Raw genomic sequence first — 288,358 nt, 5'->3', positions numbered from 1 at the left:
ATGGCTGGTTTTGTGATTACTGTACCACCCAGATGAAGACAAGGAAGACGTATTTTCTTCTGTCTCTCAGAATTATAATTTTGCATGTAGAAATATTGGACTTAATGTTTTGTTCCCTTCCAGTTAGTTTATTGATCACAACTCATATAGTATGGGACATATATACACATCTTGCAAAGCAGCCACCCAACTGAGGTCACACCCAGGATCTTGGTGCTGAACAGGCCAACTGAAAGAAAAGAATGAGCCACAGAAGGGACTGTCACATACAATCGGTACAACCGAACAAAAGTGTGTGATGACCAGCTGCCGGCAGCACAGATGTCACCCACAGGAATTCTCTTAAACAGAGCCCATGAAGCTGCCACTGCTCTGGCTGAGTGGGTTCTCACACCACGAGGCAAAAAGCGACCCCTGCTCCTGTAAGCCAGGAAGCTGTTCACAATCCAGTGAAAGAGCCTCGTTTAGCTACTGCTTTACCCCTGGCTGGATAATGAAAACAGACAAGCAGCTGATCACACAGATGCATGCTCTGAATGTGATCAAAGTAAATGTGCAAAGCACAGACTGAGCACAGGGAATGCAACCTCCTCTACTGTTTAGATTTAAGTATGAAGGAATGATCGTGTAATGGCAGCATAATTCAAAGACCATCTGATGCAAACTGAACTCATGAGGGAGGAACCAATAGTACATGAAAGTCACTGACCCCCTTAGCGATGATCAGAGCAAGAAGTGGCAGTCTTGTATGAAATACATTTCCATTTCCACTCGCTCAGGTGGCCTAGATGGAAGTCTACAAAGAGCTTTCAGCACTAAGATCATGTGGTGATGCTAGTTCTGTCTGAGGACCCCTTTTTAAAAATGTATAATAAGAGAGTAAGCACCTTCTTTCACCTCATCCAAACAACATTCCATGCAGATATTGCAGCCAAGTATGGCTGTAATCTTCCAGTCGACTGGTCCATTTATTAGTCGATGCGGCTTGGCTCGGCCAAAATTCTGATTGGTCGATTTTTTAATTTAGTTTAATTTCATTGGGAGGAAAGTACCAAGTTCTAAAGGGGGTGTTTTCAGAGCACACCTATTTTACAGGTAACGGTCTATCTTTGGACACCCCCTTGTTTTTGCTATTTTGGATTAGCCCAACCCACTTACCATTGATGGATATTTTGTAAAGTAGACTGACAAGGTCCAGTGATTTGTTGAACTCTATCATGTCGAAGACATCTGCAGTGTGGCAGAATTTCATAACAGTAGACAATGGAAAAAAAAACTGAATGCAAACTTTGTAAGTTTGGATATCCCAGCTCCTCATCAAACATGGAGGATCACCTGAAAATGGTAAGCCAACTTGCCCCGTCTGTTTAGACAATATGAACATATCAGAATTGACATATTTCAATGTTCAAGGTTTTGTAACTGAAGGCGCACGGCGCACCCGCCCACAACAACGGTGGCCTCACCCAGATACAACCAGACCACGCTGGTTGTGAAGCCTCTCACTCCAATCCACCTGTGTGCTGTTAACGTAACTAGTGTTTTTTCTCTCTCTCTTTCTCTCACTCTCTCTGTGCGCACCTCCCTCTTTCTAGCTGTGGAGGGAGGGTGTTGTTTTATTAAATATATATTCACATTGAAATTCCGGCATTTATTCGAGCCCCACCAAAATATGGGTTAGCCCCACTGTAGTTGAATCAGATAAAAATACTCACCGCCACTGTGTAAATGTGCAAAATGATTATTAAAACATGACAAAACAATTGTTTTATATAAATAATATTTCGACAGGCTGTAGTGTGTAAACAATTTCAGTGCAAAACATTAGATCAAAAAAGATTTAATATATAGCAAATTGAGGACCACAACCCACACTTTGAATCGGAGCCCACAGGTGGAAGCCGGGTGGAGGTGGGATTGACAGCGAGCTTGGTAGGTGAGACATCCGAAGGCATCTAAGAACGCATGCCTCTTGTTCCTTAAATAGGTCAAAGAACAAATTGAGTAATTGGAACGAGCCATTCAGAGAGGTAAATAAGCAGGCGCACGCACTGCAGGGATTTCCTGACAGAAATAACTCCCGCGGGTCATATCATTTCAGTCAGACAACTCACGCAGTAAGTTTGAAACACTTTAATCGTGACACATATTTGGCTTTGGCATTCAGGCTCCATCAGGCTTACACATAGATACAGGGGTGTAGAACTAACCCACCCCCGAAATATAGGTAAACGACATATGGGTGTAGATGTAGGATTAATCTTTATTGTATATATATGTATGTAAATGAGAATATGTAATAATACATTGCGCCGTACTAGTAGAAACTCTAGATAGTTGTGTTAAGATCCAAAACCAAACTCAAGCTTTACAATGGGGGTGTATTATTTAATGGATCTGCAATGTGTGGCCTGGCACCATTGGCACCATTGACCATGTTTTCATTAAATTCTTCTTAACAAGCTTGAAAAAGACTTTTAACAAGATAGATTACTGTAATGTCGGTAAAAGTTATACATGTTCCACAAAAGGGTTGATGAGTGCTTCATTTAATATGGTCTGAAGTGTTGCTTCACAGAGGCTGTACTGTGTGAGATACAGTATTAAATCTTGTCATGGTTAATTCAGAAAGAAAGGCAATAAAATAAATTGAAAAACCCACATTGGAATACAATATCATAAGGTGCTCACACACCTTTCTGTCAGCATGTTTATTTACATGAATCACTGTCAGCTCAAGTGTATTATAATATTTCAGGATCTCTTGGATTGCTGCAGTCACTATAAAGAATAGAGTCAACTCTTTTTTTGTTCATAAAGGATACTCCAGCATTTCCCATAATGAAGGAAGCACTGCCCACCATTCTTTGGCATCTACAAAATGTGTCTTGCCCTTGCTGTGGCCACTACATCAAGTCTTTAGATATGAAACATTTTATGCAGATAGAAACCGTAAGTAAAACCGCACAATGCTAGATTTTTTGCTGAATCTCATAATGTCATAAAGAGGTTGACTTTTGATCTTTTGGCTCAAATCAGGCACTTTATTCCTGGACATGTGTGAGAAATTTTACAATCAAATACATTATGGCCAAAATTTTTTTTTATGTCAAATCATAGTGACCTTTGACCTTTTTATGCCGAATTCTAAATGTATCTCCATTCCATGTGACCGTTTCTGCCTAATTGAAGAAATTCCCCCAAGGCATTCCTACAATATCACAATTGCAAGAAAGGGACAGACAACGCGTTAACATAATCCCTGCAGCCACTGCTGCCGCCTGCATTGAAGCATGAAATAAGTGTAATCATGTCATCGGAGTAAGCTCATCCTGGACTCGGGGACTATCTGTGATTAAAAAATAAATAAACTAAATTGACAAGATGACAGTAGAAGTACACAGAAACTTAATAGTACACTGCATAACTGTAAACAAATAATAGGCTTACTTATCCCATCCTATCTCCCAACTCATCAAAGGCCAATGTTTGATCAAGGGCTCACTGCATTTTAATGTGTACCAAAATATTACAGTAGTAGAGGTACAGAGGTCAAAATAAACACTAAATTAATTGGAAGAAGAAAGTGAAAAGCAATGGCCTCATCAACGGTCTCAAATATAAGTCAATTGTTTGGGAGTTAAGTGAATATTCTCATCCTCCTCACCAACCTTCTTTAAGCCTTCCATGTTAATTGTTGGAAATTTAGCTCAATAGACTTATGAACAAATGCCATTTTCCTGTAAGCATGTACCATGCAGCTTGTGCTTCACCTACCGTCACAGCAGGGCACCAGGTACTACTGTATGTGGCTGTGTGTGTGTGTAAAGGGAGGTTAAACAGACCCATTGTGTTGAAAAATGACACAAGCATCCATATGTGACAAGTTTGAAGTGAAAATGTATTGGTTTACTGGTTTTTCACTTCACAAATAGCTCAAGGCATTAAGGATTATTATTCTAGTCCAAATTCTTCATGTAAAATCATTGCTAAACAGTGGGGCAAGCAGTGAGTGCCTGTGAAGTGTACTGAATGAACTATTGGATGCATCTGCAGCAGAGCGTGGCTCTGGTGTAATAAACTGCACTGTGCTGGAATAATCTCTCTACTTTTCAGGCCTGATTTAACTTCAACTAAAGAAGGAGGACAGGATTAGTCAGAGACAGAAAGTGACAGTGTGGTGGCACAGGTGGAGTAGACTAGAGCTCCAGGGATCAGCTGACTTAGTATTGTATGTTTCATCACCTAAGATTGTAAGGAAGGGCAAAAGGAAAGATCACGGTCCTGGGTGTTATGGTTGCTTTAAGTGAAGTTCCTCTTTTTCAGTTTGGGGTGAATGAACGAAAGTACAAAGACAGTCTCCCACCAGTTCCTTCTCCCTTACATCATCTTTTCTGGACTCCCCAAAATCATGTCTCCAAATTCAAGCAATTTTATACTGTATTTATGCCAAAAGCTGTACTTTTTCTTCACGTCTACCCACTCACTTGTCAAACGTCTTCTACCGCTCACTTCATTTCTTATTTGGATCTTTCTCTGTCAGACAGGTTAATCTCTCCTTCTGCTGCTGATATCCACATCTTTAACTTTTTCCCTCGCCCAGGATATTTTTTTCTCTCTCCTTCATTCCTCCTTGCCCTTCTGTCTGGCCTCTTTGAATTTGCCTCTCAACCTTCCTTCTCTGAGGCCTGGGGGTTCCCCAATTATGGCAAGAAACAGTAATACTTTCAGAGCTTGAGGGTGTGTGACCCTTAATATTCAAATTTTTGTGTTGTTTCAGGGATCGTCAGGGGGGATTGTAAGAGGTAATGATCGTGATTAATGTGTTTCCCTTAATGTAAAACAGGCATCCTGGGAAGAAGAGTAAAGCAGTACAAGGAAGGAAAATGGGGCAGCAGAAAGGAAGAAGTAAGCTAATGCATGAAATGCGTTATACTTATTTTCAATAGAGATTGTGCTAATATAGCACTGTGCAAAAATGTTTCTGACACATTAAAGTTTTATGCATGTCACTACACTAACAGTGAGGCATCAGATTGGTCCAAAAGCCACTCTACTGATGGCAACTACCCCAAGCATACAGACAGAGCTATAGAATCCAGGGCATCATAATCCCAATATCAGTCTGAGATCCTATGACCAAAAAGAAAACTCAAACATCAGGCCAATTATTGATGTATTTTTTAAACTCAAGATACTTTTTTTAAACAAAATAACTGATATATATTTTCAAGACTGTATACAATGACATTAATCTATATTGAACTTAGTTCTATCAGTAGATAGAAGCGGCTGCATTAATTCACACATAGCAGCGCACAAACAGGCCCTGGACATGAAAACAATAGAGGCAGAGATCTACCACCCCAGGGAAGATTGGAGGTGTAAACTGTGTGGAAAGTTTGCCCTTGAGGCAAACCAGCAGATAAATGCAGCGAGGCATGGAAAGGTTTACAGGAGGATCTGTTCCAATCGGTGGCGGTTCTACATTGGATTACTCCTCGGGCAAGAACCCTTCCCCCGATTTGGGAGGCCCAGGTGAACTGTCCCCTGTCCCCTCCTCTTTCTCTCACAGCGCTGTGTGCCGTTGTCTGTACATAGCACCTTACCAGCAAGTAAGAGGCCCCTGCCGCTGCAGGGGGCGCTAATATGCAAATTCCCCACACAGGGACATGATAGATAATAGAAAATTGCAGATGTTTTGTGTTTTTTAGTGTTTGTGCCGCCCCCCATGTGTCACAAATGAATGCCGCCCCAGACGGATGCCCGGTTCGCCCGTGCCTAAAACCGGCTCTGGTTTCAACTGTTGCTAGGAGGTCAAAATCAAACTCAAAATGAGCGATACCATCAAAGGTGGCAGAGAATGAAAGAGGATAGATCCTGTGGGAGTTCCAAATCCAAAGTGATAAACTGGTGACAACTAAGCAACAAGACATTGTGGTGGTCAACAAACTCCCAAAGAAAAGCAGCAGGGATGGTTGTGGCAATTTAAAAGTACAGCAACATCAAGAAGAAGGAACATGAAAAGCTTTAAAAATGCTACAGGCGGAAAAGGAAGTAAAATAAAGATGTGGAAGGCAACAGTGGTTCCAGTGGTAATTGGTGCGCTCAGGGCTGACAATGGCTCAGAGCAAATTCCAGGAACAACATCTCTGTATACTCGGATAATAATACTCAGATGTTATAAAAAGCCTTTCACCAGCCTGACTTCCAAAAGCTTTAAGTCGTGCTGAACACACTGAAATCATCAGGTCAAGAATTTGAAAAAAATCCAACATTTCCAGTAAATATACTGTAGATGTAATGTACACGTACATGAATTACATTTTCTTTCTGGCATTAATAAAGTATATTGAATTTAATTTAATTTAATTTAATTTAATTTAATTTAATTTAATTTAATTTAATATAAAATACATCTATCTTTAAAAAACAATAAAAAGGTCAAATATTTCCCCCAAAAAGTTAGAACCCAATTAGTTGTGAAATGCTCCTCCAGATGTTTTTAAATTGTGCTAGTTACTTTCACAGCCTTTTGTTGCTGTAGTTCCATTTTTGAAACATGTTGCTGCAATCCAATTCAAAATGTGCTAATGTTTTTAAAAAAATTGCAAAAATTTCAACATCTGATATGTTGTTTTTGTTCAATTGAGATTAAAACATGGATTCGTGAGATTGAAAATCATTGCATTCTATTTATATTTATATTTCACACAGTGTCCAATCTAAATTTGAATTGGGCTGCTAATATTTAAAGGTACATGCATGGGCGAAAACATTTCAAATCCACTAATAATTGGCAACTAGTGCTGTGTAGTGGTAAATGGAAACTTTTGTTGCATTCTGAGGTGTGAATATATTTACTCGTGGAAGCTGAGGGAAGGAGTTTGACAACAAAGCAGCATGTACTCTCAGCCATCCATTTCTGGAAAAGACATTAAAAAGAGAGAAGCCGGGTGGATGGATGTGGTTTCAGGTGTGATAAGGGCATTGAAGAAATAATTGCAATTCTCCCTTCACGGAGGCTTGGGTTTGATTCCAGACTTCATCCTGCCTGCTAGGATTGTAGAGCAGGTGGATCGGGAGAGATATGAAAATTAATTAAAACTCTCCAGATTTTCTTTTCCTTTTGTATGAATACATAACCACTAGCTGCTCATGACCACGGGGTTATGAGTGTGTATGTGTGCGTGTGCGTGTGCGTGTGTGTGTGTGTGTGTGTGTGTGTGTGTGTGTGTGTGTGTGTGTGTGTGTGTGTGTGTGTGTGTGTGTGTGTGTGTGTGTGTGTGTGTGTGTGTGTGTGTGTGTTTTGGGGAGGATAGGAGTACAACTGAAAATGTACTTCTTCTAACACAAGTCTTTGTTCTAGAGGTAACACTTGCTTCACTACTAAAATAAATATATTAAGAGCTCACTTTTTAGTGCCAAATGTCATTATTCCTGCTATACAATCACAGGCCCCATGATGGACTGGCAACCTGTTTGTGCTTGTACCCTGCCTCGCACCTGATGACAGCTGGGATCAGCTCCAGCCTTCCTATGAGCCTGAACAGGATGAAGCACGGATGAAAAATTAAAGAATGAATGAACAAATGAATGATACACACATAGTGCTGTGATCAGTCAGCTGTACCACAGCATCTCTTTTTTCTCCTCTGCCATCATGTGCATGCAGGCAAGTTAATAACCATGAAACCTCCATCTGATCCAATGTAGCATCCAGAAGGGAATGAGGGGGAGGTTTAATAGAAGTCTAAAAACCAAGTAAGCTTTTGGCCATCGTGCAACGTTTTTAACTTTACGTCTGGAAGTTGTTTGCTGGTTTGCTTTCTAAAAAGACAACTTGCAGTTGATCAGTGTGAGATGTGCTGTTTTCTTGTTTAACAGCATCTCCAGTAACATAATTCAGATCAAAAACAACTTTAAAACTCAGACATATATGATATTCTGAGCATATGAAAGTTTTCAACACTAACTGAAAAATTTAACAGAACAGAAAGGGTTGACTAGGGTTGTCCTCATTGTGACTCAAATAAAGACATATACACCACACAATGATGCATAAAAGACACAAGTTGGTACCTTAATGACTGAGACCAAGTAAAACTTTGTTTGGTAGCACTGCATGACTAATGGACTCCCCTCCTTTTTTTAAATAAGATCTATGTGTATTGACTGTAGCTGCTTTGGGATGGATAGCAGGAATGTCAAATTACAGACAGTGACAGTGCCAACATGTTACATAATGGGTTCAGTAATGTTTTTTATTTTCATGTTTTGGGCTTATAGACTTTCTCAGATTGCTCCTGGTTCATGAAATTAATTTTCTCCATTAAACTGAACAACCCTTGAATATGACCTGTTGTAAAATAAAACTATAGTTTGACGCTTTCAAAACAAAGTGCCTGTTGTTCATTTGAGAATGAAGCACAAACATTATGTTGAATTTGAGAAAATGTCGCTGTTTTGGGAGAAAATATGCACAGTGTGTGAGCATCCTTTTTCATCTGTTTGTGCGCATGTGCTTTCGTTGGGTTTTTAAATCAGGGCGTCACGCTCTCAGCTCCGATTAGGTATGCCAGGCCAGGCTCTCCAGCCGGCTGCTTCCGAACAACAACATCCTCTAAAAGGCAGATAATAGTTCCACACTCACAGGCTCAAAGAAAATGAACAACTCTGCTGCTCTCATTTTCTCCTTCCCCTGCACATCAGCTGCTGAAATCAGATCAATGCTGAGAGAAAATGAAACTCTAAAATAAGAGTTAGGTGAGTGCAGCCTCGGGTGTGAGATGCATCTTGTCATGTGAAGAAAGAAAACAAGACTTTCTAATGTGAGGAGCAACAAATATGATTCAGTGTTGTGTCCTCTGGGCCCTCGCATGTCACAAGCCATTTTTAAAAATCATCAGGCGTGTGGCAAAGGCACACTAACACAGAAATGCACTCAAACTATTGATAATGCTGGAAAGTGCACGAGATGTGCAGTCACAGTAATTGTGTTTCTGTGTTACTAAATCTGAGGTAATAGTATGTGATCCTCACACTTCATTCTGCATGTCAAAGGGTCTTATTCTTGTTGCTTCGTATTAACTGACTCATCTTTCTTTTATTTCATCTCTTGCCAATGAACACAGACTCATCTGCTGGCTCTGCTCCATATATTGAGGTCATTATTAGACCAAGGTAAGTAACGAGGCTGGAAATGTGCATTCATTATTATTCTTTAAATTCATCCTTTTGTGAATAGAAAAAAAAAAGTTTTGGTTTAAACTTTGTGTGCCAGCACCTTTTAATCCAGACAAGTAAATCCAATGATACACATGAATGGGCCTTGTATAACTGGAGAGAGGGAGCCTGTTCTGCAGGTGCTCCATTGTCTTCCCAATATGATTATATTTATAAATACAATTCAACACCAGACACAATAGAAGCACCATGCCTCCACACAATCACACACAGCACCATGAAATCTGCTTTAATGAGAGTGTCATGGTGCATGGCTGGAGCAAATGCATTGATAAACTTTTTTCTTTCCTTTTTTTTTACCAGACAGCTCAATTTTTACTCAGTCCAAATAAACCGAACTGCCATGGGTACTTTTATCAACAATCAGATTCTGTGCATGAGTAATAAACTGTGTAGCAGCCACTAAAAAAAAAATCACAAAGGTGAGCCTCATGGTGGTTGGACAAAATCGTAGTATGAATGATCCATCCTCTGATCAAATACTACACTTTGTACTAATAATGTCTGCTGACAGCCTGTGGACCCATGCTGCTAGATGACAAAAAATCCTTGAAATTGTCCATAGATGTGGATGTTGGCTTAAATGTCTGTTAATGAATTGTGACACAGGGCAACTGGTTGAATATGTATGCCAGCTCACATCCAGTGGGAGCTGAGTTTTGCAAGCTGCAGCTTCATGTTGGATTTAAGATGCTCAGTAGCTCAGTACTGTAACGCCTCATTTGTTCAACATCACATAGTTTAAAAACGTCACATCTGGACTGCTGCTGTGTAGCATGTTCATATTGTGTCATTGCAGTGTCTTTATTGAAATAAGCACTGCAGTGCAATAATAAAAAAAGATTAAAAAAAAAAGATAAAAACAATATTTTTAAAAAGTATGTTGCCCAAAAAAAATTATATTTTGTTTCACACAATCTTTTTAATATGATCTTTAGTAATTCCTGTCTGTCTTTTTTATAATTTTCTTTCAACAGTGGAGTCTTCCTCTGACATTTTAGTCCACTTTGGTAAAAAAGTGACGGAAGACACTGATGTATCCTGAGCTTGGAATTCACCTTGAATCCCTTTGTAAGTTGCTTTGGTCTCTTTGGTTATCACATTATCTATTTCTTTAAATTGACATCAATCTTCCTCCGTCAGCCACATCCAGGGAGGTCGACTACAGTCCCATGGACCCTAAACTTTTGAATAACATTTGCAACTTTAGTCACGGGAACATCAAGCTGCTTGGAGATGGTCTTATCGTTTTTACCTTTAACATGCTCTCAACTCAGATTTGCCTCAATAGGTTGTGCAACAATTTTGTTTTTCAACAGTTTCAACTTTCACATGTACAGCAATAAACTGTTTTCACTGATAATGCTTTAATGCAGTGCTGACTGAGAGCCTATACTCTGCATAATGACAGTAAAGCTGATTCCTCTTCTTTTAAACAGTTGTGAAATGTAACTTAGTGTTTACAAGGGATCACAACGACTTTGGAACATTTGAGTACAGATTCCTATTTATTATACCTTTTATATTATATACCTTTTATTATATTATACCTATTATTGATTATACCTTAATCAAGAAAGAATATAGGTGGCCATCGATCAGTGGGTAAAGTCAGTTGAGTTTTCAAAACCAAAGCACTGCTGTATATAGAGCCGAGGTGACTAGTAGAAGCGCTGTAGTGGGAGTATGTTTGTGTGACATTTGTAGAACCTTAAGTGCAAGACAATTTACCATTTGCAAGAACATTTGTGACACATTCCTCCTACCATTACCCCTGTTTCACACACAACATAATGTAATGAACTGCTGTTTTTTCTCTGAAAGTGACCAGCTGGAGAGATGCCCTATCTTCTCTCTTTTATTTATTTTTTTTTATTTACCCATACTGCATTTTGAATGGTTTATGAGCAGGTGATGTGACTGAATGGTGAAAGGTGATGAAAACACTGTGCCTCCATCACTCTACAAGTAACCCACAGAGGAAATCCCAGCATTTTGATAGCACTCATCCCTGCAGTGATCTCAAGTGTGTTTTACATCTGATAATCCATGTCTAATTATCCCCTAAAAACTTCTCTGAACTTAAAAGCTACAGTATTTCTATAAGCAAGTTCCTGCTTCTTTATCTCAGTGTGAAAATGTTCTACTCTCTGCAGGAGGTCTGACCATTAGTCGACTTTGGAAGGCAGCCAGGCCTTTTCTGTTCAGCTTGAAACTAATAGAGTCACTAAATCTCTTATAGCATTAGAGGCAAATAACTTCACTGAACCAGAGAGCTCTCTCCAACCATTGTATTTATTGGTCCGTCTCTCCTCTAACAGCTAATTCTAAACTGCAGCTTAATTACAGTACAATTTCAATTTGATTTTATCGTGTCATACACAGCTGTGTTTTGAAGTAAACTCTTGTTGATTTCTGACTTTATTAGAAGTTTCTGAAATAACCTTTCATTAAGTAAAGTTTTATGTTTGCTATCATCCTAAACAAAGAATATTGCTAGAATCACTGCCATGCTAAAATAAATTACTCTCAGAGCCATGTGTCTGCTTTCTTCCAGTTAAGATTTATTTTGTTATTTTTTTAAAGGATCTCTTGTGACTGAATGTATATATTTTTTACAGAAAGATGACATCATCCATTTTTTACTGGCACTTAAAGGGAAAGTTCAGTTTTTTACAACCTGGACCTTATTTCTGGCATTTTTTATGGTTGTATACTCACCCAGAGGTGTTTGGTGTCATTTGGAGTCCTTCGGAAGATATTAGGAGTTTTTTGCGAGCCGCTTCTCCATATAATGGTAGTGAACGGGGCACCGCGGGACACAGACGATGCAGCGTCTAAATAACACATGATTGCCGCGAAACTCTTCATTTCTTTTATGAATCACTAGATCTGCTTCCAGGACCTGTTGTAACATTGCGGGGTTGTCTGTGTAATAAATAAATCCGTTTGTAAACAAGACCTCTGAACGTCATCTCTGTGCGCGCACTCTGTCCTCCGTTCAGTGAGCTCTTCAGCCGTATGCTCTGGCTCAAAACGGTAAGGACGTCCATCATATTCAAAGTCGTCGTCCACAACCTCAGAATTTGACAAATATTCAGACATGTTTCAAATAACTATCAGTAAACTAACAGTAGCGAACTCCAGCTGTACACAGAGCTGTGTCTGCGATGCGCGCACAGAGATGACGTCATGAGTTCAGAGGTCTTGTTTACAAACTGATTTATTTGTTACACACACAGCCCCGGATGAAGACAACAGGTCCTGGAAGCAGATCTAGTGATTCATAAAAGAAATGAAGAGTTTTGCGGCAATCATGTGTTATTTAGATGCTGCATCATCTGTGTCCCGCGGTGCCCCATACGCTACTGTTATATGGAGAAGCGGCTCGCAAAAAACCCCCTAATATCTTCCGAAGGACTCCAAATGACACCAAACACCTCTGGGTGAGTATACGACCATAAAAAATGCCAGAAATAAGGTCCAGGTTGTAAAAAACCGAACTTTCCCTTTAAGTTAAGTCCTGAGAATAGCTGACATTTCAGATCTGATTAAAAAAATGTCAGGAAACATGTCTGATTGCAGATAAGGAACTTCATTACTCAAATAAAGGTTATTGACCCAACTGGGACATTTAATTCCCCCAAAAAGCAGTTAACACAGCCTTACTAGTGATCGTTGACTAAGCAAACCTGGAGGTTTCTATGCCTTTTCCCATTTTGGGCATCGGACTGACAGGGGTTGAAAATGACATAATTATGAGTCTACACAATTGCCCATCATTTACTCCAGACCGTGATCAAGACATTGAAGCTCCACTGGACTGCTCTGCTCATCAGTCTGAGGGCGTGTGAGGTGACTGGTATTTAGCCCATTCAACCACTGAAAGCCAAGTTTGGCCTTGAGGCTGAAACAGATGTAAATGAGATTTTAAGCTGCAGCCAGTGCAGCAGCATCCTCTGGAACTAGCTCATTTATCCCTCTTATCCACTCCTAAGCTGGTGTTCCCGACGGCGATTGGAGGCTCGTGCTGGAGTTTTGGAAGTGAGGGAGTCATTTGGACTGTGACCCCGATGCACCAGTCTTCTGTTCATCAAGGCTTTGTTTCAAACCTAAAATACTCATCCCCCCTGAAGCAAGGCCCATCAGTGTCTGGGCTCCCGTTGGGAATTTTCTGACTAAGAGCCCTCCAGTCTGCTGAGGCATGATAACAAACATCTCTCTCTGTTGGGCTGCAAGCTCATCTCTCCCCTCATGGTGAAAATAAGATCAGGAATGGATTATTGAAGACATATCTTTTGGATTTTCAAAAGATATCTGTAATTGCACTGCCACACCTGACATAATGTCTGCTTCCCATGTGTGAGAAACAAACATTACTAGTGGTTACTAGTGGATTACAGTTGCCATGGTTTCATCTTTTTTTGATCAGTCTTATATAATGTTATTGGTGTCTGGTTGCTGTGAGAAATGAGCGCGCATACACACACACACACACAGTTTGTGTCAGTAAATGTTGCTAACCACCCCCACGTTCTTGTCCTTCCTCAAAGAGAGCAGCCTGAGGACAAACAACAGCTCCTCTCACATCATCTCTCACTGTATATTCATCACACCCTCTCTCCATCTCTCCTTATCACTCTTTTCTCCCCCCTCTAAACCCTCCCCTCCTTTGCCCTTCTTGCAGCTTTATTGCCACCGTGCTCCCTCCTTCCCTGCCCCAGTTCCACTCAGTCCACTTTATCTCTCATGAGTTGGAGTTGTATTGATTTTCACAAGGTCTTGTCATATCTCCATATCTCTTCATTCACACACACTCCATCTTTTTCGCACCTTGCAGAGTTGTTTTCATTTCACACACAGTCATGCAGATATTTTTTAACCTATATGTCTTCCGGTCCGTGATTTTTCTGTCTCCATCGGTCTCAGGCAGACACACACAGTCTGAATCAGAACTATCATCCGTGCATCAATTTTCTATACCCACTTCAATCTTGTTCATGGTGACAGCAGTGTTGCAGAGTATTGTAGCTGTCGCCAGGCAGGAGGAGGGGTGCACCTTGAACAAGCCAGCAGTCCATCACGGGGCCACAAATGAGACAGACAACCCTGCACCCTTACATTTCAAAATAATCCCTATCCACAGTTCCCTCCCAGATACCGGTATTTTTAATCTCCATGTCTACTTTTCTGTCACTCTCTTCAAAACACTTTCTGTGGTATCTCTATCCCATTAAGCTGTTCTCCACTCACCTCAGAAAATGTCCAGCCTCTTTCTCATCTCCCCTTTCCTCGCCTTGCTTTTAATGTCAGGACTTTTGTTGTGACTTTCTGTTTGAAGTCACATACAGCATCTCTGACTGCCTGCTGCATGTTCTGAGTGAGATTAGAGCACTGTTTGGCTTCAGAATGTTTATAAATCACACACATTTACCTTTTCAATGACAAAAGGCAACAGGATGGTATCAGTGAGGAACACATCCAGAGATGGAACCATATTGTGGATTTATACCCAGCTAGTCATGGCTGCTGCCGCTTAGTATGACAGAGCTGGAGGCAAATTACAGGGACATTACACAGAAGTTGCAAGTGAAGCGTCATTCCTGCTTTTTTTGAAGCTCTTTGAAAGCCTGCGTGTCCATGTTGAAACATTTTTTTATTTCTTTTTTTTCACAGAGAAACAAGAAACAGACTTTGGATGACTATAGATGAAATGTTTTGCAGAGAAGCAGGTGCCTTCAAAATCACAGCTTGTCTTATCAGTTGATGTGTCAAACAGAGACTGAACTGACAAGGACAACATGCAGGACTGAGGATGAGCCAGCTCAAACAGAAAAGAAAAGAGAGAAAAATAAATCTACTGTAAATATACAAACAGCTTAAATTACTCATGATTAGTCACTGCATTACAGTTTTTCTTGAATCAAAAATTACATTTGATGTTTGCCTTACATCATTTTATGTAAATTAGTTACATAACATAACATTGAATTTTAAGTTACTTTTTCATTTGTTTTGATATATATATAATAATAATAATAATACATTTTATTTATATAGCGCTTTTCAGGGCACTCAAAGACGCTTAGATATATATATATATATATATATATATATATATATATATACATATATATATATATATATATGTATGTGTGTGTGTGTGTGTGTGTGTGTGTGTGTGTGTGTGTGTGTGTGTGTGTGTGTGTGTGTGTGTGTGTATGTATGTATGTATGTATGTATGTATGTATGTATGTATGTATGTATGTATATATATATATATATATATATATATATATATATATATATATATATATATATATATATATATAATAGTGGAGACTGACATGTAGAGAGAGTCCCAAAAATATCAATCAAACCAGCGTGTATTGTACAGACAAGGCAAGTTTATCTGAAAAAAATCAATTCAGGTGGTTTACATAAAACCACCAAAAAGTGCATTAAAACTGTAATAGTTGTAAAATAGTTTAAAAGCCGAATACAAAATTAAAGGGAGACAGACAATAGTGAAAAAAGTTTTAAAAGAACTGACATGCAAAAAATAAAAGTTACAGTGCATTGTGGGAGATTTTTCTGAAATGCACGTGCAAATAAAAATGTTTTCTACCTCAATTTAAAGCAGTTGAGGGTGTTTTTTGCAGAGACTTGAGTTAATGAGTGAGGACTAGGCTTAAAAACCTTGAGCCTAATTGTCAAAGAAACAAGATGCAGAATGACCAAGCAGGGGACTGGAGAAAGATCAATCTTAGACTGGTTTTTATTCATTGGCAAGAGCTACAAAGATATTGACACCAATATCACCATCTTCTTCCACTGACTTTCTATCAGTAACTGGCTTGCTGTGTGTCATCACTGTTGTTTCTTGTTTTGATGTGCTAGTAGAATTGTGTATTCTGTCATTTTGACTTGTCCTGTTTTGTCAAATGTTGGACATCTTGCAATCGTGCTACATCACACTCGGGCGGATGTCCAGAATGATATGAGTGAAATGCGTTGGTTCCCATCAAGCTGTGTATGCTAACGTGGCAAGCAACCTTCACGCTGTGATGGTGGTTTCGTAAAGTAACTTTATTTGGATAGCTGTTCTTTGGCCATTAGCATCACAGCTGTAAAAGTGGGCCTATTTTTTGTACTCCGCTGGATTGCCAAACATTTTCAGAGGATGCTTGTTTGTTTATAGAGATACAGCACTTTAGCAGTTTTTACACCGTCACACAATTTCCAACAGCATGCGAAACACAGACCATTTATCAAAGTCAGTTTATTACAGACTCTTTTCAGGGCAGGGGATGATGCATCAATATAATAATGTCCACCCACCACATATTGTAATGCAGTTGTTCCAGCTGCCACTGCATTAAAAAGACGGGGTGATTACCTAATTGGAGGCAGCTCATAAGGAACCCTGAACTGCTTTCCCACCCCCATATCCCCCATAGCAGATAACTTTAGTTGTTGTGATTTGAGTTCACCACCTGCTGCTGTGGCAATGTAAATATATTTACTTTTGCTGTAGCTACTTCCATATGCTTAGTTATTTTTGCCAGTTATACTAGACTTCAGCTGGTAAACAAATCTGCATGTCACTGGTCTTGAACAAGTCAGTCAACACACCATAGAAGGAGAATTTGTTCCTATTGAACATTACAGTAATATGTCTTTAATAGCAAGCGATTGTTCATCAATATCCTGAGTCAGACCTAAATGGGTACACTTATCTTGTCGGATCCAACCTATAAATGCATCTATAGGCTGGATCAAATTCTTTCTTCAATTGCACACATCATTTTGACAAAGTACAACCTTGCCCCCTATCATGTAATGAACAATGCATCCTCCTGAGAGTAGATTGTGTTGTATTGAGTTTTGTGCAACAAAGGGAGTGCTTGTTTACCTGATCTATCTATCTATATCTATATCTATATATAAATATAAATATATATATATATATATATATATATATATATGTATACAGTGGCGGCTGGTGATAAAACATTTTGGGGGGGCGCGTGGGGATTACAACACAACTATAAACTCTACTTTTTTTTTTTTAAACTTTGATAATTAAGATTTTCACTTGCCTGCTGCTGGATTTTTAGGTCTGGTTGATCCAGTCCAAGCTCCTTAAAGGGATTGTGACATGAAAAACACATTTTTCTTGATTTTTTGTGTTTTGTTGGGTGTCTTGACATCAATTACACCCAAAAAACAACGAACTTTTAACATTCAGTGTATTGTGTGCTTTCTGGGATTTTCCGCATAACTGTGCAAAAACGGCGCATGTGGTTTGGTGGCGGGCCGTGACGTCAGGGCCCGCTAAATCACCGCCCCCTCCACCCAGCTCCCTGTCTCCTCTCCTCTCCAGCGCACCATAAAGGCTGATTTATGGTTCCGCGTTACACCGACGCAGAGCCTACGGCGTAGTGTTACGCGGCGACGCGCACGTACGCTGAACCCTACGGCGTAGAGCTCTGCGTCGATTTAACGCGGAACCATAAATCAGGCTTAACACGGAGCTGTTTAGTATTTAGAGCCTCTTTTGTTCTAATCACCGGAGGAAAACTGCTAAGAAGACCCGCGGCCACTGACTGGACTTAAGATAAGGTGACACTGCTGCTTGCATGCCTTTATTTTTATGATTGTTTGCTGTTGTTCGCCGTGCTGCTTTTCCGTGCATGCTTCGCCTGTCGCTCCCGGCTCTCTCCGACGCCGCTGTGAGCGTATGGCTGGAGGAGGAGGAGGTTTGGAGGAGGAGCGGAGCAATGATTGACAGGAAAGGGGGGAAAGGAAGCATTTTTCACGGCGCAAAAAAACACTGTAATAAAAAGCCAGGAATAGAGTACTAGAGTGAATATTTTCTTGTTACACTCTTTTAGACACATTTGAGGGATGTTGGCCAAGACTTTTAATAGTGTTAAAAGCATGTTAAAAATGATGTCACAATACCTTTAATTTGCTTCTTTTCCTCCGGCGAATGCCTCGTGAAATTATTATTTTTCAACGAAACAACCGAGTTTACTTTTTCTGCTGCCATTGTCTGCTGTCTTGTCGTTGTGACTCCGTTTGTATGCGAGTCAGCGGTCACTGTCAGGGGCGTGTGACTTTGATCGACAGCTCATGAATCCATCAGATTGGATGAAGAATGACAGAAAACACGCTTGATTGGCCAGGGGCGCAGAGAGCTGCGCCCGGAGGAGAGGCTTTGAGTAACCAATTAGAGACCAGCATGAAGTCACAAGTATATGAACATTCAATACACACTCATTTGGCCGGCGCCCCTCGCCATTGAAACCTATGTATTTCAGTCTGCACAAAAAACAACTCTGAATAAACCCAGTATGGGATGGGAAGGTTTGAAAAATTAAAAGTCAGACACATTTTATGAGTGCACAGATGTGATAATTACTTTTTATTACGTAATTTATGTGTACTGTCTCTATTTTTTTTTTCCTGTAATTTTAATGGGGGCGGCGCCCTAGCGCCCCCTATTGACAAGGCGCCACTATATATATATATATATATATATATATATATATATATATATATATATATATATATATATATATATATATATATATATATATATATATATATATATATATATGTATATATATATATATACGTCTGTGTGAAGATGGCGGACGAAGTCACGTGATGACTGAGTGTGATGGCGGACGAGATTTTGTAACACCCAGTGGGAACAAAGGAAATCAGAGGCCTGATGGCCAAGATAAGATCTTATCACACACACTCAAGTGTGCATGTGTATGTGGGTTATTAGGAAAGGATGGGAGAAAGAAGAGAAGAAACAAATGAAGAAAACAAAGCCGCCCTGATGTTTCTCACACAGAGACGCACCAATGTGAAGCCAACTTCACGTGTGCGTTCTGGTCATTCAACTGGAAAGGAGCTTGTCACCGAGATCCAGCGACCTGGATGCAACAGTAGACAAACTATGAAATAAACAAACAAATTTCAGCAGCTGTAGCTAATGAACAGTTAAATAAAACTAGCTGTTTTTTGGTCCCGTAAAGGTTCCTGAAGGCCACGTTACAGGGCCGCTCGTGGTAATGGAAACACGCGCAAACGGCCTGGCCCCGAAGAATCTACCTGGAACTCCCGCTAGTAGAAATGTTTAGTCTGTGGCAGACCAGCGTTCCTCCGGATTTGGTGAACAGCTGGATGATTACAGTCCACAGCTGGTCATGGTGAGGAGCGGCTCTCTCTCTTTTGCTCTCCTCGTCTCCACGTAGATGAGGGGATGTAACGTCGGTACCACAGCTGGGCTTCCTTTGGCTCCGGGTTGGTCTGAAGGCGTTCATGTCATTAGGGCATGCACGGTTCCCTCGGCTGGGGCTCGAAGCGTTCGCCTGTCACATTTTGCAGCGCTGCGGCCAGAAGACTGTAGTTGCCATATCCTGGCAACCAGATGCTTGTTCAGGCACGACAATGGAGAAGTAAGTTGTTGGCTGGTAGCCTGCCGTGCTAAGTAGGAGCTGTGGCCTGCACAGCTCACAGGCTCGGGAGAGAAGAGGTCCTTTATAGGCAGGTCTGGGCTGCTATGCATCAGCAGGGACCCCTGCTGAGGTTTGGGGTCCATACCCAGGGAGAGACCGTGGCGTCAATTTCACACCTATCAGTGAAAAGCAATAAAATGCAAAGCCTGCTGGGGTTTTGAGTGTGAAGGTTTCTAGTTTCGGACCATGTGGTCAGGCCTTATAGTAGATGTAGGCCTGTCTTTGTTCAACACAAGGCAGTGGCCGAACATAAATAAAATATAAAAATATAAATCTCTGTTAGCTTTCTGAATTTGGCACATATACAAGTTATGTGGATCTATAGATACAGATACAATACAAAAACAGTGTAGAAGTCCATATGTTGTATTTTGTTAGTGCATTACAATACAAAGTGCATTATAGGACACCCAGTAGGCTTTATATATAGTCACATGACATTAAATCCCTTCAGGTGACCCATGTCAAGAACATTTTGAAATTTGATTAATTAAAAATGAGACTTTAGTGCACATAAATAACAAAATAAAAGTGCATAGCAAAGTATGAACTATAACATTTGTGCATGATGTCTTGACAAAGAACAATATTTCTAAATTGAAACTAAATTGTAAGGGTTGACAACATATACATCCGACTTCATGGCTCATATATTGTCAAGGTGATACACATATAGTGCTGAAGGTGTTGGGCAGTCAGTGATGTAAAACTATTAGTTTTGATAGTATTCAGTGGTAAAAAGAAGAAATACGACCCATATGTGTAAATAGAGCCAACCATTGTAAAGACACAGGCTTACTTCAGGAGTCCTAAACTTCTCAGAACCTGGCCAACGGATGAATAAATGTCAGTGAGTTTAAGTTGTAAAGGCACATCATCCAATCACGAACACTTTCATTTTTAATGGAAACCTTCGTTCAACTTTCACACAGAAAAGGTCTAAAAAATTCCATCAGTTAGGTTGGGATACTGAAATGATTACATCAGGTAGCACAATTGGTTTTCAGAGTGTCAATGAATCCCATCATCTCCTCTGGGATTTGTTGACTTAATGTGCAAAATCTAGAGAGGTGAAGCATTTGTTCCAGGACATAGAGCATCAGAAAAACGGAAATGCATGACATTTCTCCACAAGTTGAGGGACTATTATTTATTTTTTTATTTATTGAGAAATGCTAGGATCTCTCCCCTTAACTTGCAAAATCATTTTAACATGTTTCCTTTGCTAAGCTGTTGAATGTCATTGTCACTAAGAAAATAAATATATTGAACTGACATTTATGATATATGTCAGAGGTAGGAGTTACAGATCCCTCTGACATGACCCTTCTGCATGGCGTTCCCAGAAAACACTCACCACATGCCAGGTTTGTGCAGCACCTCTCCTGCCTCCCCTGCCATCTGATCCAACTCGCCATCAAGCAGTGATCAGTTGACAACACAGTTCCTCTTTTCACTCTTTTCACTCGAGAGTCCAGAACATGTGGCTGCAAATCTGATGGTAAAATTATAAAATAGATCATTGCACAACAACCCATGGTGGCCTGGTGCCACATGCATTTACAGACACGGCCGCCGATAGGGGGGGACAAACGGGTCTGTTGTCCCGGGCCCAGGGTAGGGGGGGGGCCCAGAACTGAAGAATTATTTGGAACCAATGGAAACATTTTTCAAAATGTTTCAAAATATGCCTATTTGTGGAAAGAAAATATGTAGTATTTGAGTTACATAGTAGCTTGTTATTTGTTTTCTTCCTAATTGTCCTTGTGGTCAAGAACGTGGGGACGTGACGTCACACGGATCAGCTGTTGGACGGATCAGCTGTTTTCGGAGATCAAAACCCGCCGTGGACGGAGCGAACTACTGGTAAAAAGTTAATTAAAAAGCAACGAAAATAAGAACACAAGATGCCACCAAAGAAAGCATCAAGTCAATCAGTTACCGTCACGAGCACAATTGAAGACGATATGGAGGAAATAAAAAAATCTCTGAATTACCTGACCCAAGAGATGAGCTCAGTAGCTAAACAGCAAGTTACGCTGCTGGAGCTCGTGAGTGAAGTCAGGCAGCTAAAAACTCAGTTGAAAGAAAAGGACAAAATAATCAATGGTCTGGAACGGAGAGTTGATGAATTGGAACAATATTCCAGAATGGAGGATCTGATTATAAGCGGGCTGGAGACAAAGCATCGATCCTACGCAAGAACAGCAGCTACTCTCCCAGGAGCCAAAGAAGGCGAGGAGCTGCGTCCAGAAGAGCAGGAGACGCTGGAAACCGAAATAATAAACTTCTTTGAAGGGAAAAATATGACCATCCAGAAGGAAAGCATCGCGACATGCCATACACTCCCCAGGAAGGACAGCAAAGCCAAACCGGCAATAATCATACGCTTTGTAAGTAGGAAACACAAAATAGAGCTGCTACGCCAGGGCAAGCTGCTGAAGGGGACCGCGGTGTACATCAACGAACATCTGACAAAAAAGAACGCTGAGATCGCCCGAGAGGCCCGCTACCTGTGGAAACAGAAAAAAATCCAAGCTACGTGGGTAAGAAACTGCAAAGTTTTTATTAAAACAAAGGGATCTACACCCGAAGAAACCAAGGTGATCATGGTAAGAGAGCTGCAAGATCTAGCCCGGTTCAAATGAGGAACCAGTTTTATACCGTGACTCATAGGTTAGAGTTTAATATGGTGAAACTCCACTTAAGTTTATTTGATCCTTTTTCCACTCTTTTAATTTTTCTATCTATTTTTTCTTTTGAGCTACCACTCGAAAGAGAAGATGCTCATGGCATGGATTGCATTCATTTTTTGTATGGAGTATTTTTTCCTTGGATTTTTAATATATTTTGCATGGATTATTCCCGCCCTGCTTGGAGCGGGTTTATTCTTGCGTTGCCACTTGACCGGTCTCGCAAATGGCTTTCTAGACAATGGTTTGGGCTTCTTATCCTTATTTTAAGGACCTTGGCCTTGATGGCACGGACAGTAACTGAAAGACAGTGCTGTTTTTGTTTTTTATGGATATGTTTTTGTATCGAACTGAAGTGGATGCTTTTTCTATATTTTTTCTTCTCAGAGGACAATGACATGCATTCATGGCTGTGTTTGATTTATGGCGGCTCAGACTTTAAGTTTAAGGAAAGCCGTTTGTTGATTTTGTTTTTTCATTTATTTTGTGGGGGGATTCTGGATTCTGTGTGTGTGTGTGAGCATGTTTGCGTGTGTGCGTTGATTTTGTCCATTCGGTTATTTGATTCTGGTGTGTGCGTATGTGTGTGCTTGCTTGTGAACAAAAGGAACAAACTGCAAGGCTGTGTGTGCGGAGAGCAATTGTTGCCCATACAAAGTAATTATGGCGTTTTGTGTTGAGGATTATTTGTTTCCGTTTGGAGGAGTGGAGGATGGAGAAATCATAGACACAGACACAGATACATCATGCTTAGAGGGAAATGTGAACAGTTTATATAGTAAATATGAAAATTTGAATTTTAACACCTTTGATCGCAATGAGCACAAACTTTATGGTATTGACCAAAATCTTGATCCAGACAATAATTTCTATAATACTATAAGTAATAACTGTGAATACTATACTGATGAACAATTTATTAGTAATGTCAATATGGAAGGTGCCCTGTCACTAGTGCATTTCAACAGCAGAAGCCTATACAGAAACTTCACAGAAATTAAAAAATATCTTGGGAAGTTTAAGAAATTTAACATTATAGCAATTTCAGAGACTTGGCTTGATGACAACAAAGGCTATGATATGGATCTTGATGGCTATGAGATGTTTACAACAAATAGAGACAGTAAAAAAGGAGGAGGTGTTGCAATATATGTTGATACTGCTTTAAAATGTAAAATGGTCAAAAGCATGTCAAATAAAATAGAAAATCTTATAGAATACTTAACTATTGAAATTATTAACGAAAAAGATAAAAATATAATGATCAGCTGCATATATAGAACTCCTGGTACTTGTTTAGATAGATTTAATAATAAAATAGCTGATATGTTTAGTAATATAAATAATAACAAAGTGAATATAGTTTGTGGGGATTTTAATATAGATATTCTAAATCCACATGGAAATAATAAAACAATAGACTTTATAAATCAAATGTATAGTAGTAGCCTCTTTCCTATAATACTAAAACCAACCAGAATCACAATAGACTCAGCAACTTTGATAGATAATATATTTACTAATGAAATTGATATTGAAATAACAGGGGGACTGCTGTTGAATGATATAAGTGACCATCTTCCCGTTTTTTCCATCTTACATAATTTCTTCAAGACCAAAAAAGAACCCAAGCAAAACATCTATAACCTTTCCAGATTGAAAACACTGGAAACCATTGCAGCCCTTAATGTGGACCTTAGTGAGCAGGACTGGCAGGAGGTCTATGTTAACAAAGACCCCAACAAAGCATATGATGCTTTCCTAGCCACATTACTGGACCTTTATGACAAGAACTGTCCCTTAAGAAAACAAGCTGCAAAGCCCAAGAACAAATATAACCCCTGGATAACAAGGGGGATTGAAAATGCATGCAAAAAGAAAAATCTATTATATAAAAACTTTTTAAAACATAGAACGAAAGAAACCGAAAATAGATACAAAACTTATAAAAATAAACTATTAAAAATTATAAGAATTCAGAAGAAAGAGCATTACTATAAATTACTGCAACAATATCGGAGTAATACACAGGGGACATGGAAGGTAATAAATAGTGTAATTAGGAAAGGTAAGAGCAAAGCAGACTATCCCAATTATTTTACGAAGGATAAAAAAACAACAGTAAATAATCCAAAGGAAATAGTCAATGAATTTAATACATTCTTCTCAAATGTGGGTTATAACTTGGCAAATGAGATTGTGGAGCCGGCAAATAAGGAAGGCTTAGTAGATCTAGTTGAACGAAATTATTATACAATTTATATAAGTGAAGTTAAAGAAATAGACATACTTGATATTGTGCATAAATTCAAAGATAAAAGGTCTGCTGATTGGACAGATATAGATATGTCTTTAGTTAAAAATATTATAGTAAACATAGTAAAACCACTGACCTATATATGTAACCTATCATTTCAAACCGGAATTTTCCCTAATAAAATGAAAACCGCCAAAGTAATACCCATCTTCAAAAACGGAGATAGACACCTTTTTAATAATTACAGACCAATTTCGTTATTATCTCAATTCTCAAAAATAATAGAAAAATTGTTTGTCAATAGACTCGATAAATTCATAGAAAAACACAATCTGCTGAGCAATAATCAATATGGGTTCAGAGGTAATAGGTCCACCTCAATGGCTGTGATGAAACTAGTAGAGGACATTTCAACTGCTATTGAGAAAGGGGAATATACAGTGGGGGTGTTTATTGACCTGAAGAAAGCATTTGACACCATAGATCATAAACTTTTATTAAATAAATTAGAGAGATATGGTGTCAGAGGGATTGCCAATTCATGGATAAAGAGTTATCTTGCTGACAGATTTCAATATGTTGAGTTAAATAATGATAAATCAGAACTAGAAAGAGTCACCTTCGGTGTCCCACAAGGTTCAGTGCTAGGTCCTAAATTGTTCATACTATATATAAATGATATTTGTAAAGTGTCTAAAATAATAAATTATGTCTTGTTTGCTGATGATACAAACCTTTATTGTTCAGGGAAGAATTTGGAACAGCTGCTGAATGTGGTGGAAGGAGAACTGAAAAATGTGAAGGCATGGTTTGATATCAATAAGTTATCATTAAACTTAACTAAAACTAAGTTCATAATTTTTGGCACTAGAAAAAAAAATAATCATATAACAATTAAAATTAGTGGTATGGAAATAGAAAGAGTATATGAAAATAAGTTCCTGGGGGTAATAATCGATGATAAACTTAGCTGGAAATCACACATAAATAGTGTAAAATCAAGAATGTCTAAAACCCTAGCAATAGTAAATAAAACAAATTATTTTTTCTGTCAAAGAGCACAGTTTTTAATGTATAACTCACTCATAGTTCCATACATGACTTATTGTGTGGAGATATGGGGTAACACCTATAAAACAAATACAAACCCTATTTTTCTATTACAGAAAAGAGCGTTAAGGATAATTAATAAAACCAACTATTATGAATCAACAAATAATCTTTTTATTAAATATAATATCTTAAAATTCCATGATATAGTAGATCAGAAAACTGTTTTATTTGCCTTTAAAGCCCAGCAGAAACTGCTTCCAAACTGCATTCAGGATTTGTTCCAGATAAAAGAAACCCGCTATGACCTGAGGGGGAAACTCATGTTTGAGATGACGACAGCAAGAACAAATATTAAAAAGAAATGTACATCAGTTAAGGCAAAAGAAATTTGGAATAGTTGTAATAACAACCTAAAAATGTGTCGCTCTATCGTCAAGTTCAAGAAATTGTTTAAAGAAAATATTGTAAATAAATATAAAACACTATAATTATAAAGTATACAATCAAAAACATTCTAGGATGTGAAATGTCAATTTTATATTTTGTCTTACTTATTTTTGTTTTCTTTATGTATTTTTTTTTTCACTGAGTTAAAGCTAATGTCTCATATTTTTTGCTGATCAAAAGAAAAAAGGGTAGGCACTATAAGCTACGGCTTCAGCCTACACCTTTTCGGCAATAGAAATGTTGATTTTTTTCTTCCTTTTCATCTTGTTCTGTACAAGCCGAAATAAAGATTAATTCATTCATTCAATTCATTCATTCATTCAAGAACCCCCAACACAAAAATGGTTTGGCCGCTGATCAAAATTTGACGTTATCATTTAATTCAACCATTAAAATGGTCAAAATGTCCGGTCAGCACAAGTCCGGTGCTCAGAAAAGAAGAGAAAAGAGAAGAAGAGAAGAAGAAAATAGAGGCCTCATAGATTCTCTACACAAATATTTTAAAAAGGGGGTGACGGTGAAGCTGGAATTAATAAAGTCAGCGTAGAGCAATGTAAGAAACAGTGCAGCCAACGTTTACCAACCTTGTAACTTAACCTAACTGGCTATCTCTAATGTTAACGTCCATTAGCTTGTATAAAAACCTGAAGAGCAGAGGGAGAGGAGAGGAAGAGGGAGAAGGAGAGATCCGTGCGCAGGGGGCCCCATCTTAGATTATTTTGTCCCGGGCCCCGGCAGGACTGTCAGCTGCCCTGCTTACAGATACCCTTATGTTTAAGCACAGTATTCCAACAACAGAGCACCACTCTACACTCAACACAAGCAGCGCAACGGAGTCCGTTTTAGGAGCTCTTTCCAACACTAAGGACAAAAAGAAAGCAGGGTCCCGCGTTGAGTGCATAAGCACAAATGCAAGTCATACGTTTTTCCCCAAATTGAAGGTGTACAGGAGCTACCCTCCTGCCTACTGGAAAGATGCCAACACACAACCCCCCAGTAGGAAGGTTATAAGTAATCCCACTCCGGCCTCTCACCATGAGCAACTCCTAAGTGGAACATGGTTCATCCCTTCTCAAGGAGATTGGTTCCAGCACCCATGCTGTGTGCTGAGGATGAGCCCAACTATAGCTAGCTACAGTATATCTAGTACCTCTCAACCTAACCCACAAGCTCAGGTTCCTTTCCCACCAGAGAGGTGATAGAGCCCTTTTCCATGACCAAAGGTTGGTCACAGAAACCATCTCATATGGCCTCTTCTGCAAATGTTGGGCTAACAGGAGGGTGGACCCATGTAAAGTGAACTTTGCCTGGCTGCACCTACAATATGGATGAAGTCCCGACCACCAGGCCCTCTGAAATTATGCCTCCTCTAAGCCTAGCTCCAGGGTGCGATCTTGGAAATCCACCAGGATGAGGGGCAGTGTCTGCCTTGATTTAGTATACAGTATATGAGTTCCTATGAATTTCTCAAGTGACTCTACCAGGGGCATTTCCCCCTGACATTATAGCTCCTGTGATCATTCTAGGACACGCTTTTTCACCACGATATGGTGGAGATTCAAGGAGGAGATGAAAGAAACATCCTGTCAGGGATTTTTGAGTTTGTTGTGTGTTACTGTGAGCTCAGTTTGTTCTTTTTCTAGGGTGAACTCTCAGGCTAGATACTCCAGCTTTCTCATGTTAATCAGGTATTACAGAGTGTGCTTTTGAATTAGGTTTTCATAAAAGCACAGTTTCACACCACTTTCAAAGTAAGAACACCCCACAGAAATAGGCTATGCCCTCATCAAAACAGAAGGTGCACAGAGATGATGAAAGGGGTGCTGTATACAGCATCCCTGTGGTATATTGATCAAACCGTGTTAAAAAAACAACAACACGTAATCTTGTGTAAAAATGACTTTAGAAAAAATAAAAAATAAATCTCTTTTAAAGACTCTGACAGAGAAAAACATCTCAGCAAAAAGCTCTGATCCTGTAACTCTGATAAATGCCTCAAATGTGAAAACAATTAGCTGCTTAACGGCCACATATTTCGCCAAGGAGCTGGTATGAATGAAAATAAATGCTATTGTCAGCTGGATGTGCAAATAGGTGTTCAAGGGCTAAACAAGGGCCAATATCTTTGCACTTGTGTAGGTTAACTTGATACACAGTAGATGCCAAATAGGTCATTAATAAATGAATAAACTAAAACAGCAACATGCAGAAGTAGGTATTTGATTACACCATGTAGTGATGATTACACGCCTCTCAAATCTCAAACACATAAAAAAACAAAGCCATAAAACTATGACTGTGGAAAATTGAGAGCATTGCTTTAAATTCATAAGGACAAAGCTTCATAATTCTTAGTAATGTGACATCAAGCTGGAGCCATGTCAAAACGTGCTGTGCATGATTCCTAGGATGGGCAGCGGGCCAATCTCAAGCCACAAGGCAAAACTCTGGACAAGAGCCAGCATGGGAGAGCTGGAGGCTACTGTCTCCCTCGAGGCACCTGCACACATGATCATTCTATTAAAAACCTGACTTCTGAAGTCTTTCTCCTCACACTCGCCCTCATCACCTTTAAGCATGTCCTCCTTCAACCTACCTCTGTTCTGTTTCTGCTCCAGTTCCTCCTTCTGCTCTCTCTTTCCTCTTGGATCACATCCTATTTGCTTCCTTTTCCTTCTCCCAATCCCTGCATGTGTTGTCTTTTATCCCATGTAATGTCACCCATTATCCCTTCTTGATATTCTGTCTATTGGCCATCTCCCCATCTCAGCCTGCTTCCAATCTCCTATTTATTTCCTCATCCTTCAGTTACACTCCTACACTTCCCCTCTTCACAACCTCCTTCCACAGCTTCCTCCTGCTCATCACCCTGCTCACGTCCAGGTCTGTTTTCACTGATAAGGCCTATGGCAATATTCACACCCACACACGTGCAAACACACACACACACACACACACACACACACACACACACACACACACACACACACACACACACACACACACACACACACACACACACACACACACACACACACACACACACACACACACACACACACACACTTACTGCCATTTCTGTCTTACCTTCCCTCATATTGTGGCTAATAGATGTGTCATGAGCAATCTCTCTCAAAACAGGATTTGCAAGCACAGAAAGAGAAAACTGAAACCAGGTGTCCATCCATTTCATTCTGAGCTGTATTGAGAAGAAAGTCGTGAACCGACATGTCGATGCTCAGTTGGAAAGTCATGAGCAATGTCCTCTCTCTGTACACATCCCAAGCCATATGTCTGACAGGTTAATATTGTCAGTCACAAATTATGGATAAAAAGAGACTTAAACTAACATCAGTAAGTAGAGGTCAGAGTAAACACTAACTTCATGTCACCCATGCAGCTGAACATGTAGTGCAGGGTGTTCTCAACGCATCTCGGTTGAGCGTTGGCTACAGCACACTGTGAAAAATACTTGCAGAGCCAATTAAGACAAGGATCCGACAAGTATAGAAGACAAAATGTTGGGAAAGCTGACACCATGTGTTTATTCCCCAATTCACATGTGGTGGTGGGGTGTGCTATTGGCTCAGCTGTAGAGGGAGCTGTGGGCGTACCGGGCTGGTGGGCCAATGCACGTTTTTGGGACTGGGCTGGCTGTCATAATTTTATCAAGCAAAAAAAAATAAAAAAATTTGGTATGAGACACAAAATGCAACCATTGGAAGAATTTCTTGAAGCACATTGGGCTAATCCAATAAAATCTCTAAGCCCTCATATTTTATCATTTTTTAAGTTTCCTCCACAACAGGTTGCCACAAACCCTGTCGTCCAGAGGCTTATCTAGAACGGAAGATGTAGCATGGAAATGTCTAACGTATAGCGGGTAATTACCTCTGTGTATTGTTTAATAATCATGGTGAGCCAAAGTGGCTAAAAATTCCCGGGCCATTTTTTGGTCCTAGTCCAACCCTGGCAGTGGGACAGCGGTTTAGATGATTGCAGCAGCAGAGAATGGATGAGTTGCTTCCACTCAGCTCATTGCCAGCTGCCTTTTAATGCAGAAGCAGCTGGGACCAGAGAAGAGCAGAAGACCAGGTACAGTATATCAGTTGATGGATACACATTCCCATGCCCCCTTTAAGAGCATTCATTGAATAAATTGTGTGAGAAAACTGCCCGGGAAGTTTCTTTCATGACACAACTGAAACATCCCATTCTTCACGGTATGGGTCAAGGACTCAACTTTTTTTCCTTGATTGAACATGGCTTAGAATTAGTATACAAATATATATTGTAGATTTTTGAGATGCACTCTTTGTTAAAGATAGACTGTGATATTTCACTGTAGTTTATAATGATGGAAAATAACTCCGGTCGTATAAGTACTCTGGTATTTTTGTGCCTCTGACTGTCCTGAGCAGAATAAAACGCCTTAAACAATAGCAGATGACAGTGCAGTGATTAATTTCACAAAATTAACACTAATAGGGAGTATGATAGTTACAAGAAAAGATAACTGTTGCTGGCATTTAGTTCTGGAAATAATTAGGTGGATTCAGTTTGATTTCGTTGCAATATAAGAGCACTTCTTCCACAATCACCCCTATGTTGTATTCCATCCACGTCACCTGATACATTGATGTCTAAGCACATCCCACATACACTCACATACACACAAAACTCAAATGCCATCCTATTCTGTCCTAAATGTCAGAGCAACTAAATTCCCCCCAAAAGTAGGAGCTTTGAGAGAGGAGACTGTCACTTCTGTGACCCAGAGCTCTCATCGCCGCACACACAATCATAATGTTTTCCACCTCCTGTGAAGACATATAAGCCAACTTGGATACACTTTTATCATTTTAAGTGGAGAATCAAAAAGTGTTTAGCAAAACAAGTCTCGAAAAGGAGAGATTTCTGCAGAATAATCCAGAATTATTGATCTGGTTAAAAGCAGATACATTTTCATTACTATCCCATCTGCTAAATTAAAATATTTTTGACTTGACATACATACAGTACAAAGACCGTTTACAAGCAGTTGTTTTACGTTAGATATGTGCCAAACACTCAATTCAATTTGTTCAATTTTCCGCAGTCATCAGATATGAGCAACTTTTACCTGACATTTACAGCTGTGGATTTATCCTTTTATGATCCACATCTTATTGGCAGCTTTATTGTTCCAGTGCAAGATTGGCTTTTCCTTAATGTGATGCAGCAAATCAAAACTGAGTGCTAAGATACAATTAGACATTTTAAAGTCACTTTTGATGTTTGCTGTTCACGCTGCTTTTTTCATCATGCAGCCAAGTCACTGTTGGGTGCCGCCTCTTTGATTGCTTGGGGTTCTTTTGATAAGCACAGTAAGTAACCAGCCAGTCAAAGAAGTGTGAATGATAACTTGGATGACAGAATTAAGGAAATCCATTTCGCTGCTTCTCACGATCACATTTTCATAATGTTATTTGAAACACCTCAGTAGACCAGTGGCATTGCTATTATGCAATCTTCTGCTACTGTAGCTTCACTTGAACCTAAACCAAGTTTTAAAATCTGATATACCTGATTGTTAAATGTGTCATGGCATTCAGACCTTTGCACTGGGAAAACCTATGACTTTGCTCGGTGTTTGGGAGGGTCAGCTTGGCTCGGAGGTTCAATCGATAGTTGTTTTGCTGGACTTGGCCTCCACCAGGCTCGACCTCCGGCTTTAGGGTCACATGACAGACTTCTCCACTTCTGCGATGAGCTATTACTGACCTCAGGGGCAGTCAGTCAGGCCTGAGGAGTGTGTTAATGCGTGGTTCGGTGTGTGTGTGTGTGTGTGTGTGTGTGTGTGTGTGTGTGTGTGTGTGTGTGTGTGTGTGTGTGTGTGTGTGTGTGTGTGTGTGTGTGTGTGTGTGTGTTTGTGTGTACTTCATCCTCAGCATCCCATGATTTGATCTACCCTGACAAGAGAACAAGACCTAACAATAAAAAATGTCTATTTTCCCTCACTCCCATTCGCTTCCTCTCTCTGCATGTTTCAGTCCAAATGGGGGTGGTGAAGTGATGAAGCACAACATATCCACTGGGGGAATGGCATTCTCAAAGAATAATTTTTGCAATTGAAATTCTCCTTTAATGCTACTGGGAACAGGAAGAAGTTGGTGCCATTCAGGCCAAGAGGCTGCAGCCCAAAGATGTGGCCCCTTCACTGGTTGCCTTTAAATGTTATTGGATTTTAAGATATAAAGGTCATATTTAAAGCTGCAAATGTTTGACAAGCTGAATTGTAGTAGTTCCAAGATAAATGTTAAAACAGAGGAGAGTGGAGATTTACATTTGGGGCTTCTGAATCTTATTACAACAGGCAATACAGCTTATTGTATCAACTTAAAGGTACTTCAAAAACCTCAAAGATATTGCTTTTGAACGTTTTCAAGCAAAACATATTATTTTCCACTCAAGTAGCTGTAAAAATGCAAGAATATTAACAAGTATACAAAAGAAATGAATTATCCGTCTTTTCTCGATAAAGAAAGGACCATAAACTGCATACTAACAATAAATAAATAGGAACTACGTCAAATCTCCATTAGTCTTTTGGCAGGCAGGATGCAACTTGTCTGACTGCAAAGCCAAGTTCATCATTATACACATTGAACCTCCGACTGTATTTTGTATTCGTGTTCCCACTATTTTTTCGCACAATGGGCCATTTCTGATCCAGCCAATTGTTTGGCTGAGGCACATGATGGGTATAATTTCCTGGGTAGACATAAGGCACAGTCTGACACATTTTCAACTATTTCTTGTTTTCTCTTCCTACTTAGGCCCTTGAACAACAATGTTTTTCATTTTTTAACCTTCCTGCACGGTACAAATCCCAGTACTTGACAGCAGGAAGATACAGTACATAAAAGCTTTTGTTCACTTCCACATCCTCTCCGTGCTTAAACGCTTGCTGTCTAAGTGTGACTTTACACTCACCCTGAGTGAGTGTCAAGATCGCAAATTTTGAAAATAATGCCAGTTCTCACTTAAGTAGTGCCCCTTAATAAACATTCTAATTAATAATCTTAAACTATAGTTTCAAGTTTTAATCAAAAAAGGCGGAACTAATTATGATTTAGGTCCCAATTTTAGATAATTATTACTATTATTTCTGTTATCATTGAACATAGTGCCTCTCCTTTTTGGTTTTCCATCTTCTCTCTCTGTCTCTGGTTTTCTTCCCGCCTGTTTGTTTAGAGAGAGTAACTCCGCCATTCGCTCGGCAGCACACTGGATTGTGGAGCCAGCAGGCAGAGCAGCAGCAGATAGACAGTGACTGAGGAAGGTGAGGGAGGGGGCGGAGAGACAGAGAGAGAGCGGGAGAGGGAGAGAGAGATGAAAAGCATGCTAAGTGGGAGAGAGGCGCTCATTCTGAAGGAGGCAGAGGAAACCGCTACAGCAACAGCACAATCCTTCGCCATCCTCCATCTCTTCTCACCTCAATCCCACATCCATGCAAAGAGGAGATGGAGGGCACCCCGAGGTGCTGGGGAACACTGAGTGAAGAAGAGCTTAGGCTCACATGACACTCACCCCACCACCATCCCTCCCTTCTATAGAGGTCCACATATTTTGTTTTCGTTTTTTTGTAATAACCAACAAGGACTACGAGGAGGTTTGTGCTGAGTATATGAAAAACTGCTGGCAGGAGGAAGCCCAGAAGAGAGGAGGAGAAAGAAGAAGGAGATGAGAGGTAGGTTTTCTACTGTTGCTAATGCCAAGATCTAAGAGTGAGAGAGACTGAGGCGGGCTCGAAGACTGGAGGGCTTGCACATGTGGAACAGCCACAGCCACTTGTGGACCAAGAGGAGAGGAAAACAGATTCAAATACGGACACAGCTGGAAAGATGAGGAGGCATCAAGGACCACATTTCAGTCCTGGGTATGTTTGCTCATCCTACACACACTTGCACACAGAAGCATGTACATTTTAACCTCAGCGGTTGCTATGTTTTTACAAACAGAGCACAGACACACTTGAAACCCAACTGCGTGTTTGCTGATCTTTTGGGCTGACGACTACCCACACTGACAAGACTCCCTACTTGCCCTCACATACTTGCAGCAAAAGAAAGAGCATGAGGGGGAGACGCTATGTGCTCGTCTTTGTGCGATCGTGTTTTCCACATTGAAAGCAGAGGCATATTCTAATGCTTCTGCAAGCTGCCTGCATATAAATAAGCCTCCATTGGTGAAATGCTGTCATGTTTCACGTCGCAGAGCAGAACTCTTTTTCTGCCTCATTACGTTAACTTTGCACATGAGTTATGTAATCTGTACACAGTGTGCAGCGGTGTATTGCACAAAATAGAAAACTAAAGGGTAAGTTTGTGTCTTCTGCCAAATGCTGGACTTCATTATACGCTTGGTCGAGTCATAAATACTGTTCATGCTGCACACCAGGATGCAATGCATGGTGGTAGCATGACACGATCAGTTGTGTGTGACACCATTTAGTGGTAGCGCGCTCATGGCCCATGACAGCAAGTGCCTGTGGTGCCTCAGTCACCAATTCCTGTTTCTCCCTATCTGACTGCCTTACTCTCAGTCTTTTCCCGCAATCTTCTTTCTTTCACCATTTCCAATTATAAACGGCCACCTCTCTCCCTCGTCTGCCTGATCCAATCTCCTATCGCATTGTCCTGCTAAGCAATTACCTAGACCAGAATCTCCCCCTCTGGACTCCATCCCTGGCTAGTTTTCAAGAATAACATGAGAGATGGAGGGTGATATCATGCTATTTTTTTTATGGTTGCCTGAAGTTTAGCAAAGAGCATCGTCGCCACTGGCTGGACACACAAGTCACTTTGCGCTATCGCTGTAAACAATCCATATGAAATACCGGTGGGAGCTCTTCAGTGTACAAAATAACTATGCCTGTAATCATACAGTCAGTTGGTTTTTCCTGCTCCTCATTAACTTGTTTGGGTTTGTAACTTTATCACTAATTAGTCTTGTCTTCCTGTCAACAAAACTACAGACAGAACACTTGCTGTTGGAGTCTGAGAGATGTCTGACCGGCTTTCTCCCCCTTTTTAAAAATCTTATTTCTAAAAATATTCTTACTACTGATCTAACCATATGATATTCTCAACAACAATATGATTTCAATAAAAACAGGCAAACAAACAGGATGCACATTGCTTCTTTCACCCAGTATAACTGTTATTGCACATGGTCTGAAACATAGATGTCTCTTCGCTGGTCTGGGAAACAGCCCAAAAAGGCTGGAAATAAACATTTCACTGGATCTCGGAGGAGAATGAAAAAAAAGAGTATATAATAAATAGACAGAGAAAGTCGTGAAGAGTGACATGAACTCAAATAAAAGAAGATTAAAGTCATAGTTGAGGGCCACAATCGAATAGAAAACATGGAGACTGACAGAAAAAAATGAGAGAATAGGAAAACAGTTGTGCTTCTCTGCTGACAGGTGTTTAGAGCAGATGTCTTTTCTCAGTGGAGGTGCACAGTGGAGATGTGGTAGTTTTCAGCCCCTCAAGGGGGAAGAAGGAGGCGATAAAGAGATAGACCCATGCCGCCATCAGAAACAGCTGGTGTTTGATTATCATTATGATTATCAACTTTCTGTAGCATCTTCATCAAACAGTGTCAGGTTTAGCTCAAGCTTGGTGCAGGCCACCGCAGAACACCATCAATCTAACTGCCCGTGCTGCTGTCACTGTTTGCAGTCACCAGCAAACTTGGTGCTACCTCAGCGATGATGGTGTTGGAAGATAACAGAAGGCAAAAATCCGTCTTCAGGGTCATTTATATTACAAAGTCAAGAATCTCTTCAGGTTCACTGTGACAGAGTGCATACATTTTGAGAAACAGGACTAAGAAGTGAAAAAACTGTGGCTTCAGTAATGTAAAATTGTACCTCTGGCTACTCAGTGCAATTACTGCAGACCTTGGGGCTTTGAGACTAAAGATACATGAACTGGATGGACTGAATTAAGATTTTCTTTTTTTTTTATTTCAAGTGTTCGTTGTCACACAGGGTGGACAAATATTTAAATATATCACAGTCACTGGGTCATTTCAAAATTGAAAGTTTTCTCTTTCTTTTGTTTTTCACAACTTATTTACACCATAGTTAATGTAAGTGTGTAGGAAGAAAAACGTTTCCAAATCTGTCCTTCTGATGCTGTTGTTGCTGCTCAGGAGGCCCACTTCCATACCTTGTATCTCCACTATGGCAGCTGCAAATAACATCATCAGAAAATGATGGCACCCCCACCGTATGACATATTTTGGCTGCAAGATTATAACACCCTTGTCGCGGACATGAGATATGCAACATTTCACAGTTATGCTTAGCAGCTCTATAAACCCTCTACATCACCTGCACAGGAACTGATGTAACTCAATGAATCTCTGGTGATCATTTGTGAACATCATGGTGTTATAATACAGCAAATGACATAAGATTCAAGTGCTGTGGCGTCACACTCACACAGGTCAGAGTTGAGCAAGGAGTTTAAGAAATTTAAGGCTTCAAGAAGGGGAAATGCAATGCTTGTCTTCTCTGCACTCAAAGGATTTGTGTAGGAGGGTAACTGGCTGGGGGTATGTGGGTGGGTTAAAGGATCTTTTGATCTCAGCATGTGCACAAGTGTGTGTGTGTGTGTGTGTTTGTGTGTGTGTGTATAGGGTGATCCTTGAGACATGCATCAATGGTCTTGAGGATGTTCTGCATGGAGGAGTGCTTCTATCAGATTGCTGGACGATGATTGAGGTGACTGCTTAGACAAGGGCAAAAACCAACATCCCTGACGCCGACAGCTACCTGCACACTGTCCATGCTAATCCATGCACACAAACACACACCATACAACACCAGTCCTTATTAAAGTGTAAAATTACAGTATAAAGTCCTGTGTTGCATCAGAAGGGATCGTGAGTTTAGTGGTTTTTCTTCCAGTGTCTTTCACCTTGGCCTGAGAATGATGTGACCACATTGTATGTGATTGCCAAACGATGTTTGTTTCCTGAGAGGTTATGGTGCTTTTCAGGTACTGACTTTTTGTAAGAGTATAGTGCAAACTAAAGGGTATGATCGCGGCCTGTAATGAAGAAGCAGGACTGTGCCTCGGGCCAAACAACATGCAGGTGGAACCACTTCATTGCAGTCAACCTCCTTCATCACTATATTACAACCTGCTGGCCTTTAGTACCCGTTCTTCCTCTTGTGGTTTCTCTTTCATTTCACTCCCTCCTTCATGACAAATTATTTTCTCTCGCATTCTTTTCCTCTTGCGGCCTTTCCGCTTTACATTTTGCTAACTCTAATTTAATTTCCCAGCTACATTTTTCAGATGTGACTCCAGGGATTTGAATTCTGTTGCTCATACCTCCGCTCATAGTTTCTGTCTTTCTGTCTGTCTCCGACACTTCCCCTCTCTGTCTCTTTCACTCAGCTGCTTTTATCTGCTATCTTGCACACATGATGAAGTCCTTTTCATCCCTGCTTCATTATTCAGTCGGCTAAGAACTTCTATTGACTCATTTCCAATGTATGTAAAACAAATGCTTCCTCTCAAGTTAGAGGCTATTGAATCTTTTCTTTCCAACTACGGAAATGTTTCTTTCTGAGATACAAATTCCACAAAGAAATTATTATTCCATTTTAGGTTGAAAAGTTCAATCCCGCTTTAAGAGCAGTATTAATGCCTTATTTTTCAACAGTTTCTTTTTTTAATAGAGATCAAATACTGGTAGTTGACAAATCTGACATGTGTCAGTCAGACGAAGGCTCTCTATTTCCTTGACAGCTCACTCTGAGTCCCCCTAATAACAATTTCTTAAATTAAACTTTAAAAAAATGTGACAACCAGTCACCTAACCTGTACGTCATCAAACTCACAGAAGTCCAGGGGTTTTACTCTATTTCCTGATTATTATCCATTCATCTATTAATTGCTTGTTCCTATTTAGGAATCTGCTGCAGCTTATCGCAGCGTCGGGGGGGTACACCACGTAAAACACAGCACACTTGATATGTTACATCAGATACTGTTGATGTCACGGGTGTGATATAACTGTATCTACATAATTGTTCAATAGCAATATTTACCAAACACTGCCTTTACAATATCAGTTACATGAACTGTGAGACAAATGCCTTTGTATTGGAAAAAATTCTACTAATAATGTTAAGTTGCTGTTTCTTATTTTATAAAAACCACTGAAGTTAATGCATAATTGACAAACAAAATGAGAAAAACATCTTTCCAGTTCTGTGGTGGTCATAGACTGTAAGTTGCAGTTGAAGGTGTTGAAGTTTCAGAGAATTTGGACCAACCTCATGCTGAAAACCTTGATGAGAAACAGCGGTAGTGAAACAATGACAGGTGGTGACACTTACGGGTTGGTGCATCAGCGTAACGAGCCCTGCTGCTGGGAAGAGGCAATAAAAGCACTCTCAAGTATTGATGAAGACGAGTTTTCACAAACATTTCTGTGGTTTCAATTTAGATGAATCTCATTAACTCAATGACACTTTGTGATTTTATTATTTATCCGAGTTTGAGGGGAAAAAACTGTTTTGTTGATTTTGTATGATTATGAAAATTGAGCTGTAAATAGCAGACACAGAAGGAGAAAGCATTTTAACAATCTCTTCTGTTATTTGCTTTTGTGACGAGGAGACCACGATTAGGGTCCAGCACTCGTGTGGACACTTTTCATCACTAGCCTCGCTTGAACTCAGCCCTGGTGTTTCTCAGACTTCTTTAAATGTCAACTGCTCTGCACATGTTTCATCTCATAACGGTAGTATCACATTTATAGATTTGTGCATTTGTGAGAAACTGGGTGTTGAGTTGTTTTTTTTAACTTTGGATAATTGGCCTTTAAAGCTTATAAAATAGAATCGTGTCGTCTTAACTTTGATAGTGCAACTCAGTTAATGGCCTTCCACCTATTAATGAGCACCTCACCCCACCTCCACCCCCACCTTCCCCTCATCACTCCACCTGGTGTTTTTCTTTCTTTTGTGTGTGTTAGTGTATGCAGAGTGTGTGTGTATAAGAGAGAAACGGGTGAACCTTGTAAAGATGTACTGATTTGGTTCGTTCATGTGATAACCCTCAATAATTTCAGATTCAAGTGATTGGCCATGATTGCCTTATATTCTGTGTGCATATGTGTGTGTGTGTGTGTGTGTGTGTGTGTGTGTGTGTGTGTTGTGTGTGTGTGTGTGTGTGTGTGTGTGTGTGTGTGTGTGTGTGTGTGTGTGTGTGCGCGTGTGTGTGTGTGTGTGTGTGTGTGTGTGTGTGTGTGTGTGTGTGTGTGTGTGTGTGTGTGTGTGTGTGTGTGTGTGTGTGTGTGTTACCATCTCGGGCCATCTGTAGAACCGACCTCTGGGGCACGATGGAAGTTGTTCATTAACTCCAACAGCATGATTTCAAGACACGAGCACTACGGGAGTAAGTGTGCACATTTGCGTGGCTGTGTGTGTAAGCATGTGTGTAAATGTTAGTAGCATACTCTTTACACATATAAGGTCAAAGAGTCTGGCTTGGGTCCTTCACTCCTCTCCTGTCTCTTGTCTCTTCCTCTCCATTGCTGCCGCTCTCTCGTTCATCTGTGACTCAGTAGATCAACGTCTCGCTAATCCATAAGAACTCTGTTAAGGAATAATGTATTGCTATTGATTTCTCCCTGAATCCTGAGTTCGTCCAGGCGCAGCACTGACTGCGTTTTCTGGTTGAGAGCAGGGCTCAGCTGAATGCTTCAGCGCAGTCGGCCAAAGTGAATTTTAACAATTCAAGTATCATTTCTTGATCAACGATTCAATGCATTCCGCAGGGAAAGGAAATTGTTGTTAAAGGCCGGGACTTCCTGCCCTTGCTTCTTCAAGTTTCTTCCATTTCACAATTCACAATGTTTTTTGGATTGAAGGTGAAATGTCTTCAGTAACCACAAAAAAAAGGTCCAGTTGCCTTGATTCAAGCTTTTGGGGATTGCTATTAGCTAGATAACTTAACTTAAAAGTTTTGTTTGTGATTTCAAAATGATCTTAAAAGCTCTTTGCATTTATGTGAAAATGTGTTTTCTCTGAAGTCAAACAAAATGAATGTACACTGTTGCTGATTAAGTTGGAATCATTTTTGTTTTAAAAGGAACCCTGGCTATTAAGACATGTAGGTCTTAAAAGATAAATGTTGGTATAAATTATAACAATGTGATATAAAAAACCTTTTTGATGTCTTCGTTTTTATAAAATTTGAAAATATAATTTAACTCGTAGGTCACCATTGTTGTTTACATTCTGGGTAGTGACGTCAGACGGTGGCCACTGCTAACCCCCGTCCACTGTTTTGACACCCAGAAACAGATGAAAACACAGCTAAACAGGTGACGGCGCACCAGAAACACAGATCAAAACACAGCTAAACATTGTGCCACACCATAAAGCATGAACTACAAAAACACCATAAAACTCAGATAGACTAACCGACCACACGTTTCAACCAGCAGATAGCCGATGCTACAATAAAAACCACAGCCAGATCTGGCGTCATTAAATTAAATAAAGATGTTCTTGCCTATTTGACGCGAAGTCTGCGCCTCCCGTTTCGTCAAAGTCCCTTTTAAGAAACATTTCTATTTTAATTTACAATCATATCATGAGAAGAGGTGAAAATGTTTCTTTTGGTTGTTTTTTTAAGACAACAGTGTTCATGTGTACAATGATGGGTCACAACATTAAAACCACTCACTATCTTATAATGTCTTATTATCTTATTGTCAGGGTTTGACACTTCCCCCCCAGTTTTTGAGTTTCAGTTCTGTCCCTCCTGTTTCCCATCTGCCCTGATTGTCTGCACCTGTGTCTCGTTATCCCCTGTGTATATCTGGTCTTGTCTTTCCCCTTCTCCTTGTCGGTCCGTACTGTTTGCTCCCTCCATGTTTCCTCTGGTTTTTTGGATTCCTGTTTTTGTTCAGCCTTTGATCCTGCTCTGCAGTGCTTTTGGTTTTTGTTTTGCTAAGTAAATCCTGTTTTGTTGCGAACTCCTGCTTCCTGCTCTCCTGCTTTTGGATCCTCATCAACCACACCTTGACACTTATCTTATAATAATTATGGCCATCACTGAGTTGTTTAAACTGCTTTGATTAGCATTAGATGACAACTTTTCAACTTTATGTGTGTGAAGCAGCACAAAGCAACAAAGACAATGAGAGCAGTTGTTTTTATTAATTTTTTTGTTTTGTTTTTATCCAGATTTTTTTCACCCATTGTATAACCCAGTGCTCCTAGAGAGTCGGTCCTTACTCCCTCTATATCTACCAATCGTGAGAACTTGACACGAATTCAGTTCAATACAGTTCAATTCAATTTGATTCAATTCAATTCCAGTCCAATCTGATTCCATTCCGGTTCACTTTATTTTATTTCACTTCAGTCTAGTAAAAATTCTCAACAAAATTCACTGCAAGTTGAATTAAATCAAATCCTTTTACATCCTTTATTTTCATATTTAAGTATGTTCATTGAAAGAATATTCAATTTGAAAGTCAGTATAAACACATTTTAAAGAATTCTGCATGTGTCTTCAATGTTATTCAATGTTCTTAATCCAACCTGATCTCACAAAAATCCGTGAAATGCCCACGACCTCTCACCACTATTTTCCGTGGTACCAACACGGAAACTGGTAAAATTACGTGTGGGCACCACGGATATTGTACCATGCAAAGTCAATGGGATCCGTGGTCGTGATATATACACGGATTATGACATTATTATTATTTATATATTATTCTTATTTATAGTGGCTAAATTATGCGTTTTTGTCGCGCAAGGTACGGTTTTTTACTGTCAGTTTGTAAAAACATGTTTTTAACGCTGTTTTAGCAGTGTTTTAATGAGGTTTTAATCTGACCACCACGGATATAGTACTATGCAAAGTCAATGGGGGCGTGGTCGTGATATATACACGAATTATGACATTATTATTATTTATATATTATTCTTTGTTATAGTGGCTAAATTATGCGTTTTTGGCGCGCAAGGTACTGATTTTTAATGTCAGTTTGTAAAAGCCCGTTTTTAACGCTGTTTTAGCAGTGTTTTAATGAGGTTTTAATCTGAGCACCACGGATATAGTACTATGCAAAGTCAATGGGGGCGTGGTCGTGATATATACACGAATTATGACATTATTATTATTTATATATTATTCTTTGTTATAGTGGCTAAATTATGCGTTTTTGTCGCGCAACGTACTGTTTTTTAATGTCAGTTTGTAAAAACATGTTTTTAACGCTGTTTTAGCAGTGTTTTAATGAGGTTTTAATCTGAGCACCACGGATATAGTACTATGCAAAGTCAATGGGGGCGTGGTCGTGATATATACACGAATTATGACATTATTATTATTTATATATTATTCTTTGTTATAGTGGCTAAATTATGCGTTTTTGTCGCGCAACGTACTGTTTTTTAATGTCAGTTTGTAAAAGCCCGTTTTTAACGCTGTTTTAGCAGTGTTTTAATGAGGTTTTAATCTGAGCACCACGGATATAGTACTATGCAAAGTCAATGGGGGCGTGGTCGTGATATATACACGAATTATGACATTATTATTATTTATATATTATTCTTTGTTATAGTGGCTAAATTATGCGTTTTTGTCGCGCAACGTACTGTTTTTTAATGTCAGTTTGTAAAAGCCCGTTTTTAACGCTGTTTTAGCAGTGTTTTAATGAGGTTTTAATCTGAGCACCACGGATATAGTACTATGCAAAGTCAATGGGGGCGTGGTCGTGATATATACACGAATTATGACATTATTATTATTTATATATTATTCTTTGTTATAGTGGCTAAATTATGCGTTTTTGTCGCGCAACGTACTGTTTTTTAATGTCAGTTTGTAAAAGCCCGTTTTTAACGCTGTTTTAGCAGTGTTTTTATGAGGTTTTAATTTGACCACCACGGATATAGTAGCCTACTATGCAAAGCAACCTGATCTCACAAAAGTCTGTGAAATGCCCACGACCTATTTCCGTGGTACCAACACGGAAAGTGGTATAATTCCGTGTGACCACCACGATATAGTACTATGCAAAGTCAATGGGATCCATGGTCGTGATATACACACGGATAATGCCCACGACCTATTTTCCGTGGTACCAACACGGAAAGTGCTATAATTCCGTGTGACCAACACGGATATAGTACTGTGCAAAGTCAATGGGATCCGTGGTCGTGATATATACACGTTTTTTGACATTATTATTATTTATATATTATTCTTTGTTAAAGTGGCTAAATTATGCGTTTTTGTTGCGCAAGGTACGGTTTTTTACTGTCAGTTTGTAAAAACATGTTTTTAACGCTGTTTTAGCAGTGTTTTAATGAGGTTTTAATCTGACCACCACGGATATAGTACTATGCAAAGTCAATGGGAGGCGTGGTCGTGATATATACACGTTTTATGACATTATTATTATTTATATATTATTCTTTGTTATAGTGGCTAAATTATGCGTTTTTGTCGCGCAACGTACTGTTTTTTAATGTCAGTTTGTAAAAGCCCGTTTTTAACGCTGTTTTAGCAGTGTTTTTATGAGGTTTTAATCTGACCACCACGGATATAGTACTATGCAAAGTCAATGGGGGCGTGGTCGTGATATATACACGAATTATGACATTATTATTATTTATATATTATTCTTTGTTATAGTGGCTAAATTATGCGTTTTTGGCGCGCAAGGTACGGTTTTTACTGCCAGTTTGTAAAAACATGTTTTTAACGCTGTTTTAAGAAGAGACAGGCAATATTTAAAGTTTCTCCCATTTCGTCAACCACAGGGGATTCCCTGGGCGTCCCCTCTACGTCATAGAGTGACGAGGGGGGATCCTGATCACGTGACGGATCCCCCCGAATAATAATGATAATGCTAATGATAATAGTAATATTAATAATAATAATAATAATAATAATAAGAAGAAGAAGAAGAAGAAGAAGAAGAAGAAGAAGAAGAAGAAGAAGAAGAAGAAGAAGAAGAAGAAGAATGATAATAATAATAAGAATGATGATAATAATAATGATAATGATACTAATAATAATAATAACAATGATGATAATAATAATAATAATAATAATAATAATAATAATAATAATAATAATAATGCAGAAATTAATTAATTATTTATATGAATCATAATATTAATATTTAGTATAATAATAAATACACCTGTAGCACAAACCAGTGTTTATAGCAAACATTCAGAGACATTATCAGACAATGATTAATGACGCAACACAGTCTCACTGCGGAGGCGCAAATAGGCTCCTATTGGCTGCAATGTAATCCCGTCTGCGGCTAGATTTGACGCTCGTAGCAGGTGATCACCGCGAGCGGCTTCCCCATTCCTCTTTTTTTTTTTAAAATGCATATACTTCAATTTAAAAGATGGTTTGATGACATTTCTAGCGAGAAATTTTCAGACACAAATAGAATACACCAAATTGTATGACACTTCCAATGTAATCCCGTCTATATGTGACGATCAGAGCAGTACTTCAATTTAAAAGTGTGGTTTGATGACACTCCTAAATTAAATACTTACCTGCTGTATTCTACTGCCCTTATTTTTAACAGCTTGTGCTCTTACAACGCCATATTAAAACAAATTATAAACCACATTAACACTTCATAGAAACAAAGATCGAGGGATGAGGTCTTGAAACGTTGTTTAATACGTTACGCCACTGAACGCAACCCTTCCTGTCGCCGAGATAGGCAGCAGGACAAAACGTTAAAATAGCACTAATAAATGCATATATTGATCTTTTCCATCACATACATCTACTCACGATATAAATATACATTTTATGGTCACACTTTGTCTGTTGAAAAATGAGCGGATATATTATTTCGGAACCCTAATGTCAACATCTTAACCCTAAACCGGAAGAGGTTACAGAACTACAATTTGCGCCAAGTTACAATACACAGCATTGTGCTACATCATAGCTTTTGTAGTTCCAATGAATTAGCGCTTATATAAAACTGTGATCACGAACTTTGCAAGCTTATTATATGTTTTTAAGGGTGGGAAGCACGCCTGTTCGGTCTGATTTTGACTTTTGTATTGGTAAGAGGGTGAAATCATGTTTTTTATAGGTTTTGACCCTATTCAGTGGCGCCCCCTATTGGACTACTGTCGGGCATGATAGTAGAGGTGCAGAGCTTTCCAAAACTGTTGACCCCATGTCTCTAGCATATTTTGTTGTTGAATTATAGGCCTTCAAAAGTGTCACAGGTACAAGGTTCAAAGGGCACACCTGGGGAGCAGGAATTGCCCACAAATCTCATATTGACATATGTTGCTCCTGAGGTTAAGACCTTTCCAACGATGTCTTCACTGTTGTCCTACGACAAAGTTTGATTTTCTTGTTGGTACAGATCATGGATGTTTGACTTGTATATTCAGAGACCTATTTAAGGGGCTGAGCTGGAAACAATCAGTCAAAATCTTTTAACGAGTATTTTGTGGCCAGATTTCTTTAAGATATCGATGATAGTATTATACACAGTCATACTATTCAATTTGGACCAGTTCTGAGTTTATTTTCCCCTTTAAATACTGATTGTTTCACCTTTTGAAATTTTCCCATTAACTTAACATGGCTATTTAGAGACCCTTTAACCGCTTCCCCAGTCTGACAGGATGATCCTGGATGATCAAGGATGATCAAATGTATAATATATCATAGTGCTAATACATTTCTGTGTGTTTAAGTTATGCAAACACATCTTAAAAAATGTTTTTAAAAAAAGTTCAAAAGTTCTGGTAACCTCCTTCCGGTTTAGGGTTAAGATGTTGTTTGTGTTCAATAAATGGAGAGGAGACATGGAGCGTTTCTATCACTTCAGCAGTACTTTAATCAAAGATACGCTATACAGTTTATTGAACGTCTCTGCTTTAATTAACGTTCAACGGTTAACGTTCGAGACATCAGCTGTACAGCACTTCCTGTTTAACAGTCGGGGCAAAACGTTACCATGACAACACCGGAGGGGGCGGGGCCTCCCACTATAACAGAATCTCATAACAGATGTTGACATTAGGGTTCCGAAATAATATATCCGCTCATTTTTCAACAGACAAAGTGTGACCATAAAATGTATATTTATATCGTGAGTAGATGTATGTGATGGACAAGATCAATATATGCATTTATTAGTGCTATTTTAACGTTTTGTCCTGCTGCCTATCTCGGCGACAGGAAGGGTTGCGTTCAGTGGCGTAACGTATTAAGCCACGTTTCAAAACAGATCTTTCAGACCTCATCCCTCGATCTTTGTTTCTATGAAGTGTTAATGTGGTTTATAATTTGTTTTAATATGGCGTTGTAAGAGCACAAGCACATGCCTCCGGAGTGAGACTGTGTTGCGTCATTAATCATTGTCTGATAATGTCTCTGAATGTTTGCTATAAACACTGGTTTGTGCTACAGGTGTATTTATTATTATACTAAATATTAATATTATGATTCATATAAATAATTAATTAATTTCTGCATTATTATTATTATTATTATTATTATTATTATTATTATTATTATTATTATTATTATTATTATTATTATTATTATCATCATTGTTATTATTATTATTAGTATCATTATCATTATTATTATCATCATTCTTATTATTATTATCATTCTTCTTCTTCTTCTTCTTCTTCTTTCTTCTTCTTCTTCTTCTTCTTCTTCTTCTTCTTCTTCTTCTTCTTCTTCTTCTTCTTCTTCTTCTTCTTCTTCTTCTTCTTCTTCTTCTTCTTCTTCTTCTTCTTATTATTATTATTATTATTATTATTAATATTAATATTACTATTATCATTAGCATTATCATTATTATTCGGGGGGATCCGTCACGTGATCAGGATCCCCCCTCGTCACTCTATGACGTAGAGGGGACGCCCAGGGAATCCCCTGTGGTTGACGAAATGGGAGAAACTTTAAATATTGCCTGTCTCTTCTTAAAACAGCGTTAAAAACATGTTTTTACAAACTGGCAGTAAAAACCGTACCTTGCGCGCCAAAAACGCATAATTTAGCCACTATAACAAAGAATAATATATAAATAATAATAATGTCATAATTCGTGTATATATCACGACCACGCCCCCATTGACTTTGCATAGTACTATATCCGTGGTGGTCAGATTAAAACCTCATAAAAACACTGCTAAAACAGCGTTAAAAACGGGCTTTTACAAACTGACATTAAAAAACAGTACGTTGCGCGACAAAAACGCATAATTTAGCCACTATAACAAAGAATAATATATAAATAATAATAATGTCATAAAACGTGTATATATCACGACCACGCCTCCCATTGACTTTGCATAGTACTATATCCGTGGTGGTCAGATTAAAACCTCATTAAAACACTGCTAAAACAGCGTTAAAAACATGTTTTTACAAACTGACAGTAAAAAACCGTACCTTGCGCAACAAAAACGCATAATTTAGCCACTTTAACAAAGAATAATATATAAATAATAATAATGTCAAAAAACGTGTATATATCACGACCACGGATCCCATTGACTTTGCACAGTACTATATCCGTGTTGGTCACACGGAATTATAGCACTTTCCGTGTTGGTACCACGGAAAATAGGTCGTGGGCATTATCCGTGTGTATATCACGACCATGGATCCCATTGACTTTGCATAGTACTATATCGTGGTGGTCACACGGAATTATACCACTTTCCGTGTTGGTACCACGGAAATAGGTCGTGGGCATTTCACAGACTTTTGTGAGATCAGGTTGCTTTGCATAGTAGGCTACTATATCCGTGGTGGTCAAATTAAAACCTCATAAAAACACTGCTAAAACAGCGTTAAAAACGGGCTTTTACAAACTGACATTAAAAAACAGTACGTTGCGCGACAAAAACGCATAATTTAGCCACTATAACAAAGAATAATATATAAATAATAATAATGTCATAATTCGTGTATATATCACGACCACGCCCCCATTGACTTTGCATAGTACTATATCCGTGGTGCTCAGATTAAAACCTCATTAAAACACTGCTAAAACAGCGTTAAAAACGGGCTTTTACAAACTGACATTAAAAAACAGTACGTTGCGCGACAAAAACGCATAATTTAGCCACTATAACAAAGAATAATATATAAATAATAATAATGTCATAATTCGTGTATATATCACGACCACGCCCCCATTGACTTTGCATAGTACTATATCCGTGGTGCTCAGATTAAAACCTCATTAAAACACTGCTAAAACAGCGTTAAAAACGGGCTTTTACAAACTGACATTAAAAAACAGTACGTTGCGCGACAAAAACGCATAATTTAGCCACTATAACAAAGAATAATATATAAATAATAATAATGTCATAATTCGTGTATATATCACGACCACGCCCCCATTGACTTTGCATAGTACTATATCCGTGGTGCTCAGATTAAAACCTCATTAAAACACTGCTAAAACAGCGTTAAAAACATGTTTTTACAAACTGACATTAAAAAACAGTACGTTGCGCGACAAAAACGCATAATTTAGCCACTATAACAAAGAATAATATATAAATAATAATAATGTCATAATTCGTGTATATATCACGACCACGCCCCCATTGACTTTGCATAGTACTATATCCGTGGTGCTCAGATTAAAACCTCATTAAAACACTGCTAAAACAGCGTTAAAAACGGGCTTTTACAAACTGACATTAAAAATCAGTACCTTGCGCGCCAAAAACGCATAATTTAGCCACTATAACAAAGAATAATATATAAATAATAATAATGTCATAATTCGTGTATATATCACGACCACGCCCCCATTGACTTTGCATAGTACTATATCCGTGGTGGTCAGATTAAAACCTCATTAAAACACTGCTAAAACAGCGTTAAAAACATGTTTTTACAAACTGACAGTAAAAAACCGTACCTTGCGCGACAAAAACGCATAATTTAGCCACTATAAATAAGAATAATATATAAATAATAATAATGTCATAATCCGTGTATATATCACGACCACGGATCCCATTGACTTTGCATGGTACAATATCCGTGGTGCCCACACGTAATTTTACCAGTTTCCGTGTTGGTACCACGGAAAATAGTGGTGAGAGGTCGTGGGCATTTCACGGATTTTTGTGAGATCAGGTTGTCTTAATCAGCCACATGCAGCTTTTAAAGAAGTTTGTTTAGCTGAATGTAGACAGACAGACTTTCTCTACTGTCCTTGAGTGATGACCTCCTGTTCTCCATACTCACTTACATGCACGCACGCACACACACACACACACGCACACACACACACACACACACACACAGACACAGACGTACATTTCGCTCTGAGGGAACACAGATTCAGACATTACTTCTGCTTCGCTGCTACACAAACAGGCTTGCAGAAGCCCGGGGACTTTTCAACATTTGTCTGCATATATACACACGCAGAGACCCACACTCACATTCATGCAGTGTCCGGTCCTGCGAGACTAGGGGCATGTGGAAGGCACTTGGGGATGTCAGCACATATGTGTTGTTTTGCGTTTAATATGTGCCATTTATGACCAAGAACCTCAAGAGTTGAGTAATAAATGTACATATACACTAAACAAATCTGGATAGCGTGGATGGTTACTCAAACGTGAGTGACTTAGCCCCAAACTTAAAGCTAGAAAAGCCCCATCAATCTTGCATGAAAACATCTTAAAACAACATTTGTTTACACAACATAGACGATTACTTCAAGCAATGGTCATATAACAAATTACTTTGCTAAATTCTGTTCTCATCAGGCGATTGTGAGGTACTAGTATCCCAGGTATCAGCACCTCCCATCAGCATTGAGAGGAAACAAGAACAAATTCGTACCAGCGAAAGGTCACACATTTCTAGTGCTTGAGCCTTAGTGGCTAGAGGAGCTCAATGAAGACAGTCACAACGGCAGTATGGACTCAGTTTCCCCAGTTTCACACTGATGTGAGAATTAGACACAGGCTATGTACCAGTGGTAATGAAAGAATCCATGAAGTGTTCCTGGAGAGGTTAGAAAGTTCACCTGAGTCAAGCAATCTATTCAGAGCCACGGCATGGGATTGTGTAGAGAAGAGAGTCTAAGATAGTTTTTTTGGTTGGCCCCTGATCTGGAGACCCAGCTTAAAGAGGAAATACTGACAGAAATTACAATGGAAGATTATATCTGAAGTTCTGGCTTACCAGTATCTCCTAAATTGCTCGAGAACCAGTTATTTTTTGATTTTAATCACCAGGGATCAGATAAGTGATTTGGCCGATCACAGTAGAGATAACAGCCTATCTTTCCTGTGGATCTTTTTTCCCCTGGTTGCCTCTGATTGGTTACCAGAGATCAAGATACCAAGTGATTTCTTCCAGGAATTCCTTCAGGTCTGTTGTCAGCACAATACAATATTTAAATCCTCCGGATCATCCAGTGAAGCCAGCTCATCATTGATATTTTCATTTCATTTGAATAGGGCTGCGTTGTTCCAACCATTTCATACAGTATTAGGAAGCTTGCAGCTCCTGGGATTTCCTGCACTGAATAGTAACTCTCCTGCTAATCTTCATTTGTCCTCACTTTGGCATCTCTTGGTACCTGTAAGCCTCCATGAGTCCAGGTTAGCAGTGTCAGGTATGCAATCGTGCTACTATACTTTTTTCTGCAGAAATGCTTCTAATGCCTTAGAACATCTATTTTTTGTTTTAAGTCTTCTTTCCCTCTCTCTGCCGCTTCCTGTTTCGTTTGTGTTTTACGTTTCCTGCCACTGACAACTAGCCTGACAGACCAGACTTACACCTAGAAAGATGAAGGTTCTGAAAACAATCCATAGGGCCCCCTGATCTATGGGGTGGCACCAATGGTTGCTTCTCAAACTGCCTTTGCATGCAGTTGGTTAGCGCTACGACCAATCAGAGGAAGAACCAAGGTAATAGAGAGACGGAAATTAGTCAAAGTGTGTTGCAAGAGCAAATACATCTACCTTGCAAAGGAATGATTTGAGTGCCATTCCTTCCTGACTTTCAGTCCCCACGCCCTCCCAGACTCTCTCTACATGGACAGACTGATTTGATTGGCTCCCAAAGATTTTTGAGCATAGTCAATGAGCTAGACCTGCAGAGCAAATTTAAATTAGCCAGCGGTACATCTAAATTACATTTCAAGGCTAACTAACATCCTGTCCTCGGGTCTGAACTGTCTCGACTCTTCCTTCACCCCCAAATATGTCTTTCTCCTTTTAAATATCCAGTCATGAATTTATTATGTGCATCAAAATTGAGCAATGACTCTTTGTCCGGTTCCCTGCATGTCATTGGTCTAGAATGAATAATTCAGACCCTTTGGTTGAAATTAGGATCAGGGAGAAAAGGGGATTTATTTTGAGGCAGCACTATTCAGGCTATTTTCGAACAGTGGACTGTCAGTGCCTATCCTGCAGCGCTTTCTTCTCTTGCTGCCTCTCATTGCTCTCACCAGCTCACTCACTTTCTCAGCAAGATGGAGCAGATTCTTCTCTGTTTCTGTGCCCTTGGAGACGACTGCATGCTGAGCATATACACTCGGACGGAAAAGAAAGTCAACCTTATTTCACTTTTAGGATTTCAAGTGTCAAAAGAATATAATAAAAGTGCTAATAAATGTCCTTAACAGGTGTTAATAACTATGAAAGAACGACAACAGATGAACAGCTACACATGGCCAATTACACAACGTTATTTGTTTAACAAAAACTAACCTGGAAGGCAGAACAAGTAGGTGTAAAATTAAGTGCATCCTTAATTCTTCCAGAAGTATTACGAGCACCCAGATGCTGCTAATCAAATGCACTTGATTAACTAATCATCAGTAGCTGTGAGTGTCTCTGTAAAAGCATATCTTTTGGCAGTTTGCTGATCTGGACCATTCAAGTGTGTGTTAACACAATGCCAATGGGGAAAGACATGACCAATGACCAACTGTTGCTTTCCATCAATCTGGGAAGAGTTAGAAGATTGATTTTGGGGTCCATCATTCCACTGTGAGAGAAGAGACTCCCAAGGGGAAAACATTCAAGAGGATTGCTAGTTTCCCCACAGGTGGATGTCCCATGTCACCCCAATATCAGACCATAAAATGCATAGAAATTGTATTAAACCCAAGAGCCACATCTGGGACTCTACAGGCCTCAGTTAGCATGTTAAATAAGTATTGAGAGTGTGTGTGTGTGTGTGTGTGTGTGTGTGTGTGTGTGTGTGTGTGTGTGTGTGTGTTGGTGGGGTGGGGGGGGCTGAGCTCTGAATAACCTTTGACTCATGGCTCTCACCTCTCTTGTTATGAAAGCCATGGGGAGGGTCAAAAAACAGAAACTTATCAGAGCTACAGATAGACCTACTCCAATTTGATGCACAAAAAATGATCATGAACGCTGTTCACAAAAGTCTGGAGAAACCTTCTTCACCTACTGAGGTTATCCTCCAACATAGAAGAGATTATAAGGAAGTGTCACCAAAGACGGTACCTCCTCAGTTTGTTTGGAGTTAGCAAAAACATTCTGCTGACATTTTAGTGTTGGACCCAGACCTGAATTTCAATAATCACATTAAGACAGTTGAGAAGTTAGCCTATTATCACTTAAAGAACATATGTAGGACTAAAGGACCGATGTCTCAACAGGATTTAGAAAAACCTGAGCATGCATTTATCTTTAGTAGACTGGACTATTGTAACAAAGTCTTTACAGGGCTCCCTAAAAAGTTTTTTCTTTTGCTTTTTCACGCTTTTCAACTAGTATTTACTCGGCTCGGCTCGCCTCGACTCGGTTTGGCGCTTTTCCACTAGCGGTCTAACCGCGCTGAGTAGATACCTTTCTGTAACTACTCTACCGAGGACAGAATTCAAAGGGATCTGGATGGGGCATAAGGAACAACAAGATCTACCAGAAGCTTTGACAGTCATTAGCTGCTCACGGCTACCAACGCACTGTTCAGCAGCGCCCAGACAAGCTAAAGAGAAAATTAAAAAGTCTCTAGTGGAAAAGTGCCATTAGTTGAGAACGTTGCCGCTCAAGTCCTCACTAAGACCAAGATAGTGGATCATATAATTCCAGTCCTCAGATCTTTAAAGGGGACCTATTATGAAAAACACGTTTTTTCTTGCTTTAACATATATAAAGTGGTCTCCCCTCAGCCTGACAACTCAGAGAAGGAGGAAAGCAACCAAATTCTGCAGTGTCTGTACAGCCGCCCGGATGAGCCGTCCAGTGTGATGTGGCTTCTACGAGCCGTTCAGATTCTGCTCCCTTTCGTTACGTAACAAAAATGCGATTTACATAGGTTGGCCTCCGATGAGTGAAACCACGCCCACAACTAACTACGCCGGCCGGAGCTTCCACCATTTTTTTGTAGCAGTGTATCGTGTCATTCAGGCAGCCAATCAGCACAGTGCCTCATTATCATAGCCCCGCCCACTCAGAATCCTGCATAGATAATAAGGTTAGAGAATGGGAAGATAAAGACATGGCTCAGAGGCTGAATTTCTAATTTATTTAGCAAAAACAATCAAAAGCTTATTTTTAAGACATTCAAGGCCTCTTTAAAATAGGTATTAGATGCCATAATAGGTCCCCTTTAAACAGGCTTTCTGTCTCTCAAAGAACTGAGTTTGAGAAACAACTTTATGAAACATTGAAGGATTTAAGGCAAAAGTATATTTTGGACCCTCTGGTTCGTTACGAAGCAGCCTGACCCCTCAGGTCGTCAGCGCCAGGTCTACTTTCTGTTCCCAGAGTCAGAACTAAACAAAGATAGGCAGCGTTCAGTTTGATGCTTCCCAGGAAACTGCAGGTCTGCTGAAACCCTCAGCTGTTTTACATTAACATTAAGTTAAATAGATTTCTATTTGCAGCTACTTAACAGAACAATTGTCAATTTCTCACACTGCACTGGAACTTTATTTTGTGCATTGATCCGTCCTCTTTTATTTGACTTTTTACTGTTTAATCTTATTCATTGTTTTAGTTATATTTTAAATTACTTTTAATGTTTCATTTTTATCTTGCTGTACATTCTATGTAAAGTACTTTGAATGGAGCCTCGTACATAAAATGTGCAATACCAATAATATTTATTTATTTTTCTTATTTTTTTTTGTAGATGTAAAAAAAACAACACTTCATGAGAAGTTTAAGAAAACAAAAAAACAAAACAAAGAATTTCATCCTTTAACACTTGCTATCTTAACTTACATGTGCCAAAAAAGGAGTAGGAAGAAGTGTAAACTTTAATATTGCCTTGTGGATGTCAGTGATGGAGGGAAGAGAGATTGCAACTACACGAAGTCAAGTCTCAACCTGGTTGAAATATGATTGTAGAACATTTGAAAGAGAACTGTACACAACTGAATGTCCACAAACCTCAGAGAACTGAAAAAAGCTTGTGAAAATTCCTGTAACGCGATCTTAGAGACTGATAACATCATACTGAGAATAACAATTACAGTGTATAGTTTTATAATTGTTTACAGTTAGTATGAGTGAGCAGCAATCATATTCTTGCTGATAATGATGTAATGTGTCACATGTTGGCATTCATGAGGTCTGAGGCCTCATTTTCAAATTTGAAAAAGCCCATATAATCCTTTGTTTTGTCCAGATAAATAAAACCTTTGACAGATTTGAGGTGACAGCGTTAGACTGCAGGATGGTACTGTTGTTAGCACCTATGCACATTTCTGAGGTGGGTTCATGCGCAGAACCAGCTCAGAGGGCTGATGATGATGGATGTTGTGTTGAAGGTTTCTGCTGTTTTGATGGCCTTGTCTACAACAGACAGTATATTCCCCCTCCCTCCCCCCTCATTTACTGCTGGTGATCTCGTAATTTTGACATGCATGACATATTCGCCATTTAAAATGACAGTTATCAAACATCCTAAAATGAGCGCTCTAAAAATTCTCACTTCAGCTTTTCCAATACCTTTTTTAAAGAAAAGTTCAGAGGAGATTTTAAAATGCTTCTTGCTTCACATGAACCGACCTGCTTCATTAGCTAAATGGTAAACAGCACAGAATCTAATGATAAGAGGCCATGAGGTGGTAACCTACCTCCACATCCGTACACGATCGTGACACGGGTAAACACATGGCTTTGTATGCACATAAGGTCAATCATGTGCACGAATACACACATAGACGCAGACGCACACATGGATGATTATTCTCAGCCTCCTGGGGCACCACTGAAACTTTTCAACCATGACCTTGCTAAAAGGCAGAGGGGGAGCCAGATGAGCATTAGAGGCTGCAAAAATGAAAGATGGCGAGAGTCCTTGAATTTTCAATTGAGGCTCCCTGGGGAGTACTCCGATCATCTCTGTGTGTCTTCTTTAGCCCCACAGCTTCTTTTAGGAGCATGGGGAGTCTGATGTCACTCGGGCCAGTACTGTATGAGTTATCAGGAATATGATCAGGGTTTCAGTTGAATCATTCCTGAAGTAATGTTTGTTTTATAGGGAATTTCCTGCATCACAGACAAATTACATTAGTGCAAAAACATCTTTGCTTATACTTGTTTCAAAACTAAAATCCTCTTTTTTTTCTTATTTATGTGAATTAGCTAGGATTTTCAATCAGACAGTTTGAAAACATGACAATCAAAACATTCAGCCATGTTGTCAAGAGGCTGGAGAAGCAGCTTGGTACCCAAAAGTGAACAGTTTGCTTCTTTGACTGGCACAAAAATCTGAGCTGGGAGAGTAAACGATATGTGCTGTCTTCTTCCATCACTCGTGTTGACTGAAGTTTGTCTGAGAAAGACACCCAGCTGTTCAACTGCTCCTGCAACGCTGCTCCTGCGGCTTCTCCCTGCTCGTTTGTAATAAAAATACTGCATTTTGTCACCATGTTTTCCTTATAATATTTCTCAGAGATCATCAAAATATAACTACTCCGCTCCCCAAAACAGCATCATAGCTTATTTGATAGCTCATTCCTCTTTCTTCACTTAGGGCCAAGATTCACCTGAAAACAGTTAATCTGTTCAACAAAACAAATTCCTTAACAAAGTCCAATAAGATATAAAAGGAGTATGTTTGACAGAATATGATGGCTGGTTAAACCATTTAGTAAGTATTAATTAAAAATGTCAATTGCTTTATTATTGCTTATATACATAAATGACCAGACAAAGGTGAACAAGTACTTCTGATGTGAGAAATATACCAAAACCAATGAGAAAAATTTGAGTAAAATGTGGATGAGAAGGAGTTAAAATGATGCAAGGAATGGAAATCTGTTTTTTTGGGGGGTTTTTTCCAAAGTTTTCATCATAACTGGGCAAGTCTTTGTACTGAGGAATATATATTTTTTTTAGCTATTAATGGACCTTTGTTAAGATGATTGTATCATTTCTGTCTCCTTTAGCTAGGGCTCAGTGTTGGGATGAGTGAGTTACATTTTGACACCTTTGTTTGTCTATAATCATTTTGGTTTTATCGCCAGGGATTTGATCAAACTGTTTTCATAATCTACGTTGAGCCAGAGGTACAAAATTCAACACAATCAGACAAGTCTCACCCATCACAACAGACCTTTTACAAACACATGGAAATTTTACAAATTATGAAAAGGCATTTTACACACATAACAAAGAAAAAGCAGAGCGGGATTTTCAAAAAGACAACAGCAAAACCAAAAGCCAAATATATAAGAATATACCAGCCAACAAACAGATAAATGGACAAACACAGTGGCAGAGGTTAGTTTTGTTTTTGTTTGATATATACAGTACACAGTATGTTTCAACTTCAATGTTCTGAAATTTAAAGTTTTGGGGTTTTTTTTGTTGCATTTTCCAAAATACTGTGTTTTCAGTTTTTTCTTTTTTTAAATTTCCTAATTTTATTTTAGCGTACACTTGTGTTCATGTTTTTTTGTTTTTCTTGTGCGGTTCAGGAGCATCATTCCTTGTGGTCCTCGTCTTAACCTTGGCTCATATTTTTTTCCATAGGATCTCGGGTGAGAATGGGGTAAAGGAAGAAACATGAAAACACCACATGTTGTGTGAAGCACCATGCCTTTACGCACTCAAACTGCTCTGTTCAAACACACATGCATGTCTACTTATCTATCTCAAGCGCACATGCTCCGTTGGTGTTGTTCAACCACAAACAGAGAAGCTTTGTTCATGCTCAGGAGCTGTCGCCATTCTTTTGTCCCTGCGAAGAATTCTGCTTTCTCTGCCACATATCTGCTTTCTTTTATTCCTCATCTCCATCCTGTCACTCACTATTTTCTCTCTCCTCCTTCCCAAAACCATCCCATACATTCCTTTTTTGTCCCTTCACCTTTATTTCACCATCTCCCTCATCCCCTTCTCTGTCTCTTCTTTCATCCCCACATCTGAAGCGGTGGTGACAGCTCCTATTGGTTTTGCACAGAGAGTCACAGAAACAGTCGGCCAATAAGCTTTTGGGCTAACAGGGTCACAGTTATCCATGAATGTGTATGAAGTAGAACATTTACCCTGAGTCTACATCCTGGCCACTCAGATGTATGCAATGCTTTCCCATCCTTGTGCACATCTACTGTGCATCCTGTATCTTCCCAGTCATATGGTTTATTTACGACACCTTGGTTGAGAGGAAGGACAATCTTCACTTTTTAATGATGGAGGTTCTTCGATTTTATTTTCGCTATTTCTTTTTCTTTTCAAAGATACACTTTAAAAACGGAATGGGAAATGTGGAGAGTTTGAGTGAAATCGAACATACATTTGCAATCATTTTATGCATTCAGGTCAAAGCTATGAAGATATTCATCACAGATTCCCCCCATGTGAATCAGCCGCATGCCGCTCTTCAAAGACTGCAGAAGGAAAGCTGTCACACTCCTCCCCCCTCCACCATCTTTTTCCTTCCAGCCCATTCCTTTCCTAGCTGTTTACTTCACCGGTTGTAAACACAGCCTGGTACCCCATACCAGTCGGCCAGACAATCATTCAGGCTGTGCTTGGCTCTACAATTTATTCATTTTCATCTATTTTTCATTGGAGAAGATGCGTCCTTTAAAGTTGACATTGAGCTGTTTAAAATGCTTTTGTTGCTCTATGCGTTGTGGAGCGGCAGCATGGATTCTGGCTTCTCTTGTGGCATAACGCTGAGCATCAGCCCTAATTTGCATCATTAGAGTCTCTTAGCCGTGGAATTGCTTTGACCTTCCTCCATCATCAATGACACCCAACTGCTCTTTTCCTCCTCTTTCATCCATCATGTGCACATTTTTCTTGTCGTCTATGTTCATCCCCTCTTCTCTTAATACTCACTCACCTACATTGTTGTCATAATATGCAGCTGGACATTTTTTCAGTCTCCTCCCTTCAATTTTTTTGAAAAGAGAAGGAACGTCTTGATGTCACCATTATATTTGTTGATGGTGCATCACTGACATATTGGCTATCTTGGTTTTAAATTGCTTGGCTGTTTAACAAGCTCAAAAATGTGATCAATTTATTGTCTTCTGTTGCCAAGGGGCTATGATAACATAACCCACAGACACTTTGATACTTGCACTCACACACCGAACTGCAGTGGGAAAGGAGGCTGTTTGCCCTTCAGGTGAGATGTCTCCAGGGAAATACTTTACCTTTGCACAAGTTGCCCAGCTATCGTCATAATCTCTGCCTTCTCCTTTGGCACTGAGACGTAGACATGACTCCACTTTCCATTGACCATCCCCGGGGATCGGCCCACTATTCTCTTATCTGGAACTCATTACCTGTTAGAAAGGAAATGACATAAGAAATGAACTTCCTTTATATCCTATCCACAGCCCAGTAATCAGAACTGTGATGACAGGGCTGACTGTTTGCGTGATTTAAAAAAAAAATAATTTTGGAAACAAAATTACGCTGATTATCAGGGTGATTCAGAATGTACAGAACTGACAAATAATTATTATGTGTAAAGTTAAGGAAATAAGTCAGAAGAGGCAGTGGGCAAGCTTTGTGGTAGCGTGTTTGAGACAATTAATGAGTCATTTGAATCCACACCAGTAATAAGGCCACAAATCCCCAGAGGAAAAAGCTAATTCAAGGCTGTTCAGTCACTTGTCATAGTGGGTGTCACTCAAAATGATTGGAGTCGTCTGCTTGCAGGAGGTCAAATTTGAGCAAAAGGTTTTGTTTTTCTTCAAGTTACTCTTTTGCTAATGATGTGTTAATCCCTGCACTTGCTGGTTAATTACACCCTGCAATAAATAATTGTCCCACTGAATACTTTTCCCCAATACACTTAGAGAAAGTCATGCAAACACTGGCTTGTTTGTGAGCGCACGTAGTCTCAAATTTTGCAGCTCTGCGCAGTTTCAGCAGTGCACCTTCCACACTTAATGACTTGTGCCTGGCATGTATCCAAACCTCTGATCTGCAAAGTGAGCTCTTTATCACTTCCAAAAAGCAAAAGAAAAGACACACATCAGACCACGTGTAAAGCTGTATCACACAGACGAGATCACAACAATGCTGCTCGGATTTGACTCCAGTAGAAACAAGTTTCATGCATCTGTCACCACAAAGAAAACTGGCTCCGTCTGAGCTCCGACTTGCTCGCTAATGAGGAGTAAGGTTCTGTCCCACTCCACAGGAACACTTTTAGTGACCAAACTGCCAAATGTAGTGCTTAAACTGTAGCTTTGATTCAGATCTATGGGCTTAGAAAGGTTTTCTGTGTATATATGTATGGAGGGTATGATGGTGTGTGACTTAAATGTTTGCAGTGTAAGGAAGACCTATAGTAACTTTAGTGATAACGTGACTGCTCTTTCATTAAGTGTAAACCAATCTGTTCCCCTTTTAGCCCTGGCATGCTACGGATGCCTGTCAAATGAGCAGAAATGGCCTCTGCACATATAGTTTGGTTAGGGGTATAGCTACAGTATGTACTCGTATATATAGTTCATACAGTCATACTTCCACATGACTTCATGAGGGGGATGAAAGTATTGTCATACAGTCCGAACAGCCAACGTGAATTTACCAAGACTGGATTTGAGTCGGCTGAAATCCTGAAAACCAAACCCCTGAGAGGAGATCAGATGGTAGGCAAGGTTACAATCTAATAAGACACACTTCCGGGCTGCCCTCTGTTGTTTGTTTATTACACAATATGAATCTGCCTCTGTGTGTGTATGTGTGTGTGAGCATGTGTGTTTCCATTTGTGTGAGGGCATGCTGTGCGTGGTATTTCATGTGTCTGCGCTCTCAGTAGGAATAACCGAGCACTCATGTTTTAGCCAGAGAAAAGCAGGTCAAAAGACTGCAGGGTGTGAGACTCATCATAGGAGCTACAGCTAATTAAACGTGTCATGGCTTTGAGTTAAACAAAAAGATCTATAGTCACTGAAAGTGAGTACTGACAGAAATGCTCTTTTGCTTTCAAAGCATCACAGTTTTGATAAGACCGGCTCACCAGGAAAACTCCAGGAAGACTGAGAGGTTACAAAGGACAGAACTAAAACATTTACTGGGGGCTATTTTCTCTAGTTTTTGAAAGCAGCATTTTCCAGCAATAGGTTGATGTACACAGTGTAGCATATTTCCTATCAAACTGGTTGTCTGTTGCACAGATTATTCATCCATCTATCCATTTTCTATACCCGCTTCATCTTGTCCAAGGTCAAGGGAGGGTGGGTACCTGGGGCCTGGTTCCAGGTGAAACATCTCCAAACTACTTTGGTTTATTGTCAATATGTTAGTAAAGCCTCCGGCCATAAAAAAGAAAAAAAACATCTCCGGGAAAATGTTTTCAGAAGTGAAAACAAGGTGAGCAGCTGAAATTCTGGCTCACTGAGGATAGAGAACAGTCTGAGTCTACAGCTTCAGTAGGGGGTCTCTTCAGTTCACACAGAGGAGTTTTTTGAGTTGATGCAACACGGTGGTAAATATGCCTCCGTCACAACTTTATTTATTTGAAATAGGGTCGTGGTTTGCTCTTATTCAATTGAAGTTGGTCTAATTGCTCCCTCCTCCGCATTTTCATGATGGCATCTGACAGTAACTGTCTGCATTAAACTAACTATGAATATTTGCATAATTGCATAAGAGTTGTGGGTGGAAATGCAAATCACTTGAGAGCTACTTTTCTTTTTTTGATTAAATGAGAAATTCCTTTGTAATTCTGGATTTTAAACCATTATTTCTTCATTATAACTAAAAGAAAGAATTTCAAGATTAGAATTAACTGGACAGTTGTTTTCATGAGTGCCGTTAACAAATCCAGTCCATCGATTAAATAAGACCTGAAACCAGGTCTGCACAAAAATCACATTCTGGTACATGGACTAACCTTGAACCTTGAATGTCAAGGATTCTAATATTCTGCAAAGAAGACAAAAACACCCTCCTCAGCTAGGCTTTAAGGCTTTTTCACCATATCTTTAGCACAGACATTTGGGAAATCTACAATATTCTGTTCCGTGCTTCTTCATTGCCCTCGTGTCACTTTATCTTATGGATTAGCTGCGTGTGACTAATCACTTCGAGTACCTTCTGCTGAAACTGATAGAGATTAAAGCTATCAATGTCACAGGATTTGGCAGTTCAACTAACTCCCTGCTGTGCCACAACCCCACACTGAGGTTTCAGTGTTGGTGAAGTCCAAAATAAATAAAAACTTGATATGCCCCCACCTTCTAATCCACTCACCGTCTACCTTGTGCCCATACACCGACCCAGACAGCTCCTTGAACATCATGGATACTTCTACTGTGGGCATATATTTGTATTTTATTCTTATTTCACAATTATTTTTCCCAACATTAAAATAAATGTAAGAATCACGGCAGAAAGTGGTGTTTGGAGTGTGGTGTTGGGGGTCTCCTTATAAAATAGAGCAGCACAAACTGCATGTTCTTATTTATTTGTTACCCGGTGGGTATCACATCCACACTTTTTTTTTATCTTTGTTGTCTTATTTTTCTTTTATGTCCTTCAGCCATTTTTCTAAATGAAGTGTGTGTTTCATTGTGACACATTGTAGTGTAGTTCAAAAACTGAGTCCAAAGTTTTGCCTCTACAGTTTGTTCCACATTTGGCTTGTTAGCTCGTCATGCAGGTGCTCTCTCACTGTGCTCTGTTTCTCAGGAAAGACAGTAATAATATCAGTACAGTCTGGGATTTATTTTTTGGATCACCTGGTTTGATTGGAAATAAAACAGTTGGTTGTTTTGTAAGTCAGAAAGCATCGTTTGCTTCATGAAACATCATCTCATGCACATGGAGAGAAGATCATGAGCCTCATCGGTTGAGTAATGCTCCCTCTCTGATGAGTGTTTGGTGTGCAAGTATGTGTGCTGCTTAAGGTACAAGCAATAAAGTGAATGGGGAAGAGTATACATGTATGCGTTACAATTACTTTTATAGATCCACTTGTTGTAAATAGATAAGTGGTCCAAACTGGTCTGAGTACAGAATGTATCACAAATTCATTCAGGACACGATGAACATTAACATTTTGGAGTTGATTGAGCTTGCACGGCTGCAAACCATCAGTGAGCTCAAAATTTAATTTTAGTAGATCCAAAAAAACAGGCCCTGGTGTGCATTTGTTCTGGAACTTCATGAAACTATGTTTTTGCTTGAATACAATGAATTCTTTTTGGCTTTAATCAGCTGAAGGTCAATCCAGGCAGCATGTCACTCTCGATCACTCCCCTCTCACTGCTTCTGTGACTCAGAGTTCTTAGAGGAGGAAGAAGATGGTGCTACAGTAGGAGCTCATGGCACCAACTGCCTTCACAAGTATCATCTCTGCACAAATTCAGACAACGGCAGTATCCCTCATACAGCATACTGCAGCCCACTGAAAGGATTTTCATTAGTTGTTTATTGTCTGCCACTAGGTATTGCTGATGACTGCTATGATGACAAAAAGTGACAAACTCTTTGAACATCGCCCCAGTGTTCATGTTCTCTGTTGATCTCCTTTTAAGTATTTAGATTCTAGCCACGGTCGGTTTCCCTCTAGCAGTCACACAGCTTGTCACTGTGAGGATCATGTTCTCTAAGCCTCTTCCATGGTATCCTTTTCCCCCCTGCTAATTATGCTGTAATGGCAGTTTTCTTCTCAGGGGATGTAGAACTTTTTTCCCTCACTCTTTCTCAAAACCTCTCTCTTAAGTTAACATTTTGACTGGGATGAAAGTAAGCTGCAACGGTCCAGAACTTCCCTCCAGTAAACTATTATTAGGTGAAGTCATTACAGTAAGAGCAGAGAGCAAGTGACTTTAAAAAGCACATTCAAAAGCGGTTACAGTGGCACTTTAAACACAAAAATAAGATAAGAGCATTATTGGATAATGCACTTCACAAGCCTTCTTCTGTACCAACAACAGTTTTATAAATTCTTCATAAACCCCAAAATGTTTTTTTAATGACATGTTCTGACTTTTACATTGCGTTTCTGATGAAACAACTGCAAAATGAGATGCAACAATGCTATAATGAGATAAATATAAGGAGCTATATCTTGTCAAAGCAGCACTTACTGGGCTCAGTGATTGCTTGCAGCAGCACTATTGCCAGGTCATGCCAGTCCTGCTGATCTTATTGTTTAAAATGCAATAAGACAGAAAGTTTTGCTCTGGTGAATGGGAACCAGGTGCTGCCATTGATGCGAATGGCATGGCTTATCTGGAGAAGAATATGGAAGAAGTTTTAGCCACAACTCACCCTGCATCCTGATGTGATCAAATAAACTGGATACAAGACACCATAAGTGGAATAGTTGTCAATCAAGTAAATTATTAAAATACTCAACCTTATGCATGATACCCAAAGTCTATTATACTCTTGCAAATTCAGATTTTTCATAACACTGCTGCAGGCAAATATTGCACCCACATAGGCGCTTTTACACTAGTACCTAGTTAGCACGACTCGACTCGCCACGCCCCTGTTTTGCGCTTTGACACTAGGGGTGGAGGCGGGTGGAGGCGTGCCGAGTTGATACTTTTTCTGTATCTATTCTGCCGAGGTTCTAATGGCGCTTTTATACTAGTACCTACTCAGCGCGACTCGACTTGTCACGCCTCATCATACCTCCACTCGCCTCCACTCGCCTTGTCGTCGTTTGTTTTTAGACACCCAGATGAGAAGTGGGCGGGTTGGAGCGAAGCTGCTGTGACGTATTTGATTGTGTGATCTAGACGAAGAAGACAACAACAACACTAAAGGTGTAGAACCTGGAGGAGATGATAAATGTGCTGCTGGTTCTGTGACTTGTGTTCGATATCAAGTTAAAAAATGAGAGTGAAAAAAGCTTCAAGCGGCAACGCTATTTTTTTGTTTGTTTGTGTTGGCGCTGCTGAGAAATCAGCGGAGAGATATCGAACACAAGTCACAGACCAAGCAGCACGTATACAGTATCATCTCCTCCAGGTTCTACATCTTTAGTGTTGTTATCTTCTTCGTTTAGATCACACAATCAAATACGTCACAGCAGCTTCACTCCAACCCGCCCACTTCTCATCTGGGTGTCTAAAAAGAAACGAGGGCAAGGCGAGTGGAGGCGAGGCGTGGCGAGTCAAGTCGCGCTGAGTAGGTACTAGTATAAAAGCGCCAATAGTAGTGCTCCATATCATTTTACATAGTAATGTCTACATAAGTAAATTCACAAATTTCAACATGTAAACAAGGACATTTGTGAGTTATTAGAAAGTTTGTAGAATTGATTGTGATGTATCAATCCACGTGCAGCAACAGGACTTTTCCAGACTGGGTTATTGGATGCATATGAGTAAAGAACCGTATATACCCACGTATAGATCTCTGGGATTACCTCCTAATAAGCTAGTTTTAGGTTTACTTTGGGTTGTTCATCGCTATTGTCTCTCTTTTTCTCCATTTTCCAATCAACATATAAGCATACTATATATATATATATATATATATATATATATATATATATATATATATATATATATATATATATATATATATATATATATATATATATATATATATATATATATATATATATATATATATATATATATATATATATATATATATATATATATACTGTATACAGCTCACGCTGTCATCACAAATGGACTGCTCAGTAATTTGTGTTTGTGGACATTCTGGCAAGAAATCACATGGAATCTACTTTCCCAACTGAGTGTGACCAAAGTAATTTCTTCACGGATTTCTGGGAAAGATGACACACACTCACACAGAAACCAATAAATACATGCACACACTTCCTCACACCTGTAGATTAGTACAGTTACAGTATATGTCCAAATTTGGCATTTTTAGGCTTAGGTGACTTACGTCATTAGAAGAAGTCTAATTCTACCATTTGTGTCCTCTGCCATGACCACTCACATTCCTTTGATCTGGTCTTAAAATCATTGACTAAGCACTGACATAAAGCTGCTTAAGAGTGGGGAGTATAAACCGTTAGCTTTCCTGCAGGATGTAAAAACATCACATTTTATTCCTTCAGAATATTCACAATATTTAAAAGCTTTCTGTAATAACCTGCTGACTGCTCTGACAACATATGCTAAACAGTGTTTTCTTAAGAGGATTTGATTGAGTGTGTGTTGCACAGTGTAGCTGTGTGTGAGAGAGAGAGGGATCACAGAAAGTCAAAGAGGAGGATCCTCGGTTGAGAAGATCCACGCTCTGCTAGCCAAATGGCTTATTAAGACTAGCAGTCAATATGCTTAACGTTTTTACCGTCAGCCACATCAACACATAGCAAACAGTAGAGCCCTATTCTTTCCCTGCAATTATTAGAAAAGTGCATTTTTCTTTGAGTGTCTCGATAACATGATCATTTTAGCAGAAAGGGCTGATAATGATAGCTGAATGGGTGAAATAAACATCTGCCTGTGATCGTCAGTTTTGTGCCCGTGCAGGCACATGATGAATGTTTGATTTGGTAGTTGTGCTTCTGCAAAACATCTGCTCAGCTAACTGAAATATTGTAGTATTTTAGCTTTGGGGCATATTTCCCATCTATTCATCTTCCTCTCTCTCTCTCTGGACAGCTGGCCTGTGGCAGACTCGCTCTCTGCATAGTCGTTGGATTCACCCCTGATGTTGCATCAACATCTGGCAATTGGTCATTTTAGGTTGGAGTGCAGAAAACGGTGCAGGGAGTGTGTGTTTTTCCACAGTCTGCTTGCAGAAAAATGATATATGGTCGGTCCTGTGCTCTTAACTCAGATAGCGAAAGTGAAGGATGTCAGATGTGCAGAAGGAAACTGGCTGCAGCCAAAGTTATACGCTGTAACAACATTATTGAAAAAAAGTATTTGGCATCACAGTGAGAGTAAACGTGTGTATTTATTCACGTGCTTAATTGGTGATACATGGACCCTTGGGACTGCGAGTGAGTGTGAGCCCTAAGGATCCCCCTTTGTTCTTGAGTCAAGCAGTGGATGCGGTGTCTGCCTCGACACTGTCAGCTAAATGGTACATGCTGTAACTCTCTCAATGACCCGTGTGAAGACTCTCAGGGGACGCGGAGACAGGTTGCATCCATCACACTGCCTAAGAGTTGTGCAGACGTTTAAAAAAAAAAAAGGAAAAAAACTACTCTGCACAGACGCTAAACACTGATCAGCCACAACATTATTACCACTGACAGGTGAAGTGTGTAATATTGATCATCTTGTTTAAGTCCTGAGCTAAGATAAAAAAAAATCAGAAAAGAGCAGCTATTATCCAAGCCCATGGGGTAAGAAACTGTCTGTTCATCGTCAAGTAGATAGGTTGCTCTCCAAGTGCCAAAGTCTCCTTCCTTGGGCAAGACACTAAGCTGCATCCATTGCTCCTGGTATGTTCACTGTCTTTGTACAGATTTGTGCATGTTAAGTTGACATTAAATGAAGGAAAACACTTTTTTCACAAATCAGCTCAAGCTCCCACAGGGGACCAAAAATGTCTGGAGCAAAATATCACAGCACTCTGCAACTTATTTTAAAGCCAAATATGTTGCAATGCCACGTATGACCACATAGGGGTTTATGGACTCACTATGTTTTTAAAAAAAGGCACTTAAAATATTATGCTAATGATTGGGGACCGTCCGCCACATCTTATAATACCACTTGGTTCCAGTTAAGGAGCAGTCTTTCACTAGGGGCTGGCACATTAACCTTTTCATCTTATGCTTCTCTTATGTGGTCAGAATTTTTCTTGCTATATGAAGGGGCTTATCTTGGTGTTTGAAATATCAAATTATCTCAAAAATCAGGAGGATTCCTTATCCGGGCATTATGAAAGTCAGTACATATTTCAGAGCCAATCCACCACCTCAATGTTGAAATGAAAAATTTGACCCGGTCACCAGAATTATCTTCACTTCAAGTTACCTTGAATAAGTGCGTCAAATTTCATAGCAGGCAATAGTTTTCAACACATTTCCGTCTGGGTCACAAAGCTCAGCTTCATAGTCGCAATGGATGGATTGTCAGAGGATCACCTGTGTTGGTACTGTAGGATTAATTCTCTGGAGGTCCACAATTTATAACATGGTAATTGTTGTTGATTGATAGTTGTTAACATAGTTCAGTCTGGAATAAAATTATATACAAACTGAATAAGCGTTAAATGTTTAATTTAATAAAGAAAAAGGTGACAGGAGAGGAAAAATCTTGCTGTCACAAGATAACTGGAAGGCCTCTTTGCACTGAGTTTGTCTTTTAAATGGTTCATCATTTCTGAGCATATATACGCTGATGTTTTTTATGATCTCTGCGTTTCTCTCCTGGGCCATATTCCACTGAGACACTGAGGTTCGCTGCTCTGTTGTTGTGGTCATGATAAGCCGCCGCCGGCTGACAGCGCAAGGCTTAGTTGCAGCTGAGAAGTGGGTCAGTTTGTGCAGCAGTTTGCACAGCAGCCTCTCTGTGTCGAGTTTGTGCCAGATTGTGCTAGATTTCAAACAGATCCTCCAGATGTGGGATCTGTAAACAGAATACTTTGTCAGGGTTCTCAAAAGAAATTGAGGGACATATTCACCCTGAGGCTTAGAAGACGAGACTAAATCTCTGTGAGCAATGTGCGTGTGTGAACAGACTTTGTCTGCAATTAGTTAAATTTAGATTTAATCCTGTTTCATCCTGTTTTCATCTGCTTTGATCCCATTGAGTCAAACAGATTGAAATATTCAGATGTGCTAAGGCGTTCATAGGGGTGTTTTCAGAACTAAACCTTAAAAAAGGGAGGATTTGAGTCAAACCCCCACACCAACCAGAAAAAACTGGCAACTTTTGTTTCTTCTCACTGATTTGCCATTTGAATGTTTCCCATTCAGCACAAACTTACCCATGTATTATTTATCTGTTTGGCTCTGCCTCGTCCGCTGCCAGCTTCAGAGTGCATTTTAACATGATTCTCCCTAGTCATGATAATATATTCACTCCTAATTCCTCTTTGAATAATAAATTCACCAGCAAATCGTCAATTAGGTTTCATCAAGTTTAACATTTAGACTTTGAAAGCAAGAAATGAATTTCTTACCCCCAAACGTAAGTATTGTGGGAAGGAATGGTGACATTATGAAGTGGTAAAACTTCAAAAAAGTGGAAAATGTGAGAACAAATGCATTTGCTGTTACCATATTATTCCAACTTTTTCTGTTTGTTTGTATTTTTACCACTTCCTGCTGACGGCACGGATGCTGAGTTATGCTCCAGATCCATTCCCAAGTGCTCATTGACTGTTTCCACGCTGTAAACAGTGTGTGGGTGAGAGATGCCCGAAGGAATGTTAAAGCACAAATGATTCATCTTGTCTTTGTGCTGGGAGGACCAAAACTATTTTTCAATGTATAACTAGGAAAATGCCAAGCCTATACAAACATCCATCAACTTAGACATTATCAAACAGACAATATTATAAAAAAAGGAACATATTTCTCCTCATATTTCAGTGGTGCCGGGTGTAACACTGGAGGCCATGACTACTGAGCTGTTCAGTGTATGTTTTGTGATCAAGAATTTATTGTGTTTGTCAAAATGGACCAGACGGTCTGAGTGCTGCACAGAAAGCAGACGAGATATAAGATACATGAATTCATTTGAAGCGAGGCACTCGCATATGGCTCTTAGCGTCCCAGCTCTCAAACTGAAGCAAAAGATAAATTAGTGAATAGAAAAATTATCTTAAATATCTTTGAGCGCCCAGTCTTACTTTGATGAGGTTGTATTTTAATCCATTTCATAATATCCCTCACATCTCCAGAGCTTTTTCTACAGTATTACTGAAGGACATGTTGATAATTTTTATGAGCTTAGGAAATAGTGATAGGTGCCGTCTTTCTTTTTCATCTTAAGTACTCATCTATTTCCTCTGGGTTTCTCCCCTCTGCTTTGTCTTGCAGGTGTCTGGTGCACTGACCCTGCCTGCAACAGGCGAGGTGTCAGAGGGCCAGGGCCATGACGGACTCTTCTGGCCCTGGGGGGCAAGCCTTAGTGCCGTGGCCAAGGGTGTGGCGATGGCTCCTGCTCACTTCACTGGTCACTGTGATAACTTTGACTCTGCCAGGGAGCAGCCAAGCCTGCCCACCGCGATGCGAGTGCTCAGCTCAGCTGAGGTCAGTGTCATGCCAGAGGCGGCGGCTCATCAACGTCCCAGAGGGTATTCCAACTGAGACTCGGCTCTTGGACCTCAGCAAGAACCGCCTCCGTTGGGTGCAGGCGGGTGACCTAACACCGTACCCACGGCTGGAGGAAGTGGACCTCAGTGAGAATCTCATCGCCACATTAGAGCCCAATGCCTTCTCTGCTCTTCAAAATCTTAAAGTGCTAAAGTTAAGGGGAAACCAGCTCAAGTTAGTGCCCATGGGAGCCTTTGCCAAGCTGGGAAATTTGACAAGCCTAGACCTGAGTGAGAACAAGATAGTGATCTTACTGGACTACACCTTCCAGGATCTGAAGAATCTGAAGCACCTGGAGGTTGGAGACAATGACCTGGTTTATATATCCCACAAGGTAAGCTCAGCAGCTTATTCACATTAAAACAAAAAGTAACAAATCTTTTTTTGTATAGATATCTTTATTGAGGGCATAAAAAAAAAGAAATAATATTTACAATAACAATATAATTATCAATATTTCTCCCCCTTTTTTTTTTACTTTTCATAACATTAATTAAACCAAAATAAATAAATAATAATAATAATAAAAAAAATAAAAAATAAAAAATGTAGATAAAAATAAAAAACAACAACACACCCCTCTCCCCTTCCCTCCCTCATATGGTCAATAGATTACATCATTCAAAATTATTTAACATATGTCTATCAATACTAGAACAAAATTAAATAATCAAGTCCTGTGTAAACAAATTCATTAACATAGTAGATGATTCAGTTCATTAGTCCATTAAAAGCAAAAAATCCAAAAAAGGTCCCCAAATAAGGTCAAAGTCTCTAGTTTTTTTTCTAACGGAATACAATATTTTTTCTGGAGTACAATATGATCCAAGTTCATTGATCCACTGTTTGGGTCCTGGGGGGTTTTCCGATTTCCAGTTTTTTAAAATACAATTTTTTGCTGCAGTGCCTGCAAGCAGAATGAAATACTTTTTATGATAGGTCATATTCAATGAACTAATATCTCCCAGTATCCAAACTTTAGGATCAAGAATATGGGATTTTAAAATGTTTAAAAAAGTAACACAAATCTAACTCTGTCATGCTTTGTTCTGTTTGCTTATCTGAACATCAACACTAAACAATCTGCTGGCTGTCATGATTCACCTCATCCTGTTTTCCTGATCTCCAGGCATTCTCAGGGTTACTTGGGCTGGAGGATCTCACCGTAGAACGTTGCAATCTTACTTCCATTTCTGGCCAGACACTGTCCTACCTCCGCAGTCTTGTCACTCTTCGCCTTCGCCACCTCAGCATCACTGCCCTGGAGGACCAGAACTTCCGCAAGCTCTCAAACTTGCGGGGTCTGGAAATTGATCACTGGCCGTACCTAGAGTACATCTCTCCTCTTAGTTTTCAAGGCCTGGACCTTCATTGGCTCTCCATCACCAATACGAATATCACCTCTGCCCCATCTGCCTCTTTCAAGAACCTGGTGCATCTCACCCACCTCAACCTATCCTATAATCCCATCACCACACTAGAGCCATGGGCCTTCAAAGACCTGCTGAGGCTGAAGGAGCTCATTATGGTAAGCACCGGGTTGATGGCAGTGGAGCCACACGCCTTCGGAGGCCTCAGACAGATTCGGGTGCTCAACTTCTCCTCCAATGATCTGCAGACTCTGGAAGAGGGCTCCTTCCATTCTGTCAACAGTCTAGAGACCCTCAGAGTGGATGGAAATCCACTGTTGTGTGACTGCCGTCTGTTGTGGATCCTGCAAAGACGCAAGACCCTCAATTTTGACGGCAGAGTGCCAGTGTGTGCGGGGCCGGTGGAGGTGCAAGGGGTCAGCCTCAGCACCTTCACCGATTCTGCACTCTTTGATCACTTTACATGCCAGAAACCTAAGATACGCAACCGTAAGATGCAGCAGGTAATGATTTAATTCTTAACACACTCTCAGTATGTGAATTCTGACTTTGTAAATGCAGTCATCTGCAAAAGTTGGTACCCCCATATATTGACATGTCGTTTTTTTTTGCGTTTGCATGTCAAACATAATAGAAATCATCTGATCATACTGGGGCTTAGTAAAAGGCATTTTTTAGGCATTTTAGGCATTCACTTATAGATAATTCTCCTACCCTGAGCTCACACAGTACAGTAGCATCACGGCCATGCTCCACAGGGAGTGCTTCTGAAGAGCATTGCAGCATCATACCATAAACAACCAATCACATGTATTTCTGTTTGCTTTACAAATCAGCTGCATGCTTTGAAATAATCCCACCCCATGTACAGTGTCATTGGTTAACGCTCGCTTTGTAGGTGCAATTTGATTGGCTGACGCTTGCGGTGAAGCTTGAAAACTGGAAAATATCACAGCTTTTGACGAAAGTTTTCTGCCACCACAACATATGAAACTCACAATTCAGTTCAGTACTGCCTGGCATCACTCTATTAAAAAATTAATGGACAGCACTATTGAAGACACTTCCAGTGTCAATGTGTGAGCACAGGAATTTGAGGTCCAATCACAGAGCTTCATTTAAGTTGAGTTCTACTAAACCACACCAGAACCTTTATTCTTTTATTTTTCAGGAATTTTGATGTAGAATACTTGTGTGTTTCAGGTTATTGTCCTTTTGCCTGACGCATTGTCCACCTAATGAGCCGTCAGACAGATAGTTTCATACTCCGATATAAAGAGAGGTTCATGGTTACCTCAATAACTTCTAAGTGCCCAGATCCTGTGCCAGGAGCATAACCCCAGATTATCACCCCTCCACTGCCGTGCTTGGCAGTGGACACAAGGTTTTTCTGCTCAAATAGTGTTTGGTTCTAACCAAACATGCTGGACATTAAGACCATATAATGCCACTTTGGTCTCATCTTAGGACATTGTTTTTAAATAGCAAAGGCTTTTTCCTGAGAACACTTCCTAAGAAACCATAATACTTCAGTTTTCTAACTGTACTGTCATGGACTTTACTGTTTAACATGCTCAGCCAGGCTTGTAGGGTCTGATATGTAGCTCCTGGGTTTTTTGCATTTCTCTAAGAATTGAATGGTCTGATCTTGCGGTAAATAAGCAACTGTGTTAAACATTTTCACTCGAAAATACTCTTTCTCTGTAGACAGTTGAGTTTTATTATGCTACACCTAACCTTTTACTATGCCTACTAAATTATAGGATTGGGGAAAGGGGATACTAGCTTTTGCACATGACTGCCGCTACCACGGCCATACAAAGTATTGTTTAATATTGCAATTTATTTTATATTCACATAGATTTTGAGTCCCATAAATGTATTTATCCCATATCCTGAACCCCAGGTGGTAGCTCGTGAAGGCCAGCCAGTGAGTTTTCTGTGTCGAGCTGATGGAGATCCAACACCTGCTATCATCTGGATTTCGCCACAGCGCAGACGGATCACAGCCAAGAATTCAGGACGAATCACTGTTCTCCCCAGTGGCACATTGGAGATCCGCTACGCCCAGCTTACTGACAGTGGAACATACATCTGCATCGCTAGTAATGCTGGAGGCAATGACACCTACTTCGCCACTCTGACGGTGCGCGGCCAGCCGTTAGATGCCGCCTCAGCCTTTTTTCTTAACCGCTCTCTGTACAGCGGAGAGTTCTTCAACGACACAAATCTAAACAGCACACGTGTTTTCCTGAAGTTCACCTTGGACCTGACCACCATCTTGGTCTCCACAGCAATGGGTTGCATTACTTTTCTCGGGGTTGTTCTCTTCTGTTTCCTGCTGTTGTTTGTGTGGAGCCGGGGACGCGGCCAACGCAGGAATAACTTCACAGTAGAGTACTCTTTCCGGAAATCTGAACCCTCAACCGGAAGCTCTTCGGGAGGGACCAGGAAGTTCAACATGAAAATGATATGAAACAACGCAGCCAGGGGTCCCTCGGGGGAGGCATGAGCACGTTCCAAAAGCGTGTTTGACACACGCAAACACACACAGCCACTGAACCACAAAGAAGTTTGAAAATGAAATTTACTCTCCTGCCCATGGCTCTTCTCTTAATCGGGTGCCCAAATCAAAACTGGAGCCATGGCTCAATTTGGTTGGAGAAAAAAGAAATAAATCATCCTGATCAGTCTACTTCACAGTGTTTTCATTCAGCTTGTGGTTAACACATTTGAATGGTAATGTAAGGAATAATAGTGTTCAAAGAGCATCATGCTGAGTTAAAAATTATAGGAGATTAGTTATAATTTGGCGTTAATGATTGCTAAGCTCTGGAGCACGGGTAGTCCCATCTCCCAGTTGCATTAATTAGAAATTGAGACCCCAAAAAAAAATCCTTTTTCGTTTAAATTTCCCTTTTATGTAGTCATTGCTATCAGGGATTTTTAAAGATGTCATACGGATAAATCCATTTGGAGAATTCATAGTTACGCCTTATTACAAATCATGGATGTAGAGTTGTAGATATGAGTGATACGTTTTTACCACTAAACAAAATGATGATTTTGTAAAACCGCTTAAAATGTTTCAATATACAGTTTGATATCCTTCATTATCTAATCTGACCACAGCTCAGTGGTGAGGATCATTAACATTTTCCCAAGTCATTTTCTTTCAGTGATCAAAGGCTTAATGGATGTAGGATAATTGATCCAGTGACAGTCGCACAGACAAAACATGAAAAAATAATCTGGCCTTTTCCTCTTTGTGAGATTTAGTCTCAACATTAGCTGTGTGAGTTTGGGACGAGCGCACTGACCAAGAGCTGCCAGAGCTGCCTGTGGCCAAGAGGGGGCTGGGTAGGAGGTGAAGCCCCATGGACACAGGCTGCCAGGCCGACCAAAGCACCCAACACTAAATAGAGCAAGGGGGTCCGGGTTGGTGGGCACGCAAGGGTTGATGGATAGAAACAGAGGATAGGTATATATGATGCTGACCTCTGCATCCACCCTCTCCTCCCTGCTCACTGGTGTTGCTGCTCACCTAACCTTACATGCTGCCCGGGGGGAGCAGCCTGGGGTGTTGGGTCTTACTCAGAGACAGACAGAGGACACACAGTCCCACAAGGAGGTTTTTACACAACAAACACCTTCATCTTGGTTGATATACAGCAAGCACATTTATGGATTTTTTTCTCAGGAAGAGTTACATAGGAAGACCACAGTTAGAAAGACAGCAGATATTTACTGTGTTGATACAAAACATTCCAGCAATACTATATATAAACATTGATTCTCCAAGGGAGAACTGATTTGTGTGTAAAGAAAAAGCCATAGTTAGCATAGGTTGAATTTTTATACGCGTATGCATGATTCAGTTATACTTTTGTCACCACTGCCATCTTAGAGCTGTATAGGTGATGAAAAGACTGTCTGGTGTCGTTGGGTTGCCATGAAGTTTCTCCTCACAACACACATTAGCGCAGAGCCTAATCAAGATGATTGGAACTGATATGAACAATCACATTTAAATGTGCATGAGCACACAAAAAGCACCGACCTATCTGAAGTTGTGACGCCGGCTGCTCTCTCTCTGTCTCTGACGGCCAGTGTGCGAATGTCTCTGCCCCCCTAGCCCAGTGCATCCCCCCTCCGCCCCTATCCCCCAGACACCCCCACTGGGTCCTCCTTTGGGAGGGGTCCCTGGCTGGAGACCGAGGAGTCAAATGTAAATGAAGTCGTGTTAATCCTACCCACACCATGTCATCATATAGTGGAGAGTAGTGCTGTGGTTTAAAAATGAAATGTTACGTTGCTTCCTGTGTGTCCCTTATTTATGATTTCTTCAGCAGTTGTTGTGACTGTGACCTTTGGACTGTCTACCTTTGCAAAACGTCCTGTTCTCAACACCTCAGACAGCATGTGGACACATCTCAGTGTGTGTACTAGATGAACCCAGGCCAGATAATATTCACAAAGAAAACACAAGTAATCTGAAGCAGTGGTTTGTGCTAAGCTGTCATCTGTTATTTTCAGTTTTATATTTGAATATGTTATTTGCCTTAACTAAAATACCCCTTATACAAAAGAAAAATCACTACCATTGGACCTTTTGTCTTCAGTTGGGAAGGATGCAGCCGGCATTCGTGTCCTGGTTTAAATGTCTCTGCTGTTGTCACAGGGATATCTGCCCCATAAGAGATTGACAATGGTTGACAAAAGGTTCAGTGCTGCTATCAACGATATTCATCATGAAAGCAATGACAGCTTGTTTCCTCTGCGGGAAACTTCTGTGACAGTTTGTTACAAATTTTCATCCCTCTCTGTTGAAGGAGCACTTCAACATCTTTCAGCCTGTATCGATTTAGAAGAGTGACCTTAAAAAACTAAAAAAGAAACCTAAAAAAATCTACTTCATCATTCCTTTATGCTGCTTTCCAGTAATTACTGGTTTCCTCTTAATGATAAGGAAACCTCCATAAAACTCGTTCAGTTATCAACTGGCAATTGGAAAAAAGTTGCTGTGTTTAGTGGTTTACTGGATTAGAAAGAGTACCGTATACAGATGTGGACAAATTTGTTGGTACCTTTCCATTAAAGAAAGAAATACTCACAATGGTCACTGAAGTAACATGAACATGACAGATATTTCCAAAGAACCGACAGAAAGACATACAAAAAAACGTGATGAAACTGGACAAATTAGTTGGTACATTCAACTCAAAATGTTGTCACACCCTGTACCAAACGCAGCAAGGCAGGCACAGAACCTGAGCCTCCTCTTTGTTTTATAGTAGCTGCAGCCTTTTCTTTGAATGTTTCATTATTGTTTTCGAACATAGAGCTGACGACTTTCTCCAGTTTTGTCTATTTCTGCCCAAAGGGAAGTCTCCCAGAGGGTTTGTGGCTTATAAATAATTTTTTTTTTCTTTTTTTTTCTTTTTACAATTTCCAGTCTGGCTTTTTCTTATATACTTTTTTTTTATTTAACTTTCAACAGTGGAGTCCTCCTCTGTGATACACCTTTCCTCGAACAGCAACAAATAGTGCGATCTGACAGTGATGTACCTTGACCTTGGACTTCACTTTAAATCTCTTTGGAAGTTGTTCTGGACTCTTTTGCCATTACCCGTATCATCCAAGTCTTGTATTCATAAATTTTTCTCAAGCTGCCACATCCAAGGAGGTGAATAAGAGTTCACCATTTAAATAGTCAGACTGACTGTAAGATTGAAGACACCTGTGATGATAATTACAGGACCCAATATCAGATTTCTACAGTATGAATCAATATTTACATAATGGTTATTTATTATAACTTTTGTCACTATCAAGTTATTACACAACCATTGTGGGTTTTCTGTCTTCACTGGAAGGGTCCCAAAAAATTTCTCCACATTTGTACATGATATTTCATTGTAAACAAGGTAAAAGAGTACTAATGAAGGATTCAGCTCTTTTAGTGGTGCATTTCCAACTGTTAACGTGTTCCACTGCATCGAGCACCTCAGAGGTGGTTATGCTGAAATTTGATACATCTGATACTCCTCGGTTGTTTTAATTACTCACTCATCTCCTCCTCTGCGCTTGCAGCAGGATTTCAGAAATTATTATTGACATAATTAAGACTCTGCTTACATGCATGTACAATCAGATGTTGAAGCACTTATATGAGTAATGATCAACGATGTCTTTTAAATATATTAAGTGCAAGTTATTGTACACCTTGCAGTAACTACAATCAATAAAACAGTCATAGTATTGAAAAACAGAATAAAAAGACAACAGGTAAAAATATAATATATAGAAATCAGAGTTATTTCTTGAAAATGCCACCTTGGATAAATAAAGGAATATCAGCTATGCAATTAGGTTGTAATGTCACATCCAAGTAGTCTCTGAACTGGATCAATATCCACTTGCCTTTGTTCTGCTGTGAGTTTCACTGAAGAACATTTTTTAGGGAGAGAAAAGATCCAGATGCAGTCTAATAAACATGTGCTAATAACATGAAGAGCTTATCCTTATCCTTATCAGAAATAATGTTAGAATGAACAACATGTTAGAGGTTACAAGTAGACACATCTTTTAGTTTAATGTGTCATGCTCTTAAAAAAAAAAGATTAGAAAACTCTTATGAACATGCTGTCAGTTTTATTACAAATTCATGCTTTGGTGTTAATTTGGTGCAGGTAACAGAACATCTAAAACTCTTTCTGAATGAATCATGGGAACTATTCTTGTCCCTTGTCAGAGATAATGAAACCATGGTTTCTATGTCAGGAGGAATAACTGAGCAGCTGTTAAAAATTCATGAGACTGAATGAGAATAGATGAGAAAAATGGCCTGGTTTTTCGTTCCACTCTTACCAGTGACCGCAGTCATTTTGGCTCTTGTGGTGTTGAGAACATGATGTTGCCTTTATGGATGTCTTCTCTTTCCCGTATCCAGCCCTTGTGTGTTTCCATCCCCCAGTATTTCTCGATGGAACTAGATTTAGAAGACAGTGAGAAAGTCTGTCATGATTGTTGATGGTGTTTTCGTGCTAACATCAGTCACAAATGTAAGCGTAGATGAGGCTGTGTATTTCATTTTCTTTGCTTCTCCTCCCTCCTCTCTTTTTCCTGTCCTCTTCACAGTATTAGACTGGATTATGGTTGTGTGGTAGTAGACACGTTTTCTATGTGGTTGGTGAGTTGGTGTTGTAGTTTTACGATTCTTTGCTCCTTATAATGCCACCAAATATGGAGCAGTGATAGGATCAGTGGAGTTTAAAAGATGAAAGGGGTGACCCAGGTTCCCTAAAAAAAAAAGTAATAATAACTATTTTTAAAAAATGACTGAAGTTAAATGAAAATGTAAAAAAAAAAAAGAAAAAGATAAAAATTCCGATTCCCGCTCAACACCCTGCCCAATCCTTAAAAACCAAGTCTTGAAACCCCAAACCCCCACAGACTGCACTATACATGTTCTCTCGTAATGATATCTTATCACACTTGAACTGTCACTGTTAAAGCAGAGCCTCAGCATTTGCCTGCTGAGGTGTATTTCAAAGTTGGCCTGGGCTGAAAGAAGCATTTGTTTTTATTTAAGCCTCACAAGTCCTTCAAAACTGGAGGAGCTCATGATACTTCCAGTTAAATATTAAGTGAAAAATCCAATATCATATACTCGTTTCATCTTAAATCTCTATCTTCAAAGGTTTTAGCCTGTCTGTTAAAGATTTGAATTAATATTGACTCTTTGCAGAACCATTTTCTAAATAGATCACCTCAAAAAGGTTACCAGTTCAGGCAGTTTTGCAGCCAGACTCTTGTGTCACTCTGGCTAAATGACTCTCTTGTGTTTGTAGTTACTGGCGGAAGCCAGCCTGATGCATGTCCAATGCCATGGTTCTTGAGAAACTAGGCTAAGCAATCCCTTCTGCTCTCCTCTGGCTAGTGTTGCTGGACCTTTGTCTGGATGCCCCATTTACAGCAGCAGAAACGTCACCTTCCATCCAGGAAACCTTGTGGAATACAGACCACTATTCCCCCACTATATAGACCACTATATCATAATGCTAATTATTTCCAGACTCATAATTTGTTTTTTTGTTATGCTGTTTCCCCTTCAAGCCCCAAATTAAAGAAGGCTTTTCTTTTATTAGCCTTATTCATCTGGCTAATAAAGGCACAAGTCTCACCTTTAAAGCTGCATTTGTACAGCTTTCGTCTCCTGACATTGCTGAATCTCTTAATTAGCTCTAGATAAATTAATGTCTCTCTCCACATCCTACAGCTGTTGTTTTGATTGGATTAGACTTGAGCTGAATTATCAGAGCTGAGATGAGCTGTAATGGGATGACGGAGAAGTGAACTTGGCTGATAGAGTGATTAATTCGCTTATTAGTTTCATTTTATATGGCAGACATCGAAGAAAATCGTATCAATGGACCACTGGAAACGGGATTATTTTTGTATTTTCTTTAACCGTATAGGCTATAGTTATTTGTCAGACAGAACTGTTATCTGTGACCATGATTTTCTCGAGTTGGACACAGAGATGGTCATGCAAACTGTAATTTCTGGCTGGTATTCATGTATAATTGGACACACTGCAGAGCTTTGCTGGAATAGTGTTTAAAGCACCTTGGGCAGATAATTGCTTCATCTTAACCTTGACCAGACAAAGCCAAGTAACCCTTGTTTTATGCGACACTACTGCCCCCAAGTGGTTAACTTTTGCAACAGCACTCATTAGACCCCGCTGATGTGCCCGTGTTGTTTACTGTGAGATAAGTGAGATAAACCCCCAGTTCAGTAGAAACACTTACAACAACTAACTGACTGTTAACTTCATAACTCCTCATATAGCCATAGCCCGAGCTCCTTTTGGTGCTGGGTGTGGGACGTCGTTTCCCCTGTGAAGCCTACCAGATGAAGTAAAGTTTTCAAGAGAAACCTGAATCTGCTCAAAAGTGACAGCTCTGAACTTCACATAAAACACAATATGTCACAGGATTATTTTCTTTCTGTATATTCCTGAGTGATCAACAAGTGGTCGGTGACTCTAAAGCGGAGAAATGACTTTCTTACATGTGGTCTTGGCAGGTTAAATCTATGCATGCCTTTTGTATACAGTGATTAGTATTGCCAAACTCTTGAGTGCACTCGCATGGAAAGCGAAGGGTGCCACTGCTGCTGGCCATGGGACTGCTTGAAACAGAGCAAGTAATTAAAATGAGTTTAACCCAGTCAAAGTCAGGTGGAATTAATCACTTGCATTCACATATGTTTAAAGTAGTGAGCATCTTACAAAAGAAATGTGTTTACCTTGGATGATTGTACTTTTACACACATCTGTACACAAACTAATGCTCTGGTTCCTAAGCTGTGGATAAAGCGATTGATATTCCAAGCAGAATGGTGGGACTGATCAATGCCATATAGGGGAAGGATTATCAGTGGGATACTTTAATTGATTAGTCTAGAGCATTCTCACATTCTCTCTAAATCACTCTGGGGTAGGAGGAGGTGTGGAGGACCTCACCAGACCTGGCTGACACTCATTTCTGGGTTTCCACATTGCCTTTAATGAAGAGTTTTTCTTTTTAATGACGAGAAGGTGCCAGATTTTGTGTTTTGTTTTGTTTTGTTTGTTTTCCTCCGGGTCTGAGCCAGTGAGACGCCCTCTTACCTCCTCCACTCTTTTGACAAAGATGTTGAACATTTAGCTCTGCATTTATTGGAGCCCTTTAATGACCAAAATACCAAATCAGATTTTGTGAGAATATACTCCCCCTCTCCTCTCTCTTTGTTCTATCTAGTTTTTTCTCTCTGTGTCGCTTACTCTCATTCTTTCTTGATGTCAACCTGGCACCAAACTCGTAAAGTACTTGTCCAGCTATCCCTCTTTTTTGTCGGATCTTGCACAAATGCAGTCATATTTCTCTCTGACATGGTCATCACTAAATCATGAAACCTAGGAATGAGTGCTGGGGGCTCCAGGTAAATGCAGACCGGATAGCAAGACATGTAATGCCAATTATGATCAGACATTATGGGATATCACATCAAGTAGACTGTTATCAAATAAACACCAATTTGGACTCTGATCTTCTCCGTCTTACATCACCGTCTGACTGCACCAGAACTTTTAACAGGTATGTTTCGTGCCATAATTTGTTGATCTGTTGATGTGACGAGCAGAAAGTGTACATATTGGATCTATTAGCCATATCATGTCATCAAATCTGTAGACCTCTTTGCTGTGTCTGGCAGAGGAAACTGACTGTTGAACTGTAAATAGTGTAGTTACTGAAACATAGGATTTAAGTGCTGCTTCTTTTCTCCAGGGATCACCCAGGTTTTGTTCAGTCCCATGGCTGCTTGGTCTCGAAGGAAGGAATAACAATGTACCTGTCTATAAAGCACATATGATTCATTTTCTTTTTTTTTAATTACTTCGGTGTAAGTTTTGTATTCTGTTTGTCTTGTAAATTTACTTCTTTTTAGTCATAAAAGCATGATGTGACTCTGTCAACAAACTCCGGTGTCCCTTCTTCGTATCGACTCGTAGCACCTGACATGACATTTTAGTTTCAAAACAGTAAATCACACAGTTACACACGTTTGATTGTTGATCATCCTGCTGTCGCAGCCTCCACTCTTCTAAAAAGTGTGCTTTAAAGATTTGAGATTGGGACATAAGGGGACACATCTATAGATGACAGAAACATCTTAAAATATAGAGAAATTAATTCGATATTAAAAAGTGCATCATTACAGTTGGGTCCTTAGATATTTGGAAATTTCACAAAAATATGGCATTTGCTGTTTATGAATCAAGGCCATTTAAAGCAAAATAGTTCAATTTTCAGGAGTTCAAGAGTATTTAGATAATTGACTGAAAAGAAGCCAATTAGAGAGGTGTGGTCTATTCGCTGTTACTTCAAGACAAATGAAGCACCTACAAGGTCTGAAGCTGGTGTCGTGTATTGAGTTGGCATTTTGCAGCTCCTGGAGCAACCAATATTAAGCCCAATGAGATTGCAGAGCAAGAGAAGGAGGCAATTATCAGGTTTAAAGAAAAAAAAAAACATACCGGTAAATGTATAGGACAGATGTGTGGTCAAATCAAAAGATTTATACATTCTTAAAAGAAAGAAAGCTCTGGTGAGCTCAACAACACAAAGTGGATGATTGCGGAATAGTTCTGTAATGAAGAAAAAACCCTTCACAACATTAACAGAAGTCAAGTATACTCTGGAGAAGGTAGGTCAAAATCTGCAATCAACAAACGTCTTCATCAGTACTCGAGTTGAGGGGGGATGAGGGGGGATGGCATCCCCCCTGAAATAAAAACGGTCAAAATCATCCCCCGTGTAAAATTGCCATCCCTCCTTTCCATCCTTTACTGCTATTTCAACATTTAGAGTCATCACCAGAAAAATAACACCAGAAAAATGTGGCAATTTTCACCTTTTTCAAGTAAATTTTCACTTGAAATAAGTAGGAAAATATGCCAGTGGGACAAGATTTATCTAAAAAAAAATCTTGTTCCACATGCAGATTTTTCTACTTATTTCAAGTGAAAATCTACTTGAAACGGGTGAAAATTGTTGTTTTTTCCAGTGAAGAGTCTTGTTTTAAGTGTAATGAGATTTTTTTTTACTAAAATGAGACATTTTAACTAGAAATAAGACAAATATTCTTGTTAAGATTTGAAGTTTTTGCAGTGATCCATTTTACTTATCCTGTTAAGGACAGATGTTTTTTATTTTTGTGTTTTGATGTATTTTATGTAAGCCCAGTGGATATTTAAAGCTGTTTTGGTCAGTGCTATTATTTGTAATATATTATATTATTTGTAATGAGCACAAATTATCTGTCCCCATATGATAAAATCCACCATTCCCCCTGTTTTTTTTTTACAACTCGAGTACTGGTCTTCATGAATGTAAAGAGGGTTTACAACCAGCTGCAAAGCACGGGTAATATTCAAGACCAGGGAAGCAAGACTTGAATTTACCATTTAACATTTGCTTTAAATGGCTGTAATTCTTAAATCTTAATTGCTATATTTTTGTAAAAACACTTAAATAAAACTTGAAGTATTTTAATAACCTCTTTACTCTTTGTTTCAAATCCATCATGGTGGTATATAAAAACATAAAAGCCATTAAAACTCCAACATTATCTGAATGCTACTGGATTTACTTGTACATATGTATATTTCTTGCCGGTGATTAACAAAACAGGCAACAGTAGAGTCGAGCAAAGACGGCAATGAGCCTTCTGGGTAAACCAAACACTGGCATGTTCACTTTTGAGGTAGTGCGGCAAAAAAAAAGAATCAGTTAAGATTTTTCGCCTGTTTCTCCATCTTTCGTATCTCACACTAATACAGAGAGGTTAGACAGTATCTTCACTCAAACTTATTTTAAAGACAGAACTTTGTCACTTGCAAGTCTATTAAATTAACATTTAGTCTTGTATGAAAAGGCAGAGAAAGAAACACAGGCCGTATCATCTCCCCGATATTCTCCACTCAAATAGAGCATCATCCCTCTCAGTCATCAACCTCAAATGGATCATTAAATCGCCACATAAGGAGTGCATCTTTGCTGAATGATACAGTTCTTACATGTTCTTTGTTTCTATTTTATCTTCTTCATTATTGATACGTGTCACATTATTAAATGGCTACATTTTGATTTGTACTTGCCAAAAGAAAGTTCTCATGCAGTACTCTTGTTTAAGGGTCAGCCCTGACCCGTTTTAGGTTTTAAATGCATAAAATAACCACTACATTTGTTTACTGCTTCAAGGCCTTTCGACTTTTTCAAGAACCTCTATTTCAACAAAATAAAAAAATAAAATAAAAATATTCACTAAATTATAAAATGCTCTGCTTGACCTTTGTGTTGTTAGGGTTGGTTTTTACACGATTTAAAAAAAAATAAAAAGATTATAAATCGATATTTAGAGCAAAAACTGAAATCATTAGTGAACCGTCAGCTAACATACTGGGAGCCAGCTCCTTTCACAATCACACGAGCTTCAGGGGTTCTCATGTTGCCTTGTTATCCAGTATACCGTCACAAAAAGAAAGAAAGAAAGATGGGCATGTCCAGATACGTGAGGTCAATTCAGTAGGGTTGGTGACTCCAATTTGCAGCATGCAATAATGAAAAAAAGATTTTTAGTGACACAAGTTCTGGATATTATTTTGGGGTGAAATGAGGCAGAGGACACAGAACAGCAAAGCGTACGGACAATGTGGAGTATCATCCAGTAAACATGTTTAATGAGTCTGATAAAGAAGTGGTGAAGCTGCTCTCACTGAAAGATTCAAGTCTAAATATGGTAAGATGTGCTGGAGCTCAGTACCTCATGAAGTACATGGCAGGGCAGCCAGATGACCCCTGAAATCACAACATTTGCTGTGACGAGAGTCAGGGATATCAACATGTTTTGAGCTATCTATGCCATTGTCACTAAAAAGAGTCATTATTGTTATGACAAACCCACACTTGCAAATCTATATTTTGTGTCATGACTTTTTCTGCTTTTCATTTTCTTTCTATTAAAGTTTTATTGCTAGAAAAATACTTTTTAGTCTTTTTCTTGAAGTAAATATATAAATAAATATATTATACCATACTGTTGTACCATAAAACCATATGTTACTATAGTTAATGACATTCAAATAAAAAGTAAATAAAATAGATGTGTTTTAAAAGATTCTAATACTCCTCAGTAATAGTCAGGTAACACAACAACCTTTTTTTATTTATAGGATATTCTTGAGGTTCATTTGACCATTTTTGTAATTCAAATCAATGGGTATACTGACTTCTTGTTCATGCACAAGAATGCCTAACAATGTAACCAAGAGATGAGGAAAAAATGGATGTAAGATACATTTTCTTAGTGTATTTTGCAGCTTATTTAAGACATGGGTTAAAACTGACCTAAGAGATGGTAAATGAAAGCTACCACAAGAGGAAGTTTAAATAAAATTTACAGAAATTGTTTAAACAAAGTCAGTCGGATCAAAAAAATCAGTTTTTGTGTCCACCGCTAGATGGCAACAAAGTGCCACATGTATAAACCACCACAGAGAAAACGAGTAGCCTGTTAGCCGATTGGTTGTTTCTTTATTTGCTTTGGTCAAAACAGACAATTTACCCAGACTGCTTTGCACTTTCTGTAATGTCTCTTCATCTCGATTCTTCATCCACCGGCTGAAGGCAGAACAACAAAACCAACAGCCCCACTGCATCACTAGGATAAAAACCAGAAAAGAGGCCCTAGTGTGTGTGTGTGTGTGTGTGTGTGTGTGTGTGTGTGTGTGTGTGTGTGTGTGTGTGTGTGTGTGTGTGTGTGTGTGTGTGTGTGTGTGTGTGTGTGTGTCCATGTGCACACTGTGCATATGCATGCAGGCATTTGATCAACATCTTCGATTAGGTGTCCACTTAACAAGTCAGATCTCCACCACCTCCCGCCTTGTAGCCAGGAGAGGGTCCCGAATGCCTCGGCCCCCACCATAAAGGTCACTCTGCAGAGGTTAAAGGTGCTCACACACACACACACACACACACACACACACACACACACACACACTCAGAGCTGCTCTCCCTTCCTCCAATATCTTCTGTCCAGTAGGTTTCTCCACCCTCCTCCATCACTGTCTTTCTCTCTCCCTCCTTCTTTTCTCCGTGTCTGCTTTGTTTGAAATTGATTGTCTCTACCATCACAAAGACACTTGGTTCTGATTGATTGATTGGTAAGGGAAGAGGGAGAGAACGTCGACACTTCCAGAGGTCTAAAGGAAAAAGCAAATGACGCCATTTTAATGCACTGGAAGGTGTTTCAGCTTACTGAGGTTTTAAGCCCCTAAAGCAGAGAAACACCCGGGCCGATTAAATTTAGATTAAATATGGATGAGCTGAAACAAACTGCACACACAAACTCGCAGTCACGCTTCTACGATGAAACAAAGAGATACAGAGACAGAGTTGTGGGGACAATTACACACAAAGAGAAGGAACGACACAGTTATGAACGTGAAACACACATAAATACACATATTTTATACAAATACACAAAAACCACAAAAAAGACACAGAGCTAACAAAAAAATGCAAAGATTACCTGTTGTTTTTTTTGTTTGTTTTTTTGTTGCCCATTGCTGTGGAAGTACAATTCATCCTGCTGTTTATATACATATATAATTCATGCGTAAAAGAACTGCTCGGCCCACCCCTAATGACAGAGGTGCTTCGTGGTTCTCTTTTTTTCTTTCTTCTTTTTTAATATGGGAATCACTTGAACACATACAGGAGACAATCTGCAAACACAAAATAAGACCCAAAAAAGGTGACGCAAAACAGAAATGAATGTGTCCTTGATGTCCCTACCTTGTTTCTTCATTTGTTTTCATTATCTTTTTAAGCCTGAATTCTGTTCCCCGTTTTCTGTCTTTCTCACAGCCTGTATCATAAAGCTTCCAACCTCTTTCATTATTCTTATGTACTTTATGTCTTACTCCTCCTTTCAGCCTTTCTCTGAACTCTCAAATAAAACGACACCATGCAACTCTACAAACAATAAATAAACTCATAACATGTCGAACCACACAACTGTTTACATTTCACACACTCCTTCAGAGAAGTTTAAAAAAAAAAGAAAAACTGAACATTCATTTTGCTGTGACTTTAATGTCACTGTCATTGTTAAACAGAACCTTTACAATAAAGATTTGAGGTATATCAAGATGAATTGTCTACACATGCCTGCCTTGTTGTAATGCTACCCTGGATGGAGGGAACAGCAAAGAGGGTTTGGATGAGCTGGATTGGGGGGGTCACAAGCGGTAATCATGTCGACACAGTAACCTCTCTACTGATTCTCTCACTGGTTGATTGTGTCACCGGTTTAAGTTAACTGAACTCAAGGGCCAGCAAATGAAAGGGGGGGGGCTTTGTAAACAGTCCAATATACACACACACACCTACCCTCAGACTATAAATTACACAAAAATATCTCTGGCAGGAGTGTGTGTGCATGTGTGTACGTGCAGAGGACTTGGTGAGTGACATCATCTCACCAGCAAGTAAAAACATTTCTGGGGGAATAAAAATGTAAAAAAAAAAAACAAATGGTGATGTAAACAATGCTTTCTATTCACTGTGTGGAAAAGTGCTCTTTGAATCCAAACAAAGGTGACTTTTTAATGCCATGAGGACCCCTCTGTGTGGCTCCCCCTTCACCCAGTGTTTTACCCCCCTTCACTTTAGACATCTGTGTCTGTGTCTGTGTGAGTGTTAGTGTGTGTGTCTTTGTGAAATCAGAGCAGTCCAACCCCTGGTTGAAGGAAAAAGGCACTCAACTCTTCCTACATGACAAATACCTCGGTGTGTTTGTCATGCAGAACGACTGCTCTGAGGAATATGCACATCTGTACATGTGTGTCTGCATGAACTGGTGTGGGTGTGTGCAGATGTGTGGGCTTGTCCCAGTTCCAGTGTGAACACAGCCAGATTGAAATATCTTTGGTATTAATGGCTGCGTCAAAGTCCTTGTAACTCCATGAGGTAGCCACACACAAATGTTTACATCACTGTCTAACTTCTCTGAGTCTGAACGTCAAACATCTGCTCTGAAAAACCTACAACGTTTCTTTCCTCTGGACCTCAGACAGGTGGTTGGGGAGGGAGGAGGGGAGAGGAGGGGTCATTTAAAATTTAAATGTTTCCTTCCGGCCTCATCACGGACATATGATGCTGCTGCCTCCCCTGCCGCACACCTCCCCTTTCTCCTTCTCTCTAGAATGATTATCTCCCGCTAGAAGATGCTACACAACAAGGGGCTTTGCCCACAAATGAAAAGAAACAGAGAGAGAGAGAGAAAAACACTCAGAAATGAGGTGGTTCACACAGTAACCACAGAACACCACCAACAGAGGAATGCAGCGACAGTCCAGTTCAAAGAGGATTAGAGATCAAGGAAGAGGTCTTCCACATCCAGACAGTCCATCTACTCCACTGGTATTCACAAATATGCACAATTAGTCACAAATATGCACAGTTTTTGTTTCTGGTATCGCTTCCTCATCTGTGCATAGGATCAGTCTTTGACATGTTGATTTGTCTTTTGTTCTTTCTAACCTAAAGTTTTTACATTTTGTCAAGAAGGTGCTTTTTTTTTTACATATAGTTTTAGCACAATAGTCACAAGAGTAAAACCATGTGTCTATGGTACTAATATTACCCGCATCAGTAGTTAAGGAGGGAAAACTGAACAAAAGACACATCAGGGGAGTAGCAAGAGGGTAGATAACTAGAGGATAGATAAGACAGAGAAAGAGAGATGAAAGTAAAGATTATTTACAATCCTTGTGTTTCATGTTGATTACATCAATATTTTTTTTAATTTTTACTCTTATTTTATTTTATTTTTTTTGGTTTTTGTTTGTTTTATTGAGGTATGGAATAGGCAACGTGCCCGTATTAGTGCTCGCTGTTTGTGGAGCAGACACTGCGGGCCGCGTGGCGACGGAGCGGGCTGCATCTGTTCTCTGATTATCATGAAGAGGCAAACATCATTGGCACTCAGGATCCTATATTGTGATGTTTTAACCTCTGTGTTTGGCCACTAGAACAGAGCAGACCCCCCCCTTCTCCCTCCCTACGCTCGAGGACGACACTTCTTCAACGTGTGGCGTGTCATCCCTATTTGATTGTTCTCCTTTTGTAACCTGAAAACCTCTCATGTGGCTACGCAGTCCGTGGCTGTGTAGTCGTACAGTGAGTGTTAATAAACAAACATTCAAACAGGTATCAAAGGGTTTTGTTGGATAAAATTATAATTATTTAATTGTTATTTTCTAAGTGTGTGTGGAGGTTTACACTTCAGCTAATGTCGGTATATGTGTCCCAATGCAAATTGACCCTGCAGATAGTTATGTTTTACTGCAGGCCTGCTGACTGAGCTGTGACTGTACATCAACATGCTCATGACACGATTGTGTGGTTTAAATGGACAGCAGGTGGCGCTGCTGATCTGATCTGGAGCGGGCTGGATGCCTGCAGAGGAGTTTCCTCCCTGTGGCATGTGTAGCCCATGTGAATATTACATACAGGTACACATATAACACACACATGCAGTGCTGCAGGTGTTATTTGTTAGAGGGTTAAAAGGTCTGGGTGGAGCTCTATAGACAGTTGACACCCACAAACAGACCTCTCAGTCAGCCTAAGTGTGTATAACTAGTGAAGCTAATAATCACCCAGGTAACCAGATTGGTTTGGCTTTACATCTGCCAAAACATGGTATGAATAAATGTGACGATTGTCACAGCTAAACCCTGACCACATCAGGTAACCGTTACTGGACCAGAGCTGGCACAAAGCCAGAGAACAGGTGACAGGGAGACAGTTAGCGTCAATCAGTCTGATTCACCTGGCTACCTGGGTGCCAAGCATATACACTTGCTTTCTAATTTCTTGCTAATGAGTGCAGAATATCTCCAGTCTTAAAGGAGACATAGGATTTTTTTTTTTTTTTTTTGGTGCTCAAGGGCATGTTTTTGGGTGTCTGGAGTCACTACCTACTCGAAATCTTTGAGAAAACTCAGCTTTGTCCCTTTAGTTGGGACCATAAGCCTGAAAATATGTAATTTATTGATCTGTTCAGATTTTTTTTAGGAGACTGTGACATCACAGAACCAGATCAGAGTAGCACTGGCATCCAGCTTCGCATCTTGTTGCATTTCCTGTACCTCTAAAGTGGATAGTGCATAGACATAACACCAATTTGAAAAAAGGTACACCCCACTTAAGAGGGGGGTGGAGTACAGCTTTACTCTACCCCCTCACCCCAGCTGCTATAAACAGATCAGTAATGACGAGATTGAAAAGAGAGCTCTGTTACTGTATTTCTAGTAATTTGACCCTATGTTGACCTCAAGAAATGGTGTCAACATTTAAAAAAAAAAGATATAATATTTCTCCTTCAAAAGTTATTGGTTATCTGGAGCTACAGAGACACTATAATATAGTGCTGATGGATTTTCTTTGGTTTTCAGGTGGTTGTTTGAGGGCAAACTCCCTTCAAGCAACTGGATCTTTGGTTTGAGAAGCATAATTTCTAAATACACGTTCAGATTAAAAGAAAACACATGGGACTCCGAGACCATCTGATTCATCTGCACAAGTGCAGCACATAGAGCAGATGAACCGAATGAAAGTGGTCTGAAGCGACACGCGCATAGCTGTGCAGAATAGCAGTGTGAGTCCACTGTTTTTTTTTTGTTGTTTTTTTTTTTTTTTTTGGTATTTAAATAAAAATGTCCTCCATCTCCCATCCCGCCATCCGTCCTGCCGTCAGGCCTTGGAAAACGTGTTTGCTGAGGAGGTGCCGGGTTGGATCGGCGAAGCGCTGTTATTGCCGCCGTTTCCGTGAGGAGCGTGCGGGCCGTGCGGGTTTCCGTGCGGGCCGTGCGGGCCGTGGCCGGGCTCCTCCGCGTCCCAGCGGTCCGGGCAGCGGCGGCGGGAGTTCATGAAGAAGTTGGAGACGGTGGTGAGCTCCAGACCCAGCTGCTGGGAGATGGTGATCTGCATCTCCTTGGAGGGGCGGCGGTTCTCCCTGAAGATGGCTACCAGGGTGCGACGCTGCAGGTCGGTGAAGACCAGTCGCTGCTTCTTTGGCACCTGGCTGCGCTCCCGTCCCCGGTCCTCTTCCTTGCGCTTACATGCTGCTCACGGGGAACCACGACGACATGAAAGAATGAGAATAAAAAATAGTACAAGGAAATTCATTATTGCTTAAATATTTCGTGATATTTCAAAATAAAGACAAAATACAGAGCTGCATGACAAGAGTATAGCGGTATCACTGGGACTGGGACTATTATGGTGAGGATGCGTTAAAAAGTGTCAACATATCACAAGCCAACAAAATGGGAAAGGGGCAAATTGGTGTAAAAGCATAATATTGAAACATGAACTCATCGCTGTTGTGTTGATGTTTTACTGTTTTCGACAGTCCTAATATTCAAATCTAAAGTGTATTCGAATGCAAATCATATTGGAAGAGACACGCATGTTGGCCTAAAGATCAAAATAATCAAATCACAAAATAGGCGACAGTGTGCATGAAATATAAAGCAGGTTGTTAAAGCCAGAATGGAAAAGCAGAATAACATAAAGTAAAACATTAAAATGTTTCCTTGACTTTCTGAAATACAAAACCGGTGTAAATCCACATCTCACCTTATATACACTCTCATGGCCCACTTTAATTAATTTGTAATATTTTTGGAAGTTGAGGCCATGAAAATGCGATATATCTCTTATCAATGCTTTTTAGTAAAGATTTGTTTAGCAACTGAAAATCTAACCTAAGGATTTCAAAACATTTTAAGATTAATTGATTTTCTATTAAAGTTTAAAATTTAGCCCAATCTCCTGCACAATATTATATAATTAAGTTTTCTGCAAAGGAAAGAAGGAGCAAAAGTATTTTTTATAACACAAATAGGCATGTCCGCATGATAACCCGGATTTAGAAGCGTCCTTGAATGCAACACAAATACATTTTTCATATTTCTTAAACCTGCACAGCATGGATGTAGCCTATGTGACCCAAAAAGATCACCACGGAAATGAATTCTTATTGGGACCAGCTTAAAGTCCAACCAAGAAGGACGTAAAATGAATTGGGAGAGAAAAAAAAATCCCTGATCTAAAACAACCTCTCTTTAAAGTTAGTTTGGCGGTTGTGTGTCCGAGTCTGAGTACTCTATTTATAGTCGTTAACGATTTAGAAAAATTGAACCAATAATAATAATAATAATAATAATAATAATAATAATAATAATAAGGCAAATCCTTTGAAGTGGAGATATTGATGTGTGTGAACTGAAAAGTTTTGATTGTGGGTCTGAGCCTCTGGCCCTGATGTGAAATGCTGACCAAGGAGCGGTCTGCGGCTGAAGGCTGATTTATGGTTCCGCGTTACACCAACGCAGAGCCTACGCCGTACGGAGTGCGTCGCCGCGTACCTTACGGCGTGGGCTCTGCGTCGACTTAACGCGGAACCATAATTCCTGCTTGAGCCTGCATGCACCGTCAGAGCGCGCAGGCTCGGCTCCGGCTGCGGAGACTGGAAGGAGTCTGTTCTGTTCTGCTGCCCTAAAAAGCTGCAATGATCGATTTTCCGCGGTTTTCTTCTGAACACGTGGTCCAGTAATCAGGGCTCCCTTCCCCACCCGATCGATCCCCATCGATCCGCGAGCGAGATGTGCCGCACATTCTTGTGTACGTGTGTGGCGTGAGCGCGCGCGCGCCGCCTCGCGCTGGGGGAGTATAGCTCGCGAGCGCGCGCGCGCTGTGACAGACAGATGAGAAGAAATTGTTTATCGGTGGGAGAACAAAGGAGGTGAGGCGGGAAAAGAGTGGCAGTCATCCAGTCTGAGAGCTCTGGAGGAACAAAAACGATTCTCAAACAAGTCACTAATCATTTATATATCATTTCTATATAAATGATAAATGAGTCTCGTCTTGGATGGATGTGTGCGCACTTGAGGACAGGAGGAAATGAGGAAAGGATGAAAGGACAGAGAGGAAGGAGTGTGGATAAATGAGGCTGGCTGCAGTGTGGAGATGGTGTATGCAAATGATTGATGACTTTACAGTAGGTTTAGGCAACAGCAGTAAACAGATTTGACTGTGGGGTTGAGATCAATATGAATGTGCACATTTGTGTGTGCATGCTTGTGTATGTACATGCATGTGAACTGCCTTCATTCTTTGTGTTACTGCAAGCAAAACACATTTACCAAGATATTTCTCCTAAGTTCTGTCTCTCCCTACACTAGAGCCTCCACAGATAACTCACTCCATCCATTTTGACTGTTTTCCTCCTGTTTTTTTTTTCAATTGTTTTAATTTGCCCTTAGATTGATAGTCCCCATATTGATTGATCAGCACTTCAGAACCATTTCATGGAACGTTTATTCAATTGGTTCAGGCCCAGCCAAGCCAAAATCTCCTCTGGGCTCTCTAAGTGCTGTCTCAAACCAAACTCAATACTCCCTAATGTAATGACTGAATGCTAGTGCTAATATAGTGATAATTTAATATGTAATGCCTGTTTTCGAACAACTTGTGCTACTGGCCATTTTACAATGCCAACACCACTCTGGTTCTCCTCTGTCAGCTTAAATGAAGGCAACCCAGAGGCCTGAAGTGGGAGCAAATACGTCTGCCATCATAACCAAGTGAGCCTGACGGGTTAGTGCAAGGCCTGGTTACATATTTCAGATAATCAATAGGTCCATTTCAAATGAAAGTCTTTTAACCCCTTTAGCACCTCCTACCAGAGCAACAGGACTGTAGAGAGGCAAACGAAGGAGGTACTCATTAAAGGAACCTCTCTTGAGACAACAACCAAACCGGTATAAGCTCTCTTTAGCTGCCTTGTTACCAAATGAGCTTTTCTGAAGAGACGTGCAGTAGCCTTGAGTGGTTCTCACTCATGTTGTCTCATACCTAGTGTCAACAATGTCACATGCAGCAATGGCACTTAGTTCCATCCACATCTCTGATTTACTGGCTGTTGAGTTGTGGTCGACTGTAAGTAGCTTCTGTTGTATTCACATTGCATTTCAGCATGCGACAGCACAGTTACAGGAAGTTGAGCAGGGTATAGGGTGACCTTTGTCTATTATGTAATGATTGACCACAAAACCTGCAGCTGTTTTATATCAGAGAACGAGGACTACTGCATGTAGATACAAAGAACATTTTATATATATATATATATATATATATATATATATATATATATATATATATATATATATATATATATATATATATATATATATATATATATATATATATATATATATATATTTATTTATAAGGTGTCGGGTTGTTCTGTGTCACTTGGTTTACCTATTAATCCTGATTCATTGTTCATTGATGTGTTAAACTGTTAAATGAGAAACCTTTAAATGTAAAAGCAGTCTTTAAGTGCAAACTCTGCATGTACATTGTTCACAAAGAGGGAATAAGGAAAATTAGAGGTTGGGGGGGGGGGTAAAATGAAGGGGCAAGGTGAATCAGTGATGTGTTGAAGGCGAAATTACACAACAGGATAGTGCATGTAAATATGATTATGTCTGAGGACACTAATATGTTTTGAAATGTTGCATGTGCAAGAGGGTAAATAAGATAAATTAGAAAACTTCAGCTACATGTCCTCATAGTGACAATAATCATAGATTACATTTGATAAGTGGAAATGAGTATACCGAAAAAATATATAGGCTATATATTTATTCCTTATTTGGTTAAATAAAGATACAGAAAGCAACAGCTTAAAAAAAGGGTTATCTCCCTTAAATTGTCTCCAAATGCTTAAATAACATGAGCTTCACATCTAAGTTTGTGAGTGCAAGAGTGTGGATGTGTGAGCAGATGGGCCATGAGGGGCAGACGGTGAACTAACCGCACCGTGCTGCTAGTCGACGCCTGGACGGACGGATGAGATCGGGCTTTGTGTGCGGTGAGACGGGCCCTCTCCCGCCCTGGACGGACTACTGCAGGTGAGAAACAGTTTGGTGTCAATCACTCTCTGTCACACCTCTCAGATGTACGATTATTGATTGTATTGATCAGGTTAGGCCAGTTCAATGCTGGGACCTAAAGCGGCCGAATGGCCACCCCATCAAGCTGCACCTGTAACAACACACAGCACAGCGGCGGGGAAACCAAACCCTTCCTTCCTCCTCTTAATCCCTTTATGTTCACCAGCATTGGCTTATTTGAAAGCGGTCGTTTATTTCCCGTTCAAAACGCCCTTGTTGTCCTGTTGAGACGAGCGATCGGCAGTTTTACAGCCTATCAGATATTGGCTTGTACCGTGTGAACCTCCTGTGGACCTCGCGCTACATTTAAACACTTTTTAAATGCTTCTCAGTTTTTCCACGCGCTTATAGGTCTGAATTAAATGCCGACGTTTCTCTCTGGAGAGCTCCCGCTTCAGCCAGACCTGTGCTGACTTAGAAACGCCAAACACAGCGTGAACTTGTGAACTTCAAATGGGAAGAAATTACTAAAATGAGAAGTGTTTGAATTCAAAAGCCTTTTACAGCAGGAAAGTAATAGAAAATCCATCGCTATCCATGTTAAAACCAGTAATTATTATTATGTAGGAGAGGAATTTAATAAGCTTTTGGTTCCGATGTGGAGTTGTTTAATCTAATATCTGAATAATATATTTATCAATAATCAAAATTATGTTTTCTGGGGCTGTTTTATCGTTTCAGCCAAAAACACTACTGTCATGTGAAAACAAATAAATTGATCTCTCAACCCACATTTGAATATATATATATATATATATATATATATATATATATATATATATATATATATATATATATATATATATATATATATATATATATATATATATATATATATATATATATATGGCCATATATACTTGAAATCTATCTTGCCATCGTTACAAGAATCGTGTCTGCGAGTAGTAATTTGATGATAGTCAGATTTATTTGAGACTTTGCTTTTACACATCACGTGCCAACATAGTAGATTTGTTGAGTGTCTGTGGAAACAAGTTCATGTGGGATGAGTTTTGCCTCCAGCTATGACTTCACGCTAAAAAGTCGTTATTCAGGAACTGTCCTTTCAGCACCAGGGGCCATATCAGAACTGACATGAGTTTCACAAGGCTTGCATAAACAATGGATAGGTGTGCTGCAAATCACACATGTAGAAGTATAATTAACTAATTCACCACATTAAAATCATTACATCAACATAGTGTCTCTTTATATGTTTTTTTTTTTATGAGAGCTTAAGGCTATTATCAAATTAAGTAAATTAAGGATATAATTTATCTCTGGCTCAGTGTCATTACAGGCATGCACTTTTAAGTATTATCCTGTCCCTATGTATTTATGCATCCCAGTTTGGTTAAGTAATGTAATGTTATTGATTTTAATGAGGGCTTGTTCATTCATGCCACAAATGTCTGACTTTATCAGTTGAGTAAAGATTGTACTATTATACTGTATGAAAGCACATTGAACTTTTGTCATACTATCAGAACTAAAGATTTCCCTAATTAAAACCACATTCATCCTCATTTATGCTGAGTGCCTAAAATATTTCTCTACAGTGTGTCAGTAAAGTGGATATGCAAAAAGGTCTGTTACAGAAAGCGATGACCAGAGAGCAGAAATGAGTTAAGGCTGGAAGGTAAGGGATCTGCCTTGTGGATACTGGCACACAGTCAGAAGAAAAAGAAGGGGGAGGCAGGGAGGGAAAGAGAGAAGGAAAGAATATGAGAGCCGGAGAGAGCAGAAGAGAGGAAATCAATACCGATTCAGAGCAAGTCAGATAAGCCTGAACAATGTATAGTGCAGACACACTCTATAACCCAGTCACACACACATGTGCATGTGGAGGCACTCACACAGACACACATGCATTACAAACCCCATAAAGCATACCAACCTTTAAAATCAAATGACTTCACAACCTTGGATTGCTTTGAGGATTTGCTGACATGAGCAGAAAGCACTCTTTACTAGGTGTCGACAGGCAGCTGCTCTGATGCCCTTTGTCTACAACAAGGGTCTAATCTTTTCATGTTTGTGTTAGAACATCTGCCTTCTTGCTCAATTTTTCAGTGAAACATAACAGCTTCTTCACAGTGCGCTTCTTCAGTTGCTCCATAAAAAGGTTTTGATATGAGTTTTCAGCAGTGGAAGTCGACATGTTGGCTGGTGTCAGGTTTGCATTATTGATATTTCACAGTATGTTTAGGGTGTAAACAGTGTTTTTCAAAACCACTTACGCACCCCTCTGTTGTGGCGTTTAGGAAAGAAGACTAGAGCGTCATTCTCAGCTGTTAACCACAGATCTGACTTTGCTTACCTCGAAGATGCTGTTAGAAGGTCTCACACCACAACGCTCTCTCCTTTCTTTCTTTCCTTTTTGCCTTCGTCTCCCTTATACTTATCAATTATTAAGGTTGGTATTGATCCTTTCACTACCCTGCCTCTATCTGACTGTTCACACAAAGCCCAAACCTGCCAGGGCTCTCTCAATCAATGGCATCTTCTGGCTCCTGCAGCTCTTTTTCCACATGTCAGTTTTGCTTTTTTCGCATTTGCACTTAAGCCAGGCTGACTGAACTTTTGTAGATTCTAATTTGAGCTATTTTGATTTCTTGAAACATAGTGATATTAATCTTTCATTCTTTCATAGAACATGTCGGATCCAAAGATGTGCCTGATACAGGATAAGGGGGCTTGTAATTGGCTCTGTTCATCATTTAGCTTGATGACACAGCTCTTTACTCGTCTTCCTCTTGTCCTCCAATCACTGTGTTTTATTTGTTTTTGTGTCGTGGCGCCACTGTTCTGAAACCAAACAACCTGCCTGCCTGTTGCCAGGTTAACCAGAGAAAGATTTGTAATATTATTGTCATGTTGCAGAGAGGGAGAGCACCAGGGAGTGGGAGAGAAGGGGGTTGGGAAGGGGAAACAGCCTTATTGATCCTCTGTGTGCAAAGCCAGGCAAACACTGAAAGAACAGAGCAACACTATTAATGACACTCAAAGCCTCAGCTACTAATCCTCATCTATCTATCTATCTATCTATCTATCTATCTATCTATCTATCTATCTATCTATCTATCTATCTATCTATCTATCTATCTATCTATCTATCTATCTATCTATCTATCTATCTATCTATCTATCTATCTATCTATCTATCTATCTATCTATCTATCTATCTATCTATCTATCTATCTATCTATCCATCCATCCATCCATCCATCCATCCATCCATCCATATATGTGTTTTTTTTATTTTATTTTTTTATTTAACCTTTATTTCACCAGGAAACAAAAACTCGTAAATCTCTTTTACAAGAGGGTCCTGGCCATATATATATATATATATATATATATATATATATATATATATATATATATATATATATATATATATATATATATATATATATATATATATATATATATATATATATATATATATATATATATATATATATATATATATATATATATATATGTATATATATATATATATATGTATATATATATATATATATATATATATATATATATATATATATATATATATATATATATATATATATATATATATATATATATATATATATATATATAACCATCTATCAACTACATATAATGTTGGATTTATTTATTTTTTTACTGGATTTTTTACTGGATTGGTTTGTACAGTGTTAAAGTATAAAACTGAAGTTTTACTGAGACAACTCTGTGTGTGATTGATAAAGGTCCATTCAGGTAAACTTAAACTAAGAAAAAAAGGCAAATTGGCTATAAATTTTACACGCCTTTAGTGTTCAGCTTCGAAAAGTCTATATTCTCCAAATTTTCTTGTTATGGTCCATGTTACTGATCCCCACCCCAGTTGAAATCAATATTTCATCAGAACAGTTTGCGAAGCTCAAGGTTGCCTTGAAGTAACATGGGACCACGCGGGTGGGACTTAAATTATACAAATACACTTTTTATTATCTTTGTTTAAGTTTTTGTAACCAAAATCATATGGAGTGCTCAGATGAGATATTAGGCCTTTGTTTTATAATCAAGTTTTATGATGGTGAAGCTCGTTATCACATTTTTTTTCTAATTTAACTGTCTGCACAGTGGAAACTTGTGGGAGTTAAAAGCGCTTGGTAAGAGTTTGAAGGATCCTATACCTGTCCACGTTCTAAACTTAGAGCTCTTACTTCGGTACTAAATGAAAAGCCGTCGAGACCGTGTGGTTATTGCATCTTTCAGCTCCGATATTGATCGGTGTGCCACATTTAAAAAGGAGAGTGGGAACTGGAGTATTGATCAGGCAGCCTGGGGTCACCCCGCTTCTAGCGCGCAACTAGTTGGCCCCATAGCTCCACCACACACACACACACGCACACACACACACACACACACACACACACACACACACACACACACACACACACACACACACACACACACACACACACACACACACACACACACACACACACACACACACACACACACACACACATAAATGCATGGGGACACGCGCACTCGCACGTATAAGAAACAGGCGTCCTGGGAGGACATTTATTTTGATGTTTATTGTGAATCACCTGGGGTTTGATATGTCAATCAAAGATATAGATGTGGTTAACGGCATGTGACAATGTAAGTGTCCAGGAAATAGTTATTGATATATTACGTTTCTACAGTTATTGGTATATTTAAAAAAAAGAAAAAGGTGTTGTTCTGCTTTTCCATGGCTGATCGCAAGGAGACTGATATGACTGATGAAGCCGCTGTTCCTCGTCTCGTATAGCCGGTAGAGCTATCCATGGTGCTGAACCTTTTAGGCCTATATATGCAAGTATCAATAATGACGAAGTGTGCCTATGGCTTTAATTTAAGACTCCTCAGATTTAATTTGAAATAAAGCATCTGCAATAACTATCTCACCAGCCAGTCGCAGAGCAGACATCCGTTGAAACTCGGGCTCCTGCAGCCATTTCCACATCCTCCTGAAGGTCTCCCGGCCCGACTTGAGCTTACTCCAGGGTTTGGGGTTCCGCAGCAGGTCCGAGAGAGTGCCCTGCGACCGACTTAAGATCCTCTGGGCGAATATGGCCTGCGGAATAGAGTACCGCTTTAACTCCGCCGTTATCCTCTGAGCCACCTCCTTGGTGTTGATCTCCTCGGCCTGGATCCCTGACCCCGATACTCCCTGGCCGGCCCCGTGACCGTGCCTCTCCCTGTCGGCCAGCATCACCGCCCCGTTCGCCTGGGAGTGGAGGTGTCCGTGCGGGTGGTGGTGGTGGTGCATGCCGTTTAGGTTAGAGATCATACCGTGGCCATGTCCCCCTAAACTCCTCGCCAAATGCTCTTGGTCACTTCGGGACAGCATGGACGCGTGAGATTCAAACCCCGACACCGGAGAGAGCATTTTGGCGTCGGCGGAGAGACCGTGCGCGCTGTGGCCGTAAGCCGACAGCGACTGCTGGGAGTTGTGCAGGGAGCCCAGACCTCCGGACAGCGGGGAGAGAGAGCCGTGGTGGCCCATGCCGGACACGGACATCTCCTTGGGGTAGTGACTGTACAGGTTGCTCATGGAGGTAAGTCCGCGGTGGTCGTCTCGCATGAGGGTGAAGCTTCCGCTGACATTCCCGGTGGAGAGTCGCTGGTGCGCGGCTGCAGCGTGGTGATGCGAGTGATGGGGGTGAAACTTCTCCGCCACGCTGGATATCGGAGGTAGGTGCTGCAGGGGTGTCAGGGTGGTGTACGTGTTACTGAGGCTCATGCCGGTCTCGCACATGGTGATGGACGGGTGCAGGTGTCCGGACAGCGTGGACGGGTCAGTCCGGTAGTCCCCGCCGGAGCCCTCGAGCAGGGAGGCCATGCCGGACACCATGGCCGCGGAGCGCGCACCGGCACCGTGCGAGACCTGCAGGTTCCGGGGCGCAGAGCTGATGGGAGACGGCGATGGCCGTGCGTGCGAGGAGCTCATCAGGTCCCCGGCCTGATGGGGGTGAGACGACACGCTGTGCAGGTTTTCCATGGTAAGCTCCATAGCTGGAGGAATATGTGTCCCCGTGTCCCACCCTCTCCCCGGCTCTCCCACTCTCACCCGGGGACGCGCGCTCTTCTCTTCCTCACCACCTCCGGAGCAGCAAAATAACAAACCCGTTTGAAGAGCGCAGATCCATTGATTATAAATTCCCGATCAAATTCTGGTGTGAGGGGAAGTTGTGGTGTCCCGAGGCGCGCACAGAACCGGCGGGCTCTGCGTTGTCCCGGCGCTGCATGCATTCATGTGGCCGGGAGCTCTGCTCGGCTCGATCTCATCTCTGCTCCAACAGCGCTGCTACTAAAGCCGGAATTATGGTCCCGCGTTAAATCGACGCAAGGCCTACGCCGTAAGGTACGCGGCGACGCGCACCGTACGCCGTAGGCTCTGCGTTGGTGTAACGCGGGACCATAAATCAGCCTTGGGGGCGCGCCTCTGTGTATTTAAAACGTGGGGCGGGCACGAGCACAGTTCCTTAACAGCACCCTCGACTCGGACCAAGCACACCGTTTCATCATTGTTTATCTTGGAGAATTAACTTGTCCTTGAGAAAGTGTTAATGTCTTATGAGTTGTCCAGCCTGAGTTGTAAATCTGAACTAAAGCTACACCTGAATGCGTGTGTCAGAGGTAGAAAGGTGATATGCTGATGTTGGATTTTTTTTTTTTTTTATAAAATACACGCTTTGTCTGATGGGGATGCGGCAGTTCCTTACAGATAAACCTTGTTTTCCCACGGACTGTATGGTTTTGCATTTATGGCTTAGCGATAAACCTGATCGAAGTATTGACTGACAGAGATTAATGACGTGGCGCAGGTCTGTTAGTGAGGTTGGGAGGGGGGTGGAGGTCACAAAGTTAGGATCCCAGGGCTGCAAAACCAATCACACAAAAGCCGTTGCTTTGGTTTGTGACAAGGTCACGAAATTCGGAGTGGGTTGTTATCTCTAGGAGGCGATGAGTGTACATTCAAAATAACATTATCCCGTATTTCCATGTTTTGAGCAAAACTATATAAGTAATGAAAATAACATTTCAAAGCTCTGGTTGGATTTTTAGAACAAGGTGTAATCACTTCTTCGTCAACAATAATAATGGCTGAATTAGAAATGATTAACTCTTTATAGAATACAAGGTCATTCAGGAAACATAAAACTACTTGGCTACTACAACAACTACTATTATTAATATTAATACTGCTACTAGGCTACTACTACTACTACTACTACTACTACTACTACTACTACTACTAATAATAATAATAATAATAATAATAATAATAATAATGATAATAATAATAATGATAATAATAAAAAGAAGAAGAACAATAATATTAATATGAATAATAATGATGCATGGGATTCGAAATTTTTCACAGCTGTCCAAATTCACGGACGGTCGGACAGCTGGAGGATCTGGGCTCTGAGTTGTTTTGTGACAGATGTGCAGATGCAGCCGGATATATTTCGCATTCGTGTGTGTGTGTGTGTGTGTGTGTGTGTGTGTGTGTGTGTGTGTGTGTGTGTGTGTGTGTGTGTGTGTGTGTGTGTGTGTGTGTGTGTGGGCCTCAAACTTGAATGGTTCAATAAAGAAACCTTGTAACGCTGCTGATTTTATTACCATTATTACCATCTTTCAAATTAATAGTCGTAGGCTATTTCTAATAATTTTCCTAGGTCTATATGAAGAAAAAACTCGAAAAGAGAAAAAATTGGGTATCAGAAACATAACCTTGTTATGTCCATCGACTTATATTGTATTTTGTTACTGGCAGAACCTTAACTTTATTTAAGAAAATTAATTATATATATATATATATATATATATATATATATATATATATATATATATATATATATATATATATATATATATATATGAAGATAAAAATATAGATTTAGTTCAACCGCACAATTCCTCCTAAATAAAAATAGTATTAAGAGTAATAAGAGTATTTTACACTATGTTCATTTTATACAGCTAAAAAAAACGGGACAAGGCTGAACACACAGCCTAACTTCATATTATTTGTTGAATTTTAACGTAACGTAAGGTGTTACATGACTGCCTCGTTATAGTTTAATTTACAAATACAGAATGGTTGTTTTTAGAAAAGAACCACTAGAGGAAAAACAGTCACACACGCACCACATGCGCTTTTTAGCCTGTTTGTTCAACAGACTTCATACACACCAATAGAACAACATAATGAAAATGTAAAATAATGATAATTATAACAAAAAAAATGTTCACATTATTTCTAAACTGGAATAGGCCACATTTGAATCGCTCAAATATATATTGCAGATGTGTTTCAACAATCATTCCAGTAAAAGGGCGTCCGTGCATGAAAAGTCCATCACACAAACGGTCATTTCCGGTTATCATAAAGCTCCAAGCAGTTTTCCCTATAGTTCAGATATTGACATCAGTGTTCGATATATTGATCATCGATCAGCTCAGCCACACTCGGCTCTGTTTCCTAAACACTGAGGCATTTGTGTGAGATCGCTGAAGCAAACGGGTTCGGACACCAGTCAAACACTGGGGGGGGGGGTATGAAACACACACGCAAAAAAAGAATAAATAAATGTCCGCAGCCTTAATTATTTCTTTAAAAAATGTTTAATAAAAAAAGGAAGAAAAAACGATGATCTAATGACTTCTTCCAAAGTGGTCTGTGGTAACAGGATAAATTAATTTAGTTTACTGCCGGATTCACACGTTTCCACATTCCTGTACATTTTTATTTTATTTTATTTGGGTTCAGTGCTCTGTCAGGTTTGGGCCTATTTTTAAAATACACGACCTGATATTTGAGGTAAATAGAATGAAAATATTTGGTACAATAATCTAACATTTATAAAAGTATGAATTCTGAATCAAATAGCAACTTAGATCATTTAAATGCGATGTTTTCAAGATGATTCTGCATTTTTATTGCTACATTTAAGGCCATAACAGAGAAGAATTGTTTTCCTGTATTTTTTTATTCCTGCGGTGTTTCAAGCGTTTATATGCTCTGCCTACATCATCATCAGGGAACATGGAAACAAAAAACATGGTCCAACAACTGAAAAGCTGGAAGACACAAACACAAAAAAAATTAATCTTCGCCTGTTTTATGATGACTTATCTGGACAAGAGCTACTTATTGCATGCCACATAAACGAATATGAATTTAAATGTTAAAAGAGAAATTAAAATATGACATACTTTTTTAAAAAGCTGCATTTATAGAAAAATGTACCTCTTTGGGAGACACTGAGTATAGTAAATAAATAACTACTGCGGGAAAAAATGTTTCTTTTTTTTTTTACTTGTCATTTTTTTTCATCAGGTTCTAAATATAGTATCAGCAGTTATTTCATTTTTTAAGAAATACATTAAAATTCAGTCCCTTTAAAAATGTGTAATCTTACACTATTTTCATCTTTATGGAAAATAGAAAGGATTTAAACTGCTGCAGAAGTTCTGCTTAACTTGTCTCTCACAAAGCTGATCCCACATAAGACAGTTTTTGCTTTAATGCAGATAATTTAGCGTATGGAATGTCTAGTACTGCCTACAGTACATTTTATGTACAACCAGATAATTCTGTATGGATTCCTGAAGCGAAATCTTAGTTTTTAGTTATATGTTTCCATTGCTGCACATTTCTTTCTATTTTACTTACAGTAGTTAAAAAGACTAATTCATATCTCGGTTCAGAAACATTATAGTCTAAGAAGTGAAACACTGTTCTTCCCTGATCTTCAGGAAAGTCAACTTTTTTAAATGTCACGAGAAGGGAGGAAATTATAAAATACACCACTGTATCTCAATAGCAGTATGAAATAGTTAGGAAAAATGCACATTATTTTTTACTATTTTATTAAATTTCGGGGTGGGGGGGGGGGGGGGGGGGGGGTCACCATTTCACATCACAGTAGGGTGACAGTCTCATTACTCATATCTCTTTATCAACAGAAAATGTGCAGGAGTGCAACTTCTCCAGCATCCATATCCTCTCAGGCACTGGTTGCTAAGTAACAGAAGGAGAGATGTATTGAGACAGAATAGTCAATCAATTCTCCGGTGAGGTGTGTGTATGGATGTGTATGTGCCTGCTGCTAGTCTTGTATCACACATGTTGGTTCTGTGGTTGGTTGTAGTCAGTGCAAAAGAGAAGAAAAAAGAAAAGCTCTGAGAATATACCTGCGACTGCACAACATAGAACACATTTCAAGTTTTTGAAATCTCTCAAAGTTGTCAACGGATCACAAATTCCAGAACGATCAAAATTTGTCATTGCAGCCACATACTGAGATATCTTCAATAATTATATACTCAAAGGATATAGATCATGTTGATTTTCCTCGAGGTAGTTTCTGTTTTTCATTTCATCAAATTACTTAGAAGTTTCAGAATAAGCACAGTCACTGGAACACTGGACTTCATTCGCTTAGAAAAGAAAATGACAAAGAGAAAAAGAAACTGTCATAATTTTCTCCCTCGAAAAAATCGTTTCCTATTTTTAGTGCATATGTTTTTCTGAAGTACTTTATTTTCAACAATGATATTTACCATTTGTATTGAAAAAATTGTTATATTTGTTTTCATGTTTAGTTTTTCTAACTTTTATTGGAAAGTAGAGAATCGCACATGTACAGATGTTAACACATGGTCAGACAAATTATTAACTTGGGTTCCATGACTGAAATACTCCCCCGATATTGTAAAATGGCAGCTGCGCCATCGATGTTTAGTCGTTCAGTGAGTATATGTTCAGTGTTTTGGATCTCCACAGCTCACCATGAATTAAGAAAAGAGAAAAGAGACACTAAAAACACAGCTGCATCTTCTCAGTTTTTCTAACTTTTAAGTATTTGTAGTAAAAGTGTCAACCACGTTCCACAGCTGATCCTCTGATGCCTCACCGTGGCATGGACTTTGAACAATAGTGGAGCAGAACTATACGCCTGCGATGTAAACCACTATCTCCATGTCTGTTAGCCTTAGGTCTCCTCAAACACGAAGCAGAGGAATATACTGGTTTCATACACTCCATCGATTTTCTCCTTGAACAAAGACAGACGAAGAGGGATGCAGAAAATGAGGAGATGAGGAGTGAGAGAAATGAGAGATGGATGAAGAACGCTTACCGCAATACTAAATGTTCTTACATTTACATCTAACTGGCAATTGCAGGCAACTACAGAATGAAACATGTGCATTTGATATTGGGGTTATTTAGAGGATTTGCTGTTTACCTCAGAGAGCAAAACACTCATCGAACTGGCCCAAATGTGGGGGAAAGACCAGTTTATTGTGCAAACGAGTGTGACACAAAGCAACAGAGCAATGGATGGAAACAGAGAGCAACAGGGACGGAGATGAAGAGAGGAGTGAAGGGGAGAGATGGAGTTGGGCTGGTGTTAAGGTGATTAGTCTGGTGGGTTGGTGATAGAGAGAGTTGATCAATAACCTATCGATTGCCCATTGCAAGTGTCAGGGGGTAGTGGGAAAGAGAGGGAGGGTGAGAGAAAGGATAGAGAGGGAATCGGTTCTTGCTTGACTTTTAAAAATCCTTTACTCTGCAGATGACAAATAACCCATTAGACTGCAGGAGAGCTGGAAAATGTGGAAATCATCCCTGCTGCAATCACTTTTATTCACACACACACACACACACGCACACACACACACACACACACACACACACACACACACACACACACACACACTTACACATGTACATATACATATCTTCTGCCTTTGGATAATTTGTCAGAGAACACTGTGTTAATTATCCTGGCTTCTGAGATGTGCATCAAGAAGTCCTACCAGTGGGTAGACAAAAAATGGTCTGAAAGACAATGTGAAGACAGTAATCATGGCAGCAGAAAAAACATGCACAAAGAATGGAGTTTAGGGTCTAAAACACCAGACAAAGACTTCAGGTAAAGGCTGTGCAAAGATGGATCTGAGGCAACACCTAACAGCAGGGTGTAAGATCCATGTAGGTACTGTGCACATGGAACACCTCAGTCAAGCTGGGAGAGAGTTTACAGAAACTTTACTGAGTAGGAAAGTTAAGATGGGAAGATCCGATGGGATTTCTAAATCCAGGCTGGTAAAAGGCCAAAAGATGAAGTAGAGAAGATGTGGAAAGTGATGAAAACAGTTGTGCCAAAAGAACCCTCAGGCTCCGAGCCCTTGAACTATCAGGGTGGTAGCTCCGTCCAATTTCAGGGCAACTGCCATCATAGGGAGTTAATGGAAATTACATATATGAAAATAAAAAACAGACGCAAAAGAAAATAAAAGACAACGTCTGTGCAAATATTTACCTGGTTCCGCAAAGTGCAGTGCAACAATTTCTCAACTACAGCTTTACGGGTGAAGAAAATCATTTCTGTGAGTCGTGCAGAGGGACTATTGAACTCAATGCAGAGAAGTTACTTAGCAGACCATTACTTCAAAGAATTCCTGTAGGCTGAAATATTCACTGGAGCGAGTCTCACTCAATATTTACCCTCAAACCTTTTAAAATGTTCAGCAATAATTCTTTTAGAAATAGGTGACGAACTGGAATACAAACAAAAGCAGAAAAGAACAAACCTGCATTTTGGCACTTGCCTTCTTGCATGTATTATTATTATTATTACTACGAATATTATTATTATTATTATTATTATTTATTATTATTATTTTATTATTATTATTATTATTATTATTATTATTATTATTATTATTATTATTATTATTATTATTATTATTATTATTGAGGATTAAAAACTGAAATCATCGTGAGTATTTAATCTGGTGTCCTGAAAAGAAAAACATATATTAAAATCTACAGAAATCCAGAAAAACCCTCAGACCTCCTCGCAGCCAAGAACAGAGAAAGCTGAAGTGTAAAAAATTAAAGATGGAAGGGAAAAAAAAGACGTTATGGGTTAAGCTATTAAAGTCAAATGAAGCATGTTTTCTGCACAGAGAGAAGTACGTATGTCACTAAGAAAGGGGTCACAGTTTTGTTAGGTTTTCCGCTCCCTTGTGAATGTTGTGGATGATGGGGGTCAGGAGTGAAATGTCACCCTTCCTGAAAGACACAACTGGGTCCAAAAGGACTGTGATGGAAGAGTTTATACATATAAAATGGACTGTTACTTTCACTGTCACATCTCATTTAGTGTTTCACCACCAACCAACCCTTACTGGGTTTAAGGTGTCCTCATCACAAGTATGTACTGAAAAAGAAACAACTTTCTGTTCCTCAAAGAATCACAGTTTCACTTGATTTTACTCAAGTTTACTTTTCCAAAGTTTCAAAGTTTGATGACAGACTTTCATGGATTATTTTCATATCGGGGCTCAGTTGTCAGACAGCCATTAAAATGCAGGTCCTGCTTATTTCAAGGCTCATTGGAACAAATGGATAAGGCTTTGGGGAAGTTGTGTATGAAGAAGATGAGTGAAATATGGCTTCTTTGCCCCGTCATCTCTATCTGAATGACACTGTTCTTCCATCCTTCTTTTTCTCATTTTCCTCTAATTTCATCTCTCTCGCCTGCCTCTCTCCTTCTAATGTCCTTGTGCTACCACACCCCAACCACTTTCAGAGAGCCCTGCCCCCACACAGTCTCACTCAAATTAATATGAAGATATTGACAAGTGATAGGCCGGGGAGGAATAAATCATCAAGAGGGACCAGAAAAAGGGAGGAGCATGAACGGAACTGCTCCTTGTGGACTTTGGGGTTTCCTTGTCATCACCCAACAGCTTTCTTGCCTGTAAGGACTTTAATTGTGGCCTATTTATCAACACAGCACATTCAAGGAGGAGATAGGATGAAGAAAGTCATTGAATATGTAGATTTATAGACACTATAACACCTTAAAAAAATTAAGACACCTTAAAATCTGTAACAGCAGTCCTCACAGCACACACTGCTCTGTGTAAACTGACTAAAGGGCTGCAAACAATGTGGAAACGGCTAATCGGTCAATATTTCAATTAAACAGATGAGGGTACAGAGAGGGCAAATGATAGCCAATCATTGAATTGCTTTTAATGTCCTCCAGCAAAACCTGACCTGCTGACCCTGTATAAGGACCCCTCAGGCCAAAGGTCACCTCTGCATGGGTCACAGGGCATGTTCATGTGCCGGCCAGAGAGGCATTGCCATAGCGACAGCTCTGACCAGAGAATGTGACGTTCAGGTGGAGAAGGATGGCACTGATCCGATGGTACTTGACTTGTTTAAGCAGTTTGCTTAATGTTGTGGAAATAAAATTCAGTCGATTAGTTAATTTTGAGTTTTTCCTTTTTCCTTTCCTTTTACCCTTCTGCATTCATTTAAGAGTTTTAACTACCTTCTGTGTTATATATTTCCAATAGATTTTAAATGTATAAAATGAAAACCAGTGCTCATATTTTAGCCTTTGACCTCTTTCAAAGAAAGAATGGGTTCGACTTGAGGTCTTTTGTCTCATCTGAAATTCTGTGATGATTTTATTCAAGTCAGTGTTTGATGATCAAAGGAGGAAGAACATCCAATATTTCACACAAAGAAAGTAGAATTACATTTCAGTTCAAAACATCAGTAAAATTCAAATGCCTGATAGATTGCACACAGGGCTGTACATGCAGTCATTAACAGCAGGGAAAGGCCACCTGATATTGTGATTGGCACACTAAAGAATTACCATTTAAAAATAACTAACATTTAAAATTTTGTGTGACATGTGTGAAGGGAAACTTTGACCATGTATTTTCTGAATATTTTTCACTACTGATTTTATTGCAACCTTCAGGTAACATATATTATCAAACCTTAATTCCTGAAGAGAAAATTAACAATAGTTTACCACTGGTACCAACATACTAAGCACCTCCTTGTGGTTTTTACACAAAACTACTGTCATTTTACTTTGTGGTAGTTCAAGAAGTATTGCTGAATCCCTTTATTTATTATTTGTTTATTTGACCTTTTTTATATCTTTATATGTATGTTTTATTTTGTGGTGTCACTACTCATTTAGAGCAAACTATATTTCCCATTGTTGTATCTGCCAACATGACAGGAGGAATATCTTTGTCTCTCTGTCTCTGTATGTCCATGTCTCGGTGCATCATACAGCCATTATTTTCCGTCTTTAACTTTCCCTTCTCATGGTCTTTTTTGTTTAATTTTGATGTCCTTTCACAAAAGTGGACAGTGTTGTGTAAAATTACTAAGAGGTTTGTGTGCAAGTTTGTTGTTCCCTAGTGTTAGTGCTCATGCGTACTGCAGCAATAACATTCACGTTAACATAATATATCGTGGCCATCAGTAAAATAATAACATCAATAATTTTTAAATTTAAGAAAATGAACTCTTATTTTCTTGACTGGCAAGTGGATCGCTGCAGAAGCAAAGCTGTTAAAAAGACTATAAAGCAGATTATTGTGTTGTCATCAACAATTTGTGCAGGTATGGGCCATTGTTTCCTCGGAAACAGCCTATTTACCCTCTTTGCCTGAGTTACCCCTCCAGAGAGAGCAGTTATTATATCTCCTTAACAATCAAACTTTTACAACTTTTTGATTGACATGTTCTAACACGTGTACACATAAAAAAGCTGAACCAGATGATTCAGAGCTGAAAATCAACAAATAATCCACTACATGTGAGATGGCTGATACTGCCGCAGTGGGGATTCTGCAGGTGAGTATTTTCAACGGTGAGGAAGAGATTAACAACAAATGCTACAACAAGCAGGATGCAGGTTAATAAGCATCTCAGCATATACTTCTAAACGACATGCACCCTCCAACTCTTATATCGCTGCACAATATTGCCTTATATTCACCTATAGATCCTACTTCATGAACCAACGTTAACTACAAACTGAACAACATCAGCAAGTTACTGCAAGATCATTCTTCAGCTCTCTTATGACCATTAGATTAAGTGCATCTACTGAATCATTCTGGATGGGATGTTGTTTGCAGTCAATATATTTGTGATCTGCACATCTTCTAACCAGAGCCACAAGCTGCTCAATATGTTCATGGACTTGCTTCATTTCGCAGTTTCCAATCAAAACACCCGCTGATAGAAATCACCTTATTTATCATCATGAGATTATCATTTGTTATGTTAAATATGTAATGGTCAAAATATAGCTAAATTAATGTTTTTATGGAATGTAAGTTTTGGGTGCTTGAAGGTAATGGTACTTTCTCAGAAGGGGGAGACCGCATTATAAAAAGAAAGAGCTGAAGGAAGCAGAAAAGGGTAGCGCGTAGCTAAAGAGCTGGACTCAGACAAGCAGGCCAGCGGCTGAAGCATTATGAAAAAATGTCAAATAATCTTCCCATTTTGCATTTATTCAGGTTACATTAACAGTGTTTTGAAATGGCTGCACTTGTCCCAGTTTATGTCATTTTAATATGTTTAAGAATGAATATTGTATAAATAGATGAGAGACAACTACGAAGAAAGAGATGAAAATGTTTACTTTAATTTCTTTATGTACTAACATTTACTTTTAAGAACCCAAACACTCTGCTAATTCTGTGAAACAGGGTTGATGAGTTCTTTCGTGTGTGAAAAACAACAACAACAAAACAAAAACAAACACATCTGGGGTTGCAGGTTTATAGAATGTATGGTGTGATGATAATCTTCACCAATCTTCACTCTTACGACATTAAGAGAGATTTTCTGAAACCACTTCCCAAGGCTCACGAGATTCTTTCAAATACTGAAAAGAACTCACGTTCAGTGACTCACAGGGGCATGATTGTGGGTTAAATGTTATCGGTCATCTCTGCACAAGCCGAAGCTGCTGACTGTGATCAGGCCAGCAGTTTCCTGCTGGACTGGAGTGATGCAGAAAGAGAGATGCTCTTCTGTTTTCAGCACCGTACATGTAAATGAGCACATGTTCTGCTGGCCATTAAAACAGCATTATTGTCAGACTTAGATAGGTAACAACTACTATTATTTTAAAGGAAAACATGAATTATTAAACACTTACGTTTTTACTATGAACTATTCAAATGAAAGAACACCATCTGTGAATTACATTTTTGCACTTTCACAGATAATGTTCCTGTGTTTAGAAGCACTGACGGATAATGTAAAGCACCAAACACTGTCTAGAGTGCCTGCTGACTAACACCACAGCTATTGCAGAGGCCTTGGCTCCGCTCGATTTGATCTGACGTACACTAAACGAACCTTTTCTGCATGCGGGTGAGGGCATGGAGGAGAGTTCTCTGAGGCCAGGGAGGATAGCAGCTCTAAAGAAGAATGAAGAGGTTGGTGTCGACTCCACCGATGGGGAGGCTTATAATAAACCTTGACAAATTAACAGAAATTGCAGTTAATTGCAACACAGCCCTCTGAGAACATTTGATCCCGACAATATTGTAGCTATTTTTGTTAAATCTGTTTTAGTACTTTGTGATACTCTCATACAAATGTAATAAGATAAGAACAGTCCATGATTGGTGATGGCGCTCAATTCAACTTATTTCTCAGATGCAACATCTTAACAATTATACTGAGTAAATGTTATTTATAGGAGCACTAAATCCTTGAAATGTAATTCATCCAGCCAGCTCTGCATGTTATAAGAGGTCATAAACTCAACTGAACAAATGAGTCTATGGATGAGTACAACTGTTTTAAAGAAATTACCTGTTTTATACATCAGTTCATATTCAAAAAACTTTAACTGTTCCCGGGGAGTAATTCAGGGCACGAGAAGTTATATAGGCTTCATGTTTTAAGTTAAGTAAAGACCGATGACACAAACGCCACTGTTTTTGATCGTGTAAAATTCTTCAGGAACCATCTTTAGAAACACCTTGTTTAATTGAATGGTATGTAAACATTTATATTCATTTATACCATTCTTTATATATATTTTCTATTTATACATTCACTCCTCAAAGATTATGTCCAGCAACACAATTGTTGGCCAAGATGTGCAGGTATTTTATTTTGAAGAGTTTCACCGGATGTCCGCCTTGTGGTTAAACTCTGAACTGCTTACATTATTACATTATTACATTATTATGATGTCTATGCTTACATATGTGACGTTTTTTACTCGTTTGTTTGTTTGTTTTTTTTGTAAAGAATTTTATTTACGTAAGAAAAATAAATCTCACATATCTGTATCACATCTCCTTATAAAAACAAATGACGATTCTCTTATCTCTCTCTTTATGTTTATAAAGATAATCTTCCAGAGAATGATCTTAAAAATTAAAATCAATATTGAAAAGGAAAAAAAACAAAAAACATTGTGGATATAAAAGCTACGAAAATGACAAAAGTCTCAATTCACTCGTGTATGTGTTGTAGTAAGCATTACTTTTAACTATAGCAAGGGCACAGGGCGATTCTCATAAATCGTAAAATATTTCATTTTCTGGCTTGGGCATTTTGTACAAATTTTAGACTTTTACCAAACAATTGTAATTAATTCTTAAAAGTATACCACAGAGCAGATTTAGTAAAACAACATTTATGTATATAAAATTGTGCCACAATTATGTTATGAATTTAGAAACTCTATTGTTTTGTTATTATTTATGGATTCTGGATTTTGTACAGAGCTATTCATGCATGGATTTCCACAGGCTGTGAACTGTCTAATATTTGTAAAATAAGTGTTCACTGGATTCTACATTTTCATGAGCAACATTTGCACACTTCCCATTTTAATCTAATGACTTCATTAAAGGATGGCTCATTTACTGTTTTGATATGAATTTCCTTGAGGAAATGGAAATTTTAGGAATTTAGTTCTAGTTTGTTTTTTGTTGTGTGTTTTTAGAAATAACTCATTGTTGGGTCTGGAAAAAACAAATTGACTATATATGTTAACTCCATTTATTTTAAACTTCCTATTGTAGGTGCGGTACCCTGTTTTTAACAATCTGAGCAAGCGATATTGGAATAGTTTTTATTTGTTTAATATGTTTCATTACAGAACAGTAAATGCTGTATTTATTGGTGAATTCCTCCAGATTAAACATGACACTATTGTTGTTCATTAGATGTAAAATCAACCAAATGTCTTTCCCCTTCCAATCATCCATAAAAATAGTTTTTCTTTTTTTCAAGATAACATATTCCAGTACAGTAGGACTTGCATGTGAATTACAAGAAGTTTCACAAGGAGTTTGTAGATTCCAAAATCACATAAAAAAACATTCTATACCACCCAACGTACTTAACACTAGGGGAGGTGGTGTAAACTATATTTGTTAAAAGGATGTTAGCCCTTTTATTATCAACGTGCCATTCATTTCTTCAAAATTAATTGCTTTTAGGCCACCTTCATCAGAACTTTTCAATAGGTCAGCCTTTCTGACGTTTACTCTTCCAAATAAAGTCAAATTTCATTTATTTTTTATGGTTTTGGAATAGATAGCTTGAGAGTATGCCAGGTATATCACTCTGGATATAGATTCCATGTTTATTAATAGCAATCTTCCAGAATTATATCTCTTTGTAGCCAACTACTTAATTTCTTTTTTCACTTTCTCAACCGCATTTTAAGTGTTCATTTTACTGCTATTGTGAAGATTTGGTTATCCTAATCGCTAAATATTTGACTTCAGATGTAATCCTGAGAACGTAGGTCCATTGTTTGCTATAAAACAAGGATTTGTCTTCCGTCCTTATGGAAATGTGTTGCATCATCACCTAACTAACTAATAATTAACTGCTGTCCATTTATTTCTATTCCTTCAACATTTGAATTCTTGATGAGAATAAGAGAAGACCCCAACTCTGCCCTAGATCTTTTTATATTTAAAACTTTGAGCAGAGACCTTCTGAAAGAGAAGCAAAGCTGTAAATATCAGTATGCAGCATGGAGATGATGTTCAGAAATTTGTAGCCAAATCCAAAGTGTTAAAAATTTAAAAACAGCTCAAATACCTTGTAAAAATCCCAAGAAAAATTAAATACCATCCTCTTCAATTAAATGGATATAATCAATAAAAGAATTGATCTTCCTCTTCCGCAGTCATTGGATCTTATCTGGATATTTAAAAGGGTTATTCGTCTTGAATGATTTATTAGCTCATCTCTAGTCCTTGCCTGGTTTGCTTAACACAGTTAACAGTTTGCTTAATCTTTGCTTCATTGTCATCATTAGTTCCTTATTACTAATGCGTCAAGCTCCTAAAAGTTATGCATTCCATAAATGTTTGTAGAAATTTGCTCTTAACCCATCTGGACCAGGAGAACGGCCAGAGGCAATCTTTTTTATCATCCGTTCAATTCCTCCAGTTTTAAATCCCCATCACATATGATGTTTCATCAGTTTAGGGGATGCAGTTCTACATGGTTACAGAAAAGGTTTTATGTTTTGGTTCATAATATGCTGGTGTGTAAATGTTCCCCATAAAATTTCCAAACTTCTAGATATATGTTTAGTCAACACACTGTTCTCCATAAATGATAATCAAGGAAATTAAATTTTTGTTTAGTTTCTGATAAATTCCAGAAATAAGATGTTTTTCTGCTTCATCCCACATAACATTTTATCTATTATTTATGTTCATTTGCTGCTTACTTTACTTTACCATACAGTGAGTAAAGTTCTTAACCTGTGCAGTATCCTTTATTTTCTACTTTCATCCTTCAATTCTTCTTACGAAAGAACATTGAATACTTTTAGAACATTTTTGAAATCCCCATTTTTTTGTTTTGGCCAGTGTAAATTATTTTGTATATTCGAAACAGGTTTTTCAATATAATTGCAATAATCCTTGGTTATCATTGAATTTGAAATACATTTTCAATAATCTTTTTATGATTCAAAATGTCCAGCTTTGTTAAACAATGATCGCTTAAAGTGCTACCAGGAATGTTGTGCCTGTGACATATCTTTCTAATAAATTGGATATTAGCCAATAAACATTCCTGGATTTTGCATGTCCATTAGATTTAAACCAATTAAAGTGCCTGTTATTCTGAGTTACAGCTCTCCATATATATGTCTGGCAGTTTTCAGTCATGAAACTTTCAATAGCTTGTTTGTAGTAAACCTGTGAGCATTTTTTTGGTCACTTATCAGCCATTCATCAAGTGTCAATGTCCCCCTACATATGCTCCATCACAGACGTCATGTTTATGCTAGTGGTGGTAAACTCATTCAGTTTATTTCAGTTTATGTTGAGTCATTAAGTGATTCAACTCAATTTCATCTATCCATTCTCTATATCTGCTTAATCCAGTGCAGGGTCACAGGCGTCTGCAGGAGCCTCTCCCAGGGCAGGGGTACACCCTGTACAGGTCGCCAGCCCCTCACACGGCCGCATGTAAACAAACAACACAGCTGCTCATATTCAAAGTATGGAATACTTTTAAATAGCCATATGAATAAAAAAAAAACAACTGAACAAAAATATTAAAGGTGAAAAAAATATATATAAATATGCAAAAATACATCAAATATGTGCAAAAACAAAAATGATGCACGTGCCTCCGCTTAATTGATGCTGTTTAAGAATAACTCATACTTTGGATTTGGATATGCTGAGGCTGCTCCTGGCTTTAGTGATGATTTGCCATGATTTTTTTTCTAAAACAAGGCAAATCATCACTAAAAGCAGGAGAAGCCTCGGCATATCCAAATCCATGTTTGCAGCCCATTGCAATCACTACGCTTGATACAATCTCCTCTGTTCATTTACAAATACAGGCTTTTTGAATGTTGGTCCAAAAGGGTGGTTTCAGCAAGTACGTGGAAACGTTTGATCTGTCCGGAGGGTTTTCTAATTGTGCTGCCTGACAGTTGACCAGTTCTCATATCGTCTCATTGCAGCCTGAGATTCTTTGTCTGGGCAGCTATTTTTTTTGTCCTGAAGCCATTACACTTTCTTTTAAATCACATAGGAAAATAAATAATAAATAGGGGTCAAATTGTGCACTTTATTTATTTATTTATTATTTTATTTATTTTTTGCACAGTGATAACACAATCATTTTTTTTATCATACAAGGACAAATAATTTGTGCAGGAGAGGAAAAGAAGCCCGAAGGGCTTATAAAAAATCCTCCCCTCAATACAAAATCACCAAAACAAATTAGTCAATAGCAAAAGAATAGAAAGGAAAAAAGAAAAGGTAAAAGAAACAAAGAAAAATACAATAAGTACACAAACAAAAATATCCATGAAATGGCAATTTAATTTCAGTAAGAATAGCCTGATTAATTTTGTCTAAATAAAAATAACTTTGTTTATGTAACTCTTGCAGGTAAAAGCTAGTTCATTCAAATCATAGGCCTAATACTAAAGCCAATTGTATAAGGCCTATACGGCCCAGAGTGTGTACTCAAAAGTATTTTAAACACCTCTCTGAGTCAGTGTAAGGGTTTTTTAAGACCCCCTTTACCAACTAGCGACAAATTTGGCAACATTTTCAGGTGTTATTTAAGACTTTGAGACTCAGGTATCGTTCTTTCTCTTCTCAGCAAGCAGCAGATGGTGCTGTGGACTTCTCGGCTGTCGGAAATCGCTCTCAGGTGGCTCAGTCTTCATGCAGCAGCCCTCCCCAGCTCCAGTCAGGTTCTGAGATGTTCACCCTTCTGCATCTCGGCTGCGAATGGAAAGCACATGTGTGAGCTGCCCCTGACTGATCCTGCACTTGCCCAGCACCATTGATTTATAAAGGTCACCTCCACGGTGACCTCCTCAAGGGGTTTCACATGTTGCAGGCCTCTTTCAGTCATCCACTCCACCAGAGTTAACGCTGGCAGCTGCAGGTTAACCGGGGCCAGGGTAGAGGGTTCTTTGATTAAGAAGCATTTCGCTTTCAAGTACAATCTTGAATGTTATCATGTAAAAACAGCTTGTTTAGGCCACAGAAGGGTTTGTCTCATCTGCTGCTGCACTTCTTGCAGATTTTCAGAAGCCACTTTACTTCTGCATGTATTTGCTTCTGCATTGATGTTCTTCACCGTTTGTGTAATGTTTGCATTGCAGGCAATTGGATTGCATTCCTGACTATTAAGTTAAGGATACCGGTATGCGCAAAATATCAAACAGTTCCACCTCAGCACCTCGTGTACAGCCATAACCATTTACTTGCATTATCAGTTACACAAGCAGCAATTTTTCCTTCAATGCCCCATTCATGTGCCACAGAGCTTAATTCTTGTGCCTTCTGTGTGCTGCTCCGTCACACTGAAGCAATCCAATAAGTTGGAATGTACTTTGCATTCCTGGATATAATGGTAATCACTGGCATGTAGCCTGTGGTTGTGTTTGATGTCAGTTGTGAGACAACCAGCAGGAAAAGTCTTAATCCTTTCTTTGAGCCCTGCTCGGGCCTTCTCATTGAGGTCTGGCAGCATCCTTTTGGAAAAAGTACCCATGCTGCTTAGGACATACCGGTATCTTGGGTCCAGCGCTTGGATGTGAGTTCTCAAACCTGTCCTACCTGGGCTGCTTTAGTTGTTATGTGCTGCTGCCGTTGCTGTACCATTGGTTGACACCCCTGGATTTGTGGGTGGCTTCGTTTGTTTTATTTATTTATTTTTTATTTTTGCTGGGTCATGACAAGAACAGGGCATATGATGAATAAAGAGGGCGGATTGTTCAGAAGAGAGCATTGGAGAGGGGAGAGGGGAATATAAAGACAGATTGTTGAGAACTTACCTGATTGCTGGAAGACAGATAAGTTTAAATATTTCTGAGAGACATTCAGTTTCTCATAGTGTAAGAATTTGATTTCATTTAAGACTGAGCTTGGAATGTGTGCATGTTAGTATAACGTTTTGTATCAATGTTTAAAAAACAGCTTCCTTGCAGGGTATCAGCACTGACACTGACACTGACGCTGTATCAAACAATCTGTACATTGTAGTTTCTGTGCAGCTGGACAATGTTAGCACATAAATAAAATTAAAGTAAACATTTTCATGTCTTTTTTCATAGTTGTCTCTCAATATTCATTCTAAACATATTAAAATGACATAAACTGGGACAAGTGCAGCCATTTCAAGACACTGTTAATCTAACCTGAATAAATGCAAAATGGGAAGATTATTTGACATTTTTTCCTAATGCTTCAGCCGCTGGCCTGCTTGTCTGAGTCCAGCTCTTTAGCTACGCGCTACCCTTTTCTGCTTCCTTCAGCTCTTTCTTTTTATAATGCGGTCTCCCCCTTCTGAGAAAGCACCATTACCTTCAAGCACCCAAAACTTACAATACATAAAAAACATTAATTTAGCTATATTTTGACCATTACATATTTAACATAACAAATGATAATCTCATGATGATAAATAAGGTGATTTCTATCAGCGGGTGTTTTGATTGGAAACCCCGAAATGAAGCAAGTCCATGAACATATTGAGCAGCTTGTGGCTCTGGTTAGAAGATGTGCAGATCACAAATATATTGACTGCAAACAACATCCCATCCAGAATGATTCAGTAGATGCACTTAATCTAATGGTCATAAGAGAGCTGAAGAATGATCTTGCAGTAACTTGCTGATGTTGTTCAGTTTGTAGTTAACGTTGGTTCATGAGGTAGGATCTATAGGTGAATATAAGGCAATATTGTGCTATATAATAGAGATATATAATAACATCTAATGTCAGGGTTATAGGAAGCCTGTATTCTGGCTGACACAATCACTAAAATAATATATACATTTCTGCTCTTTCTGGAGGGGTAACTCAGGTGAAGAGGCTGTCGCCGAGGCAACAACGGCCAGCACAAATCCTTGATGACACTTTTCTTCTGCAGCAATCCTCTTGACAGTCAAGAAAATAAGAGTTTATTTTCTTAAATTTAAAAAAAATGTATGTTATTATTTTACCGATGGCCACGATATATTATGTTAACATGAACGTTAATGCTGTAGTATGCATGAGAACTGTCACTATAGGGAACAACAAACTTGTGGTATAAAATTTACATATAAATATATAAGAGAGGGTGAAAAGAAGAAGAAGCTCACTGGTATGAGTGGTAAAATACTTATACGATGCAAATAATACAAATAATTTACAATATGGGTTTTTCTAAAAATTGAAGTTTACTGATTTAATCTATTTTTAAAGGTCGTAGTAAAATTAGTTGAGAAATAGCTATTCATTTGGTCAAGTTTCCATACCACATTATAAGAATATCACATCAAATTTTAAAATGTTAATTATTTAAAAATGGCAAATATTACTATATATACTATTTCAAATGATCAGCAAACAAGCACAATTTCAACTTTTTATACTTATTTTTATGTGTGTTTTTGTTTATTATTGACTATTTGTTATTTTATTTGTATTTGTTTTACTGTATCAAGAAATGGCAAAACAGCTGTTTACTGTTTTTAATAAAACAAAGGCTCTGATTCAGAGTCAGGCAGCCTTTCACTGTGTTTAATGAGCATATGTACAGCGCAGTGAGCAGTCCATCGGGCATCCTAAAATGTTACAACCCAGTAAATCGGGGGAAAAAAATATGAATCTGAAAGGAAAGAAACTGCATAAATTTCACTGATGTTTTGGACTTAAATGTAATCCTACCTTATTTATGTGAAATATTAGATGTTCGTACTTCTTCAATCTTCAAGTGGGATTTGAATACAATCATCTTGTAAATGCTCTTCTGCTTTAAAGATATAAATGTGATAAAATGCTCCAGGTGGCGCCCACATTTTTTGAGAGATGTCACAGGCTGAAACCTTTTAGAGCCACTGGCTTTAATTTTAAACAGTTAACATTTGTTATACATTTAAAATCTATTGGAAACAAGTCACACAGAAGGTATTTATAACTCTTAAATGGACGCAGAAGAGTAAAAGGAAAGTAAAAAGGAAAAACTCAAAATTCAGTTAACTCAATCTACTGTTTATTTCCACCGCATCAAGAAGCTGCTTAACACGTGAAGCACCTTCACATCAGTGCCAGTGCAGCAGCAGCCATCCTTCTCCACCTGAACGTCACATTCTCTGGTCAGAGCTGTCGCTATGGCAATGCCTCTCTGGCCGGCACATGAACATGCCCTGTGACCCATGCAGAGGTGACCTTTGGCCTGAGGGTCGTTATACAGGGTCAAGAGGTCAGTTTTTGCTGGAGGACAGAAAAGCAATTCAATGATTGGCTATCATTTGCCCTCTCTGTACCCTCATCTGTTTAATTTGAATATTGTCCGATTAGCCGTTTGCACATTGTTTGCAGCACTTCAGTCAGTTTACACAGAGCAGTGTGTGCTGTGAGGACTGCTGTTACAGATTTTAAGGTATCCTCATTTTTAAAGGTGTTATAGTGTCTATAAATCTACATATTCAATGACTTTCTCCATCCTGTCTCTTCCTTGAATGTGATGTGTTGATAAATAGGGCACAATTAAAGTCCTTACAGGCAAGAAAGCTGACAAGGAAACCCCAAAGTCCACAAGGAGCAGTTCCGTTCGTGCCCCTCCCTTTTTCTGGTCCGTGTTGATGATTTATTCCTCCCCGGCCTATCACTTGTCAATATCTTCATATTCATTTGAGTGAGAGTGTGACTCTGAAAGGGGTTGGAGGTGTGGTAGCACAAGAACAGTAGGAGAGAGGCAGGTGTGAGATATGAAATGAGAAAATGGTAGTATAGATAGAAGGATGGAAGAACAGAGTGTCACTCAGATAGAGATGACGGGGTAAAGAAGCCGGATTTCATTAATTTTCTTCACAACTTCCCCAAAGCCTTCTCCATTCGTTCCAATAAGCCTTGAAATAAGCAGGACCTGCATTTTAATGGCTGTCTGACAACTGAGCCCCGATATGAAAATAATCCATGAAAGTCTGTCATCAAACTTCGAAACCCTGACAAAGTAAACATTGAATGTAACTGTGATTCTTTGATGAACAGAAAGTTGTTTCTTTTTCAGTACATACTTGTGATGAGGACACCTTAACCCCAGTAAGGGTTGGTTGGTGGTGAAACACTAAATGAGATGTGACAGTGAAAGTAACAGTCCATTTTAAATGTATAAACTCTTCCATCACAGTCCTTTAGGACCCAGTTGTGTCTTTCAGGAAGGGTGTTTGTTGTATTTTATATCAGCGCACACGTACAAAGAGGTCACATTAGTCCTAGCTGTTATACATTTTAATTTTTATTTGTAACACCGAATCAAAAATTAACAATAAAATGTATATTATTTTTTGTGTCATAGCTAGAGCAGAACTAAGAACTGGACACCATCATCTGTTATTATTCCTTAAACTCAAAATGCTGGAACTTGATGAATCTGTACATTTTCCTTTCACTTTCACTTAATCTAAAACCTCTTAGTTTCTCAGTGTGAAAGAAATCACGACTCATTTTTCTTGGTATGAAGTAAAGGAAGGGGGACGAAGAACATTTAGACTTTTGAATTTTTTTTATCACTTCATAATCTCAGTCTTAATTAAAAGAAAACAGACATGTTTTTGTTTTGTTGTTCTAACTTTTTGGATGATCCTGTTGGTAAATGTTTTACTCACTGTAAAAAAAAAGTGATAAATCAAATGGGACAGTCATCTTACATATCATCATATTATTATAATTTTAGATATGGGCAAAGAAGTAAAAATAATCTACAATTTGTGCTAAATGAGAGGGTTTGAATTAGGAAACTCATGTCAAATTTTCAGAAAAGAATAAAAAAGTGGCTTATTTCATTTTTGGCTTTCACACCAGTGATTGATATAACCATTCTGACTTATCAATCATCTTGAATCTAACACACTTCAGAAGAGTTTCAAAGTATTTTAACACACCACGTGAAGAGGGGGAATTACATCCTTCAAATCCTCTCAGGACATACAGTATCAGGCAGATGGAGAAATAAAGCTACTACGGTACATCATATTTTTCAGTGTAAATAATTAGGACTAAGCGCATTAGTGAGGAACCGTCCTCAGTTATTTTTTGGGGATCATTTGTGCCTTTGTTTAGCAGTATTAATTTATACATTAACCTTTGACGGACCAGCAACCGGTTCAGAGATTCGCCCAGAGAGTCGGGGTAGGCTCCAGCAGACCTCTGTGATACTGAATAGGAAGAAGCGGAAAAAGATAATGAACTGATGGATTTACATCTCAACTTTGACACTAACCTGACAGATGAGGAAGGGAAGCCAGGGATGCGGTTTTGGGTGTGGCAGATGCAACTACAATGCCTGGATCTGTCGTTTGGCTGAGTAAGGCTTTCAGCTTATCACATTTCTCAAAAAGCTTTTTCATTTCTTCTCAGAGTATTAATAAGAAAGGTGTGGCAGGGGGCACTTCACCTTCAATCCTCTTTTACCCTTTTTGGGCATTTAGAGCCAAATATAGAAAACAATGGGAACAACATTGCAAGAACAACCTCAAAACACATCAATTTAAAAAATTCAATATTTACAAAGAGCAGGATCTGTACATTACTGCGGCCCAGTGGATCCATAACAAGTGCTGATGGCATAGAACTGACCTTTAATTCAATGAATTTCAACTAGGATACTTATTGTTTTATTGCTTCTCATCTCACAGTGTATAACGGATCAAAACGGTCATGTTGTTCAGGTTATGTAGGCAGATTTACCACAAAAAAGTTTGAAAACCAATTGTCCTATTTGCAAAATTTACTTTAAAAAAAAAGAAAGTCCATCTACTCCAGAAGTGTCTAGTTGCTCTTTGTTTTGTTTTTTTAAGAGCTTTGGAGTCCTTTTTTAACTAATCATATTGTGTCATGTGTACCTCTCTTAATGTTGTCAACTAACAATACCAACAAAAATAATTTTTCCAACGCGTTTTCTCCCTCTTTACCGGTGGGCTGTAGAAAAGGGGTACACAGAGGCCAGATGTCACATTTACTCAGGTAAACTACTCAAACGCACAACGTTGAAACAACAACCAGTCCACCCATAAGTTCAAAACTATTTGAAATAGAAAAAATGAACATCACTTAATACTACTTATTTTGTCATCCACACAGCCTCAGACCACGTCAATCATCTCAAATATATTACAATTACTTCTGACAATGATTAATGTAAAATGGTTAATGGGAAAAAATGTAGCCTGTGTCAAAGGAGCAGTTGTTTGACAAAGAGGTGCCTGGTTCAGTTTCCCTCTTTTGTATTATTATTTTGTTTTTATCAGAGTAAGGAAAAATACCCCGACACACACCTTTGAAAATGTTGTTTAATACAGGGAGAAAGAGAAAAAGATGGAAAAAACGACATTGTGAGTTTTCTTTTATATTTGATATTCAATAATTTAGTCAAAGTTCATTTGTGAGGAAGATGTCCCAGCTCACATTTATATTATATTTCATGTTATATGGCAGTTATATAGGATATGGCAGTACTCCATGGAATAATTTGGACATCACTAACTTGGTCTACCACGTATATTATCATTGTATTTTCTATTTGTATCTTAATAGTTTGTTTATTTTATTTTATTATGAACACTTTCTTTTCCTTTAAAGTACTACTTAGACAACCGTATATCATAAAATAAAATACATACTGTAGTCCATACTTTCTCTCCTTGGGAAAAATACTGAAAACATGAATTCTTTAGCATGAAGGGCTAAAATACATACACTCAATATATATATATATATATATATATATATATATATATATATATATATATATATATATATATATATATATATATATATAATTGATTACTTTTGTTTACATTAACAAGTTAAATAAGATGAATCCATCATGTAAAGATTTTTTAATGAACGCAATCATGGCGTGAAAGCAAAATAATGAAATACAAAAATATAGATAACAATAAGCAAACATATTTACTTGCTGCTGTTTCAGCAACACTGTTTTGAAGCTGCAGATCATGGATACGCTTTTGCTTTCATTGTGAGTTTTTGCAGCCTGGGATGCATATAAAGCAGATCTCAAGTACAGCTTGATGAACCTGGTGTGTGTGGCCTATAGGTTTCTTCTTATTTCAGCGAGGTGTCAACTGGTAGTAGTCAGTGTAAAGTGGGCTGCTTTGTTTAATACAGGATGCAATAGAGGTGAAACCAGTGTGCAGTGAAACACTGGAAACCTTGCCCAACTTGACCAAAATTCCTGTATCTCTGTCAAAAGAACTCAGAGGAGAAGTTGAACTGATGTCCAAATGGGTAGTTTTAATTTATAATATATTTTTTTTCATTTTCATTTTGTTAAAGCATTACAATTGTCTAATTATTTACAATTTTTTTTATCTTGAGAAAAGAACTAATAATCTACAATAGTTCAAGATTCCTAGAATGTCAGCAGTCAAACAAGTGTCACAGCTTGTGTCTCCTAATGGAGGCTGTTAAGATTATTTTGCTTCCTCAACAATTCCTGTCCAGGTGATTTCTAGTTCTTTGAGATTCTCAAGCATTGTTTTTTTTTTAATTTGCTACCAAACATTGCCAGTATTTATTTTAATCCATCGATCCTTCTAACAGTGAAATATCCTTTGCAACTTGTTTTAGCAAGTTTATGACTAAAATGTTCTTCTTTCACAACCTAAAATCTGTGTTTTTTTGTCATAAGAGAATATACACACATCTGTTATAAACCCCCCGCTTCCTTTTCATGGTCACTGGGATCTCCTGGAGCCTATTCCAGCTGTCCTGGCCAAAAGACGGGGGTACGCTCTGATCAGGTCGCCAGTACATTACAGGGCATAACAGATTAAGATTTTTCAAGATTTAAAAAAACAAAAACCAAATAAAAGTAATTATCACAGAAGTTGAGAGGTTGCGAGCTTTTATCTCTGTTTTTATCAAATATACTGGTACAGTGGACTTATTGTGTTTCCATCTCCCTTGCACTGTTGTAGTGTGAAGGAAATTCATCAGCCCAGACAGATACAGCCTTTGTTTGCCAACAGCTGGCTCTAAAGAAGTAAGCAAGAGTGCCACCTGCTGAGAGGAAATCCCACAGCAATGGCTGAGAGAAATAAGCAGGGAAATACACATGCAAAACATCCCACTATAAGGCTGGTGTAGCATATATGTGTCGGCAAAACATTAATATTATTTATGAAATCAAAAATTATAAATTAAATGTATTTGCATTTATGTTATTAAGATGTCTGGATTTAAAATATATGCAACCTCTGCAGCTTACCAAAAGAGTGGACATTCACATGCAATTTAAGTGCTGTATGTTTCACAATGTGTTCACGGCAAAGTTGGGTCATTTCAGGTTTTTAGGCTATTAGGCTAATATTGAAAATATATGAAATACTCTAATGGACACCAAATGCTTCTTTTTTCCACTCTGAAAACCAAATGTAACAACATCTTGGTCTAATTTACAGCTCCTAATTTGTAGCGCACCTGTATTCTCATCATAATGGTACTGTAATAGTGTGAGATCTTCTATCTCCATGTCTGCATTGGTAACAGGCAGATTGAAATTGCTTTATTATTTGCTTGGTGCTTTCTTGGAGAAAAAAAAAGCTCAAAGCAAACAATGAGCTTTTCTCAGATGCATAGTCATATTGACTCCATCTGTCTGTCTGTCTATTAAGAGGGTAGGGGACCGATTAAAGGTGTGTATTTGTGTGAGTGAGATAGAGGTTGTTGAAATGCTGCTTTGCATTTACAGTTTAAGAAGCAATCATTTGTGAATTTAGAAAAAAAAAAAAAAAAAAAAAAAATAATAATAATAATAATAATAATAATAATAATAATATATATATATATATATATATATATATATATATATATATATATATATATATATATATATATATATATATATATATATATATATATATATATATATATAAATAAAATATGTGAACAGGTTGCTAAGTATACCTGGAGGACATTTGTTTATGTGGGAGACTCACCCAAGTATTAGCTGTCACATCCACTCTTCCGTTTACTCTCTTGAGCTCTATAAACCACTTAACATGCACACACATAGACCATCCGCCCTGACAAGTTTCAAGCTTGTTTCTGAATGTTGTTTTCACATTAAGGTCATTTAAAATTATTGGCTTCTGAATTTGTTTCCTCTTTTTTGTAACAGACACGAGAGGCTTCTCATAAACCCACGAAAGAAACACCCAATCATGCAAAGAAGGATTGGAATTTTAATAAAGCTAATGACTGACACAATTTTAAAATATGTGGTTTCACCTATAAGCCATGAAAGACAGGAGCAATGGAAATGTTGTGATGGTAAAATCTGTCTACATACAGAATTTTGAGTGCTTACTTATTAAAAATAAGTGTGATAAAGATATTTTTTTTTAAGTGTTGGTATGTTGATCTGGACCATGTGTTTTTGTTTTTTTGTTAGTTTACTTTGCCTGTAACACTGAGATCATTTGGAAGAAAAATATGTAGCAAAAAAAAATCAATGTTGTAGCCCAACAATTAAAACATCCTATACAACAAGCCACCTGCAGTGTAACCTTTCATTTAAACAAGTTGGCAAAGGACATTAATGTAATTTACTAATCAAAAAATCCAAACTTCACCAAGTCATGTTGGATAAACATTCAATTTGCTCAAAGTGCTAAAGTATAACATAAAAATAAACATTAGCAGCTGCACAGTAGCTCAGACGAAAGCGCTCCAGAGGGCCACGGAAAAAAGCTCAGATCGCCGTACTGCACAGTTCCCACTGCCTCAAAAAGGCACACAACATCATCAAGGTTAATTCTCAGCCCAGACACTCTCTGTTGAACTGTCGCCATCAGGCAGACGGTAGTGAACAATTAAAATAAGGACAAACAGGTTCTAAAACAGATTTTATCCAATCGCAGTCACCAGAGCAATTACAGAACGTACACTTGTTTGTGAGTGATGGGTTTCTGCTTGTTTTATACCTTTTTTTTTCTTTTTTTTTACCGATTTTATTGTATTTTCATGGATGGATGTAGAGATGGGGAGGCACATTTACTTGTAACAATGACGATAAAAGATATTCTATTCTAACATCACTTGTGAAGTATTTTAACTTTCTGCCCAGAAATGCCTATAGACACACACACTCCTCCATATATGGAGGAGTGTGTGTGTTCATTGAATGTTAACTAAGGGAAATCCTTTTTCATTGGGTAACAGGGTTGTAATTGTGGACAGTACCCTTTTGTTTGTTGTCCCCGCCTTTATAAACCAAGGAGAGACTGTTTCCAATTGCAGCACTTTATTGTGGCACTTGTGACACACATGTAACACTAAAGTCCTCGAAATTATCAATTACTTCAATAATAATAGGTCGAAAGTGACTGACGATGTGCCTTTTCAAACAAATGCTTTAATTTTTCTTTGTTTATCTGTCACATTCCATAAAACATTTCAATATTTATAAGTAAAGCTTCTTGCTCAAGTTACAGTAACATTTTTTTTAATCTTTTTGTTAACTGTAAGGAATAATCTAATTCACTGTCACAAATTTAAGCCCAGCTCAAGGATCTTATGTCAAACTAGTAAATGACCAGCATCAGTTCCTAATTATGTGTTTAATTAATTGCTAATTGTGTGCAGAGAGATTGCAGGAAACCTTCTATTCTGCAAAGTATGGAGTATGAGTTTGTTAGTGGAGTTGTCGACCGGATGCAACATATATGGAAAGCGTTTTAGGTGCTTGTTTAAATGTGCATTAGGCAAATTTACACACCAGCCACTCCAGGTAGCACTGTTTGAATTCACTCACCCTGACATAAGAGTTTCACCCTCTGACTAGCTACCCTATCCACCCTGAGATGAGATACCACAAAGGGATATTTCCTTTTTGTAAATAAAAATGTCTCAAACTGAGTTTCCTGCTGTAGTTGTTTATTATATTAAGCTAATGAGATCATGTTTTTTCCCCCCCAGGCCATGGTCCTGTACTGGCGATCTGTAAACTATTAGACTAGTTAATGAGGTTAACATCTTCAAAGTTGTCCATAGCAGAATATTCTATCATGCTGATGCTTTCTTTTGGCAACGTAATATTTTAATTTAACCGTTTCCATTTCAGCCTCCTCCTAAACTAACCCATGCTGTTTTCACCAATAAGTTTCAAGATTGTGCTACTAAGTGGTGAGACAACATTTTAGATTCAAAATATGACTTGCTTACAAATCTTCTGTTTCCTGTATTTTGACAATTAAATCATAAACTTTTATTGTCTCCTTCCAAACTTAGTGGATGAAAAGCTCTCCTTGTATTGTTCCTTTTGTCTTCTCAAAAGTCCTGCCGACAGAGCTAACTTGTGAATTTTGAAAAGCTAGGTATATTATCCTCATAATTTGGGAAGTTAAGCAAAATCATGCCTTTCTGTTATTTTAAATTTGCTTGATAACTATTCATTCATAAAGGACATAATCTGTGGTGTCCTACAGCGTAACACCTCTTTACCACCTCTTTACAGCTTCATTTACACATGCACTGCTTTTATTACTTTATAAATAAATGCCCTTTTGGTATTGATCCAACTGCTTTGATACCAAAGACTACTGAAATACTCTATCATTCAATTCCTGATTTCAACAGCTTGTATTGACACCATCACTCAACGGTTTAACACCCAATAAAGCACCACAGCCACACTGCTCCGGTCATGCAGTCCTGACAAGAGAAGTTAAAGCAAGTTTCCAACAGGCCTCCTCTGGAAACACGGTTAGTAGGCTCCAGTCTGTAGAAGAGAGCGTCATTCTGGGAGATTTGTCATCACTCAATCCTTTCCCAAGATAGTGTTATTCAGCTTGTAGCGTTGTGGTTTTGAACCAACATTATATCTCCCTTTGTTGTGATGTGGGTGGATAGAAACCGTTTCTCCACTGGATTGCTATCTTCTGCTTTGTAGAGGTTTTAAAGCCATACACCATAACCGGCTAATTGCCTGGTCAGCCATTAACAACAGCTGACTGGATGTGGACCGTCTAAACTAAAGGAATCTATCTTTCTTTTTTCCTTTTCTTCTTTTGTTGTTGTTTCTGGATTAAACTATTTTTTTCATGAACTGAACAAAGAAAAAGTCAGGGTGGTATTCTGAATGACAATTTTTTTATAAAAACAAAGATAACATTTCCATGAAATGTGTGTGTTTTAGTTGTTCAGTGCCTTCTTGAGCTGCATCCTTTGGTGACACTTCAATAATCAGAAGAGACTAAATACTTTACGTTTGTTTAAATCTTCAACGTTCGACCTGGCAGCTGTATCTTATACAGTCTGTCAAAGCTTACACAGTAAAAGTATTGAAAGTTTAAATATCTGTCAAAAAAGTTAGGATGCTGTGTAAAATATAAATACAAACACAAGGCAATCACATGCAATTCTCATACAGCCCTATTTTATTTCCAATAGAGTATAAACATGTTGAAACTGAGACATTTTGCCATTTCAAGGAAAATAGCTTTTTTCTTTTTTTTGTACCATATAAGTTGTTTTATCTGCCCCTATTTATCTTTTAGTTTCTGGCAGGAGATTTTTCTTCTTCTTCTAGGTAACTAGCTGTGATTTAGTGCATTGCTGCCTCCTCCAGGTAATAAGCAGCAATGTATTTTTGTCTACGCAAGCAGATATCGTGTATTTGCTTATAGGGCGGAGGAGTGTCATCCGAATGCAAATTGTCACTCAGACTGTATATGAAGTATATGGCAAAGATCACCCACCATGTTGCTTTTTTTCTCTCTTTTTCTCTTCCTTCTAATGGGAGGCACATGTGGTGCATCAGTGCTTGGATCTGATCAGTGGCACTTGAATGAATGTAAACTCTGTGGATGATTTTACTATTGGTTTTGATCTTTTTTCCTTTAGATAAATTGTATATTTTATTTGTAAGTCGGCTTCATTTATTGCCTAATGTTCCTTAATTGCACACAAAACATGTATTTAACTGCACATTGTACTTTCATGCACACATGATCAATAAAGAATTGTTTGAAGTCTGTTGTAGTCAAATACGGTGTCAACATTTTGAAAATTGTCATTGCTCCTTACTGTGTGTGATGGAAATCTGAGACAAAGAGTAGTTGTTATCATAGTACATGTACCTCAATCAAACCACATTTGTGGTTACATTCTCTTATTTATGAATATTGGATGGATGGATGGATGGATGGATGGATGGATGGATGGATGGATGGATGGATGGATGGATGGATGGATGGATGGATGGATGAATGAATGAATGAATGAATGAATGAATGCTTTATTTTGAACACATCATAATAGTAATAAAGATAATAACAACAACAAGCTGTTTGGAAAGGAGCAAGGATAAGCAAAGCTTATGTAACCCTACCCCTTCTTCACTAATTAATAATCTTCTTTCACTTCCTGCTGGAGTTTTACCATGATACATAATTTCTATGATAACAATATATACAGTATATACACAGATACACATTTATACATGTACCGGTACACATATATACATACATATGCATATACATAAACATGCATACATATAAATTCACCTTTATGCATATTTATTGACCTCTACATGGAGTTATTGGCTTTCTTCATCCTAGTTTATAGTGAAAATCATACTTTTGTACTGCTTTTTAAACCGGTTCATGCTTGGACATTGCTTTATTTTTACATTAAATCTGTTCCACAGCTTCACTTCTCAGACAGAAAGACAAAAACATTTTTAAATATCAATTCCCGACTCAGTTTATATCCCCCATCTCTACGAAAAAACTGTTTCTGAATATTGTTTAGGAATAGGTTGTTCGTTACCCGATGCATCAATGCCGCTGTTTGAAAATATACCAGATCATAGGGTAGAAAATCCTAATTTTAAAAATTGTGAATTTGTATGATCTCTAAAACCGGTATGAATGATCATTATTGCTGTTTTCTGCAGTCTAATTTGTGTTGATAGTGTACATTTATATGTGTTGCCCCAAAACTTTGCAAAGTAGCTTAAATATTGTTAAACTAATGAACAGTGAAGAACGTGGAGTGATTTGTCCTCCAGAATTTGTTTTGCTTTATTCAGAACTGCAATGCTTCTGGAAAGTTTATTTTGTCCTCTATTGTCACACCAAAAAACGTATTTTTATGAACCCTTTCAATGTCAACACCATCAATATGAATCTGTACATAAGTAGTCTTTTTGCAATTATCACATTACATGAATTTAGTTTTATTAACATTTATTATATACCTTCATATACTGTACATTATGTTAATGCCAAGTTTGGCAAAACCTAAAAGCCAAATATATATGCATTTTATCTTGAAACAGAGTTTTTTTTGTGTGCATGGGTGCGTGTGTGTGTTTCTTTCAGCAGCCCTCTTGACATAGCCTTATTTTATTGAACCCTAGAAATTCTACCAAAGAGGAATATAATCACAGACGGTAATTTACGCATTTCTGTTGTAGCCATCCGCAGTAGCTCCCTTAAAATCTTGAATTCTGAAGATAAAAAAAATTGAATTCTGAAGATATAGTACCTTACAAATGTTATCTATATAAAGAATAAATAATATTGGACCCAAAACTGATCCCTGGGGCACACAACAGGCAATGTCCAAGCAGGACAAATATAATCCCTCCAAGACAAGACTGCTAACTTTCAAGTTCAACTATGATGTTGTTGGTGTGGTCTTTATATGTGATCCCGGTGTACTGCAGAATCACAAGGTTATCGAGCAGCCCTCAGCAGAGGAGGTTGACTCTGCTGGCTGGCTTTGTAAAACCCTAGAGCTGAACCAATCCAGCCCTCCTACACACACGACTGAAAGTGGACAACGTGTACAACTCATGTTAAAAACAGAGAAGCTGCTGCCTACAAATTCAATACTGTAAACGCCTTGTTTGCCACATAAAAAATAAAGTGGGACTCTAAAGACTAAAGATTTGAATCATCTGTGTTTGATGTTTTAGATATCACATTTTTGTGTAATTATCATGACAAGAACAGCAATAACAAGCTGAGCCTTTGAGTAGTAAACATATATGGCAGCTGGTTTTTAATGTGTCAATAAATGTGTAAAGTATGAATTGAAAACAATTTCCCTCAAAGACATTTTTATATATCTGCATAGTTATTCCTTAGTATAATTAACCACAATATAAAAATCTGGAGGTATTTCAGTGTGGAAAAGTCAAGTGCACAAAGGTGAGTTGGAAGCTCCGATCTCCAATCAAAAACATGAATTTATCAGTGGTTGATACAACCACATGGGAAACCATGGTTGATTTGTTTGATATTTGTTTTAAAAATACATTAAAACGTGTAAAAAGACGTTTTTTCTGAACTTATCCAGTGAGACATGACTTTGTATGTGTAGGACCTTTCTTAGTATGACTAAATAACATTGAGGTGAATCACAATGTTCAAAACATTATAGCAGAACCTTCATGGACAAATATAATATAAAGATTACAAATATTTAAAACAAACTAACTTCTTATTTCCTACATTCAGTTCTTTCTAATGGCTTAGAAGTTTTTTCCTTGTTTTATGCCATCTGATTGTATGTAGGCAGACGCTGCCTTTTGCATTTATCTGTGATAAATGTAATGTGTGGAGCATTTGATCTTTTTTTTATTTTATGTTTTATATTTTTATGTTAATGATGTTCAGTGCTTATTCTTTATAGAATCCTGTTGGTCAATAAATTGTAAGAATTTTATCTTTATCATTTAATTGTTTGAATTGCCTGATCTCTGTCTTACAGTTGTCTCACCAGAAGGAGGCAGTAGATGAGGTACTTACTGTGGATACATCTCACTGACGACCTCAGGTACAAGTGACTTAAGGGGTCTATGTTACCAAACAGGAATGTCAAAATACATTGTGTATACAATTAAAAAACCAGATACACAAATGGAAAGCCTAATATTCATGGGACACAAGGTAAAGTTTTGGCACTGCTGAAATTCATCTGTCTACCTAAAATAAAAGCAAAATAACAATCTGCATTGCTTGTTTATGTAGTGGTAGTAACATGGTCTTCCCTTACATATCATTCAGCTGTGTGCTGGAAGTGTGGGACTTTGAGTACAGAACAATGAAATGTTGCAGTATATGGTGTGGCGAAGTCTGAGCTACACTGATGGGAGGGGGAGAACTGCTGCAGAAAAACAGCAACGTCTGCAGTCATTAATATGCAAATATGCAAATGAGAAGGCAATTAAGATTGGGTGTTTGTCAGTTGCTCTTTGATTGCTAATGAATTCCAATCTGCAAGAAAGGGGGAGGGGATGATGAGCTAAAAAAGAGGAAAAAGTACAAGATGGTATTGTGCTTTTCTCATTTTCTTACCAAGATGAGGATAGCGGTGTGTGACTTGTCTAAAGTGAGAAGGCCCTATGGAACAGTAGAGAAAACATTTTGATTATTACAAATATTACCAAACATTACTGCTGGTTATTTCATATTTAAAAATAAAAAAAATGTGACATTGCCACCTGAAAGTAGTAAAAAAAAAAAAAGCATCTTGTTTGAAAAATGCATTTAATTGGTATGCAGAAATTCTGTTTCAGTACCAACAAACATATTAGTGTTGCATTTTGTATCAAAACAATTAACAATGCATGTGGAGGATTCAGCATGCTAGATCCACTACAGGAAGTTAAAAAGGTTTCTTCTCTCTATGAAGGATGTGGCTGACCCCTGTTGTGAAAGATGCTCAGGTATCATGATGGTGGATGTGCAGCACAGCATGTCGTATTTTTCAGAAAGGGTACTTATATACTTTTTGTCTTCTCTATTATTTCATGTATTTGCCAGACAGGGACCCAAAATTCATCCGTGAGCACATTCTGCTCTTATTGTTGTTTCAATGGTCCCTGGGCACTTGTACATCTTCTCCTTGGCATATGAAATGGCGACATCTACACATGAAATGAAAACAAATAAAATGCGAAGAATAGGGTAAAACAGCTGCTCTTGTCACTAAATGCCATTATACGGTTTGATTGACTGCTAATAGATTAAGGTTTGCTCTCAGTGGACAAAAAAATGCATCAAAATACAGTCTAACTCACAGTGGAACATTTTTTACAAAATGTGGTGGAGTCAGAACTGAAAACACCAACATTAAAGCGTAGATACACTATTGTAAATGGGTAGTTAGGCTGATCTCAGCCCTGCTCTGTTTGCTATATGACAAGTTGCAGAGTATAAAATTGAGTTTTCTTGTGTGTTTATCAAAGAGGTTGGGGGGAGGGGGGGCACATATTTTTTACAGGAAACAGGAAACCAGAAGTCATAACAGGATGCCCCAGGTTTTGATACTGTACCTGATGCGTGGGTGGCTTCATGGGGGTAACCCATTTACGAAACCTTAGAGCTTGTGTCTAAAAGAGCAGAAAGCCCAGAAAAGAGTGGGCGGAGAGGTGGGTACACACTTTGGGGTTGGGAAAAATGGAGTTCCACTCTAAATATAACCTTTTTCTGTCTTGCACCCTGCTATTCAACCTCAGTGCTGTTTTGCCCCTGTCTTGTTTGTCCTACTTTTGAAAAGGCAACGCATCAAACAGCGTTTGATGTTTTACGAGGAGCAGTGATAAGATCGCTTCCATGCGAATATATGCACAAACTTTCCCCAGGTGTACTGTAGGAGCTTCACACTGAATCTGTGACATGAAACTAGTTTTGTCATAATGAGGTTGATGTGCTCACAATGACAGGATGCTCCTTGCGCTGTTGAAGAGCTCCCAAGCTGAATTGCACCACTAAAGCTTTTCTCATTGGGTCTATAACAAAGCAATCCTTGACATATATTCCCTGTTCCTGTGGCTAAGTAAGACAGAACAGTGAAAGTCCTACAAATGAAAATATTTATGTTAGAAGTCAGATTTTTATAAATAAAACCTAATGCTGCTCTGAACAAATCATATGTTTGCCAGACCAACTCTAGTAATCACATACAGGTGTATGTTTGATTTTGCATGTGTGCAATGCATTGCGTGCATGTATGCTTGTGCAGGTTTGCAACCACAAAGTGGATGGCTGATTTTTCTCGTAAAGGCTAGCACAGATGTTTCTCCCCCACACCAGTTGAGGTTTTTTAGATAGTCTCAAAACAAAATACGTGTTAACTACAGCCTTGTGTGTTTTACTGGAAAGGAACCAAAAAAAAGCACCCAACATGGCACTTTTTTTTGATCTTCAAGAAATGGAGGGTACTATAAAATTCTGGATTTCTTTGTACTAAAAGGAAATAGTGCAACCATTATTATTATATTTTTAATATATTTTTGTCCTTTCCTTTATTAATAAGTTAAACCTGTTGGACACTTAAGATAACTATTAAAACATGTCAAATATGATCACAGATAGCACAAAGTATTCAGAATACATGTATATGGTTGAAGCTGACTCAATTTCTTTACATATGTCATGGTAATGTTTTCTCAGATACGTTTTTTTTCCTCCCTTGAAGCTAAATTATTCGTCAGATCGACATGACAAATGTGTTATAACACTTCATCTTGTAAGATCATAAATACAAATATGGGCCCTTTAAAATAACATAATTCATGCAGGAATTTATATATGACAAGGTCACGCCAAGATTTAGTGTCTGAGTATTAAGTAATACCACATGGCATATTTAGATAATCCTTCTATTGATCGTATCTTATTTGGTACGCTTGAGCAACGACTCCCTTTTTGTCACATGCATTTTTTTTTTTTTTTTGTGCAAGTACTGTATGAGAACAAAATTAAAACGCTAGAAAGACATAGGCAAACGTAGACCACCCAAAAGCTTGACTCTGAAATATAATTGGGCGACTCACCTGTCAATCAAAATGTCGGGGCATCTGATTGGTCCTCCCTCCGATATTATCGTTCCATCTTCTGCTGCACTCTTCTGTTTGGGCTTTCCACCGTCCTCATCCGCGATTAGACGTAGATCCCCAATAAATTTGCCGCTAAGACCGTGTCGAGACTTGTTTACAACTTCAAAAACCGTGACATTTCGCCGTGTTTGCGACCGTTGCTCAACAAATTAATATTGTCGTCGAGCAAGGATTAATCGTTTTGTTTCTCCGTCTTTTTAGTTGAAATTGAAACCCGTTGATGTGAGAGAGAGAGAGCGTCCATGACCCCCGTAGGCTGCGCGCTGTGCTGCGGAGGGATATCTTATTGGAGCCGACAATGTGGAGGCTGTTAAAATGTCTACTTGGAAAATGAAATGCTATAGTTTTGTTAAATGAGAGAGGAAAAAAAGAAAAAAAAGCAGCCCAGGCCCAGTAGAAGAGTTCTGAATCGTACGAGGGAGGTGGTTTCAGCTCCGTGACGAAGACGCCAGCGCTAGTAGTAGTTGATCCCGTGTTCCCTCCTCCTCCTCCTCGCCGAGCCGCGGACCGGACTGCGGGAGCGGATCTATCCCCAACTTTGTTTTCCCTTCTTCTTCTTCCTCCTCCTCCACTGCTGCTGGATGCCACAGCATTGAACCCAGGTAAACGTGGACGCATTTATGGAAGAAAAAAAAAACCCCACACGTAACGGTTTGTGTTTGTGGTGGTAATTACTATGTTTTAATCGTCGCAGTGCAAGTTGTGCTCGGGGAGCGGGGGTTGGTGGGTGTTGGGTGTCCGTGCAGCGCGGCCCGCAGCCCGGGGAGCAGCAGCCCCGCAGCCCGCGGGGCTCCGGCCGGGCTCCGGCCGGGCTCCGGCCGCCGGCCCGGGGAGAGGAAACTCTTCTTTGTTCACTTCACTCGGCTCCAGCCGTACAGGACATTAGCATAACCAGACCGAGTCAGCTCCCCGGGGGCATCGCCGTCTCACTGCGATGCTGGTTGTGTATTAGTGCTAAACTTAAGCCTTTTGTGCAATTCATTTTACAACGCTTGGCTCTTTTAATGTCAGTCTCCAGCTAATCTTATCCGGATTTTAACTGTATTTAAGTAGTATTAGACTTTGTAGAGTAAGTGTAACCCACAAAAGCAATAATTATCCGTCCTTTTTTTTTTTTTTTTGGAAAAGCACAACTTTTGTGTTAATTGTTTAACCCCCACCCCAGCTTTTCCCGTTAACCTTAGCCTATAGCCACATTTCCGACTTTCCTAATCCCAAAACAATTGCTACCAATTAATAACTTCAGCTCCTGTAAGAGTTATGGGCATTTTCCGTGTTTTTTGGGTTTTTCTACTACTCAGCTGAAACTTTGTTGGCCCGAGCCTTTGTATTCATCAGTGCTCAATTCTTCTGCTCGACGTGAGGGCCAGGCAACAGGTTTTTAGATCCTTTTAAATGTCCCGCAAAGGTTTTATTGAAACTTAGGTTGATCATAACCAGACTGCGGCTTTATTTTGACTGCAGGTAGGGATTATCGTTGTATTTGTTGTTTGAGCCGTGTAACCTTTCTCCAAATTCTTTAGGCCAGAGGTGGGGGTGCTGGAGACAAGCGTATGCAACTTCCATTGGTTAGGAGGGGCGAAGCACTTATCCCCCATTTTGACCTCGGCTCACTGAGTGGCAGAAGTTGCTAGATTATGTGCTGTCAACGTATTGTTCTTTAAATATTTGCACATTTCTCTATCAGATGTTTTACCACTGTTTACAGGCCCTTTTGCAGTCTTTTCATACTTCCAGAGTGGTTTTATGAAGCTGTGACTTTGTTTTTTGCCATTACTTAACTCTTTTCTAAACAAGGCAGGGACGTGACTCAGTATTTACAGCATTTACACCAGTATTACAGGTGAAAATGGTGCTGTAAAGCATTTGCTAGTGAAATTAAAACACGGTGTACTATATTTTATCCTGAAGTTCAATGCTGGAATAGTTTCCAGATTAAACTAAAACCCTTTTGCTCTCCATTTTTTTCTAGTTATTTCTTTTTGAAACTTAAAAAAGAATCCTTTGTGAAGTCTGGAAAACATCTTAACCAAATAGGTTGTCTTGGAGTCATGTTTTTTTTTTGGGGTGGGGGGGGATAGCAATGCCCAGCAATAGGGGGTGTTACACACTATTAGGTTACTTATCAAGATCAGTATTTTAGAACTGTCAAAGTTGTTGATTTATTATTAAGCTAGCTATTTAGTTTGTTTCTTAGTTGCCTATTTTTTAAATGCCCTGCATTTGTTTATTTATTGCCATGTTAGAGATGGTTATGAATACACATTAGCACATGTATGGAAAATGTCTTCTGTCAGTTGTCAAGGTAACAGGATGAAGCACACAGGATTTTCTCAGATATTACAGAATTATGTGTAAGGTCTCAAAAACAATGACAAAAACAACTTCCAAGCTCAGATAAACCACATTAACAAACAGGAAGAGTGGAATGAGTGGTTGTGGTCAAATGGAGGAAGCTTGCCGTTTATTTCCTTTACAATACCATTATGTAATGTGTTCAGAATTTAATAAACATTCATAACATCATATTACAACATATCAATCATGCTAGGATGCCCCAAAGTCTTTAATGTCGGTTGGCATGTTTTTGCTCTTTAAATGTTGATCCAAAGAGTTGTTATATATTTATCTATTTCTATTTTTCTTGGGGTGAAGGAAGCAGCCTGAGCCCATGATCTGACCAATGACAGAAGCAATGTGGCCCGTGGCTTCACCATGGTCAGACATGTTGGATATGGACCAATAATAGAGCTGTTTTTTGTCATTTTATGGCCGGCACACTGACCATAGGTCAGTAGGTACGTTGCTATTACCCATAGATTTGTGCAAAACCAAATATTGAAAAAGATACCCTCTAATGGAAGTGGCACTAATTCGAAAAACCTCCCCAATATCAAATAAACCTTTTTACGGTTCCAGGATGTGGCTTTTCAAGCGATTATCCACTTATTCGCATAAGTGTACTGGAAGCGCTTTTTGCAAATGTCCACATCTCTGGTAGCGCTGGGTGTGACGTACCCGGTCAAAAGTAATCAAAATCTAGTTTCTAGCTGTTTTTGGCCTCATTAATACGATGTAGTTGTGCTAAAAACATACATACATTAATCGTTATAGATAAGGGCTTTGCCTTGCCTAATCATTTGAATGATCATCTAGTGCCCTCATCATCTGGCTATTTTATCAACAGCAGTAGTGGCAATTGCGGTAATTTATCAAAGACTAAAGATGTTTTAAACCATTTTCTTCAACGTTGAGATTTTCTTTTTCGTGGTTTTGAAGAGAAGTCTTGCAGGACAATATACGCAGAGAGTTACGAGAATTACACTTAGTCGAAAAACAGCAATGAATGGAAACACCAACCCCCCGCAGTACTACCTTTATCAAACTTTCAGATGTATGATTTTCTTTTTCACATAAGTTTAATGGAAATGCAACTGGTAACTATAATGTAATTGGAAAGGTAATCCTATGATATTTGCAAAGGGTAGGTGACAGTCATTGTAATAGATAATGAAATTTGTCAACGCAGAATTATAGCGTCAATTCATTGTATAAAACACATTAAAGTCAGACATTGTGTGCGAAGCCCAGTTTATATTTCTGTGTCGCCGCTATGCACATAGGCTACGCACAGCGCCTACATCTTCTCTGGGCTTTATACTTTACCGTTATTGTTTGCGTTGCTCTGTTATTATACCCCCAACCACTAGGTGGCAGTGTAGGTTATTTTTCTCTAGCACCGTAACTCTCAGTGCCGAGTTTCCTTTTGTTTACTTGCTGTATGTAGGTCAGACTACCAACTAAGCAAACAAAGTTTATTATACAGGAGTTGGAGCTGATAAATGTTTAGTATCAGTTGGTTTTACAGACATTGCAATAAACTATCTTTCTACTTGACTTGAAAACAACCAAGAAGAAATAATGACGAGAATTTTGAAAATGAAGAACAAATCTGCCAATTGTTTCTTGTGCACCGTGTTAATGCGACACATAGTTAGATTTGGAGAGATGTTAGCCCACACCTTTGGGTTGACACTGGAGCTATAGGGGCTTCAGTGGTGGGTTGCATGTGTAAGCAGTTTTCAATCCTCTGCAGCATTATTGCAATGCATTTGGAGGGTATGGTGGATATATTTGTTGACTAGGAGAAGAAGTAATCAAAAGATTAGCCAATTATCAAAACCATTGTGAGTTGCAGCCCTAAACATACTATAAAGTAAAACGTCACTTGAAGGTGCATAGTGCTCCCTGCCAAGGTGAGTTAGACCCAATTAATGCAATGACAATGTAGCTTATATGTAGCTGTCATTTTGACCAGCAGGAATTAGTTTTACAGTATTCTTTCAAAAAACAAAAAGACACAAGGTCTTTTTTTTTGCCTAAAAAAAAAAATCTGTAACAAATATACACTCTTATGAGTTTTGCTTGGGAGTCAGCCATATGAGCCATTACCAAGGAAATCCTGTCAATAGCCGTACAAAACTGTCCATTTTTTATGCTTCTTGAATTTACCTTGAACATGTTGAAAAAACTTTGCATTTGCAGTTGCTTTCGGAGAAGAGAGTGAATTGAGTGCCAGGTAATTGGATAACCAAAGTAATGAACAGGATAACAAACTACTTCCTTGACAGTCCACCTGATCACCTGATATTTAAACACACAGAAGTAAAAACTTAATTCAACTGCAGTCTATTCAATGACAGAACGATAGCTGACAAGGAAATTAATGCTTTATTGTGTTTATGCTCGTTAAAAATCAAGTGAGTTATCGCCCTAAGCCAATGATGTTAGTTTATTATGCAGCCCCTGAACGCTTTCATGTTCAGACTACAAAGAGAATGTGGACACAAGTGTGATCAGATCTGAATCCATGTTTAGACCTTGAGTGTTGGTTATTTTTTATCCTTGGATGCAATTTAATGCAAGATTTCGGCAAAGCCTAAGTGAGAGAAAGAGGATGCTGCTAAGTACCCATACCATGTCACTGGGTAGTCAACCTCCTCATCTTGCCACGAATATAATCTGATTAAATGGAAGATGCTTTTTTCACTTTGAAACAGGTGTTTATTACCCAGGCATGTCTTTTTTGGGGCTATTTCTAACAATAAAATTGTTTATATATTGTGAACACTTAAGCAACACTTGGCACTGCATTGTGACATTAACTGAATTGGGATATTGAAACAAGGTATTCAGCTGCTGTTCCGAATACTAAACCATCTTACAGATGAGCAAAATAAACTAATTTCTCCTTACCTCTGCTTGTAGTCGGTTGCTGAGACTGAAAGGGCCCAGTGAAACGCAGCAGAGAATGGCTGCAGTGGAAACGGACAAGGAGCTCAGCGATTTGCTGGATTTTAGTGCGGTAAGATTTTTCTGAAGATTGCTTGACTTTTTTATGGAGTTGGAATCTTAGATATTTAATTTATTAGTCATAGAATGACAGGATATTTTTAACTGAAATAACAAGACGCAAACTTTTACAGAGTAGGTTGCATTATGAGTGAATAGCACCTATGGTCAGTGAACTTTTGAAGAACCTTTTCACCCATATCAGCTGTCTTTTATGAGACTCCTTCCTCCTGTCACTTTATGTTTTGTGGTCATTAAGTCAGGCATGCTATACTTTAATTTCTTTGTGCCCACTGTTGTGGGTTGAAGAAGGAAAAAAAGTGTTTTACACTACTACTACTACTACTACTACTACTATTACTAATACTAATACTACTACTACCCAAACCCACCTCTGTAGCCACTAGACTACCACCCTAGACTGGACTACAACATTGTCTTCTAGTATTTTACTCATTCATTCTTTTCTTTTCAGACTTTTGAGCTGCCAGTTTCAAATGGTAAAAATGGCCCAACTACTCTCGCCAGCAGTCAGTTTGGAGGTTCTGGTAAGAAACATTTTTTTAATGTTTCTTCTTTTCTTTCACCTATTACTCGTGACAGATGGTGATGTTATTGCCGTGTAATACCTCTAATGAATCTCTTGAAATAGGCAGGTTAGGGTTTTTTTTCCAGATTCATTTCCCCATTTTCATTCTCTATTCATTTTTTAAATGGTAATAGAAAAAGGAAATAGTTCCTGTTCTTCACAGATCATTGTAGAATAATCAGGGAATATTTCAAAATATTTTCATGATATACAGATCAAACGCCATCTCCCCCTACACTATTCGTCTTTGCTCACAGGTGTCCTTTCCCTCCCTTTATTGGCTGTAGCCATTCAATCATGTGATAACAAATTGAGAGGTTTGGGGTTGGTGGAACCAGTCCAATTAATATCCCCCGCTTACCCTGTGAAAAGTGTATTCCTTATTCCTGCAACCTTGCACCCTAGTTTTTCTTCTACTTACTGTAACTCATTTTTACTTGCTTTTGTTTATCTTCATTGTCAAGCCAATCGCTGTAGTTAGTTCTTAGACATGCATAAATCTTATCAGAGATAAAACAACTTCCAAAATACTGAAGATCAGTATTTGTCATTTTATGTTGTGTGTGCTTGTTTTTTCCCCACTGGCCCCTTGCTGTTGTTACTGTCATATACAGAAATTAATGTATCCCTGCACATTTCTGCTTCTACTTTACCTGATCTACACCTCCTACGCAAAACTTACTGTGCTGCTCATGTTTTTATAACAGTGCAATAAGTATTTTAGCAGGCAAAAGAAAAGAAACATATTTGGGGATGAGATGAAAGATTAGGCATTTAGTTGCGGGGTGGGGCAAAGGGGTCTCTGTTTCATCTATTCATTAGAAAGCCACTTGTATGTTCTTTTGTAATGATAAGGTGTGCGCTTACAAAAGAGACATCTAAATGCTACAACCTGCCCCCTTCCCCTAAGGAACTATAGCTGATCATACTTCACAGGACTCTTTTTTTATCTTAGCTATTTCCTCAAGCTGTGGTGTGCTGAGCACAGGAACTTTCCTATTACCGGTACACAAAAAAACTTGTGAACAAGTGTTGCCCATATCATATACAAACTCCTTGCAGAAAGTTCCCAGTTGGGGTTTGAACCAGGGACATCTAGGTGGGAGGAATCAGTGCTAACCACCGAGCCACTGTGCTGGCCTAAGTTAACAACATTATTAAATTTTTTTACCTACATTCCGGTGCTGGGTATGTCTTGCCGTAATGCTCTCAGCCTACTGTAGTGGGGTAAAGAGTGTGTCAGTCCAGCGATAGTAAACCATGGCAGTGGTGCATCTGTCCAGACAGTGTGATCAACTCTGATTCTCTAAACTGGTTTAAAGCCCCTCTAAAATGGACTGTCCTGTGTCTCAAGTTGGCTTCACCAAAATAATCTAATTCTTCTTCATGTCAGTATTCTGGAATTTAAGTAGGCCACCCAAATTCTGACATCCACAGAAGATGCATTTCGCTTTTGATCCTAAATGCATTTTAGAGGCCCATTTATGATACAGCCTCAAATTCTGTACAGGTAAGTACAGATCGGCAGCCCGTCCTGAACTGCACAGTGCCGATCTGTTCGTACAGCAGATCAAAATCCATTGCACCATTGAACGTTTGGAAAGATCAGAGTTATGCTTTTAGATTTAAATATGTGGTTTAAGGAACATTTTTAATCTCTGTGTATGTATGTAGTCAGTATGATTTTAAATTCTCTGTTTTTTGTGGTTACTTAAAGATATCTGTTCATATGTTCCTTTCAAAACTCCTCAATTATTCTGTGTTCCTCTAGCATAGTTAAAGCTTGAGTAGCCTATGTGAAGGTTTTACACGTTTTACTGTGGGGAGAGTATTCAGTGATGGACTTGCATGTGCTCAGGGTATTTTACTGTTGTTGTTTGTTTTTTTTTTTTAAACTGATTTATTTTTTTGGGTGCACTTTGATCTCTAGGAACGGAGAATCTTTAAATGCATTTTAAACTTTGGCATGGTCAGAAATGCAAAATAAGAGGAAATCTTGCAGGTATAATAGCCATGTTCCCCCCAAAGAATCTTCAAGAAAATATTGTTTTTTGTAGAGCACTTTGGTCAACATTCACTGCGTTCAAATGTGCTATGTCAAAACTGTGACTATCACTCTGACTATATAAACACGTGTGAGCAGGGTCTGAAATGAACTTTTTGATTCACTAACCAGGTGGACTGGTAGATGGAAATAAAATCCACCTAAAAGAGTTTGTAGCTCTATTGGCCTTTATTCAAAGTGTAAAGACAGGAATGGGGTAGAGAGAGGATGGAGAGGACATACAGCAAAGGGTTGCAGCCTGGGACTTGAACCTGCAACCACTGCAGAAGGTGTGTAGTTTCAGTTCATGGGATGCTTGTTCTAACCAATGTGCCACCAAGCAGTCCCAGACAAGCTTATTTTTTACTAGCCAAGATAATAAATTGCCTTTTTGTGTTCCAGCTACATTCATTTCTCTACATTTGATGAAGATAAAGTAAAACTTTTGTTATTTGCTGTAAAAATGAAATTATGAATAAAAAATAGAATACTGCTTTAATCTCTTACCAAGTCCTCTAAACATAAAATATTTTCAAATTAAAAAAAATATCAAATGTGTGTTTAAAACCCTGTGTTCTCAACAACTGCTGATCCGCTGCTATAAAACACTAATGGCATTGGTATTGCTTTAGCCTGATCTGAATTACTGGAAAAGGGCTGTTTAAATGCCAAAGGTAGCTGCGTTGACACAGGGTTGTTTTATTTCCTTGCAGCAGCGATATTCACATTCGCGTGGTGCAGTTTCAAATGCATTATGAGGTTTGGTGTGTTGCCAGAAACAGGCCCGATTTCTGGTGAACAACGTCGGCACACTGCTCTCGTCTGATCTACTTTTCTGTGTCCGTTGTTGTTTTACACCGGGAAACCGAAGTGTTCCCAGACATGAAACCTTAAAGATAAGGGAGGGTCTTCAAGCCCCGACTCCTTGTTTGCAGCTCAAAAAACTCACATGGGAGTCCAGTGCTGACTAAAAACTCTGCCACTTAATATGTCTGTGTGGGAACTCGGATTTGCAAAACAAGCCTGTTAACTAGCTAAGGTTTAATATTGTGTCCGGATCAGTACACATCTGCACCGTACTGACAGCCCTGAACCGAAATGGTTCGGTACGAATGCGTGTACTGTTACATCCCTACGGGTTTGCTCTGTGTTTTTCTGTTTTGTTTTACAGAATGTGCCTCTCCCCAATGATGGTTATGATTCTTCAATGTTAAGTTTCCATCCATCCATCCATTATCTATATAGCTATATCCTTTGCAGGGTCACGAGGGTCTGCTGGAGCCTTTCCCAGCTAATTACAGGCGAGAGGCAGGGGTTCACCCTGGACAGGTCGCCAGTCCATCACAAGCCACATATATACACACAAACAGACATACTCACACTCACAGCTACGGGCAATTTAGAATCATCAATTAACCTACTACGCATGTTTTTGGACTGGGAGGAAGCCGTAATACCCGGAGGGAACCCACGCCAGCACGGGGAGAACACGCAAACTCCACACAGAAAGGCCCCTGCCGGGCCAGGGAGTCGAACCGGGGACCCTCTTGCTGTGAGGCAACAGTGCTAACCACCAAGCCACCGTGCTGCCCACGTCAAGTTTCTTCATCACATATGTCCATACCTGTATGAATAGTGTTTTTTTTATTTGTTTGTTTGTTTTGTAATATATAAAGATGACACATGGCATAAAGATTTTGTGTGAGATCTTGAGTAAGAAGTATGTTTTTCTCTTGTCACTGCTGCCTCCCTTCTGGCGTACCGATTCACTGCCGAACAATCAGAGGGATTTTTTTCACTCACCAGTTAAGCACAAGTTTAACAAATTCAGCTGAAACGAATGAGTGTGTCCAACAGTTTTGATGGAGAATTATTACATTTATCCATTAATTATGTATATATCATGTTTATGCACCTATGTAAATAGAGGAGGAACATGCATACTCCACACACAGAAAAACTAATCGAACCAAAAACTGTCTTGCAGGGAGGCAGCAGTGCTAACCATTACGTCATCATATGTCCAGTTAGATCAGTACCTCTGATATTCTCAGTAGCTAAGTGTCAGTTTGTGTGTATAGAAGCCCTTTGGAAAAATGAAAATGTTAAAGGAAACACACCGTAAGGGAGAAAAAAAGTCCTGTTTCCTGTCCTTGAAATCATTTATTTGGGAGTCTGAAATGACTACCAAGTCAAAAACCCAAAGAACAAACACTGTCTCTTTGTTTGGGGCCGCTTAGGTCTGAAAATGTGTCACTGAGAGAGCTGTTTAGATTTTGTGGCTTTTTGTTATGTCACTAACCCAGCTTTGGGTAGAATTATCATGTAGGCCCATCTTTATTTCCACCTATGATCTCAAACCACAACTTTACATGCTGTTGAAAGCAAATTCACATTAGTATTTGCATTGCTCATTTAGATAAGAAATAAGTTAATGCTATACCAGTAATTTGTCTATATTCTGACTTAGGAAGTCTTTTGATTTTTAGTTGGCATTTTCTTTAAAAAAAAAAAAACAACACAAATTTGCTCTCCATTTATTTAGACACAAGGCAATATGGCAGTTTATTCCTTTGAACAATAGTGGAGAAAATATGCCTTTAAACTAAGAAACTAGACAAATCATGAGCTTATTATGCATGTAAAATTTCAGTAGTATTAACAGCTTTACCCTGTTATGTTGCAGTGAGAAGTTGCTGATGGGTTTTGCACCCGGTGACGAACACTGACACACCTGGATGATATCTCTTCAAACGTGTGGTCATGCTCACTGTATTGACACACTTTTGTGGCATTTTCATCCAACAATGTCTATATAACAGTTTTGTCCACCACCCATTTCTACTCATATTTTAAAGGGAAGGCAAAATGCTCCTTTTGTATTTTGGTTAAATGGGAAATTATGCTTTTTTTGATTTCTCTGCTCCTCTGCTAGTAATGACTGTTTTATTGAGTTGCTTTTAACATGCTCCAGTCATGTGACCAAATCTTGTCTTGTGTCTGTATCTTAGCACTGCAACTCCTCTTTGAGATTTGGGCAGTGTTTTAATAATATTCAGAAGTTACAGCAGCTGTAAAACTGTATTTCGCACTAATGATTTGAAACTTTGTAATTGATTTGCACATCATGGGTGTCCCAGACCTCAGGGTGGCGAACCGTACAGGCGACCGCTGATCAAAAGTGATCCATTGCACCATTAACCAGAGCCGGTTTGGTGCATGATTGTGACTAAGATGAGCCTAAAAGAGTGTACCCAATTACTGTTGCCAAACCACAGATCAATTAATTATTATTTATTTATTAGTATTTGAGAAAAAAGGTATTTCATGATTATTTTGGTGTGTAGTAGTGTGAGATCAGAGGCTAAGTACTGCATACTTTCTTCAATATTAATCATGCTTCAAGGTCTGAGTGTAATTGGTGTCAGATTGTGTTTTTACACAAAAGAGCGAAACTTTACTATCAGGCCACTGAAATATGGTGTGGCTTTAAGTTATTCACTCTTCTTTAAAACAGAATGATTCAATATGCATTATTATCCTTAGTATCCTAAGTTATTTAGATAAGTTTTATTCCCAGTATGTTTGAGGTTTGTCAAGGTTTTACATGTATGTCTGTGGGGAGCCCTCAGTGATCGTCTTGTGTGTGTTCAGGTTTTCTCACTTAGATTTTTCTCTGGTGCACTTTCATTTATTGTTCAATAGAAACCGAGAAGCCTAAAATCTATTTTAAAACTTTGGTAAGACCAGAAATGCAGAAGAGAAGGTAAAAATTTGCATGAAAATGTTTCACGCAGATGTTTGAATCGATCTCAGAGACTCAACTGTTTTTAAAGTCACAAGTCGATTCGCGGCTTAAACTTTGAAAACCTGGCAAATATAATTGTTAAAAGTTCACATAGTTTCACCAGTCATTGGTAAACTTTCAAAGAAGGTAAACTGTATGTGTTGGGGGTTAGATTCTATGTGTTTGAGAAGATTAGTTACTCAGATGTTACAAAAGTAAAGGTTGTGTTATTGTATATTGTTCAGTATTTCATTAACAATGTTCACTCTCTTGAGATTATATCTGACATCATGCTTTGTGTCTGTGTGACTCACTTCACAAGGGAAGGAAGGAGTTGTGTAGACAAATGGCACACTCAGTTATAGTTGGCCTGGGGCAGTTTTCCTGTAAAAATGAAGGCAGGCTGGCAAGTTTGGTCCATACATGTGCTTGGGTTTTGTTCATGAAGCCTGTGACTCAGGCTGTCTGTCTGTTTTCAGTATCTCTTCCTGTGTAATTATAGCCTAGCTATGCTTAAAGGGGTGTTGCTTGCTGGGAGGAGAAGTGCACTTGCGTTCTCCAGAGAATTCGTCTGATCTTACTCACCCTTTTTTCTTTATGTTTTATTTTTTCCAGTTCTCACCATGGGTCAGAATGCTTGCCTGCTTGTAGTTTCTCATGATTTTTGTTCTTCTTGTAGTGGTTAAAACATAACAAAACAAAACTAGTTCTAGTTTATTCTTAAGAAATAAGCAATCAGTTATGTTTGGAATCACAATTTCTAGTTTTACCCCTCTGGAAATATATATTTTTTACAATGTATTTAAGTTAACTTGCTGCTAACTTAAATGCATTTCAACTATTTTGGTTGTCCACTAATTTTTTTTTTTTTTCACTAGTTGATTTGTCACTAATTACTTTTGAGATAACCTCAATATGCCTTTCCATAATGCTGCTGAGAAAGTACTGCTGTTTATGAAACAGATAAGGGCACAAGATGGCTGTGATAGTCCGACACCGCAAGCCAACAGGGCCATCATCACCAGCACCACACAGGCTGCCACAAAGCTGCAATACATCTTACATAATCAGCATAATCAATTATGTTGACTAATCATTGGATGTAGCATCAGTATTTTTAAAATCGTGAAAAAGCAGGGTTGTCCAAACTATGTTGAAACATGTTTAAGCAACCAATGTCGTATGGGTGGGCAACCCAGCAACTCCTCACTGGATGTAAGTCAGTTTTTATGCTTGATGTTTGCACAGTCTATAAGCTAACAATAATCTGTGGAGAATTAACATTTAAAACGTTTGGAACAACTATCTTAATCCAACACAAAACAGCATCACCCCTCTGAACATTGCCAATATCATGAACTGAGTAAAAGTTTAGAGGCTAAAACCAGTTGAACACAAAGCCTGTAGCTTCTGCTGAATTTCACTGGCATAAGCAATTAAAAAAACAAAACAAACTAAAGCCATTATAAGTAAAATGATGGAATTCCTGATTTTGGGCAACTATTCTGAGGTTTCAGAAATTTGACACGTCACCTGATTCCAAAATGCCCAGTAGGGGCTGTGCCGTTGTCTGACCAGAATGTCTTATTCCGTGCCAAACAACACACACCGCATCTGTTAAAAGCCAGTCCTAATGCAGCAATCAGCATTACAAAAGAGATTTGGACAACTGACCCTGGTCTTTTAAAGAAATTGAGTGAAATCGGCCCTGGATAGCTCAGTGGCTTGAGCAGGCGCCAGTTACAGAGGTTATTGCCCTTGTGCAGGCAGTGCAGGTTCAAGTCTCAGCCTGTTGCTTTTTGCTACTTGTCTTCCCCCATCGCTCTACCTATTTCCTGTCCACCTACTGTCTCAATGAAGATCACTAGCGCTGCAAAACTCGCCCAAAATGTAATTGTTGCTGATAGATGTAGCCTGTTTGTTTTCACAAAGCTTTGGGGAAAAAAAAAAAAAAAATCCATATAGATATCCATATATATAGAGGTGCGTTTCCACTAGCGGGAGTTGCGGGTAGACTTTTCGAGGCAGGGCTGTCTGCGGGTGTTTCCATTACAAGGATAGGCCCTGTAACGTGGCCTTCAGGAACCTATACGGGCCCAAAAAAGAGCTCTGTATTAGGAGAGGGCTGTTTTTCGGCCTAGAGGGGCTACCTGGTGGGTGGCCTCTGCTGATTGGGTATTCTAAAAGCAGGAAATTACATTAAACTACGAGTACATTTGATGAAGTCGGAGATTACATGAAAGAAACAATGTCTGGACAGATGAGTCGGTTTAGGTCTTGCTGTCACATTACACCATTATAGAGGTCCGGCGGGGGGAATGCTTTTTAAAAAAGTAAATAGCATCCGTTGTTTACGTGTTTCTTCTCTTCATTCTTCTGCTGGCCGTTTGCGAACTTTAAGAAATACATATTACCGCCACCTGGTGGTCGGTGGCCCTATTTTGTCAGTCAAAGGTTCTTGTGTGATGCGACAGTGTAATAGAAACACGCGGCTGGAGGGGCCGAGGAGATGGTCGGCCTTGTAGAGGTTTCTGTCTGCTTCTGTCTGATTTACTCTGAAACATAACCTAAACATGAGTGAATTTGGATGCTGGATGCATTGAACCACTTCTGTCTGGTTGGTTTTCTACAAAAATTGAATTGTCTTGAATAAAAAACACTAAGTTCAAACCTAGTGATGATGACTTTCAGCACAAAGAAATGGTGAATGTTTTTTATGTTTGTTTTTTGATTAATATAGAGTGGGAAAGACATAAAGAGGAGAAAATACATTGTCTCCTTCAATTTTTATTTTGCTGGTGTCATCTAGATCACACTTGTCACTGCAATCTAGAAAGCTTTCAGCACTAAGGACCCATCATTCTGTTCTACTGCTGATCCTGTCATGAGTCAAGCCTGCCTCTATACCCCTCCATTCTCTCCCCTCAGCCTTTTAATTAGAGAACAAAACAAAAATATGAATATTCATAGAGCTCAGCCTCATTAATATGCACAATTATGCAAATCAGGATGCAATTAAGCTTCAGCTTTCCCCTAGAGATGCTGTGTTGGAGTATGAGAGGAGATTTAGAGAGGAGGACTGGTGGGAATTTCTGCTTCACCAATCTTTAAGAATAGCTCCTCTCAAACGTTGTTACCTTTGTGGATTCTGCTCTGACCATAGATTACACTAGATGCCCAACCATATGAGATTGAGACCATGACTCCGTGGTAAGGCACAGGTGTTGGCCAAATGTGTGAAAATAAATGGGTTATGAATGACTGTTACCATGGAAAATGTAAAGGAGTGGAGTGGGAGAATGAGGAATGTTGAGGATGATTCTGGAAGCCTCATACTGCGTGTTAATTATTCAAACTTCCCACAGCTCATAGCCACACTATGTGACAGTGCTGTCACTATGCTGTCTTTGTGTGATCAATGAAGTACTGCTCTTTACTGGAGGTTACTTTGAGCTGTCTGAAAGACCTCTATCAATGCAAGTCATCATTCTATCACATTGCACAATTCTTGCAAAACCGGGGCATTAAAAACCTGATAAGATTATATTTGCTGTTTAACAAAGGCTCAACCCACTTCTTTGTTTTGCAGGTATAGACGAGAGGAGTGGGTCCAGTCCCTGGGGTCCAGGAGAGCAGAATAGTCCACCGTTCAATCAGAGAAGGGTAAGAGTTATTTTGAATTACTAGATTGTAAGTTACGCTTCTGATTTTAAATCATGAATACCCCATTCACACAAACAGAGTGTGTAACTCAATTAAATACTCTCAATTTGACCACTGACACAGTAAGGTAAGTTAAGGCATTAAAGGCAAAAAATATTGTGCTTTTTAAAAGTAAAATAATTCACAATGCTTTACAGAAAAAAAAATCCTTAAATAAATTGCTTAATGCACTGTACATACAACAAAGTTAAATGCAGTAAATGTGTAGTTATTAATCAAAGTCCTTCAGTCACATTCAATCAATGAAATACAGCCTGGGAAGTCTTAATATTTAATTTGAAATAAAAAAAAATAGAAAATCAGCAGACCTGCTGTTCTGGGAGCAATTCAAGGTCTTACATTTCATTGAAATCATCTGGTTCTAACAAGGCCTTAAAATACAAACTTAAATGAAGAGCAGCAGATGATACATTATACCGTGTCATTTAATTAAGACCAAGTCAATATGCAGGGCAGTGGTAGCCTAGTAGTTTCAGAGATGGGCTTGGGTCTGGAGAACCCAAGTTCCAGTCCATGCCATCCAGGTTGGCAACCAATCTGAATCTGGATCTGAGCAAGGCCCTTACCCCTAACTCCCCCCCAGTGGCTGGAAGCCCACTGCTCCTAAAACAGCTCGGGATGGGTTAAATGCAGAGGACTAAATTCAGTGTGTTTGACAAATACAGATTATAAGAACGAAGAACATTCATAAAACGAGATGCATCCTAAGATTCAGGAATTAATAAGACCGCCTTAAGCAGCAATAATTTGAAGTAACTGTTTTTGTATGAAGTTATTTTCACATATCTGTGGATCACTCTTCTTTGCAATATTGCTTCAGTTTATTTGGGTTTGTGGGCATCCACTTATCCTCAGTTCCACCTAAGAATTTCATTTGGGTTGTAGTCTGGACTTTGTATCATTGTAATGCCTTGCTTCTTTTTTCTTTTCTTTTTTGAAGGTGGGTTTGAGCTCATTGTGCTGTTACATAAACCTAAAGTCAGACAGATGACTTTGACTTCAGAATACTTTGTTAATAAGAGGACTTCATGGTCAGCTCAATGACCTTAGAGTGCCCTGGTGTTGTGGCTGCAAAATTATCTCAAGTCATCAAACCTCCACTACAGTGCTTAACAGTTGATATGAAGTTTCTGTGCTGATTTGCTGTGTTTAATTTTCATCTTTATGACTGCACATCTCTACTTTGATCCCTGACTGATGATGCTTGCCCGATAACAGTGAACTCCGTTTGCTGGGCAAGTGAGATGACTGCTGAACTTGCCCGTTTGGGAAATATATCCAAACTGTCAGTCACCCTGATACTATGGACCAATCAGATGTTGTTGTTTTTTTTTTCCTCACTCATCAGTCAGTGCATCAGAGATGGGATGTTTACTGTATTCCGACTCAGATTTCAAGCGTGCGTTAACTCTTTATAAATAAAGTAATTTTTTTATCGATGGATATGTTCCCCCAGCCGCTATAATTTTGACCAAAAGCCAGCCAAAATAAGAAACTAAAGCAGTGAAGGTTGGAATTAATTATGACTTATATTCTAAATAAACTCAAAAATGTAATTCAACTTAAGTGATAATGGGGCTAGAGCCCCTACAGACAAACCAAGGGCATTTTAACTTTTTATTTACAAAAAAGAGCGGTTTTTAGTAGGGCTGGACGATTAATCGCATTTGCAATAATATCGCAATATCATCAAACACTATTTTGAAATCGGAACGTAATAGGATTGATAGGTGACGTGGGAGTGAGCGAGCACTAGACTGCATCAATTCTTCATGCTGCGCTTTACTCTGTTGCCTAATACTGTTTTATACAGTCTATGGGCTAGATGGACCGGTCTGAAGCTGAATTAGCTTAAACTCTGTCTAGAAGAGGAACAGCAAATCCATACTTTGGGTTTATTTGGGTTTTTACAAAAGGAAGATGCCGCGCAACATCAGGTGTTCACAGCGAGCCGTGCTAACGTTGCTACTTCACGGAGTAAAACTGCAAACTTGTTCCAGCTTGTTAAAAAATAAAGAAAATAGCAAAAAAACACCAGAGCCATGTACGACAGATGTGCGGCTAAAATATCGAGCAATAGTGTGCCAGACAAACCAAAGACGGGGATCACTGATCACTATCCCTAATGCCTTTGCTGTCTTTCCTGCAGGGTTACGGAGAAGAAGCCCTTTACGCTGAACGAGAGGGCATGGCTTCTGCCCCAGTATTCGGATCAGGAGGTGTTGGTAAGAATGCTTGGATTGAACTAAGCTGCTGGAGCGTACACTCACAACGGGCTCATTATCTTTTTTACAAACCAAAATGAGCAGGGAAATTTGTGCCCGTCTTGGACTAAATGAGTGAGGCACATGTTAACAGGAACACACATTTATATCAATGGACAGTGAGACTGTTTAAGAACAAAGGGTTGTTTGTTTGAGAGAGCAGCCGTTCACAAGTTAGACACTAATGCACCAGTTTAGGGCAAAGCATATTTATGGATGAACGAAGTAGAGTAATCAGAGAGGACATGGAGGAGGGGTTTGTTTGTGTGTTGCAGTTTGTGCGTTCAGTATGGGAGGGGTGGTGGTGTAAAGGGCACCCATGCACAAACAATGCTGTCCCTTGGGATAACAGTGAACTACAGCTCTCTTCTGTTTAACTGCCAGGGTTGGGGCGAAGGTTGGGCACAATATCCCCTATAGCATTTAAAATAAGCCTATTTGTCATGTTATTTCTGTCCAGTGCCATGCTTACCACACTTTATCACATACATTCATATTGCAGATGGGGGGGGGAAATAATTTATTATTAAAGATAATTCACTTATTTATTTATCTATTTTTTAAATAATACATTTATAACAACATTATCTAATAATGCCTTAAAAGCCCAATTTTCATTGACCTTACATATAAATGTCTTTTCCCCTTACAGCCAAGGCTGAACGTGGACCATATGCATTTGGAGCACAGGTAAATCCGTTTGAAAGATGTTTGCTTCTTTTTTGGCAACAACCAGTTTGCTCGTTTTCTGTTACCTCTTGTAATTTACTTAACTACATCCTCCTAATTGTCTTGGTTCACTTATTTCTCCCCACTTTTTTCTCCTTAATATCTGTAGCCGGGTTTTATGCTCAGTGAGATCCCTATGCCCAATCCTGATGACCCATCTGCTGTTAAGTTCAGTTCCCAGTTTTACCCATCCTTTGAGGGCAGCAACCCTCGCAGGAGACCCGCGCAGGAACCTATTGGTACAACAGCAATTTTTTTTTTCAGTTCAACATTAAACTACAGATTTTCTTCTGTGTGAGCATGTTTCCATGATTTCCCTCTGTTTGCCTTCCCGTAGAACCACAGCCAAAAAAGATCAGAAAGGTGCCCCCTGGCCTGCCTTCTACTGTGAGTAACAATATCCAGCAGCGTAAGCTGCGTAATATATTTTCATCCCTTACATTAATTTCATGTGACCCCATGTTTTCATGTTCTATGCCCCCGTTTCATATACCATTAAGCATATGAGCATTTTCTTTGGCTTACAGAGCAGTCTATTAGTTGCAAGACAGGCCTGACAGGCCTTCCAGCTGTACATGTATACCTCCTAAAAGCTCATTCATGCTCCCTTTCGTATGTTAATAGGCATGTGGCATATTTATGTTGCCTTGGTTAAGTCAGTTCATCCACTAGTGGGAAGTGCTGAGTTCAAAGTTCAGTAGAACCTTTTTCTGTTTGTAAACAGTGATGACGTAGACCGTCATTTTAGGCCATCATTTTGGCAACGGAAGTATGGCAGAGACTATCAGCTTGTCAAGCTATGCAAGGGGATTATCAACTAAAAATTACGAACGTTAGCGTAACAAATTGACTTTTGACAATTGGTGTCAGACTTCTAGATCCGTGGTCTATTAATGAGTGGGTTGAAGAAGTAAGCAAGTGGCCACATATACAGTGGCCAGATATATATATATATATATACCTATTTACCTGAGAAACCGAGCGTGTACACCAGAGATAAATAACGAGGCTATCTAATATATTGTACATACTCCTACTTTCCATGTTGTTAATGTTTAGGGGCACTTTAATGGAACCTGAATGAAATTAAACTGTTATTAACAACATTACAAATAAAAGTGATCCTGCACAAGAGTGCAATTGTTGAGATACTCCGGGGAGGAAGGACCATTAGACACCAGTAACAGCCAATGTGGAAAGGTTTATTCAAATGCATTAACTCTTAAGTACAGTAGGCCTAAATACATGTTTTACAAATGTAAAAGGACTTTAAGTTGTCTAGATGTGTCCAGTTCATGTGCAGGAAGCTGCTTCTTTCCTTTTGTGAAGTGAGGGATACGAAGGGATGCACCATAGGCCACAAGCTCGTCTCTGATGAGAAATCCTCCCCCCTTCTGGCTTTGTTTTGTGTACATAAACACAGATGACACAAAACCAGGACTACTAGAGTCCAATGACGCCTTGCCTGCAAAAGTAAAACACAAAGAGGTTTGTTTAGCCTAGCAAGCCACCAGCCAAATCTAACGCCAGCTTATCAAACCTTAGCTGCATTTGATTATTATTCTACATCATATGGACAATCATTAATGCAAACAAGGTTTTCCTTTAAAATCAAAGAGTGGGCGCTGCAGACACAAGCATTTTTTATTATGCCCTCATTCCAGTCCACACGTTTTAATCACCCGCAGCCACAGACACTGCCGGTAGCTCTGAAATGGTCGTGATCCTGTTGAAATCCTTTAAAACTTTAGTCCGCCAGTGGAATAGCGATACGTGCAACCGTGTACGCAACAACCAGACATAATGATGCTGGGAACAGTTTGTTAAATGCCTGCTAACCAGTTGCTACCTCGTCTGTCGGTCACAACTGCTGGAGAACAACACCTCTTCCGTTGCCAAAATGTGCGCAACATTATATGACGTAGGCTGAAAAAGAGTCTATTTACAGTATATCAGCATTGACTTGATTATTGACTGATTATTTTCCAAACTGATAACAATTAGGTTCTTTTAATGTATGTTTTGGTGTAATAAAATTAAAAACTCAACGCTTTGTTGTGTGCACATACAAATTTATCCCAGATACACCTCCATTTGTCTTTCGCCATCTTTGGACTCGCTCCCAAATCACCAGAGATCTCCTCCCAGTTATTATTATTTAATAGCAGCTTGTCTGTGTGCCACGGCGACGTGATGTCGTAGATATGGCTGCAGTTGTGGACACAGTCACATAGCCGCTCTCAAAAGGCTCCTGCAATGTCTACAGTTGTTGTTGTTGTTGTCTTCTTCCTCCTCCTCCTCCTCCTGCTGTTCCTCTTCTTCCTCTCTGGTTTGTTCCTTTTGCTGGTTGCATATTAACTATAATGTTCAACACTGCCCCCCCAGTTTCCGGTGGTATTGTTCATCTTGCTGCGTCAAACGACGTATCCGCAAGGGACCTGAAAACAGACCAAATTACATGCATAAACGATGGAGAAGACAGGAAAGCATCCATCCGTCGGTGTATCTGTCTTCTGCGTCGAGCATGAATGAGCTTTTAGTAAAAAAAAAAATAGGGGCGGGGGGAAAAAAACACTCATTCACTTTGTCACTCGGTATGTATTTATAGTGTGTTGTATTTGTGAGTCCAATGCTTTGTGGCCACGTTTCTTTCCCTCTGCCAAGTGTGCTGAAGAGAATTCGTACTGGGGCTTGATGGTTCTTATTCCTCTTCATTTTTTCCTCCCACTCGCACTCTCTGGACACCCTATATCCTCATTTTCTCTACCCCCACCTCACACTGCACCCCCGCCCAACCAACCCCCCACCCCCACCACCACAAACAACAGCCCTCCCCTTTCTGCTGCTCCCTCCCCCATCCCTCTATCCCAGCTGCCAGTGGAGTTGGCCGCCATCCAGGATTCGGCAGATGGTTCAGTAATTAGGAGTGCATCTCTCCGTTCTTTCTCCTCTTCTTCTCTTCCCTCTTCTTTTTCCATGTTTAATCAAACTACTGAAGAAAACTTTAGTCCATTTGGATTTAAGTTTTTCAGACAGTTTGATTCAGGACTTTAATGTCTTAACAGTTTTGAGAATAGTGGTTCATAACAATCATTCCTTCATAGCACTATAACCTACAATTTCCAATGTAAGGTCGCATCTTACTTTGTTAAATAGAGTGAATTATGCATGATGCATTCTTGGTGTTACTTGATTATTATGTCAAAATGTAATTGAAATGGTAGGCTTTACAAAAAAAAAAACCCCAACACTGAATACACACTGATCTACATTTCAGTCTGAAGAAATGTTGCAATTGTATGTTTATTCAATAAAACAGTAAAACCAGGCATCAGAAATAAGATGCAACATGCCAGGAAATCCAAATTGTAGGAGCTCTGTTTAATCAGGTTTTAAACACACACACGCACACAGACACGCACACATATTTGAAATATTTTAGGTCAGATACTATTGTCAAAGAAAAATATCATTGTCAGTCACTACTTAAGCAAAACCGAACCTCTTACAGAAAGGCATCTGTCTTTTGTGTATTTTATAAGATACACTTTTTCATTGTGTCTTATGTCCTCCTTGCAATAACTTGAATTATAAATCTTGTTTTTTAAGTTTAGTCAGAAAAGGATTTCAAACGTTTACTTAAGACTTACTTTCTTCTGTGTAGGTTTATGCATCAGCCCCAGGAGATGAATTTAATCGGGAAAGTGCTTGCTACCCCGCCTCCAAACCAGGAAATGTCTACCAACCACCATTCTACATGCAAGGTTAGTTATAACAATCTTCTACTGTCTCCCTGTGTTTTTTGTGTCTACTTGAAAAGTTTAGTCTGACAAAGGCAACAATTAACTGGAATTATCCTTTGAAGCCAATGCAGCAGGGAAATTGCTCCTGCACTACATTATGTCCAACTCTTGTAACCATAGGTTGTTTTATTTGTGTGCCGTATTGTGGTGTGTTGGTGTTGAATGGTGAATCATGGTTGAATGAAGTCATCACAGTAATGTGACATGTCTCAAATGGCCTTCATTGTTTCCTCATCTCCTATGGCTGGTTATGGCTTTCCTCTTTGCTTCCCCCTCCTCCGCTGGATGCTCTTCACAGAGGGCCTCCACCCACCCTCTGATCCTTGGGGCTCTGCCGGGTCGATGGTTCAGCCTGGTTACTCTGCTGTGCTGGGTAATTCCCCCCATCAGAGCCAACATGGTTCATTTGCTGCCATCAACCCCCAAGACAGACTGGTGAGCTCTGCCTTCAAATTTAAAATCTATTAAAATTACACATAATGAAGTATGGTTTTGATTTTAAACTATTGGATTTTTTTCCCAACAAGAAACGGCAGCCCCTCCCCCTTTCTCCCCAAAACTACCCCCTGCATGGCAGTGAGGTGAATGGGACTCATCCCGCTGGCTTTCTCTCTGGCTCCAGCAGCTTTGGAGTCCCCAGCCACACACCCCCTATCTCTGGCACTGAAACCATAATGGGTAAATCTGTTAATGTGTGTTCTTTACCTTGTGAAAGGCAATGTTTATGTTTTAGCTAATAGCAACAGGGTTACATTAAATATTAATTGAAATTGTGTGTTTTCCTATTTATCTAGCAAATCGGAGTGCAATACCTGGAAGTTCAGGGGATGAGATTGGAAAGGCCCTGGCATCTGTAAGTAGTCTTAAAATAGATACTTATAGTTAAGTCATTTTGTATTTCTTTCAAACAAGATTAGATTGTATGTATTTCCCTTTGAAGCATCATAAATGTAAATGGATAAATTGTGTTTCATTTGATTAAAAATCATGAATTCTGTGACCAGATCTATCCGTCAGACCCGACCAGTAACGTTTTCCCTCAGTCCCCGTCTACTTCCTCTGGCTCTCCTCAGGCTGTATCAGGTGAGTGAATAACTATTCATTTTTTCCTGAGGGTTCAAGGTCAGACGGCTGTTATATAGTTGTGTTTGTTCAACTCAGTCTTTCCTGTGTTTTATCTCTAAAACATACCATCTTTGTTCTGACCAACCCCAAATGACTTGGCATAACAATGCAGCTCCATCTAAAGTGGAAGGAGTCGATGGTGCTCTTAACTTTTATTTTAGTTATGATGAGTTTTACCTTTTGTTGTGTAAATTCCATTGTGAAAGATATGTTGTTTGTAATATATTTCATTTACATATCATGGTACAGTTAACCAAACACTGTTAGATAAAGTTACTGGACAGTAGTCTCCAATTAAGATTTAAGTGATAAACCGATAAGCCAAGTCTTAGTTTTTATGCCAGTGCTCAGAAAACCTTTTTTTTCTTTACTTGAATTAGTGGTTTTCACCTTTAACAAAATGTAAAGTTCAGTTTTTTTTCTTGTGCTGGCACTGCAAAAGCTCAATGCAGGACTAAGTATATCAGGCAAAACCATGTTGACATCTTGGTCATCTGATCTGGCTGTAAGTAAGTTGAAAGAAATGATTCAACTTAGATTACATTTCTTTGAAGTTTTATTAAATCTTGCTGGTATTTTTAAAAATGGCACAATGATTTGTTTTTCTCTTGACGGAATTTGAAAATATTGAAACGAGCACTCCATCCATGTTGAAACTTTCACTTGATCTTTCACACACCCTACACACACACACACCACCTTAATATAACTTATGAGAGAGGAAGGGAAAACAAGGTAAGAATAAAAGGAGGGCGGGGTCACTTCCCTTTTTTGTCTCTGTATTGAGTCCATGCATCAGGACGTGACAAATTCATCCATAACATATGGTAATGCTGTTGCCACAAGATTGGAAGAATAATAGACTGGTGAAAACACTTATGCAACATTGGATATAATTGTCTGCAAATTTGGATTTGATTTACACTTTATCTATTACTGCATCTACATTTGTGGTGTGTCATGTCCATATCGCATGATTGTAGTTTCACATGATAAGATAAAAAAAAACAATTGTAGTCTATAATGTTTTGTGTAAACATTCACACATTGCAATTTCATGTTCTGATTATAATTTTCTGTTCTCGTACATTTATGATCTGCCACTTATGAATTTCAATAACTCACTTTCTCAAACTATAATTAACAGCATGTATTTTTTTCTCATACTCATATTTTGAAGTAATTGAAAATGTTGTTGTGTATTTATAACAAGTGTTCACTGTAAAGGATTTGCTTTTTCTGTAAAACAACACAAAGTCAGAAATCTTTCTCTCTGTCACTGGAAATGTAAAAACAAATACCTTTAGGTTACTCTACAAGTAAAACATTTACAAAAAAGAATAGTGTACTGCACTTACTGCATTGAATCATAGGTCATTAACTTTTTCTCACTCTCTTTTTTCCTGACCACCAACTTACAATAAGGTTCAAAAGTTAGTAACGAGTATTACATTTGAATATTGCATCCCTCTAATGAGGGATGTCAATCTTGAACATTCAAGACAATTCTTCATGTTTTTGTTTGTAGTTTTTTTATGGCAGTACTTTGCTAGTATTTTTGTTCAAGTGCTAAAGTCGAGTCCACTTGGAGCTCAGTGCACACTCACTTTTGGACTCACATCGACACATTTGACGCGGACAGATACAATTATTCTGTCATCATTCAATGTTTTGAAGATGAGGCGAGTATTCAATAACTGGACATGAAAAATTGAAGGTTGATAATTGTAACTTTTGAATTATGAAAACATTATTGGCTTCATAAAGTATAAAGGTGGATGTAAATGAGTGTCCTGTTTAAGTGGCAGCTGGAGTTTATGGTTTACATTGGTGAGCATCCATCCATCATTTTACTGTGTTGTTAGTGATGCTGAAACTCTTTCAGTAGCCTTGTATGTTTCATCTTAGATTATTTATGAACACTGTTTTGGTCAGCCCTCGTCTTGTGTCCTACTATGGAAACCTTGAAGGTGGTTGTAAAATAACTTAATAAAATTATGCACCGAATACTTTAATACTTTGACAGTAATAAAAGTAAAGAGACTAGTAAAAATATAAAATCAAATCAGTATAGTATATGACAGTTCTTTGTCTAAAATGGTCCAGGATCTCCTTGTATATTGAAAATGACCAGGTAGGATGTTGAGGCAGCTTCACCTATTGAAATGAAGCCTTAGCCTGCTCGCAGTTGCCAGCAGACTGTCATCCTTGCAGCGCCTGTCGGCCTTTTGGAAAACAAACTGCCATTTTTGGATTTTAAGATTTGATTTTTGACTAATCAAACCAAACCACGTGCTGTCAAGCTTGGATTTGTTTCCACATCAGATGAAGGGGCTTTTTGGCTCTTGCTGAGGCCGCTTCTGACCAGCCTTCTCCAGACTGTAGGTGGGTGTTACAGGACTGTACTGGTGTCCATCAGCTCTGAGATGATGGCAGGGTGCCATATTGTTGGATTTAAAGGAATTCGATTTGATATGTCCTTTGTCTGGTGCATTTGCTCTCCTTGATCCAACACTGCATTCCACATTATTGCACTTTTCTTTGTGCTTCTGCAAAAGAGCTTGGAGAGGTCCTATGGGATAATCTGTCACAAAATCTCTGTCTGTGTAAGACCGTGTTGATGCAAGTTGTGTTTCTTGTTTTGGTCTGATTTAAGATGTTAGATATAAATGAAATTTGTTCAAAAACATCAATCTAAGTAGCTCTTTATGTCTCAGTTAATAATTTTGGTTCAACCTTCTAGTTTTTTTTTGTTTTTATTTTATTTTGTCACCTGTGCATTATTGTTGCTGCTTCTGGGCCATTTCATTGATTCTCATTCAAAATATTTTTTAAGAAACCACTAATATAAAAAATTTGACCTGCTAAAATAGAATTAAACTGATCTATTTTGAATATCAACACATAATTGTCCATATAATAAAGCAAAGCCAGGCTCTTTTCTTTCCTAATGACTAACTTGAGGATCCAATCATAGGCATGAGTTTAATTACCTAACAAAAACATAATATTTCCATACCATGAGTGACAAAATGCAACTGTACGGGAGCATTTATGGGGAGAGACTTGTTTATTAGGATGGCGCACACCAATAGTCTCTAGTATCATCACGTACCATTTTATGAGGTGGACTTAAAAAGCTGGTCATTCCAGGACTGGAGTTAACTGGCTTGTCAAGTATATATTTTTGGGCCAATTGAGTTCTTAGTATTATGAACAAGCCTTTTTTACCCTGTGTTTTTTGTTTGTTTTTTTTTTCCTCAAGGCTCTGCATCACAATGGACTCGGTCCTCTGGCCAGGCTACACCTTCACCTAACTTTGAGTCTGGAATTCAGTCTATGGTGAGTCAGTTTACCACGTTTGCTTTTTTTTTTTTTTAAATCATAGGGTGATATATTGATTTATGGATAACCTTGTCTCTTCTTCTGTGGCTCTTCATGCTACATAGCCAAGTAGAATGGAGGACCGCCTGGAAGAAGCCATCAGTGTTCTTCAGCGACACGCCGGTGGACAGGGAGGGCCCGGACTTGCTGAAATGCATAGTCTCCTGTCAGCTGGTTTAGGATTGCCATCAGGCTTCAATAGTGCAGCACTTTCACTGGCCAGTCGCCTACCGGGACTGGTGAGATTTATGGATTGTGTTATTACAAGGAACTATACACTAATGACTGAATGTAGTTTGATGTTATTCTGAATACTGTGGCAGTGCAACACCATTTTGCTGCTTTTATGTCAGCACTAAGAAAAATTGCTGTTTTGTAGATGTCCAGCCATCACGAGGACTCTGTTGGTCTGCCCTCTAGTGGAGGAATGTTGCATCATGGCCCTGCATCTGTTCGTTCAGGCTCTCAGCCTGAAGGCTTCACAGGTGTGTCTTTTTGTACATGATACCATCATTAGTATTCATTTGTGTGTCGGGAAGAATGAATATACCTTACCAGATATGGAAGTTGTCTAATATTTTGATATCCTTTGCCTCTGAACTCTACATGTAGGCCTATCTGGTAATGTGAGTCGTTCCAGTGGTGCTGCTATCAAACGAGAGGACAAAGAGGATGATGAGAACTGCTCCATTACAGACAAGTCAGAGGACGAGAGAAAAGATATGAAGGCACGGCTTCAAACAAGGTGTCCAGACTTTAAATATCTTATTAATATTATGTTATATTGTATAGAAACTGAAAGAAGTCAGTATTTTTTTTCCGTAAATTTGTCAGTGTTTATTGCTTGTGCTTTTTGTGAACTTGGATGGTGCACTTTAGGTGTTATGGTGTTTTTCTTTGTTTTATTTTTCAGTAAACACAGAAAGAGATTAACCAGTAACAACCAAATTTAGTGAAGTAAAATCCACATCAGTGTACCTATTATTGACTTTTTTAAAGTAAGACTGTGTTGTGCATCATTTAATCTTGTATAAAGTTGTTAGGTTTCAGCTTTTAATCTTTTTAGTTTTTAGATATGATGTAAATGCAGCTAGAAGGTGGAGATTGTTGACTAATTCAGTTCCTGTGTCAGATCCATCGATTGCATTATGCGTACTCGTTAACTGAAAAACTGTATTTGGCTTTTATTCCTATATTCACCTTTTTTAAGCAGTCTGTGAGAACATTTTTACATTGATAATGAGTGTTGATGTTTTTTTAAGGAACTGGGACACTGATAAACTTAACTGTACCCATATTGTTGTGTCCTTTCCTCCTCATCTAACATGGACTGTTCACTAGTCTGGATGATGAGGAAGACGATGAGGATTTACCAGTGGAGGTTAAGGCTGAGCGGGAGAAAGCACGGAGGGTTGCAAACAACACTCGTGAACGTCTACGTGTGCGGGACATCAACGAGGCTTTTAAGGAGCTGGGCCGCATGTGTCAGCTCCATCTGAGCTATGAGAAACCACAAACCAAATTGACCGTACTGCAACAGGCTGTTAACATTATACTCAACCTGGAGCAACAAGTTCGAGGTCAGTGGGTGTCCAGGCACACAGGAAGTGGAGGGGAAGGGCTTCTTTACTTAAAACTCCCACAAAGCTTCACTTCCCATCCGTATCTACCTATTCCGGCTTTAGATAGATGACATGATGAGTAGTGGTAGTTTGTTATATTTTACCATCTCCATTTCAATTTGTATTCTTTTTGAAGTCTGTTCTAAAATGGTCTGTAACAGAAGAGATTTGGAAGTGAAGCTTATGTGATAGTTTCAAGACAAGCCCATTCTCCAGTTCATCTTTAGCTGTTGACATTGTCTGGTAACACATGCAGGACTGCTGTTTGTTCTAATGCTCTGTGTAACTGCCTCACTTGAAGCTTGCTGCCTGTTTCCACTGTGAAAAGGCTTACATACATAACTGTCTACGTAACCACTAGACCTTTAACTCCTTTTGTGCACTTACTTGCTTTTTCACTCTCACTTCATTATGCCTTCATTGAACAGTCGATTCATTTTAATTTTACAAAAATTTGTTTTAGGATTTTTATATCTGTTAAATAACCTGCTCAAATAGTATTACAAGTATAAAAGCATCGCTGTCTGTTGTGAATTAACGTGCCATCATGTTTGTAGACGTGTCTGTGCTGCACAGTCACAACTTCTCAAGCCCTGACCCTTTCATTTTGCTCTCCTATTTTCTAGAAATCCTGTCCATTTTGCCATTCACTCCTTCATCTTGTACATTTTCCTTTCTCAGATGGCAACAGATCTCTTTTTTCCTTACATTCAGATAAATACATCTCGTACTGATGTATTTACAATGATACCTTTCAAGCTTTTCTGTAAGCTTTTTTCTCTGTGGCTCTTTGTATATACTGCATTTGGCAGAGGGCATTGCTTCCTCTCTCTCCCATAACTTGTCTCATTCTGTTGGACAGTAAGCATATCCCCTCAACTTCCCTCCTGGACCCAAATGACCAGAATATATTTTAGTAGGCTGGCTAGATTTATTTATTCATTGATCCACTCTTGTATATTGATCCAGCTGTGACTTTAAATCTCTCTGTCTCGTGTTTTCCTCAACCCATAACGGTAATAATTTGACAGGGCGAAAACTAATGAACTGAAGTTTTAAAATGAATATAGAATATTTGTACCTCGAAAGAGCACAGCAGCGTTCACCTCCTGCAATACAGCCCTTCTCCACTGAGAGCTTCTTTAGCAGTCTCACATTAGACTTAAATCACAACGCTGGCAGGTTAACATTCATGTAAAATGAAACGTGTCCCAGAACAACAATTCTGAGAGGGTGAAAAACGAGGTTAATGAGTTGTAGGAGCTGGAAGTGTAGACTAGACTAGGTTCAGTGAGGGTTGTGATTTGGGTTTGTTAACCAGCCCCTCCGACCCCTCCTTCTCCACATGGCTGCAGCCTTGTCTCGCTGACCGATGAGAACCTGACGGCTGAGGAGAAGGAGCAGAGGGAGCGTGAGCGCCGCCTAGCTAACAACGCTAGGGAGAGAGTCCGTGTTCGCGACATAAACGGAGCCTTCAGAGAGCTGGGCAGGATGTGTCAGATCCACCTGCAGAGCGACAAGGCCCAGACCAAGCTTGTCATCCTGCAACAGGCTGTCCAGGTCATACTGAGCCTGGAGAAGCAGGTGCGAGGTAGGTCAGCCAGTACGAGAGGGTCTGATCCACATAGACAACCAGCAGAAAAGTCAACAGTAATTCACTTACTGGAAAATCTTTTTTTCAACTCTGCACCTATTAACTGTAGCATCCACTCTCTTTAGCTTTGTTGCTTAAATAAAGAAAGGAAAACACAGCAGATTGTTTGAGGAAGTGTATCCCTGCTTTTCTGCCAAACCTTTGCACTTATCCCCATACTTATCATTTTCCTGTCTTGCTTTTCATCTTCTGTTTCACCTTTTAATGTAAATTAAGTGCTCTGTTTATTCACAAGTCTTATTTTTTGCCTCATATCTTATATGTATGCCTAAAAAGTCACACTTTCTCTCACTGGTGTGTCTGATTTTTTTTTTTTTTCTCTCTTATCTTTCAGAGCGTAATCTGAACCCAAAGGCCGCCTGCCTCAAGAGAAGAGAGGAGGAGAAGGTCTCTGGTGTGGATCCCCAGATCCAGCTAGGTGGGGGTCACCCTCCACTAGGAGGGGATGGACACAACTCTGTGAGCCATATGTAATTCTCAGGTTAGTCTACTGGACACATTACAATCACAATACAAGCAAGGTGTGTTTTCTTTTAATTTATCTGTTCTTTAATGTATATGTGTTTTCCTCTTTTCTTTTCCAGTTCCTGGTGATTGTACAGCTCTTATAACGTGGCCTTATCTATCATTGTCTTGCATCTCGGTGTGTGTTAATCAGCATTGGAAAAGACAGACGTCTCATCATTGAAAAAACAGGTGGCCACATTCCTAATGATGGGTTCATGTATAAGAAGCACACAACATAAAAAAGAAAGTTTATTGATCTTTACATGACAATACCTTGAACTGTGGACACTGCTTTTGGAGACAGTGGACATTGAACATCCGGATGCTCTTATGATCATGTTTTTATAGAATATTGTAAAAGAAATTGCTTTACTTGTTGGGAGCAAAATTTGCTTGGATCAAATAATACTTTTGGATCAATTGCTCATGTGAGCAAAGTTGGGATTTATATTGTTGGATAATTATTGGCATTCCCGTCAGCAAAAAGGGGTCTTACATTCTTCGAAAGACAAGAGGAATAATGTATAGCCTATGATTGAACAAGACCTGTGTGATCATGCCATGAGAGGCTTCATACATAGTGTTTGTTGAGGAAAAAAAAAATCCTCATGTTGTGACTGAATTACAGAGGTAAGTTTGGATACTTTCACCACTAGCCACTAGGTAAGAAAACTGACTCCTCTTTTTTTACATGCTGGTATTTCTTTAAATTTATTGCAGTGGCTGAAAAGGTCCCACAGTCACTGACTCGAACATACTGGATGACGATGATTATTATTATTTTTTATTTTTCCACTTGCCTCTGAGCTGTGGATTCAGAGTCTCATCTCATAAAGTCTTGTGCATCTGTTTTTGTCACTGCCATGCAAGTGGAATGGAAAGATTGCCAGAGAAAGGCAGATCACTGACAAAGACACCACTCAGTGCAACTGGGGATCCACAATGAGGCTGAATAAAATTTACACACGACAGCCCAGCCACCCCTCTCTGAAGCTGCCGCTGGACTCGAGCATCTTTCACCATTGTGAAGTCAGTCGCTTTCAGCCATGTAGTCAGTGCAATCTGACTGAAATAGAACCAGCATCAACCTGCCTGCGTCTCATCACACATGAGGATGCTGTTACAGCATGGTGAACTTACCAGAAGTCTCAGAGCAAATTGTATTCTAGAAAAATGACATTTTGCTTGTAGACTAAAGTATTGAAAGGGATCATGAGTGTTACTGCTACTTTTGGGAGAATTTCCTGTTTTTTGCCAGTGACTGACCTGTTTTGGTTGCTCTGTGTTGAGCGTTTGGTGTTTTTTGCCCCCCCACCCCCACCCCAACCCCATTGAACAATTGTGGAGCCTGTTATAAGGATCTTCCTTTTGTAGAATTGATAAATCTTTTTTTTTCTTTTTTTTTTTTTTACTTTGTAACAAAGTTGTAAGAGTTGTGTTTGTATCATTTGGATTGCATTTTCTCTTTGTTTACATTGTTTTAATGTAACACAACTTAATTTAGGTTCCAGGAACAAAGTGAGAAGTTTTCTTTGGTGCGAGGGGCTTAGAAATGTTACAAATGACAAAACGTAACATCACATGTTGTGGTGTTGGTCTATACTTTTAAATCCCAGTTTAAACACACACCAATCAGGCCAGTTATAATTGGATTGATCTGATGTTTGTTACGTTTTTTGTTCTTTTTTTCTTTAGCACACCACCCTCCTCCCCTGCTTGATGTCCAGTTCTGTAATGAGCTTGTTGATTATTTTGAGGGAGGGGCAGATGGAGTGGTCTGCACAATCTACAACAAAATTCAGTTACAACACAATATGAAACATACAATTAATCAAAAAGAGTGGCCTTACTCAATTTTCTGACTTTGGGAGTTTTGATAATGGTTACTCACCTGTGCCTAAATACATCTCTGCTACATGATGGTTGACATTGCATTCAATTTAAGATTTGTATTACTGATGTACAAAAACATGCATATTACAGCAATGTTTGATGTGAAGATGAAATGAAGAATTATATCCGTTGGCGTCATCTGCTTCAGAGTACATGTGTCAAGAGATGCAAGTTGTTTAATAACACGATGTACAACTTTGATGCTTAAGATTGTACGTATATTTCCCTTTTTTTTATTTCTCATTTTGTTACATGATTTTGTTGTAGATTGGCATGTGCATTGATATATGTGTACGGCTGTATGATGTGTCCTTGTCAGCTTTATCATTGTAGGCTGGCACTGATATGTAACAGTATTTGTCATTTATCACATATTCTGCCTTGTGGTAGATGCTTAAATGTACTTTTCTTTATCAGTTACTCTAACCTTTTCTGAGGAAGAACAGTATTTGTGTTGTGGAAAATTACTACTGAAGACTTTTTTTTAAATGAAAACATAAGTCTACAGTAATCGAGTCTCAAAATTTTCACCCAATATATTTCTGTTATTTGACCCTTTCTGTACTCCTTGAAAGACGTGCAACAGATCTGTCTTCTCTCATGTTTGAGGACAACATGTATGTAGGCTATGTCCTCAAAGTGCCTCCAGTTTCCTATTTTTTTTATATATGTATACTGTACATATATATATATATAAAGTAGAAATTGAGAACTGTTGTGTATATAACAGTGATGTAGCAATAAATGTTCCATTTTTAATAACTAATTTTTTCCTCTTTTCTTTTTCAAAGTAAAAACAAAATCAGAGTTGAGAAAGATTTGTCTCTTTTTGTTTTGTTTTGTTTTAGTTTGTATTACATAAACCCCTCTCACCTATGTTTAACCCTTGTGCTGTCTTTGGGTCAAAATTACCCAATTCTATTCTTTCCTCCTGCCATGCTCTCTCCTTCCTTCTTCCTTTCCTCTTTTCCTCCTTTTTTTACCCTCCTTTACTCCTTTTTCTTCCTACCTCCCTTTCGTCATTTTTTCCTTTATTACCTTCTTTGCTTTTCCTTCCTTCTTTCCTTATTTTCTCCATTCCTTCCTTCTTTCTTTCCTTTTCTCCGTTCTTTCCTTCATTTCTCCCTTCCATCTTTTCTCCCTTCTTTCCTCCCTTCCATCTTTTCTCCCTTTCCTACTTCCTTCCTTCTTTGCTCCTTTCTCCCTTCCTTCCATCTTTTCTCCTTTCTTTCTTCCCTTCCATCTTCTCTCCCTTCCTTACTCCCTTTCCTACTTCCTTCCTTCTTTTCTCCTTTCTCCCTTCCTTCCATCTTTTCTCCCTTCCTTACTCCCTTTCCTACTTCCTTCCTTATTTTCTCCATTCCTCCCTTCTTTCTTTCCTTCCTTCCATCTTTTCTCCCTTTCCTACTTCCTTATTTTCTCCCTTCCTTCCATCTTTTCTCCCTTCTTTCCTCCATTCCATCTTTTCTCCCTTCTTTCCTCCCTTCCATCTTTTCTCCCTTCCTTACTCCCTTTCCTACTTCCTTCCTTCTTTCCTTCTTTTCTGCTTTCTTCCTTACTTCCTTCTTTCCTTCATTCCTTCTTTTCTCTCTTCACCCTCCCTTGACCCAAAGACAGCACAAGGGTTAAGGATGTTCAAGGGAAACGGACAGCACTGTTTCTGAATATTATTTTGATGAAACCCACCCCGAACCACGCTTCTGTATGCTATTATCTTTTTGTTCAAACCGGAAATAATCCGCGCACATGCGCACTAGCGTCGTATGACGTCAGTAAATTAGACACGGAAGTTGTGTTCAGCCTTTTAGTTGCGCGTCCTGCAATCAGAAGGGCATCTTTATGTCAAAATGATCGGGAAAGTCATCGGTCAAAAGTATGCGGCTATCGCTAAATCGTGGTAAGTGTGTTTTTATGTATTTTTGACATGAAACGTTTAAGAAATGTGGATGTGATCTTCCCCAACATTAGCTGCCTCGCTGAGGTCACGTCTGTGGGAAATGTTCTCTTTAGCTCGGTGGGCTAAATCTCACCCAAAACTGCCCAAACTGTTTTTAAAGAGCTATTTCCCCTTCAGCACAAGGCTACATTGGGATGTGCATAGCAACGTTGTTTTAGTTAAGCAAGTAGCTATACAGATGAGAGATCGCATTCAGATGTCTTATTTTTATAATTGATAATCTTACATTGTCATAATTTTGCCAAAAAGAGTGAGACATGGCAGATAAATGGTTATAAACGTTGCCTAGTATGAAAGTCTTACATAAGAAATGCAAAAGAACAATTAAGAGTTTGGTATGAATTTATAGAGCAGAAAGTAGCTAATCTTACCCTTTTTATGAAAAAATAAATTGAAATAATATCAGCTATTAAAGATTGAATAATATTAGCTTTAAATCAAACTTTAAGGACAAATTTTTTGCTTCTGTTTCATGCTTTTGTTCATCTAAATGTGCATATACACACACACAAACACATGTATATAACATAACATAACATTCAAATTCAATTCCACAATACTGTTTTTGTCTCTGAAATGAAAATAAGTGATGTTTGACTACTTAAATAGAGGAAACCAAGGTTATAAAAACTGAAGACGTAATGAACTTAAGTGACATCTCTCTCACTGTGTGTGTGTGTGTGTGTGTGTGTGTGTGTGTGTGTGTGTGTGTGTGTGTGTGTGTGTGTGTGTGTGTGTGTGTGTGTGTGTGTGTGTGTGTGTGTGTGTGTGTGTGTGTGTGTGTGTGTGTGTGTGTGTGTGTGTGTGTGTGTATACACATACACACATACAGAGAAAGTAAAGTTTAGATTTAATTAATAGTATTCAACCTTTAATAGCTGATATTCTTTTCTATTTATTTTGTTTAAAGATAAATATAGTTTTTGTATCAGTCTTAAATGTGTTTTTTCCTCTACCAGGGTTCCTACTTTGGCCTTATGGGGCACAACTGGAGGTGTAACCCTGGTTTACCTCACAGACTGGCGAGTGATTTTGGATTATGTTCCTTACATCAATGGCAAATTCAAGAAGGATGACTAGTGGCTGTCAGGTCAGTGACAAGAATGGCAGAAACTTGCACATGTAGAAGACTATTGTTCATTGAAATAATCACTTCTTTACCCATTATTATATTTCTGAAATATCAATATTTTGTCAATTCAGATTGCAAAATGAGGCCTGGGTTTGGTAAAGGACTGCTAATCTCAAACATAGGACCTGATAAAAGTAGTGTGAACACATTCTAAAGTGTTTTGACTTGTTAATATTGATGTTCTGCTCATGATCAAAGGGATTTAATCTGGCATTAGTGCCTAGAGTGATTGCGTAACTGTATTGATGGGTACATATTTTCATAGCAAGTGCTGCATTATGCACACAGCAGGAGTACACACGTAGTAGTCCAGTGTATCGTGCACAGTGCTTCAAATGCAAATCACAAGATTAAGATGCATCTTTGTGGTGTAATAACAAGCATGTTGACAACAGTAAGCAGGAAAATACCCACTACACTTTGAGATGGTGGTGATGAGCCGTTATCGTTCATTCTGGCAGTTCATGTGCTGCAATACGCTTTATTTTGGTCAAAATTATTACAATAGCTTGCACAACATCACTTTTAAGTTTTACTTTGGCACTACTACTACTACTACTATCATTTAGCACTGATTATTTTTCAACTGAAGAACGTCTGTGTCAGACATTGTGGTTCAACTAGGGGTGGGTATTGGGAAGGACCTCACGATACGATACGCATCACGATACTTGAGCCACGATACGATACAAATTGCGATATCCCGATTATGCGATATATCGCGGTATTCTACATAGTTCACCGAAAAATTTAAAAATGCATTACACATCTTAAAATCCAAGTTGTATATATGTACATCAGATGATAGTGATAATGCATTGGACAGACTGAGTCAAAACAATGTAATTCAAACTTTCCATTTTAATTATGCAACATATTTGCATGAAAAAACACACTGAAACACAATGAAAAGTGCAGTGTGTGTATTATTCTTAGATACAAAATACTCAAAATAAAATGCAGTGTCTCACCCACACTGAAATTGAAATCACAAAAATACAGTACAGCTACTTGCCCCTGACTTAAAATGACAAAAATAAAATGCAGTGTCACACCCACACTGAAATCACAAAATTAAGTGCAGCTAGGGGTGGGCAAAAATATTGATACGGCAATATATCGCGATACATACATTGAATATCGATATCGTATCGGGAGACTATGTATCGCGATATATTGCCGTATCAATATTTTTGCCCACCCCTAGGTTCAACAGAATATTTTTTTAAATAAGGACACTGTCCTCGACAAATTTGTTGGTGCCCTCAACTTAATGATTTGTTGCACAACCCTGTGAGTTAATTTCTGCAAACGTGTGATTTCTGTAACTCTCAATGATACTTCTGCACCTATAGACGGGTATTTGGGTCCACTCCTCGTCATCAAACTGCTCCAGCTGTCTCAGCATCTCCAGACTGTTTGTTTCAGCTCATAGATGTTCAATAGGATTTGAATCAGGGTCCAGTGTTTTGTTCTTAGCCCTTCTGCTGTGTGTTTTGGGTCATTGTCCTGTTGGAGGACTCATGACCTGCAACTGAGAACAAGCTATCTAACACTGGCCAGCACATTGGTCTCCAGAATGCCTTGATGGTCTTGAGATTTCACTGTATCTGTAACACAGAGCTGTGTGCCAGAAAGCTCCAGTTTTGTCTAGTCTGTCCATCTCTCAGAAGCTTTGTGATAGCAAATAGTGCAATCTGACACCGATGTACCTTGACCTTGGGGTTCACCTTGAATCTCTTTGGAAGTTGTTCTGGACTGGTTAACAATCATATTACCTTTGTCTTCAATGTGTCATTTCAACTTGCAGCCAAATCCAGAGAGGTTGGCTACAGTCCTGTGGACCCTAAGTTTCTGAATGAAATTGTCAGCTGTAATCATAGGGACGTCAAGCTGCTTGGACATGGTCTTCTAGTCTTTACCTTTAACATGTTTGTCGATCATTTTCTTTCTGATCTCCTCAGACAACTCTCTCCTTACTTTCTCTGCTCTATGTTCATTGTGGTGAACACCATGACACCAAAGAGCAGGGTGACGACTGTTACCTCTTTAGACAGTCAGACTGAATGAAGATTGAAGACACCTGTGATGATAATTACACACTTTAGTTTGACATTTCATTGTTGTCAGATTTTCTTCTTTTGTAGGGGTACCAACTAATTGGTCCAGTCAAGTTTTGTTCCTTGGTTTTTATGATTCTATTGAACCACAAATTTGAGAGCAATGTTTTCTTTTCATTTGTCGATTATCAATAGTTCATTACTTTTGTCAGTTTTAAGTTATTTCAGTTGCCATTGTAGGTTTACTTAATTTATGGAAAGGTACCAAGAAATTTGTCGTCTGTATTTATTATTTTACTTTGATTTTTATGTATGTTTCTCCATAACTTTTGCATGGTTGTCAAGGTGTTTTATCAAGCTGACTCTTTACAAATGAACAAAAAATTCCAGTGTACCTGTACTGTAGGCTATAGTGCAACTCTGCAAATGGCAATACAATTCTCTGTGATTCATTTAAAACATTCTTAGATATCAAATTGTATAGATTTAAAAAGTTCTCCATATCTCCCATCTAATATCTTTTTTGTAAATGTTTGTTTTCAAGTATTCATATTAAGGCTTCCTTTTTTTGCTGCAGCACCAAATACTAAAGGTTAGCTGCATTTTCCGGCATGAGTGCTTTGAAAGAAATTACTTTCTAGTTGCATATAATTGTAATTGTGCATGAAAAGAACAAAAACTGTTTCACAAATGATGGTTGGCATTATTTTCCTCTTAATTTTGGACTGTTTTGTGTTGGATGTGGGTATTACTTTAACACAGATTTTACACTTTCTGCAAATAAAAATAAGAATCATGTAAGGTAAAGTGAAGAAGTAAATTATCAGCGTATACTATTAACGTATGTAGCGCAAACTTTTCCACCAACATGGATACAGTGTTACGGTGGAAGAAAAAATGCGATTTAAAAAATGGCTCTCCTTGTTTTGAATGCACGTTTCTTCTCCTGTGCGTCGTCCTGGATGCTGAACAGGAGCTGCAGTTCTGCATTAATTCCCTACAGATCAGCTTGAATTGCAACAGCGGCGCCTGCCGACAGAGGGCGCCCTAGACCACCACTCTCATTATCCGAAACAAGTGATGATGTCACTAGAAAAGATTATGGGTCATTGTTGTCATCTGTTGTTTTAATTTAGGATATACAGCTCATGGAAAAAAGAAAAAAATTAAGATTATTAAAGTGCAAAAAACAAGAAGTATTTTTTAAATCGCTATTCAACATGTTAGACCTCTGATGGTCATGATTATACTTAAAGATTTGTGACTAAAAAGTTAATATCTTACCTGGCAGCTGGGACCAGCAGTACTCTTCAGTAAGCACCAGTCTTTTTAGTTAACCCTTGTGTCGTTCTGCAGAACTGCAAACATGATGGTAAATCGATCAAATCTTAAAGCTCAATTAGTCCAAACATGCCAGTCTGCCGAATACAATGAAATATGTATAGAGACGCTGCTTTTTTTTTAGCTGTCCAAAAAAGTGCAACAGTAATTAAAATAAAACTCAGCAGTAAGTTATTCAAGAAGTCTGGTACAGGGTTCTGGTGGACTGGTGGAATATAGTGCCAAAAATATCAGGCTATCAGATTTAAAAGTGTCTCGGCATAGGAATACACAATGTAGTTTGTTTGAAATGCTATCATTTCTGAAGTGTGAAATATTCCTTTGGCTTCTCCAAAATGAACACACTGACTGCTGTCTTCTGCAGTGACAACACAAACGTATCTCATTCCAACAGCACCACTTAAGAAAACAAGGGATAAGACCATGAACTGAGTTGAAAGTGTGTATTTGTCTTTTACACTCTACAACACAATAACTTATTCTGTTCCTCTTACAGGGTGGATTTTTTTCCCTTTTTTTTAATACAAAGATCACCAGAATGGACATGCACCACTGCATCTGGTATTTTGCACTGTGGTCCTACTGCACGGACGGCCACTGGAGCCCATCGCCTTCATCCAGCAGCTCATTCAACACTGGACTGTTCACAGGGGGGTTCGGGTGTTCTCTGCCAGTGAAAACGGGAATTAAAGAAAAACGAAACATAGTATGACAAAGGCACCTTTGTCTTATTTTCCTGTTTGTTTTGTTTTCTTTGGAGGACATCTATTTATTTCAATCCTCTGTGTTCGTGGGTCAAATTTGATTCCCAACTGTTTTTCATGGAGAAGTAAAGTGTGTGTGATCCATCCTAATGTTGTGGTTGTGTGTGGTTATTTTGGTGTTCAATGGTTTGAATAGTTTCCTTAAATTATATAAAAGAGCACATAGAGCCTGATTTCATGTTTTCAGTAGAGGTGGGGTGGGGGTTTGCATCAACTCAGTACTGAATCTAATCAAGGAAAATGTCATTTAAAAACAACGCCTCTGATTTGTTACAGTGTGCTTTAACCAAATTAATTGGAATAACTTAATTAAAAAAACATTGATGGCAGAGTTATTTCTTTTTATCAAGTGAAGAGAAAATCCGAAGTGCTCAGGAAATTGTTCAGAAAAAATCTTAAAGGTGCTCTTTGGTGGGGGAAAAAAACAATATCTAGTCAAAAAAGGGAGTCCAAGGCACTCTTCTTGTGGAAAAATATTAAAAAGCCTTTATTGAAACATGGCTAATAAGTATAAAACATTTTTATACTTATTAGCCATGTTTCAATAAAGGCTTTTTAATATCTTTCCACAAGAAGAGTGCCCTGGACTCCCTTTTTTGACTAGATATTATGTCTTTTTATGTTTTGTATTATAGAAAGAAGTTATTACCACCTTCACACTTTTAAGGAAATGTAAACTAGCCCATATTAGCTGTAAAATAAACATTTAGAGGAATTTATGGATACTTAATAAATTAACTACTGTCTTTTTAGTTTAGTTTTGTTGGTTTTTTTTGCCAGTAGTGCTTTGGGGGTAAATAGGGTATTAATTTCAATTTCAATATTGCTGGTCTAATTGATAATACACTTTTGTCATTTGTAAAAAATAAAACTTTTTCAAGAAGAGTTCATATATATATTATATATATGAATATGACCAAAACGGACGAACTCAGGTAAGGCATAACGATCCTCCCCACCCACAGTTCCCCCCGTGTAACAGTGCTGTGAAGACCATCATCGGACTAGTTTACAACAATGCCGCGCATGGATATCAGTAATTGCGCCGTAGCTGGCGTGGCGGAGTGATCCAGCTGCAGAAGTCCTGACAGCAGCGGGTACACACACAGCTAACCAGACTGTAAATCCATGAACGCAATAACGTGCAGGTAGCAGGCTTTTTGTTTGTCTTTTATCGTCAAGAATCACAAATAAGAAACACCAAAGCAACAACCGTGGCTATGGAGAGAAAAAGGTGAGATGCTGAAACGCGTAGTTGCAAGAGTTGTTGGAACGACAAGGAAGTGCACGCATGCATACATGCGTGTTATAGTTATAAAAACACGCAACAGTTCAAACACAGGCATTAATACTCTGTTGTTGCATGTTCTTTTTGTTTCAACTACACGCGGATTGAAAGTGGCCTCGAGTTTAATACCTATGGAAAGTAGTGCCGTGGAATAATGTTAATCTTTATTGCAGTTATCGGGACATTGATTTGAAAAGGCTGCTAGCTTGATTAGCTTGCTAAGTTTCATTGTTTACACACGCTCGACTGGCGGCGCGCGAGGCTCGGTGTCACATCTAATTCTGTCACCCTTCACGTTCTCAGACCGGAGGCTCGGTGTCACATCCAATTCTGTCACCCTTCACGTTCTCGGACCGGAGGCTCGCCGTCCAAACTTATTGTACTTGTTTTTGATGTAATTGGATAGTTGCTGCAGATGAGATTTTGTGTCTGCAAAAAAATGAAATCAAAATGTAACCAAATATAATTATATGGCATGACAGTTTGAGGTAGAAGCTGCAACATGTTTTCAAACAAAAGTGGTCAACATTATAACAATAATACAACAACAACAACAATAATAATTATAAGTGGATATAGTTGAACTTCAAACTTTAAAAATAATGTTTAAAGCAAAAAAAAGATCATTACCAGAACAGTTACAAAATGTGTTCAGATTGAAGGATGAGGACAACAGACTTAAATTTGATTTCAAACATACTTTTGCAAGGCTTAACATAAAACAAATGTTTATTTCTGTTACAGGTGTAAAAATATGGCATAGACAAAGCAAGGAACTGAAAAGTTGCACAAGTTTGTGTCAGCTTAAGAAAATGTTTAAAAAAGAAAAGATAAGTGCCTACAAAAAAGAAGAAGGAGAAAGAGAAAAAAAATACATAGAAGAGTGGTATTTTTGTTTGTTTTCTTGTTTATATATGTATAGATAGATTGGTGTTCAGCAAGTCAATGTAATTGTATTAACAGAGGGGGGCAGGTATCATAAGTTTTCTTCTTCCTGCTCCTTTTCTTTCATGGTGATAATATGTACTTCTTGGAATTTTGTACAACATGGATAAGAAGATATACCATGAATGGAATAAATTAAATGATATGAAAAAAAAACCCCATTATAAACCTGTGTAAAATTGAGTCAGCCTAGTTGACGTTCAGGGTAAACGGATGGCAACATTTGTGATGATGTCGAAATTATTCAGCATTTGTTATTGCACATATGAATGACAAAGTAAACACTTGGGAGTATGGTAGGTGGCAAAATTAGATGTTACACCTGTTTATAGAAGAACAAGAAGAAAAACCTTTGTTTGTCCCACAGTGGGGAAATTACATTTTTGCAACAGCAAAAAAAAAAAAAAAAAAAGCAGAAGGGGTATAATAGGAAAGCCAAAACTACTTAGTATCTAAAGTAAATAAGACATTCAAAGTATTTGAATATACTTTGTGCAGTACAGTAATTATAAAGTGACTAATGAGTATTGCACTTGTAATGATTCACATTATAATACAGTATTGGAGATGATGGAAATATGTACAGTGCAAACAGTGTTTAATGTAGAGCCAAACAGCAGCAGGCAACTAGGACTAGCAGAATCTCTCCTCACACAGCGAAGGTGGCTCAGTCTGTCACTGAAGCTGCTCTCCAGAGCAGACACGGCATCCTGCAGGGGGTGTGCATAGTCCAGCATAGAAGTTAGTTTAGTTTAACCAATTCCTGAGTGCACCGTACAGAGCTGAACTTCCTGATGACCTTGTCCAGCCTCTCTCTCTCTAATGCTGCTGCTCCAGCAAACCACACTGTACAGGATGGCTGATGCCACCACAGACTCATAGAAAGTCCTCAGAAGTGCCCCATTCACTTCGAAAGACCGTTGTCTCATCAGGAGGTAGAGTCTGCTCTGCCCCCTCCTGTTCAGTGCGCCTGTGTTGTCAGTCAGTCCAGTCCAGTTTACTGTTCAGTAGGGATGGGCGGTATGGACTAAAAAATGTATCACGATCATTTCTGGCATTTATCCCGATAACGATAAAAATGACGATAAAAATATACCAATTCAACTCCACCTTTTCAACTATAAATCTATCTCGCTCTCAGATCCGCCATGTTTGTTACACAAAAACGTCATCAACGGGAATTTATCCTTATTTCTTTCTTTCTGGCTTATTCCTTCCTTCCTTCCTTCTTTTTCCCCTTCCTTCCTTCCTTCCTCCTGCTCTCTCCTTCCTTCTTCTCCTCCTCTTTTCTTCCTTGTTTCCTTGTTTCCTTCCTTCCTTCCCTCCCTCCCTCTTTCTTTCTCACTTCCTTCCTTCCTTCCTTCCTCCTGCTCTCTCCTTCCTTCTTCCCTTCCTCTTTTCTCCCTTTCTTCCTCCTTTCCTTGTTTCCTTCCTTTCTTCCTTCCTTCCTTCTTTTTTCCCTTCCTTCCTTCTTTCCTCCTGCTCTCTCCTTCTTTCTTCCCTTCCTCTTTTCTCCCTTCATTTCCTTCCTTCCTTCCTTCCTTTTCACCTTCCTTCATTCTTTCCTCCTGCTCTCTTTCCTTCTTCCCGTACTCTTTTCTTCCTTCCTTCCTTCCTTCCTTCCTTCCTTCCTTCCTTCCTTCCTTCCTTCCTTCCTTCCTTCCTTCCATCCATCCATCCATCCATCCATCCATCCATCCATCCATAAATCAGCTTTACACAAAAACGTCATCAAGGGGAATTTATGGTTTTTACCGAGAGATGACAAATTCTTATCGTGAGGCATTTCTTTGACGGTTTATCGTGAACGGTAAAATATCGCCCATTCCTACTGTTCAGGTGAACACCCAGGTACTTATAAGAGTTCACGCTCTAAATATCCATTCTCTGGATGTTCACCGGCATGGGGGCAGTAAACGTCAGACCACTGCCCGTGACGTCTACTGCCCCCTTACCCAGGTTTATAAGGAGGTTGTTTTCCTCAGACTCATGTTTATTTGGTCAGGTCAAACAAGACAGGGAATTTGACTCTGTTATTTTCGCTCACTGTTCTTGACACAAGTCTACAAATTCCTGCATCAGTCCTCTGTACTCCGTGTCGTTATCGCCAGTGATGAGCTCAACAATCGGTCATCAGAGAATTTCTGCCCCTCACAGCTGTCTGTGTGGTGTCTGAAATACAATTTTATAGATGTGTGTGTGTGTGTGTGTGTGTGTGTGTGTGTGTGTGTGTGTGTGTGTGTGTGTGTGTGTGTGTGTGTGTGTGTGTGTGTGTGTGTGTGTGTGTATATATCTATCTATCTATATATATATATATTAGGGGTGTAACGGTATTTGTATTCGTCCCGTCCCGTCACGGTACGGGGGTCACGGTTCGGTTCACGCAGTCATACGGCGAATACGTCTGACTGAGTTAAAAAAAAAAAAAAAAAAAAAAAAAAAAAAAAAAAAAAAAAATCAATCGTTTTTTTTCCCCTTATAAATATCAACAGTCACGTTCCATTACAGACCTAAATGTGTGCTAGTCTGTGCATATCAATAAATATATGTGCAATTCATATATCATCATAAATTGTAGGCTATAATAACGACAGAATGTTCTAATTCTTAATTTACAACTGTCCTGAACGCATCGGCGCCGTGAGCCAAAGCGGGTTGGCTGTAAAGCCTGATTTATGGTTCTGCGTTAAATCGACGCAGAGCATACGCCGTAGGGTACGGCGCAGTCTACGGCGAGGTTATGCGGCGACGCGCAACCTTCGCCGTAGGCGCTGCGTTGGTGTAACGCGGTACCATAAATCAGCCTTAACAGTCACAGCAAATTTGCCGTGAAGGAGATTAGCGCTAAAGTTTAAAACCTACAAAGTTTTGAATGTTACCCCGTTTTCCACGTTACCTGGATTATTTGGGGTTATGGAAGAGTCAACTGTCATTGGTGAGTCAGTGTAACCTTCTCAAATAATTTATTTATCAGAATGTTGTGGTATTCTTGACCACCTGCTTATTTGAATGTGCTTGTGTTGTTTTCAACTAGACCGCCGAGTCTATTCTCTGTTATAGAGCTCAGAAATGATGTTATAGACCGCTGTGTCTATCTATCTAGATAGATTGTGTAATTTAGACCAGTTATGTTTTTTTTGTTGTGTTTAAGCTGTATCAAAGATGGAACTGAGTCTGTGTGTGTGTGTGTGTGTGTGTGTGTGTGTGTGTGTGTGTGTGTGTGTGTGTGTGTTCTTCTGAACAAGTTTGTGACTTTACTCTGCTTTCTGCAGCATAGGCCTATAGGCTTAGCTCAATAAAAGTGAGAATAAATGTAGTTTGATGGGTAGGATGATGTTGTTGAACGTTAAAATGACTATCATAAGGCCCATAGAGAATGCTCCGCCCCCAGACGGCTCTGCCCATTATTCTATTTATTTTACACTTTAATAAGAGATGCTTTTTAGTTTTGTAGCCAATTGAACAAACTTTAACTTTCAAATGCTATGATCAAAATAAAGGAAGAAAAAACTCGTCTTATACATTTGGGACTTTTTGTATTTTTTTTCCCGTTGTACCGAACCCGTACCGAACCCGTACCGAACCGTGACCCCTGTACCGAGGTACGTACCGAACCGTGACTTGTGTGTACCGTGACACCCCTAATATATATACACATACACACAGTACAGACCAAAAGTTTGGACACACTTCCCCATTTGTTTGAATGAGAAGGTGTGTCCTATATATATAGTACAATTATACTTATTCATTGTTCTAATTTATTTCTCATTTACCAGCTGGGTATAAATATAAATGGGTATAAATTATATTACTGAAGACAAGCCAGTGTTGCCATTCAGATCCGTAGGTTTTTTCATATTCGTCACAAAACTCATCCAGCACACATTAAGAAGATCCACTCCGGTAGGTACATTTTAAGGTAGTATGGACAAGTACAGGTCTATGTGGTTGAACTGTTATTCACCTGCTTGGAGTGTCTATAGATGTAGATCCCCATCTTTTATAATTTATTTCTTCCCAGGCAGCTGAGTTTGGTGACACTGAACTTTAAAAACAACAGCAAAGTTATGACGGCAATAATAAAACAGCTTCAAAGCTATTTCATGATGTCAGAAAATGTCCAGCAAAAGGGGTGTGACTGAACATTAACTAAGAATCCATGTTACGGTTCAGCTGGTATATAATGCCCCAGTTGTCAAAGATAAAACTAAGATGATGATGATTTTTCTTTTTTTTCTGCTCTTCTTTTTAGTCTGCCTGTTAAGCGTATTCTCAACAAGCCTCAGATATTCCGCAGCGATCCTCGCGGTGATGTGAATACGAGCCACTCCCGGGCTGGACACTCACTCCAGACCAAAGTGCAACGCAGCAGGCACAAGCATCTCTATGACATCAACCATCAGATCAGGGTGAGATACAGACTCTTATTTCACCTGGCCTTGTCAAGAGCCCTGGCTGGTCAATTACAGGTGGACAACCCTTAATCCAGCCTAAATTTAAAATGAAAAAGTTGGGACAGAACAGAAAGCGTTAAGAAAAGAGGGTTTTATGTGTACTTTGATTCTTTTATTCTCACAGATAATGAATATACGTTAATAAAGGAATCTGAAGGAGTGCATGTACATGAAGTGTAAGAATGCAAGTCTAAGCTTGATCGCTCAGTGCACTGAGGGAAGAACCTTCATTCCTTAAAAGATGACTTCACCACATGGGCAAGGGGCTACTTTAGGAATCACTTTTCAAGCTCTTAAATGCAGAGCTACATACACAAATGCCAGTGAAAACTCAAACTGGAGAGAGGAATAGAGAAGCCGTGTGTTAACCTTGATCAGAGTTGACGTCAAGTTCTCTGGGTTTTGTGGTATCTGGGATGCTCCATCACACAGTGGAAACATTTTGGTCATTGTGGTCAAACGAATGAGAATTTCAGGTCTTGCAGCTCTTTGGAAGAAACAGGCGTTCCCGTGTGCTTAAGGCCAAAGATGAAGGTCTATCCATACTGATATCAGTTGCACGCCCAAATCCCGGGCTTAGATACTGCGTTGTATCAATGTCTTTGGCAAAGGCAGCCGTAATCCAGAAAAGTACACTGGAGATTTTAGAGCAACACATACTGCCTTCAAATCACGAAACCACATTCTGCACCCATTACAAAACCATGACTGCAGGAGATGATTATACGGGTACTGGACTGTCCTCACTGTAGTTGTTACCTGATCCAGTAGTAAACCGTGCGTGCTGTTGCATGTCTTAAGATGTGTTTAATGGGGGGGAGAAAAAAAAGTCCCTGAAACATGTCATCACTTGGCATCGGCACTATTATTGCAAAGTTGTAAAAGGCTTGCCCTCCTGCCCCCCTGAATGTTTTATGAAGTATAGAAAAGACATTTTTTAATGAATAAAAAGTGCATGGAACAGTATGTTGAGTTTATACTTTCTGCAATGAAATAAGGGTCAGAGTAAAATCAAGGATTGCTGTAGGTGTCTTTAATTTATTTATTCATTTTAACAGCAGGCATTAAAATGTGTCCACACATCTGCCTTGACATCAATGCATTTCACACTTCAGATTTGTCAGCTGACAGGGTGTGGAAAAGAGACTTTTAAACTCTTCAGTTTTCTATTTGAACCAGTCTGACTCTGAAGAAAAAAAGACTGAAACACATCAAAACACATACTCACAAGAAACTGCAACCTGAGTGTCTATAAACATGAGCTGTGTCTATCTTGTAATGCCCAACACATTACCCCTTTGCTCTGATGCTCAATGTTACGTTCCGATTGTGCTGCTTGAGGGGTGTACTGTAAAGCTAGAAAAGCCAGGCTTTTTTATTTTATCTCATTAACTGGATCGGCGGAACCTCAAACTCTGCTTAGAGATCACAGATAATTTTCTTCTCAGCAGTTTTTCTTTTTCATGCTGTCTGTGCACTGGTATAAAACAATGTATGCCTCATTTGATGGTTCTTCTGTACAGCGTCTAACGATTGTCTTGACACTCGATTGCTTGATTTAAATAAGTAAAAAGAATATAGAAGTCAAATGGCTTTACGGAAAAAAAACTGTAGTTGAATTGACCTGGGAGAGGAATATTGCAAAACAAATATCAATCATGCAAGTCACTGTCTTAAATCCTTGTCACGAATGTCATTGCAGCTGCATAGAAACCCCTTCAGATTGCTACTTGATAATCAGGAAGTAAATCTAGCTCTGGTGCTCACTATAACACTTGAGAATCATTTAAGACTTTTTACCAAATGAGACTAAAATTAGCTTTGATTAAATATGATCTGATTTATAGAATAATTGACTCTCAAATCTCTTATTACCCTGCAGAAAAACTTGTAGAAAGAACTTTCCACCAAACTTGCCAAAGAGACAAAATATAAACAAAAATATAGCATTCACCATTTAGCCATTTTCATACAAGGTACCTCCCTTTTCAGGAGTCAAGAATATTTGGACAACAAGACATAATTGTAGATATAACTATATCATTTTTTATTCTTGTTTGTGCAGCTTTAGGCCTTCAGTTTTACCTTGGCATGTGCTGACCTCAAGCAAATGACTTGATTATTGAATATTATTTATGTTTTTTGCTTTCAAAAAATGATTTTGATTTGCTTTTGCAGTCTGGGTCATTACCCAACTGCACTGTGTAGCACCATCCAGTCAGTATTCTGGCTGAAAAGGAGCAAAGACTATAACCCTTTACACTTATGAATTCATCTGGATACTCTTGTCAGCAGTCACATCATTAATAAATACAAATAAACCTATTCCACTAGCAGCCATACATGCCCGTAACATAACACTACCTCAGCCATGTTTGACACTTGATACTTTGAATCGTAAGCTGTTCCTTTGCTTTTCCATACATATCTCTTGCCATCATTCTGATACAAGTTTATCTTGGATTCATCTGACCACAAAATGTGTCTCCAGTGCTCGGGAACTTTAAACGTCACCAGCGCTTTTTCAGCTTATTGTCTTGTTTTTACATTCATTTTTGCTGTGTATCCTGTAGATTTATGTTGCTTCATCTGTCCAATGATATGCTCCTTAATGTGCATTGAGATCTCAGTGGACTTCATATCACTGACTATAGTTAAACAGCTGCCAAATGCTAATTCAATACTTGAGTTCAATTCCATGTTTTGCTTCATTTGGGTTGAAGCAACGAGGGAGTGGACTGCATTGAGCTTGTTAACTTTTCAGTTTTCCAAATACTGAAAGAGTTCAGCTGGTATGGAAAATTGAGCTGTTTTGCTTAAAATGGTTTTAATTTAATCTTGAATTAAAGCTAAATGTCTACATTTTTATCACATCTTGTATGTTTAATTTTGAATTAATTGTGGTGGCATATAAAGCCAAAATCATAAAAAAAAAAACATTTGCGTAAGGTTAACCAAATTAGTGAGAACAGAAAAACTGAAGTTTAAAAGCTTCTTTTGCATCTCTTATCAGCTGACAATTAGAGGAGCTTTTACGAGTCAATTCTGCGTCATGGTTCAATTTTTCAAATAACATCCCAAAATTAAATAAAAAGGGTTCGTGTGATACACTAAGCAGCTCTTAAGACAGATCTTGAATTTTTAATTTCCCATCATTATTTATTTATCTTTTTTATTCCCAAACTGCTCAGAAGTAGGTTATCTTTCAACCACATATTACTATGGCAGTCTAGCCTGGTTTTAAAAAACCCAAACAAAACAACTCCTAGTTAGTTCATGGCTGACAGAACAGAGTGAAGAACTCACAGCTGCTTTGTTCATTGTTAGTGCAAAACATAATAAAGGACTTGAAGGTTTTTTCCGTGAATAATACATCCTGTGAGTTTAAACGCTGCTTCTTGCAGGATTTATTTTTTCCCCGTAAAACAGAAAATCAATAAAACATCCTCGTAGAATCTCAGCTTCTCGTGGTGGAGTCGTTTCAGGTGAATAAGTAGTCCTTCAGTATCCCAGGGCAGGTTTCAGTCACACTGTCATAAGAATGTGGCTTCAAGCAACCCAGACAACCTGGATGTGGTCACATCTGGAGCTCTTCACTTGTGATCAGATGACCCAGGTCTCTCGTTAGCAGCCAGTCAAGGGCAGAATCTGCTTTTGTCTTTAGAGGTTAATGATGTCACGTTTTGTAAAATCTCAAATTTTTGGAAACAAATACTGCAAAGTAGTGTCTTTTTCTTTTTTCTAAATAAGTCTACCTCTTCAGTTGCACATTAATAAATAAACTGCATCATGTTTCCAATCAGGAAAGGCTTGTTAATCGACTATTTCCATTCATTAATTGCACATCTGGGTATTTTTTTCAAGCAGAGAAGGGAAGCCTGGAAATAAAATAAAGTGCTTGTTATATGCAGTATGTGGCGATTACTTAAAACTAATGCTGTACTACATGAATTTGTGTTCATATCAGCCAGCCTTAACTGCAACTTTCCTCCATGCTGTCAGTGTGTCCCACGTGCACCTGGCAAAGAGTCATTAAGTGTCATGAGACTTGAACAGTGGCCACAGTGTTTGCTGCTCTGCCGTAAAGCAGCGCCTGATGAATCACCCTGGAAGGATTTGTCGGGTAAAAACTTAAAAGTGTGAATCAATGCTTGTTTTCTTATACAACATAATACACCGGGGAAAAAGTTAATCTAGATGAATAGCTCATTTAGGTACTTAATAACAGCCTGTCTGTATTTTATTGCAAGAATTAGGGGTGACTTTTAACTCAAAGTGATAAAATGTCAGCTTTTGAACTGTAAATTGTGTTGTTACCTTTGTTACTTGAAACCAACCCTGTGCGCATTGATTTATGATTGACCATTGACTGTACTACAAAGGGTGTTTTGTAACATTGACATCCTTACAGTCATTCATCTCTGCTGTTAAGCTTAGGGACAGATGTTTTCTTACAGCTTTCCTTAAATCATAAAACTCTTACCATTTCATTGTACTGTTTATGTGTAACTCGCTAGAATTAAACTAGACACCGACAACAAGAACAGTAAACCAGTAGTAGCAGAAATCTGATGACACCTGGTTACAGTTTTCTTGTCTCTTTTAGGTGAAGCCTGATTTAAACACAACACTACCAGTTCGACAGACGGCCTCCATCTTCAAACAGCCAGTGACCAAGGTAACAAATCACCCCAACAACAAGGTGAAGGCAGACCCTCAGAAAGCTGTGGACCAACCAAAACAAGTAAGTTGGAAAGCAGAGCAAAAGAACTCAATTCTTCCCTCTGCTAAGTGTTTTTTTTTTTTCAACCTCATCTGTAAGGCATGCAGCATTAAAGCAATTTCCACACAGCTGCGGGCAGCCTTGGGTTTGGCTCGCCATTTTTAGAATGTGCTGGTAATTTTCTCCACTTCAGTTGCATAACTCTGCACACTGTATGGACGGTATATTACACACAGTACCTACATAAAAAAAGATTAACAAGGACCTACCTCCTCTGTGTTTTGTGTCCATCATTAGCTGTTCTGGGAGAGGAAGTTGAGTGGTTTAAATGCATTTGATATAGCAGAGGAGCTGTTGAAAACTATGGATCTTCCCAAAGGCTTACAGGGTGAGGATAACCCATTAATGCGCCTACCATGAGTAGTTCAAAGTAAAAAAACATTTCGTTGAGGTTGACCCTTGGTGCGCCGTTTTTTTCTCCATAGGTGTTGGGCCTGCATGTTCAGACAAAACGTTGCTCTCTGCCATCGCCAGCGCCCTGCATACAAGCCCGGCGCCCATCACCGGGCAGCTCACTGCTGCAGTAGAGAAAAATCCTGGAGTCTGGCTGAACACGACACAGCCTCTTTGCAAAGCCTTTGTAGTGACTGATGATGACATCAGGTAGGTCTGAGTGCTTATTGCTTTTTCTTATGTCAAATGAATGGCTGTCATAGCTTAAGTTGTTCTTGAAAGCGTCAAAAACAAATCTTGTGATATTTGATTGTGGCGTTGGGCGAGGTTGTTTAGCTGTTGGTACTCAGTTAAGCCACTAGGCGTACGAAAGGCTAGGCTTCAAAAGTGACATGAGCAGTTCACGTGAGTGGCTTTCAAAGCTTGTTTGGTATTTTACTGTGTGGATCGAAATGAAGAACAAGTTAAAACTAAGAATCAGCTTCAGATTCTCTGAATCATTGGACCAACTGAGTTCATCAATTCTTTTAACTGATGCCGACACATATTTCTGATAACTTATGCAAAATAGTTAAATCCAGCATACGCATCTACTCTGCTAGACTCAAGGAGCCCTTGTGGAGAGGGAGAATTGGTCCACTGTTTATGTAAATGATCATCTCAGTTAGAGGTAGAAATGCCAGCAGTAAGTGGAAACAGCTCCCTAAACGACGTGAAATAAAATCTCATCAAACTGTTGGACTGTTTTTGTCCACACATTAATTAACAAGAGTCTCTGATAACCAAAAACTAATTACAATTGCGTTAATATCAATAAAATCTGAGTCGTTCCATGCCCCAATTTTATTGTAAAGTGCTTCAGCTGTTTTCAGTTTTAAAGGTTATTCTTCGAGTCTGTATATTTGGTGCAATATTTGTATGTGTACTGTACCAGTCAAGGCGCTGAAAAGCTGCATACTGTCAGTCAGGGATTAGTCTTCTGCTGTGAAATACAAAAATAAAAAAAAAGTATATATAATATATATGAGTTTAGTGTGATGTGTATACAATTACAAGTTACATTCATATTAAAATCTTTCACACCCATAACTTAATGGAATAATTTCTTTATACTACAATCCTTCATACTGATACTAATTACCACTAATGTGTAATGACACATTCTCATTTTTTTCTGTGTTGTGAATGCATTAACTGTTATGTAAGTAGATTTTAATTATGTGATTAGTTGGAAGAACACTAAAGTAAGAATTTTGTGTGTGGGTGGGGGTGGTTCAGTAATGGCATCACTTATATGGTTGTTCTTGTGTGTGAACATCAGGAAGCAGGAGGACCTGGTGCAGAATGTGAGAAGACGGCTCGAGGAAGCCTTGATGGCCGATTCCCTGGCTGACGTGGAGGACATCCCTGCAGAAGCAGCAGTCGACAAAGAAGAAGAGAAGGTGGAGCAAGTGGACAAGGAGAAATTATAGTCCAGGTACCCAGTATTGATTCCCGTGTCTGCGCTTCTTTTGAGTCATCCTTTGGTCATCTTATGGATTGACAGTGGATTTTTAAAACATCACATCTCTTTCCCATCTCTCCCACAGGTTTGTTGAACATGATGTTTACTGGTAAAGTCTTTCAGATATTCAAGTGAATGACACCATGGTAATTAAACTAACTGTAAATGCAAACATTCATCATATTTTTCTAACCTAAACGATGACTTTTTGCCTTAATTACATTTTTTTACATTGTAGTCTTAAAAGGGTGCTTTGAGTTTCCATTTTTTTGTTTTACCTCTAATAATATATGGCAGCTGTGGATGGTGCTAGTACAATGCAGTGTTACATTTATTTAACAGCTTAAGTCGATGCTGAAGACGCAAACCTTGTGTATGTGAAGGTCTGTGTTATGATGTTTAAACTGGTCCTGAGAAGTGTGTGTACTTTTGACTGTTCTCCCAGAATGTGTGGCTTTATACTTTACTGACACTGTAGGTAGTGTGTTACAGTGTGTTTGGAAAGCTGCAGTATTTTTATACACACACAGCTTACCTGTGGCTGTGAATGGCCAAACATTTCAAGGTTTAACGGTTACTTCCTTGTATTGTTCTGATTTTTGTTTTCCCCCCCACAATAAACAAGTTCATATAGTTTGAGTTGTGGCATTTGTGTTTTGTAAAAGAATTGTTTGTGTTGTTTTGCCAACTACTTTTCAGATGTACAAGCTCAGACAAGTACAGTACAACACTTACGACTGAGGATTTTGTTTGTGTACCACTATCACTGTTAAATAAAAGCAGTTCCCTTATGATTTGTGGTGAGGAGTATTTCTTTTCTTGTTTTTAATCTCTTATACAGTTCTTCTTCAGATAAACCATAAATTACACTTTTGCAGTCTGGAATAATTGAAAAAAATACACAAATGTGATTATTCCTCGTTCCAATATTTCGTTACTTTTAACCTTAAATGGCTTCTGAAAACTTGATTGCCAACAGAGACCAAAAACTCATTTTGTGTCTTTTAAAGCCTTTTGTTTCCTCCATCCACCAACCTGTAACTTGAAAAGCAGTCTCAGTATTAAATGTTGAAAATGTCCAAATGGCATAAACATACCTCATTGGGTTGCGTAAAGAACCATAAGGAAGGATGTACAGGTGCTGCCTTTGCAGAGGACTTTTGGGAATGTATGAAAGTATTTGTAAGTAAGTATAGTGTAATCAAAACTCGTTTAAATACTCATTCATGCCATCTCAGCCTCACCTCCTATATTCCTATGCTGATGTTTTAATCTTAAATAGGAGGGCTGAAGGGGCAAGGAAAGACCCCAGATTGTTTTTAGTGTTTTAAAACAAACAAAAAAAACATTTTATATGTTTTTTTTATAGACTGATGCAGAGGAAATCAGAATCATGTTTTTTGAACAAGTCAGGTCAAATAAGAGGGAATTTGACTCGGTTATTTTTGCTCACTGGACAGTAAATAGACAAATGACAGCTCGTATTAACATATGCACAGGGTTCCTACGGGTGCTTGAAATCCTTGAATGTGCTTGAATTTCAATGTTGTGTTTTCATGGCCTGAAAAGTGCTTGAATTTTAGTTAAAGTGCTTGAAATTATAACTGTCTTTCACAAAATTGGGATCAGACTGTATAGTTTAGTTATTACAAGGAGAAATAAAATAAGTGAGATGAAACATAACTCGATGTTTACAGCACGATACAATGTGCATAATTGTGATAAAAAGCGGGAAAAATAATTGAGTATATATATTCCTGTAGATATTTTACCCCAGCGATAAGGTGCTTGAAGATTTTGAAAATGACCCTTGAAAGTGCTTGAAAAGGTCTTGAATTTGACCTTGAAAAATGTGTATGAACCCTGTATGCAATTTATTTAAAAAAAAAAGTGAAAGGTGCAGCAGTATGAGGTAGCCATGGTTATTGAAAGGTGCATTGTTACAGCTGATTTGATTTATTTTATTTGTGTACATTTAAAAAACAACACTTCAAGAAAAGTTTAACAAAACAACAAAAAAAAAAAGATTTCAACCTTTAGCACTTGATAACTTAATTTACATGTGCAAAAAAGGAGTAGCAAGAAGTGTAAACTTATTTAATCCTACCCCCATTCACTAATAATTTAACCTGTATTTATAAATACGCACAGACTGTACTCATACTGCTAAATAACAGTATTATTATTATATACTGTAATTATACTCACACACATACCTATACATACACACACATAGTTGAACATTTCTATATATTTGTACACAGCAGCAAGCAAGCAGCAGCAAAGCTGCCCGTCGAGTCGACGATGGCTGCCTGCGAAACGTCCATGTTCCAATGTCTTTTTTATTTATTTATTTTTTTTTTATTTCTTACAGGCACACTCATGACTTAGCATGCCAATATTTGTACACACATGCCCATATAAATATTTATATAAATATACACTATACTGTCTATTAACTGCATCTGCTCTATATCTATTCTACTTACACACATAATCACACACACACACACACACACATACACATCTATATATATATATATATATATATATATATATATATATATATATATATATATACCCATACATACCTACATACATATATACAGAACAATGTCACTGTTTTTAATCAAGTGTCATTCTTTGTCATTAATTCTTTTTAGCTTTCTGATCCTTGTATGTTTTATGTTTGTTTGTTTCTTGTTTTGATATGTTTTTATTTTTTTGTAAAGTTACTTGTCCTTGTATGTATTTGCTTTTATATGAAAATGAATTTATTTTTCTGCTGCCATCTTGACCAGGACTCCCTGGCAGAAGAGATATTGTATCTCAATGGGACTTTTCTGGATAAATACAGGATAAATAAAAATATATATAGACATGCATACATATATACATATATATATATATATATATATATATATATATATATATATATATATATATATATATATATATATATATATATATATATATATATATATATATATATGTATGTATGTATGATTGTGGTTATTATTATTATTGCTATTGCACAGACCAATTGCACCATTATGAGCCTGCATGGTCATTATTAAACAAGTGAAAAGCAAATGCAGTAGAAGTGCATGAGCATCATCTTGTAGGTGTTGAACCACCCCCAAACACCTCATTGGTAGCCGTAATGAACACACCCAACCATGAACATGTTTTTTTTTCCCCCGCATGTATCTGCGCCTTAATACAATGCAAAAAGAAATAAAAAAAATAAATTTCCCAATAAAAAAAAACAAACAGAAAGTAACCAGTGTTGTGGTGCTGCTGGGCTGCTGCTGCCCTGTCTGCGGCTGCATGTGGCCTTTGAACCATTGTTGTGTGTCGGTGACGTCAGCGCCGTGTGCGGGAGACGGAGCGGCGTGCGCCCGCGCGGCCGGCGAGACAAAGGCGGGGAGCGGAGTGGGGTCAGGCGGCGCAGCCGAGCTCTGTTTTCATAACTGAAGGGAACTCCCAGCAGCACCCAGCCTGCTGCTACCAGCTCACTCACTGGAACCCGGGGAGCATGAGGACCTGCCAACACTCTTAGGAGTTCATCCCCGATTCTCCAGGAAGGAAGAGAGTAAAAAAAACAGCAAAAACGCTGCCCTCTTTTCGGTTTTTAAGGTTTTTTTTTTTCCTCCTCCAACGCCCCCCCATTTAGCTCGCTAGTTAGCCTGGCTAGCTGGTGTTGCTGCACAGACCTCCTCCTCCTCCTCTCCTCTCCTGCTGCTGCTGCGGATCCTCCGGCTGAGGCGCCGGGAGAGAGAGCGCAGCTCTGCGGCCACAGACCGTGAGTACTCCGGGGTTTCCCGGCGGAGCGCTCCGCCAGCACGGGTCCGGTAGCGGCGGTAGCGGCGGCCAGGTGTCAAGCGTTAAATCGACGTGCGTAGGGTACGCGGCGACGCGCGCCGTACTCTGCGTCGGTGTAACGCGGGACCATAAATCAGCCTCCTAGCCCGCTAGCCGCGCCGCTCCAAACAAAGGGGTCGACAACGTGACTGCTGCCGCCTGAGAGCTAGCCCTGCTAGCCCTCAACTACAGCCTGTACTCACTATCTGCAGCTTGTTTTATTATGTTAGGGGACTTGTGGTTATGGTTGAAGTTTAGGTAAAGCAAAAAATCCACGTTTTTATCCGCTCCGAGGGGGATAGTTTATGTAGTTGTAGTTGAGACGAACAAAAACAGTCAAGCATCCTAGTCAGTTGTCAAGACAAGAGGCAACAACAGACAAAGCCAAGGCGCTCAAACCTCCACTTCTGGTGCTAATACTTGTGTTTTCTGCACTTAAAAAAAACAAATGTTTTGTCTTTTTTGGTTTTTTATTTCTTTTTTATTTGACATTTCCCTTTTTTTTCTTTTTAAATTTCAGCTGAGGGTGAACTCCCCCCCAAAACCATCCCTGGTCTGATGTGATATCCAACAGAGGGACAATGCCCAGCCCTTTATTCCACCCCGAGATCATGGACCACGACGTGGTGATCAGCAGCCAGCACGGCGTGGGTCTGGCCCGGGACACGGACCCGGAGTCCCGGGACGAGGACCACCAGGACGCGCTGCGCTTCGCCCTGGACCAGCTGTCACTGCTGGCCCTGGAGAAGGTGGACTGCGGCGGAGGTGGAGGCACCGGGCTGGCCCTCGACCCTCTGGACGGGCCCCAGCAGGGTCCCCCCGGCCCCGACAGCTGCAACGGAGTGGGCTACGTGGACCTGCAGATGCTGGAGCATCCCGGCGGGTCCCGGGACTCCCCGGCCTCCTGCTCCCCGTCCCCGGAGTACTACGGCTCGGGCGGCTACCACATGGCCGGCTCGCACCCCATGCTGCACGGGGAACAAAGCTCCGTGCTCTGCAACAGAAAGAGAAGCGTCAACATGACGGAGTGTGTGCCGGTGCCCAGCTCCGAGCATGTGGCCGAAATAGTGGGGAGGCAAGGTAAGAAACAGAGAGAGAGAGATCTTACTATTATTATTATTATTATTATTATTATTATTATTATTATTATTATTACAGGGTTTCCGCGGGGTTTTAAAAAGTGATAAACGAAAATTGCCAAATTTAAGGCCATTAAAAGTGTTAAATTCACTGTCAGAGGTATTATTTTTTTTAAATTGGTATTATTTTTTTACCTTTTACATTTTAATCAGTCTATTTTATTGTCATTCACAAAGTGAAATAAATGTGAAACATCTGGTCAACATCAATGAGTCTATAAATCTGTTCTGTATAGTGTCCTATAGTTCAAAATCTGTATTAATGTTCAATCTATTGCTTAAATCAATCAATAGAAAAAGAATAGAAAGGAAAAGAAAAGGTAAAAGAAACTATTATTATTATTATTATTATTATCTGTTTATGTTTATGCAGCAGGCAGCATGCAGCCTGGTTCTTTTTTATTTATTTTTTTTTATTTATTTGCACAATGACAACAGTAAAGTTTTTTTTTTTTTTTTTTTTTTTTTTAATCATACAAGGACAAATAATTTGTGCAGGAGAGGAAAAGAAGCCCAAAGGGCTTATAAAAAATCCTCCCCCTCAATACAAAATCACCAAAACAAATCAATCAATAGAAAAAGAATAGAAAGGAAAAGAAAAGGTAAAAGAAACAAAGAAAAATACAATAAACACCCAAACAAAAATATCTATCTCTTTGTTTGGGTGGCTGCCTTTGGAGAGGAGGGTCTGGGAACTTTATCTGGCTGTCTGCTCTGCTCATTTTTGCCTGCCCTGTTTTGAGTCTTTGATGGCAGCATAATGCGGATCCTAGATTTAAAAAAAAAAAACAACAAAAAAACACACACTTTCTGCTTTTTGAAGGCAGTTTTCTCAGTATTTGAGACAATGCAGTGACACTGGGAGAGGGAGCTGGTGTGGATGTGTTGGGGCTGAGGGGGAGGGGTGGAAGAGGGTCAGACAAAGCGGCAGATTGTCGGGAGTCTGGACATGTCTAGAAGCCTCCCCCAGACAAAGGAAATCACTCGTTTATATATCGTTGGTGTAAAGTAGCTCATTTGAACACAAACTCGCGCCTCTGCAGCACGTGTGGGCTTGTGGGGTTGTTTATTTTCTGGTTTCTGATCAGATTTGAGCTGAAACGGCACAGCAGGCGCACAAATCCGGGACTGGGCGGTGTTAACGCCCTGCACCCAGCGCTGTCTGCCGGCCCAGCACCCGCCACGCTTTCAGCAGATACAAATCACCCTTTGGTTATAATTACTTAATTGCCTAATGTTGAAATATCTTAGCGTTTCGGGGTTTGTTTTCTTGCCGCAGCCCCGTTAGCATTATGGCATTGTTCTCTTTGTTTGAAAAAGCCATGCTTTCTGCTTCCCACAATGACATCACGCTCCGCGCGTCCTATTGGCTGGCCACGGTGAACCGGACTCATTTAAAGAGACAGAGCAGCTCTGGTTGCCTGCGAGGAGAGATGACCCAGACAGTGCTGCAGCCACCTACTTAATGTTTGGCTCGTGTTTATCTAGCACACCTGCTGCCATGACCCTAACCTGCTCTTGTTTTCATGTGCTGATTACAAACTAGTTAAAAATAAGACGGCCCTATACGTCAAATTAATCTATTTTCCTGGCGTTACTTATGCAGATTCAGCACCCAGTGAAATTCCTAAGAGCCAAGTATGTGGGTGCATAATTCATCTTCACAGTCAGCGACCGAACGACGGCTGTGTACATATTTATATGGACTTATTGTAATTCAAATAAACACAGCCGTAACAAGCCTTGCAGTAAATCCTTGCTTTATTAGGGTCCTAACGTTGGATGGTTGTGGTGAAACCGACACATTAAATGTCACACAATGAAATCTCCATAACATGCTTTTGCTAAAAATACTGTAGAGTACAGTACAAAAGTGTGTCCTTTTTAATTTTAAATCAATCACTGTACTTGGCAGGCGGTTTTAGGTGAAGTGAACAACTCGAGATTCCTGATTATGGGGTGAAGAAAAAATAGCTTTGCTTTTATTTTGGTCAACAATGAAATCATGATTACCGGTATTTAAAAGATTATCCACTGACTTTTGAAGCACATTGAATTTATCATACTCTACTTAAATATGCGTAATTTTCCACTATAAACGTACATTTTGGACTAATCAAATGTACAGGCTGAATAAAAGTGATTCAGGTCAATATTGCACCCCGTGAAAGCTGTTCAATGATTTATTTGAACATTTACGGGCAGTTACATCATGGTGACCTTGATATTAAGTAAATAAATACCTTTTTGTTAGAAACAGGAGTAAAGACTCAGTCTTCGATGGCGAAGTAGAATTAACAGAGTATGTGACAAAATAATTGAAATCATGATTAAATAACAGCCGTAACCACATAGCCTCATGAGTCACTGTCTTCATCCCAACCCTGTCTTCTGGGGGTTGTGCTTATTTGGAAATTTGTGTAGAAGCATTGTACTACCGACTTGCATTGCATTAATACATTTATAGTCTTTATTTAAATAACATGTTGTATATCATTTCTATGTAATTCTGAGTCCAGCAGTTTATGGTAGTATTGCTTGATAACGGCCAGATATTTACGAGTTTTTACTTTCACTTTAATATAATTGAGAGCAAATAAATGGCAAAGAGGGCTATCAGTATTATTGCGTTTTACTTATTCTCGTGTAAATGACTGTAAAACCTCCGTATTCAGTTTTTCTGTTTGTTTTGAAATTAATAACATACGACCCATTCCCAACTTTATGAAGCAAATCGCCTCCTCCTCTTCTGATGATGACAATTTAATAATAATGTTTTTTTTAGCTTTGCATTACATCAATATCAATAGGTGTTCATCTTCATCAAAAGTGATTGTTCAATTATTAGAGGCAAAGCGCCTCAAGATAAACAGCTGTTGTCAATAAACTAGTGAACAAATGTGGGAAACATCTAGGACATTGTGACTGCAATATATTTGTTATGTCCATCTATTATGTATTTTCTACAAGTGCATAGGACTGGTTACATTGCTGGTATAAACATTTAAGTGAAGATGGATATATGAGCAGGCTTTATGTAAAAAGTAACGTGTCAAGTCGTAATTTAATTATTGAAATAGAAACGGTACGGACTGCCTTTTAAACTCGTATGCCTTGCAGTTTCAGATGAACAATAAAAACTGAAAAAAGTTCAAATGTTACACAACAGGGGACTCAAATTGAATACATTTTTTTATTACTTTCTTTTATGTTATGCATGTACTGTTTTTCCAGACTATAAGTCACTACTATTTTCACATCCTTTGAACCCTGCAGCCTTACCAATGATGCGGCTAATTTATGGATTTTTACGGGCTGACAAGTTTCATACCACCAAAACATTTACCCTCCTCACATCAAACCAATGAAATTACTAAACGGGTCACAGTGGACCAATGAAACTGTTCAAATTAAATCAACCGCACCTGCAGCTTAAAGACAAGTGTGGCCTATATATGTGCAGAATTGTGTATATTCAGGTGCATGCAAAAGCTTGGAAATTACGGTGTACTGAATATGTGGCTTGTCTTTCGATTTAATCGTGTCTTCCAGGCTGTAAGATCAAGGCCCTGCGTGCCAAAACAAACACCTACATAAAGACTCCAGTCAGAGGTGAGGATCCAGTGTTCATCGTGACAGGACGCAGGGAGGATGTGGAGATGGCCAAACGTGAAATTGTGTCTGCGGCTGAGCATTTTTCTATGATCCGGGCGTCCCGCTGCAAAGCTGGAGGTCCCGGAGGAGGAGGCTCCCTGCCCGGCCCTCCGCATCTACCTGGACAAACCACCATACAGGTAAACAACCCCTTTGGCAATTCTGTGTTTTTTGTTCTACAACAAACCAGTTGAATATTTCTTTGTTTACTTCTCTAGAAAAAATAAAATTCTGGCTAAAATATGGTGTAATTTCCTTGTTTCAGGTGAGAGTTCCCTACAGAGTCGTCGGTTTAGTTGTTGGACCAAAAGGAGCAACAATCAAGCGTATCCAGCAGCAGACTCACACGTACATTGTGACACCCAGTCGAGAGAAAGACCCGGTGTTTGAGGTGACGGGGATGCCAGAGAACGTGGACCGAGCAAGAGAGGAGATTGAGACGCACATCACCCTGCGAACTGGAACCTTTGTAGACCTGCAGGGGGACAATGACTTCCACACTAACGGCACTGATGTCAGTTTAGAAGGCCTTGGCGCCTTAAGTGGAGGATTGGGCGCATCTTTGTGGTCCAGGGCCACGGGCCACCATTCTGCCCCGCCTCCTCCTCCACCCTCCCCGCCCCCGTCTATTCCCATGTCCATGCACCACTCCTCGAGCCGGAAGATGTCCTCCTCAGTGGCATATCATTCGCACAACGGCGGGATGAGCTCCGATAACTACAGCAGCAACCGAAAGGCCAACGAGGGAGGCAGCCCCACCAGCCCCTTCAGCACAGGCTCCAGCAGTGCTGGAGGTGGATTCACATTTGGGGGTGACTCAACCCCGGGACTGCCGTCCTCAGAGGAACTGGGCTTTGAGTTTAGTGCTTCCAACATCTGGGCACCTTTTGTCAACGGTGGGGCAGGCAATAAGACGGCTGCTTCCTCCCAGCAGCAGCAGCAGCAGCAGCAGCCTCTACGCCGCAATAGTAGTGGCCTCAGTGGCGGCGCCATCACTCCACGGTTGTCTCCGACTCTGCCTCAGGACACGGGCATCAGCCCTCTGGATCACCCGCTGGCCCGCCGAGCTCAGAGCGACCCCCTCAGCACTCTCTCCTGGCTGCAGTCGGGCAGCACGGGCGGCGGCTCCTTCTCAGGAGCTTCAAGCTCCAGCTCCGGCGGCTCGTCTACCGGCTACTCCTCCTGCTCGGCCTCCTCACTGCCCGGTGGCTCGCCCACCGACTCCGAAGGATGCGGCAGCAACGTGGGCCTCAGCTCTGGGATGCTGGGCCGCCTGAAAGGTGGCTCGGGCCCTGGGGTCGCCGGTCTGGTGGGCGTTAGCCCCGGGGTCAACAGGGACTGCTTTGTTTGTTTTGAGAGCGAGGTGACAGCAGCTCTGGTGCCTTGTGGCCACAACCTGTTCTGTATGGAGTGCGCTGGGCAAATCTGCCAGTCAGCTGAGCCAGAATGCCCCGTCTGTCATACTCCTACCACACAGTGCATCCGCATCTTCTCCTAATGCCCTAGGCACTCGTGCGGGGGATTAAATATAAGGTTTTCGGGGGGTAGCAAGGGTATTTGAGTGGGGAACCAGCTGTGATGGACACAATGGAAAGATTCACACTAATAAAATTCAAACACATGATGGACCATTACTGCATTTATAAAGATGATGATACTATACGGATGCTGATATGTTGCTGATAACTGTCAAGATTGATAACAATAATAATAATATTGACAATGACTTATTTTCAGAGGGAAGTGAATGGCAGGTGGGACTCGGTCAGTCTCTCGGTGATGAACTTATGGAAGGAAACTAGTGTCTTATCTCTCTTCAGGCCTTCATTTCGACCTGGAGCAGCCCGCTCTGCTGGCTGCAGGTCTGTCTCCATGTTTTCATTCTGGCTTTTTCAGATTTCTGCCTGCTTTCTCTCTCACAGCCTTTCCTTTTGACACTTTTGTACTTAACAGATATTTTTCAATGAAGCTGTCAATGAGGCCTGCACTTTTGTACTCCTGATTTTAAAGTTATTGATAGGACGCAAGCCGTTCCAACAAATCCTCCTTTCCTCTGTGCTATCTCATGGTTGTTTTTTTTTGTTTTGTTTTAATGTGACAATAATTGAAAAGGTTCCTCTTTTATTTTTGGAAGCTTGGAATGTTTTTTTTAAGAGTCGGCATTTTGTCAGGCACCTAGCAGAACACTACACTCAAGGGACCTTTTTGAGGATGAATTCCTGTTTCATTGCCACACAAAATTTAGCCATCAGTAAATAAGCCAAATGAATGCTATTAAGAGACATCTCTTCACTCCTGATTCAGCTCATAACATGTTGGATGAATTGGGATGACTTTGACCCACATTTCAAATGTGGATATTGCATCAATTGATAAATTAATTATCCTTTTTAATAAGTGAGAGTACAATTTAGTAATGCTGATGGATCATGGCTGTGGTCAGTATGTTGTATGTTTGGGCTGCCTGACAATCCCTTTACATCTGTACTACTTCTTCTTAGTGTGTATGCGCTAGTGTGTTTGTGAGAGAATAATGCCCACTCATACTGTAGTTCACGTGAGCGTCGGTGTGTCATCACCATGAGAGGATCTGCTTTTGGCCCTTCATTTCGTTCTGCCTTGTAAAAAAGGCATCGCTCTGATCCATCCACACTAGAACGTTTCCTTCTCATTATGTGAACTGTTACACTTAAATCTGCTCATTTAGTGTTTATTTTGTTTCATATTTTTGACTGTCTCGTGAGTGGCTAATGACGTATTTTAAAATCTAGGATAAGATAGGGCTTTTCTAATGCCACATAAGAATGTTTAGTCCAATACGGTTAAGGAGAAAGACTGCTCCTCTCACATGAAACTACGACAAGGGTCTTAATTGACCTTTTTATTTTCCATGCACTGTAACCACCAGCCTCTCTAAGAATGGGGAACAAAAAGAAAGGAAATAAAAGCCCCCAGCTCTTACTGTTTTTGTTAGGTTTTGGTCTTCCACCCCTCTCTCACAGCAAAGCTGTAAGGCACTCGGAAAACACACTGTCGTACCCATATGGCGCTGTACTCTTGGCAAAATGTAGTGCACTATATGGTTAGTAGTTTATCGGTCCTGTGTTTCATAGCATTACAGAGTAACTCCAGTGAGGCAGGTGCACCCTGTTGTGTTAGACTTTTGTTTTTCTTTAGTTCGGTGTGAGTTTGCAGTAACTGCCTCCTATAGTGTTAATGTGACATGATTTTGGCAATGTTGTGCTGGTTGCCGTTGGTGGCTCTTTTTCAACATATGTGGGATCATTTCATCGGACGAGACAAGCCATGACAACTGAACTAAAACGACACACCTAATTCTCAAGGGCTTCCTCTGACTGCACAGACACATAATCACATTTTCAGGCTCACAGTAGGAAGAATCAACTTATCCTTTATGGCAGCTAGTAGCTAGGTCATCCAGGGCTTCCAGACACTATTAGTGTTCCAATCCCAGCAGCTGCAAAATGTTTTGCTTATTATTTTACTGATCGTCCCTACTCTCATTCAGATCCTGTTGTGCAGGACACTGCAAGCACAGTTGTGTTGTCACAGATGAAGACGGGCTGCAGGGATTTGATGTCATGGAATGAATAGTGACCCTACACGAGTAAAGAAAAGGGCAGCTGCTGTTGTGCTTTGGTGCTTTGGTTAGTATAACATTAAACTTATTCACTGTTTTGACTGTTTGTTTGCTACTTATAGGACAATGGTAGTAACCCAGCTGTGGCTCGAGTCCAGAGCTGTAGGAGAAACCTGTTAAGAGGCTGAACTGGTAGTCGTTGTGACGACCGGTCCATGGTGCTTTGGTGCAAATCCTTACTGAACCACAGAGATTAACAAACCCAGTCGTTAAAGCAGGAAGCCATTCAGTACTCACACTAACATCTCCAGTGCACTGTAGACCTGACAGCACAACACCCTTTTTTACCTTTGGGCTTTCTTTGATTTTCCTGTCTTTACTTCACTCTGAACGGATGCAGGGCGGCATATGTGTGTGAGAGAACAGATCTGTGATGACTGTTGTGTGAGTCTGCTGAGGCCGCGCTCAAAGCCCTTCTTTAAACTGTCCAAGACGACGTGTTGAAGAATAAATGGTGTTGTATTTACCGGACGGGTTCAGTGTGAATCCTGGCGTTGAACCAGGATGTTTATGGCCAATGAGAGAATGTTGGGGTTAATGTACAGTAGTTTTAATTGTTAAAAAGGTACATTTTTTAATTTCAGATTTACTGCTAATTTTTATTTTATTTTTTTAGCCAATTGTATCCCCTCCCCCAATTCCTTCCTAAAGGTTTGAAAACAGGGTTTCCTGAGGCATGCTAGTCAGTGACCTCTGACCTTTTTTGTGATTAGAGGGGGGATGCAAAGAGAGCCACACCAGTAAGGGGTGACAGACTCCCTTTAAGCCTCTGCTCTCCTATTTTTTGCTTTAATTATCTTTTGTATGCAGAACCAAAATGTAAAATGTCAGCAAACTAGGTTTCAGGCCTAACCTGTGTGTATATACCCTGGATACAATCAAACGGGATCTTGTTTTCTAAAGCAAAATTACTTAATTGAACATAAGTGTAGTTTCTAAAGAACATGTATCATTATTTGTAAGTTAATCATGTGCATGTCTTCAAGCCACCATGGCATTAGCTAATGATTCTTAAGATGGGAAAAATAAATAAAATAAAAAAAAAAAAAAATTTTACACACATTTTATTTTTTACAATTTATTTGCTTACCTAAATATCCCAGACAATAATGTGACCCTTTTTATTACTTCAAATTTATTTTTGTTTTCCATTTTTTATTTTCTTTATTTCCTGTGTACTACATATAGGCAATTTATAACAAAATGAGAAAATTATTGAAGAAATTTTAAAATTGAAATATATTTTATTTGAAAGTTTATGGACCTTTTAGCCGTGAGCCGGAGAAATTGTATAATCGTATAATTTGAGCTGACTTGACGGTTATGAGAAATGTATCAAGAGTTTTATTTTTTATGCTTCTTTAATAAAGTCTTTTGTTTTTTGTTTGTTTTTGTTTTGTTTTGTTTTGTTTCATTTTTTACTGTAAAAATAAGAGCTTGTGTCCTGTGTTTTTATTAGAATAGAAATGTGTACCAGACTCGGAACGGCGACCACGTGGTGGCAGCAGAGACGCACCTGCAGCGCAGACGTAGGCCAAAACCTGAATAATAATAATAACTGATGCGAAATCTGCACTGCAGGCATGTCTGCGGATCTGAAGTTGTTCCTTTCACACATTCACAGAGCTGTGGGGCAGTTTAAGATGTTACATTAAATGAAGAGGCACACAAGCTGTTCTGGATCTTAAAGTTTACCTATGTATGTCTGACATCTTTGGGTTATACGCATATATCGTCAATGTGGATCCAAACATACAATGGTTGTTTTTCACTGATTTTTTTTTTCTTTTTTAATAAATGATCACTAAATTGACAAAATAAATTCACGCATATTAAAGTTTTTTTTTTTCAAGTCTAACTGGCAGATTAAGGGTCCTTATTAGTTATTTTTGACATCCAAGTTTTCCATATTATTATGGTATTTATGTGTTTTCAGTTTTTAAGGTACTCTATGTAGCAATACCACTCCCAACTACACAATTCATGAGTGAAAACCAACCATGTGTCCCTGTAGCTCAGTGGTCTTCAGTCCCAGTCCTCGGGGGGCCGGAGTCCTGCACGTTTTAGATGTTTCTGCTTCAACACACCTGATTCTAATTAATGGTCATCAGCATGTCACCAAGGTCTGCACAAGTGTGATACGGACACAGTCGTTTGTATCACGGTGTGCTGAAGCAGGGAAACATCTAAAACATGCAGGACACCGGCCCACGACGACGGGAATGGAAGACCACTGCTCCAGCTGAAAGCCCAGCTTTGCAGCAGAAATAAACATATTTACATCCTGGTTCACACAATGGTTTTGGTCGCCACAGCTAGGTTAACCTGATAGATCAGACCCACATCTGGGAAGATGCAGTCTCTAATCTACACGTAGATACAAAGGGCAGCACCAGGTCAACCAGATTGTGTAGAAGAGTGAAAGAAACCTTTGCCATAGCTGATCAGCAAAACAGCCCTTGCAACTGGATGATTTGAGTGCCACCTTCTGTTCAGTTTTCAGAGAAAAAGTCTGAATCTTTAAGTATACATGCCAAAGCCAATTTAAACAACCATCAATCCTCAGCTGCAGCCATCTACACTGTTTACATCCAGATTACGTTTTGGCTCTGTTTTCCTGTTAAGCCCGCTCAGAGACTCCATATGGATAGACTGATTTGATTAATGGTAGTTAGAGGTAGCTGCAAACCAAGTTTAAATTGGTAGGAGATTTCTATGCTACAGCCAGACTGACGTCCATGAGAAGGGTGTGGGGGGTTCGTTTTGTTGTACATTAGGGGAAATTATATAAAGTGACCAATACGTGTATAATTGGGGGTGTGGTGTTTTGATTGATGGTGAGCACAGCTAATGAGTGTAGCTGTTATAACTTTAGCCGCTTACTGGATTTATGGAAACTTGCACTTAATAGATCAAATGTTTCAACAGTTCAAATGTGCACCCCCCACCATCGTCTCTTTCCTCTTCACCATGAAAGCTTGTGTTTCTGTTATGGGAGGATGTGTGTTACCCTCCCCCTCCACGGAGAGGTCAGAGGTCTTGGAGAAAACAGACTGACTGTTCACTGAGATGGAAGCTGCTTCCAGCTGAAGGTTTGTGTCAGTTACATCCTGCTGTCACCATCTGACCCACTAACACCATCTGCTGAAACTATCTATCCATCTATCTATCTATCTATCTATCTATCTATCTATCTATCTATCTATCTATCTATCCAGTACTCGAGATGAGGGGGGACGGCATCCCCCCTGAAATAAAAACGGTCCAAATCATCCCCCCTGTAAAACTGCCATCCCCCCTTTCCATCCCTTATGTCATTTCATCAATGAATGTGGTTTTACTGCTATTTCCACATTTAGAGTCATCACCAGAAAAATAACTTATTTGACAATTTTCACCTGTTTCAAGTACATTTACACTTGAAATAAGTAGAAAAATCTGCCAGTGGGACAAAATTTATCTTAAAATATTGTTCCACTGGCAAATTTTTCTACTTATTTCAAGTGAAAATCTACTTGAAACAGGTGAAAATTGTTGTTTTTTCCAGTGATGAGTCTTGTTTTAAGTGTAATGAGATTTTTTTTAACTAAAAATTAGACATTTTAACTAGAAATAAGACAGATATTCTTGTTAAGATTTTGAGTTTTTGCAGTGATCCATTTTACTTATCCTGTGAAGGACAGAGTCATATTGATAAGTTCAGAAAACAGTTTTTTATTGTTATGTTTTGATGTATTTGGTGTAAGCCCAGTGGATATTTAAAGCTTACAGAAGGCTGCATTTAACTGCTGCTATGTCATTCCTGCAGTATTTCTGCAGGTGTTTTGGTCACTGCTATTATTTGTAATATATTATATTATTTGTGATCAGCACAAATTATCTGTCCCCGTATAATAAAATCCACCATCCCCCCTGATTTCTTTTTACAACTCGAGTACTGTATCTATCTATCTATCTATCTATCTATCTATCTATCTATCTATCTATCTATCTATCTATCTATCTATCTATCTATCCATCCATCCATCTATATCCTCACTGATTACCCCAATGCTTATATAAAGACACTTTCATTAGATTTCATTTTTTTAATGTTAAAATTACAGCATAAAATGACATTCAATCAAACTGCAGTAATGTGATTCTCAGTGAGATGTGGGTTGTGACACAAGTCCTTTTAATAGGAAGCAGATCACAATCAGGCTGCATTCCAGCTCCACTTCAACCTCATTAAAGAACAATCAATAATGATAAGAAACAAATTACAAACATCCTCGGTAGAAAATAATTCTCTCATGCGAGATCTGTGTTCACACTACATTCATATTGGTTACAAATTTTTTATATTACTGTTTTTTTTTTAAACAAAAACACTGACGAGTTCTCGTTACATACCTTTGGAAAGTCGGAAATCAAATAAAAAGTCAAGTAACATCTAAGAGACGCGTGCTTGTACAATTAAGTTTCCCATCATGCAATTGTTGTTGATTCTATTCACAGGGTCGGGCATCATTGGTCTCCACGGCAGCGGGTCGGCGTGCATGCATGCATGTGCCCTCTTACGTATGCCCTTTTGTGCTTGAGCAGAAATCTTGAGTAGATGTGTGTTGTTGGTGTGTGTGTCTGTTTTTGTGAACTAAGACAAGTGAAGCATGCAGCCAACAAGCCCAAATACTGGATGGTCGGTAATTATTTGTTGCTTTTCTCAGCTGCAATCTGACACGTAAAAATTTCCTCTTGAATCCTGGGATTAAACACAACAACCCATGAAAACCGTGTAACTGCACAGACCGTTAAATGTTAAAAAACTCTGCGACTAGAGTCATTCAAACGAAAAAAAAAACAACAAATGGGATCCACATATTTCCATGGCTCAGCTGAGAGACGCTGACGTCAATCAAAGACACAAGTCAACCTGTCCAAGCTGGCCGTGGTTTATATGCAACAACCCCCTTGATGAGACAGACACGGCTCTGCTGAGGAAAATAACAGACAGATTTATTTTTGGTAGCTTTCAGCAGGATTGAGTAGAGACAAGTCGCAGGCCAGTGTCGGTCGGCTTTATGCAGCGACAAAAACATCCAAGTCAACATTGCTATAAGACTATAGACGAGCTGGATGATCTCCATGAGTTTCTGCTCACCTTTCACAGGGAAGGTGAGCTGGTTTAGGTTGATAAACATGACAGAAAATCATACTTAAAAAAACATAAATGCTTGGCGGTGACTCTGATGGCTTTATTCATTATTATTAGGGGGAGAAAAAAAAGATACGACGATGCGAGCTCTGGTTCTTGCAAATTTGGTCCTACGAAAGGCAAAGTCATTCACAAAACTTTCCTTCTCGCACAAAATGTGTCAAAAAATATTTCATGGTTCCAACTGGAATGGGAATTTATGAGCCCATAAATCATATCATTTATGGACTCCTACATTATTTTAGTGACATAAAAAAAGGTGATCATAAGTTTCCCATTCTTTGGATCTGTATATAGCACTTGGTGCTCCCGTGGTTTCAGAGTGACAGCGCATATTTTTGGGGTTTTGTAAGTATTGCTCACAATTTGAGCCCATTTTGCAGGTGTGAAAATCAACCTGTATACACGCACACTTTCCCCACACATGCATGCACACATTAACAAAAGACACAGCAGTGCTCCTGTGGGGCTTCATAAAGTTAGGTGAACTCACAAACAAACCTCTATTGCCTTAGATTGATGGGTTTATGTACAAGTGCAGGCGGCCAGGAGGAAAGTTTTCCAGCGAGTTGTGGGCCCGCATCCAGCGTCCTTTCAGGCTTCGTTTGGTTCCTTCAAAGTGTCGGCCACGATAGACTCCCCGTGAGGGAACCTTGTGGTCAGTTTGCCAACAAAACCATGGACTTCCCAGTCCGCTGATCCGGTAGCCCTTTTTGCAGTTGATGTACACTATATAGGTGCGAGACGGTGGGGTATTGCTCTGTTTCTGGTTGATGTGGGACATTTAGAACTGCACACTGCAACATCTGCCTCCATAAAAACGTCACATATTGGGCTCAGAACCAGTCCACTGTGTTCTCTCTACAACAATTATGGTTAGACGGGTCCATCCTTATGAAACCTTATTGTCACAGAGATATATATGCACCATGCTCACATAGATAAAACATTGGAGGCACCCATCTTTTACGGGGGAGGCAACAGTTGCCATGGTAACAGTGAAGTGAATCACAGTGTTCCCGGGGGTCAACATGCAGGGTGTTAGTACATTACAGCACACAGTAGCAGTGGTGTTGCCCCCTGACACTGATCTAAGGTCTCTGGAATTTTTAGGGGACGAAGGAAGCCTATATTACATTTGTCTCTGAACTCTTAAACTTACACAGCACATGAAACTGTGGGAAGACTACACAGATCAAACAACGAAGGTGTCCAGGGGGGAGGGACGCGCTGCAAGAACGACACACAGTCAGGCAGGTGACAGACGGACGGACAGACGGAGCATAGCAAGGCAAAGATCGCTCTCCTGCTGATGCAGACAAGCAAAAGTGCAAAGTGGTCATTCTCAAACTATTAACACTGTTTTGTTGTTCTGCAATGCGATATATCACAACTACATGTACAGCATAGAAAAGGTGTGATATGTCATCGGAAAGAGTGAGTGACACTGTTAGTGGGAGTGTAGCTGGAAACTGAGAGGGGAAACTGCAGAAACAATCAAATCAAATCTCTTCATAAACGTATTCCCCGTCGTTTGCATTGATTACATTGCAAAGTAAATGTTGCATAATGTATGCAGATATATGTACATTAGAGCGTTTTTTTGATGTGTGTGCTTGTATACTGCACGTGTTTGTCCATGTAGCCGTGACTGCTATGTCTATTTGGCGTGTCTGGTGTCTTGTGCACACGTGTTGCGTCGTCCTCCTCCCTCAGCTCCGTCCCTCCTCGGCCGAGCGCTGGTCTGACTTGAGCTTGACGAACTCTTTGGCCACGTCGTCGTTGTTGCGCTGAGACAGGATCCGCAGCACCGTCAGGCCCGTCTCATCCATGTGGACTCGTCTGCCCAGAGGCATCCAGCAGGTGACGCTGCCCTTGCTCGCCATGTCCTTCACCTGCAGCACGGCCATGCCCACGGTGCGGTCCTCCCGGGCAAAGCAGTAGTCCTTCACACACACCTGCAGCTCGTAGCTCTCCGGACCCGCCTCGGCCCCCAGGGAACTGAAACAAGACAAAAAAAACAGTGCTGCTCGTGATTCTGTTGTTCCCTGACGTAAAGAGTTCTGGTTTTACGTCGTGCACCACCTGGTTCGCAGCTGACGCTAGATCAGTGAATACTCACTACTGGAAACAGTCACCAAACTTGGGAGACCAGCTGTTGTTCTTGGACTTGGTGGCAAACTTTCTCTTCTTGTCGCTGAGGTGAGGGCCAATAATGTAGACTTCCACAAAAGGCCTGAAGCCTTGTGCTTTCCATTTCAGGTCATTAGCAGCAGCCACTGAACAAAAGCAGATTAGGTGAGTAGAGATATAGAGATATAGATTGGAGGGGACGAGATGCTCCATGTTGTTACCTTTTACATTGATCTTGTGCTCTCCATTTGGTTGGGGTAGAATATCCACCCCCATGACCACCTCACCCACTGCATCCACTCCAGACGCTGGAAACAGAGTATCAGTTAATTAGATGGATTATTCATTATAGACATTACTGACTTCAAAGGAAAGGGGAAAGAAGGAAGTTTCTTCTAAAAGTTTTCTAAAGCAGCCATTGCTTTCCAAACACCACATGAAAACCTGTTCTTGTATAATCACATCTGGCAGACTCCACCTTCACCCCGATCTAACGTATCTGCCCTGTTTACACTCTGTGCTTCTCTTTTCTTTGTTTGCACAGTGCAGATGTGCGTGGCACGTTTCATCAAACATAAACGATCCCTGTCTTCGGGGAAGGTTTTGGTCGAAAAAGGGGGAAGCAGAGGAATATCAGACGCATGCATGCAGAGGCTAGTCCTTTCACACCCCTAATGTTTCTATCAGAAATGTGTTGGCAGTGAGGAACATGTACCTTTCTCTGGAGGGGTGTCCTCATTCGACGAGTACCTGACCCCCTTTCCTCCATGGACTGAAGGCAGGCAGAGGAAAGTTCAAATTAAAACGTAGCAAACAATATTAAACTCTATATGCAGAGTTTTAGCTCTGTTTTGAATAAAATGATGACAATAATATTCTTATAGATGAAACAATTTAGATGTTTTTTTTATTACATTACATTAGTAAGTCTCATATAGCTCCATTAACCACATTATCCAAAGTGTGTTGTAGCTGTACCCTGAGCAGTCTGTGAGAGGACGAACTTCCTGATGAGCTTGTCTGTGGCCTGCGTGTACAGAGACAAGGCGTAGCGCAGGGACTGCAGATCTGGACTCTTCTCCAAGAAGGTCTTCTTCAGACCCACGCCACCCGCATGGAAGTATTGCTGCATAACAGACAGAGGTGTCAAGTAACAAAGTACAAATACTTTGTTACCTTACTTAAGTAGAAATTTTGGTTATCTATACTTCACTGGAGTAATTATTTTTCAGATGACTTTTTACTTTTACTCCTTACATTTTCACACAATTATCTGTACTTTTTACTCCTTACATTTTAAAAACAGCCTCGTTACTCTATTTCATTTCGGCCTTTAATAAAAACTATCCAGTTAAATTGCTCCATCTGGATAGAGTGAATTTGGTTGTGGTTGTTTCAGATGTTCTTGTCCAGTTTTGTTCTTACATCCGTTCCCTCAGATTCCTGCAACTAAACTTGGATGTACATTCCAATAAAGGTTAGGATAATGATAACATGCCTCTGAAGTTTGACTTTTTGCACCATTACAATACTTATAGGCAACTAGTCATCATATCTCCTGCTCTCTGAAACACATGTTAATGCTCAATAGTACACATATATGGTTCTTTAATATATTTGCATTATACTAAGATGAATTCATTTTCAATGGCTTTTGTCCTTAATGGCTTTTTCCCCCCTTACATTACTTTACTTTTATACTTTAAGTAGTTTTGAAACCAGTACTTTTTTACTTTTACTTGAGTAAAAAACTTGAGTTGATACTTCAACTTCTACAGGAGTATTTTTAAACTCTAGTATCTATACTTCTACCTGAGTAATGAATGTGAATACTTTTGACACCTCTGATAACAGATACATCATAAACACATGCTGTAGTGTAGAGGACTGATCTGCAAAGCACACAAGCGCGTAACCAGAGGTTCTAAGAGAAGCTTTCACTGTGAATAAACATGACTCAAACAAAAATCTAACTCAAATTGAATAAAACTCAGAATAAACTCCTGTCACACCTTAATAGTGTCCAGCGCGAGCTCGATGACTGCACACTGTTTAGGAGTCAGAGCTTTGGCTTCCTCTCGGCCCATGTGCTCCTGCAAGAAAAAGCACAAAAAAAAAAGTTAGCCAAAGTCACAGAAATCTGAGTGTTTCAGAAGATTTCACTTGTTCACGGGTGTGAAAATCAAACGAGTGAGCAGCTGCTTCCCCACACTCAAAACCCAGTCTCAGTGGCACATCCACTAACATGGTGTGATCTTAAACAGCACACCCTGACTGTATGAACTGCTTCCAAAAAAACTTTTAGATGGGACACGGTGGGTGCTGCGCTCTGCTCTGGAACCCAGGAATTTCTACGTGTTGCATGCTGGGAGAGAAATGTTGGCGTTGCGCAGAGCTGAGTGCAGCAAAAGACACCTGCATCCAAGTTTAAAAATGTTTCACTCTGCCACAACGAATCCAACAACGGATAACCTGAAGACTTGAAGGCGGTGGGGGAGAATTCTCCCCACTTCCCTATGCTGCATAATAAGAGTTCACATATAGAAGAAAGCTTTGATGTGGATAAAAATCTCTGGCTACTGGTGATTTCAGGTTATACATCGGCATATGAGGAGAACTATTTAAAAAGTGGTAGAACTGTGATTTTTTTTCTTTCTATATTTTCACAGTAAAATGTTCAGTTCGGCAGATGCATCTGATTATGTCTAAGCCTGCACAGTTGCGCGTATCTCCTCCTTGGGAGCCTGAATTATGTCTAAAAATGGTCAGCATGCAGCTGCAGCTGCAGCTCCTGTATGGAAAGCTTAAACTCTTCCAGTTGAAGATATCAAAGACCGCAATCCTCTTTGCTGCAGCACGTCTAAAGACTGAACAGTTTTCAGGGACAGGTAGAAAGTTAATGTGTCCTGACCACTTCCTGGAAAGATTTAGCCTCGAGCCTTGATCTTTCATTACAGGTAGTTACAGTGAGCGTTAGTTTTACGCTATTGTGTTTTTCAATATGCAATTTTGTTTACTGGCAACCTCTGCAGAAGCGTGCATGACTGAGCCCATAAGTGCATCCTCTGTTCATGGATGAACGGATGTTAAAAAAATAACTGTACACGAACTCTCACTCATGATGGATGGTATTACTGTTATGAGCAATAACAACATAGATGCTAAATAACAAGAACAGTTTGCAGCTTATGAAGTTATCCTAAAATCATGCCTACAAACACATCGTCTAGGGCAGGGGTCGGCAACCCAAAATGTTGAAAGAGCCATATTGGACCAAAAACACAAAAAACAAATATGTCTGGAGCCGCAAAAAAAATCTTGTATAAGCCTTAGAATAGAACATGCTGCATGTTTCTATATTAGTTATAACTGGGGGAAGATTTATTATTTTTTTTATGCACTTCAAGAAAAAAGTCTAAATGTCGAGAAAAAAGTCGAAATGTCAAGAAACAAGTCAAAATTTAGAGAAAAAATTCAAAATTCAGAGAAAAAAGTCGAAATGTCAAGAAAAAAGTCCAAATTTCGAGAAAAAATTAAAAATTTCGAGAAAAAAGTTGAAATGTCAAGATTAATGTTGAAGTACAATCTTGAGAAAAAAGTCGAAATGTTGAGAAAAAAGTCAAAATGTCAAGTAAAAAGTTGAAATGTCGAGAAAAAAGTCAAAATTTTGAGAAAAAAGTTGAAATGTCGAGATTAATGTTGAAGTAGTTTCAAGAAAAAAGTCGAAATGTCGAGAAAATAGTTGAAATGACGAGAAAAAAGTCAAAATTTCGAGAAAAAAGTCGAAATGTCGAGATTAAAAAGGAAAGGAAAAGAGAATAAAAAAAGAGAAAAAAAGGAAAAAATTAAGAAAAAATTAAAAAAGAAAAAAAAGAAGAAAAAAAGAGGAAAAAAAAGGTCAAACATTTTTGAAAAAGCTCCAGGGAGCCACTAGGGTGGCGCTAAAGAGCCGCATGGGGCTCTAGAGCCGAGGGTTGCCGACCCCTGGTCTAGGGTATGCTGGGACATTAACCCCAACATGCAATGGTTTATTTTACGTGTGACTAACACAAACAAAAGTGTTGTGGTGGTTCTGGAAAGACATGACATCTACTTCACCCCTGCTTGGTAGGTTTGGTGTTGGTGTCACTGTGTCTGTACTCCTCACCTTGAGCTTGGAAAGCTGACCCAGCTCCTTGGCAGCATTGAATATCATCTGAGTGCCCTGTCAAACAGAGACGGATGGACAAGTGAGCAGAAGAGGGAGAGAAACGGGAAGACTCGTTTGGGAGATGTGCAGGCGAGAAGGATTTGCAAAGTGAGACGTGAGTGATGGGGAAAACAATAGATATCTTCATTCTTTGTACTGATTTAACCGAAAATATTTTTCAAACAAATAGGGTAAACAAGCTAAATTGTATCGGGGGAGGGGGGGTAGTTATCTAGCTAAGGTTTAGGTGCTATAGTGTTCAGTCACTCAGTATTGCAAGGGCTCATTTGCAAATAAAGGTGGTTTTGGTTCATCGTGCTGCCATTTAAATGAGGTTTTGATGCACTTTATCCATGGAGGGCAAAGGGTGACAGTAGCTTCAGAGGGTTAAGATTTTCTGTGTTTTTCATGCTTTCAGAGGCTACATACACATACTTACAATGACCTAAGAGAAGATGAACAAGAGTGAGAAATGGCAGGACAGACGTGTTAATGTTGGATCATAGTTTGTTACATCAGAAACTTTACATTTCAGTGGAAGAGACGATGAAAAGGGTGAAGATAAGAGGCGTGATGGTGGATTTTTTTATTTTAATTTGATGTCATACCGTCTGATCTGTAAGTGTTGGAAGCACGATTGTCTTTTCCATTGTGTTCATCACCAGTTTCCACAGTTCCTTCAGCACTCTTTTCAGGACAGTCTTCTCACAGATCTTAGCAAAGAGTGACAAGCTGAAACATAAAAACACACAATCTCAGCTGACAGAAAAAAAGCACTGTCTAGGATCTGTAACTTTATTTGCAGCCCGTTATTAAAAAAAGCTTCAATGCTGTGTAAAATAGAAATGGAAACAGAAAGATTTCAAAATAACCTAAACGGGCACAAAGACAAGATATCAGGTGCTGAAACATAGATATTTTGAATAAGATGCCAGAATTGTGTTAAAACAAGCTGAGAAAAAGATAAAAGATGAGAAAAGCAACGAAAGATTTTTGAAAATGTTAAAAAAAAGAAGTTAAATGAAATTAAATAATAATTGGAGAACAACAAAATTGGGGAGGTTAATTGTCAGTAAAAATGTAACACTGTATGGACCTGGACTCATTAAACACAGACACCAGTCAAGCCTCAGGGACATCCGTTTCGGTTTACATTAAATATGAGGTTAAAATGATTTGCAAATGATTGCAGCGGCATCCGTAGGGTTCGTTTTAACTCGATAGACACTGGGATGATCTCTACCTCACTGGTGAAGCTGTCGCGGTCAGTTTTGATACTATGTTACAACAAACTTTGTTGAGTTTTATAATATGAAGAGAAATTAACAATTATTTCTCCACATAATCTGCCCTTTACAAATAATTTTGAAACTTATCTCACCAAATTCTACTTTAAAAAATAAATAAAAAAACTGACATTTTTACTGGTTGCCTGGTTTTTTCACTGATAACAGAAAGAAGAAGCAAAACCAAGAATCTGCATAAACATTCAACGTCACAGACTGGATCATGTTTCATGCAGCTTTTAGGCAATCCAGTCATATTTACTTGCTGTCCAGGAAGTCCATGATTGGTTGCAGGACATTGTCGGCCTCCTGCACTACGCTGCCATTGGCTGGAACAGTCTGACCTTTCACCAGGGCTAGGATGTCCCCCATTTGCCTCACATTATCTTCGATCTGGGGCTGGAAACTGTAACAGTACAGGGAGAGAATAACACAATAATGGAGTTTAAAACCAGCTGGAGAAACTGGTTGTAGCCGGTTTCAGGCAGAATCAAACAAACACCCACCTGACAGCAAAGATGCGGCTGAGGTCGTCCATGACGTTATTCAGTTTGTTCTGGAGCTCCTTCAGGAAGTCGCTGGCCTCCACATTGAGCTGGAGGACAGATAGATGTGATGAGTATAATACCAGTTCCATATTAGGACCAGAAAAAAAGAGAGAAAATCCATGGAAACTCACATCTTTGCCTCCCATGGCCTCAAACATTTTCTCAAGCTGAACTCTGAGCTGCTGAATGTTATTGATTATGATGCATGGCTGTGGGATGAAAGAGGGAAGAAAATCATTACACATATACATACCTCTGTCTCTTTCTCAACGTCTCTCCCTTTTCAACTCTCCTCCTAACTTTTTATTGTAATAAATCAAAGTCAGATCCATTAACTTTTTTTTAAATCGCTTCCCTGGCAAAAACACTGTTGGTGATGCTGAGCGGGAGAAGCTGGAGTTTTCAGTAATTACTGTTCCTCTGGGGGGGTGCTGCTCTCCGTGGAAGTGCAGCCCACTTCTCCTAAGCCCAGACCACTTTCAACTAATTACACAGCCTTGATTCACTTTGAACGCTGCAACATGGACTCGACCGTTGCACTGAAGAGCAGTTTATTGCACTTTAATGAATCAACTTGACCACAAACACGGCATTCATCCAAAAATACAGTTCAAATAGTGGAAATTCCTATCTCCTCTCCATTTGTTGTGTCAAAAACTCCACGTGTTCTTTATTGTTCAAACGTCACAAACACCTACCACTTTTTCCTTCTTCACATGATTTGGGAAGTCCTTTGCAATGATGTCTGCGTAAGAGAGCAGGACATTGCCGATAGTCTGAGAGAAAGGAGCAGAAAGACAGGCATTACATCTGAGGGGGTACTGAGTTAAGGATATTCTGTGAAACCATGAGGAGGAGAACGTCACCTTGGCAAACCGCTTCATGTAGTTCCCAACGATCTGAGGATCGGGACATTCCAACTTGCGGATGATTTCAAAACTCTGATTGAGCTGAGAGAACACGTCGACCACCGAGCAGGAGAACAAAGCGTGCTCCGATGTGACCTGGAACTGGAGATGGAGAGGAGGAACCAGAGTCTAAGAAAGGGCTTTGTGGTGCAGCGCTTTACCAATACTGACAGTGAGGAGTTTGATTCTCATGAGTGTAATAACAAGATTCTTGAGCAGAGGTGTCAAAAGTATTCACATTCATTACTCAGGTAGAAGTATAGATACTAGAGTTTAAAAATACTCCTGTAGAAGTTGAAGTATCAACTCAAGTTTTTTACTCAAGTAAAAGTATAAAAGTACTGGTTTCAAAACTACTTAAAGTATAAAAGTAAAAGTAATGTAAGGGGGAAAAAGCCATTAAGGACAAAAGCCATTGAAAATGAATGCATCTTAGTATAATGCAAATATATTAAAGAACCATATATGTGTACTATTGAGCATTAACATGTGTTTCAGAGAGCAGGAGATATGATGACTAGTTGCCTATAAGTATTGTAATGGTGCAAATAGTCAAACTTCAGAGGCATGTTATCATTTATCCTAACCTTTATTGGAATGTACATCCAAGTTTAGTTGCAGGAATCTGAGGGAACGGATGTAAGAACAAAACTGGACAAGAACATCTGAAACAACCACAACCAAATTCACTCTATCCAGATGGAGCAATTTAACTGGATAGTTTTTTTTTAAAGGCCGAAATGAAATAGAGTAACAAGGCTGTTTTTACAATGTAAGGAGTAAAAAGTACAGATAATTGCGTGAAAATGCGAGTAAAAGTAAAAAGTCGTCTGAAAAATAATTACTCCAGTGAAGTATAGATAACCAAAATTTCTACTTAAGTAAGGTAACGAAGTATTTGTACTTCGTTACTTGACACCTCTGTTCTTGAGAAGGTCTTCAAGAGGAAGGCAGGTGAGCAGATGCTGATGATTGCTCTCTCATCCCAGCCGTTATCACAGAGGTGAGTGGTGTTACGGTATGTGACTGACTCTGGGACTGCCTTTTATTGACACAAGCTAGCAAGACGCTGCTTCGGGCAACAGTTATTGGACCCAAAGGATCCCCGATGTACAGTATGGCTCTGGAGAGTCTTCAGCTGCCTTTTAATCACCTTTCTGCTGTGTGGGAGTGTGTAGGTGTAAACGGCTGAGACTGTGGGATGCTGGGTGGTATCTGTTTATGTGTTCACATCCACTGAAACATCTGCTCTTCTTCCGGTGACGTTTTGGTCACACATTGATTGCCTCGAAACTTTCAACCCACTTGTTTCCGCTTGAAATGTGCTGACTCGTAGAGATTCATTTGCATAAAAAATGCATGAAAACAGTTTTGTGGGGGTTCTACAGGTCCAAGATTGCATTTAAGGTATTATAATTTATTCCATTCCTCTCTCAGCAGAATTTGGTTGTTGAATCTACTTAAACCTGAGTCTGTCATGACTGTATGTTACTATTTTTCACCAGATTTGTGTCAAAATATGTATATAAAAAAAAGAATTAGAGACAGAAAATGACCTAAATAGCATTTCCTGAGCTAAGAAATAGGAATGTAGTGGTCTTTTTGTTTCTTTGTAGTACTTCAGCTACCTCCACAATGCCTTGTCCTGATAGGTGAACATGCTCAAACTCAAACTGCAGACAAAACAGTTACCCCATCTTTCTTGTCCCTCTCCAGGGCTCCATGGAGGAAATCTCTGGACACTTCCTCATTCTCGTCCAACCACATGACGACAAATGGCTCAAACCAGCTGCGCAACAAAGAATGAACCCGGACAAGATACATTTATTTTTGCCCCCATGATAAATATGACAGGAAAGGTGCGAAGCTACATAGAAATGACTCACGCTGGATATTCAGGTACGTGCTTCTGGAAGGTAGCCAGCTCCTTGCAGTACTCGTTGTAGAGCCACTTCACTTTGAAGTGTAAATTCATATAATCTGCACTTTTACACAGGCGCTGCTTCTCATGTTCTGAACATCAAAGATAAAGACAGAATGAGGAGAGTCCCAGTATTCACCTTTCCACAACACTTCTCCCCATGCTGTTTACAGATGTCAAAAAACATAAAAACTTATACTCAGTTGGTCTGATGTTATTACTCAGGAAAAAAAAAGGATGCAGAAAACGTACCCTCCATGGCGTATCTCATATCTTGTGCAAACATGTTCCACATGACTTCAGCACTGATCTTGCCCACATTGAGTTCTTGGGGAAACCTAATGAAAGACATCACAGCACTCAGGCTCAAATCCAACTTTAGTTCCAGTAATGGTACCACATTATTTATTAAGAGGTGCATTTTTATGTAACTCCACCAGAACTTCCTCTCTATGTGCTAAACAGAAATAAAATGCTTTTGAGAGAGAAAGAGAGGAGCAAGACGCTATTATTTCCAAAACAAATCTCATGAGCGCAATTAATCACAACAATAACTAAATGCCTCCATTCCAACCCCAAATATTTTCTATCTTTATTTTCAATTTTAGAAGGTCATAAGGCTGTTTGGCTCTCCTCATCTTAAATGTTATTGCTATACGGTGCTTTCAGTAAATCCCTTATAGTTAACATCTCTTCCAAACTGGCTCCTAAATGTTGACATTTAGGAGCCAGTTTGGATTGATTGATTTATTGATTGATTGTTAACAATTGTATAATAGCACTCACTGATTAAGGCAAGGAGTGTAGGAGTTTTTATCCTCTTCTATGATGGAAACGATGAGGGTGATAAGCTTTGACCAGAAGTCCAGGTTTCTGACGCTGGGACCCTGCTCATCCGGAGGGACTGCTTTTGACTAGAACAAGAAACACGCTGTGAATTTACACATAAAAGCCCGCATCCATCAAGATTGTGTTCGTTATAGCACAACTGCAGAAACAATCCATTCATTTCATGCACATAAACTCACAGGGTCCGTCTGATATTCCCTGTTGTACAGATCATGGCAGTTGTTGAAAATGTACTCGTAGGTGGAGTTGAGGCAGGCTTTCACACAGTCCTTCACCACCTGGCTCGCCCTGGGGGGACTCTGCAGCTCCTGGACCTGAGCACCAATGGAAAACAGCATTTTGTTGATTCAAAAAACACGTTTATTTCAGTGTAGGAGGTTTTCTTTCTGGAAACTGAACCAGAGATTCAATGAGCACATAAAAAAGAACCAGGCATAGCTTCATACCATTGTGTTTAAATAGTTTAACATTATGTTTTTTTCCCCCTCATTTCTAGGAAATAAGATGAACAAGAAGTAAAATAAATGAAAAGATAATTAATCCTGACCTTCATCCTGAAGAAGGTGATGCTAGTCAGCAGGTCAACAGTAGACTTGAGGTCCTGTAGTCGTTCAGGACTGCTGGCGGGGAAGTTATTCTTCAAGCACACACAAACACAGAGAACCATTGGAAACGGCACAGCAGCGCAGCAGCAAGCCAAACAAAACCATCACATCGTTATGGTCACAGTCCCAGAACTAATGACCAGCTACTGCCCACTCGATGACACACACAAATAGCACAGACAGACGCAGCCGGCAGGAGACGGATAATCACCAGCACCCATGAGAACATTTAAGCAGAGTGTAAATTTGAAACAACAGTAAGTACCCGATACATGGACAGGTCGATCCTCAGGGAGTTGTGCAGCTGATCCAGCAGTTTAACAAACCTCTCCTTCTGCACAGGAAAACACACAAGCAGGGACCAGAACTCTGAGAAAGTGAGACACTGGCAAGATTAATTGTTGCTATTTTAAGACATAGTTTTGTCAGCTTACGCCGAAGTTTGATGCAGCAAATCTGTCCGAGGCAGAAACATTGTTGGACGACTGTGTGGTGTGTGCGTAGTAAGCGTTAATGTTGGCCAGCAGGGTGCTCATCACAGCCGGCACTCCTGGACACATGTACTTAGATGACAAGCAGGCGAAGTGGCTGTTGGGTTGAGAGACGAGAAGAGCATTTCATTCATCAGGAATCAGGAATAATGATATATCTATAACAAATATTTATGAGTTTGATTCATTAAGCCATTTAAAAGACATTTGTTTAACCTCTCCGTAATCTTAAAGTTCAATATTCAGAGAAATGCTCAAAGGCGCTTACGTCATGGCCTGATAGATGGATTCAACTCCGTATCTCATGGCAAACTCATCCACGATCTCCTGAGCAGTCTCCTCGAAGTACACCTTCCAAGCATCGTCTCCTTTGGCGTCAGGGATCTTCACGACACCGCTGTTTTGCTCCTCAGTGGTGTACTGGAACAGATGCTACGCACAGACAAACAGATGTCTATTAGCAGCAGTACTTGATCAAATACTTAGAGTTTATAATATAAATAAAGCAAACGGAAGATCCTAAAATATTTCAATAAAAAGGCATTACATATGGATCAGTTCATCTTATGACCAGGACATCCATTTAGACAATTACCGTACACTTTGTCATGACACACCTGCTTTTGGCAATCTTGTTATCATTTACAGAAAGAATGAAAGATAATTTACAAATTGGCCAAACATTTTGAATTTGACCTAGATTGATTAATTGAAAGGTATTTAATGAAAATAAATTAAACTTAAATTTTGCATGATTCAGGTTCTGTTGAAAACAGCATATAATCACAAACAACTGTCCAATCACATCACCTCATGGAGACAGGTGTATTGGACGTGGTAAGGAGCCACTGTCTCTTCTCCTTTGATCTCCACACTGATTTGCATCCGGATGGCTCCCGACACCGCAGACTTATCTGTCCTCTTGTCTGTTACACAAAGGTAAAATATACACACCTTCTTAGCTGGAGGAAATCTGCTACATCTACAACAGACGAGCACTTCGGTTATCTTTTCCTTGTGTTCTTATCTCTGTGTGACTTGCTGCCTCTCTCATCCATCTTTGATTCTCCTTCCCTTTTCGCTTATCTCACAAAACTCACCGAGGTTGTACCAAACGTCCATCTCCCCGCTCAGAGTGCGGACTTCAATGATGGTTTGGCCCAGGAAGTCATCGCTCTCACGTTTGAACCTCTGTTTCACACGAGACTTGATGTCATCGTCCTCATCCCAAACTCGCACCTTGATGCGGTCGGAGGAGTTGTGACATTCACTGGAAGAAAAGGAGACAAAAATAGTTGGAAAAGATAGTGAACAACTGGAATGAATAGGAACAAATGTTTTAAGGAAACCATAGAAAATAAAACCTGATAATCTAGAGATCCAAAAATATAAAAAAAATAGTCTATCTTCACTTAAATGATTTGAGATAATAAACCTCAATTAGGCTGACAACAAAAGAGCATGTGAGCATTTGAAACCATTAACATCTTTCACAAATACTCACAAATGAAAGTTCTCATCCCAGACAGGGTTGAGGTTGCCGTAAATGGTTTTGGTCCTCTTCTTTGTCTTTCCAACTTGAACAGTCACATAAGGGTCACTGGAGCCGGTTTTGTCCTTAGCCTGGAGACCCTGAGCACACACCACTGAAGAAGAGGACAGATTTATAAAGACACATCTTGATCATGGTCTGACAAAATGCCTTTTTGTAATTAATATTGAGGTTATACTAAATATTACTAACTTTTTTTATGCATTGCACATAATAACTTAAGCCTTTCTATCAGCCATAACAAAATAACACTTAAAGGCAGCAAAATGTCTGTTTCCAAGATTAAAAATGCTGGGTTCCACTAAGGAATATAATATCGCTTTATTTCACCTGTGATGCTGATTTTCGCTGACCATTTCGAGGTCCCGTCGAGCACGCTTTGCTTTATCTGTTTCATCTGTGTACCATGTGTTGTTTTGTCGAAGGCAAACACTTCTAGGATCAACTCAAAGATCTCTGGCTTATTCCTCTCTCTGATCTTCATGCGGTCCTTCAGGACCATGATGATGTTCTGGGTTCGGACCTCGGCCCCGTGCTTTGAGCTCTTCTCTGCAGCTCCTGATGAGAAAAAGATGATGAAGCAGGATGCAGAAGAGATTCCTGACATTTTAAACTCACAAGCATGGTAATTATGGCCTGAAGAGCCAGAAGCTTATCTCACACTTCTCAGCAATACATGTCTTTAACACCAGGCACCAATTTGTACACTAATAATAGCATGAAATTAAATAGGAAAGTTTTTGATAGCTTTTGGCCCATCTTATAACTCAAAAGCTCCAAATATTCCACTTAACCACAGATCCGATTACTGAGTGGGTGTAAACGGTGACATGTTCTGGGAAACAAGATCTTACGAGACTCTGAACATAGTAGAGAGATAAATTACGCATTTAATGATTGAAATCAGCATAGTAACTGATTAAGTCAACCCTGTGAAAAAGAATTGGAGGAAGCAAAATAGTTGCAAAGCCTGTGAACAGAAGAAGAAGAGAAAAAAGGCAGCGATGTGACAGGACATTATTCAGGAGATAAATTGGAAAAGAAGAGGGAGGAGAATGTGAGAGTGGATACAGGACAAGAATAATGGGATGTCAATTGAGAGAAGAAGAAAAAGGAGGAGCTACACGAGTTTGAGCTGAGGACATGGTGCATTTCCCCCTAAATAGATATAAATTACATTTTTAATAGCATCCCATGATATGTATGTGCAAAATTAATGTGAGCTTACTTTGCAGACAGTCGGCATTCAGCAGATCCTGGCACTTGTCATGACATTTGACGCCACACTCAGAGCAGCGCATGCCTTGGCGGGCGATACCCCACAGCAGTCCCTCACACTCGTAACAGTAAGTGGGGGTGGTTGCTGTCCACACCTCAAAGTTGTGTGGAGTAGTGGAGGAGATGGGGTAGATCAGAGCCTGCAGGGTCTTCTTGTAAACATGACTCTTCTGTGAGTGCCATGGTGGACAGAAAAGGAAAGTTTGACTCTGGCAGTGATTAAATGTCGTAAATTCCTGATGAAGAATCGTGGGAAAGGATTGTGAGGAGGAAACCTACCAAGTCCTCGTTACCAAGAGTGGTGGAGGCCATGGCAGAGGTGATCCCAGCTTTACGTGAGCTTTGGACCAGAGACTGAGAATGACGAGGCAAACAGAAAAGGGTTCACATTTGAGCGTCAACCACAGTTAAGATGCCGATCTGATTTAGTTTAGGGATAAACAATTACTTACCATCGCCTAATGAAGCCAGGCCATGACGAAACACAGGTGGAGATTCAAAGGATACAAAAGTAAGTAAATAAATAAATAATGCATTTTAAATAATGAGCTTTGCAAACCTTTATAATTAATATGTTTCCCTATCTTATGAGTTAAATAATCGCTATGAATATGACGGGTGTGTCTCAACATCTAAAAGAAAGTAGTAGAGCTGCGCTGAGTTATTTATATCACTTTAACACTTCACTTCTGCACATATTTATATTAAGAAATCAGGCCCTGATGTACGAGGGGCTTCAGTCTACATGTACATATACATGTGTATATTGACTTTATTATGGGAAAAAGGAATGCTGGAAAAATGAAGAAGTGACGTCATGTAGATGGAGGATGGAGAGGATGTACGAAAGTCGAGAGTCAACAATATTTAAACAAAAATGATTGAAGTTAGTTCTATATTACTGTATGTGTTTGTGTTATAGTTTTTCTCACCAGATCTCTGACGAGGGGAATGGCTTTCCTCTTCCGAAGATCAGGCATGCTGTCAATACTGTAGAGCGCTCCACCCATCCTGAATAAGACAACATCCCACCATTATTAATTTATGCATGTTCTCATGACTTCTTACATTAGGTCACACATGAAAAACACCAAATATCTAACTATGATCAAATATTTTTATTGCCCGCAGGCCGATGTACATAAGTCTGCTGCATGTACAAATGACCTGCCAGCTAAGTTCATGGCAGTCCAAGCGCTATTCAGCCTTCGATTGCTTAAGTCATAAGCTGAGCAAACTTGTGAAAAAAAATGAAACAAAGCACAGGATTTGTTAACATAAAGGGGCAATTTCAGTCTGGACCAGCGGTGGACCGTTTCTCAAGATAATTTGAAACGAGTTTCATTTTTAGAGCTACTGCATTAACTATCCCGAATCAGCATGCTTTAGATGGGAAACATATGAGGACAATCTGACATTACTTACCCTCCTTTACCAAACCACAGCGAGTTGGAGGGCTCTCCTCGTGCCTGAGAGAGAATGAGGAAGAATGATAAAAGATTAGATAAGCTACCTTATATTTGCCCCTGTAGCCCTTATTAAAACTCATGAATTAGGCTGCGGAATTAGGCAAGGAGGGACATATTTTCCCCCAGTTCCCTCTGTTTTTATGTCTGGTTAGGATAAAATACATATTTGAACATATACTGTACATGTCATCATCCATTTATCCAAAATAAAAAAAATGCAGAAGCAGTGTGTGAGAACAATAAGGAATTAACTAAAGATCTGCCTGTGTGAGCACCTATGAAAGTCAGCTTTCACATTTTTCTTCTCTGGAGTATCCAGGTGTGTTCGTACAATGTCAATGAGGGGAAAAAAAACCTTAGCAATGATCTTAGAAAAGCTATTTTTGCACCCTATCAGTCTGAGAAGGGATGTGGAGACATTTCCACAGTGAGAGGAAATATGCACAAGTAAAAAGCTTTAAGCAATATTGTCAACTTTCCTTGGGGTCCACCCCCCATAGTGTTCACGCCAAGGTAGGGCCGCGTAATGCTCAGAGAAACACCAAATAAATGAATAAATATCAGCGTTTCAAATTCCACAGGTATCAGTTAGCATCGGTTATCATGTTAAATCTTAATGTCCATGACGGCGGGGCTACAGGGAGACTGGATGAGTAGGGCTTGTTTGGGAGGGATGTTGAGAAAGAGCCTTTTCTCTTTCCATAGTTAGATCTGAGGAAATCACAAGAAGTTTGTCCCTTAAACAGATGAGATCACAGGAGAAAGGTCTGACTCTAAATGCACAGCACCTCCTTTGGTGCTGAAAAAAAGTTAAACAAGTAAATAAATCAGCAGCGTATTTGGACAAAACATCTACCAAATGTGGTGGTGGAGTGATGTCGGTTTGGACTATGTTTTAAAGCTACAGGACCTGGTCGTCTTGCAGATATACGAAAAAGAAAAGAAAAGACAAAAGATGTCGAAATGGCCAAGTCAAAATTCAGACATGATCTGCTCAAGACCTAAAGCTATGGCGGCCTTTAAAGAACTCTGCATAAACTAACGCCTGCAGATCTCAATGAACTAAAGAATGGACCAACATTCCCTTCATAATGATGTGAGACAGATAACATAATACAACAAACAATTACTTCTATAGCTGTTGAATCATAGGATGTCTTTGACTTTTCACACACGGCTTCTGGCATATTGTCTTAATTTTAATTAAATAAATAATGACACAGTATAATTATGTCATGTGTTGTTGTCTAAATCAGGTTATTATGGGCCAAACAAGTAAACTTATTGTGGACCAGAGAATACGCTCTAGGACAGGGGTGTCAAACTCATTTTGCTCAGCGGGCCGAATTTGACCAATTTTTTTCTCACGGGCCGCACGCTCAAAATAACAAAAACGGTGCGGAATATTTTCTCTCTAATTCTTTTTTTTTTTTTTACTATTGTTATCTAATCCAATATCAGTTTAGTTAATTTTAAAGGAAATATGCAGTTTGTTTACACTCTAATCATGAAAAATATATTTCTTCATGATATTTTCTTGAAAGTTCTCGTTTTTTTTCAAATTATGTAAGATACTTTTAATATCATTTTACAAAGATAAACAGAAACAAGTATGTTTTTTTATATTTCGCTTTTTTATAGGAAATTTAATTAAAAGCAAAATCTTTCTTATTACCGATAGTGTTTCTTTGTGATTTAGAGATTTTTCCAGTGCAGTGTGCCGAAAAAGTCAGCACTTCTTTTTTAACTGTTTTACTTTGTCACTATCCTCGTATTCAAAACTGAAATTCTCAGAATAAATATCTTCTATCATCTTTTTTAGCAGTGATATTTTTCCTGCGAAAATATATAATAGTAGTCAGTTAATAAAAATAAACGACCGTCTACAAAGAAATAAAATCGGCAAATGCATTCTAGAAAACTAAAAAAATTTCGAAAACTGCTCTATTTGTGGAATAACGATGGATTTGTAGAAGAAATATATTATCGGATATGCTGCGATTCATGGCAATTATTTATGCCTTCCTTTTTAGTAAATTAAAATTTTTTTTGCGTTGGAAACTTCTCGCGGCCCGCATGAAAACCTCTCTCGAGCCGCATGCGGCCCACGGGCCGCACATTTGACACCCCTGCTCTAGGACATACAGCTTTAAAACTGAGAGAAGGGGTAGGTTTCACATGAATGTATCTGAACAGCCAGAAAAAGTGGAGCATATGAACAAAATATGTGAAAGCTTTTACAAGGTACAACATAGAAGATCAAATTGTTGTGAAAATGGAGTAACAAAGTGAAGGTGTTTGTTTTAAGACAGTGAGAACTTCAAGCAGATGCATCTCGTTCTTTCTCTCAAGCAACCATTCAGGCTGTACCTACCTCTCAACATGCTCCAATGATGGCCGAGCAAAGTGCATGTGAGTGTCACTATGGAAATGACATGAAACTGGAACGAAAACAAAGTGGGTATAGGCACAAACAAAAAAATAACGAGGGGGGGGGATAAAGCCAAATGTACAAAAACGCAACATACATCAACATAAACATTAAAGCAAGTGATTAATTCTTTGCACAACTGAATTCAAAAATAATGAATAAATAAAATATGCAAGTGAAAATTGATCAAGCAAAACTAAATGTGTTGAACTAAATCAAGCAGTTTTATCAAGCAGTGCAGTGGCGCTTCATCCAAACTAAAACAAAAGCAGTCTTATTTTAAGAAAATCAAAACGTATCAATTATAGAAGATGAAACACATTAAGTCTGCTTTCTGGTGACTTGCAAAAAACACATTCAAAATAGAGCTCAGGCGCTGACTGTGTGCGCCTTCTCTGCACATGAATAATGCACAACGCATATATTTTTCAGAGACTCAGTAGACACTTTTGGAGTCTCTTGAACTTGGGTATAGTGTATGTTTAATATTACAGGGTGGAGCTGAATCATGCCTGCAGCTCTGGGCTCTGACTGGACTGGAGTTCAGGGCAGAACCGGGACTGGGATGAATCGATTCACTTACCTCTCGAAGCTGCTGTAAAACCTTATTGTAGAGCCGTAGCCAGTTCTCTTTAGCCCTCACTGCTGGATCAACAGGCTCTTTTGGCTCCTCTATAACTGGAGGACTAAAGGAAAAATATGCATTTTTTCTTTTTTTTGCACAAAATGACTTCAACTGACAAACTTCAAGAAATCGCTAGAGGCAGTATGTATCCTTTTCAGTTATTTTTTGTTTTTCACTTATTTAACTTGTTTATTTAACTTTAAACCTTAACTCATACCTCTCAGGTGGCATTTCTTCTTCCTCCTCTGGCGTCACTGGTCTGCTCTCTTCAATGTACTCCTCTTCCTGCTCCACGGGGAGCTGGTCCTCAGGCTGAGCAGGGGGTGTCCTGGGCTCCTCCTCCTCCATCATTTCCTCTTCTAACCACAGTTCTTCCTCCGACTTGGGAGCCTTGTCCTCAACAGCAGCAGACTGTGTGGTGGAGGGATCACTGATGTGGGACTGAGATAGTGCAGTGGATGGAGTCTGCTGGGAGGAAGAGCCCGTAATAGTGGGGGGTGGCTGGGAGTTAGCCATAGTGGCCGGGTGGGATGGGGGGACAGAGGTGGCTGTAACAGTTTGGTGCTGCTGAGGAACAGCTGAAGCTGGAGGAGGAGGATGAGGCTGGGCGGGCTGGGCAGCGGGGACTGAAGATAGGAAACTAGAAGCCAAACCTGTGACTGCAGCTGTTAGAGGTTTGGCCATTGAGAAGAAGGACGTGGCAGATGGAGCTGGCTGGGGCTGAGCCTGTGTTTGGGGGGGGAGTTGTTTCGGTGGTTGGGTTGTCTGCTGACTGGTAGGGGGCTGTGTTGTTGGTGCTACCCCAGGAGGATGAGCCAGCTTGGATGTTTGGTTGGTGGTTTCAGAAGGAGGATCTTGTTGGTGTAGGGACGGGTGTTTCTCTAGAGGAGGTCTGGAACCGGGTACGTCAAGTGCTGGGGCCGCAGTTGATGTTGGAGTAGGAGTGAATGGTGGCTCAATGTCTTCACTGAGAGTCCCTTCCAAAGTGTATAAATCCTCATCATCATACATAATCTCCTCATCCTCATAGAGGCCCTCCTCTTCTCCCTCATACAGCCCTCCTTCATCTCCCTCGTACAGAGCCACCTCTTCTCCTCCATCTTTGCTGTAGCCACACTCATCACTGTAGCCCCCCTGGGTCTCATCCCAGTCTGGAGAGCCTTTGCTGTAGCTAACAGAGGAATGGCAGGAGTGGTAGGAGTCATTCTCATCATAAGGGTCCCTTTCCCCATACTCGCCGCCATAGTCCTCCTCACTCAGTTGACTGCTGCAGCGGCTGAGCTCTGCAGACGATGCATAGCTGCCAGTGGGACTGAAGAGAAGAGAAGAGAAGAGAAGAGAAGAGAAGAGAAGAGAAGAGAAGAGAAGAGAAGAGAAGAGAAGAGAAGAGAAGAGAAGAGAAGAGAAGAGAAGAGAAGAGAAGAGAAGAGAAGAGAAGAGAAGAGAAGGGACGTTATTAGTTCCTTCTGAGTAATAATATAAAAAGGCACATAGAGCAGTGTACTGGAAAGAAAATAAGGATGCGGGCACTTTATACAGCATTGGAGACTCCTGCTCAACACCTTTTCTTCATGTCTGGGGGCAACCAGTAATAAAGCTGATGGAAAATTAATGGCAAACTGTAAAAAATACAAGAGTATGAGAAAAGTGCTGAGAAAAGGAGCAGAGTGGAAAAGTGACAGCTTTTCAGAAGACTACCAGAATAACAAAAAACAAACGTCAGGAACAACGATCAATGAAAAAGCTATTTATGCCGCTGGAATAATTAAAAACTGAATGGAGGCAGCGAGAGGAGGGAGGATGAATGGATGGGAGTGGCGAGCACGAAGTAGAAATAGTAAGGGAGGGAGTGTAGAGGAGGGAGGAGATGGAAAGGAACCGGATGGGGTGGATGGGAGGGGGTTGCCCTGTCCAATACAAGCGTCTAATCTTATTTGCAGTATTGACCATTAGCTTGCAGGTTGAATAATTCATAGAGCAGGAGGTGGACAGATGCACATTTTCCTTCCCTGTCTGGGAGAAACACATCAATAAATGCTGAGAAATCTCAAAAAAATTACGAAGGGAAAAACAGCACTGGGTCTGAATGAACTAAAAACAGGGATGCTCAAGTATCCTGGACAAACTGTATTCATTCAATAACAGGGCCAGGCACGTGGATATCTTTTACTTTTATCATCACAACAATATTGATGACTATAATAAAATTAATTAAAGCTGCAAGCAGCGATGAACGGGCCCTCGCACCCTTTTGCACGTTCAGGCGTGCTGCAGTGGAAGCGCTTGTATGACTTGCATGTAGATTCTTCAGGCCTGGACGTTTAGCGGATGACACCACCCTTGAGTCTTTATGTCAAAAGTTATGCCAGAAAAGAGGGACTATCAAATATCGACCAATCAGAAGAAGGGGCGGGGTTAATTCAGGCCAATGAAGGTCAAGTACTCAAAACCGAGTCAGATGACACCACCCACGACTCTTTATGTCTAACCAAAAGTTATGGCAGAGATTATGAACTATCAAATATGGACCAATCAGATGAAGGGGGGGCGCTCTTTTTGGCGTCTATTGTCGCCACGGTAACGCTTTTGACTGAGAAAAGTAATGCGCATCGTCGCAGGATTGAGACGCACATTTTGATGTATAACACACCTGGGGTCACGTTACGGTTCGGGCGAAGAAACAGCTGAAGAAATGGCATAAATTGTTCCAAAATTACACGATTAATTCAAAATGGCCAACTTCCTGTTCGGTTTCGACCATGGCGCCAAGAGACTTTTCTTTAAGGTGCGACATGATACAGGTGTGTACCGATTTTTGTGCATGTACGTCAAACCATATTGTGGGGCTTGAGGCACGAAGTCTTCTAGGGGGCGCTGTTGAGCCATTTTGCCACGCCCATTAATGAAAACCATTAAATATCAAATCTTTCGCCTGGCCTGGCTTGCGTGCAAAATTTGGTGACTTTTTGGGCACGTTTAGGGGGGCAAAAAGGCCCTCATTTCGTCGGAAGAAAAACAAGAAACATTTTTTTTCCTACAGATACAATAGAGGGCCTTTGCACTGTCAGTGCTCGGGCCCTAATGATCTAATTGATTGGATGGTTCACTGTCACACCTTCATTGACTCACTGAAGCGTGAGAAAACAGGCTCATGAGCTTTTTTATTTCTTCCTCCATGCCGGTTCCACTGGGCAGGGATCTTCAGCTCTCTCTGGGGTGATTTGCAGCTGAGTGCACAGTCACATCAACGCGTCCAAATCTGAGATCTGGTTCTCAGATGTGGACATGCTGGAGCAGGAGACTGATGGGTGGAGGTTGCTCTGGCTGCTGCTGTGCTGTCGTGTGGACTCTGTCCCCATTTGTTCTGTTGAAGAGGGAGCTGAAGCAAAAGCTCGAGCTCCCTGTTCACCGGTCCGTCTTTGTTCTTATGCTCTTATGGTCGGGAACTGTGTGCAGTGATCAAAATAGTGAGATTACAAATGCAAGTGGCTGAAATGAATTTTTCTCCACACGGTGGGTGGACTCCTCCTTAGAGATAGGGTCAGAAGTTCAATCATCAGGGAAGAAAGCTGCTGCTCCTCCACATCAAAATCAGTCAAGTGAAGTGGTTTGGGCATCTGGCTAAGATGCTTCCTGGACACGTCCCTGGGGAGGTGTTTTACGCATGTCCAACCAAGAGAGGGCTTCAAGGTTCACCCAGAACATGCTGAAGAGATTATATTTCTAGCCTGGCAATGCCTTGGTGTTCTCCAGGAAGAGCTGAGGGAGGTGGTCAGATGGAAGGAGCACTGGGCCTCTCTGTTTAGACTGCTATCATCATGACCCTGAACCTGGATAAGTTCATGGGTGGAGGGATTTAGTGGTGCCATGTAAATTAATTTACAGTCAATAATGGTCTAACTAAACTCAGTGTCTCCCAACCTGGGGTCCGGGCCCCCCCTGGGGGGGCGCCAGAGATATCTGGGGGGGCACGAAACTTTGTCTGCTTTGAGGATATGCAGTTGTAGAAATTATATTTATACATGTTAAATAAATAAAAAATCATAATAACACACCTAATAGAATACAGTAATCCAAGTCTGTATAAACTCACTTAGAAATATATTTTGGTCATTTTAAAATACTAAGTTATTTATCAGGATAAAAACTTAAAAACGTATTATTATATCATTATCCAACATTTAATCATACCTCTACTCCGACAGGTTGTTAAAGGAAAAATGTAAAAAAAAATTTGCTCTCATATTAAAAGAGACATTTTTTAGAAATATTTTTATGTCCTTGCAATTATTTTTTGTGCGTATTTTATACATTGGTGACACAAAAGGAAGGCAAGAAAAACAAATTACAGGGTAAACCAAAGAGAAATGTATAAAAAAAACATAATTAATATTAATTTTTTTCAATTAAAGGTTTGTAACGAATAACTTTACTCTTTTGGTGCTAGTACGTACGGGTCGGGGGGTCCGGCTGGGATTAGACACAAGTAAGGGGGGGCTCCAAGGAAAAAAGGTTGGGAACCACTGGTCTAACTGATATTACACTGATGCAAGTTAGCTAATTTATAAAAACATGGTGATTTTGTTTTGTTTGGAACTGATAATGAGGTTAGAGTGTTACATTTTGAGAAATTAAGAAGAACGTGACTACTAAAAAGTGAGCAGAAAAAGTCATTTTGACCTTTGATGAAAATATTATGTGCATTTGACATAATTCAAAATAAACAGATTTGCAAATTCACACCTGACAGTTCTCTGATGTTGGAAGTCGGGGTCTTGGCTGTTGCCAGAATCTGGATATGAGAAGCTTCTGGAGTTGCGGTGCTGGTGGCTGATGGGATATTGGTGGACAGAGGCGTTGGGCTGGGATGTGCTGTAGTAGGGAGGGGGGATGCTGTTACTGGTTTCACTGCGATAGTCGCTGTCTCTGTCGTCCACAGCACTATCTGGATCTTCATCTACACAGAAGCACATGGAAGTATTACATGTATTACATTAATAGATAAGAAAATACGTTTTTTAAATGTTATTTCATACAAGTTTAAAATATTCTTAAGAAATAATTGAAAAAACTGATGTTCTCAATCAAATAAATGCCATGTGGCACTTTCAAAAGTCTGTAATCACCAATGAACCTTCTTTCTGTATCACAGTAGTTAAAATATTCCAAAATTTGGATACGCTGACATACACTGAAATAGATCCAGCCAGGTCATTTAAAGTGCATTACATGAAACAGGATGAAAATCATGAGCTCCTTCGATCTAAAGTTCACCATCGTAACTCAGCACACATCTGCTCTGCTCGCTTGAGGAGCTGTTTCACTTTTCTGTGGTGTTCATAGATCAAAGATTACCGTCCCAGAGGGAAGTGATGATAGACTTTAACAGTGCACAGCAGTCAAAAGTGAAACCAGCTATCTATTAATAATCATCATAATCTATCAATGTTCTCCGCAATCCAAAGTCAGCTCATGAACGTGGTTGCTGCGCTGCTTAAGCCTTCATCTTCATCTGCCTGGGTACGTAAACGCTAATTAAAAGGCATCAAACTTAGTGGCTCACTTCATCCATGTCCCTACATGTCTCCCTGTCTCTCTGTCTCCCTCTCTCTCCCCGAGCCACTCCATCGGCTCACCATCTATCATTACGCCCTGCTCTTGTCTCTCTTCCCTGAGTGAACAGAGATGAGAGTATTTGCTGCAGCTACGTGGGTGAGCCTGAAAGGCTTTCGCACAAGACCATCTGCTGATCACAAAAACAGGAAAAAAGCGACAACCAGGGAAGCAGAGGCAGAGGTTTTTTTTTGCATAAATATAGTAATGTGAAAAAAAATACCTTCCCTTTCTCTATTGTTAAGAGTTTTATTTGTTGTGTATACATTATAAAAACGAATCTTGGCCTTACTGGCTCTTCAAACATGGATAAACAACTACACATGAAAAATATTGAGCAATTATTTACTCGAGAAAAACTAAACCAAAATGCAGAAGCAGTTGTATTTACACTAGTTTAACATCTCAAAATGACTAGATTTCTTTTTCTGACTAGATTACTTTTTCATTTCACCTTTATGACTGAAAATGTTTACTTTTTATTTCACATGACTGTTTATTGTATCTGTGTCAATTATTTATTCATTGTGTGTGTGTGTGTGTGTGTGTGTGTGTGTGTGTGTGTGTGTGTGTGTGTGTGTGTGTGTGTGTGTGTGTGTATTTGGAGAGTTGCATATTTTTACATTACTGCAGCAAAACAGTAGATTTCAAATGAAATAACTAATGTTGAAGGTTTTTATTTACACATTTACTATGCACCTTACCCATTATAGAGAAAGATAAATTATGTGGAACCAGAATCAGCTAAATTTTGATATGCATAGTTTTGTTGACAACTAATTCTTAGCTCTGAGTTTGTCTCAGGCAAACAGTGAAACTGAAATGATTTCAGTAAATATGTGAATGTCAATATTCCCTTTCAATTTAGGGGCTGTCCACCCACTGTTCAGTCAAAATATATTAAAGGTAATCCTTCAGAAAGTGAGACAAACATGCTGCTTCATTTCAACTGTAATTCAAATCTATCTCAAAACAATGAGGAAATGAAGCAGTTCCCAATTATTATGTGTCGTAAAAGTCGCATGTGATCTTACTTTGTTGCTCGCCCCATAGACTCCAGTTACCTGCAACAAAAAAAGAAGGCTGTCACAACTGATTTTACTATGAACTGCACTGGTGGTCAAAGCGAAGCGTGAATTCAGCCATCAGTGCTTCGCTCCTCCCAGATGGGGTCGGTGACAGAGAGAGAGCCAGGAAGGAGCGTTCACCCTCCTAGGAACTCAGGCTGCCCCAGACAGCTGGCTCAGCAAGCTCTGCAGACCGTTCCCAACCGTCGAAGCACAAAGGCATCCTGGAGGAGCTCAGCTCTGGACATCGGATAACACTATTGATCCTTTGAAATGCAGCAAATCAAGCCTGTTACCTCTCTAACGCACAACAACCCATGTGTTTCAACACATAATGGACAGACAGAGTTAAAGCAATCTGATTACATCTCAACACCTTAATGCACAGTTTTCTATTTTGCACAGTCAGTGACTGGTTACTTACAGCACTGGGTTCCTGGTGCACGGAGAGGCGGTTCCTGTTCCTCTTGGTACGAGTACTAGAAGCAAGACCGAATGAAAAATGCACATTAAGGAAATATGTTACTTTGTAATGAAATGGGGAAATTAAATGTGTATGTTTGCCTGTAGAGGTGGAGGAAATGTAACTGGATTTGGTCAAGTTTGGTGGAACATACGGTATTTTCCCAATTAATCATGTTAGCTTGTTCCACACAAGGACACGAGGACATGCAGAGGTATTACATCAAACAGGTTGACAGCTTACATCTTGGTCCCTCATGGCATTCAGTTGCTCCAGTTTTTTGGCCCAGTAGCGTGCCTCATCCTCAGGGATGTCTGAAAACAATCAGCCAGTCAAACTCAGGTGACAAAAATAGCCAACATGAAGATTCACCTACCAAAACATCAAAATTATTCATGGACAAAATTGTCTGGCAAATGACAATAATGTTTGGTTAATAACACTATGTGTAATATTATTAGAAACAGATCTGACTGTCCTTTTTTAACAATACAAAAATACAGCCGCAGATACTTTGACCCAATAAGAATATAGTAAGACTTTAAACTGGTCTTTTCACTTACAGCCATAAAGCAGTATCCCTATAAATAGGTCACATAAATACGTCCACACATTGAGGAGTCAGGTGTACAATATTGATTAGAGGAAGTGGAAACAGTATGAAAATGACACCTAATCAATGCTAAGAGGAACACAGCTTGAGCACTGAAAAGGAAAGGACACAAACTCCTGAAAGCTTTAGAGTTAAAACTGGGTCAGGATAATGATGGGAAAATGTTCTGAAGAAATAATTAATGTTCTCTGTTTCCCTTTCAACCACAGAAGAGAAGATTATTTCCTATAGTTTTGATTCATATACAGTAATATCAGATTTTTATGTGACTACCATGTTCTCACCTAGCGGCAGCTCAAAGCGTGTATCGAGCAGCACCAGGTGCAGCGTAGGTTCTTTGGTGCCACAGATCTCATTATCGGCCATGATGACCTGAGAGTCCAGTGTGAGCCACTCCCCTGGACCTTCCTGCCAGCACAAAGATTTGTTGCAGTTGATACACATATGCCAGCGTGATGAAAACTGATATTAACACTGCTTGTACTGTGAGCCCAACTACGTCTGAGCACAGCATGTGGATCATGTGTGTGCTAATGTTGATGTTGGTTCGTGGAAAAAACCTCATTAGACTGTCGGATGCTCCGGAGGGGGATCCACACGGTGCCGACCATAGTGTCCCAGATTAAACCTTTGTTCCATACCTCTACTGTCAGACCCAGGTCGAGGCGGTTAATTTCACTATGAAGACAGAGTGAGGCAGAAAGGATGATTTAATTAAAAAATACATCTAACAACGGCTACGGCTACATGTATTTCAGGTGTCCGTTGAGTTATAAAAGATCAAATAATGACGCCAAGTACGGAGTACACATTTTAACTAGACTTCTGCTTACTGTTTCATTTCAGTAGATGTTGAAATAATCTAGTTTCAAGCTTTTTCTTTATTCCTACCCTATTAATCAGCTCACAACCACTCAAATGTATATTGGGATATGTATCTAACTTTAAAGGATTTCAAAGTACCTCCACCTGCAGCAGCTGCAACAGTAACATGCCACATATACAAAGATTAATAATGTAATGATGCTGTACATCATTTATAAGGAAGAATGGTCAACCTTTAACAGAATATTTAACAACCTATTGCTGCCAATAACTGTGACTTTCACTTAAATAAGACTTTCCATGCTTGTAATTATATATTTTACAATTATGAAATTTCAGCTGACAATTAATAGTCACAAAGACATTTTAATCATCAATTAAATTGACTTCCTGATATTTCTAATATTGTAATAGTACTCAGAACTTTTATAAAGAATAAGCATTTAGTGTAAATAAATACAGGAACATTGCTGAAAACGTATGGCTGTTTGCACTTGAGGACTTTTAAACTGTTCCTACACTTGGCAGGTATACCAGGTATACAGAAGCAGACACTGATGCAACAAGATTACATGGTGCGTAATAGTCTGGAAATTCATTCATTCATTCATTATCTTACCCGCTTTATCCCTTGCGGGGTCACGGGGGTCTGCTGGAGCCTATCCCAGCTCATTTTAGGTGAGAGGCAGGGGTTACACCCTGGACAGGTCACCAGTCCATCACAGGGCCACATAGAAACACACAAACCATGCTCACAATCACACTCACGCTCACACCTACGGGCAATTTTAGAATCATCAATTAACCTAGCATGCATGTTTTTGGACTGTGGGAGGAAGCCGGAGTACCCGGAGAGAACCCACGCAAGCACGGGGAGAACATGCAAACTCCACACAGAAAGACCCTGCCGGGCCTGGGAGTCGAACCGGGGACCTTCTTGCTGTGAGGCAACAGTGCTAACCACTAAGCCACCGTGCTGCCACTAGAAAAATATGACATTTATTTATTTAAAGCTCATACAGCTGTTTAATAAGGTCAAAATGTATCAAGTCATTAACATTTGTGGACTGTGTACAACCTACTGAGTAATGACAGGTAAATACAGAGGTGTATGACAATGATGCAGACACAGTACACTTAAATTTAGTTTACTGTCTACAAGCATTTTTGAAGGGGGTTTTATTTTCTAATGGATTGCTTGGATTGTTATTTGAGTTAAAGAATCTGGATACTTCTTTACCGCTGCTGCCTCAGCTATCCTGCCACCTCCTGGATTTATTGTGTGGTATTTTACAGAAGACAAGACATCTGGGAACCACTGGACTAAATGACGTAGCTGTATCTTATAAATTATTTAATAACAGTTGTATACAATTTAATTAGAACCAGCTTCACCTAAACAACTACAACAAGAAAGTGATGCAATAAACATTATTACATGCATGTTTATCTTTTTTTGCATATGTACTCTTTAGACTTTATTACCTGTATGTTTTCATGAAATAATAATACTACTTTTATATAATTCGACTACTACTTTTACTTAAGGATACAGATATGTTAGACACATCTATGGTCCTTCACACACGCACAAGATGCATAATAATTACTTATAGGCCTTGCTGTTACATGTATAAGCTATGTCTCCGAGGAAGAAAACCTGAGAAAATCTAATAAAGCATTTACGACACAGCAGGAAAGAGGGAAAAAGGAGTGAGGGATTAATAGGAGGGGAGAGTGTGATGAAGGCAATGGAGGAGGTGATTGTATTGCATGCCTGGAGGGAGAAAGAGGGAAGTTTAATTAAGAAATAGAGGAAGGAGATTTCCCATCTCAGTGGTGACTTGTTTTAAGAAAAGTGCCTGTTTGATTCATGGCACTGACTGCAGGGGCAGAGTCATTTAAAGGCAGTTTGAGGGAAGACATGAGCTGCTCTCTGCTTCCCGAACATTACATAACACAACTTTACTGATGCAACCCCAGTATAATGCTCAACGCCTCCAAACATCATACAAATGCACAGGACTCCCCAGTAATCCTGCCTGCTGCATCCCACATCCTAAATGTCTTTCACCATTTATCGCCCATATGTTGCTACGCTGATTCACTCTGCAACCCAAATACTCTGTGTTGTATAACCTAAGAAACTGCAGAAATACCATTCAATATTTATAGAAACTCAAGCTTAAACAAACTCATTTTAAAGAGAAGAATTACTGCAAATGATCTACTGGAGAGCAGAGGGAGGAAAAGGTAGTGGGAGGAGTGACTATGAGGGGTGATGGAGTACGTATGAGATGTGGAGAGGAGAATGGGCTGAGCAGATGAAGATCAAGAAGCTGTGTTTAGAGGATGTGACAGGAGAGAGGGAAGAAGAGCTGGGAGGGAGCCAAGGTTTAGAATGAGGATGAGAGGGGCAGAAGTATCGAGGGAGAGCAGATGAAAAAGAGCATGAGATAGTTGTTGGAGGCGGGGAGGAAGAGCTTTGCGAAACAATGCAAGGATAAAAGACACTGGGGATGAAGGAGTGGAAAAAAAGGGAAGAAAAGGAGGAAAGCTGTTAGAAAGCAAGAGATTTAAAAAAAAAATTAAACCAGCAAGTGGAGGGTTTGCAGAATGGATGGAACGAATGCAGAGGATAGAGTGAGGGAGAGAAGGAACAGCTTTGTCAGAAAATGCTGAAGTACTCACAACATGAAGTCTTGCTCCCAGCTGGGCAAGTTGCCCCTGACAGCGATAGTTGTGCTCTTCACATTTTGAACCTTTAAAGTCACATAAGTGTTGAACTTTTCTGTGAGGGAGAGATGCAAGAAGACAATCGTTACAGTAAACATTCTCAGCTTTAGAGAGCATTATTGTAGTCCCGGTCAGGTGTTTGCATCTGTGACTAACTTCCTTCCTAAAGTGCGGCGCAACCTCATTTTGCTAAAAGATTCATGCTGCACAAGACGAGCTCTTTCCTCATGTACCTTTTTCTATTTCCAGTCTCCCAGGTCTTACCTTGGGGTCCATCCAGCTTGGCTTTCTTCACTGTGGAAACACAGAGAGGTTCATGGTGACACACAGGAACGCCATCTGTTTTCACGCTTACGTCCCCTCTGTTTTTTACACAGGCAGGAACACTCAAACATGCACGGGATACGTTGAAGCAAAAGTCTGCCAGCTCTATTCAAATGTACTGTATTCAACAGTAATGGAAATGACAGTAAAAACAGGATGAGCCATGAACTATTCGATTTTTATTACCAATGAACTTAACTACTCAATATGTATTATTTAGCATTCCAGCGTATGAGCTAAATAATGTGTGATTTATTTGCTATGTCGTCCCATTCTATAGGAAGATTATCACCACTATCAGATGCGATCTGTGGATTTCTCAGCATGTATTTAAAGCCCAGGCGCTCTCTCTGCAGCACCTTTTTTTTTACCAGCCTTGATGTAACTCACACATACATTTTTAATGCTTCACTACTGACTAATCTCCACAACACACATACGTGCTCTAGAAGGTTCAAACACTAAACTGCAGATGTGTAGAGAAGATACACACATTTACATAATATAGCACAAACACGTTTGCTATGTTATTTAACCAAACCTCTACTTTACGGTCACTTCCTTAGTAACAGCAGCCATAGCTCACAAATCATCTCACAATTTTCCCCTAAGACTTTTCATGCCAAAACCCAGTCACAATAGTGACTACCATGAAATTGCTCTGTGTCAGCAAGGCACTTTCTGTTTCTCTTTTTCAAGTATTTTATATCTTCCTTCTAACACGCACAAGCTCAAGCTACACATGCACCAGAGACACACAAGCTAAAATGCTGAGGCTCACTTCCATCAGTGCACCTGCAACAAGGATCAAAATATTCATCATTGCATGCTATCTTTATATGTTGGTATCAAAACAGAAAAGTAGAAAAAAAAGTGTAATACTAAAAAAAAAAGGCTATGACCAAGAGACCAAGTAAAAAATTCAGCAGTAGTTTGGACTTTTAAGGCAGATCCCAGCAGCTCGGAGCTCGGTTCCTCCTCCCAGTGTATGTCTACACTAAAACAGAATTATAACAGCCCGTGAGGATGATCAATAAAAAAGGAATTGGTTTTCAGTGGCAGAAAACTGAAGCGTAATGTTTGTACAATGTCATTAATCTCTTTGACAGCGTGAGTTATGATGAGAGATATGACAAGCACCTACAAACAACGCCGATCAAAAGTGCTTGCATCTAAGCGCAAAAAACATCATAGTTACTGTGAATTATGCTACAACTCATAAATCTGTCAGGGGCTCTTGTATCAGTTCAGCTGAAATGTGGGTTGTTTGTTGAGAAACTTGGGCTCGGGAAACAAGGTCAAAGCTGAATCTATTTATAACCAACTGATTAAATGACTTGACAGATCCAAATATGTTTGGCTTTCTTTAATCAGGAGATATGGGCACCCATCCCAAGCATCCAACAGTAAATTTTGTGCAGCAACTTCATTCAGGCAGCTCCTCTGACACAGCATACTTTGACTTATGAGAACTAAGCGGATTGCAAAGAAAACGGAGTCTCAACGGGGACTCGAGCAAACCCTTCAACTTGAACTAGCAGGGAACATAAACTAGAGCGTGTCTCAGCTGACTTCAGCCATCTGATAGTAAAATAAGGAATGGCTTGAGTCAAATAGACAGCACCTTATTATGGAAAAATCTACATACACAGAAATCTGCAGCAGCCCCTGGCTGGCAGGGGATTTACACTCAGTGACTTAGTGAACAAAAAAAAAGACATGCAAAAAAGTAGACTTCAAATTAAATGGAATATCTGTAAGAACGAGAAGCCAAATTTTTCACTTAATCTCTGTCTGTGTCAGAATTCTGCTTTGTCGGCAGATGTGCCGGAGAAATGCTGCTTATTCAAGATGCCCAAAGAACTGTGGAGGACAGGAATAGCTCCAGTCAGGTAAGCATGAATGATGTAACAGAACAGAAAGAGGGCTGCCTGCCAAGTCTCGTAGTCTACAGCTCCAACAGCCGCAGCCAGTGTTTATGAATGAATGACTTTCAGGGTCTTAATGACAGCTGGGACTGACTCAGAGCAGGGATAGTCAGTGGGTGGAGCTGGTGGGACGTGATGAGCTAAAGGACCGCGTATAAAAAAGCCTGACGTGTAAGAGGTGACCTTAAAAGCCCCTTCATTTGATCAAGTTTTAAGTGACTATGAGTCATATTAGAAGAAAAAATTGGCAAAACTTGGTTTCATTTTCTCTACTTGCTCTTCATCATATCTATATAAAAGCCGACAAGACATACAATTTGAAGACATCTCTTTTAAGCTTGGCAGTTGCTGTGACATAAAATGTTATTTTTACAGCAGTTTCCCTACCCCTGGAGGGTGTGGAAGTGGATCCTATTTGTGATAGGTCCCACTCATGTTGGTTCATAACAGCTTACTGGGAAGCTTACAACTGCAGCATCCATATTTCCAATTTGTCTTTCTCTACCAGAACAAATCTAAATGGCTGCCTTAAAGGGGACCTATTATGAAAAACATGTTTTCTCTTGCTTTAACATATATAAAGTGGTCTCCCCTCAGCCTGCCAACTCAGAGAAGGAGGAAAGCAACCAAATTCTGCAGTGTCTGTACAGCCGCCCGGATGAGCCATCCAGTGTGATCTGGCTTCTACGAGCCGATTCTGCTCCCGTCGTTACGTAACGAAAATGCGATTTACATAGGTTGGCCTCCGATGCATGAAACCACGCCCACAACCAACTCCGCCGGCCGGAGCTTATGCTATTTTTTCGTAGCGGTGTATCGCGTCATTCAGGCAGCCAATCAGCACAGTGCCTCATTATCATAGCCCCGCCCACTCAGAATCCTGCATAGATAATGAGGTTAGAGACTGGGATGATAAAGACATTCCTCAGAGGCTGAATTTCTAATTTATTTAGCAAAAACAATCAAAAGCTTGTTTTTAAGACTTTCAAGGCCTGTTTAAAATAGGTATTAGATGCCATAATAGGTCCCCTTTAAAAAAGGTCCATTGGAGTAGCATCGTGAAAAGTGTGAACCATTTCCCATGTCAGAATACTTAAGCTCAATGTGATGTCTTTTTTTTCTTTCAAACTGTCCAAAGCCTGGATCAGTTTATCTATAGATAGAGAAATAAATGCCATCCTCAAAATAAAATGTAAATGTCGATGGGTGATGTAGAAAACACTTGCTTTTTTAAAATATATTTTGAAATAATAGGCTTCTTGCCCGGACTGGAAGGTGGATTCAACTCCAAATGTCCCATTTGGCCGTTTTCAGCATCGCACTAGGTCGTGAGGATATGGCGTTACTTTATGAGCAACCACAGCAGATGCTTATTCATCACTGGGGCCACGGTGTCAGCACCAGGTGCGTGTAGGGATGCTGATGAGAGGAGGTGACGCATCTGTTCACGGTGACGCGGCTCCGGCCAGTGTTCCCTCCGGAGCGGTGCGGTGCGGCAGCGGCAGGGGCTTTTCCGTCTCCTCCTCCTCCTCCTCCTGCCCACGCATGAATGAGCAGAGTGGATGACACACACATACTCACGCCAGCAGCCGCAACCTTATACTAGCCAGGACAGGAGGAGCAGAAACAGCGGTGCTCCCTTTGCGCTGATGATGGACATCTTTAGAAACTATAAAACAGCCCTTTGAGGTTTGCTGCTACAAACAGTCACGACACTCTTGGCTCATCATTTCGCTATACTCTTTTCATGTCACATAAAGACTTCTTCATTTAAGGTCCAACAGTGATTTTTTTTTTTAAGTATCCCATTGGCATCGTCAAGTATAAAACGCGATGTGTCCGTGGAAAGACTATTCAGCACAAATCCTCCGCGGCTCTGACTCTACACTTCCCCCCGCAAGCTGGTCCACTTAAAACACCATGCAAGTGATACTTAAACAACGTAAAAAAAAAAGAAACAGAAAAGGGGTTCGTGGTCTCGTTTGTTTCGGTGTCTTACCTCCAACACAGAGCAGGGACATCTCTAATAACAGGCGGCGGAGCGTCCCCGGCTGTCCTCTCCGCGGCTCTTCTCTAAAACCTCCAAGTGATGGACGCCGTTACCCTGAATGGCAACGAGGATCAATCAGCACCATGTCAGAGGAGCTGGTCTCCTGCTCTGCGAGGCTGTTGCTCATCTGACAGGACAGGACAGACAGGAGTGAATCCCTCGCCCCCCCCCTCCTCCCCTCCTCTGCATTGCCTCAGCTCTCCGCCGCTGCTCCTCCTGCGCGCTCAGCCATCTTGTTTCAGCACCAGCTCGGCGCGGACAGCTCCCCCGCTGACGTCACGGCTGCTGGCCAGCAGGTAGAGAGGGGCTCGCTCCCCGCTCACGGCCACGGTGGAGCCTGAGTTATGGTTCTGCGTTAAATCGACGCAGATTCTACGGCGTCGCCGCGATACCCTACGCCGTAGGCTCTGCGTTGGTGTGACGCGGAACCATAAATCAGCCTTGAGAGGGAGCTGGAACTGGCTGAATGTAATAGATTATAGTATCTTCTCGGCAGGTGCAGTACGTACTCGGTGAACAATGTGTTCAGTGAGGACACTGCACCTTATTTCACAATTCCCCTTGATGCAGTAACAAAGTCATAGTCCTAAACCTCTACTATTATCAATCAATCATCAATCAATCAATCAATCAATCAATCAATCAATCAATCAATCAATCAATCAATCAATCAATCAATCAATCAATCAATCGATCAATCAATCAATCAATCAATCAATCAATCAATCAATCAAATTGTATTTGTATAGCACCTGTCATCCAGGTACATGAAATACAAAGTGCTTAACATTTCGACTGAAAAATAAGCATAATAAAAACCAAAATAAAAACTGGGAGACCAATGCACACTGACATACAATATAGTTAATTAAATTGAAATAATGACAAAAGTTCAAGAATTAAAGGAGCATGAGGCAGGATTTATGAAAAAAATTTGCATACGTTTTAAGTTTTCTAGTAATAATGTCAGATGAAGCGTTCCAAACCAAAAAGAATGAGCCCTCTAGTGCAGCCTTTCTCAACAGGGGTGTCGCGGCACCCTGGGGTGTCCCCTGACTGCTTTAGGGGTGTCATCAAAAAATTACCTATTCTGACATTTCATATATAAATATATGAATGCATACATAAATACATTATTTTTGCCAATGAATGAATGAATGAATAAATAAATAAATAAATAAGATACCGTATTTTGACGACCATTAGGCGCAGACAAACGTCTTTTTTTTTAAATGTGCCGCGCGCCCAATAATGCAATGCGACCATTGTATTATTGTTATCCATGGATGGATGAAAGGATGATGATGAGTGGCTGAGCCAGGTCTATGTAAGGTGACCCGGTGTTTTTTTCCACACATCACCATCGCTGTTGATCTGTGACTCTATGTGCGCCCGTCTCAGAGACAATGTAAAGAAAGAAGTTAAAAATATGAACGCTGTGCTTGCTGTTATTCCGGGAGGTCTGACGAAGGAACACCAACCGCTGGACGTTGGTGTGAACCGGCGTTCAAAGTGAAGCCTGAATTATGGTTCCGTGTTAAATCGACGCGTAGCCTAGGGCATAGGGTACGCCATAGGCTACGCGGCGCCGCACCGTACATGCGCGTCATATGCATTTACAGCAGGGGTCACCAACCCTGGTCCTCGAGGGCCGGTGTCCCTGCAGGTTTTAGATGTTTCCCTGCTTCATTGCACCATGATACAAGTGACTGTATCATTAACAGAACTATCCAGACTTTGATGACAAGCTGGTAACGAGGATTAATTAGAATCAGGTGTGTTAAAGCAGAGAAACATCTAAAACATGCAGGACACCGGCCCTCGAGGACCAGGATTGGTGACCCCTGATTTACAGCGATGCAGTGTGGTTTTTAATTATATTTTACTCTGGGGTGTCGTGAGATTTTATTCACTTTTGAACGGTGTCATGACTGAAAAAAGGTTGAGAAAGGCTGCTCTAGTGTATCTCTCCGTTGCCTTGAACAGGCTGTGTTCTGCAAAATGTGCTGCAATTCCGGGCCGGAATTTCCCGCGCTGTCCTGCGGATGTGACGTCACATGACGCTGCATGCGCGTTCTCGGCGGCGCACGAGTAAACATTGGATACGCGTTTGAGTCATGGAGGCAGCTTCAACTTGAATTGGGACTGAAAACAGATGCTGACATGGCTCATTTCCTACTGACCAAGTAAGATAACATTGTAAGTCATATTTAGAGCTTGATTTGAAAAATCACATGAGATTACACACGTGCTCCCGTGCCGGCTTCGCTGTTGGCTGCAGGAACCCCGACGGTCGTCGTGGCGCTAATGAGTGTAATTTCTTATTCTTGCCTCATGCTCCTTTAAGGCTAAAAAATAATCAGTCCACAAAAATAAAATATAATAATAATAAAAACATTACAAGATATAGATAAATAAATTTAAAAAATCCCTCTAAAAAATGTTAAACAGAATAAAACTATAAAATTTGATGCTACATAAAAGCCTTTCCAAAGAAATGAGTTTTTAGTCTACGTTTAAAAATGTCCACATTTCCAGCTCCTCTCAGATCCTCCTATTACAATTGTTTGTTTGTGTTATATTGTAAGCAATGCTTTTCCTATTTTAGAGGAAACCTAATTTTTGTGTTTGTTACTGGAAAAACACATCCCATGGTAAAGCGGGGTCATAATTGCACCAATCACCACAACAAATCCTTTGTGTGTGTTAAACTACTTGGCAATAAACGTCTTTCTGATTCTGATTCTGATAAAAATACATAGAGTTTGACCTCGATAATCTTCATGAGAATCCGTTTTCTTCTTAAAGTAAAACAATTACATGGATTGATAATTACTCGGCAAAGCAATCACTTCTTCGCTGAAAACAATACATCTTCAAACTAACAATGAAACCTAACTTGCCTCACAATGAGCATAGGTTACTTTGACTCAGTGTGTGGGCGAATATGAGCCTTTCTTGACATCTGGTTTGAAAGCTAAGTATCACACTTAATATTAAGACAGAAGCTGAGCTCTGCTGAAGAATGGAGGCTGTCAACTATAAAACCCATAAGAGCTGAGTCCATCAAAGGATGACAAGAAAGAAAGATAGCCTGCGTATATGTGACAAAGACTCAAAAGCAAATATGTTTTAGTTGTATTACACGAGGAAATGGTGAGATGATAATCTGTTCAAGTATTTGCAATGGTGGAAGGTCTGGGCTGCAGGCAGGGACATTTTGTGATACATGCAGAATATTCTGAATGAATTTCACAGAGAGAAAAAAAAAGAAAAGCAAACCCTACCTGAACTGTTCATTTACAGCCACTCTGTGTAGTAATACTAATTCTGACCACATGGGGGCGTAACAATCTGCTGTTTTGACAAAAGAGCCACTGACAATACCGTATGAGGTGCCGTGAGGGACATAATTCTGAATTAGCGTTCATAAACACATATGAAATCCAACTCTTTTACACACTATACTGAAAACCTCTCACACTCACTTGTGAAATCTCTTATACACACAGGTGAAATGCTCTTATACATACAACTGGAAATGTATTCACTCACATATACAACTGAAATGTGCTCACAGATACTACTGAAACGCTCTTACACAAACTAGTGAAATCTGCTCATATATACAGTTGAAAATGTTTCCCTCATACACACACTGGTGAAATCCTCTCACAAATACTGGTGAAATCCTCTCACAAATACTGGTGAAATCCTTTCACAAATACTGGTGAAATCCTCTCACAAATACTGGTGAAATCCTTTCACAAATACTGGTGAAATCCTTTCACAAATACTGGTGAAATCCTCTCACAAATACTGGTGAAATCCTTTCACAAATACTGGTGAAATCCTTTCACAAATACTGGTGAAATCGTCTCACAAATACTGGTGAAATCCTCTCACAAATACTGGTGAAATCCTCTCACAAACACTGGTGAAATCCTTTCGAAAATACTGGTGAAATCCTCTCACAAACACTGGTGAAATCCTTTCGAAAATACTGGTGAAATCCTCTCACAAACACTGGTGAAATCCTCTCACAAACACTGGCGAAATCCTCTCACAAACACAACTGAAAATCCTCTCACAAACACACATGAAATTCTTTCACAAACACTGGTGAAATCCTTTCACAAACACTGGGGAAATCCTCTCACACACACTGGGGAAATATTCTCACAAACACAACTGAAAAGCCTCTCACAAACACAACTGAAAATCCTCTCACACACACTGGTGAAATCCTCTCACAAACACAACTTAAAATCCTCTCACACACACTGGTGAAATCCTCTCACAAACACAACTGAAAATCCTCTCACAAACACAACTGAAAGTCCTCTCACACACACTGGTGAAATCCTCTCACACACACTGGTGAAATCCTCTCACAAACACAACTGAAAACTCTCACACACACTGGTGAAATCCTCTCACACACACTCTGGGAAGTGGGTTGGTTAGCGCAATTTTTTATTTTACCAGCAGTTATTTTGATAGCTTGATAGAGCAATGTCTTCTCAGCACAAAAACACATAACCCTTGTAAATAAATGGGAATGGCTCAAATGTAACATTAAAAAAAAAGTGTATCCACGAAGGTAAAAAGTAGGCTTTTTCAAAGAGGAAAAAACAGCTAGACATTATTGTTAAAATAAACCACTTTTGTAGTCAGACTCATTTGAATCATGAAGACAATCTTGAATTACATCAGTTGCAGTCAAAATTAGATGTTTTTTATACAGAAAAGGCAAAAGGAGCTTTCATCAGTTCCAAGGCAAGATGGATCGAGGATGGCGAAAGAAATTCTTCATACTTCTTTAACTTGGAAAAAAACAGACAGGCTAAAAAGTTCATAAATAGATTATATGTTAATGACAGTTTATGTGTAGACCAGGACACGATTGATAATCACATATCTACGTTTTATGAAACTTTATATAGCTCTAAGTTTTCTGATCAAGATTCAAACACTTTCTTGGACTTGATAAAATTGACGATAACTTTAAATTGAGAACAGAAGCTGAAATCACTTTAGCAGAGCTAGACACAGCTATCTCACAGATGCCTGTTGGAAAGTCACCGGGCCCAGACGGTCTTACAAAGGAATTTTTAAAACATTTTTGGACTGAAATTAGAGATTTGATTCATGATGCCTTTAAGGAATGTATAAGCAACTCGACTGTGTCTCCAACTAAACGGGGCATAATCACACTTATACCCAAACCTAACAAAGACAAACTATCTTTAGATAATTGGAGGCCTGGAGATATGTTTGAATCTTTACGTAGTTGGGAATTAAAAGTTGCGTTCCGTATTGAACCAATACGGACATATATTATGATCTTATATATTGATGTCATAATATACAGGTGAAGGTCTGAAAATTTGAATATATTGCAAAACTTAATTTGTCGTAAATTCAACTAAAGGTGAAACAAATATATTATTTCCCACTACATTCAAAGGGAGATATTTCAAGCCTTTATTTGTTATAATGTTGATGATTATGACTCACAGTTTATGAAAACCCCAAATAAAATCTCAAAAAATTTGAATATTTTATGAAATCAATAAACAATTCAATCATCAAAATTATAACAAATAAAGGTTTAACATATCTTGCTTTGCATGTAATGAGACTAATGTATTAGTTTTGCCTTTTAAGTTGAATTATTGAAATAGATTAACTTTTACACCATATTCTAATTTTCCGACCTTCAGTTGTAGGCTATATTTATATTTACCTGCATACAGTACATCTGGCTGATGTGGACATACATAGAATAGGAGCATATTTCAGTTGCTAGTATGGTTGGCTGCACTGTTACAAATATTGTGCTTCATCTACTTAAAAGAATTAAGGCAACTTTTTGCATGAGATTGTTATGTAGATCCAGAAAGACTAGTCTTTGTATAAACTACTTAATTTTTTGTATGTAAATAATACATTTTGCAAGTACAGTCAACTTAATTGTGTTTAGATTACTTTATTTATCAAAATTAAGTTGACTTTACTTGCAAAGGAATTTTGTACATACTGAGAAATGTTAATGGAGTCGATGTACTGTTTGAGCTCATTGTAAAAAGCAACAAAAGAGGGTTTTCTATGTGTAAATGTACATTTGTGAATGTGAAATTTTGCCAATAGTATGATGAGGTTAATAATGAATGTTTCATTGGGTTTTGCCTCAATCCTGTCAAAGTCAAAGAGTCCAAACAGCACATCCCTCCAAAACAACTTAAATTCTTCTTCAATATTGTTAACATTAAAATTACATATATCAATCCAAAGGTTTTGGACAATGGGGCAGAGCCAAAATAAATGAGTAATTGTATCAATATTTACAGAACAGAAAGCACATTTCACATCAATGTCTATTTTAAACCTTTTAACAATATGATCATTAGAAGGATAAAATCAATGAATTATTTTAAACGATATTTCTCTAACTTTGTTGGTCAACAGGTATCGGTTGGGTAAGAGCCAGACCTTTTTCCAGTCAATATGATCCATGTACCTTTTCCAGTGTGAGACCACATAACGAACTGTGGTGACATCCTTTTTAAACAATAATCTAATCAATTTATTGGTCTTACCATGGCTACAGGACAAACAGATTTTGCCAATTGGGGTATCAGTCAATGATAACAGGGTTAATTGTTGGGTTTTCACCCTTGGTTGAGATCTAAAAAACATGCAAACACCTGAAGGGATTGCTCCAAATACTTTTGCAAAGTCGCCAGGTGACACAGGAATATTGTATTCTGCTGGAAACTAATTATAGGAGTAGATAAGACCATCCCTGTTAAACAATTGAGCTACATTCACAATGTTGTTATAAAACCAGTACTCAATAAATAGGGATTTAAGTTTAAACAGTATGTCTTAATGTTTCTCAGATATACAGAGGTGTCAAGTAACGAAGTACAAATACTTTGTTACCTTACTTAAGTAGAAATTTTGGTTATCTATACTTCACTGGAGTAATTATTTTTCAGACAACTTTTTACTTTTACTCCTCACACTTTCACACAATTATCTGTACTTTTTACTCCTTACATTTTAAAAACAGCCTCGTTACTCTATTTAATTTCGGCCTTTAAAAAAAAAACTATCCAGTTAAATTGCTCCATCCGGATAGAGTGAATTTGGTTGTGGTTGATGTTCTTGTCCAGTTTTGTTCTTACATCCGTTGCCCTCAGATTCCTGCAACTAAACTTGGATGTACATTCCAATAAAGATTAGGATAAATGATAACATGCCTCTGAAGTTTGACTTTTTGCACCATTACCATACTTATAGGCAACTAGTCATCATATCTCCTGCTCTCTGAAACACATGTTAATGCTCAATAGTACACATATATGGTTCTTTAATATATTTGCATTATACTAAGATGCATACATTTTCAATGGCTTTTGTCCTTAATGGCTTTTTTCCCCCTTACATTACTTTTACTTTTATACTTTAAGTAGTTTTGAAACCAGTACTTTTATACTTTTACTTGAGTAAAAAACTTGAGTTGATACTTCAACTTCTACAGGAGTATTTTTAAACTCTAGTATCTATACTTATACCTGAGTAATGAATGTGAATACTTTTGACACCACTGCTCAGATATAAGTCGCTTTGGATAAAAGCGTCTGCAAATGACAGCAGTAGTAGTAGAACAGTAAACTGCAGCGGTCTATTTTAAGTTCAGCCTGCATTACCACTAAAAACCGCCAGGTGACGCCCCATCCAGACGTGCCTGTCCGGACTACAGGAGATAAACCCCGCGAGGAAGTGTGGTGTTTACGCCTACAGCAGCTCCAAGATGGCGGCCGGAGACAACGGCGGCAGGCTGCCCTGCCTCAGCTTCTCCGGGCCCGGGGCTCTGGGAAACAGCCAGCCCAGCAACAGCGTCTTCTCCATGCCCGTCTCCAACAGCGGCGCGGTGGCTGGAGCCGGCGGGGCGCAGGGAGCCGCGAGGCGGCCCAACCCGCAGCTGGGGCCCGTCGGGGGAGACGGTGTGTCGAGCGGAGCTCCGCAGAACCCGCAGCAGCAGCAGCTGCAGCTGCAGCAGCAGCAGTCCGCCGCAGCTGCAGCTGCAGCCATGTCCAGCCCCGCGTCCAACATGGCAGGAGCGCCGTCCAACGCCGCCCAGGCGGCACCAGCCGCCACCCCGGCCCCCGCGTCCGTGCTGGTGTACCGGGAACCGGTGTACAACTGGCAGGCCACGAAGAGCACCGTGAAGGAGAGGTTCGCCTTCCTCTTCAACAACGAGGTGCTCAGTGATGTGCACTTTCTGGTGGGAAAAGGCATGGGCGTGCAGAGGATACCGGCGCACAGGTAGTAGACACACACTAAAGGATGATTTATGGTTCTGCGTTACACTGGCGTAGGGTATTTATTTATTTATTTATTTATTTAAAGCAGGGGCGAAAATCCCGGGGGGGACAGGGGGGACAAGTCCCCCCCATTAGTAAAGCTGTCCCCCCCTAGAATAATTTGAGACAGAATTAATAATTTTGGAACAATGCAGTAGTATTTAGTAGTGATGCACCAAAATGAAAATTTGTGGCCGAAACCGAAATCGAAAATAATAATAAACAGTAAAATCTCATTACACTTAAAACAAGAGTCATCACTGGAAAAAAACAACAATTTTCACCTGTTTCAAGTAAATTTTCACTTGAAATAAGTAGAAAAATCTGCCAGTGGAACAAGATTTTTTTGCTTGTAATGAGAGCATTACAAGCAAAAAAATCTTGTTCCACTGGCAGATTTTTCTACTTATTTCAAGTGAAAATCTACTTGAAACAGGTGAAAATTGTTGTTTTTTCCAGTGATGAGTCTTGTTTTAAGTGTAAATAGATTTTTTTTAACTAAAAATGAGACATTTTAACTAGAAATAAGACAGATTCTTGTTAAGATTTTGGATTTTTGCAGTGTATTATGTCAGATGTGCTGTATTATTGCCACCTTCCACCTAATACCATTGTTTTGTATTGCTCTAAGAAAGGTCTTCTGCCTGTTTGCGAGATAGAGATGGAAATGTCAAAATGCTGTATTAAAGGAAGGCTAAAACTTTTATTCCTTGTCCCCCACTGGATTTATTCTCTAAAATGTTACTGTTTATTGTCCCCCCCAACTATGAAACAGGATTTTCGCCCCTGATTTAAAGGTTTATAAAAGGGACAATGCACATTAATAACACATTTAAACAAATGTAAAATGTGCCGGTGTCGTGCCAAAAAGTGATTGCCTGCCAGAATCTGATTTCTCCCCTGAAAATGGGTCTTTTTACCTGCCAAAAATTGATTGAAGGCCAAATACAATTAATGAAAGGTTGTTTCTACCTAAATATGATTTTATCTCATTCTTGAGCTTCATAATATAAACACTAGAGCACACAGGATTGCTTTTAACTCTTTTAAAGGACCATTACAACACAAAATAGGCATTTTCACCTGCCAAAAATTGATTGAAGGCCAAATACAGTTAATGAAAAGTTGTTTCTGCCTAAATATGACTTGATCTCATTCTTGAGCTTCATAATCTGAAAATCTGACGTTTTAGCACTATCATTCAACGGGCTGCTGTGCGCGCTCCCGCGGACAGAAATCAGAAGAAATCAGATTCTGGCAGGCAATCACTTTTTGGCACGACACCGGAATTAGCCAAAAAGGCTATTTTGCATCTGCTGTCCCTGCCTGAACTGGTGTAAAAATAGTCAACCTAAAAGGGAAAATTATTAGATACAATCAATAAAACATTTCCGAATAAAAGGCTGTATCAGAATAAAGATTAAAAGGTAAGAAACTAAGCTAAAATACATTCACACACAGGTTAACATAAGCTCAACAACAGACAATTGCTACAAACGAAAACAGAAACATGAAGCAGCAACAGTAACATCAGCATTAATAACACAAGACACAATAACACACTAACAGGTCAAAAACAAACAAGAAAAAAGCACTAAACACAGAATAAAAAGCCATGCACAAAAAGCAACATTATAACTAGACAAACTAATAGGCATGACAGGTGACATCAGACAAACACTCAAAGGCAGGGCAGCAAGCCAGGAAAATTACGCACTAAAATTCAATGTTGACAGCCTTGACCACTAATTAACCACTTTTTTTAAATAAAATTTAAAAGAAGAATAATTATATTGGTTTCTAATCTCAGTTGGTATGAAGTTCCACTCACGAGCAGCCCTGATAGAAAGGTATCTGGAAGGTATCCTACGCCGTAGGCTGCCCGTCGATTTAACGCAGAACCATAAATCAGGTTTCACCGATGACCATGCACGTCGAGCTCACCCCTCCCTCCCGACTTTGGCAGGTTCGTCCTGGCTGTGGGCAGCGCAGTGTTTGATGCCATGTTCAACGGTGGGATGGCGACGACGTCCACGGAGATTGAGCTCCCAGATGTGGAACCAGCTGCGTTTCTGGCCCTGCTGAAGTAAGAGCTGACATGATTTGACATGATTCTTGCATGTGTAGCACCATACCTGTCAAGTTTTGGATTTAAAAATACGGGAAATCCCCCCTCCCACCAGCCCAACCGAGGTCCAGTATCTTACTTTTTTTTTTGTTAACAATTTTTTATTAGTTTTATGCCAACTTTAAAAAAACAGACAGTCGCAGGCACAGCTCTATACATTTTGTTGTAGCAGCATGTCCACTATACTTTTGAAAAGAACAAACGCAAAAAACGGGAAAAAATTTATTACAACAGTTACAACAAAACAAAAACATTTCATATGCTGTACATATTTATTGATTGATTGATTGAAGAATTTATTAGAAGAATTGCATAGGATCAGGTACAGTTTCATGACAGTACAGATTCGCTGATACAAAGTCAACTAAAAGGCATTATTCCAAGAAAGCATTACACTTGTTTACATTGGAGACCTTTTTTAAATTCATATAACATTGAATTACATACAGGTAAGAAGCAGTACTTTGTAGGGAAGATTGTAAAAAAAAGAAAAGGGGGGAATTACTGTTATTTTGCACGAGAGAGACTAAAATAGTGATGAGACAAATAGAATAAGCTAGGTAATACAAAACAAAAGCAGAAAACAAAACAAAAAAACAAGAAGCAATAATCAGAAGGAACAGCGGGATGTGCATTAGAGGCTTTGATTATTCCCAGTTACGAGTACGCTTGTCTGTCTCCTCCTTGACCCACATACACGCTCACACAAACACACATTCACATCCACACGCACACCCTCACATACACATCCCAATACTAGCAATTAATCAACAAAAAGAAAAAGAAAAACCCTCACACTTCAGTGAGTGATCTGCACCAGTATCTTACATTTTAAGACAGATTTACAAGAAATCTAAAATATCTACATGTCAACCACTTACACACTACAATTATGTGCTCAGAATCTGATAGTTTTACCTTTGTTGTCACTGAAATGCTGTGGACATTAGTGTTTGTGATTCCTGTAATAGAGTCTGAATGAAAAGACAAAAGGGGTATTAAAGCCCATTTATTTATTTTAAATATTTTCAGTTTATATACACATTGATTATCCTCAACTGAAACATTTACATTTTCTTTTAATTTGTCATTTTCACTCATGTGGGTCTCTGGCTCCCATTTTGAGAGATATTTCCACAAAGTCTTCACTTCTTTGGCAGAAACATCTTCTCTCTGGTTACATTCATTCATCTCTGATTTGTTGTTGCCTCTAAACTCGCGAGAACTGCTATCCAGACTACAACAGGGGGCAGTTCTCGCAAGGCTAGTGACAATTCAGTTGCATTTTAAAAATTATTATATTATAAAATGGGAAAATGTTAATGCGGGAAAGAGGGATAAAATACGGTAGTTTCCCAGCCAAAAGGGACACTTGACAGGTATGATAGCACTCATTAGGGAATAATTATTTCATTATTTAGCACAAAGAGGAATGTTAAAGGGGACCTATTATGGCATCTAATACCTATTTTAAATAGGCCTTGAATGTCTTAAAAACAAGATTTTGATTGTTTTTGCTAAATACATTAGAAATTCAGCCTCTTCCCCCTGTCTAACCTCATTATCTATGTGGGATTCTGAGTGGGCGGGGAGGCTATGATAATGAGGCACTGTGCTGATTGGCTGCCTGACGCGATACAACGCTACGAAAAAGCTCCAGCTGGCAGTTAGTTGTGGGCGTGGTTTCACGCATCGGTCGTGACGTCACGACAGGAGCAGAATCTGAATGGCTCGTAGAAGCCACATCATACTAGATGGATCATCCGGGCGGCTGAACAGACACTGCAGAATTTGGCTGCTTTCCTCCTTCTCTGAGTTGGCAGGCTGAGGGGAGACCACTTTATATATGTTTAAGCAAGAGGAAACATGTTTTTCATAATAGGCCCCCTTTAAGCAACATGGTTTTGTTTGAGTGTTGTGTTCAAGCATGTAATCATTTAGATTCTGTACATACTTACCTGCTGTACTCTACTGCCCTTATTTTTAACAGCTTGTGCTTTTTATTATTTTACTTTTCTTATCATCTTCTTCTTAATTTTTTCAATCTTATTTGTTATTTACTGTCTAATTATGTCTTGCCGCTTTTTAATGACAATGTAAAGCACTTTGAATTACCTTGTGTTGAATTGTGCTATATAAATAAACTTGCCTTGCCAGTGAGATGATAAGGTTGGAATTGGTTTCTCTTATATGTTGCAGGTTTCTGTACTCTGATGAAGTACAGATTGGGCCTGAAACTGTGATGACAACCCTCTACACAGCCAAGAAATATGCGGTCCCAGCCCTGGAAGCTCACTGTGTGGAATTCCTGAAGAAAAACCTCAGAGCAGACAACGCTTTCATGCTGCTTACACAGGTCAGCTTCCTCACACGACAACAGCTCCTTTTTATTTTATTTCTATTGGTGTCATTTGTCAGACATCCACATTACATTGAGGAACATTTTGTTCATGTCTGTTAAGTGAAAACTGCAGAATCACAGTGATTAAGCATCACAGCAAATGGTGCAAGTGCTGGCCCAGGTGTTGACATTTCTGAAAGATAAAACTTTCAAGGTCGAGGTGTTTGTTACATGCATTATCATGAATCATGTATAGTGCTCACTTGATTCTCATTCACTTGGATGTGCTTGTCAATTTTTACTTTGTTTATGTGATTTAATAAAAAAAAAATGTGTTTTGTGTTTTAGGCTCGATTGTTTGATGAGCCACAGCTTGCCAGCCTTTGTTTAGAGAATATTGATAAGAACACTGGAGATGCTCTCGCTGCTGAGGGATTCACAGATATAGATCTCGGTAATATGTCCCTGTAACTGTTGTGATTGTTGTTACAAGCTGCATTTAGGAAATCAAGTTTCAGTAAAAAATATTCTTTCTCTCCACAAGATACACTGGTGGCAGTGTTGGAGAGGGACACACTCGGCGTGAGAGAGGTGCGTTTGTTTGGAGCCGCCGTGCGTTGGAGTGAGGCCGAAGCTCACAGGCAGCAACTGCAGCCCACACCAGAGAACAAACGTAAAGTCCTGGGAAAAGCTCTCACCCTCATCCGCTTCCCTCTCATGACTATTGAGGAGTTCGCTGCAGGTGAGAGACGTCACCGACAAATTCACACGCACACACGCACACGCACACACGCACACACACACACACACACACACACACACACACACACACACACACACACACACACACACACACACACACACACACACACACACCCTTCGATTCATACATTGATGTGTCTTTGGGTCACGCCCTTGTCCTTTCAGGTCCAGCCCAATCTAATATTTTGACAGACAGAGAAGTGGTGAGTCTCTTCCTCCACTTCACAGTAAACCCCAAGCCCCGCGTCGAGTTCATTGACCGGCCTCGCTGCTGTCTCCGTGGGAAAGAGTGCAGCATCACACGTTTTGGTCAGGTGGAGAGCCGCTGGGGCTACAGCGGGACAAGCGACCGCATACGGTGAGATCAGAGCATAGTATTTACAAAAGGTGTACACCATCTTGTCTTTTTACACAAGATGACTTGCCATTTAGTGAGATAATGGTTAATCAGTTATTTGACCTAAAGGGAGATGCATCAGTCAGCAGCCACAACCTTTCAGTAAGATCAGCACAGGACATTAAGAGAAACTATGTTTAATTTTAGGATGAGAAAGTCGTGAGTTAAGATTTTATATTACTATAAACACACCTGGTTTGAAATCACTTTTTAAATTTAAATATTTACTTAATTTTGATTTCATCCATCTGCCCCTGACGGCAGAGACACAATGAGGTAGACTCTGTGTCTGTCTGCTGCTGGAAGAAGCTGTTAACTTTTTATGCAACACATCCAACTGTTCCTAAGAAGTCGGTAGATTTGTTGACATGTGATGTAAACTGACACCTCACCGTCACTGCTGTGAGAGGAAAGATGACAGCATACATCAACAGATTAAAGCTAATGTGAGGTCTATGATAAAACTGTCAAAATTCTGCTCGTAGTGGCACAAAAATCACGACATATTTGTCAAAGTAATTACAGAGTTTTCTTAAATTGCTAAAACTGGGGTAGAGCTGAGTGGGAGGCTGACAGTCGGACTGGTCAGTTCTGGGGAAGAAAGAGAGCTGTTGAGATATATTTATTGATTTAATCTACATCCAAACCCTTACCTTATGGAGCACCAGAGGGCCATGAAAATGGTAATAAGATATTTTTTAAATCATTTATTAATTAAGAAATAAACTGTATATTACTACGTTGGATTTCAAATTAGTTAATAAGTGTATAAATAAATACTCTAATTTCTAAAGTGTGAATATTTCAATTAGCTTTTTCATATAGATCATATATTTGCATATGATCAGTTTAATTAATAATAAATTCATTATTAAATAGTGTTAAAATACAGAAATGCATAACTGAATTTGAAAGTTAATTTACCATTTAGGCATTTAAGAAGGTGATTCTGTCCTCCATTTCCACTTTCTTTTCCCACCTCCATGGTTAAATGATTTTCAAAATTGCATTTTCTAAATCTATTACCTTCTGTATCTCGCTCCTCCTTTTCCCTTTTCCATGGCACTGTAGGCCAAATGCAGTGAAATGGCCCCAATTTCATTTTCACCAGTTTAATGAATGTTTCACAAACCTGTGTTTTATTTATTCTGTATATTCTAAGTTAGTTTAATCGTCGTTTGAAGAGTCTACATAATGTGGGCTTTTGAACTGAACCTTCGGTAGTCCAAAATGAGGCGGGTGAATCAGAGCCTAACTTCCTAAAATCTTCATAAAATCCCACAAAGACGTCTTATGATGGAGAGTTCACAGAGACGCACTGAAACAACTGATGACCGTTTGCGGGTGATTGAGAGTGATTCGCTGCTGCATTCAGTCTTTCTTATTCAATTTGATGTGGAATCTCACAAATGTTACTCATATGGTGAAATAAAAGCATCACTGCATCAAACTTGGACCGAATAGAGTCCTCTATTTTCTGGCTGGACACGTCCAATCTGGCACGTACCTGAAGCAACCTGCTTAAATGTAACCATGGGAACAGTCCTGTCGACATAGTAGGCCAAAGCTATCACATCATTAATTGTGGTAGTCCAAATGATGCTAGAGGTAGATTCCTCCATTCTCCGTTGTCCAGTCTGATCAGCTATACTATAGTTTTTCATTTCACGTCCAAGTGAACCATCAGTCAACCACAGACTGTAAAAACAACCAATCAGACTAAGTAACGGTCACATTATGACGAAAGCGTAGCTTTGTTGGATTCAACAGCCTGATTTGCATTGTTGAACCTGCTTTTCTTACACAAAGCTCAAAGTGCCACAGAAACGGGAGAAGGAGCTAAACTGAGAAGGTAGTAGATTTAGAAAATGCTGTTTCAAAAGGCATTTGAAAATAGAGCGGTGAAATGAAAGCAGAAATGGAGGACAGAATCACCTTCTTAAATGCCTGAACAGGAGTTGTGCTCCTAAATGAACTTTCAAATTTTTATGTATTTCTATGTTTGAAAATGAATTTTCAAAAAGATTTTAACATTATATTATTTAATAATCATTATTTATTACAGAATAAATATGAAAAACTAATTAAAATATTCAGTAATAAAACACTTTAAAAATTAGATGATTTATTCATTTATACACTTAACCAATTTTAAATCTTAGTTATTTCTTAATTAATAAATGATTATAAAAATATTTTCAAGTCCCTTCTGGCCATTCATTTTATGAAAAGTTCATTAAAATATTCAATAAGAAAACATATAAGAAATTACACAATTTATATATATCCATGAGCTAATTTGCAATCCAGTTTAGTAATAAATATTTTTCTTTCCCAATTAGTAATGATTATGAAAATGTCCTTTGAAATGTGTCTGCTCTCACGTGTAAGTTCAGGTTGAGGCAATCATCCAACAGGGAGTTTAGCTGCTGCTCCAGCATCAAACGGAGCCAGCTGAGGAGGTTTGGGTCTGGAAGTCAGGATAGCTGCCAGACACCTTCCATGGTGGCTTCCAACCGGAGTTTTATATCCGGGGAGAACAAGCTCCGGGTATATTTGCTCAGGGTGGATAGATGGATGCAAAAATTGCTTCAGTTGAATTTGGTTCCAGTTGTAACAACATGGCTAATGCTACTAACTTCAATTGTCAGTAGATTTAACATGGTGACTGTAGATGATCATTTCCATCAGGTGTTGGGGCCATTTTTAATACCACTTTTAGTTTCCTTCTTATGACATGATACATTTAACTTCATTTAACTTCGAAATTACAACATATGATACATACAATTGAAATAAAAGAAAAAATAGGTCACATATTTCCCCTCTCCCCTTGTTTATTCACAGGTTCTCTGTAAACAGAAGGATATTTGTGGTTGGATTTGGACTTTATGGCTCCATACATGGACCTACAGACTACCAAGTTAACATACAGGTATAGTCTGCGGCGCTTGGTTGAGAGTGTGCCTATTTGAAATAATTGAGTCTGGATTTAATTTAGTTTTTTGTTTTTGTCTCTGGGCAATTGTGGCGGTTGTAGATCATTCACACAGACAGTAACACAGTCCTGGGGCAGAACGACACAGGCTTCAGCTGTGATGGGTCAGCCAACACCTTCAGGGTCATGTTCAAAGAGCCAGTGGAGATTCTACCCAATGTCAACTACACTGCCTGTGCTACACTTAAGGTCTGTAGAAAGATGAGATCAATCAGTACGCTGGGAAGAATTGTGTCCTTGAAATGTGTATTCATACCCCTTCCCTGTCTCTCACAGGGGCCGGACTCTCACTATGGGACGAAGGGAATGCGAAAGGTAACACATGAGTCATCATCTACTGGCACAAAGACCTGTTTCACCTTCTGCTACGCAGCAGGCAACAACAACGGCACTTCAGTAGAAGACGGACAGATCCCTGAGGTCATCTTCTACACATAGTCACTTCAGACATTGCAGCACTCTTCCATCAAATGTGACACCGGGCAGCAGCGCGGGGCCACACCTGAGCAGCCATACCTGGGACTGATCTGTCTGACTTCATACCGTTCCTCCCACGTGTTAGTTAGGAGCTGAGGAGCTTCAGTGCATGTGGGCGAGGCCTGTCATTTGAGATTTCATCTCTCCTTTTGTGTTGTAAGAATTCCAGCCTCCGAAAATGACTGAAAGTAGCGCCACAAGGAAGGAAGGAAGGAAGGAAGAAAGGGAGGGAGGAGTCTCTCAGATTATTCAGTCTTGACGTCTGCTTTGGATTGGTGACATCAGGCTTGACACTGAATTCTACTTAAACTGTATGATTTTTCTTCATGTCTCTGTCATCATTAGTGCAAAGGAGAGCCACAACTGCATGAAGATGCAGTTTGTCAGATTTGCCAAAATAAGATCCTCATCAGCATTTAGTGCAGACTAGTTTATTATCTCAGCTCCACATAAGCTCCAACTTACAGACCCCATAGACTTTGTAAGATATTTGCAAATTTGAACCAAACTTCACATTAATCTCAAGAATACGATGGTGAGCAATTTCCCAGTTTATACTCAACAGTACAATATGTGATATTCTTTGTCTCCTTGCTTGGTAGTTGCCTATACCCAAGAGACCTTGCACTTCTTGGCCTTGTATGTGTTTATTTGGTCGCTCTATGAATGCACACTAACTCTTCAGAAATGTTTTCTTTCTTTCTTTTTTTTTGAGCTTTGTTTTAAAAGGTGTGGGTGCAAGAGATTTCCCACTCGGCAGATCTTAAAGAGGTGTATATTAAAGTGGCATTTATTAACATTATATATGTAATTTTGAATTAAGTATCAATTAAAACTATAGAAAAAAGCATTGTGGATCAGTTATTTTTCCTCCAACATCAGTAGAGTTAATATGTTTATAATACTTGCTCTCAAGTGCATGCCCTGTGGGATGATTTGAATCTTTTGGTCACTCACGATATCTGGTTTTCAACGGTGATTTTACGATGACGTCATCAATATTATGGCTTTCTACATAGAAAACCATGATGTGGTCTGTATCTCCTCAGCCGTACTGCTCAAATAACTAAACAGCAGCAATAATGGCAGCTTCTCATCCAACTTGCAACCATAAAAAGAAGAGTCACATTTTCACAATGAGTTTTTTTTTTTTTTTTTTTTATTCATTACATCCACTGAGCAAAAGTCCAATCCAGTAAGACTGACTTCTAGGGGCGCTTTATTGTGACTTCCGTGGTTATATCTGGCCATGATCCATTTAAACAAGCATTATTGCAGCGGTATCACAGTGCATCAGATGGGCTCAATCTGGCAGATAATTGGAAGGTAAAGGGGGACGGTGTGAAGGAATAAAAGAAATGAGGAATAACTCCTTTGATCCAATTGCTTCTCAAAACCCCACCCTAGGCACTTGGTGTACGGTAGCTGTGAAATGAGAAAAAGCATTAGCACTTCCACTACCCTACAACTAAAGCTTTGTTTCTGTGCTGGACTCGAGAGTGATGGAAAAACTGTGTCATTTATCTTTAAGCCTGTGCAAAGGTTTTAAAGTGCCCATGGGGTAGGGTTTGGTATTGATTTGATATTTATAATCCAGGGGTGACGTTTACAATTTGTCCAAGTAGTTGTCAAGGGCTGGTATGCCCTCTTTCAGACCTTTACGTTTCCTAATTTCAGCGAGTACTTGGAAGGGTCTGGTGGCAGGATCACTGGGGTCACCCTGAAGAATCTGCCAGTGGTCGAATACACATTGAGGGAAGGCTTGGCCTCCAGTGTTACTGCGCAAGTCAGCCGTGAACCCTGAGGGAGAAAAAATGGGAAGCATCTTTAATCAACAATAATGCTCAATCCACTGAAATTTCTAACCAAAGCCAGATGAACAGAGAAACTGAAATAGCTAAACATGTTCAAAACATAACAGCACAGATCAAAAGGACTCACCAAAGGATTCATTGACGGGCAAGAAGGCTTTCACCACAAACATGGGCGTTCCCATAACCTGGGATTCCTCAAACACATGCCCACGTTTCCTGTTCAACACCCCATAGATCCCACCGACTACCTGCTCCGGGCACTGCACAGGTAAAAGAGACAACCGATAAGCCGGGATAGTGGATAACCTAGTGTAGTTAGTGGATAACTTTCCTCCTATTTATACCTGTCATTAAATAATGTGTTCAAGATGGATTTTAAATTTGAGTAATGTCATACAAAGTAATCTGTGGACTTCACTGTAGATGATTGCATGAAATCCTGGGATGGTTAAGTACACAAAACTGTATTACAGTTTTTCCAGATTTAGTTTTTGACCTGCAAAATGCATGCAGACTTTATTTTGGTTTTGATATTTCTTTCAAGGCGACACCAACCTGTATCTCCACGAGATAGACGGGCTCCATGAGTCGTGGCTGCGCCGTGAGCTGACAGGCGTACAGGACCCTGCGAGCGGTAGGAATAATCTGGCCTCCACCACGATGAATGGCATCTGTGTGCAGCGTCACGTCATGGATATCAAAGCGGACCGCACGCATGTTTTCCTCACACAACGCGCCCTGCAGAATGAAGAGCAATGGTTCTTTTTGAATAAAAATCATACAACATCCCACATATAGAATATGTACCACCATTCAAAATGAACGAGCCACTCACCTCTTTAGTTGCCCACTGGAAACCCGCCACCACGCTGTCCTTGATTTCATTGAGGTACTGAACCCCTTTTGTCACATCTATGAGCATGTTGGGCCCCATTCCATCTGGCCCGAAGCACCAGATCTTCCTGGCTTCTGTCACCTCCCACTCATACTTGTCAGCAAGGTAGCGAGCACGAGCCTTGAGCTCCTGCCGGGCACCGACATCCCCCTTCTCGATATCTTCAGCCAGGCCATCGGGGAAAGGACGGGCTTTCAGGAAGAGACGGTTGTGTTTGTTGGGAGACTTGGACAGACACATCTGGTCTGACTCCTCTGACACTGTCTCTCTGTAAGACACCACTGGATCGGATTTCTGGAGGGAGAAAAACTGAATGGTCAGAACTGAAGCCATTGGTAGTAAGATTATAATGCTCCTCAGTTAATCGTTTTATTTTTGGAGTCTAACGGAAGACTTTTATATACTTTAATGCTCAAAAAGCCAATTTTTTGTCTCATAATGCACATGGTCCATCACTTTTTGTCATGATATGCATTAAATTCTGTTTTGGCATAACGACTGTCCCTCAAATAATGATGTCACCACAGTGTTTAACCCTTTACAGGGCAAATAATCATATTTGATAACGTCAGTAGACCTACATACTAAGAAAATTTTGAAAAAAAATCCTTTAATATTTTCCTGCAACCTTCTATACTTGAAACTTTAAAGTACTATATTTTCTGGACTATAAGCCGCACCTGTATATAAGCCGCACCCGCTCTATTTAAAAAAAATAAAATAAAAAAAAGATATACAAGCCGCACCTGTATATAAGCCGCACCCACTTTTATTTAAAAAAAAAAGATATGCAAGTCGCAGATATTTATGTTGTTAGATTAGATATTTACTACATGTACAGAAAGATTTTGAACTGTAAATGATGTACATGTTTGTACCTAAATAGATCCTTTCCTAACAGTGTCTTTTAACACGGCAGCAACTTTGCTGATTAAAACTGGACTGAACCAAGAGAAAATAACCAGTATTTATTTATCTATTTATCTGTTTGAAATCTGCTTCTACCTACTTCTATCTGTTAAAGAAGAAGTAGCGTATTCTTCTTTGCATTTATTTCGTCTTAGTTTTGATTCTAATTCCGGTTAGCACTCCCCCTAGCGGTGGAAGAAAAATCCACAGAATAGCCGCACCTTTGTATAAGCCACATGGTTCAAAACCTAGGAAAAAAGTAGCGGCTTATAGTCCAGAAAATACGGTATGTCATTGACTGCCCTATAAAAGGTTAAGACTTTTGACGAAAAAATTTTAATCCTTTTCTTAAGCAGAAATAATTGTTTTTGATCAAATTAGCTTTGACAATCCAATTCCATCTGCACTGAGCCAATATGTTTGAAAAAAATGTAAAAATGTTCCCCCGTGCACCTTGAGTGGAATGCAGGCGTGGTCCTCCTCCAGGTCCTTCAGGCAGATCTCCAGGTGCAGCTCTCCTGCTCCAGCAATGATATGCTCCCCGGACTCCTCGATGATGCACTGCACCATGGGATCTGACTTGGCCAGACGCTTCAAGCCCTCCACCAGCTTGGGCAGGTCAGCGGGATTCTTGGCCTCCACGGCAACCCTGACCACGGGGCTCACACTGAACTTCATCACTCTCATGTTGTGGGCCTGCAATAACAGTCACTTGATTATTTATTTATGTTTAGCATTGATCCAACAGTGAGTTGTTAGTGGTGGAAAAAATAAAATATAAACAAATATTTTTGCAACACAGAAGAAAGGAAATACGCTACTTGTTCAAAGGTGGTAATGGTTCCTGTCTTAACCAGGTACTGGTCTACTCCAACAAGACCCACAATGTTGCCACAAGGGACATCTTCAATAGGCTCCACATACCGACCCATCATCAGAATAGTTCTGCACAGTGATGATAAGTTGGCAAAAAATACATGGAAGTAAAAGAGAGAGAAGAGAAGCAGACGTTCAGCAGTTGTCTTCTGTGATTCCCATCTCTGTAAGGCTTGGGCAGAGCGTTAGCATCCTCACCTCTGTATAGGTTTGATGTAGAGGTCTTCCTTCTTTCCAGGGGTGAAGTTTGGGCCCATGATGCGCACTTTCTGACCTGTGGACACACAGCCTGAAAACACGCGTCCGAAGGCGTAGAAACGACCCTTGTCACTGGTTGGAACCATCTTGGAGATATACATCATCAAGGGAGCCTTGGAATCGCAGTTCTTAACGCCTGGGAAGAGAGTGGAGACACCAGTTCTGAATCTTGTGATGCCCAAATAACCCATGATTACTTCATGAAGCAACATCATAGTTAAAATACTCCTCATAGAAGGATGTCAGCTTCTGAGGGGGAGGATCCTCTACTTACCCATGGCAGCTTCGTCGTCTCCTGGCCCTTCATAGAGCAGCTCACAGCGGTATTTCTGCGCCGTGACGGGTGAAGGCAGGTGGATGGTGATCATCTGCAGCAAAGCTTCTCCAGCAGGTAGCCAGCGACGCATCACAGCTTTCAGCAGAGGCTTCCCTTCCTTCTCTTTGTCCTCAACGTCCAGCTTTACATCCAATTTTTCAATTAGTTTTGCCGTCTCTTCCTTTTTGAAATTCATGATGGCATCAAACACCTGGACGGAATTGAGAAAGGGGCATATTTTAGTTTGATTATCTCAGAGCTCCAGAATGCATCGACCGTCAAAGTGTCTTTCTGATGATGCCCTCCTGCTGTCTAAATTAAAGTGGCCATAAAAATCCAATTCTAAAATTACAGAAGCATATGAAAATGATCAGTATTTAGTAGCTCAAGAAAGCTCTAAACTGTAGATTTCTTTGTTACACCTGATCTTTTCACCTTAAAGATGGGATCCAATACAAGCTGGCAAAAGGTTCGAGGGAACTTCTGACCGTCAGGACCGGTGGCAGTCTTACTAAATTTGCCAACGCTTGGATCAAAATATCTGAAAGAAGCAAAGACATCAGTGCAGAACGCAAAACTCAGACATTATCAAATGACATTGATCTGACAAATCTGAACTGTATACATTTAAACAATGTTAATTTAAGTACAAGACTGTAGCTCTAGGTTGAGTCTAACTTTTCTTTATTATGCCTTTCCCCTGTAACCTATAATCTTTTTTTTTTCTTCTCTTTAGTTTTCATGCTTTTATTATGTAAAGCACCTCTAATTGCCTTGTTGCTAAAATGTGGTGTACAGATAAACATGTCTCGCCTCGCCTTGATTGTTTTCACCCAAAAAGATGTCCAACATGTGAACATGTGAACAGCTTCACATTTTCCAAAAAACCTTCAGCTTTTAGAGGTTTTCTGGAAATGAGGTCTCAGATCTGAATGGGTCAAACAAATGCTTCATAAATATCAAAATATTTACGAGGTTAAATTACACTTATTCATAAGTTAAGAATCTTATTTTGGAGACTACTGGATTAGGTTTCCACACTTCCATGTTAAATCCTTTCTGGCCAGATCAAGGGACTTCAGTGATTTATATCCAGTTATGTAGAAATTAAAGAGTTGAATTTCTGCACAAATGTATCATTGTTGTCTATTTGTTGTGTGTTGTATGTGCAGCATTCAAGTTCACCTGTCTCCCCACAGCTTCTTCATCATGTCCTCCACTTTTTTACACCTTTCCGCTGGGGTCAGCTGAGCAACTCCTTTAGCGGTGAACTTAGCCACATACATCTCAGCAAACTGCTTCAAGGTGAAAGCCCAGCCGTGGAGGCCAGAGCCGAACCCGACTGTGCCAATAACAGGGTCGATCTGAGAAAAAACAATTACATTATTTTACAGGTGGAAAATAGTAGCAAGTTTAGTGTTTTGTTTCCCAGCAACTTTAGTCATAAGTTGTGTTTTTGCTTGTCCTTCACCATTATGCTCCCCATGGGTCCACCCTCATCTTCTCCGTAGGTGGAGATAATGACATTGACGTTCTCAACGATTCGCTGAAATGTCAGATAAAGCTCATCTGGCGCCAGCTGCAGCTCGAGCAGGGCCCGGTCCATCTTGTTCATCATCAGAACTGGCTTGATGCGCTCAGCGATGGCCTGCCGCAGCACCGTCTCAGTCTGCACGCACACACCTGTCGGAAGAGGAGAACAGGTGAGCCTCCATGAAAAGCTGCAGTGTGTGAAAGTGTTTGAAAGGATGGAGTTACCTGAAACGCAGTCCACCACCACCAGGGCTCCATCAGTTACTCTGAGGGCAGCGGTGACCTCAGAGGAGAAATCAACGTGGCCCGGAGAATCAATGAGGTTGATGAGGAATCCGCATCCATCTTTACTCTGCTTGATGAACGCCAAGTCATTCTCTTCAAGCTCGTAAAACAGGGAGATGGCTCTGAATATCAGAGGGAGAGAAAAGTAAAGACCATTCATTTTGGAAAAGGGGTACGAGCAACTATAGGCAAGTGCTGAAAGTTAAACAGCGTGGGTAGAAGTCGTCAGAGTGGCCATATGACTGTTTTTTAAGGTGGGATATCATCACTAACAGCAACTGCAGGACCAGTATGTAGTACATACTGCATACACACATACTCTATACTAGATTGTAAGTCCGGTGTGCAGTTCTGAAAACATGCATTGGTTTGTCTTTCCTCCTTACCCTACCATTCCATTTGTTGTGCTTCCCTGTTGTGTCTGTTATACTTCCCATTGTTATTCTCGTCTACTGCTTGATCTCATTCTGTCTGCTTTTTGGACATTTAGTTCATATTCTACAATGACAGCACTTTGTGGCCATGAGAGAGTTCCTCAGTTTCCACATCACTGCAAACTGTTGCAGGTAATCTGAACAATAATAAACATCATCTATACCAACTGTATTGAAATGTGTTGCTAATATCAGAATTAAGATGAGTATATGTTATTTAAAAAAATGTTAAAATAAATTCCCTTTGTACTAATTGCAGTTACATGCAAGATTTAAATGATTTGCAAACTATTGCATCCTGTTTCTGTTTTTCTTCTACCTCTTTTTGGTTCTAACGTTCTTGGTTCAAGGTTCCTGGTTTGAATCCAGTAATGGGATCTCTCTGTGTGAGGTTTGCATGCTCTTCCCGTGTTTGTGAGAGTTTTCTCCGGTTTCTCTCACAGTCCATAAACACACATTTCAGGTCGATCAGTGATTCTAAACTGCCTATAATAGTGAGTGTGAGCATGTGAGGTTGTTTGTATTTCATGTGTCCCTGTGAAGACTGGTGACCTTCCCAGGTTTTACCCCTCCCTTTCACCTGACGAGAGCTGGAATAGACTCCAGCAGATTCAGGAGACCTTAAAAGGTGGATATATATTAGGGCTGGTGATCGATTCAAATGTCAAGAATCGATTCGATTCCGATTCTTAAGATTCAGAATCGATTATCAAGATTTGATTCAATCCGATTCGATTCGATTCCGATATTGATTTGGGTTAGTGTTATTAAAACTGTTTTTTGAGCTGTTGCATGAATTATATGACTGTAGTTATGCAAAATATTACTACTAGTATTATATTGAGATTAAACAGTAAGTATTGGCAGCTAATGATGCTGTAAGGACCAATCAGCTCCCAGAATGCTGATAGAACTGCTTTCAGAAACATCATGTGGGTCAGAATTACCAAACAGATCCAGGGAGGAAACAGAGACGGATGAAATCGGTTTTATTTTTTCCCACATTCCGTTTTTATTTGTTCCATTTTCGGTCTATTTTGGTTTTTAATTTTTGAGCATTTGGTTTTTAGCATTTTTTGCAAATGTAACCCCAAGACAGTCTATAAAGTAATGAAATATAGACAATTTATGCAATTATAACCTAACACTTTAATGTTTTCATGCCTTCAAACATATTTAAAGGCAAAAACATGGCACCATTTATTCTCGTGTCCAACAAAACATTCCTTTTGTGGGGGTAAACAAAAAAATAACCAAAAGTTGTAATGTAATGATGAAAAAAAAAACATAAATAAATAAAAGAAAAAAAAAGAAAAAAAATCGATCTATAGACATATGAATCGATTTTTAGGAATTAATATGAGAATCGATTTAGAATTGGGAAATCGATTTTTTCAACACAGGCCTAGTATATATGATGGATGGACAAGGGAAACCAGTTATAGTGACAGAGCATTACCATTAGCAGCCTGAATGACTACTGTCCAGTGTCACTTAAGACCGATAAACACAAACTGACTTGAAACACTGATTGTGGGGCGGCACGTCATTTCAAGTCCGCTACCTGCAACGGATTCTCACCAGTTCACCTATAGGGAAAACTGGTCCACAGAGGATGCCATTAATACAGTTCTCCACACTACTGAGTGCCACTTTGAGCAGCAGGGGACCTATGCAAGGGTCCAAGGGCGTACGTTTGCATAGGGACGGTAGGAACATAACACTACCAACTTTTCAGGATGCTCAAATTGTCCTCACCCACTTTTAAGCAACCTTATTTTCATTACGGTATATAATGGGTTCAGATATATAGGTAATTTAGATTGTCTTCCCAAATGTTGTAAGGATAGAATTGACCCTACCATTATTAAGTTAATTATTTTCATTATGTTCAGACTTACATTTACCCCTTTTCACTTGCTGAATTTGCCAGTCCCTTTTTTTCCTCAAACACACGTTTGATTGGCTGATGACTTGTACACTTAATGCATTTATTGTGTATGTTAATATAATTTAAGTTATGTTCAAATATTGCAATTTAAATTGCTAATAAAATTCTGGAATATTCTGGAAGTTTTCAAAATGTTTCTTTAGTAGTTTTGAAAACAAAGGTTTGAATCGAACCGTGTATCAGGTGAACCAATACACATGAAAGTTAGTATAAGTCAATACAGATTTATTTTGCATTGATCATTTAGAATATCAATTAATTAGGTTCATATTCGTGACAAATGTAGCCCTGACCCCTGTTCACCCAATCTGTTTGGTCTTATTAATGTCCCGTCCCCAGCAAAAAGTGTACATGCAGGTTATGCCGTTATATCGTCCCTACCAATGTTGAGACCAAACCTACGCCCTTGCAAGGGTCCAGAAATCCCATGACACCCATGTTTGGTGGAGATGAGACTGCATACAGGGACGAGGTGGAGCAGCTGACCGAGTGGCGCAAGGACAATAATATGATCCTTGATGCCACCAACACCACCAATACTGTTTATGCATATTTATACAGTGAAAGGGTTGCAGTTTCATTTTGTTGTACAATGTAAAATGACATAAAGGTCTATTTTATTCTATATCTGAATGTTGTAAATGTTTCATTAATTGTGGATTAGATCAGTGTTATGTAGAAAATGACTTAAATTAGAACATGAGTAGAAATTCAGAAGTAAAGGGACACAATAACTAATAAAAGTACGTAACTGAAGTGTCGTTACACAAGCACATGACTTTTTGCCAGCGTACGAAGAGTTGGGGTCACTTTACATGAGGCCTATTTGTTTTTACTTGTGTTCTTATTTTGAGGTAGGATGGGCTCGTCTCTAATGGCACATGTTCCATGTGCATGAGAGCTTGGCGGTTGCTCAACTCTGTCACCTCAGCTGAACTTTCAGGTTGAACAGTTTGTTCAACTAGTTTGAAATGTGATCATGTTTTTGTTGTGAGAACCTTCGATCAGTCCCACAACAACCTCAGAGCTGTCTGAAGCACATACGTTGATTTGATGGTGATGCAGCGCTCCTGCTCGTCTTTGCGCGTGTCTGTGAAGCGGGTCTCCCCGGCCCGAGACGAGGCAATGATCCCCGCTTTGGACACCAGTGAGTCAGTCAGCGTGGACTTCCCGTGATCCACGTGGGCAATCACAGACATGTTTCTGATGTTGGACTTTTTGTCCATGATGGCCCGGATCTGATCCACCGTGAAGTTCACCTGTTGGGATAAGTGGGTTTAAGTGGGTGTTGCCCTCAACAGTTCACAGCCAGTGGCAGAGGTTCATTTAAAACATAATTTGTGACTATTTATGCCTCCTTGCAGATTTGGACAGCCGTTCCAAGCAGAGTTATAAAAAGAAAGTCGTGTGAAACTGAATCTAGGAAGAAGGAGGGTGCGCGTTGCATGAAGAATTTGCCTTCTGGTTCATGCAACAGATCAGGAATTAAACCATCTATGTGCTACAGATCAGTGTAAAAAACAACAACAAAAAAAACAACTCTTAATTTTAGACCCTAAACTGATCTTTAAATATTAATATAACATAAAATATAACATTTACAGTAAATCAATAACATAAAAAATAGCCCAGTATCTAATTCAAAAACAGAAATACAACAAATATACTTCACAACATTACCTGACATCAAAAACGTACTTAAATCATTTATGTTTGATATATAATATGGGGGTGTACAAAGTTGTCCAAGATCAGGAGAAACACGTATGTTCATGTATGTTCTTGTATGACCTTATGGAAGGAAAATAAGGTATAAAATAAAGTAACCACTAAAGGTTTGTGTGGACTGTGGTAGGCCTATGATATTTATTTTTCACATAATATAAAGGGCATCTGTGTCCAAGATGATCCAGTGTTATCTGACGCCTACACACCATGTTAAATACATTCAACCCACAAACCCCAGAAATATCAACTACTGTATATATATATATTTTTTTTTAAATCACAACCCCATCCAGACTGCTATATCTTCATAATATTAAAAAAAAAAAAACAAATGCACCTCAGCTGTCAGTGACGTATTACCGTGGGCCTGTATGTAATTTCAAATTTGGTTTTAAATGAACAGTGACGCAGTAATCTAATCTAAATGTACATTTGGGTTAAATGAATCCCCGTATACTCTGACTGCACATATCAGCCCTGTGCGCGTCCTTTCTAGCTGTATATGATCATGATATTTGTGGAGTCATGCAGCAGCAGCTTGATATTAAAGGCTTTGTGCAGAGCGTCATAGGCAGAGGGCCGTGCGGCCACAGCCCCGCTTTATCCGCCGGCTGCTGCGTAGATCCTCCCGGACCGCAAACACAGCCCTTTTCTGGTCACGTAACACCGCCGAGGGCCGGCATCCATTTCAAACACCTGACAGGCTCCATCCAGGGCCGCTTGTTGCACTGACAGCCACATAACTGTGCATGAAGGTTATATTATAGAGCCGCTGACAGCCCGCTTTTCAGCTGCTGCAAACGCAATAAACACACAGTCCTGTGCGCAAACCTGCCTATTATTGTACTCACCATGTTGCCGGCCGGTTGTGGGTCTTTGTGTGACGGTTTATTGCTGGAAACGCTGCCTCTGAGGACAGGCAGTCCCGGCGGTGACAGGAGAGGCGCTTCTGCTGGTCCGGCTGCCGTGAGGAGCTGCAGGACAGAGGACGAGCAGCAGGGGGCGCTGCGGGGCAGCAGCAGCCCGGCTCAGGTTTCTGTGGGAGGGCTGGATGAGTCCATCATGAGTCACAGAGTATTAAAAAAACACATTTAACTTGTCCTGCTGCCTGATGGAAAACAAAAATGTTATCTAAATTCTCTGAATTTGAATGTGATTACATTTTTGTTGAAATGTCAACCCCTGTGATTATTTTATTTTGTGATTATTTAAATTTATTTTATTTATTTTCTTTTTATTTAAATTTAGAAGTTTATCTTGGAAAAAATGTATAGTTACATATTCGCTTGTGTGTTGTGAATTTATGTTTCAATTGCAAACTAATGTTTCCTCAAAGGAATTTTGTAATTTTGAAAATGTTGAATAAAGTTTGTTTAAAAAAAAAATTTGAATGTGATTCAAAATAAATAAGGGGAACCCAACAATTCTGTTGAGACCTGACTCAACTGTAGTGCCCACCTCAGTTATAGTAGCAGTTTGAATATTTTTAGAAAGACAAACCTTGTACTTATAGTTAAGGGTAAAGCACTACACGGTGTAATTTGTATTGCTGCTTACATTTGGAAAGAAAAGCCTTATAATAAATCATCCACAATGATTTTATTGAAGTTGGTTTAAAATTTAATTGATCCACCCGATTTGTAACAACAGCAATTAACGTAAAAATGACACATATATAGCATTTTTGTTTAATTTATTTTCTATATAGCTGATGGAAAAAGTCCAAAGGATCTCTAGTCATTGTTGATGAGAACTGCAAGACCCCCAACAGAAACAACCAGGAACTCCACTCTGAAATTGTCATAATTACCATCGTAGGTGGTATAACAGCTATAAGCCATAGATAAAACAAAAATGTGATATAGAAAAGCAACACAGGAGGGGCAGTCCTCCAGTGTAGATTGGGATACAATATGTTGCACAGCTAAATATGATAGTTAACATAAGTACGATTGTAAAAAATATATTATAGTATAATTCAACAATCCAAGTACTAATAAAATTTGGGTAAAAATGCATTTCACTGTTTGCTATTGGTTATTCCTTCAGTTGGGATTCTCAATTAGTGTTACCTATTTTGCTAATAAACAGTGCATTAACAGATGAGGGGCAGCTGTAAAGTTTGGGTTTACTTGAATGTATTGGAAAGTCATATACAAGTATGTCCAGACACTACTACTGACACACAATGGCAGCACCACAATGGACAAACAAGATGTGATCAAAGTGTAGCTATAAACTCCAAGGACACTTCCTTCGTTAGAATAAATAAACAACAGAAATCTCAGGTTAATGGTCCAGATTGTCTGCTCACATTCAGCAAAATGTCGCCAAACTGATAGGATGGTACTTCACAGTGATGATAGATAATAACCATAAACAAATTATGAAACAACTTGAAAGATTTTGAAGGCAAAGAAATGGCATATTCTTTAATGACCATGAATCCTAAATTGTAAATGCCACTTTAAACTTATCTTGATAGTATAATTTCAATCCAGTATGGCTGTGCATACAACCAAATTACAGGTAAAGTTGTGCAATTATACTGTGTAATTCAAGAACAAGTGGCCAACAAACTTTACATAAAATTGTATTTCCATTTTTTTAATCATTTGCAGTATTGTAAGACCTACTTTGCTGCAAATTTCTTTAAATACTAAAAATGAGATAGATTTGAAAAAGCTGAAATAAATACTTCCTTTATTCTGTTGACACGGGAGGACAGCAGTCCCTGTCACAGTAAGAACATGAGTTGAATTAGTCTGGTCAGTTCTTGTTTAATCCAGACTGTGCGGCTCCTGCAGGGTGTAGTAGCAGTTTTCCACCAGATGAGGGCAGCACAAAACAAAACATCTCAGCGATGCAGTCGAAATCTCAAAAAGGCCTTAAAATACAACCGAGGGTGGAAATTTAATAACCAAATAAATGTTACCATCCGGTTTACAAGCGGAAAAGTAAATTATTTTGAACCTTTATTTGCTTATTTATTGTTCTTCATGTTGTTAAGATGAAGATAAATACAAAAATGAAGGCGATATACACGAGCAAGACTAATATCTTATAACTTGATTATACCAGATTTGCAATCAATACTAATAACTAATCCAGGAAACGTTAACACATTTATAGTAATCAAGAATAAGAATCAGAATCAGTTTTAAAATAATAAATAAAGGCTGTAGAATTATTCATTTAATATTGTATGATATTTTAATATTTGTTCCTGCTGATTAAATATATTTAAGTCATAATATTTGTGAATTTTGCACATCTTTCTTGCTGTGGTTAGTGTGAATTTAGAATAATCTTTAATAATAAAGTCTTTGCAGAGCTCCAGGGGAAATAAGAGAGCAGTAAAAAAAAAAAAAAAAGCCAAGGTGACTAAAAATATCCTGTCTTTGACAGGCTGGTTTATAATGTGACGTCAGGATTTTGACAGCTGGCCGCTTTCTAGTCTGTGTCCCTTTGGCACCAAGACTCCCATCTGCTGACACGTTTGTGAACTCCAACCCAGGTACAGAGCTTTTTCTTTTTTTTTTAAACCATTTCATGTTATCACACATAATCTTATTGCAACTTATTGCATCAATTTATCAACAAGTGTTTTGTATCTTTCATAATGTCTCACAGAGGATGCAGTGGGAGTTTGTATGTCTTGGTAGCACTCTGCCACATAAATGGCTACAACTACCTTGAAAAACTGGCTTGATGGTCCTTCAATGCTGGCCACTCTGATGCCCAGCATACAGTGAACCCTGCAGAGGAAACTACCTCACAAACCTCTGGTTTTCATTTAAATGGGCTTGCATATCACTTTTCAGCTGTTGCTTGTGCCGTTTCTTTCTAATTTGCTTATATATTCCACCTTCCTTTCTTTTAGTCTTTTATGGTTTCCCTACATAGATTGCTAATGTCTGCAGATTCAAGATTCAAGATTCAAGATGCTTTATTTATCCCGATTGCAAATTACCATGCAACAGTTGCAGTACAGGGTGGGGAAGTAATACAGGAACAATAATAAATAAATAAAATGAGTACACACTAAATAATTGATAAGGAGATAAAGTGGAACAGTCGTAAAATAATAAAGTGATACGGAGCATAAATTAAATTAAATTAAATTAACAGAAAGTGATGAAGTGAAGACTGGTTACATAACAGGGTGACATCTGAGTGACATCAGGGTGTGTCCACTGTCCCTCTCACGGCGGGAAGTAGCTGAATTATGTAGTCTGATGGCCACAGGAAGACAATACTTTCTCTGCCTTTCTCTGTGTCACACCGGGGGGGAATGAGTCTGTTGCTGAAAGAGCTTCTGCTCGAGGTTAGCACCTGGTGGAGAGGGTGAGCGTTGTTGTCCAGGATACTGTGCAGTTTACGCAGCATCCTCCTCTCAGACACCCCCAAAGAGTCCAGCTGAACCCCCAGGATGGAGCCAGCCTTTCCAATGATCCTGCTGATCTTGTTGGTGTCTGCTGAACCTCAGCCTGCTGCCCCAGCACACAACAGCAAAGAAAATGGTTCTGGCAACCACCGACTGGTAGAACATTTTCAGCATGGAGCTACAGACGTTGAATGACCGGAACCTCCTCTGGAAATAGAGACGACTCTTGCCCTTCTTGTAAACAGCCCCAGTGTTCTTTGCCCAGTTCACTTTATTATCCAGGTATACTCCAAGGTATTTGTAATCGTTACACTATTGATGGGTGTGGGGACAGATTTGGTCCTGTGGAAATCCACCACCAGCTCCTTGCATCCACAACGCCTCTGTACTCCCCATCCTTCCCCTCACTGACAGCCAACGATTGCAGAGTCGTCTGCAAACTTCTGCAGGTGACAGGACTCGGAATTGAAAGTAAGGTGTACAGGGTGAACAGAAAGGGGGACAGAACAGTTCCCTGTGGAGCCCCAGTGCTGCTGGCCACAGTGTCAGACACACCGTCCTGCAGTCTGACATACTGTGGTCGAGCTGTCAGGTAGACCATGATCAAGGGAACCAGGGGAAGGTCCACCTGCATCGCCTACGGCTTACTACCCAGCAGAGCAGGCCGGATGGTGCTGAATGCACTGGAGAAGTCCATGAACATGATGCTCACAGTGCTACCCGGTCTGTCCAGGCGGGGGCAGGAAGATGATGGGACTATAAACTTGGGAGCTTCTGAAATCAGCAACATTTATTGCCTTTTCATTATGGTGGCACCAGTTTCTAAGAATTTGTCCTCCCAGGTAAACAATCAGCTCTTACGTCCTGGACTTTTATTAACAGGCATTTGTGGTGAAGATGATAAGTAGACTCGGGTACTTCCCGAGTCTACTTTCAAAGCAGCTTCATGTGACTTTAAGAAAAATAAAACAAAACATACCTGGGGTGACAACAAGACACTTGTCAACAGGAAGGTCAGTATCTCATATTTATGTCTGATACTTCATGTTGTAAACATCTTTACACTTACTTTGCCAGCAGTACATTTTGAATGTTAGTGTTTAATAAGCACCAAACATCAGTGTAAATACATGTCTCTTGCGTGTAGAAGAAATGCCTGAGTATATTGTGGGTGTTGTCATAAACAATAACACAATAGTTATGCAGTGAGCTCACCCTATCGTTGATATCAAGAGATCAGCTTAAAATGTCCTGGATCATATCTGCATGTACTTTGACACTCTCTAATCTCCAGTTGAACAACAATAAAGATAGCAAGGCTCTGCTGCTCTGCAAGTAGGCACAATGTTGTTCTGTGTTGAAGATAAGACGAATAAAGATGGAGGTTCTTATAGGGATTTATGAAACAGATCTGGTCCACAATAAATCAGTGGCACTAAAAGTCAGAGGGATTCATTAAGCTTGTGGGAATTTGACACATTTTAGTCCCTCAAAGTATGTAATTCCACTTGAACATTTTGAAGTCTATGAATTGTATTTTTTTAGTGTAAAATCTCTTGTGTTTTGAGAAGTAAGAACTTATGAGCTTCTCCGCCAGGTTTTTCAATTCCAACAAAAACAATTTTGTTTGACTCACAATCAGAAAAGTTGGAACAGAATCATATTGAACTTAAAAATGTCAGGAAAAAAGGAAGATGGAAGAAAATAGCTTTCAGTCATTTCAGTTAGCAGATCTACTTTTCAGAGGAGTAACAAGGCTTTGAAGTTGAGGCAGTGATGGGGGATTGTGTTGATAACCTTTCTAGAAATTACACGAAGAACAGGGAGCGTAGCAGCATTCTCCTCTGTGATAATAACCTGATACGTCTTTGCAAATTTGCATGTTCCTCTTGTGCCCCTGCTCTGTAACACATTATGTAATACCGTCTTCGTTATGCTTAGCAGCGCACAGATGCTCCTAATTATTGCAGTAAAGATAAGAGACGGGGAAGTGCAGAAAGATAATCTCACATGACAAACAACAAAAACAACTGATTCAGCTTTCTGACTACATGAAAACTGAATAACAAGTGTTTCATTATTAGATGTGTTTTCCACAAAAAATATACACTATCAGAATTTCAATGTCATAATGAAGACTAAACTTCTATTCATAATTATATTGCAGGATAAGGTAACCTTGATAAATCTGAGTCAAGTGGCTCCTAAATTCTGAAAGAACCCCTGCAGCAGTAAATCCAGCCTCCTCATGTCTTTCTACTTTCTAATCAAGCGTTTGTAAAAGCGTTTTCACCTCACTTACAACAGATTCACTGCTTATAGTAAAGTCACTGAATTGAAAACAACCAGCAGCCCTCTTCCATGAAAGAGTGATCATGGTGTCATCATTTATTACCATCAGATGCAGGTTAGTTAATATTGTATATTTTCTTTATAAGTGAAGGAATGAAAATATTTATCTTACTGAGTCCAGAGTGTCTTGATCTACGGTAGTTGTTGGTTGTTTGTTTCAGTCTGGATTTTGGAGGAGAACTTCTGGACATATCCCCATCTCTCACCTGTTAATAGGTGGAAAAGGCTCCAGCAGACCCCTGTGACGCCGGACTAAGTATTAAGGTGGTATAGAGATTGGAGAGATGGATGGATGAGTGAATGTAACATCTGGAGTGTGTCCTTCATAATTCTGGAAACGTTGTTTTCATTTGTTTTAGCCACATTGAAAGGTGAGTACTAATTTGCCTCGATTAGTAGTTCAATTTTGTTTTGTTTGTTTTGAACTGTGAGGGTGTGCAGGATGCTGTTTTGGTAAGATGTCAATTTCCCAGAGGGAACCTTCCAAAAGGATGAATAAAGTCATCTGAATCTAAATCTGAGTCATCTGAGATGGCACAGCAGCAGTTTTAGCTTCATATTTAGTCAGAGGTGGTCAGAGTACTTGACCCCAGTACTTGAGTAAGAGTACAAATACTACTGGTCAAAATTTACTCTGTTACAAGTAAAAGTAGCTCAGTCAAAATATTACTCGAGTAAGAGTAGAAAAGTACTTGCTTTTAAAGGTACTTAAGTATCCAAAGGTAAATGCTTTTAAATTTACTTTAAGTAAGAGTAAGAGTAAATTTCTTATTTTCCACATCAGTAAATTACTATATTTTTTCTAAATTAATTTAAGGATCTTTTAACTCTTGTTTCTGAGAATTAACTCTTTGAAACCAGCTGCACTGATGTGCTGCTTTTAGAACCACAATGTTATATAAAACCTGCAGAAACACCAAAAACAAATCAAATGAATGGGATCATAAGCGGACAGCAGATGATGCAGAGTTTATTAACAATCATGAACTGAAACCAAATGAACCTGCACCATCCAACTAAGTCTGGATCCCCCTCAAAGACCACTGCTTTACAAAAAACTACATCTCTGCTTTCAATAACTCAATGTTGAAGTCACTTAACTTTACAGGAAGGACATGTACCAGTACAATATAGCAATATAGAGCATAACAAACTGTCTCCCAATGTCAGTCTCTGTGCCTGTCTCCCAATATCCCAATATTCTTCTCCTGACGCAGGCGTAGTCATTGTTGCGGCTATGTCTTGACTTGTTGCGGCTCTGTCTTGACAAACACAGGCTACTTTGGCGGTATCGTTTTGAGGAGGCTTGACTTATTTCCGCTTTACGTACATCCCAGTGGAGAGCATGCACTGTGATAGGTCTCCTCCTTTGACAAAAACAGCTTCTGTCCAATAGGATTTTAGGGAAGAAGAAAAAAGAGCAGACCTGAAAGTAACGAGTACTTTTCAGCCTTCCTAGAAATTTACTCGAGTAAAAGTAAAAATATTTGTCTTGGAAATGTATTCAAGTAAGAGTAATAAGTACCAAAGAAATCTAATACTCAAGTAAAGTACAAATCCTCTGGATATGTACTTAAGTACAGTACTCAAGTACATTTACTCTGTTACTGTCCACCACTGTATTTAGTTGATCTTTTTCTTTGATGCCAATGACTGAAACCCATCCATCCACTATCTTCACCCGCTTATTCCTATTCAGACTTGCAGGGATCTGTTAGAGTCTGTTTCAGCCCTCTTCAAGCATAAAAGCCCATCAAAGGATCCTTTTTAGATAAACAACTGCGCATGCTCTCATTCACTTCTATTAACACTTTGGCATCACCATTTGGCTTAACATGTATGTTTTTTAGATTGGGGGAGGGCATAAAGAGAGCAAACAGTGTCTGTAAAACTGGCATCTGAACCAAGACCCTTCTAGCTGTGAGGCAGCACGATCACCATCACGGCACCACCATGCCCCTGGATGTGGGTAATGAAGTTAACTCACTTACAGATTCTGTGAGGGACCTTTTTCTAAAAAAACGTACATTAAAAAGAAACAGAAAACTAATGTCCGGGCAGGACTCAGAGGACGTCAAAGTTTCTTTTTATACAAATTCAATTTCAAGCTAAAGATGCTATTCATGAGAAGTCAGAACAACTCTCTCACTGAGTTTTTATGTGTCCAAAAATATAGTTTAAAAACTCTGGCAGTCTTTTAAAAACCTTTATGCCTCTGAACGCTTTAAAATACACCCAAACTGTCCATTGACAAAAGGTCAGGTTCATGTTTTTGATGATCTGCATTGTGTCTGCCTGACCTTAAGTGATGAGCAGAGAAAGGAGCAACTAAAATGTGTCTCTTCACCCGCAATTTCTGAAACTAGTAGCGCATCACAAAAATGACAAAGAATGAATGTGAAAGCATAGAAATGACTACTCTCTTGTCACGCTGAAATCAAAGGTTATCGGTGAGTAGCCCTGACTAACTTTGACTAATTCATCCATAAGTATTCGTTGTGCGATGATTGGCTGCTCTGAGCTGTCAGGTAATCACTGGATAGGACAGCGATAAGCCGGGTTGGGGAATTCTGTTGCAGGTTGATATGACATCTCAACTTTGCCCCATGAAATAAAACTCAGGCAATTCTCACACTCGCTGAGTCCACAGAGGAGCATATTGATCCAGTCCCCTGTTGTGGCTGTTGTTCCTCTGCTGTTGGATAGTTTCACTGAAATTCTTCAGCTACTTTAATGCCAGAATAATGACAACAGACAAGGTAAGAGCTTTAGCTGCTACTGTTGCTTTGTGTAAGTGAGTGTGGTTGAATAAGGAGCTAATAGTGGATGTGATTGATTTTATTTATTTGACTTTATGATGAGGTACTGTACGTGAAGCTTGAGGGTGACAAGTAATAGTGTTTGTACTTAGAAATAAGCACAAAGACTGAAAATCAGTTTCCGTTTTTAAGAAATTGAGAAACTCTTTAAATCTCTTTAAATCTTCATTTCAGATGCAAGGAGGGATGGACATCTTTGAGCGGATCCTCGGAGACACAGAAGAATCAATCAGTTACCACAACAATCAGTCATGGACTATGACTATTAATGACGTATGTTCCTTCAAGATTCATCACTGTTTGCTCTTACGCAGTTACTCAGATTCCAATATAATCACATCTCATTTATTTAATGCCATTATGAAAAGCTGAACAGTGAGTGTGAACTGGACTGTGAGGAGAAGTCATGCATATTTGAGTGTATAGCCTCATTTGCATGACATTTAATTTACAGTTTCTTCTGTCTTCTGCTGTATGGTTACCAGTGTTTATGTGCCTGAATGTGTTCATGAGCAGGAATATGATGTCTGATTCAATTGGTTAACTCAACACGATGGGTTCAATTAGTGAGATGTGCGTGCATTCCTCTTCCACACAGACAACAAGCCCTGAAAGAAGTGATGCTGATGACTTCTTAGATGCTCTGCTGCACGACTCTGCCGCTGCGCCAGCATCTGCTTTGTGGTCCCCCTGCACCACAGACAGTGGCATTAATGAAGAACCCCTGACAGACTCCACAGAGAGACTCTATCCAGCCACTTGCACAGCTTTCCCAGCCTTTGACATTCAGGCATATCCTCAGCCTCCATCGCTGCAAAGCCAGTCCCCAGCAAGTGAAAAAACTGACGTTTCTATTGATTTAGGTAAGAAATGAAAGTTCTAAATCTCTTGTATTGCAAGCTGACTGCAGAATTTGTATGTAAAAGAGAACAAAAAGTTAAAAAATGTTGACCTTGAGAGTGGAAGATATTCAATTTTGTTCTCTTTATTGTGGAAGCTCGCTTTGATGCCATCAGGAAATGTTTGTGAATAATATAACTCGTTTTTAAGTTGACTAAATCTCTCAATGGCATAAATAATGTGAATGAACAAAACTCTGAAGCAACACAAATATGTCAAACAGCAAACACGTCAGTGCTAACGTGGGGAATATAAAGTGAAGGGGGGTTGTATTCAAAGACATTTGAATTCCTTTCCAAGTTGTCATCTCTATATTCTCCTTAGGTTCTTGCATGTAGGTTGTTCTGAGCATCTGAGAGAACGTGTAACAGTTCATCTCTGTAGTTGGGCTTTTGTCTCCATGTATAATCCCAGAATGACTCCAACCATGATGACAGCTGGCAAATTCAAGGACACGACATAAAGTGTCTAAGTAAAATGTGACATTTTTAAAGTACATTCTGAAATTCTTTTGGTGCAAGGAAACCTTAGGCTGTATGTGAAGGATGGAAGGAGGGATCAGGATTTCACTCATTTCCCGCCCTGGGGTTAGGGGGGTGGGGGGATAAGTGTTTCCTTTCATTTAACACCCATCTAAAGAAATCTCAAATCGACTTAAACTGACAACACCTACTTTGCAAAATATCTAAGACGAATGAGGTTTTGTTCAGAAGGAGCCACTAGTGAAACAATAGAAAATAGTTTGTTTTTTTCAAATGATCAGTTGGAAACAAGAAGAACATGCGTTATTCTGTGGTTAAAAGTGTGTGGGTGTTGTTATGTTTTTTGTTTCCTTGTATTATTGTTCCTCTTGTCTTTTGGCTTTCTGCGGATTTTGTCGAGTTCTTTGCTCTAATGTTTATTACATGGATAAATAACGCCATAATGGATCTCCATAAGTGAGTTCCAAAAACACATACTTTATCAGTCGTGTATACTGATTATGCCAAACTGACCAGTCCACATGTCACTACAGCAGAAACAGGTCCTAACTTGTCTAGCCTCCATTCATGAAACACTATAGTTGTTTTTATGGTGATATACTGTGTACTAATAATGACTGCCACAACCGTATTAAGTACATACTATATACTAGGCTGTATGTACAGTACCGGTATGCAGTTTTCAAAAATACCCTCTTTTATTTATTTTTATTTTTTTAGCACAGTTTGCTGTTTAAATTACTTATTTCATCTGTATTTAGAGTAGTTTCTTTAGAGTGGATTATGGTTATTTTGCTTCCTCTCTGTGTTTCATTCTTGGGTCCAGTATGTGTTTGCCACGCCTGCTTCCCTATACGTTACCTCCTTGAGTATTTACACGCGCAGGCTTTCTTGGTTCAGGGCCAGATCTTTGTCTCTTTTCAAGAAAACTGCACATACAATATAGTATACAGTACATACTGCATATTGGCCTGTTGGTTATTGTTAGTACATAGTATGTCTTCAAAAAAACAACTATTCTCCTGCATGAGCAGAAGCTAGTCATGTGACCACTGATTGAATTTTGCTGTAGTGGTGTATTTCATTATGGGATATACTATGCTAGTTAATTAGTAGACTGGTGAGCTGCACAATTAAAATGTTTCCAGAAGTAACAAAACCATCCATATACTTCTCACATACTACATGCTACAGAGTTTGCAGCTGTTAGCATTCTGCATACTACATACTACATTTGAGCAAAATCTGAAAGCATTAGTAGCATAGTTTGAAACTTTGCAGACACTTATTGTCTTTGTTTATTGTTTTAGTTGCCTCCCTCTATTTTGTGTGTGTGGGTTACCTGGCTGAGTAGTGCATGTTTTCTTTATGCAGTCATTTTCATATGTTTCACTGAGCAGCACTACACAAAGTTCTCATTCACATTCCTTGGACGATAGTGTTTGTGTGATTTGGCACAGAAAATCATTTTCGTCTTAACTGATTATCATTATTTCCTGTTCTGGTGATAATGATGGTCAAAGTTTGGCTTTTAATGTACGTATATCCCATTTCCTTCGGGCCAGTTCTTACAGTTAAATCTGCAAAATTTTGTTCTGCTCATTCATTTTTCTTTGCCCTTATTAAACACTTTCCATGGTTAAGGTATATTGCTTTCTATATTTCTACGTTTTCTATGTAAACCTTGACATCTTCTTCCATCACAATGTTCTCAGTTTCTTTATACCTACTCCATATTTTAGATTACCGGTATTCTGATTGTCAACCAACAGATTGTGTCACATCATTCAGTTATTGATTGACTTTCCTGGAGGAGTTATATAATCCTCTCCACTGTTTCAGCTGATAGCGCTCGTGCTGGGGTCACTCTTCCTATCAGCCAGATGCTTCACTTTATGAAGGTCTACATGCACTTTCCTTTCACTGAAAGCTAATTTGCACTTTCAGGCTTGTGCAGCTTCAGAAATGCAAATAACAAGGTTATTCCATAATTATTTTCTCCGTCTAGGAAGTGAATTGCCATTGTTTAAAACATTGTTTTTGGTTTATAGACGTAAGCTTTACATGGCCGCATTGCTTAGGTTTTAGATGGTTTGTTATTTGTTTTGCTCTTTTTTTGTTTTGTTCCTTTTACTACAAAGTAAAAGGGCTCAGCGAGCATCCCCCAAGCACAAGTCTGTATTTTCTGTAGAATATGTATTTAATGGCAGAAGGAAAATAATTTGAATAACATTTGTTTTTTTTTTTCTACACTTCCAAATCATGTCAATAGTATTATTTATCTAAAGGCTTTTTAATCACGTGGTTCTGAGGGCTTCATATTTTCAATAATGGTTATTATTACATGCAATAGGCATTATTATCTGGAAACAATTTACACTTCAGGAATTTCACCTGATAATTGGACTATTTATATAAGTTATATGAGAGTAAAAGTATAGTAAGTCTGTTTCTGGGTCTGCTGCTTATACTAGTTTTCACGGATGAAAAAAACAAAATAATCCCGGTGATTGCAATTTACGTTTTCATTTTACATTGTAATTATTTTTGTCAGCAGCAGGAGAAAAACCCAGATGCACTAATGAAGACAATTTACCAACCCTGGTCTCTGAAGTGCTGCTACATTTGTGTGACAGACTCAAACTGTGTACTTCATTCTCTGCTCTCTTCCTCTTCTTCCGTCTTCACTTACTTTGGTGTCATTTTTAATTTTTCTTCAGATGTTCCCCTCTCCTGCCTGTTGTTCAGCTCATTAAAAAAGGAAGCAACCGCATAACAAGTCAAATCCAATTAAATCACTATCCGTACATGATTGTTAAAACATGTTTTGGATCAACTTGTTTTTCTTAAGCACCACCGTCTTCCACAGCTTGGCCTCGTAGGAGGTATCACCACACACCCCCAAGCTTCATTTTTCATTCCCCATTAATTCAGAACGTCTGACTCAGAAGAAATAAGACTTCACCAACCTGCCACTGCTGTACTGTCTCATTTTTCTCTCTTGTGACTACACACCAAATATGTGCCAGTCCCCAATAAGCATCTAAGACACCTGCTGCTTATGAAACACAGTCTGCTTAGAGTGAGATTTAAATCTGACAATTGAATGGATACACGAAATAAAGAAAGCTAAATACGTTTGTTTTCTTCTCATTTTTACACATAAAATGCTTTAAACCGTAGTATTGTGTCTGCATGAAAAGATGCATCTTTAGGAGGACTTAAATTGTTTTTGTTTCAATACAAGTCTTGTAAGTCATGATTGTGTGTAATGATTATGGTTTTGTTTGTTTACTTATTTGTTTTAGGTTGGGATTCTGGTGGTCTCCAAGACGAGTTTGGAATTGCGTACTACCTCACCACAAACCAAAACGCTGTGCTCCCATCCAGCCATACGCTCACAGTGAAGGACCTGCTGTTATCCAACCTGGGACAAAAGGTAAGAAAAGCTGGGTTCTCTGGGAAATACACATTTTGCCAAACCTTTCAACCAGCACGACTCTATTATACGGATCCAGATTCCTATTGGTATTATCCTTCTCGATGAGGTCCCCTGGCCCCAATTAAACAGTTTTATGAACTATTATCCCGCTTGACAGAGAATGTGTTTAACTGGAATATGGCTTCACAGGCACGACGAATCCCCCAGCATTCCCTGCAGGAGCTTAATCTTAATGAAGATGAGAAAAAGCTTCTTGCTAAAGAAGGCATAAACTTACCCAGCAAACTGCCCCTTTCCAAGGTATGTATGGCAGACACATGTGTAAAGAACTCTCTACAGACTCACTCACAATCTGGTGCACATCTTTAAATCTAAATCTGGATTCACCCTTACTTCCCCTGTCTCACTTGTCCTTTTCTTCCCCATTCTTTCTTGTCCCTGTTCTCCCATGTGTTTCATCTCTTGGCAAGTTTGAAGAAAGGATTTTAAAGAAAATCCGGCGGAAAATTCGCAACAAACGCTCGGCTCAGGAAAGCCGAAAGAAAAAGAGGGAGTACGTTGATAGCCTGGAAGAAAGGTAGGAGTCACGCTGAGCATCCTCAGTGAACATGACTTTGATATCTTTTATTTCAAACACTTTATCTCTGCATAACCTGCGTACTGTGCTCAGGGAAATGAAATGTAATGCTCTGAAACACCTAATGAAGGATTTATTTGTTATTCTATTAATCCTATAATGATGATTGTGTCATATCTGAGACGTGAATTTGCAAGACCACACCTAATCCAAACATTGTTTTGATTTTTAAACAGCCACAAATGCCAAATGTAGCACTTGTGAAAAAATAAACACATAAATAATAACATTGGTATGTCTCTGTTTAGATTGCACTGAGTTATGTTACAAGTTTTTGTGCCAGTTTCTGTTGATTTTCAAAAATATTTTATTGTATATAATAATTTGTTTATATTAAGTATTTTTATAGAGAAGCTGTATTATAGAAAATTTATGTGCTCGTTCTTATTCTGAACTGTCAGGCCACTGACTAAATGAAATTGGGAGGTATTTTAATATATAGTACCACATTTCATACTGTAATCATGGACCACATTTAATGCCATAGCAGGTCACTTATAGCTGCAGCCACAGAATCTACGAGACAATCAATTTATGTGGTAGATTCAACATTGGGATTAAATATTCAGCACGTCTTGCAGAGTTACATCAACTCAGCATGTGGTTAGTCCAACCATTATCCTCCAGTGTATTTGAGGAGATAGCCAGCAGCCCGTGTTGGAGCAGCTGGAAGTCTCCATTAACACCAAAAGATGAGGAATTATAACCCACTGGGGTTAGGTTTTAGCAAGATTAAGCTCATTTTAGTTTTCCCCCTCCCTGTTTGTCTCCAAGGTGTGCAGCATCAGCCTGTATGTCAATTTTTCTTGTTTACCACATGTCGGCTCTTTCTCCCCATCACACCTCCACGAACAAGTTCGATTTTTAAAGACAGGCAAACGTCGATATCCTCCTACTTGTTTTAAATCTATGATCTCTTTGTGTATTGCAACCTGTTGTGAACAATTTATGTAATAATCATCTGTGCTCGTAACAATGCGTAATAGTGGTGAAACGTATCTTTGTGTGTGTACCCATCTTGGCTTTGAGTGGATAAACATCTCATCTCAGCTTGAGCTTGATGGGCTGAGATTGTGTCTCCGGAGCTGAGTCTGCACTGGCTGGTCATTAAACTGGCTGTAAGCAGATCATATCATCAGGATTTTACTGTCAGTTGAGGGTCATAATTTAGGAGGAGCTGAAAAGATGAAGAAGAGACAGAACTAAAAATGATGAGGTCCGTGGGGGTTGAAGGAGCACAATGGATTTGATGTTAACAATCATCCGGCTGAACTGTGAGGAGAAGCAATGATGCATATAGAATGTAGTTTGAAGCTTTTGTGTCTTCATTTAATTTATTATATAATTCAAATCTTTTCTTCCCTCTGTTCTCTGCCTTTTTATCTAGGATGTCTGCGTGTAACACGCAGAACCTGAAGCTACAAAGAAAGATCCAGCAGTTGGAGGAAACCAACAAGTGAGTCACATGAATCTACAGTACTGAAGCTACAACTAGTGATTATATTGTCATCAGTTTTCAATCAACTTTGTACGTCGAAATGCTTTAATGTGACTAA

General features: G+C 39.4%; 10 protein-coding genes and 1 long non-coding RNA gene across 11 annotated transcripts in view; 7 read left to right on the top strand and 4 right to left on the bottom strand.

Moving 5' to 3' along the window:
* Nucleotides 1–33,664: 33,664 nt before the first annotated feature.
* LOC133452630 (leucine-rich repeat and immunoglobulin-like domain-containing nogo receptor-interacting protein 3) lies at nt 33,665–81,868 on the top strand. The gene is made up of 4 exons (XM_061732085.1): nt 33,665–34,155; nt 69,704–70,313; nt 71,109–71,852; nt 73,256–81,868. Exons 2-4 carry the CDS (start codon nt 69,759–69,761, stop codon nt 73,823–73,825), a joined length of 1,869 nt encoding a protein of 622 aa, XP_061588069.1. The 5' UTR covers nt 33,665–34,155; nt 69,704–69,758; the 3' UTR covers nt 73,826–81,868.
* An 8,854-nt stretch (nt 81,869–90,722) lies between these two features.
* Nucleotides 90,723–101,033, bottom strand: onecut3b (one cut homeobox 3b). The gene is made up of 2 exons (XM_061731088.1): nt 99,926–101,033; nt 90,723–91,093 (listed from the first exon to the last, which is right to left on the bottom strand). Exons 1-2 carry the CDS (start codon nt 101,031–101,033, stop codon nt 90,723–90,725), a joined length of 1,479 nt encoding a protein of 492 aa, XP_061587072.1.
* A 16,191-nt stretch (nt 101,034–117,224) lies between these two features.
* LOC133452629 (uncharacterized) lies at nt 117,225–137,605 on the bottom strand. Its single transcript, XR_009783268.1, has 3 exons — nt 136,725–137,605; nt 134,242–134,286; nt 117,225–117,634 (listed from the first exon to the last, which is right to left on the bottom strand). It is a non-coding gene; the product is annotated as an uncharacterized LOC133452629 (long non-coding RNA).
* On the top strand, nt 136,812–170,029 carry tcf3a (transcription factor 3a). Its single transcript, XM_061732084.1, has 20 exons — nt 136,812–137,389; nt 142,056–142,152; nt 142,615–142,687; nt 152,149–152,222; nt 154,432–154,507; nt 155,199–155,236; nt 155,385–155,514; nt 155,613–155,662; nt 158,940–159,039; nt 159,377–159,513; nt 159,606–159,756; nt 159,873–159,931; nt 160,083–160,161; nt 163,469–163,545; nt 163,653–163,826; nt 163,967–164,072; nt 164,200–164,332; nt 164,929–165,167; nt 167,198–167,344; nt 167,448–170,029. Exons 2-19 carry the CDS (start codon nt 142,099–142,101, stop codon nt 167,335–167,337), a joined length of 1,890 nt encoding a protein of 629 aa, XP_061588068.1. The 5' UTR covers nt 136,812–137,389; nt 142,056–142,098; the 3' UTR covers nt 167,338–167,344; nt 167,448–170,029.
* A 995-nt stretch (nt 170,030–171,024) lies between these two features.
* On the top strand, nt 171,025–176,607 carry LOC133452626 (cytochrome b-c1 complex subunit 10). The gene is made up of 3 exons (XM_061732083.1): nt 171,025–171,160; nt 172,180–172,310; nt 176,250–176,607. Exons 1-2 carry the CDS (start codon nt 171,111–171,113, stop codon nt 172,298–172,300), a joined length of 171 nt encoding a protein of 56 aa, XP_061588067.1. The 5' UTR covers nt 171,025–171,110; the 3' UTR covers nt 172,301–172,310; nt 176,250–176,607.
* Nucleotides 176,608–177,602: 995 nt separating this feature from the next.
* On the top strand, nt 177,603–190,520 carry mbd3a (methyl-CpG binding domain protein 3a). The gene is made up of 7 exons (XM_061731087.1): nt 177,603–177,751; nt 183,006–183,162; nt 187,814–187,951; nt 188,228–188,318; nt 188,416–188,593; nt 189,705–189,860; nt 189,973–190,520. Exons 1-6 carry the CDS (start codon nt 177,738–177,740, stop codon nt 189,853–189,855), a joined length of 729 nt encoding a protein of 242 aa, XP_061587071.1. The 5' UTR covers nt 177,603–177,737; the 3' UTR covers nt 189,856–189,860; nt 189,973–190,520.
* Nucleotides 190,521–193,293: 2,773 nt separating this feature from the next.
* Nucleotides 193,294–203,638, top strand: LOC133452625 (RNA-binding protein MEX3A). Its single transcript, XM_061732082.1, has 4 exons — nt 193,294–193,692; nt 194,272–194,831; nt 198,443–198,684; nt 198,810–203,638. The coding sequence occupies exons 2-4, from the start codon at nt 194,333–194,335 to the stop codon at nt 200,040–200,042; spliced, it is 1,974 nt and encodes a 657-aa protein (XP_061588066.1). The 5' UTR covers nt 193,294–193,692; nt 194,272–194,332; the 3' UTR covers nt 200,043–203,638.
* Nucleotides 203,639–206,324: 2,686 nt separating this feature from the next.
* Nucleotides 206,325–243,439, bottom strand: LOC133452624 (protein unc-13 homolog A-like). Its single transcript, XM_061732081.1, has 42 exons — nt 243,256–243,439; nt 239,269–239,298; nt 238,960–239,059; nt 236,004–236,121; nt 235,728–235,851; nt 235,074–235,144; nt 234,792–234,846; nt 234,335–234,364; nt 232,431–232,644; nt 227,905–228,999; nt 227,646–227,748; nt 224,588–224,631; nt 224,095–224,173; nt 223,615–223,620; nt 223,442–223,516; nt 223,113–223,332; nt 222,215–222,442; nt 221,837–221,978; nt 221,433–221,602; nt 221,143–221,258; nt 220,601–220,764; nt 220,276–220,429; nt 220,107–220,175; nt 219,784–219,873; nt 219,416–219,550; nt 219,174–219,301; nt 218,640–218,725; nt 218,353–218,479; nt 218,159–218,255; nt 216,425–216,568; nt 216,257–216,334; nt 215,690–215,767; nt 215,517–215,605; nt 215,273–215,416; nt 214,333–214,456; nt 213,683–213,739; nt 211,548–211,628; nt 210,514–210,661; nt 210,251–210,307; nt 209,757–209,843; nt 209,525–209,681; nt 206,325–209,403 (listed from the first exon to the last, which is right to left on the bottom strand). Exons 1-42 carry the CDS (start codon nt 243,275–243,277, stop codon nt 209,115–209,117), a joined length of 5,625 nt encoding a protein of 1,874 aa, XP_061588065.1. The 5' UTR covers nt 243,278–243,439; the 3' UTR covers nt 206,325–209,114.
* A 7,662-nt stretch (nt 243,440–251,101) lies between these two features.
* LOC133452623 (BTB/POZ domain-containing protein 2) lies at nt 251,102–261,643 on the top strand. Its single transcript, XM_061732080.1, has 9 exons — nt 251,102–251,643; nt 253,648–253,767; nt 256,009–256,165; nt 256,499–256,604; nt 256,695–256,892; nt 257,078–257,270; nt 260,157–260,244; nt 260,350–260,496; nt 260,584–261,643. Exons 1-9 carry the CDS (start codon nt 251,129–251,131, stop codon nt 260,743–260,745), a joined length of 1,686 nt encoding a protein of 561 aa, XP_061588064.1. The 5' UTR covers nt 251,102–251,128; the 3' UTR covers nt 260,746–261,643.
* Nucleotides 261,644–261,922: 279 nt separating this feature from the next.
* On the bottom strand, nt 261,923–272,759 carry LOC133452622 (elongation factor 2b). Its single transcript, XM_061732079.1, has 14 exons — nt 272,635–272,759; nt 271,100–271,314; nt 267,611–267,792; nt 267,324–267,535; nt 267,038–267,216; nt 266,288–266,393; nt 265,811–266,063; nt 265,477–265,672; nt 265,224–265,347; nt 264,856–265,098; nt 263,434–263,787; nt 263,154–263,336; nt 262,726–262,858; nt 261,923–262,584 (listed from the first exon to the last, which is right to left on the bottom strand). Exons 1-14 carry the CDS (start codon nt 272,635–272,637, stop codon nt 262,391–262,393), a joined length of 2,577 nt encoding a protein of 858 aa, XP_061588063.1. The 5' UTR covers nt 272,638–272,759; the 3' UTR covers nt 261,923–262,390.
* Nucleotides 272,760–280,253: 7,494 nt separating this feature from the next.
* The window catches only part of LOC133451929 (cyclic AMP-responsive element-binding protein 3-like protein 3-A), a 10,784-nt gene continuing 2,679 nt past the window's right edge, over nt 280,254–288,358 (top strand). The window contains exons 1-7 of the mRNA XM_061731086.1: nt 280,254–281,281; nt 281,516–281,614; nt 281,940–282,204; nt 286,032–286,162; nt 286,355–286,465; nt 286,636–286,742; nt 288,190–288,258. Of these exons, the coding sequence (XP_061587070.1) occupies nt 281,267–281,281; nt 281,516–281,614; nt 281,940–282,204; nt 286,032–286,162; nt 286,355–286,465; nt 286,636–286,742; nt 288,190–288,258 (797 nt within the window). The 5' untranslated portion in view covers nt 280,254–281,266. The remainder of the gene's footprint in view (nt 281,282–281,515; nt 281,615–281,939; nt 282,205–286,031; nt 286,163–286,354; nt 286,466–286,635; nt 286,743–288,189; nt 288,259–288,358) is intronic.

Source organism: Cololabis saira, chromosome 10 (genome assembly GCF_033807715.1).
Source record: "Cololabis saira isolate AMF1-May2022 chromosome 10, fColSai1.1, whole genome shotgun sequence".
In the NCBI taxonomy this organism is placed as follows: Eukaryota; Metazoa; Chordata; class Actinopteri; order Beloniformes; family Belonidae; genus Cololabis; species Cololabis saira.
This window is presented reverse-complemented; position numbering and strand designations above follow the sequence as displayed.

Excerpts from the sequence above, each read along its gene's own strand:
- LOC133452630 (XM_061732085.1), top strand. The coding sequence starts at position 69,759 with ATGACGGACTCTTCTGGCCCTGGGGGGCAAGCCTTAGTGCCGTGGCCA. Across the intron at positions 70,314-71,108 it reads TGGTTTATATATCCCACAAG|GCATTCTCAGGGTTACTTGG; the intron begins GTAAGCTCAGCA and ends CCTGATCTCCAG. Across the intron at positions 71,853-73,255 it reads GCAACCGTAAGATGCAGCAG|GTGGTAGCTCGTGAAGGCCA; the intron begins GTAATGATTTAA and ends CCTGAACCCCAG.
- onecut3b (XM_061731088.1), bottom strand. The coding sequence starts at position 101,033 with ATGGAGCTTACCATGGAAAACCTGCACAGCGTGTCGTCTCACCCCCAT. Across the intron at positions 91,094-99,925 it reads GTCTGCTCTGCGACTGGCTG|CATGTAAGCGCAAGGAAGAG; the intron begins GTGAGATAGTTA and ends CCCCGTGAGCAG.
- tcf3a (XM_061732084.1), top strand. The coding sequence starts at position 142,099 with ATGGCTGCAGTGGAAACGGACAAGGAGCTCAGCGATTTGCTGGATTTT. Across the intron at positions 155,237-155,384 it reads CATATGCATTTGGAGCACAG|CCGGGTTTTATGCTCAGTGA; the intron begins GTAAATCCGTTT and ends TAATATCTGTAG. Across the intron at positions 165,168-167,197 it reads CCTGGAGCAACAAGTTCGAG|AGCGTAATCTGAACCCAAAG; the intron begins GTCAGTGGGTGT and ends CTTATCTTTCAG.
- LOC133452626 (XM_061732083.1), top strand. The coding sequence starts at position 171,111 with ATGATCGGGAAAGTCATCGGTCAAAAGTATGCGGCTATCGCTAAATCG. Across the intron at positions 171,161-172,179 it reads GCGGCTATCGCTAAATCGTG|GGTTCCTACTTTGGCCTTAT; the intron begins GTAAGTGTGTTT and ends TTCCTCTACCAG.
- mbd3a (XM_061731087.1), top strand. Across the intron at positions 183,163-187,813 it reads ACATCAACCATCAGATCAGG|GTGAAGCCTGATTTAAACAC; the intron begins GTGAGATACAGA and ends TGTCTCTTTTAG. Across the intron at positions 187,952-188,227 it reads CTGTGGACCAACCAAAACAA|CTGTTCTGGGAGAGGAAGTT; the intron begins GTAAGTTGGAAA and ends GTCCATCATTAG.
- LOC133452625 (XM_061732082.1), top strand. The coding sequence starts at position 194,333 with ATGCCCAGCCCTTTATTCCACCCCGAGATCATGGACCACGACGTGGTG. Across the intron at positions 194,832-198,442 it reads CGAAATAGTGGGGAGGCAAG|GCTGTAAGATCAAGGCCCTG; the intron begins GTAAGAAACAGA and ends CGTGTCTTCCAG. Across the intron at positions 198,685-198,809 it reads CTGGACAAACCACCATACAG|GTGAGAGTTCCCTACAGAGT; the intron begins GTAAACAACCCC and ends TCCTTGTTTCAG.
- LOC133452624 (XM_061732081.1), bottom strand. The coding sequence starts at position 243,277 with ATGTCCCTGCTCTGTGTTGGAG. Across the intron at positions 222,443-223,112 it reads GAATGCCGACTGTCTGCAAA|GAGCTGCAGAGAAGAGCTCA; the intron begins GTAAGCTCACAT and ends TTTTCTCATCAG. Across the intron at positions 209,844-210,250 it reads GGACACCCCTCCAGAGAAAG|CGTCTGGAGTGGATGCAGTG; the intron begins GTACATGTTCCT and ends CTCTGTTTCCAG.
- LOC133452623 (XM_061732080.1), top strand. The coding sequence starts at position 251,129 with ATGGCGGCCGGAGACAACGGCGGCAGGCTGCCCTGCCTCAGCTTCTCC. Across the intron at positions 256,605-256,694 it reads ATTCACAGATATAGATCTCG|ATACACTGGTGGCAGTGTTG; the intron begins GTAATATGTCCC and ends TCTCTCCACAAG. Across the intron at positions 256,893-257,077 it reads TATTGAGGAGTTCGCTGCAG|GTCCAGCCCAATCTAATATT; the intron begins GTGAGAGACGTC and ends TTGTCCTTTCAG.
- LOC133452622 (XM_061732079.1), bottom strand. Across the intron at positions 265,673-265,810 it reads AGACGACGAAGCTGCCATGG|GCGTTAAGAACTGCGATTCC; the intron begins GTAAGTAGAGGA and ends CTCTCTTCCCAG. Across the intron at positions 265,348-265,476 it reads TACATCAAACCTATACAGAG|AACTATTCTGATGATGGGTC; the intron begins GTGAGGATGCTA and ends ATCACTGTGCAG.